The sequence below is a fragment of the Vanellus vanellus genome (assembly GCF_965231255.1).
Source record: "Vanellus vanellus genome assembly, chromosome: 7".
NCBI classification, from domain to species: Eukaryota; Metazoa; Chordata; class Aves; order Charadriiformes; family Charadriidae; genus Vanellus; species Vanellus vanellus.
The window spans coordinates 26821009-27109366 of record NC_138912.1 but is presented as its reverse complement, the minus strand read 5'-3'; the positions used below and the strand labels follow the sequence as shown (position 1 = coordinate 27109366).

Here is a 288358-nt window from a genome sequence, read left to right as displayed (position 1 = left end):
CTATATAGGGCATTTGGAGATTGCTCAGGCTACGAGGTCATTATTTTTACTTAAATGACCTACAAGACAAAGCCATGCACAAAGCAACCTAGTTCAGGAAACAACCTGCATGTTGCATTTTGTACAAAACAAAATAGATGTTGAAATTAATATGCTGCAGGAACCCGAAAAAGAAAGAAAGAGGTACAAGACAAAGTCATTTATATCACACTTTAGCAACTGGATGTAGCTCCTTGCTACCGGAGATCTGCTTTCCAACAGCAAATAATAAAATTACACTTTTTGTGCTGTTAATTATATGCAAATTAAAATTGGGTGCACATTAATGCAAAGAGTTGAATATCCATTTAATCAGATCCTCCCTGCAGGGTCCAATGATAAAAATGACAGAAGACTTGCATTGCTAATTCTGAACCTCTCACATCTTGTACGTACTTACCTTGTAAACCAACTGCTACTGTGACACCTGCCTGCTGGGCTGAAGGTTTATGTTGATTAGGTCTATAGAAGCTAGTGGTAATCCTCCTGAAGGGAAAGTTCAGTTCCTTGAGCTAGGAAACCTAAAGAGCAAATCCCTGTAGTAACTGGAATCATTTAGTTGCTGAAATCAACAACAGGCCCTTAACATCCAAGATTTTTCGATAAAGATTTAGGCTGTAGCCTGTTCTAACACGCTCCATGGTGAGGCCAGAGATCTATTGTTTAGATCTAGTTTCCGTCTTTTATATCAGCAGGGAAGAGAAGTGTTTCTAAACTATCCGATTACACATATAATCTCCCGTCAGTTTTCTTCCCTGAAAAAGATCTGCTGAATATCTACCCTTTTCTCAGTCTTTTTTTTTTTTTTTTTTTCCCTCAGCTTTCATCTTCACTTCTAATTCTAGCATTGAGAGAAACTTCCCATGGAACAGAAGGGCAAAAGCCTCCTTGATGTAGATTCTCTGTATTAATAACAGTGACAAGAGGGCCCTTAACCCTGTTTAATAGCTAAAAAGACAAGTGGCAGGGGAAGAAAACAGAAATTTATACGAATGAGACCATATTCTATTATGCTGCCTCACATGGTGACAGCATAGACTCATGAATTTTCATCTGACATGACAGTCAAGATCATTCCCAGGGTCTTACTGCAGAGAATGCAGATTTGCCTTTCTCCTCGCATGGCAGGGCTCTTCAAATCAGCACCAGCTGGACTGGCTTCTTATGAAGTTATCCTTATAGGGAAGAAGGATGGAAATACTTTTTTTTTCCCCAGTGCATTGCTACAGGAAAAAGGTACGCCTCCTGGTACGATGGTAAATCCCACCAACCTGAAAAGAGGTTCCTTATTGTCGAGCTGCACAGCTTTGCTCGAGATCTCCAGGCAGCCCAGTTTTGCGGTTAACACAGGGATACGACTGAGTTAGGGAGAGGTCATTTAAATTGCGTAGGAGTGGTACTTTACGGGGTCGATACGTGTCATGGACCTACTTCCTATAAGCCAGCAAAGAGTGCAGAGAAATATGCTGATCACAAGATGGAAGATGCAGATGTTATTGCTGATGGCGGTAAGCCCAGCTGCAAACCCTCTCCCCCTCCTGGGTATTGGGAGGGGGAAACTTCTCCCAGAGTGAGTCGCTGCGGAGGAGGCACACAACTCCTGGAAACATTGTGCCACCTCAGTGGAAGCCTCACTAGAACCTAGCACATCTTTGTCTCGAAGGCATTCAATTATTGTTCTGTTCTAAAACCAAACTCAATAAGAAGTTTCTTCTGATGCCATCTAGAAAGCTTACAAGGAAGCGTTTCACCACAGACGTCACAGCTCAGCCCATAACCTAAAGCAGCACCTCTGCCTATAACACGCATTCTCCCATTGCTTTTCTTCAAAGGTGTGAGCTACGGTAAAACACGGCCTTAAGAGCTAACTCCTTTCCTTGCTTTAGCGGTTGCTAATCTAACACTGACTATTAAACAAGCACAAGGAATTTTGTTTTAAGACTTTCTACAGTATGTTACGCATATTTTGAAATGTCTTTAATTACAACTGAGATAAATACATAATTACAGACTTCACAGAGTGTATTCTTTACTCATTAAATCAGGATCATAATATTTTCTGCAGCACATATATTTAGTTATTTTAACCAGACTGTCCATGATGACTTTTTAGATGCAACTATGTCAATTGCCAACAGGAGCCTTTTTTTCACAGGTCATTGATATAACATGGTGTAATGGCTCCTTAGAAGCTTTTTTTAGTATGTCCATTTAGCCACTGCCGTGAAAAACAGAGCTGTACTGAAGAGATCTTTTTTTGAAGGAACTGTTGTTTTCCTTTGCTTTGTCCTTCTGAAAAATTAAGTTTCCTTGGTGTCCCTGATTTTATGTTTCTCATAAGGAAGGTTAAATAATTTTAACCTCCCTTATTAGACATATTTCCACCCCATTTTTACACACACTGATATTAATTTCATTTTTAGTAGATTCAAATGTTAAGAATAAAGATTTTCTTCACTCCGATAAATTCATTATTGAGAACCCCAATTGTAAGGTGAAAACAGAGAAATGGTATTCTCTTATCTGTGAAAAAGAAAGATGCAGAAAATTACAAAATCTGCAAACTCTAAAACTCTGAAACACACGAGGAAAGACATTCAAAGTTGTTTGAACATCTAAAGATGGATCTGAGTGCCCAGGTCCATTTTTAAACGGGGTAGACAACGCTTAACTAAAATGAAATTTTGTGCTATTTAAGTATCTAAACACTTTTGAAAATTCAGTGTGTGCTGACCTTAGGTAATTCACTACAGCTAATACCTCTTTTGTTCAGTGACTCTATTGAAAATACAAGTCAAACTTTTTAAGAATGTACTTTTTAAAATTATGTATGCATATCATTACAGGGTTTTATCCTTAAGTAACTTACTGAATCATTTAGTTTTCATTTCAGGAAACAAAGCATGCTTCTTGAAAAAATCTTAGGTGACAAAGTATCCTCAAAGCAGGCAAACACATCATTCACCATTCTAATATCATAAAATACAGACATTAATAATATGAATAAATGTAAGTAATTATATCACTTAGCATAAATATATTTTTAATATACCTTCCTTGTTAGCAAAAAATACTACTAATTATTACAATAAGATTATATCTAGTTGCAAATCAGTATTTTTAATTGTTTATACCCAGCAATGGGACAAAATTTCTTTAGGAATATAATTAAGTACAGATTAAAATTAATTATTTAAATACAGGTTTCCTGCCTGCTGACTTAAATCATGATTAAAATTGGTGATTTAAATCAAGCCACCCTGCTGCGACCTACCAAAAAAGTTTTCTGAATTATAATCAAATAATATGCAGATTCAGTATTAATTGGAGTGTTTTATGGTTAGCCCTGGTTTCTGGAATGAGACATGCAAGTGCTTCCAGGAGGCCGAATTCTTAATTTCTTATTTCTCCTTTCATTACATACATCAGTTGCAGAGTTTTATTGCATATGTACATTTTATTTGTACAGAAGACTGTATGAGATTGCAGTACATTAAACTGCACTGTAAGAAAAAGCATTTCTACAGGAACTGATATATATCAAATGAGTAAAAGGCTGATAGTGATGCAGTCATGGTGTATCCGTATCATCAAAATAGCTGAAACAGTGCCCTATGAAAGCTCAGTCTAATTTGTTCACATCATTAGACAAACTGTAACCTATTATTATAGCTAAATAACTCTGATTCTGTTCATTTCTAGTTGTTAAGAAACTCATCTTCATACAACACCTATGCTTGTCTCTTGTCTGACATAAATAGTTCCTCTAAACGTTTCTGTATTTACCGTCAACATGAACACACAGTCTCCTATACACATGCAGTTTCTTGGAGTTCTAAATGTATGTTTTCCCATATTATCTTTATGTAAGACACAGTAATAAAAATATCTAAATTCCAACGCTGCCCACTGGCAACTCTGCTTTGGATCTCAAAAAAGCAAGCCTTTCTCACAGTCTGCACATATTTAACTTTCAATCTCATCATGTTTAAATGAGCTTACATTAGGGTATCTATCACTTGCATACAGAAATTAAAGACAGAAAAGGGGGTTATTAGGAAAGATAAGATGCAACCATATCATCCCAAACAACATACTGAGAGAGTCTCTACCAAGAAAATGACTCTTCCTTCCCTAAAAATCCTCAGCCATCTTCACCAAAATGCCAAGAAATTTTTTTTCACATCCCACAGATATCTTTTCACAATTAAATAGTTCTGGTAGTCTACCACCATGGCCAAATGATATTTTTAGATCTCTTATTACAAAAATAAGGTAGGGAAACTAGTACAGCAAGAAATATAATTGTGTCACATAATGGACATTAAGAGGATGCAGTTTATACAAATGATTATATATGACAGACAATTTACAGTTTTATCAACATTAAAAAAAAGAAATGTTGCATTGACCTTTGGATCTTTAGTACTGCACAGAAAACAGGGACACAAAGTTGTTTGTTAAATGTCAGACAATTTTTAGTTTTAAAAAAAAAAAAACTAAACCACCAAACAAGCCCAAAACCCACCAGACAGTATCATTGCACATCTTGCGCTATTTCAGGCTCCCAGAGTCCTGGGAGAGGTATTTAGGTTACAATTTTGACACATCTCTTCTGGATTCTTCTTGGGGCAGCAAAACAGTGAACAGCAGACAAAAAAAAAAAAATATTTTGGCATCCCATACTTGTCTCCATTTAAAGCTATATCAGATACTATAAGCTAGCAAATAAACAGACTTGAATGACATTGTTTAACCTTCATCTTTAATTATTTTGCCATTGCTCTGGGGGGAAAAAAAAAAAAAAAAAAAGATACCTACAGTAAAGCTACTCATTTCCATTCACAATCACAGTGTCTGCTGGAGGCCAGCTGACAAGCTAATGTGATAGTCAGTGGTGTGTCTCTTTGAAGTTAATCAAGCCAATACCTACACCCCAGAAATCATGGGCTGGACTTCAAAAGATTGCAGAAAAAGAACCAAGAGGTCCTGAGGGAAAAAATATGATGGATGACAAAGAGTTGCCCATTTAGATAATTATGTAAATGGTCACAACACTATGTCTGTGAAACTCCAAGACACTAAAGGGAGAGGCATTCATAGGAATGAGTTAACTTGATCTGAAATGCAAGAATTCATAAAAATTGCACAGAGATCATGTCTTTCATAATTTAATCAAAAGCTTCCTTTTCCAACATAATAGTTTTTAAAGCTTAGCAGGAACATCCAAGTTAGAATTACCTTTAGTTCTTATTATTTCACCTCTGCTTGCATACTGGATGAACACAGTTAGTTTTGACATGGCCAAAAGCTCAATGCTCAAGATATCACTAGCCGTCCACCATAAATCTCACTAGACAAAAGCCATAACACCCAAAACAAATGAGAGTGACAAAAGAGGAAGAAAGCTGTAACGCGTGTAATGTCCTTCCTTGGTTTTCCAGAGTAAGAAAATCACATAATATGCTTTCCCATCCCTGAAGAACCTGAACAGTTTAGGACACAGGCCCATATGCATTTGCTGTGGCTGTTGGCCAAGACAGCCTTGATGCCAAAAGATACATGATGTTCCCCTCCTCACCTCTACTTCCCATGAAACAGTAGCAGAAAGACACCACTGTTGCTTCAGATTTCATTTTTCAGCTTCCAGGGCAATAAGGCTCTATTTATGTTCTTACTACCCTTCAAGCAATGAGCATTCTCTAACCATTGCTATTACAGAGATGATAATGGCTACTGTAATATCTAGCATTTTTCTTCTAGCTCTTGCACTCACCTATGGCCCCAGCATATACTCAGATGCCAGAGTTATTCTTTTATTAAAAATGTACGGTACCTAGCACAACAGGGCTCCAGTACTTGAACATAAGTTTTAAGTTGTTACAATGCAAATAAAAAAATCGTAGTTAATATCATTAATCATCTCAGGACTGAATGCTTCCAATGCAGAGCTTGCTCTGCGGTGTGAAATGATGTGAACTGCTTGAGCTATAAGAATGTGATGCTACACCTTGCTAGCAGTCCTCCCAAAAAACCTCACGCACAAAACGAAAAGCCTTGAAACAAAGCTAAGTTGCCAGAGCAGGGTCAGTCAGAGGATAAATCACAACTCGGTGACTAATCTGTCCTCTTTCTCTGAGCTGTAAATCAGGAAGAACAATGAGAAGGTTCTCTGGTTGGTCATGGCACAAATGGTAAATTTTCAGTTTGTCACCAGCTAATAGGAAAGAAAATATTAACACACAAATATGTCATATTAATAAAAAATTATTTTAGATGCTTAAAGTTCTTCATAATGAATATTAACGAAAATATTTAAAAAATGGATGCTAGTCTTTTTGCGAATAAAGTAATTGACTGAAAATAGCAGCAGTTCAAGCTCCAGACACTTTGTCTTTATTCAGTGCTCGTAAGATTTTGAAAACTTCAGTGGTTGCCGAAGCAAAACACTAAGAAAATTAGATAGAGAAGATGTAGGGCAGTAGCCTGTCATCAGCCCAGCCCAACACTTCTCTTAACTGGATTCAGGATGAGACCAATGGGATCTCACCCATCTAATTCTTCCATCTCTTTGTCAGTAGGATGTACAGGTACAGATTTATCTTCCCTGTCATTTCAGAAGCGATGGTTTCAGCAATATCAGAACACGCTCTAAAAAAGTAACATGTCCATGTTCAGTACAGAGTAAAAGTAGTACATTACTACCTTCCCCATGTGTGCACCTGGGGCAGATTCATCAACCCCTCCTGGTCCTGGGAGGGTAGTAGATTGTGTCACCCCCTCGCCAGGTGCCTCTCACTGTCTCCAGTGTCCTGTCAGGTCTCTTCCCATTTTCCCCTCCTCTTCCCTTACTCTGTTTAACCAACGTGCTCGAAGAACAGGAGCCCAGACTGCCTTATACCTCAGTCTTGTGAGAGGATCTTGCTTCCCTCTCACATTGTTGCACTAAACAGTGATGCCTTTTCTTTTCTTTTAAATAACACACCAATAAACCTTCACAAATTCTCAACCAAAACATTAATGAGAATGCTTTATCAGTGAACTTCATAGCGAGCAGAATCAAACTCTAAGAAAAACTTACTCTGCCCTTTGATCCTACATATACTGAAAACTGAGTTGGCTTCCTGACAGCAGCTTAGCTGGTTATTTGCTTGGGTACATGCTGACAGGGTCAGAAATACAGAAATAATTTCCATCTTTATGCCATGCTATTTGATAGTTCACTAACTGGTAGCATACCAGACACCACCAAACTACTTTCTCTTATTTGAAGTGTCATTGGTCCAAAGACCAATGTCAAGAGCAATATTTCAGGGGATATACACCTTTGTGTGACCACCTAGTTTCATCACCACCTTGCAGCAGAATCACTTCCAAAAATCACAGTACTACTTTCACTCGTGCCTACACTGTTGTCTTTACATTTTTTTTACCTGAAGGCAACAAAGAGCTGCATGGTTTCATGAAGGGTAACAAGCTCCTTAGATTCTGCAAGACAGACAGACAGACATGATCAGCCTATGGAAAGAGGTGGTAAAGTCTGGGATGTTCTGCTTGGGGCTTTGCCTGTTAAGATCACCTTGTCTTTTATAACTACATCTTCTGTCACAAACTCCAAGTGCAAGCTTCAGCCACACTGAACAGCGTTGTAAAGTAACAGCCTCACCTAAGTCTGTCCCTGGGGATCCTGCACTTGTTATGAGATTTTCTCCAGGAAACCTTTGCAGCTTCTTATCAGCATTGCTTTTCGTTGCAATTCAAGACAATGAGAAGGCTTTCTGGGCTGCACTTTAGTTGCTATTGTTTGCTCTTTGGTTTTGGACTTCAACTGAGTTTAGAGGCATGACTAGTGCAATGCCTCACAAAAAAAAAAAAGCATGACAAACTGAAAGAAAGTATAGCCAGTAGAAAATAGGGGACAAATATTTTTTGGAAGCAGAATACAAGCAAGGCACCAGATATAAATTCATCACTTCCAGAGAATAAAATAGCAGAATAGAAAAGGTGACCAACAATGAAAGCCAGGAGCAAGATACACAGATCCTGGGAGGCTGAAACTCAAATTTATTTCAAAAACCAGAGAAGGCCACTCCAGCATGTTTAGTGCTTGAGAAAAAACAGCTGCTGAATGCACAAACCACAGACATCATAAGGGAAGCAGCTACTCATGACCATATGGTCTTCTACCATTTTTCTTTTCAACTCAGGCAAGACTAATATGTAGGTTCTGGTAGCTGGGTAATCTTTTGAATCTTATTCTGTGGTTTAGAAAGCAAACTGAGAGGGCAAACAGTTTTATTTCAGAAAGATACAAAGAACTTGATAAGAAGGATTTTTTCACCATTTTTTCTTGTCCTGCTGCTAAACACAGACCACTACCCTTGGTGGGATGGTGAATTTATAAGGCTTGGCAGATTTATTGTACTACTAAGGCTATCATATAGCACACATGCAACAAAAATCAAAGATTTAATCAGGCCATAAGCAATAGCACAAACTGCTTCCATTGCACATCTGGCAGACCCACAGAGAAGAACTGGGTGTTGGCCTGACATTACACTTCTACAGCACACGAAACGTGCTTGAAACTGTGCTGGTGCACGGAATGAAAACCGATCATCACCACTGCCAGTGAAGTCAGACCGCAACATAAGACTTCTCTAACCAGCTCCATAAGACATGAGACACCAAACGCCAGGCAGAAAATACCTCTTTGGAAAGCTATGTCAGGGAGAAAACTGACAGCATGCAAATTTACCTTAGTAAAATTTTGAGAGATGCATTGAAGAAAAACCTCAAGGTCAAAATACCACCAAACAGAAAAGACTTCCAAAGGACTACAAAGTCTTACTGAAACTCAGTGGGAACAGGGTATCAAAATTCCTTAGGCTTCTTTTAAAAATTTCAGCCAAATTATAATTTTACAAATCCATTGTGGATGTTAGGATCAGTGTGACACCATAATGTTTCAAAGTGAAACATCCATTCTGTAGACAACCTCAAAGTATCCCTATTTGCTCTCTAGCTTACTCAACCTACTGCCTCTGTGGGTATTTGGAGCTTTGAGTCATTTGGATCTTCCAGCTTTATTTTATGGTTTTGATAGGGTGACGAATTAAACGTCAGTGTAGCAATACAAATGGTAATGAACTGAAGTATCTCCTATTCACTTTCTTAGAAAGAATTCACATTTTTCAGTGTTTCTTTTGTCCCTAAAAACTTTCACTTCAGTGTCATGGACAACTTTCCACTCTTTTAAGGATCACTTTTTTAAGGAACAAGAACAACATGACCGAAATCAAACTCAAGAAAATTTTTCAGAGGAACACAGATTCAAGCTGTGGAGAGACACTCATAAGCTTTAACACATAGATGGATGGTTAAGGAGTTGTAAAAGCACCTGCAGATACGTAATTCAGAAAGTCCCCTGTGGCATCTATTCATACCTAGGTTGTCAAATATCTCTAAAGGTCTTTAAGTTAGATGAAAAATAGAGTATGTAAACATGTAACTCAAATTTTTACTTTTTTTTTTTTTTTTAACTAAGCGGCTTGCTGTTCTCAATTAACAGGGACTGTAGATTTAGTCAGACAATACAGTAGTGCCTTACCAGTCTAAAAGTAAGATTCCTACTGTTGAAGAACTTGACTAGCTTTTGGAGGGAGGAAAGGAGGACTAAATGGCTTCACAGTCCTGTACAGTGCTGGATGACCTAGCCATACGTGCCAAAACAACTCCCATTTTGGAGTATTTAGTCTAGCTAGGATCACATTTAAAATGCTAGGTAGGTTAAAGATACTGGGTGAACCAAGAAAGTAATGAGAGGGGCCCTCACTGGCCTCTGAAACATTACTAGAAATAAAATAGTCAGAGAAAGCCATCATGGCCTTGGGCTTAGTCCCCCAAACTACGACTTAAAACTGCGTACACCTACAAAGACATAAAACTTAAGTAAGGAAGGCAGAAAGGAAGGCTTCAGTTCAGTGAATATTTTATATCATCTCCCTGGTTGATTTTTTTCAGCACGCTTAATTCTTTTCTCGGATACTTTGCTTACACTTGGCATGCAAAGAGACACAGGGTTACTGCTAACAAAGCAGCAAGAGCTTCTCTGAGGATTTGAGTAAATGCTCTGACACACAGAACTGTGCTGATTTCCAGACAACGGTTTGACATCTGCTCCATCATGTAAAAACGAGACATTACAAAGCCCAACTTCAATTCATTTTAAAGCCTCGTTTGAAGATCCCATTTTAGACCCTCTTGCTGTAGATTTCGCTTTGCCAACTGCTTAACATGCACGTTGGAGCCTCCAACGCTGAGCCATATAGATTTGTCTTTGTCTTTTGTGTTAGTTATTAGCTGCTGCAGAGCTGTCTCTGTGGGTGAACGCACACAGAAACAAAGGCGGCAAGGTTGTAAAACCTTTTATCTCTATCAGGGCACATTATTTGATAAGGTGCTAAGCTAATAGCAACGCATGTCAAATTGTGTTTAGACAGATCAGTGTGCTGGGAATTGGAGGTTATATTTGTCTCTGGAAACTAGCACCTGGAGAAGCAAAGAGAAATTCATACCAATATTCGCAACACTATGTAAACTGTAAACCACCTCAAAGCAGCTACTTTACAAATGGCTCTAAGATAATGAACCTCTGTCCTTTCATTTACCTTGTGCATATCCTTTCGCACATTAATCATTCATATTCACATAAAAGCAGTGAAAATAGGAAACAGAACATGGAGCAGTGAGCAATGCAGTATTATGTCAACATTACATAGCCTATGCTTTTACGACAATCTCTGAACACCCAACTGGAGACACTAACTTTGCAGCAAGAACTAAACATCTGTCCCTGAGAAACAAGCAAGGGTTTACATCAAGACATCCAAAGCTAATAAAACACTTTGAAAAAAACATGCTCTGCATATTAGAATAATAGGTATGGGTTGGGGTTTTGGGGTTTTTTAATGTTTTTGTTGTTGTTGTTGTTTTGGTGGTTTTTTTTTTTTTTTTTTTTTTAAATGTAATTTCCAAGGTTTGGGTTTTGTGTTTTGAGGGTTTCCCCCCCCTTCCTTGCAGGTATTTCTCTTCTGGTTTTCAGCTAACTGCACAAAACGTAAGGCAGCATCTAGACAGGACTACTTAATGGAAAGGCAGCAAACACATCACCGCCCCATGAATGTGAACAGCTAATAATGGTACGTGGTCAGCCTGGAAAACACACTGTGGTCCTTCCTCCAAAGACCCTTGCCTTTTCACATAGCTTTGTCATCTTCCAGATTTGAAACCACAATCTTCCTAATCAGTGCTACATATGCTCATTGTCATAGTCTTTTTCAACACTTTATAGATGTTTTCTACAATGAAGACCTCGGGATAACACAAGGAATTATCCCACATGCTAGGTGTCAAATTTGCATGAAGTCTACAACCTTGATTATATCAAAGTCATTGGGACCAATGAATACATTCAGATAATCAGGATTTCAAGTACTCAAGGGTTGTTTCAGCACAGTTAACGGATGTTTTGTAAACAAAGTTTGAAATAATTAAGGTTCAAGTAATTGGAATTATTCTGTACACAAAAACAAAGTTTAGATTCTTTCTCCTTCTTCCTCTACAGACACTGTGGTAATCCTGGAATAAAAAAAAAAAAAAAAATATCTAATGCTTTCAACAGTTCTGTACTAAAAGTCGCACTTCCAGAAATATATAGATTGGTTTTATATGACTGTGTGAGCCTTTATACGTAATAGGACATGAATGCATTTTAGTTCTTGCACTGATTAATAGACAAACTAGGCTCCAAAATGTCACACAAACTAAAAAGACAATAAAACAGTTTATTTTTTTTCTTGAGTCCTTTTTAAGGATGAGAACTCTTTATGAAACATCTCCAGTGTAAGTACTAGTTTCCAACATTCCCAATAAACATTTATACTTCATTCTTATCCTTAGTTCCAAAGATAAGGCTTCCAGGAAAAAAAAAAAAAAAACAAACACCACAAAAACCTCCTGATGTTGTCTACTGTTATTATTAATTCCGTGTTTTATCTACTGGAGAACCTTATGCACATTGCTTCTCTAATACTGCAAGATGCCCACCTCAGCACTGAGACCAGCCTGCTCAGCTTGCGGTACAACCAATGAAGAACACAACAAGCACAAAACCAGGTGTCACGGTTCAGCCCCAGCCAGCAACAACCCAGCAACATCAGTGTGCTATCACCACTTTCATCCCAAATCCAAAACACAGCACTATACCAGCTGCTAGCGAGAAAGTTTAACTCTATCCCCAGCGAAACCATGACAGCAGGGCATGTGTTTATCTTAGCTGCTGACTCTAGTGTGATGATATAGGACGTGAACCACTGGTTTACAGAGGTGTGGCATACTTTACATTTTCTATGTTTCTTTATATTCTAGTTTGAGCTCTATCAAAGCTAAAAAGCAAATTAGCAACAGGCTTTTTCAAGCATGGTGTGAATTTTGGAGCTTATTTTAACTACAAAAGAAATCTTTGTGAACCCCTGCGTTCAACCATCAGGGAAAAAAACAACAGCCTGAGCAAATGCTGAGATTAAGATGACACCACACCATTTTTGTTTTTAAGAAGATACCCTAAGTATACATTGATTCTCTTTGCAGTAGACAAATAGACTACCACTCTTTCCATCCCCGCCCCACCCCCCACAAAAAGATTTAAAAGAGGACCTGTATATACAAATAAAATATGGGGGGGAACCCAGATCTTCCTTTCAGCATCATATCCTCTGCAACAACTGTATAGAAGACATCTGATGGTGACGTGACAGGACTGGAAACACTTAATAGTTTACTAATGTGCTCATTATATTAAGGTTACTGAGCTCAAACATCTTTAATTCGAGGACTCAGAGTGGAAGTAAAAGAAAAAACCCTAAAGAAGTCACAGTGACCATAAGCTTAGGTACAGAAAGGAAAGACTGGCACTGTCTCGCCTGAGCAAGGAATCCATTTTCTACCTGGTCAGAATAGCCATCGAGACGGCAGGCAGGCAAACCGATTGGTGTGCAGACCACTAACTTGGCAAGGGAAGCAGCTGTATTTGCAAGTAAGAAGCAAGCTCACCATTTCTGACCAAGAGACCATAGGAGCTGCAGATTCCCATATACATTAAAGAAGTTTTCCTCTCAACTGTCTCTCTACTATGTGACCTTCCCTGTACTCTCCAGTCTTCAGGCCACTAGCAAATAGGTAGTCCTCGCAGAAACTACTTTCTTCCACATAATATTAAGTTACCACCAATTAATCAGCATCCTCCAGGCTCTCAATTTTGAACACACTGAAGAGAAGATAAAAAAATTCAGGGTGTAGCACGGGTCCTTCTGTTTGAGTAAGCAGAGCAGCAAACAAGCAGATGGCAGAAGCAAAACATATGAGAATTAATACAGCATTACACAATGCTTTTCATCCAAACACGTATAAGTGTTTAAACAAAAAAGTTCATAATCACCATCCTTATTTTCAAGATTAAGGCAAGCAAGACATACAGAAATGAAAACACTTGCCCCAAGAGGCCAGTGGCAGAACTGAGAACAGAGGCAGCAAGAAAATACAAGTCTCAAGTTCCCCTTCCCTGTTCTGTTCAGAAATATACTGTTCATCCTTAGAAATAAACATAAAGCTCTTGCTTGTTTCCTGCTCCTGAAAAATACAAAGTTATTTTAAGACCATGTTAAATGCATCCTTCTCACTCTAACTCCGGTATTAGTCTAAGTTTGATAAACAGAAAGTACAAATACCGAGTCAAAACTTCAAGAATTATTTTTTCCCAGAATTGATTATAACAACATCACTAGCTTGTACATTATAGCATTTAAATATATTTTCCAGTCATGTAGAGATATGCTTGGATAGGGTTTCTAAGCCACAAAACACATCTGTAATTCAAAAGAGCGTGGCACTCAGCAAGAGGATGCAAATCAGACCAAACAGAGCAACCCTGATAGAGAAACCTCGTCCACCCACAAAGATGGGTTATGCATGTCGCATTTTCCAGCCTATTTCTCTTAAACATGTTTTGCACTTTCTACTGCTAAAAATAACTCTGTTACATTAGGAAAGGAGCAGTGGCAGAAACCAGTGCTTGCTGGCAAACTGCTTTCTCTCCCCCCCTCTCCTCCACATTTTCTGTTTGTTTCGTTTTTTTTTTTTTTTTTTATAAAGAGATGAACAATTTATCTGTAGCATTTCAGACATGTTTAGGTTAACTATAGCCGTTAAAGAGTCATACTAAATATGAAATAAGCTGAGACTGTTATTTATTTTTTTTATATAAGTCTAATCAGCTCAATTCTGCTTTTACTGACAGCCCTGTTAGTCAAGTGACTCAAAGAAACCTCCCTACTGCAAAACTAGTGCAAAGTAGACTGTGATTTTTAAAATGCGTATATATGTGCATGCACCTAGACACATTTATTCATCAGCGTGCTTAATGGAACATGCATTTATTGCGGAAGTTATTCCACTGGAAAAGCAGTACAACAACAAATTTCCCTTCCATCATCAACAGAGGTACCGTCTAAGCAACACCGGGTTTGTGCCTCTCATGACATGATGACAAAAGTAAAGAGGACATTAAAATAAAGCTGCATGTTAAAAAAAGAATCCTTTTTTGTAGAGACCTCTAAAGCCCTTTAAAAATATTTAACCCTCACTACGCAGAAGTTAAACACTATTACTCCTCTGGAATGTTTCACATGAGTCAATCATACCTAGTCCACGCTCCAAGAATTAGGAAGACAGGTCTTATTCGTTATTAATAATGCAACACAGAACAGTCTTTAGCAGACACATTTGATCTGCTTAGGAAAGTACACTGGAGTTGTGACTATTCATTAGCAGAAAGGACACATACGTATATGCTTCTTCAGATTATGTATCTTATTTAATGTTTCCATAAAAAGCCAATATAAAAATGATCACATATCAACATATTCATGTGTATTGAAATAACAAACAGCGTTTTAAGCAAAAGTCACCAAATAGTGCCACCTGCTGAAAACTGTCTAATACTGCCAGCCACACACCAGTCCCTGTTCCCCATTACCTGAAACACAACAGAATAGAATATTACACAGCCAACCCCCTTCATTCAAATGAGGGACTAAAGAGCTATACAGAGAAGAAAGGAACAAAGAAACAAACAAACATCATTTAACAGAGCTCTGCTGGAATCGGGGGAATATAAATAGTCTATTGTTCCAGTGTCTATCTGCTTTTGTAGTGCCTCCCGGACCGCTGAATAGGCAGCAATCTGCCTAAGAAAATCCTCACATGAACATTGATACGTATGCTCACATATAAATGCCTTTAGGAGTGTAATTTATGAACAGCTCATTAATAAGGGCGATATGTTACTACTGAGATTCTAACAAGAACCTCCTGCAGGTTCCAGAGTAAAGGTTTTGCAGTTGAAAAAATGGAAAAAATTGCAGAGCCACAGCCTGTGTATCACAGAAATCAACAGCAAAACTCCCAAGATGCTTCTACAGGACTTAAAAACAATTAAGATAAAAACACACCATAAACTCTGAAATAGTCAGGGTGGTAAGGAGCCTTCATTTGGGCATTTGCATTCCATGGTGATGAGAATAAGACAGATAAACTGAAGCATTTTCAAGTAATGGCTGCAGAACATACCTATAGTCTGCCCAAAAGACAACAGAATTCATTTTTGAAATAGCCACAGCTCAGATGAGAGGCAGGAGGATATTTTCAAAGCAACCGCTTTGAAAAAGTCTTCCCATTATTTTCATAGGATCCTGAGTAACAGGCATAACAACCCATTTGCCAAAACATGAGCCAGTGTTGCTTAAATCACACACCCAGAGTCCCAGAGAAAGGTAGGTTTCTTCACATGCTGATACAGCCCATTTCATCACGACATAACTGAAATGAGCTAAATATATTGAAACTACATGTTCATTCCACATCTGGGATTAGAATTAGCTTCCTAGTCTTTCATAAGTGACTTAAACTCTCTAAGTTGACCAAATGGATCAGGCCAAGATCCCATCTAATCACAACAGAGGAGCCCTCAGCACTTTCCTTCACAATTTGGATCCTTTATCTGGGGCCACGTGTTTCATCTCCACGAAGCTTCGCAAAGTGCTGCATGACATTCTGTCACCACCTGTACCTCAGAGACAACTGAGGTTCCTCAACACAAGCACATCAGCCTGGTAGCTCACAAGATGCTTTATCTGGGGCCACGTGTTTCATCTCCACGAAGCTTCGCAAAGTGCTGCATGACATTCTGTCACCACCTGTACCTCAGAGACAACTGAGGTTCCTCAACACAAGCACATCAGCCTGGTAGCTCACAAGATGCCTTGTGAATGAAATGAGTGAAAATGCTGTATAAATGTAAATTATTGTTATTAACAGAAGTGGGGATACGACATCTCTGTGCTACTTCCATTGCTATTTTTTCACTCACATTTCTACATGACTTTTAATTTTGTAAAAATAGATTAATTAAGTGCTGATTGATTTGTATTTTCTAGATCATGATGAAATTATAGTTTAAAATGTCATGTTGCAGGTAAAACTGTTAAAAGCCACAGCAGCAGTGACAGTAATGAAAAAGTATCCATATTAATTACTTGTACATTTATCATGTATGTCTTTTTTAAATAAAGACACTGCTTTTCTGTGTTGTGAAATTACTTCACTCAAAAAGATAGATCAGCTGAAAATACTGGAGGGCCAGATTTTCATATATCCCTAAGGAGCCTTTCATGCTGCCTAGCTGTGCAAAGGAACTTTAAATCAGGTAGATACTGAACTGAAGGCTGTTACAATATCCCCTGCACGGTTATTCATATTCTGAATAACTAAGCTCTAAGGTCTTGTGTCTTTTCACCAGGTGAGCTCTAAGCCTTCAGGCTTTCCATATCTTTGCACTCTTTTCAAGCCCTACTCCCATGACTGAGCATAAAACTTCATGCTGTCACGACAAAACTTTGTGTTTGCACAGAAATTAGCCTTTCCACTAACACTCAAAAACCCTAACATGCAGTAATTCCAGGTAAACTGTTTCCTTCGAAATTCATGTGATGAAAAGGCTGCATTGCTCAGAGTTCAGTACTAGCCCCTTCCAGAGCACTCGTGCTTGTTAACACTTGGCACTGATTAGCTCCTTGCATTTAAGATGATAAAAATATTTTGTAGATATTAGTGAATTTAAAACTGACAACATCCTTGTGAAATCAGAAAGTTTTAGTATCTTATTACAGATGGATAAACAGAAGCACTGAAACATTAATGGCAGCATTCTTAACCTTGCTTGAGTAATAGGAAGTGTACAAATCCAACTTTGTGTATTTGAGGAAACAGCTGCCTTTAAAAAGGGACTGAGCACACGGATTTACAGTTCAGGAACTGCAGAAATTTCCTAAATCCAGTGCTGTTGGGAATCCCCAGTTTGAACACTCTGTCTGAAGCTTCAATGAAATGAAAGAAATCATAAGAAATAGCCAAAGAAAACAGAGTTCCAAAATTCTAGCTTTCAGGTCATCTTGAAAAGGCAAACATCAAGTTTCGGTTTTATTTTTGACTGCACCAGTGAGCTATGAATCACACACTGCCATAGCCAGAGGCCTCTCTTGACAATTATCACAGCCTACGACATTCTAAGGAGTGCTAAATGGTAAAATAATGTAATTAATAAAAATTCCCATGATAGGCCACTAGTTGTACATGAGCACGTAATATACGATTATGTATACCTATATACGTGCGTGTATACAAACCAAGCAGAGAAACCAACTGTGTACTCGTCCCACTTAGCGTGTGTGCCAACAGGGCTGAAGTGGACATGCCCTACCCCTACTTTATAGGGCAAATACACAATCGTGTTGCTTACAACTTCTGCTCAGTCCCTCACCCCCGGGGGTAGACTTGCTTTGTACCTTCATTTTCACACTGAGGTCACTTCCACCCACCCACCCAGAAAACAGTAGTAGCAAAAAACTGAAGAGCATTTACAAACAAGGCTGCTTTCTACAGTATGTACAGAGGTGTGGAGTTGCACAGGTGTGTTGAAAACTGTGTTACTTAGATGAGAAATCTAAGCAGACAAAATCTGCAGGTTGTACTGAAGGTAAATGAATTCTTAGGCCAGGCAATTGGATTTCAGGGAAGCAGTTCCAAGTTACAATAAATTTTGCAACCTCCATTCAAACAAAAATACTATTGGGCTGCATCAAAAGAAGTGTGGCCAGCAGGTCAAAGGAGGTGATTCTGCCCCTCTACTCCACTCTCGTGAGACCCCACCTGGAGTACTGCCTCCAGCTCTGGAGTCCTCAGCACTAGAAGGACATGGACCTGCTGGAGTGTGTCCAGAGGAGAGCCACGAGGATGATGCGAGGGCTGGAGCATGTCTCCTATGAGGAGAGGCTGAAGGAGTTGGGGCTGTTCAGCCTGGAGAAGAGAAGGCTCCGGGGAGATCTTATTGTGGCCTTCTAGTACCTAAAGGGGGCCTACAGGAGAGCTGGGGAGGGACTTTTTACTCGGGCACGTAGTGATAGGATGAGGGGGAATGGCTTTAAACCGGAAGAGGGCAGGTTCAGATTGAACATTAGGAAGAAGTTTTTCACTTTGAGGGTGGAAAGGCACTGGAGCAGGTTGCCCAGAGAGGCTGTTGAGGCCCCATCCCCGGAGGTGTTCAAGGCCAGGCTGGACGTGGCCTTGAGCAACCTGGTCTAGTGGGAGGTGTCCCTGCCCAAGGCAAGGGGGTTGGAACTCTATGATCTTCAAGGTCCTTTCCAACCTAAAACATTGTACGATTCTATGAAAGTAAATCAGCAGGGATCTCTCCTGACTATTACATGCCCCCAAAGTTGAAAGAAAAATTGACAGACTGACCCCTTTTTATAAAAGTATGCTAGACATATCCAAGACTGAGAACAAGAAAAATCTCTGCTAAAATTTCTGAATATTTTCACTAAGCCACCATCCATCATAGCATAAACCACACTTCCAAGTCATTTATCAGCACAGCGAACAGAGGCCTAAAAGCTATACAGCTGCACGTAATACATATTGCCACCATGTCTGCACCACTTCCAAGAATACCCATTCATATTCAACAATTAAATACAACTGACTACTAGATGCTACTGAAGAAAGACTTTAGGATAGATCCCATGTTAAATATTTGTCTGCAACCTGGGAATAAAGTTGGCTCAGATATGCAGCTTGATAATCTGACTTTAGGATCTATCAAATGAGTGCTATTTTACATGTCTTTAGTGAAATGCCAGTTAAAATACTGTATGCAGTTGTTGTCATATGTATGCAAGAACAATGTATTTAAGCAGGAACAAATTCAAAGAGGACCCGTTACAGTAATTAGAAAAATGGAGTGTATGCAAAGAAATATTAAAAGAGGACAGCTTTAGTTTGCTAGCAAAATAAATGCTGAGAAAGAGTATCTGACTTCAGAAGTTGTTTAGAAATAAATATCAAGGAGGGATAAAAACAGATTAAGGATCAAATAACTATACTTTAGTCATGACTATTATTCCAGCTAGCCCTGCAAGAGGACACTTTTAGAGTAACTAGTGCAAGAAACCTAACACTGCTTTGCTCAATAAATTTATGAGAGAGACCAAATGATAATGCAGGAAAATTTCATAGAAAGAAACTTAATCTTGATATTAGAATTCACAGCCTTGGAGAGAGCCTAGAATGAAACTAGATCGTTGTTTCTTTTCATCAGAATTGCGCTTATGAATCCTGTACATCAGGACATTACTGGCTACCTAGAGAAGCCTGGAGCAGATACACTTTTCCCAGTCATCATGTAGTTTCAATTCTGCGTAAAAGAAACAAGAAGAAAACATCTTCCTCTGAACAAATGGGAATGGTATGCAACTCAAGAAAGAATATGGGTACTGATACCTTTAATGACAGTAACATGCTGCAGATGCATATTCCTTTTATGGCTACAACTTCACTTATTACCAGGTTTTTGGATGAAATGTTCTTTGTGCAGACTGGATTTGCACAGACTGCTGCAGAGCTGGTTTGCTATTTGGGGTTTTGGTGTTGGGGGTTTTTTTGCTTGTTCAGGAGGTTTGAAGGAGAGGTTGTGGGTTTTTTTTGGTTTGCTTTGTTGTTTTTTTTTTTCTTGTTCTTACATATTAAAGTGCTACAGTTCAGAGAATCATCTAGTAAGTTCATTAACACATCTGTGGTCACTACAGTGTCACTGATTTATCCTGGTGGCTTTCTATGTCATATACACATTTAACTTCTTTATAAAATATTTAGTAATGTCATATCATATAGAACCTGTATATTTTATATACATATATGTATATGTACAATATTCTATGGATTCCTCTCAACTAACTGTCCACTGTACAACTGCTTGAAATTAATAGACAGCTAGCTGGTGGGGCAATCAGAGAATCCTTCCCAACACAACACCACTATGTGCTTATTTGTTCACTGGTCTGCTAATGAGAAGAGGAAGAGAGTGCTTATGAAGCATGCTTTTTTTTTTTTTTTTTTGGAGTGGTCACTGTTACAAGATGTCCATGGTCTAGTAGGGAAATCACCTTGCAGGTAAGATCAAAGGCAACTAAGCAGGCTGAAATAATTGAAGCCTTCAATTAGCAAGCTGCCTCCACATTTCTCATGGCAGAAAATGCGCAGTCTTTGTCCCGAGATCTGCCCGCTTGATCTGTTTATGGCTGAGCTTCCTTCTCTCAGTGCTGAGGTGCTATGTGAAAATAAATTTGAAATCCTGTAAATTTACAGTTGGGTAATTGGCAGCAAAGGTACACCATCAACTGCAGTAAATTAACCATTTAAGCCATAAATCACATTTATGATTTGCACTGTAAATGTAATTGTTAAAAATGTTCATCTTAACAGTAAATAGCAGTTCAAAGAAATCAATTTAATAATGACAGATTGTTTCCAGCTAGAAATAAAGTGTTAGAATAGTTGATTTTCATTGCAAACTCGTATTCAATTGCTACAGATCAGTATCTCAGAGTACAGTTTTAAAACCACAAATGAGCTGTTTATTTTTTACTTTTCTGTTGCAACAGCGACACTTACTGAACACTGATGAATGCTTTTATGCATGTCAAAGGAACTCATTTTAAATAACAGAAGTAACTAGTTTGATTCCTCACTCTTTACAAAGCAGCTTGGGAAGACACACTCAAAGAGCTGCTTATCAGAAAGGCAAGAGAAAAATAGGAATGAAGCTGGAAGCCAGTTTTCAAAAACAAACAAAAAAATTCTTTTAGAAATACAAAGATTTGTGTATAGCTTGCATGGCTCTATGCTTCTCCAAACTACACTTGGGAAACAACTTACAAGAGTACGAACTGGAACAATAACGCTCCACTGAATGCAAATTCTAAAGCCTGTTCTTTATGCTTTATATATTTTAAGACTACTGGTGTGCACATGGGGCAATCAGTTCCTGTACCAGAGAAGTAGAAGGCTCAACTGTTTAAATAATGCAACCGAAATCACATCGCCAGCTGCTGCCCTGCTCTCCCATCCAGGGCTGTGAATAGTAGTGCTGGGCACAAACATTATATTTTGGTCTTTTAGAAGTTCAGTCTCTACTGTACCTTTTTTCTTCTATCCTTCTTGTCTCCTTATCCCAATTCTTCTCTTTTCTTCCTTTTCCCATTTAAATTTCTTTTCTCACCCTTCACCTTTCCCTATGCCAAGCTTTCTCACATAACAGCTTTATCTCAAATTTTACTCCAGTTCTCCTCTCATCCATGCCAGCTTCTTTTTCCTCATATTCTCTTCGTGTTTTCCACGCAACAAAGTTTGTGTATCCTCTGAAAATAGCGATCCACGTAAGGATCGCATTCCTCTGGCTCAGCAGAACGCCCCAGAAAATACACAGGAACGTCATAAGGCTCAAATCCAATACATCAGCAAGTGGGTAGAGACCCTCACTATCACATTACCTATGGACACATACAAGAAATACTCCTTGAAAATATGTTAGCACATCTTCAAGCTAAAAATGTATAGATACGCATATTAGAAGTTATGACTAATGCATCTACATTAGCTTTGAATTACTCACCACGTTTGGTATTATCTCTCTGCCCAACAGTTTGCCACAAGGAAAGTTATGCTAACCGTGTGTCCAATACAGAATAGAATGTGAAAATGAGGATTACATTTTATATGTTTAGATAGAAGTTTACTCGGACATACCATGAAATCTAGGGCCTCACTGTTTTAATAAAAAGCCAAAAACTACTCCAGCTACCACACGTGGAAATTCAGCTCTCAGCAGCTAGTACTAGAGACAGCCAGAGAGACGGTAAGGTGAAATTTGCCTGCTATAGTAAAACTAGTGGACACTTTACACTCTAAACATCCCTGCTCCAGAAAATACTGACAACTGGCAACCGTAGCTGTTATCAGGGAAACGCCCCATATGAATATGCCTAAATTAACAAAAAAAGCAGGAAGTTTTGGGGGTTTTGATTTCAGGGAAGGGGGGGCATGCTTTTGTTTTTGAAGTGCTATGAGATTTTAAGCAGTGTCCAAGGACCAAGAAGCACACACTTTTTCCAATAAACTCCAGAGAGATAATTAATTTTTTCTCCTTTGAAAAAGGCCTAATTTTTCAGAAAGCGCGCATATAGCTTTTGATGCCATGCAAGTTCAAGGTAGTCCTAAAAGTTGCAGGCAATAGACTCAGGGTATTTCAAATTAGGCTACTATGTCCTGGCTTTATTCTGTCTTCCTGCCTATTTTGTGACTGCACCAGCCAACTAGATAATGCTAACGGCAAATACAATATACAAAGAAATAAATGGTTCCAGACATTAGTTGCACTTTAGAAGGAAATTCAGTACCTGATAAAGTGAAAATTCTATATTGTATAAATTACAGTTTAAAACACAACTTGTGGGACTCGCACTGGAAATTGGACAACTTGACGACATGGACATACCCCTCCTTTCTCAGCCAGACAGAGAAGGTATTCTGAGGCCTCTTGTGAGAGCATCGCACCTGCCACATCTCCTCTAGTGCACTAAGGAGGATCTGGCACCAGTGGTGATGTGCCACCTTTGGAAGAAGAGTCATCCACCAGCCAGCCTGCTTCAGGCCCACTCACAGACTACGTTACTGCGCACGTGAAATGAGATCCCATTAGACTACAGTGCCCAAATTCACAGCCAAACTTACAATAAAGTTTAGTCCCCGGCATGAAAAACATCTGCAACCTTGAGTCGAACAATTCTTTTACGACAAAGCTACATCTTGATTGCTAAATCTTTACCTCCCATTTCATGAGTCAAGAGTAGTTTCAGGAGAACATTCTCACCAGAATCCTACAAAGTGTAATTTGGGGGTGGGTGGGAGACAAAAAGCAAAATCAGTTTTTGACAGAGTAGTACAGTTTTATCTCACAGAGCAGCAGTTCAGATTCCATATTTGCCCATAGTATTTTGCCTTACAGAAATCAAAACCAAAACATCCAAGTGTATTGTCTCCCCAGAGGGCATTTAAGCTGATGTTTTATATATTACAGAACTCTTCTCATTCAAAAAGGATATTCAAAGTGCTAGGTCTGATCTATAAAGCTTAGGCATATTTTAGCACAAGCTCCATTCTAATATTCTGCAGGGTCGCCTTTATTACAGTAATCCTAATTACCGTCAGTTTGAGGCACAGGACGTTGACTAAAGAAGCAGCACCTTTTGGCAAGAGTGTTGTACACCAAGTATAAAATTATATCTTCATTTGTCTCATGTTTTCTTTGGTTTATAACATCTCCTAAGAAGAAATGGAAAGTTTCACTCTCTAGCAAAAAAAAAAAAAAAAAAATTTACATTCCCCTTCAAAACACTAACTTTTTTTAATTTTGTTTCATAAAATGTTAATGCAGGTAAAAACAGGAATCTAGGGAAAAAAAAAAAACAACTTTCTTTTCAGAGCTGCGTGTTCATGTAAACCAGCACGTGAGCAAATTCTAAGATGACTACGCAGCATAAGCAGACTGTTCAAATGTATAGGACACTAGATGTTGACAATTGTGGAATAAGTTGCCCCTTTTTCCCCCCCCCATAGACTTTTGGCACATCATCCGTATTTTTATGATATTTATATGGCCCTCATGAGCACATCTGAAACACAGGATCCATTTAATTTACTTTACTTCACTCTAGAAGTAAGCCATTGTTTATATTGTAAGCAGAGGAGCAGAGACATTAACAGCCTGAAGAGACTCCATATAGCTTTACTATAGGAAAGACAGATAGCACAAGGATTCCATGTGCTAGATTAGTGTCCCAAAAAATGAATCATTCTTTGTCCTGCCCTGGTGCCTTCCCTGCATACCTGAATACCAGCACAAAAGACTTCCCATCTAAGGCCAAGCAACTGGAAGCAGACGCACTTGGTTGAACCAGGTCAGTAGACAGTGAAGGTACCATGGTAGTAGACTGCTGCCAGCAAACATAGCCTGCAATGACACCCTTTTAATTTTAGCGTTCTCTAGGAAGTTCTAACTTAGCTGACTTAGAAGTACATTCTTGAACATCTCCCCACATAGCATCCGACAGGTCACACTGCAGGAACCTCAGGTATTGGTGCCACACAGCAAGGAGAAAGGGCCCAACTGAACCTTATACTTAAAAAATGAGTTTGACAGATCTGATTGTGGATTTCTTCAGCTATGGCACCAACTGTCTTCTGATGTAGTCTTGGCAACAGCCTAGCAAAGTGAGGTTCCAGCTGCCCACCTACTACTACACAAATAATAAAGTAAATACTGATCCTGGAATAAACCCCATCTGGACATAAAAGGATATATAAGGCTTAAAACAAAAACCCCACCAACAAAAGAAAGTATTTTTAAGACCTACTAACCTTTATTAAGAATTAGTCCCTCTGATGCCCACATCACAACTAACATGGCTAATGAAGCAAGCTTTGTATATATTGCCACCTTATTTATTATTTATATCATTGTAGTCACTAGAAACTCTAGCCATGAATCCAGAAGCCTGTAATGCTAAATAGTTATAGATTTTCTTCTTTATGTTTTACTACCAAAAAATAAACGTTAACCAAGCACAAATTTTAACTGTGTAATCATGTTATAGAGGTGATAGAGTGGTCTGCTTCGTCTCTGCCATTTTTAGCCCAGGGTAGGGTTCTTGTAAACACACGCTCTTTAAAAAGCAGTACTGAGAAAAACAGGATTTTTAGAATAGATAGTATTACAATTGCTATTATAATATTTGACATTTTTAATTATGCAAAGAATGAAGTGCAGGTGAACAGAAATGGTCTTACAGATACACTCCAACTCACTATTGGACTGTTAGATAAGCACAAATTAGTAAGCACTGACAGAAAGGACTACTTACCACACAGCTCTGGTACACCAGTTTGCAACTTGCACATACTTAGCTACCCCAAAGCCACTCTGAAGTTCAAATTTAAAAGCCCAGACTTTTACATTTGATGAAAGCTTGTAACATCCTGTAGCAACTACAGGATGCCTCAACCAGAATGTCTGCACATTAAAATAGCGCTACAGGCCTAGACTAAAATCCTTTTAAGCTGGAGGAAAATACTCTGGTTGTAACTTTATGGGTTGGGTTCGTTGTTGGTTTTTTTGTTGTTTGTTTGGTTGGGTTTTTTTCCAAGAAAAAAAAAAATTCTGATTCTGTCTCAGTTCTGCATATAATGCTTATTGCTCAGTCATAGTTTCAAAATATTAGGCAGAGATGACTAATTCTGGCTGTAGACTGAATTTTTCCTTCCCTACGAAAGAACCAATCCATTCTTCTCTAGTTCTCCGGTTTGGAGAAGGAGAGTCAAAGTATTTATCCGAGTAATAGGAAAGGATTACACATGTAGACGGATTTGCGAAACGTCAATCCCTGCAGGCTTCCAAAATTAAAAGAGCCTAATGCATGGGGAGTGATATACTTTACAATAAGGGAAATGTCAAGCTGTGGAAAAACTATTCCAGAAGGTAGCTGTGAGTTAAGTACAGAGTTCACTTCTCTTGTCACTTGATCCTCTCCTTAGAATTAAGAGCTGAACTTACCATTTTGAAACATGTAGAGCAGCAGCTATAAAAATCCACCACCAGAACGTTCATATTAGGAGATTTTTCTGCCTTTACACAAGTTTAAGGGATTGTCAGAGGTCAGAGAGAATTGAACATCCCTGCTGAGTCACTTCTATGAAAGACATGCTGTGGAATGGTGTAGGTGTACTCACTCTTCGTGGCTATTGAGACAGGACCAAAAAAAAAAAAAAAAAAAAAAAACCAAGGCGTGGGCCAGCAAAAAAGAGACTTGCTCAATACTGATTCTTGTTAGGCCTCAATAACAGGGACCAATACCAATTTTTAACAGATAAACAAGGACTTTCTGCTTAAGAAACATCATATTTAAAGGTCTTTCCAATAATACCCAATTAATTTTCGCATTAAGGACAAAGCAGGTATGGTAAATTGCTCATCATTAGGTTAACTTTGTCTTACAGAAGAGAACAGGATTATTTTTTTCCCCCCCTTTTTGTGAAACCGAGAATAGAGGCACTTGCAGATCTCCAAATACCCTTTAATGACAAAGAGAACTACTTCTTGGCAGACACAGGATGACACATACACCCGCTCCCCCCTCTCCAGCTATCTATTACTGCTTCTCTGTCTCCACAGAACTGCCTTCCCCAGGGAGCAGCCAATACCCTGCTATTTCCTAGCAGGGGGCAGGCTAATTAGTCAGAGTGGGAGCGCAGCTCCCATTTAAATGCAAGGTTGGCCTGAATACCTTCCCAAGCCATTGGCAACGCAGTGGTTTTGTTTAGCAGACTAACAGAACTTATTCTGTACCAGCTTTTAAAATTCTATGACTGTTAATGCATGAAAAATTATCTTACATTTCAAATATGTTAACGAAAGACCTGTCAGTATAACATCAAGGCCCTAGTATAAAGCAAATCAATCTGTTTTGTTAAAAAAAAAGTAGCACAAAAAAGTACCCTCTTACCTCCCTGCAGTACATTTATAGCAGGGGTTGGTGCTAGAAGTAAAAGAACTACTGAATTACATTCAGATACATTTCCTTACTGCAGTCTTTGACGTTTAAAAAGACAGCTGCCTCCTGGTCCTTCCTTAACAGAAAGGTATATACGCCACCATTAAAACTACATTCATTGAGACATACCACTCCCTTTCGATGTTTAGAAAGTAAAAGTGTATGAATGAGTTAATCTCTGTCCAGGAAGCAGGTTAAGCACATAAGTACTAATTCTGAGCTATCTAATCCTGACAGCTTCTCACCACAGTAGGTATAGTTACCTACCACTCACCCATGAATTTTCTGCTATGATTTTTACTTTCAGTATTTATCAGTCAAAAACTTTGGACTATATAGCTCGCTCTTTCAAACAGAATTCACAATGAACTGTAATGACAGCTGTACATCAGATTTAGTGCAAAGACTCTGTGTAGGGATGCAAGAAAACTCATGCAACGTTTTTCTACAGAAATTCTAAGAATAAAGAAAAAAAAGCTGTTGTCAGTGCTAATTAGAAGCCTAATGAGAAATAAATCAGGTAAAAAATAAATACTTTCCCATGGCATTCTATTATTGCTTGCAATAAATTAACACAATGTTGCTTCACATCATCATCATAAAGAGAAAATCATGGAAGTTCAGCAGATAATTGCATCTCCCTGATTTCATAAAAGAGTCCAAGAGAAGGTGGCTCACTGAAGATAACGTCAAAGCGTGAGCAGACCCCAGAAGGAGCCATCCGAAACCACTAAGCCCTTAAACTGGACAGTCCCATCGCCTCTCTTGGGCAAACACCCAATTGAATTGCAGAGAAGAACTGATAGAAGCAGACTCATAGCCCCACCAACCATACTGCTGGCATGGGGAGGAAGCAAAAAACCTGGAAGGAGGGCAACCTGGCTCCATTTTGCCCAGGCTACGTGAGTTTTTCCTATATAGTATGAGGCCACTGCCTGTCATGCAACAAACATGATTTTTTTTCCTCACATCTGATCATATTAGAAAATCCAAAGTAGGATTGTTTTACTGCTACATCTTAACCCCATCACTCCTGATCAGGCTAGCTTAGGAAAACTCAAAAAAAATTAAAAACATTTAATCACGTATAGAGGAAAATGGATTTTATCACTAGTCAAAGTTAATGACCAATTGAGTCTGGTAGACAAAGGTGAAGCACAAGGGTCTTCCCCAAAACCAGAGCAAAGTGACTAGCACACATTTTGTTTCCAAGTCAAAACAGAGCAGAGCGACTTGCATAAGACAGGAATAAAGTAGAAGTGGGATAAAAGAGTGCTCTTAGTGGAAATGCAGCATTATTAGCAATATCTAAGGCGCTAGAAGGCTCTAAGAATTACTGTTTTCAGACAGCAGAGATCATAATTGATTTTGATTGCAAATTATACTTTTATGTTTTTAAATAATAACATAATAATGCCCTGTAAAGCCTAGAGGAACCCTTTAAGACAACTAATCTGTAGGAAACTGCATTTCCAATATAAACTAAGAACCAACATCCGTGCCTCCAGGAGGAAATCAGCCTATGAGAGTATATTCTGATGTTGTGTTGCTTTGAAGCGACTGCTGGAGCGTGCCACCTCTCTACCCTTAGTGCGGAGGTCTGGGGCTAGAGTTCACTCTGAGGTTACAGGGTTTTCCAGCCTGGCTAGGGATGGGTAATTACATGGGCTGCAAGCACATGCATGCTGTGACAAGGGGTCACGTTTCTACTACTGCCCTGCACACGCTTTGTATGGGCAGGATTTAGATGACACTACAGAGATGCAAGTACACAGGGCAGTACATTTAAAAAAAGTACTATTTTTTTTTTCTTTAAGCCAAGCTTATTACAAAGGAAAATGACAAACCACTAAAGGAATTCACATGCTTTCTGCTCTGAGTGATCCCACAATGGTAACACAATCTGTATCCAGGTTATTGGATATTTAAAGCCAAGTTGTAATTAAGTAACTGCTGCCTGGTGAGGCTGTAGGTTTAACAAAAAAAAAAGTTCCAGACCCAAGATCCACACTAAAGCTGAAGTGCTTCTAGTAATTCTACCTTTGAGCAAATTTAAAATTAAAATTAAATGAATTTACAACATGTCATTATTTCTAGACCTTATGGAGTGTATACTTTACTGCCTACAGAGACAGCTTCAATCATACTCAGCATTACGTTGAATTAGTGTCCCAAAGTGCCTGTTCCCCTCCTCCTTTTAGCAGGTCTCTGTTTAGGCACAAGGTCAAAAATGGAGATGAGCTGCATGCTGCTTGCAAGTCCCTCATCTGCCTATTAAGGGGGGATCTTGAGTTTTATGGCTGCAAGGCTTATGTCAGCCAACCATCATTAATTTAATTTATTAGGGGGAACAGTGAATGATACGATTGAAATAATGTATAGCCAAGTTACTCTGACAATGCCCTATCTGCTTATTATAAGCAAACCTGTTCTAGTCAGTACCTCTATACTGGAAGCCATTCTTTCCCTCTGGGTTCTCTTAAGATGCAGGTTTGTTTGTGTTTGTTTTGGGGTTTTTTGTTTTTGTTTTTTTAAATTTTTTATCTTTCTTGTGATCAAAACTTGCCATTCTTTTCTCTTGGCAAATCTCCCTCTGCATTCTTTTCCAAGGTGTCTCCCCTCAACCTTTCCTTTTCTTTTCCTCCCAGCATCCTTGGGGGAATTTTAAACTTCTAAAGGCTGGAAAAGTACAATTCATTTGCTCGCATGAGATCTTGGACAACATTAAGAACTTTAAAAAGAGAAACAATGTGACCCTAGTGCAAGTCTTCGCAGTAGATTTTGTGTTCTTCACCATACTATTATAACAGCTGCTTTTCTATCTGGATTATGCATCTGATTCTAAGATTTGTTACCAATAAAGTCAGCTTCGCAAAAACACTCTTTCTGGAGTTCTTCATGATTGTTCATCAAGCTGGACATTATGACTTTTGTAGTATCCTTAACTTAGTCTTTAAACACTAAAGTTGATGAAGATTATCAGGGAACCAACAGTTAAGTCTATGCATTACAAATAATTAGTAAGTCTTAAAAATAATTATTGTACTAATTATATATTTCCATTTTAAGGGAACCTGAAGAACAGAGCCTTCCAAATGATGCACAGTAACATCTTGTTATTTTAACATTCACTACCTTCCCAGCTACCCTTACCAATAGTGCCTGCCCTTTGACTGTTGCCTTGAGTGTCCTTTTTTCGGCTCTGAATTTATAGATGCAAGTTTTGATAGCAATACTTATTCAACATTTAGGAATAGGAATAAAAGTGCTAAACAAATTTAAGAATACATAAGAACCACTGTCACTTAAATATGACATATTTCATCACTTTGCTACAACACATCAACTTCATACTACCTTCCAGTCATGACACTCTGCTAATTCAAACAGTCCAGCATTTCAGACACCCTCTTCAGAGGGCTCCAGAATAAGAATATTTGGTAAAGGACTAATGAAACATTGAGAATTCTTCAGTTTGCACAGACTTTCAAAAATCCTTGAATAAAACTGTTTGAAAGTACATGAACAACAAAGATGTTTTACTCTTCTCTAGATGTTTTGCTCTAAGAAGCATCTGAGTTCCTTCTACATTAATTAGATTATTATTAACTGCATTAACTTAACAATAGCAAATTCCCCTGTGGGCAGAACTTACAACAAGCATCCCTTACTATAGCCCACATGAAGCCACATACGCTCAATTCTCTGACATTTTGTAGAAAAACTTCCTGGGGCTGTACTAGCTTTATTGCTACCACTGCAGAGTTCATAAAGCAATGTACATTCATTAAGACAATTCCAGTGCCACACTGAAACTTGGAGATAGATCTAAGAAACATTACAGTTTAAAAAAGTGCCAACAGCTTAAACGTTCACTTCTCATGCCGATACCAGCATCAGCAAAGTTATAATAGAGCTAGTGCAATGGTGACAGATTACCTTAAAATTTTCAGCATGATCCAGACTGAAAGGTATGAATGTTGCTAATATACATGGGGGCATAAAAGGAACCACATATCCAAAGTATAATCAATCAGACATTACCGAAGCAAGTTATATCCCTTCAACTGTCCGTATTTTGGTAGAACACTCAAAACCTCCATCTCTTGTGTCAATCAAATCAGAAAATATTCAACAGAATATACACAGTAGTCGGGTATTATTATCATTTGTTTATGGTTTCTCATTCGCTAGGTTCCTAACCCACAGCCCCTGGCTAAAAATCATTTGACACCTCCATTTCTAAGGCCTGGTTGTACATTTCTGAACTGCTGAAACACTACTGCTTAGGTAGCATTAACAGCTGAATTCCTAAAGAGCGCCTAGGAACACTGAAGATCTGTAGTTAAACCCTGAATAGATTTTTTTTTTTTAATTATGAGAAGACCTTGATGTCATTTAGATCCATTTGTCATTAAAGGTTATTCTCACCTCTATCCTAAGTTTTTATTCTCAAAAATAAACTGCAGGAGAAAAAACATTTTAATAATAGCTTAATTTTTACACTACAATCTTTTCAAATCTGGAGACTTTTATTGCAAAATAACCTGAGAGGAAAGAGGAAAGAGACATTTTTTTCTCCCATTATTAGTTTTCTAAGACTGTCATCGAAAGGTTTGATTTAATCACCCGCACAAAGCACGTGCTATGTTCACCCTCTTGTTAGTATTTCCCAAGGGCTGGGGAACTGGAATGTAACTCAGTGACTATGGATGTTGTTAGACCAGACAGACTTAACCCTGACTTAATCTCTCCTAGGTATCTTTTCCCAGCTGGGCTCCTGGGATTCATTTTGAAGCAGCAACAGTGCTATTGTCTGAATTTGAGTGAACGGAATATTCATTTTTGAATACAGACAACCTGTTAAGTAAGTTTTAACATCAAGACTGACACACTGGTAAATTTCATGATTGTTCAGTAGGAATTGGATTGAGAAGGTATAGGAAAACAGACAAAATTATAAATGATGAAAAAAATATATAGGTAAGAAAGAAATCAGAGCATATGGAATCAACAGGAAAACAGTAATCTTATTTTAGGAACTGTATTTCTATATTAGCAACACACTGAATCTTTTGACACTTAACTGTTCAAAATGAGCCTTCAATGAGCGAGACAGACCTACATATCAAGCATTGTGTGTCCGTGGGTTTTTAACACTGATTTACGATTGTGAAATAGCACATCATCGTAGTTCTACTGGTTAAAATAGCAGAGACTGCAATTTTCTTTCACACACCCTTGCTTTGAGTGTGCCTCACTCTTCATACCACTAAATCACATGAGAATCCCTGACAATGTTCAAGAGCACAGAGTGCTCTCATTCTCATAAAACACATACCGAAGAAGTGAACAGCTGGGACAAATAAGGTATGGAGTAGAAAAGCTTTTCCTAAGAGATTTTTTTCAATTAAGCATCCATTCAGAAGTCCTGTGTTAACATGAAGACTACTGCTCATGCGAGCAGGTTTCCAAAGAACTAGTACATCATAAGCAAAGCATCTTCACTCATGTCTGTTGCAGCCTAAAGTTAAGAAAGCTCATAATCAACCAAAAAAAAAAAAAAAATCACCACACTCAAATTGGTGAGAAAATATGATCACTCATTTTAATTCCACAAACGCGAGGCACAGGTGTGGGGACTGGCTTTGGTTGCAGGACAACAGAAGCACAATGTCAGGGCCTGGCTGCTACAGTTTTTGCAGAAACTACTCTGTGGATGAACAGAGAGTTTTATTTCTCCTCTTCATTTCTCAGCTTCCTACGACTCCTGACATGACCTATAAATTCAGCATCAAGAAAGGACACTAGTATTTTAATGTTAAGGTCCTGTCTGCACTGAAGACTTGCCCTGGTTTAAGTCTCCTCAGTACTTGGAGTGGACAGGCATTAGGGCAGAGCAGCAGCTTCAAGCAGGGGGTAAACTCCACTCATTCAAAACATGAGAGGGAGCAGCTTTGCCTGCGTGCACTTAAAAACATCATACTAGTGCGAATTCACAGGCAGACTAAAACCCCAGTGTAGACAATGCTTAAGGAATTTCTGTGGATTTTTCCTCCCCATTTGGACTTTTGTCCAAGTTACTCTTTCATGTCTAACAAATCCTTGAGTTCTTATCTGTGACTTCATAACACTTATCAGCAAATGATCACAAGGCATAAAAGGAATCTTTAAATGAGGCCATGTCAAATCTATTAGGCTACGGCACAAAAATTAAGCCAACTAAACAGAGGAGGGGAGAATCAGTTTTGTTGGCAAATTGTCTTGGACATTTATTTTGAGAATTTATAGAACTCATTCAAACTAAAGACTGCAACATTGTCACAGGCACAGCAAAGTATATGCATTATGCACCACTGTTTTACCTTCTAGTACTATTAGCTTAAAAAGCAAACATGGTTTTTAAAACCACTTTATAGTGTACCATGACAGCTGATTAATAACTGCAGTTGCAGGAGCTGAAAGCTTAGTAACCAAAGTGAGAAAATTCAATCTCATTCCTATACAGAAAAGGGGGAAAGCTGAGCAACAAAACTATTAATAAAACCCACTGAAATAGTTTCCTTCACATAACAAGATTCCTTGCATATTATAATTCTACCATAGTAATTTCTTTAAAAAATTATTTTCAAATATGAAGGCATTTTATAAGGGAGTTGTGATTCTCCAGGTGGTAGTGACAGAAGGTTTTAACTTACTCCTTGCAAGGGAACAATGAAAACAAATATAACTCAAAAGTAAACACAGCTATGGTGTTTTTCAAAAGATACAAAGTGTGTTGGAAATCAATAAACGTTTAAGTTGCCCTTATCTTATTACACTACTGAAAATCTGCTTAAAATATTGTAATGGAAGGAGAGCATATTTTGAGAGAACAATAATTCTCTATGAGCAAAGAAAAATTGGAAAGACAGCATTCAAAAGACCCAAAACCCATGCCCCTGATTTCATGAGAAAGTAATGGTTATTGCTAAGAACATAGGATAAAAGTGAGAAATAAGAGTTAAATTTCTATTTCCATTTCTCAGTTTTATCCATCCTTTTACCTTGTATTCACCTATATCCCTTACCACTTTCTTGTAGCTTTTGATAGAATATATTACTTGTTCCATTACTCTGATGGAGTTATTTTTTAATACGCAACATTTTCAAGTAAATAAGTCCTTGTTAAAACTTATGATTATCACTTGCAAGCGACCAGCAAATACAGCCATAGAAACAGTCTTCCAGTCAGAATTCTTGTGACCAGTCTACACTGCATGTATGCCTGAGAAATACCTAATCAGTTCGTATTTCTGATCGTCTAAAGAACACAGTTACACGACAAACAAAACCCATATTTACTGAAAGTCTTTGAGGCTGCATCTGCCAAAGACACACAGCAATTACAATCAATCAGTAAGGCAGCAGAATAAGCAAGGCCTTTAAAATATTTTCCTAGGTTAGGTTTTGGGGGTTTTCTTCCGCAAAAATTAGAACGTAATAGGCTCATTCTGTGGATTCTACACCTAAAGTGTTCTTTCTTAATCAATATGCAAGAATCCAAGTCAGGTGTTTATATATCTATATATAAAGTGGACAATACATACAGTTTGCAAGCATCAGGAGCACATGAAACAAACATATTAACTTTTGAATGTTAAGAATCCACAATATTTGCTCACGCTTCACTACAGGACCTCAAAGGCATTTCCAGTCAGGACTCCCTGCAGTTACCCAGCAATCCAGGCCTGGTACTCAGACCGATACTATACTGACCAGTCTGTCAGAACCTCTTCGCCTGGAAGAATGCATAAACCACCATAAATCTTGCTCAGAAGCTGTTTGAAACCTACAGTGGTCTTCCAGGTAGGAGTCTATGAACGTTGGGAAGCTCCTACCCAGTGCAGAAAAGGGAGCGGACTTCTCACAGAGGCATCTGACACTGAGGGCCTTCACACCACCTCACCTCTGGAGCAAAGCTCGCAACAGACCTCTGGAGAGTTGCAGCCACACATCAGCTGGCCACACCACCGAAGACAATACTGTGCACATCCTAAACATACACCGACCACATTTATTTTGCATGTTTGCACAACTTGAAAGGCCATTAACCTGTTCACGATAGCCTTGAATTTGTGAGGTCTTGACTCAATCAGGTAAATAAATTCTTCTCTCTAACTTGTATGCACTTTTCTCCAAGGCAGATCCCACAGCTCAATCCAGCTTCAATTTTGAAGAGGCTGTCCACATTCTGGGCACTTTCGTGCTGAGCATAAGCTTCCTGAGAAAATCCACGGGTAAGGAATAGAATAGTCTGTATCAGGTGTAAACTGCAGATTGTGTTAGCTGGCATCAAATCAAGTGAAAACTGCAAGTGAAGACAGTTTTGCCCAGGACAGTCTTGTAGGGAAATACACAAAAAAAGCTGAAAAAGGGAGGGAAAAGGTAAAGCTCACCACAAATAGTGATGCACATTAACAAAAGCTTCTAACAGTTTACTTTTACTTCACTTAAATCACCACAAGTCAGGAGTAGTTTGACTATAATCAGTATAAATATAACCCAATGAAATCTAGGCCTAAGTGCAATTATTTAAGTAAATGACTGTCACAAAGTGGCTTGTACACTCCAAAGTACATGCTGGAAAGCAAGAGGAAATTTCAGTTCAGCAATAATTTTACACATGCACTTCTCTGCCTGCCTTGCTTTAAATAGACACTTTCCCACTTCCTGCCATCTAGAAAAAGCTTTTTAAAGAAAGTCTCTGCCATACTGACTATCTATCTTCCAAATGTCAACTGGAAACAGATTGTCCTCTCTTTCCTCAAAAGTCTTAATTTCTCTCTTCTTGCTACCATTTAACTTTATATCTGTATTATCTAACCACATAAAGCCTCTGAGATATCATTTCCAAAAAAAGATGCCATAAAAATAAAGTGGCAATACACTATATCATACTAGATCACTGTCAGGGCTCTTATCTGGAGTTCACTCTATTCTACAGTGAACTATTTGTTCCCCAAGATAAACAACAAAGTAACAGGTATTCTTTGTTTCCAGTTCAGCTTGGTGTACAAATGTCCAAAAAAAGCCCAGCTTATTGCTCCACTGCTTTATCTGCACCATGCAAGATGGCTTTTTGTGGTCTTGTGGTAAAGGCACTGGAGCGACACTCAACAACAGCGGCATTTGCTCTCATCCTCTGTATTCTATTAAGGGTTATTTACTTCTGCTTCAAGGTATGTCTAGCACCTACTGTAAGGTGCCCAAGTCTCAGACAAAATTTCTATCCATCATTAGGACATAAAAGATAACCTTTCCTCTTCAAAATTAGAGCACTAAAAATCATCTCTGACTGTTAGAAGGAAAACCTGAACAAGATATTTGCTGGAAAGATTTGGCGGCAGTTTCTTTGAGTGTATCACAGTTTAGGCAATACTTCTTAATACAACCTTAAGCTATTCCTGTTTTAAGATATTACCCCATATGACTTCCTTAATGCTTTCCAAGATCCTCTCCCACTGTGTTGGCTATTCATTTTTATGCATTCACAATTCTGCATCTACCACACTCTTATCTCCCAGAGACGTTACTTCTACTTGCCGTGAAATGTTCCTGTCTGAGCTAATGATGTGCAGTTCATAAAAAAGAAACTCAGTATAGCAGAGTAGAATTGGACGGACACAGTTGATGACATCAATTTTTTAAATCTATAGCAAAATCGGAAAGCTTTGGGGTTTTTCTTTTTCTGTTGTGTACGCACTTTATGTTGCACCATCCAGAACCCATAAGCATTATCTAGAGATACCTTCTCATACCCCTTGAAAGCATGAGTCCAACTGCCATGTTACCTCACTGTCCAAAACTAACTCCACTGATCTAATGGTTTTCAAAGGACCACTACAATAATTTTTTCTTAATTGGCCAACTACAAGATGGAACTAGATCTAGATAACCTGTTCTAAGGTGACACAAAAGGTGTCGTTCATTGAGCATCTACTCACACCTGAAGAAACCCAAGTTATAATATAAATCACAGGGTTTAAAAGCCTGATTCACAAGCACCAGTAAGCCTTAAGAGGCCACGTAACAATACTGCAAATAGCAGTTCAGGCCTAGAGCCCAGTAAGGGAAGTGGATGCATAAAAGAGAATTTTTGTTTTGAGTAGTAATCCATATCATGAAATATCCTAGTGTAATATACTGGGATGTGGAAGCTAATACTTTAATCCATTATTTGGTTGTTCTTACTGATCACAAGTATTCATTAGTGGCCAATCTTACCCTCTGGGATTCCTACTAAATGCATATCTGCACAAGTTTATCTCCCAGTCCAAAGCCAGCTGCAGAAAGCTTTAATATTTCTATTGAATTCGATGAATTCGAGCACAGCAGTCAGACCCCAATGTTCTGAGACACAGCAAACCGCTGCTATTTTCTGAACAAAGCCATTTGTAAAAATTAATCATTTACAATTAGGGCAAGTATGAGAGACTATCCAGCTTTAGTCCTCACTCAGGACTGCAGACACTGACCAACAGAATAGGTTTCAGAACACAAAAAAAACCACCATACACCAGAAAAATCCAGCACCACTGAAACCCCAGTGCAAAATGAGAAACAGAAGAGAGGAAAAAAAGCAAAGTCACACTTATCTTCTGTTATGCCTATGAGCAAAAATTGTTGAGAAAACCTGCTCCTTCTTGTGACTTGGCTAAAGAACCCAGGGCTGGCTGCATTATAGTCCATTGTGCAACACAAAGCGGAATTAAAATGCACGATTCAAGGAAAGGCCAGCAGCTGCAGACAGAGTAGCCAAAACAACAATACACAAAAAAAGGGAAATAGCATTCAGAAGAGATTGTTCTGTGCTGGCTTTATCTATTTATGCTATACAAATAGCCATATTATTACTATTTACAGCAAAGAAAAGAAATTTCAAGAAAATACCGTTGTGCCAAAAAAAGAACACTCTGAGCTTTGTCAGTACTGCTGGAAATATTACAAGAAAATCAGGACTCAGAAGACCCAAAAATACCAAAACAGATTACATAGGTACTGCTTGACTCAACAATTACAGTTGTTTCAAAAACTTTACCTTGTGTTAATAGAAGAGTAAGCACTTGCCAAAAAAGTAATCTAAGCCACAGATAAGTATTTCAGTTGACCCAATAAATTTTTTTTCTGCCCAAAGAAAATTGAAACATTTTAAAATCTGGTACAGGCAAATTTAACAGGTTTATCTCTTTATAGAACAGAATGTGCACGCTGTCACACAAATTTGCTTAATCGAGGCCAGTAACTTCTAAAAGCCCAAAGCAAGCACGAATGCTATGCATGTATAGAAAGACAGAATGCTTTCCCAAAAATTAACTGACTACTGCAGAAATAAGGCCTGCACAATTCAAGGGAAAAATATATAAGATTACACTTAGGAGTAGTCTATCTATAGTACACTGTCTAAAAGCAAGTGATAAACACCAAATACTTAAACAGCCTTTTTTGCAGAAATTTGAACCTAGTTGTTGGTTTGTTGTGCTTTGTTTGGGGAAAAAAAAAAAAAAACAAAACACACACATCTCATCTCCAGCTCTTAGACAAAGAAACTGTACTGCCCCGAACCACTGAACAGTTGTTCTTCACTGCTATGTCATGAAGACTACGAAAGCACTGAAGAAATATCTACAGCTTTGTTAAAAGCTGCAACTGTAATTATAGAGTATGTGCAGTGTGACGGTGGGCAGAAATCAGTCAGAATCCCTACAAGGGGCCAGCCCCACGACTGCTTGCTTTACTGTGACTTTGCTTGCCCCGCACAGGGCATCCCAACTAACACACGGATTTTAGGAAGAGCACTGAGGAGGAGGCTTTTCTATCCTTTGCTTTCCCAATACAAATAGACCACATAATTTGTTTGGTTTTTGTTTTTAAACACTGCCTTATGAGTCCAGAGGGAGACATAGAGTCATCATAATTAACTATCAGGTAGAAACTGAAAAAGTAGAGAGCAAGAGCGATTAAGTTTAGAGTGTCTGAATGCCAAAGACTCCTTCTGAATAAGACATTCTGCTGAAACACCTTCCTCATCTTCAGAGGCTAGATGATTTTCTACAGATACAATAAGGTCCTATCCAACACACAGAAATTAACAACTTCTTCCATCTGAATGTGATTTTTCTCCTTCATATTCCTGATGGGTATGTATTTCTCTTTTCCCTGCTAGACTGTAAATTAGTATTTTACTATGAAAGTTTTGCTTTGTTTTCTCTTGCACTTTATTACTGTGCATGTGATGGCAGAAGTCCTGGAGTTTCCAACGCCTCATCTAAGGGGATGCTGAAATAAAGATATAAATAATTCAGAAAAGGATCAGAAAGCAGCTAACAAAGGAGAATTCACAGAATGGATGATACTGGAAGATCACTTCAATATAGTATACATTTATCCATGGAAAAGGTGCAATAGTTCTGCTTCTGTTCAAAAGAACACAACATCAGATTTTATCCAAACTATTCAAAATACCGTACAAATAATAATTGGAACAGCTCAAAAACACAGCCATCATGATCTTACAGAACTTGCATTCAAAGACAGATCTGAAAATTAATGCCCCCAAAATTAAGCGGAGTTTTGTTCAGGCTCATATCTATAGTCTATGCAATTCTGCAAAAACATGTTAGGGGGCTTGGACAAAAGCCTCTTCTCTAAAGCCTTCAGAAGCACTTACTTATGCTTCAGCTCTCAAACAAGTAAAAAAGCCAGGCGCATCAGAGAAAAAAAAAATAGTTAGATACACACCTTCACACTTTATCTTGCAGATCAAACTATGGTCATTTAGATACCATGGCAGGCTGCTCTGACCTTAGCAACAGTGTCAGAAACAACTTCACATCACTGCTTTCTCCTTTTCCGCTGTAATGCGGGCCAAACACTATCATGTTCATCAAGTAGGAACTTCTAAGCCTTCATAAAAATGACAGAATTGAAAATACTTGAGGGTAAACCAGAGTCAATAGAGAAGAAAACTCACTTGCAACAACAGCAAGAAATGTGTTGTTGGCCCAACAAGGAACACTAGTAGTGCGACTGCTATGTTAACTTCCCAGTTCCAGTCCAATCTTTTCACCTTGATATAATATATGGGCTATGACTGAATCTTGTTCATTACCACATTACTTGCAACACTTGTTTGTTGGACAACTGCCTACCACCCACCATTCAAAACAAATGATCCATGCCATAGATTGCATATCCTCCTTATTAGCAATTCTGTTTCTCCTTGTCATCTTCAGGCTAGCAGGCAAGACACTGCTTTTGGGCATGCTGGCCCAGACAGCACTCAAACACAAAGTTAAAAAAAATAATAAAAATCACAAGTTACAAACAGGTTGAAAACTTTGAAAACTTGTCAAACAGCCTTTTGTTGTACTCAAAGAGCAATACAAACTGCCTTAGATCGTATCATTATGAAAGATGCATTTGCAGAAGTGAGAGTGCAAAATAAAATGCAAAAAATTTATTTCCTTCTACCAGAAGACTGTTTCACATACTGATTATCTGATACAATTTCTTAGATCTGCTCATATTAAAAAAACCCCACAAGTGGGTTTTGCAATACGCGAGTAGCTCACAGTGTTTTCCAGTGGTTTGTAAACACAAGTTTTCTGGATTGTCCTCCCCTAGCTTAGCAAGATATTTCTTATTTAAATAGGTGATTGAGGGACTGATTTAGAACTTAGAAATATCCTTCGCTGGCTGGCTCCCCAGGGCCGATAGAATCAGTGCAGCACTCTGCTGCAGTGAGGATCTCTGTACTTCCGAGTTGAGTCATGTTACTGCACATATCTGAAGAGCTTCTTATTGACTTCATATTCAGAGCAGAATATTTTTTCCATCTCTTTTGCCTGTTGTTAGTTTATTTTTGTTATCGAGTTGTCTTCGTTTCCAAAAGGAATATCAAGGGAAAGACCTTATATCAGGCTTTTTATTCTATTAAACCCTCACAGAATTTTTTTTTTTAAAAGTTTTTGGTTTGGTAATCAGATTTGGTTTGGAAAAGCATTTTTTGAATATCACATTGTACAATCTGCAACTAGTATAGGTCAGGAATTGCTCCACTGAAGACAGTAACATCATGAACATTTGGGATCAACAAACAAAGTCAAGAGCCTGTGTTTGAACCATTATCACAGCATATGAAAAGTCATATGCATTGTCCAAAATTTTAAAGTGACATAGTAACAAGAAATAAAAAAGTTTTGAGAAGAAAAATGTGATATACCATGTTGGAATCCAACACTTGGACTCATTTAGTCTTGGAACCACACAGATTTGGCTCAAATTCCAAATAAATTCTCTGTCAGAAGAAAACATTTGCAATGTTAGAACTGCAGCTCTGTACCTTCCTGGTTCTACATAGCCTAAACATTTTTGTCAAAGCACCTTCTGGACAAACAGGTAGTATGTCAAGGAGTACGAAATCATAGTGATGACCAGAATTTCACAAGACAATGCAATTCTTACTGTGTCCTTAAAGAACTTTTCTGGCAGGGCTGAGCGGGCTTCTGTCCTCATCACAGATTACTATCACACAGCAGCGGCAGCGCCACACGTATTGATATGCGAGTCACATCCAACCCTCCATCCATCCAGAGACTGCAATCAGGTACCTGATAATAATGCAAGTCACATCAGCCGGACTGCTGCCGCAGTGAACTGATTCACGCTGGTACCTCGATGCAAATAACAAGGACACCAGGGCCAGAAGATGTAGGATCTTGTCTTTATAATACAGATGCTATGTTCAAGATGGAACATTCCAGTCACTTGCTCCTCTTGCAAGTCTGCAGCGTACCTACATTCCCTCTCTTAGCCTCCGGCTGAGCAATGGCATTGTGGAACACATTTAAAAAAGGGAGTGCTGCGAAGCAGGGGCTGGGGAAACAAACACAATTTAATCACGAAGCTGCTACTGTCTTTTCAGTGCTGTGGCACTATTTCTTACTGTAAGTGATGGGTTTTCCCATCATCTTTGCCACCGGGTGAAAACTTGTCTAATAGCCTTGAAGCATTGAATATAAAGAAAGGGTTTGTCAGACAGGCTTAAACCGATTACTGATCAAATAAATAACTTTATCATGTTAAGCAGGCATTTCTGGTTTGTTCCCCCCCCCGTTTAATTGTCTTGCTACATAATTTTATGGAGATTTTATGCATAAATACATGTGTAACTTGCAAATAGCACAATAAACAGGTAAGCCACAACAATACCCAATCCTAAGTTTACACGTGATTTTTATTTATTTATTTATTGTCCTGGCACCCCAACAATACGCTCGGCGGAACAAACAATAAATTGAAGCAGCAGCAACTTAAGCTATTATCAAGCTGCACTTAACTACAAATATTGAGCAGGAAAACGCAATAATTTCATTTCCCCCATCCCACCTTATTTTATTTTGCCCAGATTTCTCTCACACAATTTGGGATGAAATGTAGGCACTGGTAGTTTATAAATGAGAAGAGTAAGATTTTCATTCCCACCCTCCCCCGTGAGATGACTCTTTTCTGGTTTTTATCTTCAGTCCTTTACTTTCCTCCAGAAAAAAAATTTAAGGTTGAGATAAACATGAAAAAATTAGGTGGGAGAAATAAGAGGAAGATATTAAAATAATTTAAAATCGTTAACATTTTAACTGTCATCTTTACCAAGAGGTACTGTATTTTTTTCCTTCTCAGCTAGTGAGATGCAGCAGTTTCCTCACTTGCACATAAAAATGCACCCGTAACGTCAGTTTGAAGGTACAAAGAGAACACACATTTCCAAAACAGGCACAGCAACACCAACACTACTGCTGCTATTTGATTCGCATTTGATTCACAAGTCTTCTAGCAGGAGCCACCCAGCATGGCAGCTGTGTGGGACCGAGCTAGTTACGTCTTATAAGGTAAGGATGGACAACAGACCTCTGTAGAAATAAACAAGTTTTTTTTTCACTCAAAGCTCTTAGTAAGATGTTAATCACAAATATTTGAAATTACAAAACCTTCAACAAACAAGCATAGCTGAATCACAGCAGAGTACCCAGCACAGACGCTGGAGGACAGGCGCTAACATCAAGGAAGTTATCACACCAATCCTTCTGGCCAAACGATTAGCCTTAGGACCACCGTGCACCAAACAGGATTGGGGATTATAGGGGACTCCAAAGGCAAAGGCATTCTCAGTCTAGCACGTTAACCCAGACAATATTAGATAATCTCCCATGAACACCCTTCTATGGAAAATACATTTGAAATCTATTTACTATCATAACTCCGTAGAAGCCTGCTGGACAAAATGCTGCTCCTCAGAGGGTACAAGCTTTCTTTTCTGCGGGAGTAAATTTTTTTTTAAACTCCTGTCAGAGCCTAGTTTACAGTAGCTCTTCCACCACTCTGGTAAACTAGGAAAGATGCTTCACCAGTTTCCATTTCTAAGGTGAGAGGCCACACAGCCTGCAGAGCCCCGAGATCAACAGGCACACTGCAGGCTCCGACAGTGGCTTGCTGATCATTCAAGTCCAAAGTTTTATCCACACAAAACCAGCAAAACAAGAGAAGTCAAACTTGTATTTTCAGACTTAATCCTGCCTTTACACAGAGTAGGGCTAGATTTCTTTTCCAAGCCCACACGTTTGAGGACTTGCTTGACATAATGACAGACTTCATCCACTGAAAGTCACTATCCAACTTCCCAGTTTGGCATTTGGGTGTCCATTCTGTGGATGTGTTTGCAAAGGACCACACAGGGCTGGTTCTGCATACCTTATGCATTCAGTCAAGAAACAGCTGCAAAGCTGAAGCGTAATGGAAGATATATTTTATATCTGTTTCTGCAAGAAGGACCATTTATTTTAAAGTGTTATAGATGATAAATCTTCCACAGAGCCTAATCACAATGCCAAGGACAGCAGAAAGAAACTTGACACACAGGGAATGACTAAGCTCCCTGCATCGTGTGTGCAGTGGTGGACAAAACAGTTGGAAGATACCTTTCATTTACATCTTCCCAGTTACACCACATTACTGGCACTTAAGCAGCTGTTTACTTAATGAAGCCTCTGCTGTCAGAAGCCAGCTCACAGCCTGCATTCAAATATCCCAGTTTTACTTGATGCTTTCAAGGGTCTGCGGGAAATAAAAGCAATAGTCATAGTTGTATCAAAGAAGAAAGAAAACAAAAAGAAAGGAAAAATTGTATTGAAGTGTTGCAGTAACAAATCCCTTCTCAGTACAGTACTTCTTTCTCGTCCCCCAACCAAAGTGTACATTGAAAGATTCTTCTCCCAATGGCATGAAAAAAGCCTAGATGAGGGACACAGAAGAAGTCTATAACCGCTTACAATATTACCCGAGTCCTGATAGTGTCAAACAACATGCCTTTGCTCAATATATAACACAGAGTGATTAGAGCACAGGAGCACGAGTGAGAAGTCAGGGATTCCTTCCTGGATTCAGTGAGGCAAGGCCACTACAAACATGCCTTTGAAGAGAGTTTAGAGACTTCAAATTACTTTGGGAAACATGAACTGCTGCACTACTATAAAACAGTGAGAAAACAGGTAACATTTCCCACTCAAATCTCTTTAAAAACTGAAGATCATCCAGTTACAAGTCAACAGGAGACAAATACTTACATTATCATTTAAAAAATGAGATGTCAGCCTCTAGGTCACATCAGACTTTTGAAAGAGATATGCTCTCTGGCTCAGCTTGTCCAACTGTAAAATAAGTATGACTTTTGATTCCTATGCCACTTTAGGTTTTAAGGTATTTAATAAAGCAATCATAGACTATGCAGCAATATTTTAAGACATGGGGGGGAGGGGGAAGACAAGCAGGGCATGGGGGTGTTGGTTTCCTTGTTTTAATTGACTCACCCAGATGGACCTGCACATTATATGCAGACCACTGAGGAATGCTGCCAAGTCAGAAAAAAGAACAAAGCTCTTCTATGTACCCAGTTGCTCAGAAGTCACCCTGATTCAGATGTGCAGAAACATGCCTTTATCTCGGAACCCATGATGCAGAGAATGACCCTGCCTTCCTAGCTCCACCTCCTGGAATCAGCTCCCACCGCTCAACAGAAGCGCTTCTCCAATCAGAGGCCGATTAAAGACAGTGTTTCACACTCCCTTAATTCAAACCAGCTATCAAAATAGCTCCGTGATACCGTAACCTCTGCGTGAAGGCTCTTGGTCTACACTGCCCACTCTGTTCCACACCATCACCCATTATGCCAAAACGCTCAATTTTTATACTCCCAAGATTCCTAGAGCTTGTATTTACAACAGATGACCAGCTGGAGTTGTCTTAAAACGGGAAAACCATTGATCCAAGTTCTTTCCATCTGAACTGACATTGACTGCAACAGTAGCTTCAGCCTCTCAGCCCTCCATCTGGGTCTGCAGGAGCAAGTACAGCCCCCTCATTGCAGTGCTGTCTTTTGCAGCCAGCGAGAACATATGGAGGAGGTCCTGCTCCAGGGAACCCTGGGGATTCCTGTTGAGTACAGGAGCAACAACTCTAAGCAAGAAAACCTGCGCTCTGATTTACAAAGCTGTTTCATACACTGGGCTCAAACGTTACTCTCCGCCAGCCAACAGGACAGCCAGATAACCTCAAAGTTGGTGGCCTGACTGTGCTGTAGCCACGACTGCTGTTAACGATACAGGGGCCATAGGCAAGATGAAATTCTGCCTATTTAAAGACACAAGGTATTGCCTCTCTGACCAAAGAAAGCCTTGGAACAATTACTAGTTTACCACATAATGCTTTGATCCAAATGCAGAAGATTTACCCCCTCCCATATCTCCAGCAGCAGCTAGAAGTTATCGTGTATCACCAGGTATTTGGATTAAAAACATTTCTTTGGGGAAAGTTACATACACGCAAGCTACAGATTAGATACAGTAAGAACAATGTGACAGGAAGGTACTATTGAGGTCCTTCTGGAATTGGGGGGTGCAATGAATACGGTGCTCTCGACAGTAGTGAACACGGGGAGGATGGCAGACAGATCCATTTTTTCTTTGTGTTAACACCTTCAGATCCAGAGTGCCACTGCATTTGTTTTGAAGTTGCCACAGAAAGTACCAGGAGCTTTAGCTGCTGTGGATCCCCTCACAACCATTTTTTAGGTATGCCAGGCTAATTCCGTCATTAGATACAGACTCTGTTGCCGAAGTAGCAATAATAGTTGCACCTGACTTACAAAAAAAACCCAACACTTTTTTGATAAGGACTGAAGTTGTAGGATAGCCTTTTCCAGTATCAGTGTGTTTTAGGCAGATAGATGAGTTACAGGAACAGAAAGATCACAGTCTTAAGTTTTATGAAGATCATTATATTTAACTGCCAACAATTTAGATATACTGCAGTCAAAGTAGAGGAAAAATGATATGAGTCTTCATCAAAATTAGCTCCTGAAAGAGCTTGCCTTCTTGTAATTCTTTTGCTGGTCTGGTACATTTTTCCCTATGTATTAAAACAGAAGTTCCTACACTGTGTGTCAAATAAAACCACACAAAATCAGAAGTTTTTACAAACTAAAATGTTTGTAAACTAGAGGAGAAGAAATTACCAACAACGAGCTGCAACTTTAAATATTTTGTATCATGTAAAACATTCTTAAACTAAAGCAACACAATAGGCTACAACTACATACTGAAACAGTGATTGATACCTAGAAAATGAGTCGGCAGAATATTTTTAGACTGCATAGTACCTTTTAGTTCAAAGCATGACAAACAGACAATGCAGCTGTTATTTGATTCATCAGTTCAGGTAGCATCTTCAAATGGAAAAAATACCATATGCTCTTCTGCTTACACAGAATGCCAAACCTTTTTTTTCCAATCCTACACATCAGAAAGCTCCTAATGCTAAATTAAATATTAATTTAGCAATGTAAGCACCAAATTTTCTCCTGGAAGATCTGTCTGTGATCTTCTATTTTCTCACAAATCACCATCTGTACACACCTATGCAATTACTCTGTTTGGAGTTTTTCTGTATACAAATAGGACCTGCAAGCAGGTACACACACAGACCATAAATCAGAGAGTCTCATTGTTACATGCCTGGAGTAAGAGTACATTTTTCCCAAACCATTTTAGCGTCCCAGAAACAGTGTTTCCCCACGTCCCAATGGGGAAACCTCTATTATGTAGTTATCCACCCTATCACAGGCTACCTACAGTGTATTGATGTGGCTCTTATCAGTAAAGTAGCATCAGAGCCTGGCTGATGTGGCAAAGTTGGGGCTGATGCCTTGCTTCCTTCCAGCTGAACCTTGGTAAAATTATATACTTCCCTCCAGTAAAAACTAGTAGACCTGCAAAAAAATTTAATGTCATGCTCAACACGTATAGTTTAGACACACCACCTTCACACAGCCCTGAAATTCTTATTTAGTTGCACAAAAATCAAGATCCCAGGTGACCGAATGAGAGAACTGAGCTGCAGTGAAACCAGAGGCCAATGATAGTGTGTTACTGCATTCAACATGTATTACAAAGCCTCTGTCAGACTGTTTTTCATGACCCTTCAGTCAAATCTCTCGTATTAAGTCCTGCAATACAAGTGCTTAATATCCTGTGTGATTTCTGTGACAGGATAAAGATGACATGTTATCGTGGTTTTGCCCCAGAACTTCTGCAAATCTCAAACTCCATTTGAGTTGTTGCCGCTAATGCATTATCACAAGACAAACGTAGTGAAAAACTATGACACCAATGCAGTTATTAGCTACTTCACAAAGCGTGACATCAGTCAGCGGGTAGTACTGTTGATTGTCCAATAGGTACCCAGTTGGCACTTGTGACATTAAGTATCACACACAAATTCACATGGGCCACTGCAGGATGAAGCTTCACACAACAGCTGCCATGATACTTGTGGCATCGCACCAAACGTGGGTAGAAATGCCCTCGCAGAAGCACTATGCTGTCCACAATGCTCTAAGGCTCCTATTTGCCTTGATTTTCTGACTGCAAAGACTACCTTTATAGCTGCCACACTTGAAACCTCCTTCTTTGTGCTCACTTCATGAGCCATTCTTGGGCCAACAAGGTCAGGCAGTGACACGCGTTTTCATTACAGACGTAGGAAGGAGTTCAGCCTGCAGCCTTTACACTCATCATTCGCCCACTAGATTAGAAAACTGCAGTGGGACACTGGACATCCTAACAGAGGATTTGGGCCAGCTACTTCCCTATGTTGCGTCTGCTTCCTAAACCAATACGAAATTGAAGTTCTCATAATGACTTATTCCATAAAACTTTCAAGGCATTAACACACAGCATAAGAGAAGTACATTCAACCTGCACTGGCACGGTGTGAAGCAGCCCTGGCCTACCCACCATCCCCCCAGCTCGTGGGGAGACCGCAGGGTCCCCTCTCCTTTCCCCTCTTCCAGGGCAGCACCACCAACCTGTATCACCAGGGGGTGCTCGAGTTGTGGTGGAGGTTCTGTTCCTTTGCTTTGGGGTTTGTTTCTTTTTCTTTGCTTGTTGGGGAGGGTTGGGGCTAGGGGGTGGGGTGTTTTGGTTGGGTTTGTTTTTTGGTTTTTTTTTTTTTTTTTTTCTTCTTTTGTTTTCCAAATATCAGCCATTTACTGGACTTAAACATCAAATTGCTGAAATTGCACTCCTCTTGGTTTGGATCCTTTGCTTTCACCCACCACCATTTTGTGCAAGTTTCAGTGTTTCTACTTTAGATCAAGGGGGTTTTGTTTTGGGTTTTGTTGTTGGTGGTTGGGTTCTTTGGGTTTTAGGGTTCTTTTTGGTTGTTTGGGTTTTTTACACCTTTGAAGCCCAGGGCAGCATGCAGAAGCAAGTTACAGAATATCACTAAGGTGCAATATGGGTAAATGGAATTTATCGTTTGCCTAAATAGAACACTAAAGGTAAGTAATTGCACCTACTTCCATTTTATTTAGCATGAAGGAAACAGTTCCTTTGCTGTTACCTTCCAATAATACGGGTTACAGAAAGGCAGATGAACTGTGTTTGAATCAGAGTCATTCAGAAGTTCAGAGCCAAGTTTTAGAAGAAAACCTTTCTAATGGAATAGTTTAAAATTTTCAGCTAGAAATTTACTAACAAAATGAAATTCAAATTAGATCCAGTGTAAAGACTACATGTAACTAAGCCCAGAGTTGAAAAAGTATCTCCAGACTCATATTTCAAAGCTCACATGCACTGCAGTATATTAATGTTACTTCAATCAGGCAGGAGGTGCCATGAAAGTCAACTATTGGTATCAGATTGTTGATTTTGTTTATTTATTTTTGAGAAAGTTTTTTCACTTCTGATGAAGAAATGCCACTGTTGGTCTTTAAAATAGGGACTATTCTTGGAGCAGCAATGAAAGAAGCACTCCTGAAAGAAGCACTGGCAAAGAATGAATCATAGGCAAGCAGAATTAGTTTACCTATTGCATGCTTTCATAAAGTTGGAGTCAATAAAACCCTCTCAGGCCAGCACGGTGAAACAGTTTGTAAAACTCTGCACAAAACTGAGGACTTAAGGAATGAGAGTCTAATAATGAGCAAATGCTATCTGGGAGTTGCATGACGAAAGCATGCAAGAGGCTCCCAGCACTCCAGCGAGACAGCACGAACGGAGCTCCCCAGCACGGGAAGATTTTTGCCAGGGCCGATTCTCTTCATAAAAGGCTACTTGGGCTGCCAGGTTCCCAGCTGCCAGCTAATTGTCTGCATTGCTGTGGATTTCAGATTATTTTTATCTTACAAGTGGGATAGGAAAACACAGAGGAAATGTAACTTATTCACCAGAACGCAGAGAAAAGGCTGAGTGGCTGACAGGCTCCTGGCTTATTTTATAAACAACCCTGGAGAATATCCTGCTCACAGATGTGTTTCAAAAGAACAGCAGTAGGTGGTAAACAGACACCATACACCTTTCTCTCAGGAGCTTCAGTCCTCTATTCCTGATCTTGAGCTATCAGATATGCAAAAATCCACCGCTACAACATAGCTTTTTGAAATACGTTTTCAAAATAAAACAAACAGTACGTGTGCGCACACAAGACGCTTCCTCTTGGCATTACCTTTTCATGAAACAGGAAGGTCTTTGCATAAAGAAATTCAGGTTCTCTCTAACAGCAAAAAGCTAAATAAAAACTAACAAGAATGTTCTTAATTCTCCAGATCAAACTCTAATGAAATATAATTTTTCAGTGACAGAGAAAAATGTTCTGTTCTTTTTCCCCCAACTGATCAGACATATTAAAACCAAAGAATGCCATTACAGAGTAATATAATTTCCTGCTTGAGATAGCACTTAAAATTTTAACCAATTACCTATGTTTTAGCCAGCAACTTGTTTGATCAAATTATAGTTTCTAGTCTTAACCTGAGGGAATTAAGGGAAACAGACTCCACAATTCTCCTGACACTTTGATCCAACAGTTAATCAACTTCACCTAGCAAAAAATTTGTTTCATATGTAATTTGAATTTTCCTGAGTTCAGCTTTCAGACATCTGTGCTTACGATATTTTTCCTGTTAAGTGAAAAAGGTATTTATTATTCTAGAATTTCCTCTGAGCGAAGGTATCGCAACATAGCCACCAAAGTACTGCTTAATACTCCTGACCACCCAAACATATCATGCTCCTTAAATCCATCACTGAAGACCAGACTTCAAATACGTCATGGTTCTTTTCTACATCTTTCCCCACTGCAGTGTTTTATTGAAAACGTGGATCAAGCACAAAGCATTCCAGTACTGGCCTGGAATTTCATACCTAACTGTGCACAAAGACATAATGTCATCCCTAATTGCTGTTCTCCTCCTTTCACCTGTTGGAGGTTCACATTGGGCACGTTGCCGTTGCAGCACACTTGGAGCTCATACCAAGTCACTAACCCATTACAGAGACCACAGAATCACTGCTGTATGGGATACAGCTCCCAATTCAGTAACCATGAATTAGTTAACCCAAAACATCTGACCTTGCCGGCAACGTCAAAACCACAGTTACTTGAACAGATATGGGTCACCACATGATGTCAACTGCTCTAGAGTGCTGTCCTTTCTTCTTTGCTGTTTATCATGCTGCTTGGCCCTCATGTAGATAAGTACTTAAGCACCTGCCTGAGGATTAGCCTAAACTACCAACGTTTAAGAAGCTGTGTTCCAGTTTAGTACCAGAAACAAGGTTGCACTCAGCAGGTCAGATGACGCTCTGTGCCTCAATTGATTCTAATACCTGAGCGCTCTCATTCGAAGCTAGCAGGTTACCTCTGCTCTCCTCCGCAGCCAGCATCAATTGAATATAATGGATCTTAAAGCACATTCCTGCATAAGGGGCACTACTCTAATCTTGGCGCTAAGGAGTCCAGCTGAGGAGCATAACTCTCCTCCCCAGTCCCCAGTCATTCTCCATCTCCCTGTGGGGAAATCCTGTTCACTTTTCCCCATCCTTCTGTATCTCTTACGTTCATACAGCCATTTCATGTGCTGCCTCAACTCCTTTTTATTTCTTATCATACAATTCCCTCTGAGTTCTGTGACGATATAGAAAGACATAAGAATGCCTGCTGTAGAAAGCCCCCTGTTATGAGACAAAAAAAAAAAAAAAGTTTATCTGAAAGTTAAAAAAAACAACCACCAAAACACCACAACCTTGCATAATCAACGAGCAACTCAGTGAGCCAGGGATCCACTTGAACAGATGGCTGAATGCAGCCCCTGGGTAACTCAATTTAATCTCCTTGCTTGTTTATTGAACAAAGTCAGAGAGGGACATCCTCAAAGTTGGATGTACGGAGCCAGCTGAAAAGGCAGGAATAGGGAAAAAGCTGGAGGAGGTTTGGGCACCAATGTTGTTAATCCACCAAAATAATTGAAGAAACTTACATACCGATACATAAACTGCTGCCATTAGCAGAACACAAGGCTATCACTTGCATGTAACAGCCTATCACTATTGACAGAGAAAACAGTAGCCCTACTAACCCAGTTAGAATAGCATTGCAGTAGGAGCTCGCGTTGAGTTACCATTGTACTCACATTGTACTTTTGTAATAAAGTTAAGTGAACATGCTCCTCCCAAAAGCCCTCTGTGAGGTACAAGCTGGAACTAAAAGGGTCCAATGATTTGCTGCATATTAAGGAGTTAGTGGCAGAAGCAGAGGAAGAACTCAAGCCATAACCTTTAACACAAACTCTGCTTTCTTCCTTGGTACCAAAGGGTCTCAGCAAGCTGCCTTGAACAACAACAACAAAATCCAGTGTACTTCTAATAGATGGTCAGCATCTGGAAAAAGGATTTGATAGGTCTGAAGAGTTCCTGCATGAGAAAGCTTTCCATTGTGCGAGCTATTGTGTTTTTTTCCAAGAGTTGGAACCCAGAAAATTTAAACTGTCAAATATTCTTCAAAAGAATTAGTAGAAATTTGGGTGTTTTTTTGTATTCAGATGCCTGGGTTCTCGTGTTAATTGGCCCAAACTTACTGCAAAATCTGAAGATTAAAGGAAGAGTTGGCTGGGTGGAATTTTGAGCTCATGGCAATACATAATGCCAAGTAAAACTCCCAGGGATAGAGGATTATCCACAGTCTTATAAAAAAAAAAAAAAACCACAAACAAAACAACACAAAACAACCTTCTCCTTACAAGAATGTATGTGCTGAGTAACATGCACTAAGAAGTACTGCTGTGTGAGGTGTTGATTTGAATAAGAATTCTTGCTTTTCCCCCTTCTCAGCTATAACCTAGAATAGCTCCTAGGATCTCTCATAGAATCTACAGTAGATGGAGCACAGGGTAGCTTTTGTCTCCTATAAATCTCTTTCCTGCTCCCAAGCACACCTTATTGCATTCCTATGGCCAGCTGTGAGGAGGACAGCAGTAGAATTACTGTGCCAACTAATAAATCCCTTTCCAAAGAATTGAAGTGTACAAGGGACTGAATTATTCAGTAATGCACTTGGCACTGGAGATGTGGAACTGCTGCTTTTCATTAGTGTCATCAACCTTGTCTGTCAACATGGTTTTTGTATTCATGCATTTCTTGCCATACAACACAGAGGTGCAAGTCTCATGAACCAGCTGGGTTACATGTGTCATCTTTATTCCCCTCATGTTGGTAATTCCCATCTTTTTGAGTCATCTCGTGAATCTGAACCACCTGAGAAACTCTAGCCCAGAAGCAGCTACCCATATTAAACCAAATCCTAGCCTAGATAACTCTGCCCACCCCAACTCTATCACTGGACCAGAATAAAAAAAAATAAAAAAATAAATTAAAAAAACAACCAACCACACACACACACACAAACACCAAGACTTCGGAATAAACTGAGGACCTTACGGATCTCAGCAATAACCAGGAAGCTCTGTAAGGCTTCTTATCCCTAGACCTGAGCCTGAGGAACAATTTGAAAGACAACTTTCCTCTATATGTTATTTTTCCTAGAAGACTTCTTAAATGTCTATCTGAATCAAAAAAAAAAAAAATCCAAGTCATTTGACACATTCCAAACTGGAAAAGAGGTTGAGTACTACAGACTTGCTACTTGACCACTGCTACTCAAGATTTGCTCAGTTTGCACAAGGCTTTGAACAGAGCAGAACCACCAGGCAAGTTTCTAGCCATAGAGGGAATATATGTACACACACACGCACACACACTAGCTGTTCACACTGCTAGTGTTTGCAGACAAAGCTGTGGCAAACCCTGCTCTTGGGTTTACCTACTACCATTTTCCTTCAACTTTTAGCAAGGACAATTCAACCTCTCCTATTTTCTAAACCCCCAAAATTCAATTAAGTTCCATTCATTTGTAACCAAATACAGCCATTTGGATACAGTAGTTTTGACACTGGTTAGAAGAGGTAGAAAGCTATAACTGATTCAGTCCCAATACAGCAGACAGGCTAATTAGAAGACCAGTATGTATGGCTGAGTTAGCAGAGAAACTGTGCATCTTTATTACCCTTGTCTATTTAAAAACATATACTTCCCCTTACACATCAGAAGATTCAGAGGATTTGCCAGACAGTATTTCTTGTAATCTAAACAAACACAACTATACCAGATTTATACTAGAAACTAGGCAGACAGTGGATCTTTCTCAATGTCAGATATTTCTGTTTGTATTTCAGCTTGATAGGGTCATAAGATGTGCTGCTCTATCATGACAAATTTTCTTACTGCCTGCAAGTAAAGCTCCTGCATCTGCACAATGTTTCGCAAGAACTTCTCTGCTTTTACATAGGTGTGGTTAAGAGTGAAAACAATTTCATTTGATTTGAGAAAAAAAACAAAGCTACCCACACTCTGAAAAGTAAGAGGTTTTAAAGCTTTCTTTTCTTGAGGGAGAGGATGGGCAGATCCTGAAGAGTGAGGGATTTGGCAGAGCTGTTCTGTTTAGTACCTTCCACCAACTTTGGTACCATCACAATCGACTCAGCTGCACTGACCGAATTAATCTGGTTAACTCACCCTGACAGCCCAGCTGGAGCAGAGGAACTTTGGAAGGGAAACTTGCACCATCTGTGGTCCACCCCATTAAGGTGAGTCGTTGGCAGTTTAGGGAACAATCTCTCTCAGGACACTCTCAGCTACTGAGTAAGCGCAGGCAACACAATTACACAAAACTGCAATGAAACAGTAAGAACTGCAGCCCAGAGATGACAAAACAACTAATCCACAGACATCAGTGTTCACAAGCAAGGAGAAAGAACTCCACAGTATTCATCACCAATGAATACAAACAGAATATATACTAACAAAAGGAGTTTCTAGTAGTCAGAGAACAAAAAAGAAGAGGCAGCTGCAGCATAGATTGGGCCATCTTATTCAGCCAGAAACCACACCATCAGTCTCTTCCAGAGCCCAATCTCTCCTGCTCCTCCCCTGCTGTTTCATATCCCCAATTGCCAATGAACCTCATTAGCCTTCCTGCATGAAGCACCTGCTAATCCACCCATCCTTGTTAGCACATTGAAAAGCATCTGGTGGTCTAGAGAGAAGTTAAAGCCCTTAACTCTATCCCTGCCAGATCCATTCACTGCCATGCATTCAGGTTATAAACGTTATAAATTGAAGTGAACTTCTCAGAATATACTGTCTCAAGTACCATCACAAAACCATATATATGAACGGTGTTCAGTGGTATCTGAACCTGGACCAGTCTATAACCAACACCTGAACACCTCCCAGATGATCCTCAAGAGACAGAAACAATTGCACTATAGAGCTAGGAAATGCAAATGAAGGGAGACTAAAGGCTTTTTCTACACCCAAACATTTGGTTTTCCACAATTTGAGTTCTGTCAACTTGTCAACTTGTTCACACTCAACAGGTCAACTTGTTCACACTCTCTACAACCTATTCACATACTCCTACGGTCTGCTAGCTGCAGCACTTTGAGAAAGCATAGCAGGCAGGTTGGAACCAGGTGATCTTTAAGGTCCCTTCCAACACCAACCATTCTATGATTCTACAATAATTACACATTTCTTCAGTTTAGTTAAAGAGCTCAACTAAACACAACCAACACCTTGCAACATGACACCGTTGTGAAATACATCTGTATCTCATTTTTTTCTTTAAACTGTGATATGCAAAAAGCTGGGGGGTGTGCAGAAGAGAAAACCAACATATTTTTAAAGAGTCTTTATAAAAACAGATGGGTGAACAATGTGATTTCACGACGTGGGGTTTTTTTAAATTATTTTACACGATTTTATACAAGCTGCAGGTGGAATGAGAAATCCATTGAATTATGGAAATAGCGACTACTCAAGAAGCTGCAATCTTCACCAGACAAAATAGGGAACAGATGGAAAAGTATAGTCATATTTTCACCTACTATAGAACTGAGAGGTTTACGCTGAACAACTCTCCCAAGGACATGCAGGAACTTTATGGTGCAGTCCAGAAGTAAACAAGATGACAAGCCCCGGTCTGGAGCTTTTATTACAAGGTTCAGCTGTGAACATAAAATAATTTGATAAAACCATTTTATCAAGACATTTTGACAAGAACTTGATGCTTTGTTGCTTCAGTCTTGATTTGCTGCACAGGACTTGTGGAAGTCATCTCTAACGTTTAGCAGGGATTTTAGAATTTACCTGTTGTCATAGATTTTCTAGCAGCTTCTGCATAGCCTCGTGACAGCACACTAGGCAACATGCATCTAGTTCAAAGCAGTTTTGACCGCTCATCACAAAAAAGAGGTACTTTATTCCTGTGGTAAACAGGTTTACCACTATAGTGTTCGATAGCTGATTGCAGTTACTGTTTGTTTTCCTTGTCTCTTATTCCCGTTTGACCAGCCTTTCCCACTAGCAAGACCTTGTGTCCTAGTGACTTCAGTGTCCACCCACTCATTTGTGACTCCAGCTTTCACCACTTGAGGATCTGATGCCATCTGGGCATGGGGGAGAAGCAGCAGGGTTTGTTTTCCTGCGAGCTGGTATTGCTTTGTCAGTAACAAGCCTGGCAAACTGACCCCGGTACAGTGTAGTCTCATTCACCCAACTCACAGCAGCAATTTGAACACTCTTGAAAGACTAAGTAGACATATAGTCAGCTATAGGCAGACCTGAGCACAAGTAAATCTGTTTTCCATAGGTCATTGTCAGGTTGTCCCCACCTCTTCCCAGCACATACCTGTCTTGGTTCATACTCCGTGTATAAGTCTCTTCTCATGTTTAAATTATACTAAGGACCTCAGGTCTGTTGTAGGTAAATGTACATAGCTGCTAGCTCAATTATTTGTATTATGATCTTATTTACATGTGTTTATTGTGTAACCTTCAGTGAACAGTCTAGATACAAAAGCTTACAGACCCTTTCTAAGGGGAAAAATCCCTGCTGCTTCTCACTGCAGTCACCTGAGACTTTACAGCATAGCTGTAACACACCAAGATGAAACTATCTTAAGAAAACTGTATCTACAGATAATTTTTGTCCAGGCATGATTTCAGAGCCTTCAACATATCTGAAAAGGTCCCCAGTTTGAACTGGCCACGGTTTTTGTCAAGCCCCGACTAGCTTAGAGACAAGCTTTACTGACATATAGACAACAGCTTTCCTTCACAGCATGACCACAGGAGTTCATTCTACTGCCCGGGAAGTTACTCCCCATCTGCCTTTTGGAGGGCTTCTCATTCCTTTGAGGCATCTGCCATTAACTAAAAATTTCCAGGTTACTCATTCCAGCTGGATCAAACACATACAGCAGTTATGGAGATGATACAAACAGATGAGACGCCACCCAGGGAAAGTCAGACCAGACTTGAAGTGCCGATAATCTACCTTGTACAGAACATACTAAGTAGCAAGAAAACATACTGAATAATCAGCAAGACTCAAATTCCTGCCCGCTTACTACTTACTGGTTATGGCCAGCTCATTACACTTACTAAAATTGGTTCAGAGTCACAGCTAAGATTGTAAATTCATTTGGGAAGAGATACTGTAATCCCAGTGATGCCCTCCAGGGCATTCTGGGATAAGGCTTGGGCTCCCAGTTACCATGTGAATACAGGTGTTGCAGGTTACATGGGAAGCCTGTCTCAACACTCATAAATCACACTCTTTAAACTGGCCTGGCAATTAAGAAAAGCTCTTTTTTCTTAAAACAGCCAAGTTTTAGTCAAACATGGGTCCCTACAGAGAATACAACGCAACTAAAAATAGTACTGCCACACCATTGCTGGAAAGACAAACACTGGCCATGGCCTTCAGTATCTGGAGGCTCCGTGGGGGCACACGTCACTGATGTCAATGTTATCTGCATACTTGATAACTGTATTCACAAGTGGGGTTTTTTCCATTTTGGGGGGGTTTGTTTGTTTTGGTTTTGTAGTTTGGTTGGGTTATTCTTTTGCAGGAGTCGTTTGGTTTGGGTGGGTTTGTTGTGTTTTGTTTTGGGGTTTTTTTGTTTGTTTGTTTGGGGGGATTTGGGGAGGTTGTTTTTTGGTTTTTCTGTTTTGTTAAGAGAATGATTTCTACACAGGGTAAGAAAAAAAAAAAGCATAGACTCTTGGAGCATATCACAAAGAATTATCCTCTTGACCACACTATAAATGGCCAACTTACACCAAACTACACTTAATATCCTCTCATCTCAGGGTCACAAAACACTCTGCAAGCATCCAAACATTAAGACAGCCAATGCTACTTTGATAAGGAAGACAAAACACATGAAAGAAGAATCATCTACATGCAGATAGTTTTAGCATCTATTCCAACTAGAGTGGAAAGAAAAAAAGAAATAAAAAAAAAAAAAAATCAGTATTGTAGGGGAAAACACAACCTCTAACACACAGGCATTTCCTTGGAAAATTTCCACATGAGGGAACAAAATTTGTCTTATTTGAGCAGAGGCATGAAATCTGGGTGTCTGAATTCTAAACAATACCCATGTGTTTGTCTGCTGTAGAGCAAAGGGAGCTCGAGGTGTTAAAAAGAAAAAAAAAAAAAAAAAAGGCTTGAGAACTCTGCTTTCCTATGGTTTTTTTTTTTTGTTATTTGTTTGTAGTTGGTTTGGTTTCTTTTTTCATGTCTTCATATTTGGAGCACTGACACTAAGGTTTACTTGAATTTTCCTGAGATTCAGGATATCAGCAATTTTTATTTCCCCCCCCTAAGAGTTTGGAAAGTTTGTCAGTAGTCATATAAAAACAAAACCAGTATTTTCTCCAGGAAATTTCTGCTGAAATATCAAGCTTTTAAATAGCTCTTTCAAAAACACTTTCCTTTTAGTGTTTTTAGTCAAGCACCGCAGATTCTAGTGGTTTAGAATCTAAACTGTTTTGGATATATACTTGACTTGCAACAACAACATTTGCATACAATAAAGGATAACAGAGTTGGAATCTCTGCTCAAAGATATACAACAGTCAATAGTCCCTCAGTGATGCTACAAAGCATCAGTCTATTTATAATAGTTTTTGAAATTGGTCATAGCTACGTGTGAGCCAACGGCAGAGTTTCGAGAAGCATTACTGAGAAAATCCAAAGTATGTCAGCATTGTTAGGCTGAGCTAATTTCATCACTGAGCAAACAAGCCTCCAACTCTGTCATTTTGTGTTGTCAACTTATTTATCGGTTTTTAGAGTTCAAAAAAAACTTAACATAGCAAAATGCATTTTACCAGTAGACAATGCTTCTACATATCTAAGATTAAAACACAAAGGTGTTTGCCAACAGATTATCTTGGCTTTCATCGCAATGACCACCATAGAGAGCCAGCCTCTTTCTCCTTCTAACATTAAAAGGTCTGCTGATCTCAAAATTACAGTAATCATTTTCATTTACCAAACATCTATACATGGAGGAGTACACACCTCAGAGCTTTATAATACAATGACTTAATTACACAGTTCATCTAGCAAAATTCACTTGAGAATCAGCCAGCCATGCTAAAGAATCTAACCCAATTTACATGCATTTTCAGTCATGCTTGACTAGCCGCTGCATTAGCATGAAATTCACTCCGAAATTCACGCAAGCTGACCACCACCCAGTAATCAGTGCACATCTTATCTCCTTCTCTTCTGCCATGTAGGAAGCAAGTGGTGACCAGTTGAGGCCACACAAGAAGAGAAGAAAACCACAGCACACTAAAAGCTTCCAATAAGATGCAGGTGTAGTATTTTAGACTGTTACTCATACAGCTTTCTCATAATGGTTCCCAGGCCGAAGTGCTTGTTTCTAAAAGCAGACCAGTGATAGGAGTCAGGATCCACAGGCTCCTGACAGGCTGCAGAGCCTCATTACTCTTCTTCGATAACAACAAATCAAAGGTTTTAGCATAGGGTTTTATTACCAACTTTTTTTTTTTTACAACCGAGAAGAATCGCTGCCTTGGCACACGCAATCTCAGTATGAGGTGTGCGCCATACAAGACTACCACATCCACCGATGTGTGGATACCAAACATGCATTCCCAGCACAGTGTGCACAAGTTCACCAAATACACCTATACAATTCTTTTGTCTCAAACAGAACCCCTCCGGTGCCCAACAACATACTGGGCCTATATCTGTGCTTTAATCCTCATCATCGCTCGTACAATAGGGTACACTTTGTAGTTTCTGAATATAAACACAGTCCACATTAACTGCATGCTACATACACACTCTAAAATAATTTTTTTAAATAAAATCTATTTTAAAAGACTGTTTCCACAGGCAGAGTAACACACTGTGGACAGATCTTGGGGAACATTTTGCAAACCAGCAGTTTTCACTAAAGTCAAGGTGAACAAACCAATCTTCATGAGGAACTTCCTTTAGACCTAACAGAAAAACTAAATCAAAAAGTCTCCTCTCACGTTGTAACACAAGTGTTTAATGACATCTTCAGAAAACAAGCAGACTAACATTGTGACAGAGATTAAAAAAATTTTAAAGCTGTAGTTACAATTTGGTATTAAAGGAAGACAAGCACCCTATGGATGCCTCATTTCCATAGCCAAAGGAAAATAAGTTAAAACTGAGACCAGCAACAAAAATAAAGTGTCATGTGAATGTGTTGCACACCCTCCATAGTTGCCAGTGAAAACTGAGGAGCCCAGCCTTCAATTATTTTTATTTTCTGCTTTCATAACCCATTGCATCCACACACATAGTTCTCCAGCAGTATCTGCCCAATTCTCTAATTTTCTTCTAATGAATCCAGGAAACACCTGCTCAGTGTCTGGAAGACCCTGTTTTATTATCCTTCTCTTGCCTTAAAATTATGAAGCATCCTTAGCTACAATTCACCTACCGGAGGATTAGTTGTATGCAAATCTCAGAACCACAGCCTGCCTGTCCCAGGGAAATAATGCATGCTTCATGTATTTCAGCAATCCTATCGCACGGCACATCATGAAGAAGGGAAAAATATCTCCATGAAGATATTCTAACCTGAGGAAAAGAGTTCAGTGAGCTAGGAATCACAAAGTTAGAAAACTTGATGTTCATATTTGAGACACTCCCAGTCTCACATCTTTTAGTTTTCTTTCAGGAAAAAAAAAAAAAAATAGAAAATATCCTTGACATGATAAGTTTATGTACCATACCATCAACAGCATAACAAAAAATTAAGCCCAAGCATTGCAATTTTCACATGCCATATTTTCTTACAGGTTTCATGGTTTCTTTGTCTACTGGAGTCATATACAGGCAGACCTAAGGAAAGCGTGAAGCAAAATCCATGGTGTCACTGAGTACCATTGCTAAAAATTATGAACTTCATCAGTAGTGTGGAACAATCCACAAGTACCCCCTTTCCCACTGGACATGAATCATTTCTTTGGCTATAAAAACAGCAAAGTGAAGTCTGTAATACTACAACAGGAGAAGAACAAAAGCAGAGGGCACTGCAAAACGCTTTGTATCCCTGACAGAGAAGCAAACAGTTTCAGCTTAAAGAATCAAACACACCCAGCAACAATAAATAAATCCTCAATGGTGGTTTGTCCTCTGAAATAAGTCCTGCCTGACCCAACCTGGACTAACAGTTCATCTGAATACATAAACCAGGCAGAGCAGCAAGGTAACTCAGATAATTAAATACTAATAGAATTACCAGCTTACATCAAGCCCCTGTAGTTGTAGCCAGTTATAGGCTTCAGGAACAGGAGCAAAACCACTGGAAGCCAGATTGCACATTACAGAAGAAACAATACTTTTCTGAACCACAAAGGCAACATTCATAGAATGCAAATATAATATAAGCAAAGATCTACCCATACCTTCTTCAAATCTACTTACAAAACAAGAGCCCAAAGGGCGAAGGTGCACAATGGCTTCACAGAGCTCTTGTCCATCTCCTGGGATGGACCTACAGAAAGGATTTCATTGCCAGCATGGGGAAGATCTGGCCGTGTGCTCTAACAGGCGCCCACAGACCATCCTGGTAAGTGGAAGTTTCCTTTATGCAAGAAATACAAGTTGGTAAAGTGGTAAAGTGGTAAGTCTCCTATGACATGAAAAGAAGTTGAAAATACCCAAGAGCAAACTGTTAATACAGCAAGAAAAGAAGGGGGGGGGGGGGAGGACACAGGACGGGGACATGGACGACAGACAGACAACAGGCTAGGAAATATTAATAGCTTTGCTTCTTTGCAATGCCAGTTCTTCAGAGATACATTCAATGATAGCTGACCACGACTTGCAGTTATACGTCTGAATACTAAATCTGACATTATTAACATAAAACCATAATATTAAAAACATGAAGACAAAAAAAAAAAGGCTAAAGGTGACATTTCTTGGCCACACACAGTATTTGAGAGGTACCCGATTTTTAGGAGTTTGATGCTGTGTTTTAAGTAGCAGAACTTCTCTGTAAAGATAAAGCCAATTAGTTTCAAGAACAATAATGGTTGTAAGTTTATCTTTTAAAATATAAAAATTAAAAAAAAAAAATCAAAGACCTAATTATTTTATTCTGCTCTATTTATCTTCAACTGAAACAGACATTTATTTCGCCTACACAGTATTTAGTTTGCTGAAGACAAAAAACGTGATCAGTATTTTCCCCAAAATGAACGATGTTTATTTGGGTTGGCAGCAGGGAGAGGTTTTTTTTCTGAGTCACATCCATGCCCTGCCACCTGTGGCAAGAAGCTTGTTTTGCAACAGAACAGCGCTAAATTGTGGATGAGTGCTGGAAAATTTAATTAAAACTCACTTCAAAACCAACACATCCTGTAAGCATCTCCGGAAATCTATAGGTTCATCATTAAATTCATTAGCAAGTTTATAAAATCCAAAAACAAAAAAATCTGTTCAAATATGCATGAACACACATACAAAAAGCAACCACCCCCAGTAATGCAAATTCTCTTGGACCTCGCGCATTGTGGCGAGGCCCCCGGAGTAAGGCAAACACGAACGACCATCTGTTATTTTTGTCTGCAAAGCAGCGACTTCCCCCCTGATGAATCTCTGATAGCAGCCAAGCAATGGCAGCGACTGCTGTGGCAGGAACTGACAGCCAGCAGCCCCAGCCTCCATTTCTCCCTTCGCTCACCCTGCATGTTAAATGGCTGCTTGCGAACCCAGGAGTAGCTCTTTACATATTAAAACCAAATATGCCTTTTCTGCTCTTTCATTTAAATTGCAGCAAACGAAGGGAAGTGTCAGGGAGCAAGCGAAGGGAAAAAAGAAAGAGAAAAAGTCGGAGAATGAAGAACCCCTCAGGGAGCATTCATGGTGCCAAAGAGATACTCATTTTCGAGCACCATCTGTCAAGAGCTACTTGGAGCTTTTTCTTTCTTTCTCTATCTTAATACCCTCCCCCCAGGTTTTACCATCTCACTTGCTATACCAAGTGGCAAAAACCTCTCAAGCCCACAGAAAAAACACTTGGCCTTCCATCGGGTAAGTGGCAAAAAAACATCACTTGGGGACAGATTGAAACTATGGTGAAAGTCAACATTAGGCTCCAATTAGGTGCGGCTTGGATGCAGGAGACATTTCGTCTGCAATGGACTTGTACTCTGGCAGCACTAAGAGAAGCTACAAGTTTCAAGACTGGAAACAAATCTGAGACTTGCCCCAAAAGCACAGCTGAGGCTGGCAGCGCTGTCCCATCCAGCTGCTGGCCAGTCCCACGCAACCAATCTCCGCAGCAGTACAGTTGCAAAATGGGGGAAATCAAGTTCACTTGTTCTGCACCATTGTAGTATTTTGACATCTTTTCCCATTTTATTTAAATCTATACATCATCTGACTTTTCACTCACAGCAATTTAGCGGCAGAGACAGGGGGATGTTTTATAGCTTATAGGCAAGCAATAATACCTTCACAGCAGAAGTTTGTGTAGAAAATTTACAGTGGAATGCAAATATTTAAATTAATGACTTACTAGTATTTATATACCATATCTAAATCATCCCTGAAAGCTCTATGGAGGACGTAATAATCATGAGATCACAAGTTGTTGGCCCTAAGGAGCAACGTATTTATCAGCAGCAATGGGGACAGCAAGTCCAGCACGGTTCTAAACCAGGAAATCCAGTATTGCCAGAAGGGCTAGCTGTGAAAACAGTGTTTTGCCAAAAATTCTTGGCCTTTTAAATTTGATTTCTCCATTCTTTGGTCAACTCCAGCACCTTTCAAAACGTTTATGCAACAGGGACAGACAGAACCATCTGTGGCTAATGATTAGACAAGTAACTAAAGAGTTTTCCATCAAGATGTAATACAGACGCCAATTCTGGAGTCAAATTCATGTTCTTCCTATATGCCAGGCAAGATCTTAGCCACAAGGCTACAGTCTGACAGCTTTTTTTGACAAAGACTATTGAATTATTTAGCACAACTGGGGTTGGCAAATGACATCCTTCCTCAGGCTGCCAATAATTTGAGTCAAAGACAGAGCAAAGTTTGAACCCCTAACCCAGAAAAGCGCCTTAAGCAGGTATGTGTATGGAGAGGGGGACAAGAGGGGCCATTCGCAGTTTCTTTCCCCTTAAGGTACTACTGAGAAACGTTGCCAACAATGCATCGGAACTACCACATTTCACTGAAAAAAGTTCTTATTTGGTAAAAGGGCCACAGGTGCATAAAAAGTTCTGTCAGGTTTAATTGGAAGATCACACAGTTCAAAACCATAAATCCAGATCAAAATAAAAAATTCCCAAGACTGAGTTTAAAAACAACATTGTGGTTCAATTTGTCAGCTTACATTTCAGCTTTTAAGATGCACTTTTTTTCCACCCGTATCATGAAATATTAGAATCAGAAAGCTCAAGTTTACCTGGAAAATTCAGGCTTTCAGCTTTTTTTAATCCGGTCTGAAGAAAAATGCCCTAGCATAAATTTGATAGTAAAATAAAGCCATAAAACAGTTGGTAGTAGTAAGCATCAAACCTGACCTTTCAGAGACAGGAGCGAACTTCTACTACCAACCCTTTTGTCATTTCTTATTTAACCAATTCATTTTCTCTGGTATTACAGACTTCTGGCCCTTTAGCAATGTTACTATCCTTTTCATAAAGGATTTATTCCTCCCATAGCATTGTTATATACAGCGACTCCAAGATACGAGACATCTACTTTGCCCTACTATTCAACTTATCATTTTATTTGTTCGGTGAACCAGAACGACCTGTGGGAATAGATCAGGATGCCAGGTCAGCAAGATGCTGAACAAGAGACTGAAACACCCAAAGAGTTTGAAGCATCAGAATAGTCTTGCCAACTTCAGTGATATCATTCAAGTCCATGGAGACATACACGCGCTATGCTGGGGTCCACACACTATTCCCAAAGCACTGCTACATTCATAAACAACCTTTCCTCTACAGCCGATCGTGAGAAGTGGAGAACGTTATTATTTCCAAAGCAAATGTTTCTACGGAATTCTGAAGGTAAAAAACATAGTAAACTCTTATACCTAGAGGGAAACAGAAGAAATCTTCAAATATTTTATCAGCAGTCTACTTGCCTAGTCAGGAGCTTGATGTATTGTGGCAAACAGACAAAATATGTAATAACAATGTCAAAGTTAAGCAAACAGCATGATGTGAAAAGCTATTTTGGAAATCAAAGACAGAACTCACCATTTCTATTCTTCCCGCCCCAATCAATCCAATCATTAAGCTTTTTTTATTCATATCCCCTCTTTCCTTATTTATAACTCACTTTCCTCAATTTTCTGCCCCACCAGTTTTCTTCACTTTTTATTGGTACAATTCTCTTGCACTTCCTATATTCTCTTTGTTGGGTTGTCTTTTTGTTGTCAATTCCTCTCCCCCCCCATCCCATTTCCTTATTTTAACATGCTAGCTTTACCTCCCTCTGTATAAAACCTGACCCAACCTTCATCTCAGCTTGCTTTAGCTTGACAGCAGATTCTTTCCCTACAAGGCTTGTGACTGAAGCTAAAGCATTGCCAGCTCTGTTGCAGTCCCCAGACTGCTTCCAGAAACAAACAAAAAACCCACTTTGTGCTACCTGGCAGAGAAAAAAGAAGCAACCCAGATGAGTGGGATTATTGTTCAAGTAGAAACGGCTGAGCAACAAACACTAGGGATCTAGTTCTTCTTCCACCCAACCACTGTTTTCACTAAAGGGTATTTCATTTGAAAGCCTTCAGAATTACTCCCGATTCACTCTAGCTTAAAATGATACACTCTAACACACTCCTTCCCCCAAAAGCACAGCCAAGGAATTTAAATTCCAGTTCACATTCGGGAAGAGAGAAACAGTCTGGAAAAACTATACAATGTGTGAATCCAAAGAAAGATTTAAATCATTTTGAATGTTTCACCACCAGTATTTCTCAATCCTGACCCCATCCTGGGCAAAACCTAGTAACTATACAGCCTGGTTTTAATTTAATTAAAAAGGTATTTACCATCACTAACAGCTCAAATTCATTCATATAAACATATATTCAGACACCATGTGTGCCTGTGTATATCTGAATATATAATACATTATATACAGAGACATCTTTCATAGAGAACAGCAAGCTAGACAATAAAAATACCATTCAATCACATGCTCTTACAGTGACTCAAAGTGCTTCAGATATAGCATCTCATAGTATGTTAGCGATTACTTCCTTCTATTGCATCTTTCCCAGGTACACAGCTCAGTTTCTCTTTCCTCCTTTAAGAAGGGCACGGATAGGGCAAAAATTTCGTCATTGCCACCATCAGACAGTGGACCCACAGCTTTTGCTGTTTAATAAAGCCTGTACACAATCTGTGTCTGCTTTTGGATCTGTAGAAGAAAAGCAAGCTCAAAAGAAGACTTGGACACTGTTAGCTTAAGAACCAAGTTGCACATCAGAACCAGACCAATACCATCTCTAATCACTACAACAGATTCTTCTCCCAACTTATTTATTTTGCCCCTGAACACAGAGAGCCCTAATTTTTAGGGAATATTAATTTTGTTTTCATTGTGTCGTACTAAAATACATCTTAAATAAGTACTATTTACAATAAGTGTTGAAGTTAAGGTTTAGCTCCCTGAAGATTTCACCTCAGGGCTGGGATCTGGAATTTGAGGCAAGACATTCTGTGTGTGTGCACCCACCTTCTTAACTGTTTTATCTGCTTCCACTTGTCTTGCCTTATCTTAGCAAGTTCACTATTATATTCATAGAGCCAGTAGCCCAAAGTGTCCTACAGTCGGTTGGGAATCCAAGTACAACCCATTAGTGAAAAAACAGTAACTGCCAAAAGTTCAGCTGGTAGCAAGTTTCTCAAGTACTTAAAATAATAATCAAGAACATAATAAAGTAACCATAAATAATCATAATACAATTACCTAACCTGGCAACTGGCCAAACCCTTGCAAGGAGTTAGAGAGTCATCTGTAAAATCCCCATACTGGTAGGATTGCTTCATTCAACAAGCGATAAGACAAGAGGAAAGAGCCTCAAGTTGCACCAGGGGAGGTTTAGATTGCATATGAAGGACAATTTCTGCACCGAAAGCATTGTCAAGCATTGGAACAGGATGCCCAGGGGAGAGGTTAATCACCATCCCCGGAGATATTTCAAATATGTGTGTAGATGTGGCTCTTAGTGGTATGGTTTCATGGTGGACTTGGCAGTGTTCAGTTTACAGTCGGACTCAATGATCTTAAAGGTCTTTCCCAGCCTAAACGATTCTATTTTACAAGACATTATTTACAACAGCCAATAATTCTGAGGAAACATGGACACATTTTTATGCAAGTATTGTATCAGGTTTTGCAAGCATTCTTAGATCAAAAAGATCTCAAGCAGTATATATTGCTTATCTTCACAATACATCTCATGAACCAGGAAACTTGCAGCCTGTGTGGTTTTGCAGATGTAAATGTTTGTACTTCAAATCCCATAAATGACAGCATTTGTTAAAAATGGGAGTACAGTTTGGTGTGCTTTACCTCTTCACTCCTTCTAGTCAATCATTTTTTTCTCAAAGGTACGCGTGTTGTGGCATAAGGAGCAAACTGTTGACAGATGGCATTAAAACACCACGGTCCCATAATTGAGGCTTATATTCATACATCCCTGCCAGTTTGGAATCTAATTGCCAACAAAACAATACCACGACATTGCCACATCCAATAGTATCATATTTTGCTGAAGTAACACTTGAATCCACTAGTAAATTCTGTTCTCCCAGAGCAAAACATTTTCTCTGATCCATTCTAAGACAGCACTATAAATCCATGTAGAGCAGTTCAGTTTTGAATGAGAACTTAGCTCTCATCCCCAAAGCACTCTCACAGAATTACTGTCAGCGCCAGTATGTAAACCACAGAATGACAGGGAAGAGAACTCTGGAGATCATCTAGTCTAATGACCCTGCCAGAGCAGGGTCACCTACAGCAGGTGGCACTGGATGGCATCCAGGAGTTTTGAATGTCTCCAGAGTGGGAGACTCTACCACCTCTCGGGGCGGCCTGTGCCAGTGCTTTGCCACCCTCAAAGGAAAGAAGTTCCTCCTCGCGTTTAGATGAAATTTCCTATGTTCAAGTTTGTGCCCATTACCTCTTGTTCTATCACTGGGCACCACTGAAAAAAGACTGTTCCCATCCCCCCAGCACCCTCCCTTTAAGTATTTATAAGCATTAGTGAGATCCCCCCTCAGCCTTCTCCAGTCTAAAAAGACCCAAGCCCCTCAGCCTTTCCTCATAGAAGAGATGTTCCAGTCCCCTAATCATCTTTGTAGACCTTTGCTGGACCCTCTCCAGCAGCTCTCTGTCCTTCTTGAACCGGGGAGCCCAGAAGTGGACACAGTACTCCAGATGTGGACTCACCAGGGCAGAGTAGAGATTTGTGTCTTTGATTGCAGCACTTGTGTGTTTCAGCCATCTCTTATTAAAATGCAAAGTCGTACAACTGATACAGTAAGCATTGTTTTTATAAAAGATCTAAGTGAACCAGGAGTAAAATACACCAGCTTTGCTATACTAATTCTGCCTGCAGTCCACAAATTCAGATGACTTCAGCAGTCACAGCATCTATTTCTGATTTATCAGACAACAATCACCATAAACTAAAGTGGAGGAAGTGGGACAGTAATTCTTATTCTATCCATGGCTGTTTTCAGCTGGAAATATAGACATATGAAAGGTAAAACCAACCTTGTTTCAATGATAATGGAGACAATGGCCAATTATCGCACTTATTGTGCAACGGACTGCATTGACTTCCCCTTGTTCAGTCAGTCATCCCTAAGAAATCATTGAGCATTTCCTGGAAACTCATGGACCGATGCTGGAAGCCTTCATACAAAAACTTGGGGTCTACTACACCATGAGGTTTTACTCATTAACTTCATTGATGAACTAAAGCATTAGTAAGCACTTATAGGATGAGGTTCTATGGGAGTGCGTCCAAGTGTGCGTGTATTTGGGTTTATTACCTAAATGTGTGTATGTAGACTGACATTCAGACATACAAGTTCACAGCACATATTCAGTATGCATGCACAAATATGTATACATGAACTCTTTTTTTTTTTTTTTTTTTTTACCCACTGCCGAGATGTAGTCACCTCACAGCTGGGCCAGAGTAGTTATTTTAGGGCAGACAGAGAATACCATGGCTTTAGCCATTTGGGTCAGGGAACAGAGGAAACACCAATGAACAATTGCTGCATAAACATTACAGGCGATTGTAGAAGTGGTTGTGTAGTTGTGGATAGTTTTTCAAAAAGTTTACATACATTTTGGTTTGCCATTCTGTTAAAAAAATCTGCTAATAATAAGGTTTTACTGAATAGTTTAGGTCTGCATCAATAAGCTTGATCTCCACAGCTTTCCTGGAATGGATCAATTATGATTGCCTGAATATGTCTTTTATTTTGGGGACTCAAGTAAACTGTGTGAAAAGAACGATGCTTTCTATGGCTATGTCATGGTGAAAGCAATAGGTTTCAGCTGGCCACTGAAAAATTGGTATAAAATAGGTCTGATAAAGGTGTAAAGCAGGAAGCCAGTTCCAATTATTTTATAAGATTAAAACAAGAACAAACACATATGGACAAATAAGTAGAACTAGATAAGCAACAAGCAAGTCTGCGTCACTAGATGAGTCACGGCACCACCTCACAGCCTGTAAGCTTGACTTTTCAAAAGGCAGAGTCACTCATCCCTCATGCCCTGACCTCAGCCATAACAGAAGCTTGCCCTCAAAAGCCCATGGGACCAGACCTCACTCGATGTGTTGGTGAGGTCTCAGATCCAAAGATGAGCATGTCTGTGAGGAGCTGCACAGGCTGGTAACTGATGGGCAGCGCACACCAGGCTAACAGCCCTTCTGAGGTAAGGCAACCCAGGACCCCCAAAACCTGGTTACTAGTTATTCAGCTGAGTCCAGTCCTGATAACAGTAATTAGAAAAGTCAGAGGAGAGAAATAAAAATCTAGGATGGCCAAAGGCCTTGTACGTGAACGACACTGAAGGTAGTGACAGATATGCCTTGAAAAACTGACATATTCTCTCCGAAGACATATTGCTGGATTCAGTTATTTCCCAAAGGGAAGGTCAGAGAGAAATTACAGGAAAGACTAATGACAGTTTGAAGGAGGGAGGAAGCTTCAGGATGTCAAACAGAAGGTAACAGAGCAGGAAGGCCAATTGACAGTGGCATCAAAGACTGGGAGACAAAAGGACTTAGTCAAGTCCAGAAAAACTCAAGAACAGAAAGTCTCAATACTTGTGAGTATCTGAATTTCTTCGGTTCCCTTTTCAATGCAAGGCAAAATTCATATGTAAGAAGCACACATAAAAGCAAATTAAGGCGGCGGCATTCCTAACAAAAAAAAAAAAAAAAAAATAAATCAGGAAAGAGTTTCTTTTCAAAAAAAAAAAAAAAAAACACAGAAGATGACACTGTTCTGTCCCATACAGTATTTCCACATCCCTCCCATACCAAAACCAAACATTTCAGGTATGCTTAACATGCACCACAACAGGATGTCATGTTCTTAGGTTTCATGTAGTAGTGAACCATGACCTTGCAAAGTACATTCTACTGATTCACTCTTGTGCCAGAGCTGCCAAGTCTTATTAACTTCATGAAGTTAATAAGGCAATAAAAAGTGTTTCTGACAAGTAAAGTAATGTCAGAGAAGTCCAAATACCTAATCTAAGACTTCTGTGTTCTAACAATTCTAGACAATACAAAGGTTAATCACAGGTCAAGATACGTCTATGCAACAAAAGTAAGAAACCTCAACTATTTTCTCTGTCAAGACAATTTTTAAAAAAAGTATACATTAGACAGCACAGTTAATTTAGATGACTTAGCATAGTTAATTTCCTAAGCAAGAGAACTGCTCAGATTTTAACAGCACACCACAAAAGCTGAGTGGTGGCAAGGTAGGAGAACCTCATTTCACATTATTTCTTTAGGCAGTACTTTAAATAAAAAATATATTCCAAGTCATACAAATGACTTGAAAAACTTCGTACTTAGCATCTGCATAGATACTGACCTATAATTAAACCCTAATCGCCATGGAAAGGGCTTTGACCAATTGTTTCAGTAAAGCACTTGAATAAAGGGAGTTGTTAGAATTGTCCTTCCTGTTTAGGCTTTGACAGTGCAGTTCATGCATTGATTGAAGGAAAGTTCCATACAATTTCTTACTGTGAGTATACCTGCAACAAGTCAAAGACATTTATTGCTCTTAGCTTTTGCCAGGAAATTTAGTTAACTCCTTGCAGGTGAACCACCCATAGCTTGGAATCAAACCAATCAAGCCCTAATTTGCTGCTTGATTTAAGAACAGATCTACATAAAATAAAAGCTTTGTAATCCAAACCAGGATTTTTGTTCTTTTTAATTTGTGTTTTCCCAGCTTAGGTGACATATAGCATTCTTTATTCTAAATGTATTTTCACTCCCTTCTGCATACTAAGAGAATCCAAAATAACCCCTTAAAAACTAGTGAATTATTCATTAATAGACTAGTCCTGAATTCTTGCAGTCCCTCCCCACCCCCACTTACCAACACGGTTTTATTAGCAACACCTTTAGTGGACTACACTAAATACTGTCTCTGTTAATACAAATCTGACTCAATTAAGCAAAGACATCAATTTAACTAGATACAACTATAGCAGACCTAAATCATATCTCCTCCTGATACCAGCTGGTTGGCCTCTGTCATCTTCCTTCAGAGAGAGGGGCTGAGGCATTTTGTCTCAGTAATAAATGAAGTCATGAGGCAGAAGATAACTCTTATGTCCAGCCTGAAGTATTACTTTTAATTCATAAAATGCCATAAATTTCTTTAGTGTTCTTATTATAACAGGAAAATAGGTACTCTGCTCGAGTATGTGATTTTAATTTTAATTTTCCACGGCTTAGCTAAGGCGATGCAAAGGTTAAACCACTGAACATGGAAAAATGAAAAAATACAACTGGATAAAAGATCTGAAAGAAAAGAGTTTGTGAAGCAGATGTTTCAATCAATGTTCATCCAGACTGGTACATATTGAAATGTAGTACCAACAGGTGCCCCATTCAACATACACAATCCTGCTTCAGCACAGCTACACATAACAGAAAGAGATATTTGTCTTTCCGTTCTAAGTTCCTTCACAACCCTACCATCAAGAAAAATATTCTTCCAAAAGGTTATAATCACTCTTCTTCTAAATAGAAGATAGTCTGTACATTTGGTGGTGATCTTAATGACAAGAAAAATGTTTCAAGGCTCCAGAAAATTATTAGAACACATCTCGCTAATATCAAGAATAAAGTAGTTGCCCTTTATTTCAGAAATCATTATAAATCCATCATTTACGGCTGCAAAAGTCATTTCTATTGTGACTTGCCTAAAGATTAGACAGTCTTTGGGCAAAGCTATAAACTCATTGCATAATAGCTGAACACCCCTCCTCACCCCCCCATCTGGGTTCTTTTTTAAAAAAAGCATCTGGCTACATTTCTGCCACCTTGACATAAAGCAGCCTGAAGGAATCATTTTTTAATGAAACTTATGGCTTCTCTGTGAAACGATGCTGCTTTCCCTGGCAGCATTCTTGCTTGAATATTCAAAACTAGTGAATGAAGTATCTTGAACAAGTACATCATTGCACAGTTTTAACATCACATAATTTCATCTAAATACAGTCACAAAGCCGAAAATCCCTGTTAGCAGCACATGTGTAAAACTGAAAATGTATACTAAGGAGAAGTCCTAGATACTTACACGTGTGTGACCAACAACCTCAAAGAACAAAGACCAATGAGGTCTGCACCGTTTTCACATTTACTACAAGGAAGTTTTGAAGGTCCTATCAAGTCCTCTCGCATATTTTTTTGCCTTATAAAAGACTTTCTCAGTAAATATCTAGTAACTAATAGCCTGGAAAAAAAAAAAAAAAAAAATGGATTTCAGGTTGATGAAATTCCAATCCTGTTTCTCCTTGTGAGGTCAGTGGCAAAATTTCTACCAGCTTCAGTGAAGCAGAAGCAGGTCCCACCTCTTGTGAACTTACTTGCAGTGGAGTTCACCATGGTCCAGCCTTTTACTGCAAGAAGCATCAATAAATCTGTACATTATTTACTGTGTAGTTAATGCTGCACCTGATTTTGTGGTTTGGCTTCCGTTGTCACAATGCAGTTTGGATATCACAACCAGAAGTGTCTAGACATTGGTATAACCATTTCCGAGTATGTGGAAAGAATTAGAATGATCGCATTGTCAAGCGGGTTCATTCTTTGTTAACAAGTGCTTTCTTGTTAAGAAAATGGCTGCAACAACAAACAGCCAGGTCACTATCAGTGGGTGTCACTGAAGACTCTGTGGCAGCAAGAAATGAATGCAAATGAAGAGAGATGAGCAAAAATTAAGAGAATCAGGTAGTCCTGCAGCCACCACATGAGCTCCTACAGCTCTATCTTAGTATTAATTGTCATTCAATTCCCCATAGCATTCTAAAACCTAGATGATCAGATAATAAGAGGTTGAGTGGTATGCATAACATCAAGCTGATTAAATTTGTTTATGGATAATTCTTTCAGGTTCCCATGAATATCATGTAATTTTCAAGGTTTATTTCAAACAGACTTTATGTAATGTATTATTGACAACATCCTCATGGACCATTTCTACAATGTCATTCAGGATAATTATTTCACAACAGATTTTCAGAGTCCCTGATTCCTGTTGGGATTTGCTTTTGCATAAATTACAGAGCAGAATATTTAATCAGTGTCCCCATTAGAACCCTATGGCTTATTTTTAGGAATAAGGAATGAGAGAATGGAGACATTTCAGGAGGGACAAGGGAAAGGGGAAAGGAATATTTGTACGATTGCAGCATGAATATTTTCCTCGGTAATACTTTCTAGAGTACAGCAAAGCTAAATGCTGTCCTGGAGCTTCTTTGCCTTTTTTAGAAATAAATACTGGCATTAATCTTTCTGCTCCATTAAATTAAATATTAATGTTAATGAATCACATAATGCAGAGTTAAAAACGATTAACATTTAAACCGCACACTCCTTAAGGTTGTTCCAAAAAATGAGTTAGCCCCTCTTTAATAATGCCAAAACAATAATAAATCCAAGTATTATAACTATGGGAATTTTATATATATTTTTAGTGCATATACACACAAAGAAATAAAGAATGGACAATCACTTGTCTCCTAAAGTTGACAAATCCTTATACTTCAAAGCATTCATACTTATTTCTTTAAGTCACACAGTCTATAGCCCAACCATCAGAACAGTGTACTGCGCTCACTGTTTACAAAAGCAAATTAAGCAGGCTGACAAATGTGGTCCTATGATTTGGCAATATATCAAGAACAAAAAACCCTACGAATTCTTTTTTCTAATAGATTGCAAATTGCCCGCCGATGTCTGCTAACAACAGATGGTTTTAAAAAGTTAAAACAAAAACTAAGCCTTTCTGACTGATGGGAGCCTGGGTTTCCCCATATAAGGGCCAAACAAACCATGTATCATAATCTATGTAAGCACAGAGTTATTTTGTCAGAGCGAGGTAGCGTTTCAGGCCACCAGAACATGCTGAGTAGCCAGCAAAGGAGTGATGTCGCCATTGCCTGGTCTGAACCAGTATCACTGTTCTTATATTTTAAGCCTCTGTCAGAGAGGCAAAGTGTGTTGCTGCTGCAGGGGAAAGGGCCTCAAGTACAGCATGAACCTGAAAATAAAGAAACTGCTTGAAGAGCAGACAGGGTTGTGATTCTATCCACCGAAGATCCAGCAAAGCAATCACGACTAGCACTGGGAGACACACCAGGCAGCACAGGGAAGGCCATACCTCACTTCTCAAGCTCACACTGCACCCATTGACTTCACTAATAACGACAATGCACAGGGAACAGCAATTTTGATGTGTAGGGCTTAAGCTTTCAGCGTTTAAGGAATCAATGAGAGCTGAATGCCAGATTACCTTTGTGACCTTTTCTCAACCGAGAGTTCAGATGCAAGGACCCAGAGTGGTCCGGTACTCCCGAGTAGCACGCGGGACTCCTTGCAGGTCACGTGTGGTAACCAGTGAACGAGATAAAATTTTGTAGCTCACCCAAATGCATTGCTATTTGTGGAAAATACATCAAGAGCACAAGGTTCACAGCTGTGTGAAAATCTGCATCCTTCATACCTTTGCCCACCAGTATAGCTCATGCATATTCATAATACCAGTACTGGGCAGTGAAGAAAAAGACCTGATCAAGAGCAATGATGTTAGTTTGTATACATAAGTAGTCATGCAAATATAGAAGTTACTGACCAATAATGCTTAATGCTGCTGAAAGCCACCAGCTTTAACTGTCCCAGAGACTTTCCTGTCTATGTCTGTGGTCTCTCCAAAGCACAGTCTTCTTACCTGATAGATGATTTCTCCTGAGCCAACCAGATCATGGAGCTGGCATCGCTAAGGCTTGCCATAGCATGCAACCTCCAGCACAAAAAAAATGTTGTGTCAGCAGCCCACTGGCAATTTAGAGTTGCTAGCTGGTGGCCATCAGGGTTTGGCCTTCACAAGGAGCCTGGAAAAAGATCTACATGTGTGCCTGGTTTTCCATGGAAAAATGCTTTCACCACTTTGCCATTGTGCCCCTCCAGCATCTTCTCATTAAAAAGTCAAAAGTAAATAAGTTTTCTTTCTCCCTCAGACAGACACGTACCAAATCAAGTGCACTTATAAACTGTTACAATTACAAGACATTTGAGCCTGAGGCTATTACGTGCTATTACGCGAATTCTGCTTGTACCCAGGTGCTAGACCCTTACCGTACCATTTTCCTTAAGCGACAGATATAAGCTGACAGTGGCTATATACCCCAGACCCTGCAGAAGACAAAGTATCTTACCATTCTAAGGTAGCTATAACTTTTGTACTTTTGCTTTATGCGCAGTACAGGAATTTTTTAAAAAGTCAGTGCATCCTGCCAGCATTAACACAAGTTAACAATTTTTTATTTTTTTTCCCAAAGGCTTTATATAGGGCCTTGTGGTAGAAGTTAGTACACAAGTTGGGGGTGGGAGTGGGTTTTTTTTTGTGGTTTGTTTGTTTATTTAAAAGCAGAACTTCTGAGGTAATGCCATAGCAATAGATTCATTTCTCCACTGTATGCAGACTCAAAGCAGCAAATCCAAGACATTTATTCACATTAAATATACAATTCAATTGTCATTTATCACGTAGAAAAGCTTCAGGAGTTCATTCTTTCTGATGCTTCTTTCTTTTTCCTAAACGAGCTTTAGGGTTTGGGGTTTTCTTGTTTGTTTGGGTTTTCTCATAATGGAAGTCAATTAGGAAAAGCATCAAGGCGGCTAGATCTTTCTATGATACAAGAAACTAGGAGCTGGGGAATGTCGCCAATAGCAGTAGCTATGGGTCTATCTAGCACAGGAGTTCACGACCCAGCCTGTAAAGTAACCCACATTTAGACCCTCCAGTGGGGATAACCAGAAGCAGCTCTAGCTTCAGAAAGTGCTAAAAAGGAAGCTGGCCTCCCCTCCCCTTCACTACTAGTTTGGTACCAAAGCGTATTGTTTTGTGCAGTCCATCTGGAAAAGATTAAGACCACTGTGCTTAACTACTTTGAAATTATTAGAAAATTTTGTTAAAGTGCCTTTAAAAACATTTTTATCAAGATAATGATAGGGATGCTGCCTAGAGAACTCCATTTTCCTATGTGCTCACACTTAAACCCCTTTGGTAGGTGTGAAACACTGGAAGCCATTTGTTATCACAGTGCAAAGGGCTATATGATCCTCTTCATTTGCGTCTTCCACAGGATGGCAGAAGAGCCAAATTGCAGGAATGCAGAAGCACCCAGGGCCCAACAGCGCTGCCGAGGGTTTGTCTCCCCCACCGGCTGAGCGAGGCCAAGCCAGGGGACAGCAGAGGAGCTCAAACAGCTGTTAATGCAGCATCTTCTTCCCAGGGCAACAGAGGACATGGCAGCAAAAGCATCACGATCATCACTTACTGCCACAATGTCGAGCCTTGGTACATTCCGCCTCCGCTACTGCAAGCCAGCCTGCAGCTGGGATGCGGCAGGCAGGAACCAGCTGGGATGGGGCCTGGGGCGAGGTGAAAGGCCCCCACATTATCTACAGCATCTCTCTTGTCAGAAAGAAACTACATATATGAAATTTGTAAATCATGCCCCTTCTTCCACAGCCCAGCCAGGGCCTTTCAGCCCCCAAAACAGCTTCCCCAGACCAACAGCTATAGGCAAGGCCCTCCATCTCCAGGTTTTCCCAGAGCTCATGCTATGGGCACTGGCTGTGTCACTTCCCTCAACACACCGTCACACAAACACCCAGAGACTGACACCTGTGCCAAATGCCTCCTCACGCACATTTAAGCACAGGCCAGGCCTAGTGCCAGCGCACAAACAGGAATTACAACGTTAAAAACAAAAAATGCACACAACAAAAAGAAAAATACTGCCTGACAAGCCAGTTCTTTGACATGCAAGAGACCACAGGAGGGTCTGCTAACATGTGATGAAGCTCATGAGGAACAAAGGTCAAGAACAAAACAAACGGGAAGTAAACATCAGTGGACAAAAAGCAGTGATCAGTCTTCATCACTTCTTTCCAGAGAGGTGAGGCTTGGCAAAGTCAGGGTCTTCTGACAACCCAGGCCGGCTGGCCTGCACATTTCATATGTATTATTAACAAGGGTTAAAGCTCATTATTCCCCGTGTTCCCTACCCTGGTGACGAGGGCCATGTTTGCCAAGAGCAGTGCCAGCCAGCTCCTCCTGCATTTTAATCAGCAGAGAATAGCTTTTTCAGCTATAATTTGTAACAGGCAGAGAGAAAGCTCAAACGGGAAAACTAAGGGAGACAAAGAGACCCTGCAGAAGTCCAGTGAGGTGCAGCTGTAAATCAATGAACTTGAGGATTTCTCCATGAAATAGCAGGGCACACTGTGGGATGCGAGATGGTACAGTAGCAGAGAGATAGTCAAACATCGGTGGCATTGGGGTGGTGGGGGGGGGAAGAGTTCTGCTTCACAGTGGTTTCATAAAGCTAATTTATAAGACTGAGTAGTTCAAATATATTACAGGAAGTTAAACCAGTTTTACATGAATGTATACAAGCCCTTTGAGGACCAAAAAAAGACCAAATAATTCAACATGTAATTTTGCCATTATATCTCAAAAAGAACCATAGCATGAGGCTAAGAAGAAAAAAAAAAAACCACAGTAATCCTGCATTTCTAAGTGATTTGCTTAAAACACCCTATCTGTGTACAATCTTATCACTACTCTTGATCCAGATTTGAAATACATCAGAAACTGCTTTAGCCTCCCAGTGGTTTGAACAGGTTTCAAATCTGCCCTCCCGGCTGAGTACATGCACCGTTCTACATATTCCCTGTACCCGACTGGAGCCCAGCCTGCGTGGCACGCGTTCCACAGCCAAGGCTATCAGGTCCCTATGCTACAGCACTTTGCACCACTAAGTATTTAGGCAAATAGGGTCAAGGCTTCACTTTGTGTGTCAGGAGGAAAAAAAAAAAAAAAAAAAAGATCAACTCTCTGACATGCTGATCCAAAGCCTAATTAAGCCAGGGGAGTTCTTTCCATTCAATTAAAAGCTGCTTATTGTTTTACTCACCCTTTTTACCCCTCCAAAACTGAAGTGTCACTGGGTCCAGGCGCTGCCGGGGCTCAGCCAGGGACCGGGGCAGCCCCAGTCTCGAGCATCTCCCTGGGGACTGGGACAGACTGGTGCCAGCCAGATACAGGGTAGACAGAGCTACAGCTGCAACTGCACCGTTCAGCCCCTTAAAGGGCTTTAAAGCCAGCCAAGGCTTTCAAAACAGCACTCCCTTACCCAAGGGCCAGCCTTGCTACACCCAAGTGAAAGCCTCTCCAGTCTAAGCCCAACAAAAACCAAATTACTTCCCCACTGGAGAATCCAACCAATTGTTCAGGCCCAACGTTAGAAGTGCAACAATCTTCTTTTCATGGCAGTTGATTTTGTAGTTCTGTTTATAGAGAGTAAAATCATGGGAAATCCTTGGCAAGGAAATATTTCAATTCAGATCATGGAAGGAAAAAAAATGCTTCATTCAAATACAAATTGCAAGAGTAAATTATGTTATCAAGTCCACAATATTCATAGTTACACTCAAATACTTGCATTTTCATGCCATATTTATTTCCAACAGATGAGGATTCCTTTTTGGATACTCAGTAGAAAAAAAAAAACTATAAAAGTGACTGAGTTTTAACAACAAAATAATAAGGACAAAGAAATTATTGAGAATTGTAAGAACAGATGACAAGCATTAGTGTTTATGATGGGAACCTTTAAGGAAGACAACTCTTGCCAGACTCCTCCCCAGAAAATAATGCCATGGAACAACACTATACTAATCAAATCTGTCTCCTGAATGACACTATTTCAATAGAGGCAGACATCTAAAAAGCTAGAACAAAATCACTGTTTTCCCCCCACATTCACATATCCATTAGAGTGGTTTTAAATGCATTTTATGAATCTCTACCAACTTCTGTTATTCTCTGTAGGGATATAGTAGTAATACCTCATAGAAGATAATTAGAAAACAGTGCACACAAAAATGGGATGTACGCAAGCTTCAATAATTGGAGAGAGAGAACGTGGAAGAAAGAATTAGTGTTAGCAATTTAGAAATAATGTGATTTGAAACAAAGTAGCATTCCCTCATGAATTAGTTTAAGATGTACCACATAGGTTTTTTCGTTGTGTTTTCTTCAGAGTACATACCTGTGTATGAAATAAAGTACCATTCAAAACTAGATAATACACATCTGAATTTGACTGAGACAGAAACTGCTTTTTCTGCCAGATATATGAAGCCTGAAAGCTAATTTCTACTCCTATCAGCAGATGCTTTGGTATACCTTTTCAAACTGTTTTTTTCTCCCTGCTCCTCCCCCAACACCTGTGTTATATATGACCCTATTTCCATAATTTTTAAAAGTTTTTAGAGTTGGACAGACTTACTAATGGTCTTTTGGCTTAATTGCCTACATGAGTGCACACTGGCATGATTTCCAGTTAAAAAAAAAAAAAAACAAAAACACCACACTTTAAATCCGATGTTTTTATTCTGGACTCTGTTCTAGTGTTGGTCCTATAGAGGTCAGAAACCAGCCAGTTCTTCCACACTTTCCTGCAATCTGTAGCTAAGAGGTCTTCTTCACGCACAGCTGGCCATCAGGGACTAGTAAGCCCAGTAGCCATACCACAATTTCTGCCCACTTTTCACTGCCACATAGCAGCCTGCGAGGTCACAACCTGCTTTGGGATTAAAGCTGTCCAAGGGACAGACAGTTCCCTGATGACCTGACATTTGGGGGTGGGAAAGAAGGGTTTGGAAGGACATGCAGCCCAGGAGACAGGGCAGGAGTCGTCAAGGAGACAGACTTGTGTTCTGCTCCCCACTGACACAGAATTACCTGCAGAAAGCCATTTTAACTTTTTTTTTTTTTTTTACACCCATATTTCTGCTCCGCATCGATTGACAAACACAAGAATTAGAACTAGGAGGTTGGACAGGGATAATTCACATGTCATCCAGATAAAGGCAATTCAGCAGGTTTTGGCCTTTCTGTATCATACCCGTCAGAGGGAATATGATTGATAAATCCAATAATGCGAGATAACAACAGGGATGCTGGCTTTCCAACCCACGGCCAGCCACAGCAGGGAAAAAACAGGGCTGTGTACCAGGCTTACCCTCTTTTAGGGGAGGGATTCTTACTGCAGCTCTTCATCCTGAAATCTCAGTGTTCCCAAGATGCAGATCTCTACAGCATATTTATTTATTCATTTGCTTGTCCTGACTGGGTTTTTCCAGAGAAAACCTTGAAAATAATTTATCTTTCCAGGCTCCCTTGACACTGCTTTTTTTCTTTCCCCCAGCTTTATTTACTTTTTTTTTTTTTTTGTAAAAACATATGTGAATTCTAGTGGGTTTACCATAGCAAGCTCACAGTTAATAACTTAAGAGGAAGGCAGAAGTTAATGAAAGGAAGAACATCTTGAAGCAGAGAGGAAAGGACCCAAATTAAAACACAGGATCAGGCACCAGCTTTTCCTGTGGTCCTTCACGAGCCACGATTGCTTTCTGTCCCTGCTCTGTATCAGCAAGATCATTAGCTGAATAAATGATAGTTAAAAACCCATTAAGAAAAGTCAGATTTACTAGGCTTGATCAATTAGGTTTTCCAAGTGTAAAAAGATCCTAACTCACAAGCCTTAAGGAGGAAGCTCCTTCTGCCGAACGCGTTAAGTAATTTATGATCACTGCCTCCCTTTTCCAACCCCTTCTCAATCGCTTCTTTAAACAGAGAGGTTTAGGGGAGGTAGAGGGAATAGGTAATACTTTCTGATAGTCACAGCAAGGGGTGTCTTTTTGTTTTCAATTGTAATTACTTTTATTTATTTCACCTTTTTCTTTCCTGATCTCAAATTCCGAGCAGGAAATGAAAAGCAAGATGGATCCTGCAAGATAAACACAACTGGGTTTCATATTGCTGATTCGGTTCTTTATCCCAGGGTTCACACCAAGGCTGTGGTGGTACTGCTGGCTGTAACCATTCAAGCTCAACAGCCCAGTGGGACCAATTACTGCATTTACAGTAAAACATGCAAGGAAATGTATCTCCCTATCTCCATATAGCCAAGTTTACTGAAGGATAACCTACTACATTACACAGATTAATACTCCAGTGAGTAAATTAATCCTTAGAATTTCACTCGCTACTTGTGGCTTATAAATTTTAATTGGCTCTAAACTGCCATATGAATTTATGTGAATGTATATTGATGAAGTAGAAGGGATCAGAAGTTACTCTATTAACACTCAGCTCAGAGATAAGATAGCAGGATACGTAGGGACCAATTTATAAACATATATAAATGTTTGCAAAGCGGCATTCAAACTTGTTTTAGAAGTGCATCATCATAGCTTACATATAACTCCACTCAAAAGGAAAACAGCAGATGAGAATGAGAGGCAGTTTCAGAAAGTGAGATATTCCCGTTTTGCAAAAAGCCAGATCCAAAGCTGAAGGGTAAGCAGTGCTGGTGCTATTTTTGATTGTACTGTTATTGATTACAGTGAATCAATAGTACCAGTACAGCAATCAGAACAGCTTTCTGATATGCTGACACCCTGGTACACCATCCAAGTGGATATTTCTACAACAATGAAACACGGCACCAGACTTTTAAAGGTATTAGAAGTGCTTAATGATATAGACTGGCATCTTTAGGAAATCATACGCATTGAGAAAATCTTGTCATCAGGACAAAACCTTCTCTCTGATATGTGTTGTTTACAAAGATTTGGTTCACTTGTTGAACCTTCCAACAGCACATCAGGATAGAAATGGTTCCCTGAAGTGCTGCAAGGACAGTCTAAAATGTCCTTTTTTTCTTTTTTAAACAGTTTACCATAACAATCCTGAAGCATAGCGATGATTGTTTGAATGTCAGTAACAGCAAGTGCTCTACTACTGCCCGTGACAGCAGGGACATGCACTACACACGAGCCATCTTTGTGAAACACAACAGCAGTTAGCAAGAATCAGAGAACTGACTTACTCTAAAATAATTAATGTCAAGACTTCTTGAATCCAGTAATATGAAAGGCCAAGTCTATCTCCTTTCTCCTGCCCAAATGTAAATAACCTCCTGAAAGCCAGGAAGCAAAACGGCTACCCAAGGACCACCTCCCATCCTGGCACTGCAGTTATGCATTTTTTCAGTTAACACATATGACGCACAGAAGTAATTCTGACACCACACGAATCAATTTCATATACTATGAATATAAATAAAACATGAAATAGTGAGAGGCCACTTTTTTCATATTTATTTCCACATCTACCCAAGGCTTCCAACAAACATTTGTAAGATGCTTCACAAATTGCTTTAGCTTTCAGTAGTTAGTTATTTGGGATGTCCCATTCAGCATCATCAGCAGTGATGCTGCTATACAGAAAGAAAGGCCCTAAGGCTAAAAGAGCCCATTGTGTCCTTTACATCTTAAGGGTGGATCACTTAATTGCCCCAGCAAGTATTTCAAGATGAAAACGTCTGGTGCGTCCAGTGCTCAGATTGCCTTTGCGATCACACTTCCCAGCTCTCTGAACAGACTCCTGTAGTTATTATAGCTCCTACCCCTAACTTTATCCCCTATGACTACAATCTTACATTAAAGAAAAGATCCAGCGTCTATCTTCAGAAGCCTTTGATATCTGCTATAGTCATAGAGTTATACAGTTATAGTATAGAGTAAGTTGGGACTAGAAGGCAGCTCAAGTTTTCTTTGAGGGAAACTCCTTACAAACAGCAGTACAGATACCTTGTAGTAAACCTTGGGCATGCCTTGGAATTCACAACACTCCTCATAACACTGAGGAACACAACTGAAAAGGGGATGCAACCAGTAACTTTACAGTCACATATGCATTGAGCTATATAGTCCTATACATCTTCATTTCATGCCCTACAACTGCACATGGTGTTAGGGTCACCCAGTTAATGCACAGCTTAAAAAGAAACAAAACTACATAGACTCCAAATCAGGGGATACGCCATACAGAATAAACAGACACTGAGTAAATAAGGAAGAGATTTTGCTTGCATCCTCCAATTTTGGCTTCCAGGCTAACTAGAAATACTGATTGAACTAGAGAACACCTTTTTATAAAGCCACCTTTTGGGTTAAAGCCTAAGGTGCAAAGAACAACTTCAAGTTCAGAGACACATCAAACTGCCTTGTTTTTATTTTAAAAGACAGCTTTACTTTAAAAGACACTGTTTCACTCACACATTTAACTTCTTGCTCTTTTTTTTTAAGCATTTCCAATTACCGAATAAAAGTAGCAAAGCCCCAGCAGCCTTAAACAAAGATCCCAGAGTTTTCCTACCTTTACCCGAGTTCAAGACTTCTTAAGGCTGCTCTCCTTGAATTTCCACTTCAGCTGATGATCCCCAGAGCGTTCAGGCACACAACCTCAGTTAAGCAGTCTCTCTTCCACCTCCTTATCCAGAAGAAATGAGCTTGTGAACGTTCAGCCATCCGGCTCCCGATCCTCCTTTCTCTGGGCTTTCGGGTTCTGAGCGGCCCCCGTGGTGGGAAGAGCAGGCCCCAGGGCCGGCAGCAGAAAAAGCCCCCTGCCTCACCTGCCTCTGATGAAAAGCAGCTGTGTTACACCACTGCCCCCCCCCCTTAGCCCCGCTGCACACAAAATGAGCCTCAGCTGGGCCTCTGAGAGGATCAGCACCTGCAGCTGGGTTCAGGTACAACCCTTCAGCTCAGGGCTAACTAACGCTGACCAACCCGTAAGGCCGTTCAGCCCCCTAGCAGCGGTCTCTTCGCACACTGCCCATCTCTTTTTTTCCACAGGGACAAAAAAGGTATGATTGAATTTGTTGTTCTACTTTTTAAGAAACAGTCTGAGCTACTTTAGTTATGTATAGCACCGTTTGTTCTAATTGTTTCGATTCATAGGGTATCTGCGTGTTTTGATACGAGCTCTTCTTGGTAAGATCTCGGCGCTTTCAAGTAGCTTAGTAAGTAATACAACTAACACCTGTTACGCATTTGTTCTTTTATTCCCTTTGGAGAGAGAAGAGCATATGATGGACCATTTTATGATCCTTTATATGTATTCCACTCTGTTGTCCCCCATTTCTGTTGTTGCATGCTACCCGTCACCTGGAAATCAAAAGATGGCCCTTTAGTTTAGTTTCTCTCTCAGGTGGTATCCAATCCATCCAGATTGCCCCAGATAGAAGGGATTCAGAGGCCCTGGTTGGGAGTTTAGCACAGCAAGTGTATCACCTTTTCTAGGGCATTATATTGCTTTGACAATCTTTAGGAAAACATATACGGAAATTAGCCAATTCTTTCTCTTCCAAAAAGCACTAGGCCAAAATATCACAGAAATTGACCACAAAGTTCTTCAGAACAGTCTTGGCTACACACATTGCACAGTTAGACCTAGCACATTACATCTAGGCCAATAAACTAATTAGATAGTAAATATTAGAAGACCTACTCATTCATTAGACTAATTGAGCTAATGCTGTCCAGACATTAAAATACGAGGAATGAAAGCTATATGCAAACAAAACAGCTGTAATGACTTTCTGATAAATACTTTCAGGCTGAATAAGGCTAGAGGATATTACTCAAGGGTAGCCGAAAGATTTTCTTTGCGCTGCAGCAATAATCTATATATCCACAGAGAATTTAAATACATGATTGAGATCTGCAGCATATTGTGTTCGTCACAGATGTAGAGGTAATGTTGCAGCTAAGTTTCTGTTAGAAACCAACATCCCTGAATTCATGTCTGGTCCTCAGGAAAACATTTTGTACTAAATTTTTGGAGAAACAGACAAAAGGTGCTTGAACTAAAGGGTTGGCAAGAACGAGAGAAAGAAACAGTCACTAGAATTCAGTCTTACTTATTTGCTACTTTCTCAACAAAATATGACCTGAAGAGAGAAATTTGAGCTTCTAGGTCTTAGAAGAAGGTTCTTAAAAGACCAAAGTAATCCTTTTTCTATGAGTTGCAATTTTAATAGGTATCAATTCAGCTCATTAGCTCAGAGTTAAAATTGTTCAAGACCAAATTTTGCTAATCTAGAATTCTTTTTTTCACTGAAAAATAAAGCATTAAAGCTTCATTCACCCTGTCACAAAGTCCCATTGCTGACAGTAGGTCTCTACTGTAGCTGTAAATGCACAGTTTCTGAGTAATCTTTTTCTCTAAACTGATTCTGTTCTCCAATTTGTAGTAGTTCAGCAGAGCATAGAAGAGAACAGAAGGGGAATGCCCACGTTATATCCCCTTTTTGTGATACATTGATGGGATTTGGGAATTGTCTGACCTGTTTGCCATTCAAACAGCAGGAACACGGGCACGCGCATGTATGTGCATAATACCATATCACAAATCATAGCAAGGTGTCAGAAAAAGCAAGGCCCACAAACGTTTATTCTCACATCGCATCCTTGTTTGATAAAGCAAGGCGGAAGATGACTACAGCTACCTTGACTGGGTGCATGTGCTCCTCGCTTGCAGGCACGTGAGAAGTAAAAACCTGCCCACTTACTTGCTTCCAGAGATTCCTGCCAGTGACATTCCTTTTCTTCACTATTTCCTACATGGCGTGAACTGGACAGATAGCCAGACACAAGCCTTAGGGACAAATGAAAGAAGCTAGGAGAAGGGAATTAATATTAAGAATGCACCTTCTGCCTGGAATAACTCAAATGTAATCCATATATCGCAGTGCTTCTTCCTTTGGATAGTTAGAGAAAACAATATTTATATCAATGTCTTAAAACGTCTCAATGACTACTAACAACTTTGGGCTGAAAGGAAACAATTCTGAGAATAATTTTCAAGGGGACTGTCCTAAAGCCGGGGCTTTCTTATGGTGCTGCTTGCTTGTACTCCTCCACTCTTGTGAGTTATGAGACATGCACCCAAGTGATAGAAATCCCATCACTTACCCTTATCTACAAGATATCCTCTAATTTGATATGAAAGTGTAAAAATGTTTTGAGAAATAGATCTCGGCAGAATTTACTGCAGATGCCCTTCAAGCCTCTTCCAGTGGAATCATTTATCAAATATGTGAGAACATGTCAGAGTGAGGATTTCTAAGCCTTGTCCTAAATTGCATTTTATATATGGATTAATGAATGAAGTAATAAATCAAGAAAGACTGCTGTGCTCCGATTACTCTCAGTTCCTCGTATACAACTTCTTTTAATGTCCTACCTGCAAGGCAATGGGGGGAAGCAAGGGGGAGGGAGAGCACAGAAAAAGACAAGGCTGGAGAGAATCAGCTTTCCTCTTTGTAGTGATTCTACCTAGTGCTGCCGACCCTTTTTTGATTGGATTTGCACCATGTTGCCTAAAAGCTGGGTGGAAAACAGAATTCCTCCCTCCCTAAAAACACCCATGTGAGCTCTGGGAATGGCTTTCTTCATACATAGCATAATTACTGGCTCTCTTCTAGAAAAAAAAAGTCTAGGTTTTACAGCATATTGGTTCTTTGTCTACAATAAAGTGTGGAAATACATCCCACAAATCTAGGCATTATCATCTCTCTTATTCCCCCAAAGTCGTCAAATGCAGCCTTACTACTAACATCAGTAGTTAGATACAGTCCTAAAGGTCTCAGTTATAACAGAAAACAGCATTGGTTTAGCTGTCTGATCAAGCTAAGATAACTTGTCAGAGAAGATGAACTGAAACCAGGTGAAAACATCCACTTGAAGGGGTTATGCCTCTTAACCAATTTATCTTTTTTTTTTTTTTTAATTATGTGGATTTGCCATATATACAAAGCCAAAACATCACAGAAATGCATTAACTTTCATTGACTGCACTCACGTAGCTCCTGGCAGGTAATACACAAGCAGACTCTAAGAGTCTTTTCAAAGATTTTAATAAAGCAAATCTTCCTTCTGTAGCTTTTGGAGTCTGTCTAGATGTATTTTCTTTCAGGCATTATAATGTCTTTGGGAAGGAGTGTAAATGATGTAGAGACATTTCTGGCTCCCAACAGTGGAGGGCTATATGACTTGCAATCACAAGTGCTCTGACAATGTTTGCTATTCTGTTGCTGAAAAATCCCCCTTGCCCATCCTGAAGCTTTCATTTTCTCCTTATCCCTCATTTGCATTCTCTCTTTCATCCAAACAACACCACAAGTTCAGCATTTCGACAGGTTGTCATCAGTATCATTCCTATCCTGAGGGCTAGATCCATGATGCACAATTGTTCTCCACGGCCTCTTTCATCTTTCCTATATAGCATTAAGGAGGATGCAAAAATATTTTGATGTTTTAACGTGCACACTACTGTAGAAAGGGGGGATGACACATTTTAGCATTCAAAAGCGTGGATGCCAGATTAATACGACAAAGCTGGAAGAAGCCAGATAGATAGCCAAGAAGAGATGACATAAGGTACAGGGGAACAGGTTTTAAATGGGTGCTACAACAAGCCATGTTAGTACTGATGTCATGAATTCATAGTGTGTTTGCATACCACAGCAAGTGTTTGTTTTCTCCTTAGGGACAGTTTGTTTGCTATAGCTGACAAGAGGAAGGTGAGGAAGAAAGAGCTAGTGTGTTTTAAAGCATAATAGCAGGAAAAAAAAAAAAAGAAAAGAAAGGCTTTTCTATTTTCCTGGTGTTTGGAGAATAGTTTGCTCTCTGCAGTCTAAACAGACTGTAAACGGTGAAGGGTGGAGTAATTCAAAAGAAGGGACATAGGGGAACAAAATAGGAATTGTGGGCTAAATTCTGAACGTTGAACTGGCTGGGATGCCATCTCATAGAGGGCTCTAGAAAAAGTCAAGCGTACACTGGTGACTTGGGAAGACATTGGCCAGTGATCATCCTGTCAACATAACATAAAATTGCTCAGACTGTATTTATCTGATAGCTAAAACGAGCAGATTATCTGCAAATTCAGCACTGCAAGTGAGTATATGAGTGTGTGCATTTGACTGCAAAATTGTCCCAATGTTTTCGTGTTGTTTTTTTTTTTTTTCCTGTTACCCCTGTGCATACGGAGCTTTTAGAAAACAGTAGCTGATGGCAACCACTGAACAGTCCCACTGATGACAAACAACAAGGGACAGTATGTTTCCCTTTGTCACCTCGGTTGGCACCGTAGAAATAATAAAAGCTAAAATCAGAAAGAATTGTTTCACTGCACCGAGTGGATAAACTCACTGAATATACATAGAGAATTGCACAGGAAATAAATTTAACATAGAGCTACATTTTAAAAATAAAATTATTATCCCACTAATTCTTTCTCAATCGTACCAAGTTTTGAAAAGAAACAATAATTTTCCTATGTATTACAAGTTTTAGGAGATCAGAACTGAGAAGCAAAATAAAGTCAGTATTTCAGGGTAGAACTGTCTCTCAGTGGTTATTGTACAGTAGCCACAACAGTGTCATTTCTGACTGAAGTACAAGAAGAAACTGAAGTGTGGTTCATCCCAGAAGTTCACATTGCAGACAAGCAATGGTATTGTTACCTTCATTAAATTCTTTATCTATGTAGAGATTTCTTTTTCTAATTGGAGAGCCCTAACAAATGTTCTAAAAAGGGACAGATAAATGGTGAATTTTTATGCCTACAGACATGCCCGGAACAGGTTAACTATCTTCAAGGTGACACCTCGTTGGGCAGGCGATTTCTTGTTCTGTTCTTGCACTAATAGGTGCTTAACAGCCTGGCTCAGTAGAGACAGGGGAATTGGTTAGGCCAGGGAAGCTCCAGCAAATAACAGAACTCTAAAGAATTTGAGGGTTTGTATATTTGTTTTTCTCATGTAATAGTCTCGGCCTGCATTTAGATTTACAGCATTAGGGGATGTTTTTAAGTATTTTATCCATGTATCAATTATTCTCTCAAGAGTGCTTCACTGTATATCTACAGTACTGCACTTGTGCAGTAAAAACAACCATCTGAAGAACCCTCATGAAAATACGTAAAAGCCAATTATTGTGATTTGTGTTTACATTCCAGCTGTCTTCTAATGAGATTTTTTTCCATGCCATTAAAAAAAAAAAAAGGGGGGGGGGATAGTGCTGTCAATTTCTGGACTGAGAGATAAAGTTCATGAAAACATTAAGTACACGTTTCAGGTTTTGTCTTATTGTTGAGAGATTTTCCTGAGAAGATATGATTTAAACATACACAGGAGTACCTTCTTGAATTGAAAACTTGATTTAGTGATAAATGCACAATAAGACTGAATTCAACCATCTATTTGTAGCCATGTGTTCCTTCCCAACCCAAAGCAGCCTCTCACAGTGCAGTTACTGACCTTTGATGACGAATGCCCAATGTATTTCAGGTCTGAAGGGTCTAGACCATTCGAGAGGGCAGTCAATAGGCCAGATGTGGCTTCCAGAGGACTTCTTTCAGCCTGCTAACGTTGCTACTTGACTTTGAGCTGGGGACAGATGATAGAAGGTAAAACCTTGGTACCGGCAGTATGTGAAACCCAGCTTTTATGGAGTGCCTCTAGTCAATCTGTCTACACCCAGGCACAAACATCTGGAAGCTGCCTATAGCCCCGCAGAGATGCAGTCATCTCGGGAAAGCAGTCTGCTGAGGCACCCCAACACAGGCATCTGCCCCCCACATCCTGAAAAAGCTGAATAAACTCCTCTAGGAAGCGGCAAGTGGAGTGAATATGCCACTGTAACGTACCCAAACGGCAGCTGCTGCAATAGCGCAGTGAACGTTCCCGTTTCTTAAAGGGTGTCACGCATGTCGATCCTTTCTCAGTCTTAATTACAAAACAAAAAATAATATGATCTTCTTACTGTATGTCTTTTTTTACCCTCTCATCTGCTCTGGCATTTTAATATCCAAGTTTCAGTTAGAAACAGATGCCTCAGCTTTAGCACCCTCTTGTAATGGCTTAATATTCTAGGTAAGACCAAAGACACAGGAAAAAGATGCTACACTGAGCACAACTTTTGAGCAAATGGGCTTGAATATTCATTAAACAACATTTAATTTAAACACCCAAACCCTAAAAGCAGCAACATATGGGCCTGTTTTATTTTACATAAACTGAATAGGAGGTTGGGCCATTAGTTTCTGCAGACATAATGTTCATTACAAATGAAGTATGTTTTCCTTTAGGGAATGCACCACCACTTCTATAGCGTTGTCATTCCCCCAAAAGGTTCGGTATACTTGCCATATGAAGTACTCTCCTTGGCAATGTGCTTCAAAATGTAAACAAAATTCCCATAGATCTTCATCAACAAAGGGAACCTGGGGCAAATTAAATTCTTTAATGAGAAACAAACAAAGAAAAGAGCCCTCCCTTTTCAGTATTTTACCATGTTTAAGAGACCGTCTCAATCACATAGTTTGCTACATGGATTTTCCCCTTACTCTTTGTGATTGAACATTTTTGCATCAACAGCTGCGTGATATGTGGTTCTACAGTCCTCTGCTGGCTAAAGGATTACTCTGCACAATCTCTTTGAGAATCTAAGCTGCTTTCTTGTACGCATCTTCAGTGAAAAGCAAGCTATTTGCTTTTGAAATCTGTGTAGATTTAAAATGGCTAGATAAAAACTTTTTGATTACTCAGCAAGTATCAATACATGAAAAGTGGTTTACACATGGCCCTGCATTTCACATCCCAAGACAACTATTTAAGTGGTAAAACAAATAAATAAATTAAAAAAAAGGTTGAGGATGATAAGTACTTGAAGAACTAAGCTGAAAAGCAAACAAGCAGCACCACCACATCTGACCTCACAAGTACCTCATGCATAGTGTTTACTTGATCAGTATCTGCTGTAGTATTCTTCTATTTCCATTTACTAATTCTAGTCTAAGTGAGGCACTGAAGGGTTTGTTTTGTTGTTTTTGGTTCTTAATTTTGGTTTGATTTTTTTTTTGAGAAACCTTCCAGAAATTATTTTGTATCTTTACTTAAAAAGAAGGTTAATGTAGGAATAAAGAAGTGTGGCACTTTGATGTACCTTGGAAGTGTATCTCCTTTCATCCACAGAACAGCAGCAATACAAAGTGTCCTACAATTTTCTCCCAACTCTGGAGACAGCACCTTCAGGTTCCTCGAGTGTTTTTTGGCTCTTGTACCCACAAAGGTGGCAGTGGAGCATTGATCAACCACTAGGAAAGAGACTGATAAACTGCTTTATACAAGCCGTGTGGTTATTGTCCATGCCTACAGTCTATGGGAAAGTAAAGCTAGAAAAAGCATCTGTGAGCAGAACACATCTAAGAAACAAAGAGACACCACTGGGATGGAAAGGGAAGGGAGGCAAAAATCAAAACACAAGCAAAGGAAAGATAGATGACTAAGGATCCACGCCTTGAGGCATGTATCAGTGGAACAGCCATACAGAGGCAGCATTTCCTAGAAGTGCATGGAAAGGAGGGACGCAGGTTTCAGAAAGAAGCATGGTCCCTATGCAACAGGCAGCTGGAACAAAAGCAAGGGATTCTCTTGGCTAAGCAGAGACTTGTGGGTTAAACAAACCTCAGGCTTCTTTAAGGGCACAGCAAAAGATCGAAGAACTACCTTCCCCTACCTCTTAAAACATCAAGATCAGTAGCGATACTTCAAAGTAAATACTTCGTGTGATAAGTTGTTTATGTTACAGAGTAATGAATTTGCTAATGAACAGAGAGAGGTACATTCTGAACAAATTGTAAACTACAGAGAAGAGTGCCCCTAGTTAAGCAGCCAGTTGAGGGTACAGCCGAGTTCAGAGACTGAAAAGGTAGAAAGTTATGTTGGTCTATCATCACTGACAAAAGTAAACGTTAATCCCCACACGAGCCATTGGAAATGTACTCCCGAGACACGGAAATTTATTTTCAAGAGATCTGATACCCAGGAGTTTTTCTGTAGCAGAAATGGTTAAAATACCACCAACTAGGCTCAGCACCTCTGCAGAGAGCTTTTAGGAAGAAAAGAAAGTTATCTCTCACAACCGACCTGAACCCGGCAGAAAGAACTGCCTGTTCCTAGGTAGGAGCACTGCGTCAGGCTGACCGTGCTGGCCGACGCATCAAACATGGAGTAGCTGCTGGGCTGAAGCGCGAGGGGGTACAGCTACTGACCCCAACACTGTGGCGTAGAACGCCAGCGAGGCAGAGCGCAGCTGGTTGAGCCCCGGCTGCGTTCGGCGCTTCACACGCATCGAGCCCCTCACTCACTGAGAGTATTTCCATGGAAGCAAGTCCCCTCGCCGGTTTGCCGAGAAGAAAGCCAGACCAGCAGTTAGCAGGAGCGCTGCCTTCTCACCCAGGTTCAATTCCCCCGTGCAACATTCGCTGGTTTTCTGACCTGGGGATGAGTCACCACAGCAGGCATTTTTATAATAATAGGAGGTTCATTTATTTGTACACAAGTACATTTGTACTTATGCTTTTAAAACACCCAGGTACTTTAAAAAGAAATCTTTGTACTTTATCCTCGTGTGTCATGGGAATACTGGAATGTTCCGGCCTCGCAGGGATTTGTAAGGCTGTCTGATAACATCCTGCCAGCACCATAGGAGTGCCTGCGCTGGTCTTCAGTGCTGGCATAGGTTTTTCCAAGGAGACACTCAAAGGTTTGGCGTGCAGCACCCGGCAAGAGCTTTTGTAAAAGTATTCTACACCAAGACTTGCCACCAGACATGTCATACTAAGGAAGCATTGCCAGGAGCCAAAAGAACACCATTAAAACTAAAGGAATTATTTTAAAGCAATCATTTTCCACACAAAGATTATTTTTTTTTCAAAATCACAAGTTAGTCACAAAAGGCAACTAGCAGACATTTATGCCTGCGAAAATTTTCCCATTTAATAAAAACAAGAAAGTATTTTGATGCTTATTTTAATTATTCTGTGTTTAATGCCAGATGTTTACTTTTCAGCATTTATTTATTTGACTCTGGACAATTCAATTTCACCATGTTTTCCCTGGTTTAGGCATTAGTACAGTGCTTCAGTGTTTATTTAGACACTATGGAGTTCAATGCCATGCAAAATATACTCTCATTTTCATGAACTCCTCAAACCATAAAAGTTTAATATTTGTATGTGAATATGAAGCAATTTCTCCCAATCCCAGGTTCTTATTTCTGTAAAGCCCTGAAGCAGGGCCTAGATCAACTTTTCTTCAGTAACTAGAACTGATCAATTAAAATAAATACTTAAAACATTAATTCTTGACAGCTCTTAAGCGTTATGATGCCCCCCTATGTCCCTTAAAAAAAAAAAAAGCTTCATTCCACTCCTGCCTGTGGCAGGAGTCAAACTATAAAGGAAACAGTGGAGAAAAAAAAAAAAAAAAAAAAAAAAAAAATCAACTTTCCCCCCTTTTTTAACTTAAAACTAATAAGCCACTTCCATTGTGAATTTTACATTAGATATTAAACCAGACAGAAAACACTGAAAAAAGAAAGTGTCAGTCTCAATTTTCTACTTACATCCAACACTGTGCAGGAGATACGGATCTGAGGTCATTTGTTGCAGAAGTTTTATTATCAGTGATTGAAACCTGTTATCAAATCAACACAAACGATGCCTGCCTTAACAAACAGGCTAGCAAAAATTGACAGAAAATGATAGCGGGGTAGTAGCTCCAGTACAATCAAATCAGATCATCATGAAAGGCAGTGAAGCATGCTTCTCCTAATGCGGGTCAGTCTGCAGCCTGGCCAGCTTCATTAGATAACAAGCTGTATTTTAACCCAAGGAACACAAGTACAAACCGTGATCATCCCCTCCCAGTGAAGCACTGCACTCGCACGTCTTTTGCTGGTTGTAAAACAACTGTGTTAAGAGAAGCCACAGATGCTCCGAACGTCCTTCTGCTTCAGCACACTACTTGACCTTACTTAGGGTGTCTGTGTATGAACAACAGTGACTGGGAAGGGAGACGGAGCTTTTTTATTAGTAGTACTGGCTGCCCACGGCCAGCTCTTGGAAAAAACAGAATTATCTTCTAGCACAGAGGATGCCTTTTAGCCACTTTTGCAGCTGTTTCATTAGTCACAGCCCTTACAAAGAGCAAAGACTAAAATTAAGAGGAAGCTTACTGAATTCCAGATGAGGATAAAATTCCACAGGGGAATTTTTTTTTTTTGTGAAAGGCATAACCAGAGTTCACAAATGTTAGCAACAAACATAAGACTAAGTTTCCATTTAATCCCTTTAAAGCAAAGGAGTCCGAGAGCATTAATGTACTAGGGTGTGCCTGCTCCTGACACTAACTTGTCAAAGCTTACCTAAACCTTTTCATTTTACCTCTTAAGAGGCATAATAACAAATATGTTCATAGAAATAACTCAGTCTTATTACAATTGTGTTAGGAATATACTGAATAAAAACATTTTCTACCCATATTGGAAAGTTCTTCAGCTCAGATGAAACTTTTCCAGCATTCAGAGCAAAAAAATTAACTGTTCTTGTCTGGTATCTTAGCACCACCAGAAGAGCCCCCCCCCCCAAAAAAAAAAAAAAAAAAAAAAGGCTCGATGGATCTAGCTTCCCTCAAAGAGAAGCACATGAGCAAGAAGCATTCACAACTAGAATTTCAAACTTACTGTACGAATCTAGTATTAATAGCCGCTACAGGACAATGTTGTATTTCCTCTGTGTAGGAAACTAATTACATTAATTTTATACAGGAACTGACTGGACTAATACGGACAAGTTAACTTCTGACTCTTGCAAATAGATCTGATAGTGACCTGCATACCTTATTCCTTAAATAACACGTTTTCTATGAACAGCAAGAACCCACACCACCCTTTGATCCCTCTGCCTATTGGTACTGTGATCTTCTCATAGCATATTATGCCACCTTTATCTCAAGCCACTGATGATATAATTTCATTTCCTTCTCAAGCCTATCACAAGCGGCTCCCCAGACAAAACCACCTCATTGTCCAGGTGACGCCAACTTTTACCATCTTTCATCTGCATCATAGTTGTTATCTTTTCCTGTGATGCCAAGACACTAACCTGCTCCTCCAAAGAGACTCTGCTTCCCTGGCAATTCTTTCTTTCATCTGCTGTAGCTTGTCTTTTGCCTTCTAGACTACAGTCTCCTTCAGACAGAAGCCACCATTATCTGGCTGTGCCTTATGTATCTCACTGAACAGAGAGGTGGAACTTCAGCGGGAAGTTAGACTACTTGATCCAGTTGCAGTTAAGTCAAGCCCTGAGGCTTCTGCACAGCTTTGCAAGTATTTCACAGGAAGACCTCACATATTCTTACTAGTCCAGCTATACAATTTTGAGTCCTTCCTACAAACCCAAACATTTCCCATGGTAATTATATCCCTTGTAAAAAATACACAACTCAAACTTAAGTCCTAGCCATTAAAAATGGTTAACGCATTAGTGAAAGTCTTTCCATGTATATCAATTTAAGATTACTCATCAACAGTATAATTTAGAAGCCTGTTCTCCAAAAATTCTTCAGTCTAATTTAGGCTCCAGCCTGGTCAAATGGATGCAATACTTGAGATATCAAAACAAGGGTGTCGTGATTCAGCCTCAGCCAGCAACAAAGAACCACGCGGCTGCCTGCTCAACTCCCACAGCCGTGGGAAAAAATCAGAAGAAAAAGGCAAAACTCGTGAGTTGAGATAGGACAGTTTAACAGAACGGCAAAAGGGAAGAGAAAGAAAAAAAAAACAACACCGATGAAGGGACGTAAAGACAGGAGTACAGTACGACTGCAGCCTGCCCCTGCCCCCGAGCGGCGACTGCCCCCCCCTCCCCGGCTAGCTCCTCTTATATCCCGGGCATGGGTCATGTGGATGCAATACCCGCCTCCCCTGCCGGCTCCTTGGGGAAATTAACCCCATCCCTGCCAGAACCAGGATAAAGGGACAGACCAAAGCCTAAAAGCCATCAACAGTGACAAATACTACCTATAGATGATGGGGTGTGCCAAGATTAGCAGGAAATAAAGGGTACCTTCAGTGCACAGTATGGAAAGAAGTGAAGATTCCTGTTTATCAATGCTTTCCACTTAATTGTTTTACCTTCCCCAGGAAAGGGGATTAACCTAGAGTCTTCACAGCATGACACGTGCGTTAAACTTCTGAATTACAGAACATCTGCTACACATCGCTTAGGCTGTAGAGTACAAAGGAAAAATGTTGGCAGAACAGAAACTCACATGAGGAGCTGCTTACATCTCCAGACTGTTGAAGAAGCAAGATTTCAGATGACAGCTATTCAGTTGCCTGCCATTTTCCAGGTGGAACAATAGAAAAGGATAGCCACATCAACACAGAATGTTGCAGAATAGTGGAAAAACCTCAAAGAGGGTGACCTGTTTTGATCAGTTAATTCTAGATGACTTAACGCCATTTTGTCCCCTTCACCATTTTTTGTGCTTAATGCCTCATATCGCAAAACACGAGTACAGCTTCTGGATAGGTGGTTATAACCTGACCATGCAACAGGGAAAGAGTCAATTGTTCTATGGAGTCACTAGGTATTTTTTTTTTTCCCCCCGTCAATCTTAAATCATCAAAACAGGGCATCAAGCACCAAATTAGGGCACCAAGCAATAAGACAGCCTACTTCAATCCATCTGCTTTGAAAAGTTACTGTACCTCCTAAATGAACTTTTAATGAAAAGCATGCAAGACACTACAAAACTGAAGAAGGGAACCTTTAATACTCCAACTCCAGAACTAAGCTCTGCTTCCAGAGGTACATGCCCCCTGGAAGAGTAGTTTGCTATGTAAAGTCAAAACATCAAGACTATGCAAGACGTATATACCTTTATGCCAGCACTTACTTACAGATCCTTTGTTGATTACTTAAGCCTAAGGTAAGTAAGCTTCTGAAAAGAGCAACTAGAATTTGTGCCAGCACTCTAGAGCTTTAAAGTAGTAAACATTTGGAAAACGCTAACTGTATGGTCTTCACTGAAACAGATGGTTTCCATTCAATTCAAAAAAGAACCAGTGAAACAAAAATATCATTTAGAGCCTCAGATTCTAAACACAACTATTTTTAATGCATATTTTCAAAGGAGCTGACCTCCTTGGCAGGGGACAATTCAGCTTTCTTTCAGCCTATTTTATGAAAAACGGCAATAGGAATCTTCCTTATTTTTATATTGCTGTGTTCACAACACCCCCTAGTGATTAGTGCTATGAAATATAATTGAACACTCTTCTCTCCTTTGATGTTGAATATTATATACAGAAAGGGTTTACTGCAGGTATTACCTTTCAAACAGGTTTAGGTTCTAACTCTAAGCCTCACGTGCATAATGTTTGCTCCATATCCCTTACAATCTTTTCAGTTGTCAGAAATTTACTGTCACCTACTCAAACCCTATCCACAGACTCAAGAGTTCAGTGTACATACTGCATCTAAGTACACAAATACCACTTTTAATACCCCTCTAGCAATTCTTCAGAATTCAATAGACTTACGTTTGGGAAGAATGTCTGATAGGTACCTATCTTTGAAGGTCTCTGCCAAATAAAAAAAGCTTTTAACTTCCACAGGATTTCAGAATCAAAACTATTATTTTAGAAGCAATTACTCCTTTTCACCATCCCCTTAGTCTAACCATCACTAGTTCACCTATGATTAGAAGAAACTGGAATACCTATTCTTTTACCAGGGCAATTGCGTACTAATCCCAGTTACTAACCTCAATAAAGGCAGGAACACTATAGCATAACGTACAGAAAATTTACTGTATCACGAAGAGTATGATGCTGCTGAATGCAGACATTAGCAACCCCACTAGTTCAAGACCTAGACTGAAAGTACTAGAAGAGACATCAAGTGCTTTGTCTATACTTACCAGATGTTGAATGGAAGTTACTAGGACCAACAGTATCCCCTTCCAATCACTTTAATGACTCTTAACTATAGGGTTGTTGGGTTTCCCCCCAAACACTAAACATGCCTTATCTGTGTTACAATATGCTGCCTCGTTACAAAGGCAGTACTATTTAAAAATACTGTACTTGGATAAGAATCAAGTCAGAGCCTTCCTCAGCACAGCTGCTAGAGCTGCCCAGTCTGTTTTGGTTCTACTTAACGTATAGAACTTCGACTTCGCTTGCTACTTGAAACACCTGCACCAGAATGCCCACACTTCTAACATAGAGCATGCCTCATCAAACCACTAATCCAGTCTTAAATGACTCCTTTAATACTACCATATGAAAAATTAGGGGTGTATTGCAGTTTGCAGACCACAGAGACCCCAGACCCTGTCCTAACAGCTCAGGAACAATAGACAAGTCATGCCTGACTCCATTAGCAAAAATCTTAACTGTGGAAGCATGCAGCTCTGAGTATCTGTCTACAGTTTTGGTTTTTTCCTCCCTTCAGCTATATTCTACAGGTCTATATAGCATAGCAATGAAACAAGCACATCTTAAAAGGGCTTTCCAAACCACAGTCTGAATACCAGATGAAAAAAGCATGTCTACTTCCATGATCTAATGCCACCTGCTTGGAGTTCGGTTATACTACTATCTATATGAAAGCTCTGATTCACTTCAAATTGATACTCAAAACAAGAGTTGCTTAATTACGAAAAGATTTTAATGCAGTGCAAACAATGCACCAATCTTGATTTTCTCAGACTTTACAAAACGGTAGCTTTTGAATCAAAACTAAAGGGCAAACCAGCATTTTATTGACATAGTTTATTTGATGTTAAAGCCAGATGAGCAGCTTCTTTCCAGAATAATTCTTTCTATACCTCTTCATAGAGCAATGTAGTCTGTAAAGGAAAAGACAGATCAGTGCCACATGATTAAAACAATGTTTATACTCATACCTTTATAGTGCCCGAAAAACTGGTTCCCAAACAAGTCAGGTGAACAACACTGCCTTTCTTAGAGGAACATAAGGTTCAAAATTTCACAGTACTGTCATGAGAATAAGTGAGAGCCTAGATTACAGCATTTCTGCAGAAGAGCTCAACAAGCTATAATTGCTTTACCAGCTTTCTGTTGAAGACATTATACTCACTCCATCAGCTCCCAGACAGTTTAAGTTGCTTTAAAACGAGTCATTCAGACCATTTGTAATAAACCCAGAGTTTTGTCTGTTATAGTTACTGCCCACAGCACATCCAGCTCACTTATGTTTCTGCAACAAAGATACATAGTCTAGGACTTGTCTAAAAGAGCAGGAGGTTTGTTTACAAGGAATTTACTTGAAATAAGCATCTACAAGAAAACAACAGAAACTTGTCCTCAAAATAAAAATCCTACTACTCCAATCTATTTAAGACAATAAAAACCAAGGTGTACTATCCTTTCCTTAGCGTACCTACAAAAGGAAAAATGCAAGCCTAAAATAAGACTAAATAATCAACAGTTTTTGCAACTGCAAATCTGAACTACCTGATTTATTTTGCTAATCAGGCATTTCACGTAAGTGGAAGTCACATAAATTAGCAACGCACAACAGTCTTTCTTCATCTTAAACTCTTGCACTGGGTTCTATATCAGCGCAGTACCATGGTGTTTGCATAAATCAACATTAAACCTATGTCATCGTAATGACTACAGGCAAGTCAATGTCTACCCTTACAAAGCATTCAAGTGTCATACCTGTTATCCATTTTCCATCTGAAGTATGTTCATTTACTGAAACAGAAAAAGCATTCATTAATAAGAGAATAGTTTTATCACAGCTGTACTACTGTAGAAGATGGCGCGTTGAGGCTTTTTACTGACACAATACGAATATGCTTTTTTTCAATTACAACAGTGAAATGCGACAGGAAAACCTCAAAGTTTTGACTACTGTAGAGGCTTAAGACTTAGATTTCATGCATTCCCTCCAATAGGACCCAACAATAGCTGTTTAGAGCTTAGGAATGCAACTGCATGTTCAACTATACCTACAGGCTACCATGGTTTAAAGTGCCTATCCACTCACACTTCTGTTTGATCAGGATTTTTTTTTTTTTTTCTTTAAAAAAATTCTGTTCGGAAGGCTTACATGTCAAAGGCTGTCACAACTACATAGCTGTGACTTTAAGGGGTAGAGCGGGGCTTTTTTGCATTTGCTCTGAATACAAACGATCAGTGAGAGGCATCCACATCTACTTGCTGAAAACTTTGTGAGCTCAGCTAACTACAGAGCTACAGAATATATTAAATACAAACAACTTCAAAATACTTCTCTTGAAACAGCAGAGAAAACAGAACTGGAATTCTGAAAGAGTGAGAAGGGAAAAGAAGCAACAAAGAAAACTTTTAATAGTCAGACATCAGCACAGTTGATGTCTGACTTAAAAGTTCAAGAAAAACTATTCAACTATGATTCACCATTTCAATAGTTTTCATGATGACATGGTACATATCTCTTAGAACAATACAGACTTGCCTGAAGATGTCTCAATTAAATACCTACGCATTTTTGAGATAAACAGTTTTCACCAATTGCATAGGTGGACTCCAAAACATATTCCAGGACTCCTATTAAAAATTCCTCCACATGGCTGTAATAAACGATGTTGAACCATGCCACACCATTACATTTAAACATGCATTTTTCAAGACAAATCTTTAAGACACAAGTGTATTCCACAAGCTTTTCCTGTGATGCAGCACAGAACTCTTCTCAACCAAGTTCTCCAGAAAGCACGTAAAATAATTTGTCTTTAGTTTATATCTAATGCCAGGACACAAAGATTAACAAAACTGGTGAACAAATAAGATCTAACCCATGCATACTTATCAACTAAAATACCGTTTTAAAGACATTTAAAAACTTGTAACCCAAAACAGTTCACCTACTACTGAGATTGCATGCTAGTTTGAGAAGCACTTGATATCAAAGTCACATCTGCTATATAATTATCACAGCACACAACCCTGGTCTTGATTTCTAAAGTGATTATATGCTTTAAGAGCATTCCTATGAACTGGACAGTTTTAATAATTCAAGCGACAGTCATTTAACCATTGTGTATCAACACTCAGTAACAACTACCTTCAAGCACCAAATTCTTGAAGGGAAGAAGCTGACCCATACTACTGATGTCAGCACAACACTAAATGACTCCCTTGACATTGACAAGAGAGTATGTCAGTGTTACTGTTATACCAAATGCTAATTTGTGCTGTTATACCATAAAGAATTGTAAGACTTCATTAACAAAACAGCATTAAAGCAGAAAAGAGGTTACCAAATCTTATCTAGTAGTTCACAGCAACACTGGTGTATTTCCATCCAATGATAACAAGAACTTCACCCATACAGCAAGTGAAGAATATAATTTCACAGAGCAATCACTGTGGTTTGTGTCTTAACTTGGAATACTGCAAGCCAATAGTTAAATACAGTTTAATGCTGACAACTGCGTTGTTTCCAACCATGGTCTCAAACGCACAAAACTGTGATATGACTTAGTTTTCATAAAGACGCACAACTGCTTTCACACAAAGGTCAAGTTACACATGCAATTGCACTGTACTACTTTGAATCAGAACCTGGGGTGTTCTGAACCAATGCCTCAAATCAGTAGCATTTTCTTTGATTTATTCTAATTTGGAATTCCTTGTTTTAATGTTGTTTCACTAGTTTCAAAGATCTTGTTCACTATTAGCCAAGTTTTACTAAGTCGCACAAAATAAATTGCATTATGTAGTTATCTGAACCCTTACATGACAGAGGTAATTTTAAACCAAACATGTATGCAAGGCAGTACAGTGCTTCAATTAAACAGATGGACACGTGTTTCAGCAACGCATAATTCAGTCACCACATCCATGCTCATTTTCAGTACCTGCTAGATACTTCATTTCTGATGGAGAATTCCAAGAAAGTAGAAAAAAAAAAATAGCAAAAGTGAAGATTACTGAAGTTCAAGATGTCAAAGCATTTTAGCAGCTATAGACCTAAGTGTCAAAACTCATTGCCCTATCTTCCTTTGTTATAACACTTGAAAAAAAACCCACTTAGCAGTTTTTTGTCCTCTGAAAAATACTGAGTAAGCTGTGCAGCTAAGGTAGATGACTGTCTTCACACCCAGAACACTCCTCAGTTTTGGTGGGATTTTTTATTTAATGATAAAGGAACTGTCTCCCTGTCTCCAAGCTGCACACCTGACAAGCTTGCATTAAGTTCCAGCGACAGCATAGGAAGCTCCCACCAGGGGAAAGAAACCCACTATCTTGGGAATCAGTCACTTAAAACAGGCTAAAGCAGGCATTCTACCTTATTTCTATTTACATACTGTCCTCACTGTCTACATCACCACACATTCTGAACAAAAACTCCTCTACAAATAACACCATAAAAAATAGTAACTTGGTGGAGTAAGCATTAGATATTTAGGTAGTCTGAGTAACAAGTGTTAAGAATAGCTAATTTGTATATTGCAAGGCTGAGTTATGAGATTAGAGCAATACTGTTAGATTTATGAAAGTTTAACTTTAGTTCAAGTGACATGTAGGAAACAATCACTTAAGAAGCATTATTCCACATTGTGTCAGATAAGCTTGCAGCAGTGAGGAGCAAAACTAAGCTAGTGAGCTGATAAGAAGCTATAAGACACCACACAGATTACCTTCTGTTATCCAGTAGAACAGGTGAAAGAAATGGAAGAAAAACAATGTTATTCTGTTGAAGAACCTCTCATAAACATTTCAAAGGCAACATGTTCACTCTAGCTTACAGATATTCTCATCCTACCTTCTTGCCAGCACCAACATTTGCCTTGGCTGTGCCCCTGACTTTCTTCATTCTGTTCTTACGCTCCTTTCGCTGCTTCCTAGAAGTCTTCTTCTTTTCATACAAGCCATGCTATTAAAAAAAACAGTTAAAGTTGCATTTAACATTGTTTCACCAACAGTATGAATTCTGAATTTAAGTTTTACTATTTCTGAACTCTTCAAATAACGTTTGAATTTTAAATTTAGCTAAGTAGTGAGATCAGGTCACTAGCTAATGAGTGATTCAACACAGAATATAAGCATTAAAGTAGTGTACGTATCAGTCTCGTCTCTTACGCTTCTTCGAGACCTTCAATAGTGGTTAGTTATCTACTACTGCTAAACATCACTGGTAACATCAATTTTGCCTTCACAATTCCCTTATAATAAACAGTAAAAAAACCCTTAATCCTATTTTGCAAATACAGAAGCTAGCCTATACTATTTTAAGGCCTCTTATATAACTCTTTAGTACACGAACAGTACTTTCACAAAACTTTAGCTTTTATACATGCAAATCATGAACAACTAAACAATTCAAATTCATTCTAATTGTTTTCAAGTTACCAAAAAACATACCCTGGCAAGCCTGTGCTTTGGTTCGTTTTTCTTTGCATAGTCCAGAGAATCATAGATCATGCCAAAACCTGTTGTCTTGCCACCACCAAAGTGAGTTCTGAAGCCAAAGACGAAAATTACATCAGGGGTCGTCTTGTACATTTTTGCCAGCTTTTCCCTGATTTCTGTTTTGGGGACTGTGGCCTTCCCGGGATGAAGAACATCAATCACCTAAGAAGGAATTTTTACAGGTTGTATTAAAGCAAGAGGAAGGCAATATCCACTACAACAGCCAGGTACAACAGTCCCGCTATCAGCTTAACACTCAATCTAACCCACACCATCATCATCAGATATTACTAATTTGATACAAAAGTGTTCTTAAGTTTCCAGCTTCAAAAGACAAAACAGCTCACTACCTCACCATCAAGTTTTACCTTCAGCACGCTTGAACACATTTAAACCTATAAGCTCTTACAATAAGAACTCTGGAGTTTTTAAGGGCTCCTTACTTATAGTGGCTAAAGAACACTTGCAGCCCAGAACCAATAAATGAATAATTAAAGCCAGTTTTCTGTATTCCTTTACCATCTGCTTGCGCTGAAGCAGTCTGTTTGTCATGAACTTCCTGGTTCTGATAGTCACTGTGTCATTCTGTAAGAGAAGATACAAAAGATAAAACAAACAGTGACACATACAATTCAAGCTTAATAAATACATAAGTGCACGGTACAGCAACACCCAGTAGTCTCTCAGATGCTGAGAGTGAACTCCTAACTTGAATGGACTCATCTAGGGCTACAGATAATACCCTATAAAGTACTCTTTGATTTATACTATTGAGTACACATCTACTGATGACAGACTCATCCACGGTTTTCAAACAACACAGCAACATACATACCTCCACCATGCTGAAAAGCTGAAGCAGCTTGCAATGAAACACACAGGTTACAAGTCAAAGCACCACAACAGCACAACGGAAGCTGCCTTAACAAATCTATGCGTTACTGATCCCTCAATGCTTTCAGACTAGAAGGGCCACAAGACTAATACAAAAGCATGATCTATGCACCCCTTTAACACCTGAAACGAAGAAGGACGATACCGCACTATTATGAAAGACCGGGTCCGCTCTCACCGCCCAGCAGCAAGGCGACAGAGCAGGCCAAGCACAGGCCCGGCAGCTCACCACTACCAACCGGCACCGACGCGCCGCGGCCAGGCCGCAGGAGCCCCGGCCCGAAGCGGGAGGACAATATCCCCCTCGCTTTTTACCATAGCCCTACAGCCAGCTACAGGCAAGCCAGCCCATGAGAAGCAGGCCGCCCGGGAGCCCCGCGAGGGCAGGATGGCGGCAGGACGGAGCAGATTACTACCGACCAGCACACAGAACTCACCATCTTGGCGGCGGCCTCTCTGCCAGCGAGCGAGAAAAGGAAGTCAGATTTCCGCGCAGCCAATCATAAGGCGGCGCAGGGGTCCTTCGCGCTGGGGGCGGGGTCGCGCGGGGGGCTGTCCGTCCCAGAGCCGGACCCGGAAGGAAGTGGCAGGGGGTGGTTCACGCGCGCAGGCGCAGGCTGAGGCCGCTTAGTGCTGCCGCGTGCAGCCCGGAGGGACGCTGAGGGGTCGCTGCCGCCGTCACCGCCGGGCCTAAATTCCCCACAAACACACACACAGACACACACGCCGCCACCGCCGCCGCCATGGTGAAGGAGCAGTTTAGGGAGACGGATGTGGCGAAAAAAATGTGAGTGCGGTGTTCTGGGTAGCGGGGAGCTGCTAGGCTGCCGCTCCGCTGGTCCCGGCGCCGGGGGACGCGGCGTTGCCGCGGGGGTGGGCCCGGTGGCTGTGGCGGTCGAGCAGCAGAAACGCCGGGGGGTGGCACAGCCGCTCTGGGAGGACGCGGGAGAGAGTTCGGTGCGCTGGGGGGGGGTGGTGGTGCTGCGGCTGGTGCTCGGTGAAAGCGCTGCCCTGGGCCTTGGCTGAGGCGGCCGGCGGGGCTGGCGCCGTGTGTGAGCACCTCCGGGGTTGCCCACGAACATCGATAAATCCCCCAGGTATCAGCCGCCAACTCGCTGCAAAACAGCTCCGTTTTTTATAGTTGCCCAAAACCAACCTGCTCCGGCTCTATTGTGAATCAACTTGGCTTTCTCTGCATTGCTTTTAAATATGTGCGTGTGCATGCCTGTATTTATAAGTATTTCTGCACGCATACATACACGTGCAATTTCCTATTCTAGAAGCCACATCTGTTTTGGCATGAAATCTCCAGAAGAGATGCGTCAGCAAGCTCACATTCAAGTGGTTAGCAAAAACTTGTACAGTCAGGACAATCATCACTCTCCGCTGCAGTATGGAGTACTTGACCATAGAATGGTGAGAACCGGTTTGGAGTTTTTTTCAAACCATTTTTGTAGAATTACTTGTGGTGGTTAAAAGTAAGTTGGGATAACTGAAATTTACTGTTCATACAAAACATGCAAATGTGTTTCTACTTGAATTGCATAGACTGTCAGTTGCAGTGATAGCTACTTTCTTCGTGCTTTTGGGTGGTTCAGGAAAGCATTCTTTTGAGAGAGGAGGTAAGTTCATTCTGCCTAGTTGGTGAGAGACCCAGAGACATCCAACTACAAAATACCACAATGTAGTTTAGGGGGCTGTAGATCAGCTGCAAAACCTGTATGAGTTAATGTCACTGGTATCAGCAGGGCCTGCATGTGAAAGACATTTTTCTTAAGGTTTGGAGTGAATGTAAAGCTACTGACATACACCTGATGCTGGGAGAAAGGAGTAAGCGCTGTGGGTCTGCTGTCACGATAGCTGACTAGCTTAAAAACTGTTGTATTTTCTATGTATTTAGTTGATTATAGCTAAAATGCTTTTCTGTGTGTGTGTTCCTTTCCTCCCAAAGGGAACCAGTGAAAAAGACCGTCCCTGTGAAACATGCGGAAAAAATCTAGCTGATTGTTTAGGACATTATGGGTACATTGACTTAGAACTGCCCTGTTTTCATGTTGGATACTTCAAAGCTGTGATAGGCATCTTACAGGTAAACACGATTATGATGTGTTGTCAGGTTCTGGCCTAGAAAAGGGAAATTATCAGAAAAGGTGATGCTTGAAAGAGTAATTGAGAAGACTAAAATAAGGCTGTATTAGAAATTTGATCTTTGTGCATCTTGTGTTTTGTAAAATAAATGTATTTAAATACGTAAATACATGTTTTATTTTATATAATCTCTGATTGATTGATTTAGTCCATTATTTTTCTGTAGTAGTTTGAATTAAATGTATGCAGTATAACTTGCCTTTTAGGACATCCCAGTAAATCAAAGCTCTGTTTGCTTTACATTTGGATTTTTAAGATGCTACAGAGCTTAGATAAGGATTTGCCTCATTGACTGTATTTTTTTTCCATGCACTTTGTGTATTACAGCATATGAATTGGTCTTTGAACCAAGACCATTGTATTTCATTCAAAAAACTGCCCTCTGTTGAAGAATTTAAGTTATAGTAGAAGATGTTAGAACTCTGCATGTATCTGTTAAACAGCTAGGTTTATGTGCATTTACATTTAAGATGATCTGCAAAACCTGTTGCCGTATCATGCTGTCGGTGGAAGAAAAAAAACAATTTTTGGACTACCTGAAGCGACCTGGCCTTACATATCTTCAGAAGAGAGGGCTAAAAAAGAAAGTGTCTGAAAAGTGCCGAAAGAAAAACACTTGTCCTTACTGTGGTGCCTTTAATGGTGAGTGTTGGCATTAGCAGTTAGTGATAGTTATCTGCTGTGATGGTTTTTCAACTTAGTGGCTGTGATAGGCATTAAAATCTTGAATATCCTTGTTTGTTCCACAGCTAATGGGTATTTTCTCTGGCCTTGATTAAGAATCAGGTAATTGCATTCTTAATGCCAAGCACATACTTGCTCATATCTTATGTGCATAGTGACATTGTCCTACTTGCTTGTTTTGTTTCATGTCTCTCTTCATGGCAGTAACCAATATTTGATACTTGAATAATGGCAAAAAAAAAAAACCAACCCTGTTTAACATGTTTTTAAAAATATTGGGAGCTATTTTCAGTGATCAATACCTTAACTTGGAAGTATTTGTAGACTTTAATTTTGATTGAATTTCATTTGTCATCATATTAAATTAGTATTAATTTAATTAGTAATTAGTATTAATACTAGATGTATTTGTTGTCTTCTAGGAGGGTATGTTCTGCAGTTTGGCAGTATTTGAGCTGTGAGAATCTTGGTTTACACTGGAGTTTGTTCTTCAGGGCAGAGTATCTTAAAGATATCGTGTTTGTTTTTCAAAATACTTTTTTTTTCTTCATGTGCTCTGATCAAGTGATACTGCTGTTAAAGGACTTGCAGTGTTACAGATTCATAGTGGATGGTTAATTCATAAATTAAAATTTTATGTCTGCTGTGATTGAGAGGAAGCTGAATTAAGATGTGGACTAAATCACCTGCTTTCAGCTTCAGAAGCTGCATCATGATCTAGGCCCACTGAGGCAGCCATATAAGTAGACATGACCAGATTGTTTTCTTTGTGTTTTGTGAATGTAGGAAACTGGAAAGTAAAGCTGATAAAGTTTTATTTTATTCTTGCGTTCACTGAAAGTTTAGTTTTGGAACTGTATCTTACTCTTTTGAAGTTCTGGAGGGTTTTTTTGGTGGTTGTCTGATGGTTTTGTTGCTGGTAAAAGAAAAACCAACTCATTTATTTGCTTGCAGGAACTGTGAAGAAGTGTGGTTTGTTGAAAATAATACATGAAAAGTACAAGACCAATAAGAAAGTGGTAGATCCGATAGTATCTACTTTTCTTCAGTCCTTTGAAACTGCCATAGAACACAACAAAGAAGTAGAACCCTTACTGGGAAGAGCTCAGGTGAATTTTAATCTGACTTAAATTTTCTGCTTGAAATAAAACTTCTCAAAGGTTTTCAGTGTAGCAGCTTAAGCCTTGTGGTGATCCAAAATTTTCATATACCAAAACACACTTGAAGAATGTTTGTATTTTTTGCAATAATGTTAACTTTGCAAAAATAGGAAATTTAGTTTATTGATATGTTCTGATATATAGCTTTCTGTCTGTGTAGACAGGCTCATAGAAGCTCTGCATGTACATGTAAATTTACTGTAGCTCTGAGATTTTTACAATACACAAAAAAAAATTCTTCATAAGAACTTGAGAAGGAAAGAGGAGATGTAATTATCTAACCTTTTTGTTGCATTCAGCTTTACATTCTGGGCAGTTTTGTTTCCTTCTGTTCTTTGAAAGCTGTGAAGATCCTGGCGTACATATTTAGATTGAAAAAGTAACAAATATCTGGAACTTCTTATACTGTAGCAGTAGCTGTACTAAGAAGAGAGAAATGAGGATTTTTTTAAAAAAAACTAATAATACATTAATACAATGTACTGTAAGTTTGTTGTAAGAGGTTTATTGAGCTGCTTTGACAAGTAACTATGAAATATTCTTAGTTAACTGTTTAAAAAGGGAAAGCAACATGGTAAGAAATAAACACGCATGTATAAGGACAAAAAGAAAGGAAAGAATATAGCGAGTTAGTACCAAAAGCATTGGTTCAGAATAAAACATAGTTTTGTTTGCATTAATAGTTCTTATCTATTTGTCTTTTAAAAATACTTCATTTTTGAACAACCAGTAAATGAGGGAAGAGCGGAAGCATTGAAACCGTTACATGATGGCTTGTTCTCCCCTTTCTCCAATGGATTTTGTAGGAAAATTTAAATCCTTTAGTAGTATTGAACATCTTCAAAAGAATCCCAGCAGAAGACATCCCTCTGCTTCTAATGAACCCAGAAGCAGGTAAACCTTCAGATTTGATCCTCAGGCGACTCTTAGTGCCTCCACTGTGTATCAGACCCTCTGTGGTGAGTGACTTGAAGTCTGGCACCAACGAAGATGACTTAACAATGAAACTGACAGAGATAATTTTCCTCAACGATGTAATAAAAAAGGTGAGTTGTCCTTCAAGCACTTGGAGACTGTTGCGTTCAAAAAGATTTGATTAGAATTGAATATAGCCAGTGGCTTTATTTGTCTTACTGCTTACAATCTAGCAAGCGGTCTGTACTGTGCTGTTATGTTGTTGGGGATTTTATTGAAAGAAATAGAGAAAATTGCTTCAAATGGAGCTGGTTGACTCACTGCTTGCAGTATAGGGGCTGCTAAAGATCTGGTGGATCATGGGAAATGATTTTTCATTTGAGCTCTGGTCTGTAAACTCTTTTCTTCTCTCTGTTTTTTTTCTTCCCCCCCCCCCGTGACTATGACACTTTTTGAGGGGCCACTTACAATGAAAACATTATACCTACTGATTTGGTCTTTTTTTTCATGTAGACCTCCCTCTTTTTTTACTACGTCTTTGTCCTTTCTTTATTCTACTATATGTTCTTATGAAAAAAGCTTTCAGTTAGCGTGGTTATCAAATTGAGACAAGCAGCAAATTTGGCAATTTATCATTTGCTTAGAAGAACAGTTCTACCAGACTAATACTTTTCAGACTTTGCAAAACTGTTTTTTTGTCAGGAAAACAAAATCAAGTGAGAGCTTACTCTCCCGTGATTGAAAAGTTAATAACTGCCGATGACTTTCCTGGAAAAAAAAAGAATTTTGTGCTAGTCAAAAGAAATTTTTTTGCTGGGTTCTCCTGTGAATGGCCTTGTGCTGTAGCAATATGCATCCTTTTATAAAGTTATTTTATTTTCGAAAGAAGAGTTGTACTCATCAGAAAAATTCTTTGTTAGTTTAATATGTGGTGTTATATTTGTTTTCTGAACTGGATGACTATTTTGTTTAGCATAGGATATCAGGAGCCAAAACACAAATGATTATGGAAGACTGGGACTTCCTTCAGTTGCAGTGTGCCCTGTACATAAACAGTGAGCTCTCAGGAATTCCTCTCAACATGGCACCTAAAAAATGGACCAGAGGTTTTGTTCAGAGACTTAAGGGAAAGCAAGGTTTGTCTAGAAAGTGTTCTTTTGTTTTCTTTTGTTTTTTAATTAAGACACAAATATTTGCTATTCCAAAACCTCTCTCTGCTACTGTTGTGTTGGGCTTCAATGACGTACCTTGAAAGATTTTTCGAATGTGCTGTCTTAACAGATAACATTTTGAAAATAACTTTTATATAAAAGAGTTCTCACTTCCTTATTTTGTTAGGCCGATTTAGAGGCAATCTGTCTGGAAAGCGAGTGGATTTCTCTGGGAGAACAGTCATTTCACCTGATCCTAACTTAAGAATAGATGAAGTAGCAGTGCCTATTCATGTTGCTAAAATACTGACTTTTCCTGAAAAGGTACGTTGTGTAGAACCAAAACCTTTTCTATGCCTTTCTTTTTTTTACCAGACATCAGTGTTGTCCTTCACTATAAAAGAGAGTGAATGTATTGCTTTTATATTTGAAAAGTTATTCAGTGATGCTTTGCCAGTTCTGTTGCTGCTGGTAAATGAAAGTTGTACTATCAGTTATATGCAAGTACTGGGAAGGTATATGGTGTAAGGAGTGACATACCAAGAGAGAAGAGTTTTGCTTGATTATTTATTTTTTTTTAACTCATGCATAGCTTCCTATGTTTGTTGGCGTATCTGTCTACGGAGTGATTGGGTCTTTTTATTTCTGAATTGACTTCCCAGATTTTTAATTTAACTTCCCTCTGATGTTCTGCTCTAAGATTTGCTTACATTTTCCTTCTCTGCGCTCCTGCCTGTTCCCTTTAGCAGCTGGACGCTGTGAGGGGGATTTTCAGTTGAGCCTAAAACTTGAAAACAAAAGCCAACAGCAAAAACAAGAGGTCTTGAAACATGTTTCATTTATTTCTGATTGATGTCTTTATGCAACAGGTGAACAAAGCAAATATTGATTTTATGAGGAAACTTGTCCGTAATGGTCCTGATGTTCATCCTGGAGCCAACTTCATACAGCAAAGGCACACACAGATGAAAAGGTATCATGCTAATCATTCATTTTTTATCTCTCCCCATCAACTTGTTCTTACCTCTGTGTTAAAACACTTATGCCTAAAGAGATTAAAATTTGTTTTTAGAATCATTCGTAAAGGGCAGTAACAAAAGCAGTCATTAATGACTCAGGTTTAGCGTACAATTTCTTTTTAGATTATCTGTTGGATTTAAACTTAAGTGTACATACTAATGATAGTGAACTGCAATTAGATGTGAGCTTTTTTATGACTGAGTTTCTCTTATTTGGAACAGAGGATGTAGTACAGAAGAAATTAAAACAGGCAGTTTTGGGCATATTGTGCAGTCTGCTTTCATTGGAGAGCTAATCTGCTGTCAGTTTTTGGGTAGTAATAAGTGATGCCATATGACTGAAACTGCCTATGCTCCCTGATACAATTGAAGCAGATTCTTTGTTTTTCTAAATAGACCTATTTCTTACTTGTTTTACTAATAACTGTAGCTTTGTTAACTAATGTCACAAATACATTCATTATTTAAAATAGCAGCAAGGCTAATGTTTAATGATGCAATCCACACCAGTTTTGTCTTCTAGTTGTTGTAAAACAAATACTCCAATGTTTAATGGAAGAACTTGCATTATAAACACAGAATTTATTTTCAGTTGTCTTTACATCTTTCTGACTTTATTTCTTCTGATACCGCTGTTATGGGTTACTGTAAGGTTTTTGAAATATGGAAACCGAGAAAAGATGGCCCAGGAGCTGAAGTTTGGTGATATCGTGGAGCGACATCTTATAGATGGTGACATAGTGCTGTTCAATCGACAACCCTCTCTTCATAAGCTAAGCATCATGGCTCACATTGTAAGTGCACACGCAGCCTAACATACAGGTAGCGCATCCCTCAATACTAGGTGGTTTACCTTTTCTGGTGTTTATCTCTTGTGCACACAAAACCAAACAGCTTCTGAAACACGTTATGGGGTTGAGCTTGAATACAGTGGAGTTGTGCTTTTGCATGGGAATTGATGTGTAACAGGACAGTATGCTGTTTGGACAGTTCTGTTAATAGCTGTAATTGACCTCAGTATCTGTTCTTGCATAAGCACTGCATTTTTGTAGTGTTGATGTGATCTCTACAAAGCGTGCTGTTTCCTATGCTTTGTATATATTCTGAATAATGGTATTTACTAGCAACATTTGTATAATAGAACCTGAGTACAATTTCTGTCAGTTCCTGGTTGAGTTAAATCCTATAATCAGAAATTTTGACTCATGTCTTTATTAAAAAGAAAGGATAAAGCCTGCAAGGAAGCACTCGGGCATGACATTTCATGTTTTAACATGCTTGAGTGCATGTGCATATTATTATTTTTTTTTCAGGCTAGAGTAAAACCTCATAGGACATTCAGATTTAATGAATGTGTCTGTACACCGTACAATGCAGACTTTGATGGAGATGAGATGAACCTTCACCTTCCTCAGACAGAAGAAGCAAAAGCAGAAGCGCTTGTTTTAATGGGGGTATGTAGATAACGTAGGGTTTGGGATTTTGCTAGTGACAGATGGGCTGAGCCCCGTACTTCCTAACTTCCATGTGAAATCTGAAGTATTATCAAGATTGCTAGCTATGGATAATGTGCCACTGGGAAGCTGCCTGAAAACTCTGCAAAAGGGAATTTAGAATAAATTAGGATGGTTACACAATGGTAGTCTAATAGACTTATATTTTGCATCTGTGAAAAATTATGTAGTTTTAAGTAAGTAGGTGTAATTAGTATGTTTCTGACTGACTGTCCTTAGTAATTGCTACCAAAATAGGGTGGCTCTGTTATCAAACAGATACATGCTTTGCTTTCTGGTCTGACAGCCCAGCAACTGCAGGCGGTCATACCAACTGGAATGTGGCAGCAATAGTGTGCTTATACCTGGAGAAGGCAACCTAGCAGAGAAGGCAGGAGACAGTAGGCTCTTAGGGCAGAGGAAAAAAAAAGAGAGAAGGGAGAGCAGATAAAGAGAGATCTTACGGTTGCAGGCATCAATCTGTGGTGTGAAAGTAGAGTCAGTAGCAACAATCTGAGGATTTTCCAGTACATTGCTCCTTTAGGGTGACTGAATGCCACTGCTACTTCAGATGTACCAACACAACTATTGGCTGCAGCACATATTGGCTTGCTGAAATAATTTGGGAGCTTAAAAAGAAGACTCCTCCCCCCAAGTGTGTGGTCAGGTTTGTGTGGGCCTGTGAACAGTTCAGACAAAACTGTGTTGCATAGGTGGGGGTGATTTACTAGAGCAGTAGTCTGAGTAAGGCATAAGAAAATGGGGCTAGTGGAAGCGGCTAGCTTGATTATTACATATCAGTAGGGACCACTAGCTCCGTGTAGTGAGCATAACCTCTTGTGTCCCTTCTCAGATTCTCAAAGGTAGCTTGTCTTGCCTTCCCTGTCCTGTTTGAACAGTAACCTACCAAACACATCAGGTTGATTGCAACTTCTGCTTTGGAAACAGAATGTCTAATGTCCAGTAACTACTCTCAAATTATTCCTTAACTGTCAATAGATTTGCACAGACTGTGGTAAACTGAAACTTACAGTTTCTTTTTTTGATCTTTTTGAGGACAGCTGTACTTTGATTTAGAATAAGCTTTTACCATTTTTGTTGAAATAATAGTCTTAAATGGTAAGTTTCCTTCTGAATAACAAATGAAATATCATTGTCTTCAAACATGTAATTTTTTGTTTTGTGATTATACAGACTAAAGCAAACTTGGTAACACCAAGAAATGGAGAACCTCTCATCGCTGCTATTCAAGATTTCCTCACAGGTGTGTATACAGGCTTATTTTAGAGCTGTGTGATTTAACTGTTGTTCCTTCAGAATCACTTCCTTCTTTTTGAGACTTTTTCTATATTAATTAAAAAATTTCTCCTTTCACAAGTCAAAGCAACATTAGGAAAGTAACGCCATTGTTAGTCTGAAATATAACGATGTCCTTAGAATATCTTGTGATGGTGTCTACCTTTGTAGGTGCAATCATTATTACCTTTGTGTATGTTTTGCGGTGTTTCTCTGGCAGAGAAAATGAATGTTTAGTATCTTTGTATGCGTTAGGCACACAATGTAAACTGTTTATGATCATTGTAGAGGAGTTGAATTCATTAGTCAAAAATTAGTTTTAACCTACAGTAACTACCTTCAAGTTTCCTTAATTCTTTGGGAAATGTCCAATGGATATAAGGAAGAAAGCGTGCAAAAATTAATGCCAGGGCCTTACTTTTACCTGTGGAATAGAGTCTGAAAGGGAGAATAGATTATAGGAATGCACTGGTTTTAATTTTTAGAAATTTGAGTCTGGAACAATTAAAAATTCTGGAAAGGATTTACAACTGAAGCTGTCTAAACTATTGTCATTTTGCGTAATAAGTAGGTAACTAGTATTACAATGAAATAATTGATACTTAATACGCAATAGCTTTTAAAGTTAATCTCAGTCTGTCACATTAATAATTTTTTACACTCCAGGTGCCTATCTGCTTACATTAAAAGATACCTTTTTTGATCGAGCCAAAGCCTGCCAAATTATTGCTTCTATCCTGGTCGGCAAGGATGAAAAGATTAAAGTTCGTCTTCCACCTCCAGCAATTCTGAAGGTGTGTCAAAATTTTTTTTTTTTTAATGTTACTAAGAGTTCCTGTGTTGTGTGTTCTTGACCCACGCTGATGTTCTGCAGAGACAGCTCTTGGTTTCTTTGACGTTAGATTTGTATGAGATTTTGTATTTGTAAAGTGCAAGGATCAGATTTCAGGGTCAAAGCTATGCAGAAGTTGTTAGATTGTTCCTGATGCTGAACAGAGCCAACCTTGCATGGTGCAGTCCAGATGCAGCGTTCCTTCAGGGTTCAAACATAGATTTACTACTATCATGCTACTGTGAGACAGACCACTTGGCTATTGATGGTCAGTAGAACGTACATCATTCTTAGTAACCTCACTGTTACTGGCTGTGCAGACTAATATGGGGCTTAGTGTAGAAACTGTGTTATTCCTTGGGTGCCCTCAAGTAATGCCTTGAAATGCTCAGCAGCTCTAGGTTTTCGTATTCAAAATGTAGGAGATGTTAAACCTGGGAAATAGTATGCTTTAGTTGTTAACCTGGCAGTGTGTTAAGCATTAGAGAGGATGAATGCTATGTGATTTTTTTGTTTGTTTGTTTGGGTTTGTTTGTTGGGTTTTTTTTTTTTTTGTCGTTACATCATGTACGCAGAATATATTTTATGAAGAGCAGAGTATTTGTGTATTTGTCACAAACTTTGAAGAGAGCTATAGAGTCTATTAGATCAGCGTCTGTTAAGCCTTCATTTGCATACATTTAAGGGTGTCAGTATTTGATTAATTTTGTATTTGAGGCAAACAGTATTGTTTGAAGAGAGTTTGGTACATTTTCAAATTTGTTAAATACTAAGTATTAGTGTTTACTTTTTTTATATACCCTTTCTTTCATTTCAAAAGTGTAATAATTGAGAAATTCTGAAAGTGAAATTGAAATACCAATGAATAACACTAATTTAAAGCAAGGTCAGAGCATTTATGGGCAATATCTAATGTGAATTTACTTATAAATTGATATAAACTTTCCTAATAGCTAAGAGCAGTGATTCTTTGACTGCTTCTGTCACTCCGACTACTTTTAGTGCTGTGATAATTACTTACATTTAACTGCAGCTGAGGGGAGTACATAATTACATAAATCCTTACCCTCCTAAAAATTTAAACCAAAGGCACTATATAAAGAAGGAATTATAAATGTTGCAACCTCTTTGGGAAATGAAATGACATCTTTTTTTTTTTCCTTTTGTAATCGTAAAGGGAAACATGACAGCAAGAGGGAGCAAGAGAGCATGTTTCTCCAAATGCGTGCATGTACCCTTATGAAAAGGATAACCATTCAGCAGTCGGTGGTTTTATATCTATAAAAGTGCATAGTACTTCTGTATTCAAAGGAATGCTACTGTGCACTTCTACAAGTATACTTCAGTATAGAAAGGTTTTCTATAGAAAACAATTTTACGATTAAATTCTTGCTTGCTGTTTTACTGTACTTGTATCATAAACTCTGTAATCCTAATTCTTGTCTTTTTGTTTCTCTAAGCCTGTAACGCTATGGACTGGAAAACAGGTTTTCAGCCTGATTCTCAAGCCCAGTGATGATTGTCCTGTAAAAGCCAATCTACGAACCAAGGGCAAACAGTATTGTGGCAAAGGAGAAGACCTGTGTTACAATGATTCTTGTGAGTGACACTCTTAAAGCTCTGTTTTGGAAGCCTTCAAAGAAATCGTAGCTATTGTTATGTTGAGTTTGTTGCTGTTGAGCTCACAGCAGGAGTTAAAGCAGTACTTCTCATAAGTATTATTGAAATGAAAAATAAAATTACGCGTTTTTTCTCAAAAGCTGAAGTCATGCTGCAAATGAAAGAAAGGACTTGGGTGTTTTCTTGTAATAAAATTTCTTTTATATGTTGCTAGACTTGGCGTGTAGTATTTGAAGGTGAGAGAGAGAGAGAAAAGCAAAGCTTAGGAAGTGGTTGTGCAGAAGGCAAATGGAAAAATTTAGTGTCTTAAGTGGGGTTAGTGATAACAGGGATGAGAAGTCAAACAGTGAAAGGAGTTAGGATGTGTAGGGAAGATAGGAATCCCTAGGATATCAAACCACCTGTATCCTTCCAGTTAGGGAAGTTGGAGTGGCAGATAGAATACAAAGCATCAGGGTTGAAGAGGCTGTAGGAGATGAGCAAGGCTTTGCTTATTATTAATTTAACATTCATGTGGTAACAGCTGGAAAAGAACTTGAGCAGGCAGGATTAGCATGGCTTCTTGCTGCTTAGAAGTGTAAGTTAAGGAACCAAGGGAAGAACCACTGATTTACCGTAATTCTGTCATGTAATGTTGATGGAAGAAAGAATTTACCAGTTAGGACTCAAATCCACTCTACATCAGACTGTGAGTGATTTCTTGAGAAGATGGGACCACTCTGTTGATGTGGAGTTGATTATAAACATGGTGATGCAATTTTTTTCAGCCTCTTAAGGAATGTGGGGTGAACATTGCAACAAAGCAATCCTGTTCACACTTAGGTGAGCATAGGCCGTCGTCTTTGCTCCACAGTCTTTTCATTTCAGGAAGTATGGGAAGAATTTCCATTTTCTGAGTTCGATAGTAGCAGATGATGTGGAAAACATGAATTTCATTGGTGGCTCTGTTCAGTTCTCTGAAAAAACTTAATTTCTGAAGCAACACTAATTCTCTTCAGAAAGTTCTCTGCAAATTCTCCAAAATCTCAAGGAATCCTGGTATTGTATTTTGATTGTACGTAATAAGTGATAGAGCAATGACTTCTGGTTCAAGAAGGTGATTACCTAAATTCACATGGAGAATATTGAGCACAGAGTACAGTGTGCAAACACCTACAGCTTTCTGCATAAAATGATTTAAATTGGATCCATCTAATATGCCAGTTCTTCTTTGAAAGATGCATAATGAAGACAAGGATGAACATATATCGTACTGCTCTTGTGGAATATATGTCTGAAGTTAATGGACAGAAGATACTTTTTAATTGCTTAAAGTCTAAAGCTTATAAGGAAGATTCAGTGCCTGAAATGGAATGTTCCTAATGGAGCAAAAGGAAGTTGTCTAAAAGAGGAAGTGTGTACAGGCCTACAGGCAAGGCAGATGCCTTTATGATATGCTTGTAATTAAAGAGACATCTGAGTCCAGTGTGTCTTTTAAATTTAAGCTGTGCCTCCAGAGGTGATTGAGTTGACTGAGTATCAGAATATTTGAACAAGAGAACTGTAACTCCACTTCTGAAACTTTGTTGCTCTACTTTATAAATAAATAAATAACTTTAGTTTCTTATGCATGATTGAGGACTTTATTTCTGGCCAGATAAGATTGATTGAAGACTTTATTCTGATTAATGAAGTTTATTTTTAGTTTTTCAACAAAAATGGTTATTCATGTTTCTCACAAGCCTTTAATTGCATACAGTTGCCTTTCTAAGCAGGAAGGGAAATAAATTTTATTTTAAGTTTGTAAGGTCAGGTTGTAGGCTATTCCCCTTACGTACTTAGTCATGCACTTCTACAGATACATCAAATGTATGTCTTTGGGTTTTGTTCTTTTCATGAATAGAGCTTTTACTTTAAAACATGCTCCATAATTGACTACTAGAGTTTAGGTAATTTTTTAGAAAAACAATTAATACTTTTTGGTTTTTTATTTCTAGATGTCACAATTCAAAACAGTGAATTAATGAGTGGCAGTATGGACAAAGGAACCTTAGGTTCAGGATCCAAGAACAACATCTTCTACATCTTGCTGAGAGACTGGGGACAGGTAGAAGCTGCAGATGCGATGTCACGACTAGCCAGACTTGCTCCTGTCTATCTTTGTAAGTAGTGGGGGAAGTACGTTTACTTGTAAAATAATATCTTAAAACAGAAATACAGAGCAATCAAGAAAGATTTTTGCTTCAAATATGATGTACTGTGTTTAAAACAAAAAAAAAAAAAACAACCAACCAAATAAATAAAAAAAAGAAACCTCACAACTAGTTGTGAAGCTGACAGAAACACTGAAACAGCTGCTTGTGCTTTTGATGGTCACAGATGGGAGGAAAAAGTAAAGTTCCTGATGATAATATTTCCTGGTTTTAATTTGGTTTCTCTAGATGAGATTGAGCTATCAATATAATTCTTGTTCCCCCCCCCCCCTTTTTTTTTTTTTTTAATAATAGCTAATCGTGGCTTTTCAATTGGAATTGGTGATGTAACCCCTGGCCAGGGCCTGCTAAAAGCTAAGTATGAACTCCTGAATGCTGGCTATAAGAAGTGTGATGAGTATATTGAAGCTCTGAACACAGGCAAGCTACAGCAGCAGCCTGGTTGCAGTGCAGAAGAGACACTAGAGGTAAAATTTTTAGTTGAAATTACTATATATTTAGAGTAGAGATTTCATATATTCATGTAAATTTTGAAGTTCAAAGTTGTCTTCTGAAACCTAAAAGTACAAGCAAATAGGGTCCTCAGGTACATAACTTTAGCTGAGTCTGTCTAGGCTTAACATTTAGATGGTTCTGTGCATCTAAAAATGTTAGCTAAATATTAAACAACTGAGATCCTCCCTCCCTCCCTCCTGGCTGGATGTATTGGGGTGACAAACGAGAATAAAATTACATAGGTAATTGAAAATTGATAAATTGGATTTATCCATATTTGATAAGTTAATAAAGAACTGTAACAGTAAAAAGCCTAATCTGAGACGTAAAACATTCCTTTAGTTATAGATTTGTTTGTATACAGGTGTTTTCTTGCTCCTTGTTGGGGCAAAAGTTAAATGGACTTTATGGTTATGCTGGGTTTTTTTCTTTTTTTCTGTTGAAATTTTGATGTAGAGTAATGAATGTTCCCCAAAAGCTTATGGACAGGGACTTAATGAAGTCAGCTGAAGAAAACTTTTTTCATTGTCCTTAATGGTTTTATACATTTGTCTTCTTGGCTAGTCAATGTCTAGTTTTTACCTTTAAAAAAAAGTAGAAAGGAAAACAGAAACAAAAACCCCTACAATAACAACAAAAAAACAATCAGAAAACCCCACCCTATGATGAAGTACTGTCACAGTTGGCTGGTTTGAAGTGGCACTGGCCTAAAGAAGTGTCCTGCAGTCGTTTTGACTCTTCTTCTTTTCAGACATCTGTGTGTGTCCTAGAATGTGGTGGGTTTTTTGATGCAGTTGTTACGTTCTTAACAATTGGAGGTAGCAGCATTGTACTCCCTGAAATCAGTAAAGCAGTCCAAAAAAAAATTTTTTGGGGGGGTAACGTTTCATATAGCAAGCGAGATTTAGAACTTAGTTCAGTGCTCAGTTTAGCTTAAGTTGGTGCTGCTGACAAAAGAGGTTGTCTTGTCCCTTGCTACGTCTGTCTTATCCCAACAAAGACTTTTTGTGCAGCAAACAGGAAGGTTATGCAAGGTAAAAGTTAAACCTGTTTTAGTCAAAGCAAGGTCTACTTTTCTTTGTATTGTATTTTGAATTTCCTTCAACTGCTGAATGTATTGCTGGCAAGTGGTAGAGTACTGTTTGTGTATGGTATTTTTAACAAATGCTGCATCTTTGAAATCTTGGATTTCAGGCCTTAATCCTTAAAGAACTCTCTGTTATCAGAGATCACGCTGGCAGTGCCTGTCTCAGAGAACTGGACAAGAGCAATAGTCCCCTTATCATGGCTCTCTGTGGTTCTAAAGGTAGGGATATAGCTAAGCTTTGGAAGTAGATTATTTGCTCCATCACTGTTCTCAAAATTACTGGTTCTGTCTTTATAGCTTGTTTTAGACAGTCAGTTGTGCAAGTATTAAATTCATGTCACATAGATTTGAAGTGACTCGGTAAGTACAGGTTGGGTATAGTTAATTAAAAGCAAGCTTATGTGCTAGATTTTTAATTTTTAAATTTTCAGTACAAGTTGAAAAAACACCCTATTAGAACTTCAGATGTTCTTAACACTTCAATTAATTCATCAGCAAAAAGTTTTCAGTTGGATTTCTGACCTGAAGTATCTGTATCACGTACAAAAATCAACTGGAAACGATATATTAAGAATTGGAACTAATGTTTCAGACATCTTCGCTGCTTTATTTGTGAAGGACCACCTGTGTAGTAAATATTTGTTTTATACTCAAATTCTTATCTGAGCTTTCCTTTGTTTCCTGTAAGAATTTGAAGAAATCACTTAACTCTCTGCCTTTATTTATCTTTCTCTAATAAATTGTAGAAAGCCTTATGGTGAAGCTTCTAAAGAAATACTGAAATCTAAGAAGGAGGATATATTACGTGTATAATTTGGGGTGGTGGGAGGCATTGTTTGCAAACATGTTCAGGAAATACAACTTCTGAGTTAGTGACTTAATTCTCTGGAACTTAATTTGGTCAAGGAATCTTGGTAGACGCTGAACCCTTCATAAGAAATATTGTTAAAATGTTTATTGAAGAAATTGTGAAGCAAAATATGTAGGTTAGGATCATGGGTTGTATAAAACACGATCCATAATGTGGAACAGGATAATATAAGGACTGTAGTCAAATAGTGGTGGCATGAATGTCTGTGACCCAAAGAAAAGAATTTTAAATGGAGTTGTTAGTCCATGACATAGCTAACTTAGTTGTCAGTCCACATAAATGCTGAAATTTACAGGACAAGTTAACAGAAAAGCTTCTTTAACTATTGCAATTCTAAATGCATTTTTGATGAATTAGCAAGCTAAATAATAGATCTTCATAGAAGTGAAGACAGATCATCAGAGGAGCACTGATATTCCTCATTTATGAGTGAGATTATTATTTTTTTCTTTCTTTTCAGGCTCCTTTATTAATATATCCCAGATGATTGCTTGTGTAGGTCAGCAGGCTATCAGTGGGTCCCGAGTTCCTGACGGATTTGAGAACAGATCTTTGCCTCACTTTGAGAAGCATTCTAAGGTAATTCTGTATGATTACAATATACTGTAAAATAAAGTGAAACGAGTTGCCTTGAACCAGTTTAAGGACTCACGATAGGATGTGTTGTCATGACATGGTGAAGGAAAAAAATCACATATGGCAAAAGTAAAAAGTTTTGAATCTGATTTGGGAGTTAACAGGTGTATTGTGAATGGCCTAGTTAGCTTGAATTTTTACGGCTAAACCTTGCTTAGAGCTTTCTAATTTAGTAAAATTAAAGTAAGTCTGATGATACAGTTTTGGTTCTCTTCAGAGTCCTAAAAATAATGTGTTAAAGTTTCTCTTGCATTCCGTTTCGCTGCACTAAGACTTTTCAGGACAACTGCTGGGTGTGTGTTGGTACCTTTAGACAGGTGAAACATACCAGATAAATCATTCTGGAGTCTGTTTTTATTTTTCTTTCTCCACTACGATAGATAGATATCATGTGCTACTCTTTGCATTCCTTGTTTGAGTTGTGTTCTACATGGAGCAATAAGGAGTCTCATGCACTTGTTAATACAAGTCAGTGAGATTCATTTTTTTTAAACTGCTATCTGAAATGTAATGATCAGTAGAGAAGGTTCTAGGTACCAGCTATCAATCTTATTAGTGTGTTGGATAACTCAAGTGTCAGATGGTAGCCATGACACTTGCATTTATCACTAAATGTCCAAATTTCAGCTTCTGAGTTCTGTAACATAAAATAGTTTCTTTCCTAAATAGATTAAAGAAGAAAAAATGCTTTATGGATTAGATGAGTGGGAAAAAGTTGAATGTTAACTATAGCTTTTTTACTGATTTAGAAAGTACTACCTGTTAAATAACAGCAAAAAGCGATCTTCTAAGATGAAGCTCTCTGTAGCCGATACACTGTTCTGTGTGATCATGGCAATTTGATATTATTTGACTGGAAGGGATGCCTGCATAAAGGTCATTGGCAAGAACTCCTTTCAGAGGTTAGAGCAGACCATTGGAAAGAATTAGTTATGTACATAGCTCCAGTTATATTTTCTCTGGGTTCCTTAGACTTCAGCATGGCGAACACCTTTGCTATACTATTGCAAAGTGAACATTCTTATTTTCCTTTCAATTTTTGCAACAAGGGAGGCTGAAGTGTTAGAAGTTGGTGTAGTGTTTGCAAGGAATGGCTAGAAGCATAACAAGGCTTGTAGGAAGTAGTCTTTTGGATTAATTTGGGAGAACTGGGCAAGGGTTTTGAAGCCTTTATTCAGATCTGAAATACAAACTTTGAATTTCAAAGCTAAATGCAGTGGAGATGATTGCTCTGTGTTTGTGTATGTATTGGTTAACTGTCTAAAAGACTTTAGATGACATATAATGTGTTTTTCTGTAACGTGCATACAGAACGTACATGTGCATTTTAAGCTTTTTTTTCCCCACTCTTTTCTGTAGCTCCCAGCTGCAAAAGGCTTTGTTGCTAATAGCTTCTATTCTGGGTTGACTCCCACTGAATTTTTTTTTCATACCATGGCTGGTCGAGAGGGTCTGGTTGACACAGCTGTCAAGACAGCCGAAACTGGATATATGCAGGTAACTGTCAGTGAAGTGGGGACTTTATCAGCCTTGCAAAAGGTGGATGTTTCTTATGTGCATGTTAAGGTGAGGGGTGGGGGAGAAGTGTGTGTGTTGTGTGTGTGTTTGTTTTCATTGTAACAGAGTAATTTATACTGTGAAATACATGACTCCGCTCCAGTAGACATGGGGTTTATAAACCAGACCTCAGGCAATGGTACGGTAACGTGTTTGTATTAAGCTGTTTCCTCTTGAATATGGGTGATAAAAGCCCTTGTTCTGTGGAATTATTTAGGACTACTTTCTCTGTAGTGTATGTTCCGAAAACCCATCTGAATGATGGAAACTTTGTCCGTACTTTATGACATAGATTTGAGTTGTGAGTGCTTTTTCAGATACGGTATTTCAACAATGAGAAACAGAAAACACGAATCCTTGGTTTGGGTTATTAAAAAAAAAAAAGATTTTTCTGGATGACAGAAATATGGCTAAAGCTCCCTTTCAGTATCTGTCCTCTTTAGGTAACAAGCCCCTCGGCCATATAAACTTGCACTTCAGGTTCTGTAAGGTGTTAGTGTCTTTGGCTTTATCTCCTGTGAAAACACATGTTCCTCCAACAAAGCTTCTTGCTATTATGAGCAGTCTTAAGACTTCAGTGAAAATATTTAAGTAGTATTTTTAACTATATATACAGGCAGTAGAGAAGATCATTGGGGACTGGGGACACGTTCAGAGATATGCAAGTAACCCTACAAAGAGTGAAATAAATTTCTGTTGGAATGGGTGACTAATTAGACCATTTGTCTCCCAAACTCACAGAATCATGTTTGTGTGCATGTTAGTATATACAAATATATGTCAATAAAGTAAGCAACCTGCAAAATATTTTTCTTTATCAACTTTCAGTCTACATGAATAAATTGTAGCACTTGGACTTGGAATTTAAAAAAAAATAAAATCTTAACGTTCATTTCATCTTACCATTTACCTCCTCATTGAAAAAAAATTACCAATTTATATTCTTTAGTGAGCTGATTTACTTTCATAGAACATCATCTTCCAAATAAAAATGTTTGTAACCACTAGTGCTTCATACCATGCCTTTTTTATTTAGGGAGGCAGAGGAAGGAAGATGTCAGTAAGGGGATTTCCCAATAATACAATGTATCAATGTAAGAAGTAGCTAACCCTGGTGGAAAAATAGCACCTCCTGGCTTTGATGGATGAGCTCTTTGGTTTTTGTCAGTGAAAGTAATCGTTGACTGGTTTTGCTTCCATACGTGAAAAGTGTTATTATCCTTCCTTGAGAAATAAACGTGATTGGAAGAATATGAATATTCTGTCAAAAAAAAAAAAACAAACCACAAACAAAAAAAAAACCCAACCAAACCCAAACAAATCCACAACAAATTCCTTAGACTATAATAGATTCTTGCAGCTTAGCGTTAAGTTTCCTATATGATGCAATTTCTAAATGCGGAGAATTGTGTTGTTGCTTTAAATTTTATTGTTGTTGCCTTTCATGTTCTAGAGAATGTATAGTAAAGCCCTAGGGATAATGTATGACTTAAAATAGGTTTTCATGCCTGCTAATCACGCTGTCAGATTTATTTTCTGAGACCAATTTCTATACTTCTTGTAATTCAAATCAATAGCTATTTTTAAAAAGATCCCATTTACTTTCCTTGCACTTTTTTCTTTTTTTGTCCCCTTCAGAGGCGGCTGGTAAAATCACTTGAAGATCTTTGCTCGCAGTATGATTTGACAGTCAGAAGTTCTACTGGTGATATTATACAGTTTATTTATGGAGGAGATGGCTTGGATCCTGCGGCCATGGAAGGGAAGGATGAACCACTGGAATTCAAGCGAGTTCTAGACAATATCAGAGTAAGGAGTACTGAAATCTTTGTTGGAAGTGTGAAAAGACTATTAAGCCTGTAGGAGGAAATAATAAAATCTGGGGAGAATTGTTTCAGTTGAAGAATTTATTTTTGAATTACCTTTTTGAGTGGTCCTGATCAGTCTTTCAGCATGTGTATGCTAAGAGTTACAGATATTTTTTTACATTAGAACAGAGCAACTAGGACCAAACTGTGTATAAGATGTGAAAAATGTAATTTTCTTCTGTGCTTAGACGTAGTTCTAGGGCCTAATACCCAGCTCACTAGATAAATTACTACTGGCTTAGTTGGGTACTGGATTGAACTTATTACACAAAGTAATTCTTTAATAAATTAAGACACGCATGTTCGTTGTGTTGAACTGCTGCTTAGGTCAGAGACCTGATGTCTTGTTGAATAGCTCTGGACATACTGTGATGTTTGAAGAATGGTATGGTTAGGTTTTGGTTTTGTAGTTGGTTTGTTTGTTGGTTCTTGCCCCCCCACCCCAGAGATAAAAAGCGTTTGCTGAAATGACTGTTCAGATGTCTGTAATGCGAGTGTAACAAATTGACAAAATTAGAAATATGTGTGTGTATACCTTCAGATTAACATAAGTAAATAGAAGCGTATGTGGACCTTCTTTTCACAATAGTCTGGTATTATGTAGTAAAAAAAACAACCCAAAACCTAAATAATGTTGTTACTCAATTGTATGTATCTATATTCTGTGTCTTTACAGTGGAGTTTTTGTGCATATGTTTCATGTGAAGAAGTGATTTTTTTTTTTTTTTCTTCTTAAGGCCGTATATCCATGCCGAAGCGAACCAGCCCTTAGTAAAAATGAACTGGTGTTAACATCTGAGTCCATCATGAAGAAGAATGAATTTCTTTGCTGCAGAGACAGTTTTCTGCAGGTAATTATCTCACTTTCTTATCACACTTTAATTAACTTTTCCTTATAAATCAAGGAAATTAAATAAATGCTCTGATGCTCTGTAGGAGCAATGGCTGAATTTTATGCATTAGTAGCAGGAGTAGTAGTTCGTTCAGTAATATCTTTCTGTACATGTAGGGGACAGGGAGGTAGGACTAGCAAGTTTAATTCTTATTGTGGTAGTCGTTCATGTTCACCACAGGAACTTTAGAAAAGAGAGAAATATCTAGTGATTTTCAAGTAGAAGATGCCACTGATCTGAGATATCTAGCTGAAATTTCTTTCTATAGGAAGATGGTATAGTAGTTATGTGCTTCCCCTGGGATGTCATAAATTAAATAATACTTACTGACTCTATGTAAGAAACCACTAGGACTGAGTGTCATACTCCATTACGCATAAGTTTTGATGTTATCAACTTTCTGAATAACTGGTTTTACTCATTTATTTGTTTTCCTGTGATAGAAACATCAACTATACACTTACATGAATATTTACCTTGCTTTCCTATGATACTAACCCAGCAAAAAACTACTGCCGTATGAAGTGCTTTGCTGGACAGGGCTTATCTTCTGGGGAGTGCTTACATGTCTTTTAAGGATGAGTGAATGTTCACATGACTGCTTGCACTTTCAATGGTAGAAGTCAATTTGTTTGAAAGAGCATTAAGCAATTTTAATAGTTATAAGAGCAGCCATACTTAAGACTACTTTGGGCAGCAGTGATAGAAACTGTAGAATTAAGCTGCCTGTGGACACATAAAGCTGTTAGCTTGATGAACCTTCTGATTAAGGCAGTGATGAGAACAACATGAATTTAATGACCTGCTTTTGCAGGATTTCGTTTTAATAGATCAGAGTACTTCAGACCAGAAGGTGGCAAAACTAGTAAGCAGTTGTTTATAGACCTGGTTTGCAACTCCATTGCTAGAGCAGAGTTGAAAAAATAATTATATCCATACTTGAAATATGCTGCAAATCTTAACTGCATCTCTGAAGGAAAAAAATATGCAATATACTAATATCAAAGTTGGGAGATGAAGCTGTTCTTTGAGGTGTATCTCTCTTTAATCATATCAGGAAAATCTAAATAATTGCTATTAATTTCAGAAGCACAGATATGGCTACATCACCTTAATGGTAATTAGTTTAACTTAAGAATTTTAAGTTTTAGATATTGTTACATTTTCTTCTTTCCTTTTCTTTTTTTTTTTCTGTTCATCCTTGAAGACATTAACTGAGACAGGTTATGAAAAGTATAATGAGGTAATTGTAGCATGTGTGTGCACTGTGTGAACATTAATGTTAGTGCTTTTTAGCTAAAGGTGTGTGTATAGTGCTAAAGTAACTGATTAGCATATATACATTACTGCTTGTTAAATTATAATGTAGATGTTTGTCACAATAATTTGCTCAATTCCTTTTTAATGGTGAAAATCATGACACATGATTTAATACCCAGGGTTAAATTTGAGGATTTGAGGAAGCTTTGTTTTAGTTACATGCCTTTCCTTTCTAAAGCTCGTTGTTTCAACCTTTAGAGATATTAGCATAGTTTTTCTGAGGTTTTTCCATCCCTTCCTTCGCTTTTCCCTTCCAGAACAGAGACATTTCTTATCACTGTTATTTTACCAGGAGATTCCTGTAATGGGCTTATCCGCTCTTGTCCATACTGTTTGTATGTCTAAATAGCCTTTTCCAAACAGACTAGCATTCATTCTACCCACACTGGGCCCTCACTAGAGGGAATTCAACTGATGGAAAAGCAGATTGTTGGCTGGCACAGTTTCAGTTGTGTTAACATTTTTAACGTATTTGAGTATATTAAGATATGGGTGAAGGGAAAGTTTAGTTTTCTTCTTATTGAAATTGATAAAATCTTTAGAAACCCTCACAATTAAAAAAAAAAAATCACTCACTTTTCTGTGGCTTTTTGGAGATGGCAGAATATGAGTACTGGGGAGTGTGGTGCAAACATGGAAAAGGCTCAGCACACAGCCGGTCGGTGCTGGCATATGTAGAGCTAACCTAATGGGTCTGCCCGGACGTGAATGGAATATTACTGAACAATGCAGAATTGTCTGTACTGCTGTGTTTCAGTGGGCTTCTTAACTGTGAGGATACTTATGCTAGCAGTGCGTTACGTATTTAAATTATCCGTTCTAGGTTAAGTGAGAAACATGACGCAAACACCTGGGTGAGTAGGCTTTCGATCCTGGACTGCTAGTTTGACTAAACATCAGCTCTATAGGAGCTGACAAGGCCCACATTGAGCCAGAGCTTACTGATATAGTTTGGTGCCTTTTTGTTAAACAAGTCCAGGCTTAAAAGACTTAACAGGTTTAGACTATGTGAAAGAACCAGTGGTTCTTGAGCTCCCTCTGGAAGTTACATAGCTGTGCTCATAGAGGACAGTGTTGCACTGAAGATAACTCCATAGAGACAGACGGGGTTAGCAAAGAGCAGTCTGCATTTTATTTCTATTTGTAGCATAAATTAATCCATAGTTTGGATAAACTGCCAACAGATAATTGAAACTTGAGAGGAATAGGTAATTCCCTTTTTTAGTTCTTGTGCTTGAATAAAACTTCTGACAAAGAAAAATAAATCTCTTCAGAGATTTATTTTTTTCTCACCTTTCGTTTTTTGGCTCTAGTGCATGGAAATAATGTATCATTTGAGTACCTTGCTTTTACAATTCAGAATGATACATAACGATTTAGTATGTTGGAGCTTGTTTTGTTTTGGTTTTGTTGGGTTTTGTTTGTTTGTTTTGGGGTGGGGTTGTTTGTTTTTTTGTTTTTTTCTTTTTTTAAGTATTTTGGTACTCAGGGACTATCAAAGAGGAAAAGTTGTCAATAAATAGTTTGCCATCATGCTATTTGCAGTCCTATGCTGTTTTGGTCTTAGGTCTGCCCTATTGTGGATTTTCTCCACATGACCACATGACTAAATCTTCAGCCAGTATGCCAGCTTCTTTTCCGGAGTTGTTGGTGGTGGTGTGGTTGTTATTACTGTCCCTGGGTTTCATGTGAGTAGGTGAAAATTTAAAAGAATTTAGTCTTCAGTGTTCTGGAGGGAGAAGTTAGTATTACACCTTCTGCCTTCTTCCCCTTCCACTGCTCCCTTCCTGCCACTCCACAAAAGAAGCATCTTTCAAGATAGAATTATTTTTAAAGTCTCTCCTTAATGTTTTCTTTTTCTCTAGATCAAATGTTCTGGGTCGTCATCTGCAAGTCCTGCAATATTCCTGTTTTTCTATGCGCTCATAGTAAAAAGATTAATTTTTCTAATACCACATTATTACTAAACACTTATTTTAGGAAATAAAATATAATTTTTATGCAAAGATTTCAGCATCAAAAACCTTTAAAATGGCAAAATATTTTATTCGTGAATTAATATGACTTACTGCAGGGCAAAAGGGGCAGAAATGTGTGAACGTGTCCTGTTGTCATCCAAGTGAGGAAAGAACTTGAAGCATCCATTCTAGCAGCCCACTTCTGTTGTCAGTTCTTTCATTTGAACTTTGTTCTAGTATTCACAGAAAATAAAGTGCTGTCTGAAAATACCTTGAATACCAGCAAAAACGATGTTATTTTGAGAATTTGAGGATTTTGTTAGGATGTAATAGAAGTGTTTTGATAATGGTTTATGAATTCAGTTCTAAAAAAAAAAAAAAATAAAAAGGCAGTCACTCATATATTTACTCAATTTTGTAAGTAATTTCCAGTGCCCAGCTGGTGCAGTGTTTGGAAGGAATCTGGTACTGATAGAAGAAGAGGTGATGTAATATAATAGTCATCCTGGTTGTCAGGCACGGCTAACAGGGAGGAAAGGGTTTAAAAGAACTCTAAAAATCAAACTATTTGCTCCTCCACTGAGGCTTTCTTAAATCATTGTTGAAGTAGATGGGAAGGATTTCCTCTTGCTTTTTGTTTATATTTTGGTTTTGATAGCTCTGTGTTATGGTAATGACTTGCATTGAGTCCACTTTTATGGAAGAGTTTAATTGTGGACCTCTTATTTCATGACTTATAGTGCACATATCTATATCCAAGGCATAATGCCTGAATATTGTTTCATAGAAAAGTTGGATGTTTTTCTAACGTTGTTTCAATTTATATTCCAGTAAAGACTGCTGGAACTACTTCTGGGTAAACCTGCTAAGAGACCGAAAGGCTTAGCTACTACTACATGTTAAATGAAGTTATCTGCAAGGCCTCTCTACAGCGTAGAGAAGTTATTTGAACTATGTTAGGTAGAGACGGATGTGTATGTATCGATTTTGAGGGTTTTTCCCCCCAGATAAAGTACACCTTGAATCTCTGAGATCTATGCAGCATGTGTCCTTTGTATACTTCCTCTGTTGACACAGTCTTTCCACGTTGACTTATTTTGAATAATGAGAAATGAGTGAAAATATGTTTGTGTCAGCATACACAGAAAATAAGAACTTTGAGATTATTATTATTATTATTATTATTATTATTATTATTTATTTTGATGGTAGAAACAGTTCCAGTAAGTGATGGGTAGGAAGGAAGGGTCAACCAAGGTTAAATCTCTTAAATTTTTAGTGTGTGCTCAGGAAGGATGCTTTTATTCAGCGTGGACCTTATTCCTCATGTACTGCTACTAGTTTGTGGTTACAGAAAAGTGAATCTGGTTTGCCAAATTCTAGTGTACATGTGTGTCTAAGTTTTGATGTTCCTCTCTTCATATTTTGCATTGTTAATTTATTATTGTAAACATTCCATTTGGAGATCTAAGCAAATAACTTATTGCTGAAGACTTCAATATGAGACACCATCTCTTTGCTCACTGTTGTTTTAATGTAATTTCAGGAAATTAAAAAATTCATCAAAGGTGTTTCTGAGAAGATAAAAAAAACTCGGGACAAGTATGGCATTAATGACAATGGCACAACAGAGGTAAATAGTTTCAACTGGGCAATTATGCAATTATTTTAAATCTTCATAAGCTATTGCTTTTCCAACTGCTCTATTCTCTTTTCAGCCACGAGTTTTATATCAGTTGGATAGGATTACTCCAACACAACTAGAGAAGTTTCTAGAAACTTGTAGGGACAAATACATGAGGTAAGTGTTTAGCCTGGTACTTTCTCTCAATTTATCACCGCCCAGCCCCCAATTCAGTATTTATTGCTTTGTTTGCAATCTAGGAGTGTATTTTGCTATTTTTACTGTATGAATGTTGGTTCTGTTGTGAATGCAATACAAATACAGAATAAGAAATAGTTGGCCCCAATGGCATAAACATTGCAAGACAAAGATAGAATGCCAAAAAAGAAAGCATTGCCACCTACAGGTGGGCTTGTTAAAGCAGACATGTTCCCTTCCTTCCCCTCTTGCAGGAGATTGTTCTAAACCTCCAAAGAGTCCATGCAAAATAATGTCTGAATAGATCAGTTACAAATCCATGTGAATCTTGGTGGTTGTTCTTGATCTACAGTCTGTGAAGAGTTATGTCACACTTTGTGCGATCATGTCTTGAGTATTGTTGACCTTTTAATCTCTCTCCTATTAGTTAATTAAAAAAAAAAAAAACAACAACCTTCTCATATATCTACCAGAATAGTTTCTGTCTTAACTTGCTTAGAGCTCAAAAAGGCATAAAATCCTGTCTTCTATATTTTTTATGAGAGAATTTCTTTATCAGGGCACAGATGGAGCCTGGTTCTGCAGTAGGAGCTCTTTGTGCACAGAGCATTGGTGAGCCTGGCACACAGATGACTCTGAAGACTTTCCATTTTGCTGGCGTTGCTTCAATGAACATTACTTTGGGTGTACCAAGGATCAAAGAAATCATTAATGCTTCAAAGGCTATTAGGTACTAACGTTGTTTTGGTTTGGTTTTTCCCCTTGCGTAAGTAAAATCTGATGGATAAATTTGCAATGTGTGATAGCATTTCCCTGTTTCCAGTAATATACTAGACAGCATTGAATCTATGGAATGCCCAAACAAGAAAAATGTAATGTCTTTCCAACTAAGTGATACTTAGGACCAGAGAAGAGACAAGTTTTATTGTTCTGAAAATCAAATGAGGTAAAGTGGTTACATATTAAGTTTAATATTCCATTAGGTGTCTCTCCTATGTTGTGAAACTTTCTGGTGCTTAGCAGTAGTTGAAGCGTAGCTATACCTAGGTATCCATGAAGCTATACTTAAATAATACTAGAATACTGTATGCCATGAAAATAGTCACTAGTTGTTATGTTATAACCTCTGGTGTGTGGGCTTGCTTTTACCAGCCTGAAGTACGCGAACAATAAGTTTCTTAAATGTCCCTGAGGAAGCTGAAGGCCTCTTTATGTTATTAAATGCTTCTCTAGATGATAAGATAGGTTCCGTAAGGCAAGCTGTAGTTTTGCCGTCTGTAATCTAGCTGAGCAGTTTCCTAGCTGTTTTTTCTTGTGTGTTTATTCTTTGTAGCACCCCTATTATAACAGCACAGTTGGACAAAGATGATGATCCTGATTTTGCCCGTCTGGTTAAAGGAAGAATTGAGAAAACTTTATTAGGAGAGGTAGGAAAAATTGTATTATTGCTCATGCTTTAAATGTAAACTCTAGCCAATTGCTATAGGGCATTTTAACCATTTTCACATGCTAATTGTTTCATCCTTATGTCTTAAAGATTTCAGAATATATTGAGGAAGTGTTTCTTCCAGATGATTGTTTCATCCTAGTGAAGCTGTCTTTAGAGCGCATTAGACTACTAAGATTAGAGGTGAGTTGTTCAGCTCTTATGCAGAGTATGCCTTCGGTAAGTTCCAAAGGGTCTCTTAACCCTGTCTCAGAAACAAATCAGACTGGCGGAAGTTAAAAAAAGAAAGTGAACAAAGGTGGCTACATTACATCTGGATTTTGTTTTTCCCTTTTTCTTCCCTTACAAAGTAGATAATTTTTCCTTTTCCTGGAAATGAGAGAACATACGTTCATTTCTTGGTGTCTTGCTTAATACAGAGATGCCATTTCTGTCCGTTAGTTAACATATTGGCCAGTACCCTCAGCACAGAGTAGTATTTCGTGCAATTTATGAGAGTAACAATTTTTGTTTATTTTTCTACTTTCTGCTTTTTTATATTCTGTTGAAAGACTGCTGCATGTATTTGAGCACATTTATATATGTTAAGAGAGATACCCTGATGTTTGCTGGCTGACTTTTGCCACAGGTGAATGCAGAGACTGTGCGCTACTCTATTTGCATATCTAAACTCAGAGTAAAGCCTGGGGATGTTGCTGTCCATGGAGAAGCAGTTGTATGTGTGACCCCTCGTGAGAATAGCAAGAGTTCAATGTATTATGTATTGCAGTCCCTGAAGGAAGAACTACCAAAGGTAAAAACAAAGGCTGTCCCTCTTTTGTGGGAGGTAATCAGTAATAATAATTTGAGGTCCTATGGTGGGAAGACAAAATAATTCTATTCATTATTGACAACGAAGGCAGTCTGAGTACACAGCTCTTAGATTGCGATGCTACTGCTTTACAGGTGAAATTAAACCTATGTAACTAACCCTTATAAATACAATTGAAGCCTCCATACTTTCCTTAGAATATTTACTGAAGCATTCCAAGTGCAGCATTTGTATGAAATAGTTCTATCTTCTTCCAGCTGCATCTAGAATTGAACTGCATGACAGTATCTGGCATTTTTGCAGCTTTCTGTGAGGAGGGTGTCTACTTTGGATTTTAAAAGTATTGATGAGTACATCTTTTTACTGGCAGGACACCCTTTCAGTTGTGTGGATCTGTCACCATTCAGAGACTTAGATCTGAGTGTGAGAATATCTGGCATACAATGTAGAGTAAGGTTTACAGTACAGTGTGAATTTGCACTAGTGTATTTAAAAGCAGGAAATCTTATTTCATATGTATTTTAATTAAGCATTTACTCCAAAGACTGGAGCTTCTAAATAGGTTTGAATGCTGATAAGGGTTACCCTTTTGTACTGCATTACTGTACACATCAAAGTTACTAGTTTTTTTCTTTTGTGAAGGTTGTAGTGCAAGGTATACCAGAGGTTTCCCGAGCTGTCATTCATATTGATGAACAAAGTGGAAAGGAAAAATATAAACTTCTAGTTGAAGGTGATAATCTGCGAGCTGTTATGGCTACTCATGGAGTGAAAGGAACAAAAACATCCTCTAACAACACTTACGAGGTAATGTTCAAATGGGTACTGTGGGGTTTTCCCCGTAGCATCTTTATTACAAGCGCTTGTTTGTGCTCAGATGCAGCAGTTGATATCTAATCAAGCCTGAGTGCACAAATAGTTGTCAGAATGCATTAACACAAGAGAATAGTTTGACTGGCAGCAGTGTTCTCTTCAAAGAAGCTTTTTCTATAAATATTGTTTAAATGGGGAAGCGCAAAAGGGTAGTAATGGAAATGGAGTATTATCTGACATCAGATGTTATTTGTTTCAGGAATGTACTTGCTCCAAGCATTTGGTCCTTCATTAATCTAACAATCTTGTGTAGGTAGAGAAGACGCTAGGAATTGAAGCTGCTCGGACAACCATTATCAATGAGATTCAGTATACAATGGTGAACCATGGTATGAGCATTGACAGGAGACATGTGATGTTGCTGTCTGATCTAATGACTTACAAGGTTTGTACTATTGCTTTTTCTAAATGTTACATTGGCCTGTTTATACAAATTACTTTAACCATGTTTGAGAAGGATGGATGAGCTAGGGAGATGGAAATCAGTTGTAGGTTTAAGGAATTGTAGGTTATACTGACCTGTTTGTATATCAAACAAAATGCTTAATTAATCTGCTTCTTGGGGAGGAAGGGGCAGGGAGAAGGTCTAGTTTGACTGAAAACAAGTTGATTTAATGAGTAGGGAATCATAATTTCATATTGGAAATAGGAATCCTAAAAATTGTGGTATGAAAATCAACTGTTTGGGTAACGATGCGTGCAATTTAAGGCTTGCTGTGCAGAAAACCACATGGGGTGTGGTTCATAGCAGCTGCACTGTATATAAGAGTAAAAGGATACAGACATTACAAATAGAATCAGATTACATGTAGAGTATGAACAGTCTTCCAGAACTTGTTAGTAGAAAATCCTCTATCTGTTCTTTATTGATTGCCTTTCTCTCCTTCGCATCGATGTGGTTTTTAGATTTGAGTACACTTAGTGAAGTGAGACTTTCCACTTTGCCTGCCAGAGTGCAAGGGTTTAATTTGGGTGAAATGGATGAAGGAGTTCTGACTTCTCCCAACACTGTGTAGGGCTTTGTTGTACTGAGCTGCAGCAGTCCCCAGGGCTGGCTGCGTGGAGCTGCAACACAATAGTGGAAAAGGGCATCAGAGCGCAGTGTTTTACACTTGTTGGGCTCCTAGCATGCAGTCTTTTGTCTGTAGTTTTGACTTGTGCTTCTGTGCACAGTGTGTTATAATCGGGACGTTTGTTTGAAACAGAGGCAGAAAGAAACCAAGTTAGTCTTAAAAGCTAATTACTTTTTTTTCTGGAGAGTGAAAAAATGAAGATTTAACATCTGTAATCTGGCAGCTGAAATCAGATTTATCAGTAGACAATAGGCAGTAGCTTCAAACAGCTGAAGTTTGTGGCTCAGCAACTAGTTTATAATAAACATGGCCATGTTTCTTTCAATCTTTACAATATTATTGCTTAAAAAAATAATAACCTACTAACCATTTGTAACAGCTTCTGTTGTGTATGAATAATCACTTCTGGTTTATTTAAATATTGATTACTAGCAAACTATTAACCTTCAGGATGTTTAACTGTGAGGCAGCATGGTATGATGATGCTATATTGTAGATAGTAACCTTTTCACCTACTATTTGTTTCACATGTTTGTTAGAATAAAAACTGTTTCTCATGTTCACCTGATTTTGCTTCTTTAGCAAAAATAATTGACCTCCAACCACTATTGTGATAGTCTTTCTTTGGGTTTTTCCATCAATCAAGGGTGAAGTGCTGGGCATTACTAGGTTTGGACTGGCAAAAATGAAGGAAAGTGTGTTGATGCTGGCTTCTTTTGAAAAGACTGCAGACCATCTCTTTGATGCTGCCTACTTTGGACAGAAGGATTCTGTTTGTGGTAGGTACTGCAAATTCTCTTGCAGTTTGTGGTCCTTACCCAGCATCTGTAAACCTCTTCAAAGTATTGGATTTTTGCCCCTGTTATGCTTTCTGTTCAGCTTACGTGTCAAAAACTTCATGTCCGAGGCTGATCCGTACTTCTTGATCCTAGAAGTTTGGTGGCTGTTTCTCTACTTCTCATGTCAGTCAGACATCTTGAAGTCAGTTGGACATTTGTAATGTTTCTTAAGGTAGACTTTTAGTAATTTGGTTTTACTTCTCACTGCATAGCTTGGTGAAATACCAGGAAATTTGTCCCACTATCAGTAGTTCTATTTTTTCAGTTGTGAAAGTTTGTGTATCTTCAGCACATAGAACGGGTTAAGGGATCTAGTGCCACATTCGGTATTTAGGTTTCATTTTCATTCCTACTGAAAAGTAGGAAGACATATATGTCTCGGGTAGCATAGGTGAATATCATAATGATTGCTTATGTGATTTGTCAGTTATATCTAGAAATAAACAGAAAGGCAAAATTCTTGACTTCTTCAGTTATTCCTGATCTAAATAGATACAAATTATGTTTTGGTTTTTTTTTAAATTAGAAGTCTCTTTATTCAGTACTCCATTCATTAACAAAATAAAGATCCTTGTCCTCAGAAATTTCTTTTTAAATGTATCTGTTCTTCAGTTTTAAAATTAAGCTCATTAACATCCACTGAATCATCTTCTCACTGAATTTGTGAAAGAATCGGATAAGAATTTTAAAATACAAGTGAACATGCACACAAGTACATGCATGCATGCACATGTACACACAGCCAAACAGAAAATTCACATATATGAGTGTTGTCATTCTGTTTATCTCTTAATTTTACATTACATTTCTGCCGTGTACTCTAATATTTGGAGTTAAAACGATTTTTCTTTTGCCCCCATTCCTCCCAGATTTTTTCTCTTTTAGTCTAATACATACATTTTGGAATGTTTTGTTAACAAGTCTCTATCTAGTAGGTTAAACAGAGAACAGGAGAAGTCAAGCAGGTTTCACACTCTTCATTGTCTGTTTATGTAAGGTCTACCATCCTGGAGCTGTACTCGCTCATCTGTAATTTCTGGGTGCTAATGAAGTATAAAAATATGAATGCATTATGTTAAGGTTTACTACCTTGTATGTATTTCTAGGTGGTCTTAGAAAGTGTAGTCAATTTCAAACAGTGCTTTTTGGACAGTATATTTTCTGAATCGCTGGAATCTTAGAAACTGTTGTATTATTAGTTTGTATTTTAAGAACTCTGCCGCTTTCTGGCTGTCCAGCACTCCCTGTGAGTGGGCTATTGTCTTTTTTTTTTTTTTTTAATTATTATTTGCCCATGATTCTATCAAAGAATCTATGGGAGACTGATTCCGTCCTGGACAGTAAGGAAAAGAAAATGTTTTCCCAAAGTCCTCCCTGTGCTGGTAAAATCTTGTTTTGAATAATGTGGAAACCAAAGATCTTCATGTTGCCTTCTATATAAATGTTTTAGTTCAAATAAGGAAATGGAATGAACAAAACAGAAAATTGTTGTCTGTCTTCCAAAACTGAAAAGATGATACTAGCTTGTTTGTATGAAAAAGTGCTGTGCAGCTGCCTGACCTGGCCATCACTAGTTATCTCTTTGAATTGCTATGAAAACACTCTTACACGCTCATGGTTTTGCATCTCCAGAGCAGGAAAGAATTATAAACATTGCCAAGAAAAATGAGTATGTACCCAAAATCAACTATAGGTGCTGAACTGAACGGCATGTCAAATCAGTGCTGCTCCTGAATGTGTGGGTGTAGTTTTAGACCATGTGGCCTTTGAATCCCTTTAGTTTTGTAAGATGCTTTTTGTCCTCCTTGACAAAATGGGGAAGAGCTGATTCATGCTTTACATAAAGACAAGCATTTTCTTCTGAGAGTTGCTGATGCCACCTTTCAGTGGGCAGAGTGGGTTGAAACGAGAGCAGAGGCAGTACATCCAGTTCCAGCAGCATCCACTGTAGAAGCAGAATCAGCAGGCAGTGCTACTATCTGCAAGCCACTGCTTGGAGATATAGTCAGTTTACCCTTCCGTCCCTTTCCCAAGGAGTAGCCAACAGCACTCATTTCTAAATTAAGAGTGGGAACCGACAGCTACAGATCACTGCTGTGATACTCATTTACGAGGAGGTGGTCTGGAGGGGAAGTGTCAAGAATATACTCTGCAATAAGAGCAGTATGACTGGCTTCATCTCTGTCTGGCTTCTTCCAGCTGAAAGTGAGAGCAGCAGTTCATAGCTGTCAGCCAGATGATTACATCTGCAACAGATTCTATTGGTTGTGTTACAAGACATTGCACAAGAGAAGGCTTGGATGGTCATTAGAGCGGAGTGTGCTGTCCTGGCAGTTGTTCTGCCACCATCAACATCATTATCTTCACCCATCCGCAACGGTTGTCATTGGTGCCTACCATAGGTTAATCTAAGCAGATATAGGACATACACTTGGTTGTTACAGTGGCGTGTTCTGTCTGAACATTTTCTGCTATATGTGGCTGCTGTCAGATGCTGCAAACTATTACTTTGTCCATGAGGTAGGGAGGAAGGGCTCCTGGTTGTACATATGGAAGTATTGCAAGGGAAAAAGCATTCCCAAAATCCAAATGCAATTTCCGTGGTTCAGAAGTTGTCTCAGCTTGAAAAGTTATTGTGCAAAACCAGGTTAGGTTTATTTTGTTTGGTGTTAGAAAGGTATTTCCTTTATTAATTGTAACCTGTGTGCTGTAGGGGCTGTACAGAGTAGTGGTATGCCTCTTTCACTGGGATGCTGCAGGGGTTTCGGGGAAACTTGGCTGCATTTGACTGAAGTCTTAGCACCGAGTCAGAGAATGAATGTGAAGTAACTTTGCCTTGTACCTTCTGCTATTGGCACTGAGTGGAATGTGTCGTCTCTGAAAACAAACCTTCTGAAACTCTTCCATTGCTAGAGAAGGTGTTTAGCTTGGGTTGAATTTTTCCTAACTACCTAGAATTTAAGTAGCACCAATTTAAATAACATACTGATCTGATGACCGTAACATTTAATTTATCTAGTGAAGAGGCCTTGGTCTTTACATGTGTGGCTCAAGGAGATTTGATAGGCAATGCATACAGAATGGGCAAATGAAAACAAAAAAATCCATACTCTTTAGATGTTGAACATGTTTTGATTTCTTCCCCCCCCCCAGGTGTTTCTGAGTGCATCATCATGGGAATTCCGATGAATATTGGAACAGGACTCTTTAAACTGTTGCACAAAGCAGACAAAGAATCAACCCCTCCTAGAAGACCTCTGATATTTGATAATAATGAATTTCATATCCCATTGTTACATAGCACTTGGACATAATGCACTACAGCGAAACAAGGAATAGCAAGAAAACATCATTTAATTAAGAAACATGCATTATCAGTTCTGTGTGTCTTAACAACAGGGAATTGGTAAGTGAAATACCATCAGCAGGATTGCCCAATTGTTTACCAGCTGTTAGTACAGACCCTGAAAGGAGTGGTTTCTCTGTACCACAGAGTGGAAATAAATTTAAAGTGAATTTTGGCTGATAAAATTTTATTTTCCGTGTGCTAGAATTAGACCTTTGTGTTAATGTTAATGTGTGGAAGTTGTTATTAACTCAGTGTTAGACACGTGTAATCAGATTTGATTTAAACAAAACAACACAAACCTGCACGAGTTCTGTGAGCTTGCACAGAGTCCGTTTGGAAATGACCTTTCAACAGGAGCTGCAGAGGTCAGTCTAGCTCTTAAGAACAGAGACTTCAGACTGCCTGAACTGAGTCCCTGATTGATTCATGCTGAGTTAAACTTCAGGAGTGCTGTTAAAAAAAGTTTGAAGTGTTTGCTCTTTGCTTGAACTTTTTATTGTATTTTCATTTATCCCAAGGGATTATGCAGTAAATGGTTTTTCTCCCCAGGTACCTACAAGAAGCTGCAGAATGTAAAGCTTTTAGTAAATTCTGAGAAGACTGTTACAAGAACATTACAAATTACAATTAGTTTTTCATATTATAGCAGCTATTACATATAACTGCTCAAATCTGTAATTTGGTTTTGGGAAAGTTTTGCAATTGAGCAAGGTCATCTGAACAACCTAGTTTTATTTTAACATATAAAGTAAAAATAGAAAGGAAACTGTTTTCCTGCATGGACATGATATATAATTTCAAAGTATTTTAATCTTTAGCCCACTAAAACAATTTCAGAATGAATATAAATTTTTAAATTATTTCAGTGTTCTGTGTTTAAATTCACTCTGGTGCTATGGAGGGAAAGTATCTGTGTTTGGATACTCTGTGTGCTGAGAACATGGGTCTGGAGAGAGGTTGGAGAGAAAAAAGCTGAAGTAGTGCACTAATGAAGTAAAAGCAGGCTGCTGAATGATCTAGATTTGAAAACGAACGAGTTAGTGCTGCAGTTTGTCTTCATGTAGCAACCAAAAGAAAAGTGTAAGGCTACGTTCAGAGAATGTAAATCTGTTGTTTTAAGTCTTAAGATGCCACTGTGTTTATTTTTTAAATCATCCTCTGTGCAGAGAAGAACTGATGGGAAATTCAATATAGCTATTCTCCAATTATTTTGTATTTTCAATGTGATACTAAGGTATACGTCTGCCTAGATTTTGGCAGGGTAAAGATTGAGAATGTAATGCATTTAGTATCTGCTTTAAAAGCCATATATATTTTGCTATCTCCCTTTTAACAATAGAAATTTAAGAATAAATTCAAATTTTCTTTGTGATCTCAGTGAGACTGCCACTTACTAATTTGTCTGTATAGAAGTCTAGCTTTATTTCTTTTTAAAGATGTAAGTATTAGACAGGTACGGGCCAAATGGAGAGAAAGCCCATAAAACTTTCCTGTGCATAAGCACTTCATTTTATCATGGGAAGTTCTACTGAAAGTGCTTGGTATTTTTATGAATAAACAAACGGTGTAAATGGGTGGAGTTCGTATTAGAATGAGTAACCACCTCTTTGTTTTTCCTTTTTTTTTTTTTTTTTTGTAAATATAGTGAAATGCAGCTATTTAAACGGTGGGTTCACTCTGTTATATATGTTAAAAGTATTAAGTAAATTACATCTGTTATCATTGTCTTTAATAATAAAGAGAGGCAGAGATAAAGAAAATGTAAACCTTGTGTTTGTTTATTGATGCATTATATTTGTGTGTAATTAATTTATGGATGGCCTAGCCTCCATATCCTTCATTTGCTTTTAGTTATTGAGACAATTGAGAATTGTTGAGCTTAAATCTCAGGTATTTACAACCTAAATTAATATGTAATACAAAACCTGTCTTGCTTAAAGTAATTATAAACACATCTTGCCTCTGAGCAGGCTGTGTGCTTCGTAAGTATTTCAGCCCCAAATAGGTTGTTTACACAAGAGCACTCTGAATTAAAAATTATTGTTGGATCTTTCTGTACTGTCAGTAAACAAATTAGCTGTTGGATTTCAGGAAGGACAGGCAGGGGAAACGAGGATGGGGTGTCACCCTCTGTGTCAATGACCAGCTGGAGTGCATGGAGCTCTGCCTGGAGATGGATGAGGAGCCGAGCAAGACTTTATGGGTCAGGATTAAAGGGAGGGCATGGACAGATGATGTTACAGTGGGGGTCTGTTACAGGCCACCTGACCAGGAAGACTCGAGCAGGTGAGGCCATCTATAGATAGATAGGAGCAGTCTCATGTTCACAAGCTCTGGTCCTTGTGGGGGACCTCAACCACCCTGATATCTGTTGGAGTGACAACACAGCAGGGCATAAGCAATCCAGGAGGTTCCTCAAATGTGTTGATGAGAACTTCCTTTCCAAGTGACAGAGGAGCCAATGAGGAGAGGTGCCGTTGCTGGACCTTGTTCTTGCCAACAAGGAGGGGCTGGTGGGGAATGTGAAGTTCAAGGACAGCCTTGGCTGCAGTGACCATGAAATGGTGGCGTTCAAGATCCTTAGGGCAGCGAGGAGGGTGCATGGCAGTCTCGCTACCCTGGAATTCAGGAGAGCAGACTGAGAGGGAACAGGTGCCATCCAGAGGGACCTGCCCAGGCCTGAGAGGTGGGCCTGTGCAAACCTCATGAAGTTCAACAAGGCCAAGTGCAAGGTCCTGCACATAGGTCAGGGCAATCCCAAGCACAAATACAGGCTGGGCAGAGAATGGATTGAGAGCAACCCTGAGGAGAAAGACTTGGGGATGTTGGTTGATGAGAAGCTCAACATGAGCCAGTAATGTGTACTCGTAGCCCAGAAGACCAACTGTATCCTGGGCTGCATCAAAAGCAGCGTGGCCAGCAGGTCAAGGGAGGTGATTCTGCCCCTCTACTCTGCTCTGGTAAGACCCCACATGGAGTACTGCATCCCGCTCTGGAGTCCTCAGCACTAGAAGGACATGGACCTGTTGGAGCAAGTCCAGAGGAGGGCCACGAAGATGATCAGAGGGCTGGAGAACCTCTACTATGAAGATAGGCAGAGGGAGTTGTTCAGCTTGGAAAAGAGAAAGCTCTGGGGAGACCTTATAGCGGCCTTCCAGTGCCTAAAGGGGGGCCTACAGGAGAGCTGGGGAAGGACTTTTTACAAGGTCATGTAGTGATGGGACGAGGGGGAATGGCTTTACACTGGAAGAAGGCAGGTTCAGATTGAACATTAGGAAGAAGTTTTTCACTCTGGGGGTGGTGAGACACTGGCACAGGTTTCCCAGAGAAGTTGTGGCTGCCCCATCCCTGGAGGTGTTCCGGGCCAGGCTGGATGGGGCTTGAGTAGCCTGGTCTAGTGGAAGGTGTCCCTGCCCATGGCAGGGGGGTTGAAACTTTAAGGTCTCTTTAAGGTCTCTTCCAACCTAAACCATTCTATGATTTTACTCATAAGCAGCCTTTTTTAAGGGTCAGTTTTAATGGTCAAAGAAATGCAACTTTGGGATGGTTCTTAAAATTTAGGTTTTTATTCATTTTTTTTATCCTTAGCACAGGTTTCACTTTTAAAAATAAATACTATTTTGCATATTTTCTTCTATTTTCCAATTAATGTGCTAATTGAAATTAAATACTATGTTAAATGTAAATTTTCAAGAAATAATTTCATTTCTGAAAAATTACTAGATAACAAAAGAAGCCCTAGAACAGAACATCCCAAACAGCCAACATGTCTTTGCATGGAAAAGCATCGCTGATTCATTTATGAAGTCTCAGAATTGTTTGTGTACTTATTACAGTAAAAACACCTGTGAAGTTAATGCTAAAATCTCTAGCCGTTAGCTTGCGTAGACAATTGGGTTCTGTCATCCAAATTGGATCACCAGATGCCCTTAAAATTCTAAACATCCTCCAGCTCCCGTCGAACATCGGCATTGAACTTAGAACAGTGGGGCTGCTGAGGAATGTGGAGTATGAAGCGCGTAGCCAGTGGTGCAGCGGTCGGGCAGCAAAGGCAGCTGCGAGTGGGAGGGCTGAGATGGAAACCCCGATTCATATGGGTACTGCTGATGGCATATTTTTAAGAAAGCAAGAACTGGCTACCAAAATTCATTATGTTAATTATGAATATCCTGATTTCTAATTTTCTGCATGTTTCTCATCCGTTCTAAAACAAGTGTAAACTTTTCCTTGGTTGTCAGGCTTAGAAACTCCTCAGTAAGCCATTATTTATAAACTGACCCTTGATTATTTTTTTTTCCTCAGTGAGGTCTACCGAAAATACTACTATATTTTGTGATTTGGACTAAAACTTGAAAACAGTTTTGTGTCTAAATCTCAAGTCAACGGCAAAGCAAATATATTGTTCATTTGTATTCTTTCAAGATTTGGATTTGATGTGTTGTGGGTCAAAAGACCCTCTCCATCTCCACTTTTTCTTTCCATCTAACAATAGGAGTAGCTGAATAATTACTTCATAAAATACTGCAGTAGATACTTGGAGATGGGGGGACCTTCTACATGTCTCTCTTTTTGCCCTAAAAACAAACAAATGGAAAGCCACCATTGATCCCTCTGATGGGAACGCAGAAAATGACCTGCTCCTCTGGTGACAACGGCAGTGGACAAGCCCGGAGGGCTGGCAGTGGTGGAGGACTGGCAGTGGTGGATGGCTGCAGCATCTGCTGGAGCGCACTGTGCGTAGCAAGGCACGGGCTGAGCTGAGCGGCGAGGGCAGCATCTTTTCAGCAGTGGGAGCAGAGCAGAACGTCAGCAGAAGCGTGAGTGAAGGGGAAGAGGACAATGAAAAAATCAAATGGAGCGGCTAAGTAAAGCTCTTGCTTCCCGAGGCTGTTGCGGGAGGGTTAGGTGTTGGCTGTGAAACACATTTCTGTGGCAGCTGTGCGGATGGCAGGATGCAGCTGAGAACGTTGAGGAGAGCCAAGCACATGTCCAGGGCTGCAGCCGTGGGCTGTGGTGCTGGGCAGGGCTCTCCGGTGGGGTGTGCGGCCTCAGCTGCTGGTGGCTGGAGCTAAGCTGGAATGCTTTTGCAAGCCAGCGTCATATTATTCTACAACGTATATAGCCCACCTAGTTTTGACGGAAGACTAGATATAGACCTGGCAGGACTGTCATTTTTACAGGTGAGATTTACACTGAATAGCAATCTGTGGCTGCTTAACCTATATCCTTTGACAAATTACTGTTCCCTTCCCTTAGTATTTGCATTTGATGGGAAGAGTACTTAAGGTGGAAGAAGTACGCGGGCAAAAATTGGAGTTAAAATTAATTAGTAAGCCAATATGCAGAGAGCAATTTCTTTTTAAAGGCACTTCATAGGGGGGAAAAAAAAAGTAATAAAGTACTTTTGTAGTATGTTTATCAGGAAACTACTTTACACATGTCTCTTATCTGCAGAGATAAGAAAACAGAAGCACGTGCCATCTAGGTTTCCTGTTGCGAGTATGGGAAGCTGGGAATAAATCTAGAAACGTGCTGCTTTGGTCCATAACTTGAAGAAATTTAGTATGGAGGGCTCTTCCTCTTTTTGTTTTATCTATGCTTTTTAAAAAATAAATAAAAGGAAAGCAAACGCATGCTGTGTTTTATAAATTAAATACAAGTAGGATAAAATTTGGATCCTTCAGGACAAATACTCCGTGATGTCTGACCACTTGGCAGTGTTTCAGTATAAGCTGAAGGAAGCGCCGCAACAGGTAATTCCTCAGTTGTGTATCACGGTGCTTGCAGACAGGAATGTCTTTTTAGAAACCCACAGCAAACAGGATAACGATTTTCATAGCATCTGCATATTTGCCTAAGTTCTTCTGTGAATGTAACTGATGATTGTTGTATCTTCAAAATGGTTAGCTAGAGCTGTCAGTAATTAAATATGCGGAAAAATAAGGAAACAGGAAAAAAATTCCTCTGTTTTTTATATTGTCTAAGAACAGAAAAACGAAAAGGGATGAAATTAGAAAATGTATTAATATTTTAATTCACAAATACTTGACAGGTTATTTGGATGTGATTATAGTATTGAGATAAATGCATAGCAAATTTATCTTGAGGAATAAATACCAAAATCTTACGGGGCAATCTGAGCGGCTGAAATAAAACAAACCGGCCTTACTACTCTCGGGTGTCAGCGCTTGTGAAAATGAATTGAAGTTTCCTGTAACTGATAAAATGAAAAATTTAAAACATTTCTTCTTATGCAATTAGATCATATCATTATCTTCCACTAGAGAGCAGCGTTTTGTTTTGGGAAAAGAGGTGTTTGGGTAGCAATTCTCTATTTTTCTATTAAAAATGTTTTTTGCAATATGAGGGCTGAAATACAACCATGAGAAGGAAGGTTACCTGTTAAAATCATACATGTGAGGAAGAAGATCAAGGGAATGAATTTTCCTAAGGAGAAAAGGGACTCCAGACACCCTTTTTCACGAATTAGTAAGGACTTGCTTATCCTCTGCCCCACCTGGCTTAAAAAACAACCAACCAAGCAAAAAAGGTAGCGCTGAAGTAGAAGGCTGTAGTCATTCCCAAAGGAACCCAGCGAGTTGCTCCCGGCAAGCAGGAGAACGGCGTATCTGTACTGTGAAAGGAGATGTGTCTTTTGCCGCAGCATTTTCCGTGCAGCAGTGATTGCTGCAATCTGCGTTCGTTCTCTATAGCGAGCGCTTAAATATAGCTGCCAGAGCTTCCCTGAAGCGTGACGGTCTGGCAGCTGGCGGGGTAGCAGCTCCGCGTTCTTCGGCTGCCGCAGAACCCCAAAGCAAAGCTGCGTTAAAAACACGTGAAGGTGATGCTGAGAGGCGCAAGAGACCACTGCTTCGGACCGAAAAGAATGTGAATCAGGCGGTCTTCTCTGTGTACGGACAGCTGAAAACAGCGAGATTTATGAAAGGTGACTTCCACTTTAACGCCTGTAGCTTTGTTCGTTCCTATCATACGTGTAACTCGATTCACAGCGGTCTTTGAGCCAGAACTCGGTATTGACTGGTTGCGCTTGGGGATTCTGTTGGCCATGAGCCGCTTTGAATACAGCGTTGTCTTCACCACCAGTTTCTTCTAGTTGTGTGTAAAGCCACCGTGTGCGTTACGTGGCAAAAGGTGTTTCTTCATCCAAACAGTCTGTTGTGTGAGTCCAAACCTGCGAGAGCGTGTTCCTTGTGGAAGCAGTGATGGTAGGTGTGCCTGACGTTGCGCAGGAATGCGGTGGTCTCTGCAGGTGTTGGGGATAGAGGGAAGAAGGCTGAAAAGGTGGGGAATGCAAAGGTAAGCAAGGGGGGATGGAAGCAGAGTAGAGTGGAAGTTCATATCTGTTTGGGGGGAAACAGAAAGATGGCAGCTAGGTAAAGTGACACACAGGTGTTCGGAATCTCTACGGGGAGCCCCAGTGAAGTGATGGAAATAGCTGGAAACAGGATGTGTATTCCTGAGAACTCGGATTTCACCGTTTGCACTGCAAATTACTGTGGCTGGCTGTGACAACTGATAGTTAAATCATCATTCATTAGATGACTATTAATAATGAGTAATGACTCTGCATTATTTCCTTCAGTTATTTTATCTGTTTGGTTATAATACTGTTTCAACCAACTGCACGCAATTACGGCTCCTTAAGCACAGCCATGTGCTACAGTTAAGTGTAAAAACTGCTGCGCGTGTTGGGATCTGGTACAGTCCGCGTGGAAGATTGTGTCTATAATTGGGGGGGGCAAATAGGAATCTGTCTTCTAGTGTTGATACCTGCAGTTAGATCAGAAGCATTCCTGGAAAATCCTTATTTGAGGAGTTTTTAATAATATGTAAGTCCTGCTACTGGGCCAAGATACAGCAATGACAGCCATTAAATTCCTAGTGTTGTGTCTCCCACTAGAAGAGAGGCTACAACAGCTGTGAAGATCAGGTGGGTAATTCGGTAAAGTTTGAAAAGGAAAGCTGTTCTATGTAGATTGGTGGTGGTGTTTAAAAAAAAAAAAAAAAAAAAAAAAAAAAAAGACGACTGTCTGCAATGGATGTCTGCCATCACTGTGCGGCCACCTCGTTGATTTCAAAGCTGGATGGTGCTGAGGAGTTTTAGTCCGTGGAGAAACGAGGACACGCAGGTGCCTCTGTGACTGTGGCGTTCATGGTCCACAGAAAGCTGGGGTACCACGCAGGGTTTCATACCGAGTTCCTCTCTCCTCCGTGGTGGCTATGCTTTGTCAGTTGGAGATGTTGTTGACCAGAAATGAAGCCGTTACGAAAGCAGCAGGTATCTGGATTATTAACCACCAGCATTTTATTCTCCTTTCTGTGAAAGCGGGTGTTGGTTGGCTAATCTTCCAATACGTATGGCAATTGTGTCTGCATGCACCCCTTTTAAATGTTAAATTGTGCAGATTTTTAAAAGCAAAATAAAGAAAACTTGTTGGCAAGAAATGCAAAAGCAATAGTGAGACTGTGCTGGTAAACTTCAGGGCTCCTGGAAAATGCCAGAATTAGGTGTGAGACTTAAAAATTATTTGACTTGATTTATTATTCAGGGTTTTGTTGTTTTCTGAGAATTCGTTAGCAGTGTGCTGTGATTCATCCCTGTTTGTAACCCTGTGATATTATGTTCTCTTCTGTTACTCCATATAGGAATTGCTTCTTGAAGTCACCTTTTCTACAGACTGTCGTCCTTCAGCCTGAGCAATGCGTAGTCATGGACAGGGGATTCTTGGACCTAGGCTGATGGACAGCATCTCTGTCTTAAACTGCTGACGGTCTTGGGAGTGACGAGGATGGCCTTGGCCATATCACGGTGCGGGGTTGAGGCACCACCAGTGATACTGTGTGACTGGTTGGTGCAGGGCACAGTGGGTAGGGGATCTCTTTCGTGCACACATCGGATGGAAGGGCGGACACTCCTCGCTCCTTACTCTACCCCGACCCCTGCACTTTTCCAACGCAATGATGCTAAAATGTTTGTCGTATGCGTAGGTACCTTGACAAGCCCACACAACAAGTCGTTCCCTTTCCCATAGGCCATTCTTCCAGAGTTTTGGCTCGTGCAGATATTTTCCAGTTACATCAGAGGCTTCCTTTAAACTCCCATTTTTAAGAAGACGTTTAGTTCTTCTGACTTATGCCACTGCTGTGCATTTTCTAGTTCCCCTTTGCATTTATTTCTTTCTCCTTGTCCTTGTTTCTCACACAGATTCCTCCCTTCTGGGCCCGTGGTGACTGTCACTGCTGGTGACACCGCTTCCCCGCAGCAGCACTGTGTCAACCATACTGTGCCACTGGCTGGCCGCAACTCAGCCATGCAAGGTTACTGGGAGCCTTTGCCCGAAGGGTAATTAAACCACTCAAGGAAAAAACATCTCCTCAGCACATCTGGATGTGGAAATTTACTGCCATCGAAATTACAATTACGGTCAAATAACTTCTGGGGGAAAAAAAAAAAAAATGACCTTATTATATAAGGGACCGCATTCGTACTTTAAAGTGAAATGAAAGGCATCCCTGCTTCATGTGGCCCTTTGTCAGCACTGTTTAACTCTCCGCTTATTTTTCTCTTTAGCCTGCTTCTCGTCCTTCCCGCTTGCCTGTCGCCAGTGTTGTTTCCCTTGCTTGTGTTTGTGTGTACCCTGTTGAGAATAAAAATACAGAGGAGCGGTGATCAGCACAGCAGCCTGGTAGGTCGTTGGCGCGTGTAGAATCCGTTAACTCTTGCTGCCGCACACTTGTACCACCTGGGGAAGTCTTCAGGCTCTGTGTACTCTAGATTCAGTCTATTAAAGACTATTAAACGATAATAGTCTCTCCTTAGGGAGACGGTTGTGAGAGGAGATGATAGAATCATCGAAGTGGCATGTACTACTCTTCCTGGGTTTTTATTGCCGGGATGTGTGGATTGAACAATGTGATCAGCATCTGCCGTGTATAGCTCTTTTTATTCTTTCATCTTCCAAAGAAAGCGGAAAAAGGCTAGAAGTTGCTGCTCTCGAAGTCAGCTGCAAGACAGACCCTGACTTCAGCAGGAAAAGGAAGAGGGCAAAGCAGCGAAGCTCTTTGCTGCCATTAATATTGTCGGAGGGGGAGGGCAGCAGCTCTGAGGATGAGTTAAGGGAAAAAAATTCTAACAGTACAAATAGACTGCGGTAAAAAGGATAACATTTGGCTTGCCTTGCTGATGAAGTGTATTTATCCTTCATGGAATATCGCTAGCTGACTTGGAGACTTTTTATTTCAGTTATTCTTCTGCACGGCATTTTTATTACCAAATTGGGGCTTTATCCAAGTCCCCTGGAAACCAATTAGAGAACTCTAACTCGGCAGAACTGGATGAGCTTTGATACATGCATTGTATTAAATATTTCTATCCATCAAACTCCCACCACTTAATGCATCTTTGTAAGTTTCAAAGAGTTGCACAACATTTCTCTAAACAACTTTGCTGCAGACTTGATCCAGAAAGAATCATTTTTAACCTAAATCCTTTTTCAGGCTCGGGAGTTTGTCTCGGACATTTCTGCTTATTATGGGCCATACTGTATATGTTCTTTTCCATTTAGTATTGAGGTGGGGATTTGCTGTTTGCTTTGGGAGTTGTTTTTTTGTTTGCTACTCAATTCTGGCAAATCTTGGCATGTATAATAATTTAAGTTCTAAATTACCTTTATGGCATTTTTCCTTAAAAAATGCTAGTCAACTTGAACTGTTTAATTTTTACATTTCTGTTATGCGGGGGGAAAAAATACAGATGCGTTGAAGATTCGTAGCTGAGTTTAAACCGGATGACCAGACCTTGCGGAAGCTGGTAAAGCAGCTGCCGCTGTGCCAAGCCGAGACATTATTTCATTCTGGAAGTCTCTGATGGCTTTCCCATCCCTGCCAAGGCATGTAGGCTGGCGCAGAGACTCTATTCCTTTTGCCTTCTACATTGGAGTGTAACTTAGGAGTTACTTCATTTCATGTTAGCTACTGGTTTCGGATCTGACTTTAGTTAAGTCCAGTATTTTTGTCATGTTAAACACGCCTCAGTCTTTAGTTGCGTCTTGGCCCACAGTCTGCTTTGCCGAAGCAAATTGACTATAGCAAGCTGCACAAGGCTTTCTCTTCGACTTTATTCTCACTGTAATCCCAGGCTTGTGTTTACCTCCTACGAGAATTATTTCCCCCTCCTGCCCAAGGAACATCCTGCCATGTTAAAAGTAAGAATTTCTTCTCAAATCAGAAGCATATGGATTTTATGCAGTGTTTATGTAAACAGAAATCAACGTATCGCTGTCAAACAGCAGTTAAAGTCTCAGCTACGGGCGTGACACACAGGATCTGCTTAAAGACCAGCATGTTTTTCAGCCTCCTGACCATCCACGTTCGTCTGGTTTTCCCAAAAACTTGTAGAACTGTACACAACTCGTGAAAGGAAAATAGAAATGCTTCTCCTATTATCATAAAGCAGTTGAATTCAGAATGCTAGAGCGTTTCATTATGAAGCAATAATGATCCCCTCCAGCTGGATGCTCCCCGCCATCCTGCTCATCCGCTTCCATGCATGATAAGCTTTTGAAGTCCAACCAAATCTGAGTATTGGTCTATTCTCATCTGCAGATCTGCTTAGTACCGTTTTGTTTTTTCTCAGGAGCTGGGCTGCCACTTCTGTTCCTGCCTTAGCTTAAGCCTTGCAAAACGGACGGGCTGTGGGACTAGCTCGTCAGGCGCGTGTGGAAAAAACCCAGGGGTTGCACAGGTATCGAGAGGAACACGGAGAACCGTGGCTGCATGCATACCCCTCTCTGTTTCCTCAGGGAGCTCATTGGGCTTGGACTAGAGATATCTGGGCTGCCCTGGAGCCTTCGAGGATTATTGGCTTCTATTTAGCATCAGGAGCCCTTTTCTTCAAGTCTGGCTGTCCCACAATGAAAGCACTGCCCCATGCTCACCACCTGTAAAAGTGTGCATTTCTGAGTGTCTCGGGCAGGGTTTCCCGTGGCTCTGCACGCATTCTGCCCCCAAGTCTTTCTAAAGCTCTGCTTTGTCATTTCTGCCTGCTAGGCATGATGAGATGCTTTTTTTGCTCCTTCTGTACCCATCAGGCAAGCGTCTGACGGGAATGATATTCTATCAGAACGACTTCCCTTTCTTTGCTTGCATTTTTTTTAGCATACTACATATTCTAATCGTAGAATAAATTGTGTCTATTTTGGTAGATAACGAGTAAGACATCTGAACCAAAGCCCTTTAAAATCAACGGGATGATCACCGTTACCTGCAAAGCATCTTGGATTAATCCTTAGGTCCTTTCATTGACTTGGAGACCCTCAAAAACTCAGCTTGTAACTGAGATGTATTCAACTCTTAAACCCTTGCGTGTCAGCGAGCAAGGGAACTACTTGCTGTTAGAAGTACGTATGTAATTCCCAGCAGCTCTGAGGCTTCAAATAAGAAGCGGAACATAAGAAAGTACCTTCCCTTCTTCAAGAGCCTTTAGATTCAAATCCAGTTTGAAAACACTCATTGCTGACAGAAAAAAAATGAAGACGGTGAAACTGTGCCGAGGCTTAGAGTTCTTACTGTTGCATTTATCTGTCACCTTCAACTGCAGTTTGGGTTTTCTTTTACGAATTCCCAGCTTGTGCGTGGCTTGTTGATAGAAGTTATCCAGGGATGCTCTGGGCACCCATTTGCTTTTATCTCCCCATTAGCGCTAAAAGAAGTAGAGCGAATGATGGGTATACGTACCCTCTCTTGGCTCGGCTTGAAAACTGACCTAGAAACTAAACCAATAACAAACTGCGAGCAACAGCTTTTAAAGGGGCTGTTTAACATCTGCTGGCGTATAGAATTTAACCACATCACAAGTCAGCCCAGTCTCCCAAAGAAAATTAAATTACCCCCCAGTTCTGTTGTAAACAGACGGGCACTGGGGATGTGCTTGCAGGGTGCCTTCCCTTCGAAAGCCGAAACTCTCACAGCCCTATAGGGTCACCACTGACGTGCCTCTGTAGTATTGCTGGTTTTCTTCTCCTGCCTGCCTTTGGAAGCAGTTGTCTGAGAAACAGAAGTGATTGTGTATATGCACAGCTCCAGGAGGAGCCAATTTACTTGCCCTTTTCTCCACCCCCTCCCCCCCCCCCCCAATAACCACCCACCCACCCTTCCTGCCAGGTATTCTGCCCCAGAGGAAAGCCTTTTCTTCCTCTTTTAATAGGCAAATCTTTAGTTGCTTAAGTAAAACAATTTTATTTTTTTTAATTTGCTTTTTCAACAGCCCTGGGAAATTTAAAGCCCTCAGTAGTCGGTGTTTTCTTTCTGTTGAAGTTGACTGAAATAACTGTCTGATCTTCTTCATTTTAACTAGAATTACCAGTTCAGCCCCTGCCCAGAGTAGGAATGGGCCAAAATAATGACTATCTAAAAACTGTCTAGTGCAGTGCAAGATGAAATGACTAATAGGTGTTAAGGCTACGGAAAAATAAAAGCAATGTAACCCTCTGGTCTTCTTTCCTGCATACTGTATGTCGTAGGAGCTCACTTAAGAAAGAGCTACACCCTTTCCTGGAGTTCACGGTTGCATATTTTTAGGAAGACAAATGATCTTTGTGCTTCTGTGAGAGTCCAACAGCAGCTCCCTCGGTCCGCAGCTTCAGCAGGATCACTGAGGACCTCCGGACTTATGGGCATAGCCCGTTCCTCGAAGTGATACTGCCAGGTGAAATATTTTGCCTGGGCAGTGCCGAGACTGCTCACGTTATGTTTGGGGTTCCCCCCCCCCCCCCCTTTTTATGGGTAAGTGAGGTTTTTTGATCTGCTGGCCCATTAGACCAGCACCTTCCTATCCTGAAAATGTTAATTAAGTGCCTATCAGTTACACCAATCTGAAAAAAAAAAAAAAAAAAAGGTTCTGTTGAGAACTGCTTAGGTGCTAGTGTTTCATGTAACGCCTACTACAAAATCTCTATGGTGTTTACTTTGTATCTCGACAGCTGCAATCTTAATTTGGTGATGGTATTTTTCATATACCTATCCTGGAGATTGTATGCTCTTCCTTCCCAGGATCCACACAGTGTTGTCAGCTTCCAGTAACTTACTGTTAAATCTCTCAATATTTTTCTCTAAACCCTTAGGTGCTTGGATCATATGATTACGTGAGCAGCTTAGCTTTCATTACAAAACCGTTTCTAGCATACATGGCTGCCAATGAAGCTTGAAGACCTGTATCCTAAGGGCTCCAAAACCAAAAAGCAAATAAAATGTCTCCCGTGTATTTAAAAATAATAGAAAAAAAAAAAAACAAAAAACAAACTCCTAATCTTAAAGAAAATCCTCTACTTTTGGCCATTAGAATTTTTGACTAGTTCAGTTTGATGATATCGAGGAGGGGATTTACCAGTAACCCGACAGCAGCAGAGTGCCTTGGGCTCCAGTAAGCAGGCAGGTGTGGAGAAGGAGGAGGTATTTGAGAAGGACTGACAGGTATTTTTTTTTTTTGCACGGAAGACTACTGTACTATTAAAGTGAGTATTTGAGTATAAGAAATCTCTTTTAAAGCCCAGATGTTTCTAAAAGGTGCCTTATCCGAAAATCCCAACTTAATACATTAGTGTCACTCAGTATGTGGATGACCGATTGTCCTGGTTTGAGAGACACAGGACTAATTTCTCTTCTAATGCTTGGGAAAACTGCACTTTCAGAAGACTCCAGTGTCTGAATTTGTGAAAATATTTACTTTACAGCCAGCTATGGTGTGTGGGTCTCAAGGTCTCAGTGTTTTTGAGCTAGCCAGGTGCAGGGATGAGGAGGAGCGAGACCCAGGCACTTGACCCAAGCTGGCCAACAGGATTATTTCATACCATCAACGTCACACTCATTATAAATTAGAAAGTTTGCTGCGAAGTCGCTCTCTCCCTTGATGGCTGCCATCCTGAGAACTTCGTGCCCTGGTGCCGGAGCCCTGAGGCCTTCCCTTCCTCCTGAAGCTGTAGCGCTCGCAGTGTCCGACATTTGCTGTCCACTGCTGGGAGTGCACAGCTTCCGACTGATATAACTGGCTGAGTATAATCTTTGCATATTCCGTATTGGTGTCGGGATCAATATCAGTTCTTTAGTGCTGTTAATGTTAATTATCTAATCTTATTTTATTAAATCTGTTTATACTTCAGCTCTCGGGTTTTCTTGTTTTTCCCGATTTCCCTTTCCCAGGTGGGGAGGGGTCATCGGGTGATAGAATGATTGTCTAAATGACAACAAATTGTTATGGGTCTCTCAAACCATAACACCGATAGAGAATACCAATCTCATCACCTAACGGCTTTTGGAAGCAAAGATTTTGCAAGACAGAAGAACAGTCATGGGGTGCAGTCGCTGCCATTGCAGGTGCAATATTTTATACTGTCTTACTGAAATCCATCTTGAAAGAGGGTAGACTTTCCTTTCCTTTTCTCTTTCTCTACTTTCTTTTTTTCTTTCTCTCTTTTTCTCTCTCTCTCCTCTGCTTTCCTCTTTCCCTTTCCTGCTTGATTGTCATGATGTTCAGAGTTGTCTTGGTTTCAGTCTAAAGTTCTCTGATCTGTATGGAAGATAGACTTTTACAGTGAGAACTGTGTGCTGGATTACGTGAAATTGAATCTCTTTTTAGTTTCTAATGCAAATGTATGACACAACATTTTATTTCAGGAAATGTGCTGAGTTTGCATACACAAACACGATGATTATTGCATAATAAAAAAGGTGTATTTGCAATTATGGAAGTATATTAAAGGTTGAATCCTGCTCTTGCTGCTCTTGATTCTGATCGTAATATTTTCAAATGCTTGTGTGTTTGCTATTTTGTTATACCATAGTTACCATTGTGGCATTTGCTGGGATTTCATATACTGCACAGAGTTATATGGACTTAGAACAAAAGCTGCCTTCAGCTGCAGGACTGTGGGTTGCTGAAACCTAATGCTTGTGCTGAGGATGATCCTGTCCTCCCAGCAGAAAATTCTGCAAGATAAGGACTTAAAAGTACTTCACTGTCCCCATCTTAAATCTACAGCGGGAGGTTTTTCAGAGGTAGATATGCCAAGCAGATACCCAACTTTCAAATTTCAATTTCTGCTCTTGAAAATCATCCCTGAGGTCTGATACCTTCTTAAGCCTCGCATGTTTTATTTGTAAGACTCTACTTCTGCCACTAGTGTTTCTCCTTTTCTTACTGAAAAGATACAAAATTGAATAAAAAACCTCCTCAGTTTCTGTCTCCGTGTCCCCATCTTGTGCCCCAAATGTTGCTCAGACTTCACAGGCATAGTTATTGCTAGCCTAATATGCTCACTCAGAAAGTCAATGTTTTTTTTCTAATGCCAAAAGCATACAGTAGCCTAGTTTCTACACCTTATAAAAAAAAAAAAAAATAAGACTTGGAAAGTTTTTCCAAAGCTTAGAAAAATCTACTGATCTGTTTCTGTTAATTTGTCAAGTTGTGGTTTGAATCCAATTTTATACAAGCACCCATGGCAGCCTGTGTCAGAGCTCCATTTTTAATTACATGGTTTTAAATCCTTCCTTTTATTTGGTCTAAACAAGCAAACAAAAAACCTGCCTTCTTTTTGGTACTCTGATAAACACCAGGTTGATTCTTGCATAGTCTGTGCAAGTTGTAGACTTTAATTCATTTCAGGGATCTGTCTTTGATTAACGTAGATTTTAGTCCTGAAAACTTATTCCGCAGATATATTCTTTTTTTCTGAAAACTTGGCAGGGGAACCAAAGGGTTTTGCCTATTTACTAGTTTTTCTCTTAGAGGAGGGGGGAGAAAAGGAATTAATTGAAAATTGGTTTTGCTTCCTATTTTGGCAATAGGATCATAGATTCTGGGGTACTGCTACGGTCTGAATTTTGGTCACTTCATAAACTTTTGGCATAATAAATTTGCATATGTTTCATAGTTTGAGCCTTCAAAGATGTCATATATGCCTAAGTCTCACGAAGACTCCCCCTGCACTTGCTGGGGAAGGTCTATGCTGAGTCAAGCAGTTGAGGTGACAGCGAGGTCCCTCTCCTACACAGGCAGTTGCCTGCTGGCTGCACCCAGGAGACGGAGAAACTGATCCGTACGATGAGAAATTTAACTGAGAGCAAAGAAGACTTGCCATTTGCAAGAAAAATGGAGTGTAAGGACTCGGATATGACAAAAAGATAGAAACTGCATTGCCAGAAAGAAAGAAACCTGATACGACAGGGATTTACCTGCTACCTGCCACCACCTGAGCAATGGCAATGGGAGGTGTGGGTCTGCAAACAAGAGGCGAGCTGGGCATTGCGGGACGAGAAGACTGACATTTTATTTGGAAATGAAGGCAAAGGACTAAGGCACACATTTGGGAAAGGCAGGAGTAAATCAAGTCCAGAGCAACCACTTGCCGAGGCACACCTCCCTCTAGGTTTTGGAAAGGGACTCAGGATAGCAGAGTTATGCCCTGCCCACACGATGCCATTCCTGTGTTACTGCAACCTCTGGCGAAGAGCACGTATCAGAGTGCCGAGTCAGGCAGAGGTTGAAAATAAAGATCAGCGTTTATTATTTCAAGTAGTGGAGGACGGCTGCATAGATCTAAAGTGCGGCTCTTATTGTAATTCCCCATAATGAAATCTGGTCGTTTGTTTCCTTTTCTTTACAGGAAACTATATAAGCACACACACAATAAAACAATATTGCTAAAGGACTGCCAAGATTAGAAAGTATTAAAAGCTGGGAAGTAATTGAATAATTTGTGCAGTCTTTGTTCAGTTTTCTTGTGCATTTGCCTTCCGAAAGCTTTCGATTGCGCGATACCTTGCCCCACGTTCTGTCGCAGGCAGAGAAGGGGACTGGCGCTGGCTGAGCGCGGTGGTGTCTGCTTCGGCTGTGCACTAGGTGACACGAGGCAGGTTTCACTTCTTACCGGTAGTTTGTCACTGTTCTGTTTCAACCCCATTTTGCTGAGTTGAAGACAACAATTGATGCATACCGGTGTAAACTAGTATTTCTGGAATGTACGATCACTTTACTGGCTAAACTTTGCCCAACTTATTGGGGATAAATAGGCAGACTTTCTGATAAATTTAAATAGTCTAGAAAGAACACAGTTCGCAGGAATTTACAATGTTAGTCATTAGCCAACAAAGCTAATCTCCGTGTATTTTGTCTAGTGAAGAAAGTTGCTAAGAAAACCATGGATGCAAAATTAGAAGTGAATCTACAAGAGCAATCTACAAGTAAATGGCCCAAATCTGAAAAAACTTGTTTCAAAATCATGCCATAATTTCAAGTATGGTTTTAAATAATAACTTTTAAGGTTGAGAAAAATCCTTAAGTCCCTTTATTCTCTATCTTTCTCCACTAATAGCAGTAGAATGCAGACCATGATTATGCACGTACCCCAGGACTGTTTTGACATAGGAGAGACATCTGTTCAACCACGTAATGTGACTTGAAACTCAGTTCAGCACCTGCATTCTCCAAATGGGTGTGTTAACAGAAGATTTTAGGGGACAATTGCTTCCCCTTGGACCTCACTGACCGGAGCTCTTGGAACTAAAGCATAGGAGTTGTTTGGACAGGAGGCCTTCAGATAATTTCAATTGCGACTAGATGCAACGGGGTTAACACAAATACCGGTAATGCTCTTTCCATGTCATTACAGCCACCGTTATTTTTGCAGGATTTCGGAAACATACCTACAACTTTTTTCATATAAAATGCGAATTTAAGCTGATAATTGCTCGTGGTCGTTCTGCAGCCTGCGCCCCTAGCTCTTTGCAAATTAAGATCCCCTCGGGTGCGAGTGATGTTGGCAGGCTGCTCAGCTCCGGGCAGAAAGGCTGTTATTCTTCCTTTTCTTTGCTGAACATCAGGCTGCTGCTGAGCGCAGACGCGGCTGTAGGTAATTACCTGCTCTCTGCTTACGCACGAGATGCTGATGAAACTGCATTTGGAGGGGGGACGAGCCAACGGATAACGCTAATGTTTACATCTTTTGTTTGAAAACTTTCATTTTTGCAAATTCTAATGGCCAAAGCCCCAGGGCGGCCTGTTACTAGTCGCACGTTTTGCTTTCTTCCGGCTCAGGGCGAAACCAATCTCGCCGCCCGCGGTAGACCCCGACCGCAGCCCCGCTGCCGCCGCGGCCCCCCCCCCTCGCCCCGGCCCCTCCGGGCCCCCCGGGCGGGGGAAGGCCGGCAGTCCCCGGCCCCGCCGCCGGGGAGGAGCGCCGCCCCGCCGCAGCGGAGCCTTTGTCTCGCCGCCGAGACACCGGAGGCCGCTCACCCCCTCCCGCCCCGGGTTGAAGCCCTGAGGTCCCGAAGGGAAGCGCGGGGGGGGGGGGGAATCCTTCCGCAGCCCCCCACCCGCACCGCAGGCCCTTCCCCACTGTCCCGTCCCGCCCCGCCCGGCTGCCGGCGCCCCGCCTCCGCGCCCCACAGGGGCCGGCGGGGAGCCCCTGACTGACGGCCGGGAGGCGGGCGGCGACCGGGCCGGGTCGGGCCGGGCCGGGGGAGAGAGAGGCTGCCGCTACGGCGCGTCGGCGGGAGGCGCGGAGCGGAGCGGGCGGGCAATGCGCTGCCGCAGCTCCGTCTGGGCGCAGGCGGCAGCCTTGTGCAACCAATATGGCTGCGTGCGCCCGCGAATGAAAGGAGGCGCCCGGAGCTAAAGCCGTCTCCCTCCCTCCCCTCCGCCCACCCCCCTCCTCGCCCCGCGGCCGTGTGGCCTGTAGCGAGCGGAGGAGAGAAGTTGTCCGGGCTGCCCCGCGGGAGAGTGGGGGGTGCCCGGCAGGCGGCGGCGGCCCTTCCCGCAGCTCCTGCTGCCGGCTGTCCCCCTCCCGGCGGCAGAGAGGAGGAGGAGGAGCAGAAGAAGTTGTTTCGCCGCCCGGGGGGGCGGAAAGGAGGCGAGAGGGGCGCCAGCTGGAGGAGGAAGAGGAGCAGCAGCAGCGCCTGACGGCGGCTCGCCCCCCGCCTGCCTGAGGGGGAGCGCGGCGGCTCCCGGCCCGGAGGAGGAGGAGGAAGAGGCAAAGCCGCCCTCGGCCCAGGTCCTGCCCAAGCTCCGCGCCTCTTCCCCGGCACGAAGTTTCGCCGGGGGCCGCTGCGGGGGCGCCGGCTGCCGGAGCAGGGCGGCCGGCGGCGCCCCGCCTCGGCCCGCGCCTCCCCGGGGTCGGCGGTGGCGGAGCGGCGGGGCCGGGGGGCGGCGGCGGTGCGCGGCCCCGGCGGGCGAAGTTTGGCCGGCGGCGGCCTGCCGCGGCCATGGAGCCGAAGCACAAGGAGCTGCTCGCCCAGTGCCGGCAGAGCCTGGCGCAGGCCATGACCGAGGTGGACAAGGTGGTGGAGCTGCTGGAGGCCGCCGGCGCCCTCGGCCCCCGCGACCTGCGCGACCTGGAGGCGGCGGGCGGCGGGAAGGCCGAGCTGCTCATCGCCCTGCTGCTGGCCAAGGAGCGGGACCACTTCCAGGACCTGCGGGTGGCCCTGGAGAAGACACAGCCGCACCTGCTCTCCATCCTCTACCTGAACGGCGTGGCGGGGGCGCCGGCGGCGGCCGAGACGGCCGGTGAGTGGGGCCGGGGGCGGCGGGGGGCGCGGGGGCCGGTGGGGCCCGGGGAAGGTGCGGGGAGGAGGAGGAGGAGGAGGGCAGCAGCGGCGGCGACGGCTTCCCCCGCCCACCCCCGCTGGGGCCGGGGGCCGGCTGTGCAGCGCGGGCCCCTCGGGGCCCCCCCGCCTGCCGGTGGGAAGGGAGCGGGGCGGCTGCGGGAGGGGGGTCCTCCTTCTCCCGGGGCGGGGAAGATAAAAACCCCACAACTCTCCCGTGTTTGCGCTTGGGCTCTCGAGTCTTGTTTTGTGCTCCCCACCCTTTTTCCTTTCTCTTCTCTGGCGGGCGCGCTGGTCCCGGTCCGCGAGAGGTGCCGCGGATGCTGTGCGGTGCCCTTTGGAGAAGCCGCCCCAGCCTGGTTCTTGCTGCTGCTCCCGGCCTCCTTTCGCCGGGCGTGTGTATGGGGGGAACTAAGGAAAACCGGACCCGAAGGGGTTTTCCTTCCCCGAGCTCCTCTGGGGCCGCCGGTGCTGTTAAACAGTCGCTTCTTGACCGGGCAAAACTGTGACTCTCCCCCCTGCGGCCCGTCTGCTGGAACAGGCTGGCTGGCGGCGCGCCAGCAGATGTGCGTTTCAATAAATACTGTAACTGTTTTTCTCCGGACAGACGTATGTTTGTTTGAGGGTCCATTATTGTAACTCTGCTTGGTGGTTAGGACAGGAAAACAATCACTTTAACTTCAAATCCAGACAGGAAGAATTTCGGTGTAGACCTCCTTCTTAACTAAGTTGAGCTTTGACCCGCCGATCTTCCCCTATTCTCCCCCCTCCAAAACAAGCCACGGTCTACTTTTATGGGGACGACACCAGGCTTTAAAATAGTAAAAACCAACCAACCAAACAAAAATTCGGTGATAATACACAAGGCCTTGCAAGTGCAGCTGTTTTTCTAGATGAGAAATACTTCAATTGAAGTAAATGATAATTCTGTATTATAGATAACAGCTAAAGAATATGCAGTTGCCCAAGTGACATGCAGGTATTCCCTTCCAGTGTGTGTCCGAGTTGACTGATTCAGAAATGTGGGGTCTCTTTTTGGTTTTGTTACCAGATTTGGGAATTGCAGGACGACTACCTGTTTACGTAAGGAACTGCATTGGGAGGGCTTCTTGGCTCTTATAAACTATACCATTTCTTTCAGAAAATAAAAACCGTTAAGAGCTGCTTCCATCTGGAAAATAGTGCTTGCGTGCATGTGCAGTTGCACTGTGTACTCTGCCCTTGTTCGAATTATGCTGTTGATGCTAGGAGTTTTGTAAACACACAAAAAAAATGTGTGAGGGTCTTATGTTTTGTTTTATATCGGTATATTACAGTGTATGGCTGTTTGTAATGAATATATGGTAGGACCTCACAGGATGGGGAAAGATGGACTGAACAATAGACCTCAACACTTCTAACATTATGTGGTCTGACATCAATGGGAGATGAGGGCACTCGCTGTCTTTCAGAATGGGACCCACGACGTTTTTGTATGATTAGATTAATGCTCGGTCTTGTCTTGTTGAGAAGATGCATTAACAGTACTGGGGTACTAACATTCCCCAGCCTTAAAAACAAAGGTGGAAAACATGAATGGCAGGAAAAAATGAAGTAGGCGTTGGATATAGTAATACGCTTTATTTTTAAAATACGAGTTGGAATTGCAAAATGTCTCGCGACACTGAACTCTCAAGGGAAAAGTAGTTTGACTGGCAAAATGAACTATATCCTCCTTGACTGAATGCATTCATGAGGCTAATCTGAGTTAAATTAACATCTGTGTGGGGAAGGATGTTCCCCTGACACAATGGGTTTAAAAATTTTATTGCTTTCATTTATCAGTAGTAATAAAGAGCTAACTTTGAGAGTTACGGTTTTGTTTCCCTTGTGATAAACAAGTTTACAAATTAGTACACAGGAGATTGCTAACAGTGAGCTTAAGAATAAACCATCATGCACATAAGAAGGTAAAGGACCTGAGCCTTCAAACACTTGTATGTATTCCAACGTTACTCCCCTGAGGAGGTCTAATTAGTCTTGGGGCTGCTTGCGTGCCCACTGAATGCCTCCAAAAAATTGTGGTCTATGTGCGAGTTTGTCCTGGATGTGTTATGCAAAGAGTTAATGTTTGAGAATAACTGCAGTAGAAAAGTTCTTGTTTGAACCTGTATGCAGATATAATTGGTTTTTACTCTTATATCTCCCTGTAGGAAGTCTGACCACCCATCTACTCTTCTCATGTCATTTGGGAGTTTTGCTCCTTTTCACTTGGGAAGTTGAAGGTGGCTGAATCAAGTCGCTTTTTGTTCTTTGGGTGTAGTAGCAAACTGTAAACACGGTAGCAAGGAGGACTGTTGGATTCTGTATTTAAAATACATAAGGGAAGCAGTCCTCAGTGTATATTATGTAAAATGTCTCTATTCTTATAGGCAAAAAGTGTATATCTTGATCATCCCTTGAACATCCCTTTAACTGAACCTATCCAGCTGAATTATTTTTTAAAATTACAATTAGCATATGAAAAAATGACAGTTTACCGTGGAACACTTATTTTTGGAATTGTTTGGAATAAGAGGCTAATATTAAAGTACATCCTCAGAATGCTTGTTGGAGATGAAAATTACTTATAACCAATAACTTCTTGTAGTACTGTTTGCTAATTTGTTTTTCCAGTGTGCCTGTTATTGTGAGGGAAACGGGAAGGTAATCAGCAACATAATTTTGTTCAAAGTTGCAGAATTCAGCATACAGGCTGCTCGCAACACTAGCACGAGTGATTCTTCTGTTTTAATATAAGTGGCATGTACCATTATTTTGTCTTTTCTTCGTTCTCATTTTAAATGTCACCTCTTACCGAACTTCAAAGGTGATATATAAACACGGATGGAAACTCAGGCTGGTATTTATACCAACAGTTCTTGTGGCAGGCTGGACAATGTAGAGCTGACAGTTTTATAAGTATTTATCTGCACAACATGGAGGGAAGTAATAGCTGGTCTGACTGCTAAAGGGAAAGAACTGGCATCCCAGTAACTGCCGAAAGACTTCCAGTATAGATAACTGTCTTTATGTTACAAGGAGCTTTCTTTTCTTTGTAGAATTTTCCCCAGTTCAGTTCCCGTTTAAATACATTTGTCTTCGATGGTAGCTTCTACTTGCTTGTTTTAAACCTAAACCTGCATAGTGGTTTGTGGATCGGTTTCTCCAAGAAAATGTATATTTTTAAGCTTGTTTTGTTTCTAATTTGAGAATAGCGTGCCTAACAGTGTTAGTAAACAGAATGCAAAATCTATCAGGAAATTACCTTCTGTCAAAGCCGAAGCTAAACAAAGTGTGATTTGCTCTGTTTTACTTACTCCTGTTTAGAGACACTAGTCCTTCCTTGAGTAAGACCTTTGATTACTACATTATGCTTTTGTGTAAATGTTTCTGTGAGAAATTGGCTCTGCACATGTGAAAGTGACTGGCTGATTTAAAATCTCCTGGTACTTTGCACAGGGACTAATTCTTTAAGTAGTGTGCCAAGTGCTTTTATTTATTAATTTTGGGGTGAACTGATGGTTTATTATTAAATACTTGATTTAGCAAATTACTTCCATTGTGCATGTGAGAAATCCTGTATCCTGAGAGAATAACATATCCCTTATAATGTGGGAATAAATGACTTCTCAGCATTCAGTTATCTCTGATACCTTGCTAAGCAGATATTTCATTCTTATAGTTGTTATAATGTGAATTTTGTGACATAAAATGTGCCCAAGACAAGAATACAGTAGAAGATACTTTATTGTGACAAGTACTATTAGAGATGTATTTTCTTTTAAATGTAATTAAACAGCTAAACCAGAAATCTCATGAGACTATGTAAGCTTTAGACTGCTTCAGATAACGTAGAGCTTTGTACTTACATTTTCTGATATTAAAAAAAGCTTGAAAAAGGTAGGTTTAGTTGTCAAGCTTGGAATTTTTTTTTGAGATGAACTTGTGGGGCTTAAAAAGGCACTCCTAGTACTTCATCCTCAAGCTGAAGAGATTGTTAAACTTAAAAAGCTTCGCTGCTGGTTTCCAACTATTAAACTTTTAAGTTCACAGTTTCCTTTTATATTAGCAGTTGGTCTCCTGCTTTTCTGTACACATACAGCTGCAGTCAGTGAGTGTGTACCTGTACGCTTAACCATAGCATAAGGGCTTTTTACTTGTAAGGATTTAGCACCATTTTGGATTGTAAAAGCAGAGCGTGTTAGGCTTCAGAGCTGTTTTATTTAACAGTTTCAAGATCAGAATTTTAAGTTTTAAAACTTCAAAATTTGAAATTCCAAATTGATCGCATTTTTAAAAAGATTGTTAAGGGGGCAAGAAGAAAAGAAGGAAGATGGTTGTAGATTGACTTTGAAAGTTTTCCTTCTATTATTTAATAAGACTTATTTTTCTAACTGTGTTTGGTCAGAGATCAAGTGTTAATTTCCAGTCCAAAAAGTAAATGCAGGCATTTTTAGGAGTAGGAAAAAGTTAGAATTCAAACTTTTATAGCTTTCTAGAGGGATTATATCAACTTCCTCCCTCTGCTTTATAAAAAAAGGAGCAAGTTGTTTCAGGCAATATCTGATTTGAAGTCATAAAGTTTACTTTTAAATATTTTGAAGTCTTTCAGCTTATTTAAAAACAAACACAAAAGGCAAGCTCTGGCTGTATGAATTCAGGAGATGGAGAGCCTGGGACCCGCTTCTCTTGCTGGCAGCACCGAGGGGACCCACAAGAAATGCAGTGTGACTCCTCGGGGCTGGTGCTGGGGCCCCCTCTTTGTTGGTCCCCCACAAAGAGTTGACTGGTCCCCACAAAGCAGTGACTGGTGAGATGAGCTCATGAACAGGAGTGAGAACTTGAGCTAGCGAGGAGCCGAGAGACTGTATGGAGGAGGGGTGTGAGATGTGGAGGTGGGATGTGGCGTCCTGTAGGAGCAAGTGAGAAGAAAGGGGGGGCTCGGGAGGCTGTGGGCTGAGGTAGGGGAAGAAGACAGTAGAAGCGCTCGGAGACTAGAAATAATGCTGGAAGTGTGCATTCCCTGGGAAAGGAGAGAGGGGAGAATGAGGAGAAATTGTAAAAGCATAGTTTACTGACTCAAGGACTGAACTGACAATTTTGCAATTAAGTACAATTTACACTCCCTTCTGTCGCTGAAAATTGAAGAGTGGGAGAAGTAGAGCAGTATGTCTGGGTTTTTCCAGACCTGTTATTAGTTCCCAGAGTAGCTTTGCATGCCTTGTTACAGGATTTCTTCAATTGTGCAGATGAAAAAGCAGGCAGCATCCAGAAGTCGCACTAGGAGAAGTACAGGTCTTCAGCAGCACTGAGCAGTAATTAAACTTGATAAAATACTCGGCACTAGTTTTATAGTACCTGCGTGTTCCGATGATCTCACATTTGTGGTATCTCTTGGAATTGCCAGGCTGCAAAAATGCCGGAAGTTTCCAGCAAGTGTCCGGAGGGGTATTCCCAATGAAATGTGGAATAGCAAGTGAATGGAAGCAGGCTCTCAATCCCAAAGAAGGAAATACATGTTTTAGTAGTTCACAAATCCCAAGGGTGGTAGTTCTCAAATTAAATTTTTCCTGTGCTCAGGGAGGGGATGGAAAGAAAGCTGGCCGCAGTAAACTCATGGGGACATGGTTTTCATCAGTGTAAAATGAATAATAATAACTTTTGTGATATCAGTGCATACAGATATTGAGCTGCTTTGGACACACGGGCAGGACTTGGAAAAGAGGAGACTTTTTTTGAATGGTTCTTTAAGCTTGTTACTTCTATGAGTATGTTGAAGTAGAAGCAGAAATTTCACTTTCAGACATGATTAGTAAGAAAAGCCAACAGCTTTCTGTAATGAGCTCCTTATTTATTTGTTAAAACTAAAGCTTGCCTCTCTCAGAGGTCTCAGATCTTTAACTTGATTTAACTGCTCTCAGTCTTGTCTTGTAGCTTTAACCAATGTTGGTTGCTGTGAGTTTTTTGGACCTTTGGTCTAGATAGTGGAGACCACAGCCACCACATGGGGACTGACTTTGGGTTTTCCAGTTCTGTTAGCAGCTTGCAATTTGACCTAAGTATTCTTCTTTTTCTTTTTTTTCTTTTGCAGCTTGCTTTTACCACTTTCTGGTTGTTTTTTTTTTTTTTTTTTCTTTGTTTCTTTCAATTTGCTTTGTAGCTTCTCTTGTTCCTGTTAACTCTTTACCTTTCTCCCTTTAGTCCTAATTGTCATTCCAATTATTATTCTATAGAGTTACAATTCATTATTCAAAACCCTGGTCATTAGAAAGATACCAGTAAGTCTTGATGAATACCTTCTACTTTTCACTTCTTTTCTAACAATTCTTATGCTGTACCATTTCAAGGACAGAGGTTTCATCTTTCAGAGCTGCTTGGTCCCCAGCATGTTTTGGCTGTTACAGTGTGAGGCAATTAGTTCCTTTTTTTTGTTTGTTTTACTTTTGTTTTTTCTCATATAAACAATCTTAAAATGCTGTACCTATAATAAAGCAAAAACATTTCCTTATGTAAAGTCTTCATAGTATTGAACGAGATGGCAAAACTTGTTAGTGCTTATAACGTTGTATGAAAAGAGCTGTAGTAATGAAGTTGAGACATTTAGGCTTCCGTGACTTTCCAAATTATATTGAGTAGTCAATGCTGAAACATTATGTGTGACCTTCAAGGTGTAAGTCACTGGCTGCTTTATTGTGAACAGTGATAATTTAGAAATGAATCATTCTGATGAAGGAGATGGAAACATTGCACCCAGTTTTGGGTTGAGGCTTACCAATACTTTTCTAATGAAAGCATAAAAGGAGGGTGCTGTCCCCTGTAAAGACGAGTGGTGTTAGTGCATCTTGAATTTGGAGCCTGGCTCTTCCAAGAGCCATAGTTTGGAGTTCTCAGTGTTTCTCTGGTACATTAATTCTTGTCAATGCAAGATAGAATTACTGAAATGTTGAAGGAGGCCCGTAGTACTGTAGCCTAGAAACCAGTTCAAAATACCTAGTGTACAGTGTTTGTGGTCTAATTGGGATATTTGTAGGCTTGCCATAGGTTGTGGTGCACCTGCAGGTGTGCTGATGGTGATAGAAGGTAATACCAGCATCCCTTGCTATTGTAGCTAACAAATAAGGTTAATTTTGGGAACTCCTGTTGTAAGCTGTTGTGCAAGAGGAGTCTGATCTCCGCAGGGTGCCTTTTGCAGGCTTGAGAAGCTGGTGATAGGAGACAAGGTACCTAGAATTGATGGATCCCGTAGAAGCTAATGGAAGCACTTGGCCACTTAAGGTGAACACTTAAGGATATTTTTCTTGACAATCTATGATTACAGGGAAATACTGAATAACTTAATGGAACTGGAAGGCCCTTCTTGCCCAAACTGGTGTCAGATGAAGTTAAGAGCAGTTTTATATATGTAACCCCCACCACCTTCTTCCTCACAACTTCTGAAGCCTCCAATGTCGCAATTCCTGGGTTGAGTTACGCAGTAGTTTGCTTGTTCATAACGTTGATTAGTTTGTTCTGGAGACCTGCTCTTTGTATTTTAGAAAAGTTGTGGGTTTGTTTTTCTTTTTTGAGTTGGTTGCTAAATGAATTGAATTATAAATAGGCCATATTGCCCCGATTCAGAAGCTTTCCAGGCATACAACTGGCCTGTAGCTGGAGAAAGCAAGCGAGAATGTAAAGCTTAGTGTTTCAGCTGGAGAGCTGGCAGTATTGGGTAAAGACGGGCAGTCTAAGGGTTGGTTTTTTTGGCAGACTTTTTACATAATTGACAACTTGTTGTGTATTCAGATGATAAACCAAGACATTCTCCTCCTCCCCACCCCCAAACCCTCAAAGTCAATGTTCTTTAAACTTATTTTGAAGTTAGCTTTCCTGAAAATCCAGTAGGGAGCATTCACTGTTACAAGTATTAATATGCATCGTGACAACTTTCTTGCCTCTTGTGCCCCCTCTCCTTTCACCTTGGCTTTTTATTCTACCTGAACATAACTGCTGATTCATGAACGTGCTTATTATTCATGTACTTACTTTCCAGCATGTGAGTAATCCCCGGTTATATGCATCAGGTTAGGCATGTGCAAGTGTTGGCAGGATCCAGACCTTCCATACTAAGCTCTTTGGATTAGACATCGTCTTCAGTAAAGTACTGCTTGTAGGCTTGGGCCTCAGAAAGCGAGGTTGATGGCTGTTTGCTTCTCAGTAGTGCTCAAAATGGAGTTTGTGTAGGAAAATATCGCTGTAATATAGGTTGTTGTATTGTCCTTGAGGATTGATGTAAAACATAGTTGGAATTCTGGACTTGCTCGGTGCAGGTGAGCTGTGTCCTGTTGATGTTGGTGCACCAGAATCCTTGCTTTTCAATACATTCTTTCTTTCCGAGACAGACAGGGTGGCAGGTGTGTGTATGTATGGTTTTCCTTAAAAGCATCAGAACTTTTGGATTGGGGAAATAAAGCTGGTGTGGTAAATACCCATATCAAAATTACCAAGTACAGCTGCTGAATTGCTCTGTGTATGTTCATGTTTTGTTTTAATAAGCATGAAATTATATTTCTCTCCTTTGTTTTTTCTGTTTCTTGTTTGTATTTGTTTTTCTTGTGGCTAGCTTTCTCCTGTTGCATGCTTTCGTGGAAAAATCACTCTAGGAAGAGATATTTTCAAGACTGGGGTAATCACATGATCTTGCTCTTTTGGAGCACTTAAGTAATTTCAGGTCGTCTTCGTCGCTTGAGATCTTTTTGCAGAAAGAGGGGTTGATTGCGTTGCTGGGAGCTCTTCAACTAGAAGTCGACAGGAGATTGACAGATGTGGTTTTAGTGACTTTATTTCAGGAAGGCTTCTTGTTATGCAGTTTTAAAGTTCTCTTAAACACTTCATACATCATCTTGTGAACATTTTCAGTGATTTTTAAGGTCTACTTTGCATTTAGATCATGATGATCTGGTTTTTAGGGGTGTGCAAATGAGTGTATGTTTAATGGTGGTGAAATCAGATTATCTAAAGATTTTCTTTGAGGCTATATGCGTCACCACAATGAAAATATTTAGGTACTAACTTCACTGCTTAATCTTTAAAATAATCATGAATGTCCAGTCTGTTTTTTCCCTTCTGAATGCTTTTATGAGAGAGCGATGTTATTTGAGAGCTCGCTTAACCTTTAATTGAAGATGGGGCGTGTTGTATTTTTAACAGATTTGCTCTTTCAGTTTGTTAAAGGCCATTTGTCTTAAGTAGGTGTGGTTAAAAATAATATAAAGAGCTTATGTCTTAAACAAAAACAAAACCAACCAAAAAAAACCCAAACCAGTCTTAAACAACAGTAGGCTTTCCCTTGTAATTGATCAGGTGCTCCATCATGTAGTTCTTGAGTTGGGCTAGACTCAGAATGAGCTATGTAGGTACAGCCTGAATTTTAGAAGTAATAAAATCACAAAAAGCAGTAGTAAACCCCCTCAAAATACCTCAAAAGGAGGTATTCTCAAGAGGGAATTCACTTTGAGTTATATCGTTTTCACCTTAAAGTGTCGGTATTTTTTCCCCCCTTTTAACAGAAAGGAGTATTAAAAATATTACTTTCTTGTTCAGCCTCTTTCCTGCTTTCTGTGGTAATGGTCCTTGGGATGCTCAGGCTGCCTGTTTGTTTCCTCTTTGTTTAGATATGCTGCAACAGCTTTCCTTTGATGCTCTGCCAGCGCGCAGGCAGCCTTTGCCTTTTTTTCTGGAGAAACATAAGTTTCCAAGGATTCTAGTTGCTCTTAGGGCATATTGGGAAAGGACACTTTCTGTGAGATGCACTGACTGCTTCTTCAGCTTGAGTCTGATTAGTCTGCCTTAATCAGTTAAAAAAAAAACAACAAACTCCAACCCTGTTGAGTAACATGAGGCTGACTTAGGTATAGACTGCAGACATGAACTTTGAGATATTTAGTGAGTTATTTTTCTAAATCAGTGGCCTTGAAAGCATGGAGACCAGCACTTTAAGGTACACTACGCTAGCTCGTAATTCGGCTATATTCATCTGTTACCCTGGTACATGAACCTTTCTTGTTTTTCTGGTATCTTTGTGGTGGTCAGGAGTATTTAATGAGCTGCATTGCTGCAAGTGGCGGAGCGGTGTTTTGACTGAGCAGGGGAATGTTCCTTGACAACACTGAGGAGAAGTTTCAGATACTGAGGTCAGAGATACTTTCTGCCTCAGGTTTTTTGGACTTGGTAGGATATCAAGAGTATTGGTGTTAATATGAAAATCAGTAAATACATGAAGGAAGTCTTCATCTGGCAAGGCCGGTCACAATCCTGTTCTGTACAACTTTGTTTGGCTGCAACCTGTGTGTAATGTGTGCTGGACTGGAAGAAAGCACGATGTGTAAATATTAAGCTGTTTTTCTATCTCTGGCTGAGTTCTTCAGTGATATGCTGTGCATACATGACTTGCATAAAATTTCATTTGCCAGGGAGTATCCCATTATATTGTCTAGAATGTCAAATCACAATTTAATTTTAAAACCAACTATAGCAAATTTATTAAGCGCAGCAAAAAGCCAGGTTGTTAGTATGGTTTTGGTACTGAACTTTTACTCTTTTGGGGCCCCTGATTTCCTCATTTCCAGTGATAACTGGAAAGTGAAGGCAGACTGGTGAAACGGTAAGGACTGCGGTGTGGCTGTTACCTGGCTACGGTGACGAGCAGTTTCCTGCACATACTGTGCTATACAGTGTGCTCCCGTGTCATGAATTCAGGGTGCTACGCTGCGTGTTGCTCAGTGTCTCTGGAAAGTTAAGTTCTTTTTAAATTCTTCTGCGTCTCTGCATTGCAACAATACAGTGTCCAGTTTATTGGTTTTGCTGTGAATCTGTTTAGCTTTCTCACGGACACATGAGCCAGATCGTATCTGAGGGTTGTAGCAGCTGATGTAGGGAATCCACATAAAATGTTCTGTGAATTCATCTTGTCAAATGCATTTATATGTGTATGTTTATGCATGGAAATTTTTAATACATGCTGCTTTAGTAATGAAAGACACTTTGGGGAGAGAAATTTTTATACTCAAAGTAGATGAGGCTTTTAAAGACCTGTTCTCTCTTATCAAAATGATTTAGCTTATTCCTACAATCTATTCAAGAGAACAATAAAGGGAAAAAAAAAACCCTAAACCAAAATTAAAGTTTTGCTGAGGCATGGTTGCATACATTATCATTATTATGTAAGACATGAACCCACACTAATCACTAAAACCATTTTATAGCACATTGTGGTGAAATAATAGCCTGCGGAAGATAATAAATTTGCCGTGGCTGGAGCTTCCCTGGTTTTTATGACAGTGAGAGGAGGTGACTTGGGATCAGTGGGGCTTCAGGATTTCTGACCTTGTAGGTTAGATCATGAGACCTTGGCCTTTGATTTAATTCCAACTAATATCAGACATTGGATAGTATCCGCATTTTATGTGGAATTCGTAGTATTAAAAACGCTTTCTTTTCTAGATCTGCTTCAGAAAATCACTAAGAGTGTGCTTGATTTCCTTAATGATTTCAACAGAGCTTTGTTAGCTTATGGAGGGGAGTCTCATTTGGCTGGTTAATCTCTGTTCTCTATTTTCTGCTGTCCTCGTGTTTTTCATTTCACATGGGGTGTATTGTGAAGATAGGCTTCTCAGCTTTCCTGACTGAGCGCTTGGGATCCTTTCATGATGGTGGTGTTAGGGGACCTGTTATGTATATGCACTAATGCACGCACACAAACTTGCACATCTTAAAAGGAGATGAAATGGAATACGCTGTTTTAAATGATTTCTTTAATCTTATTAATACTACAGAATTTTAATCTAAATGGTTTTTTTTTTTTTTTGGTGTTGTTCTCCCCGCCCCTCTCAGCAGTGTGATCTAAATTGAGCTTACATAATTATGGTAAGATACTGTATAACATTGTAGACTAAAGAGCCCAGGAGCTGCTTCTGTGATCTGCACTTTTGCTTTGTAGACGATAAACATGTAAGAAAGCGCTAGTAGGACAAATAACTCTGCATTCCCTTAAGAGGTAACCTTATGTCCTTATGTTAACGTCTTTTTCAGTGAGACTCAAAAAGAATAAAGATCGGTTATACTTTTTTTCAAAATTAAATGCGTTCTGATTTGAAGGAATTGCGTAAAACGCAGCTGTCTGATGTTTATGTTCTGAAGTTATTCTGGATAGCAAAGTTGTTCTGAGCATTTGTAAATAAAGGTAATAAATAGGTGTGGCACGTTGGGAAGATGTAACAAAGAATCTGTGTCTTTGGCTGTTGGATTGCAATATTTTTTTGTAAATAAGTGTTTTATAGATAAGTATACCTACAGCCTTCTGAACATAAAATCCAGGATTGTCAAAATGCTTATTCATATCACAGGTCTTACTGAAATTGCGTGTTGTTTTTTTTTTTTTAACTTTTTAAACTTTCTTCAAAGCAAGTACTTTGTGTGTTTTTTATGGATTTATTAGCATAATGAAATACTTATATCTGTAGTATTCGCTATAACCTTCCTCGGATAAAGAGTAGAGTTAAAATAAAGTGGCTTTGAGTCCTTGGAAGTTTCATTCTGTTGTCTCTATCAGCTATAGTGTATATCTGCATTGTGGGCTGGAAGTGGCGTCTAAGGGAAAAGCTGTTATTCTGAGTCTTCTAGACAGCTCTGTGTTCACTAAGAGCTTCATTAAGGGTGAACCTGCTAATGCTTAAGCTAAGAACGCTCATTTCATGCTAGCATAAAAAACAAGTTTAACTTCAAATAATCCTCCAAAAAAAATGGCCTTTTAGAGAGAAGCTTTCTTTGCCAACTGCCTTCTGTATAATTTAATTTCAGCCATTTTGTGGATGTCTAAGCTGAACATCCAGCATTACTGATGCGAATTGCTCTGCCTTAGTTTCCTAGTGCAAAAATTGGGAATAAATATCGCAGAGATAAGTGTGAGAATGCAGTTACTGGAACGAGCACCTTTGGAGAACCGGGGGACTTGTACCATGGAGAAGAGGGAAAACGATGTGTATTCAGAGCAGAATGTGAAAAATATATTGTTAAGAAAGTATGAGTCAACTCACGGCAAAGACTCCTTTTGTGATGAATATCAGGTGGAATTCTGTAAGCGGGGGGGAAAAATAGATCACAGGCAATTATACGTGCTTGCTTAAGCCCCAAGCTTGTTTGCAGAGCTAGGTGATCTTTCATAGGCTCAGGTTGGGGGTAGGATTTAACACTTTTCAACCTGCCTCGCAACTCAGGTGTTCCCAGAGCTCTGGGTCAGAGGAGAGCGCACCAGCCAGCCTGGGCTTGGGGTCTCCGCTTTGTACTGTGGGTGGAGTGATGATGAGCTTTGCAGATTTAGGGCCAAGAGGTGGACTGGGTGGCTGAGAGAAGCGAGAGCAAACTTCTTGAACTTCCTCTGCAGTGGTGATTGTGAGCATTCCCTGTTTGCTTTGATACAAAGTCAATTAAGTTAGCTGAGATTGTCCTCACTACTAGTTAGAGGTTGCGTGAAGAATTCCCTGCCACGTATAACAAATGTGTTAAAAAAGCCTTTTTTAGCAGTACTGTTGTAGTTGTTGCCACTCCAGTAAAATACATCTGGTTTTGGCATCTCTGAACACAAAAAGGAGAAGTCAGGTTGTTTGTTGAGCTGAAGTCCAGGGCTTGGGCATGGCCGGATATGCAGTGATCCATAATCGAAAATGTGTGTGAATATCCTTAACTTGTTTCATCTTAAATTTGTTAGTTCGGGGTCCTAAAATTAAGAATTTGCCTCTGAATGTTTTACCAGATACAACTTCCATTACGTAAGTCTATTTCGTGATTACTTTTTCAACTACTGTGTAAAACTCATACAAAAATCCCTTTGCATGGGGGAAGTAGTTGATTTCCCCAGCTTGGGTGGGATAACCATAGTAAAATGGTTAGTGCAAATTTACCCATAATCTTTGCTGCTACTTTCAGATATGCGTATGATTCGCATGATGATGGAATATGAATTAATTGCATTACATGAAGGCATAATACTCTTTCTTTCTTTTTTCTGTGCTCAAATGCTACTTGCGGATCTGGAATGGAAATGCATTTAAAATGTGCCATCTTAATACTGTTTTCAGATACTAAGCAGAAAGCGTGTTCATGGGTTTAGTTAGTGGAAAAGCTCACAGTAGGTGTCGTATGCCTTGCTATTGGATATTCCTTTTCAATGCTGAAGCTGTAAGAAAATAGAAAATTATAGAAGTATAGTCGAGTTACAGTTGCTGTACTGTGTTTAGACATGGGATTGCAAAATTTGTCCTCTGAGCCTGAGTGTAAAGATTTTTGTTCACTTTCATGTGAAAAGTTGACTCTTAGGTGGAACAGGGTATTTTTGTCTCGTTTCTCAAAATTGGCGATAATTGCTAATTTCCATGAATGCATGGGTTATAGTGACAGTAACAAATGGAAGACTTTGGAGAGCGTTTCTGTCGTTCAGAGGAGACTAATATGTGAACATGAACACTAAGGCAGAGCACATCATGCATTATGAAAACATCTTATTTTGCTTAGAATTCATGTTCAAAATTATGTTTTCTCAACAATTAATCTCATGTTACTGGTTCAGAACGGTGGTAGAATGCAGTTTTACAGTTGGAGAGTTTTGAAGCAGAGAAGGGAGGAGTTCATCCCAAAGGACAGAAACAAAGCTGGCAATGCAATACCTACTCCAGTGCTGTTAGACAGTGCAGCCCACATAAATAGGAGTGCAATTGTCATTAGTTTCAAAATTAGTGCCTTAAAACACATGATGCAAGCTAAAGCTAATATTAAAGTGCTGTGACTGCATCACAGTTACTGTGTCTTCCTGGTATATTTTGACAAAAATAGCCTGCCACCCAGTACAAAGAAGAAATACAGGAAAGCCTGCAGCCTCTCCCAGTGGCTTACTGCTGATGGACTTTGTAATTACATCTGTCTAACTCCATATGTACCCTGCTCGGCTAGAGGTTGGATTTAAGATTAATTGTATGGCAGGGGATCCTGGCTTACAGCTATATCTTAATTAGAATTCACAATCCACTTTACATAAAAATATCTGAAAACTCTTTTCTAAAAAAGCACTGATTATAGGGCAAATGAAAACATTTTGATCTTTCTTTTTTTCATAATTTGGGAATAACTTAAGTATATATAAATATATTCCGATGCCATCTGGTTTATTTCTCTCTTCATCTCACTCTTGGCTTCTGTCATCTTGCTTATTGCTCTTTGCCTTTTTAATTAGTAGGAAAGAGCAAGTAGAAATGACTTCCTGTGATCACAGTAACATTTCAAAGATTATTGAATGCCATGAAACACAGTGCTTTTCTGGGTTTTCAGGTTTACTGCTGTTGAACATAGCTCTGATATTGATATGAATATACTAAATCCCTTCGAGTTGGCTGTATAATATTTTACTTTGTGTAAGAAATCACTTTTTTTTCTGGAAAATATCACATTTTTTCAGAAATAACTAGTTCAGCGCTTGAACTACAAGACTAAGGTTGAGCTATGATGGTAAGGTGGTTGCATTTAACTCTTATGTTCTGGTGGTGTCCTGGCTGAAATGGGTCTGTTTCTAAAAGCTGTGATTTGGAAGTATTTCATTAAATGTGCAGGAGTTAACATTTACTGTATTCTGGGAACTCTTAGGATGGAGTCTGGTGAGGACTGATAGAGGAACTCTGTCTGTTCTAATAGTTTGGGTAGGTGGAGAGAAAGAAGGAAAACATAGCTTTTATTTGGGTTAATTTAATCTCAAGTGCTACAATGTAACATTAGAGCTGGGTGGGTTTTTTTGTTGTTGTTTGTTTGTTTTGGGGCTTTGTTTTGCTGTTTTTTTTAACTCTGTGAAAACAGTGTTTTAGGCCCCAGAGATTTTCTTCAGGTGAAGTGAATTTCAATAAGAGAACCTCTTATGTCTCAAAAAAAAAAGGGGGGGGGGGGGGGGAGGCAGGGGGAAGGGGAGAAGGAGGGGAAAAAAAAAAAAAGGAAGTCCTAAAGACCTTCCTTAAACAGCATCACTTAGAAGGTTCAGATCAGTTGAACAAGGTGCATAAGCATATACTCCTTTTAAGGAAGAGAACCCTTCTTCTCTTGGGTTTTGCAAAGATATTGCTGCTTGCATGAGTTAAGATGATTAAGTATGACCCTAATGTCGTTAAACCAGTGCCTGAGTTCCTGATATGATAATTTGCAAATGAAATTTGCTTTCTCGTAGTGTGAGTTGCATTCCAGTTTGGCAGCATTTGGAAGTTAAATGCCCTAGCTTGGTGCTTCCTTGCTCCTGTTGAAGACCCTACGTGGAAATGATTTTACATGTATAAGAAGATGCTGGACTGAAGAAAAAGCACGAAACTATTTTTCAAACCTCAGGGTTTCTGTATTTTTATTTGAAACTTTTTATTAAAGTTCCCTTCAAAATTAGGAAAATGAAGTTGCTTTTTACCCAAGGCATAATGTAGATTTCGAAAATATGAAAATATGCAGGTTTGTATACTGATTGTAAGTGTTAACAACTTTGTTTTCCTGTTTGTTTTTTTTTTTTTATTTTTTATTGAAAATGCTGTTCATAACACCAAGTTCTCATCCATTTTGCCATTTGATAGCAATCTGCACAAAGGCTGTGTTTTGCCACAGAGGGAAAATAAAGCCGAGTAACTCTGATGTTCCGGATGTTTTACAGCTGGCCGGAGGTGGTCGCTGTGAACCCCCAGCACAGGGTTGCGTGAAGGCTCGCCATAAGACTCTGTGACTTGATTGTGTGACTGTTCAGAGTAGCTGACTCCAGCTAATCTCTGATTAGTGAGTGATCTTTAGCCTTACTGGAGTCATGCTAAGAGTTAGTGAAGAAATAAGAAATCTGATTTTTTCACTATTGGATCATCTAAGAACTTTTTCTCTTTATTTGATGAAAAGACTGGTGTGGTATAGCGGTGTCTTGACATCTTGGCCCGATTTTTGCTTGCTTCAAGTCTGTCTTTAATAGTTTTGCACACACATTTGGAACTGGTGGTTAGAAGGGGAAGTTGTACTTGGGGAGCAGCATTACCGAGAGAGGAGAGATTCCTTCTGGGACAGCACTGTGGGATTTGGGCTGATGAGAAGGGCAGGGCCATGTGGTGCGATAGATGGTGGTGACACTGGCAGTGTCTTTAGCAGAGAAGAGAGCGCAACTGGATTTCTTTGTAAGGAGGTAGGTCTTGAATTATTGTTTGTAGCGTATGTACAAAACTAAGAAGCTTTACTTTGTGCTGATTATACTTTCTGAAGAGAATGTTGCTGCAGGTTGAGTGTCTTTGGCAATAGGGTGTGATTTTTGTCTTTGCTAATTATCTTCGCAGCTGCTCACCACCTTCCTCATCAGTGTCTCTGTTAACACGGGTTACCTGATATCTATCCTTTACAAACTAAAATTATGTTATGTGTATGTTCAAGCTACTTAGCTCATCTCAGGAACTGCAGTTGAGTTTTGCAGTAAGCTTTATACAGAAGAAAACCCAACAGCGTGGTAGTTATTTCCCTAGATTTGGGGGGAATCTGAAAGCTAGTTTTGCCAAGAAGCCAATAATCGTGCTTTATGAAGGGATTGTACTACAGTACTAAAATTCATCTGTGAGCGACGCAGAACTTTGTAACTCTACACCAGCACATCCTAATTGTCTGCTCAGGTCGCAGCCCGCCTTTGTTGTCCCACAGACCAAGGTAGGCTACTGGGCCAACTGGTTCAGCTGCCGCCCTGGTGCTAGTTTAGAACAACAGCCCTTTGTGGTGGGGCGGGCTGGCTGTGCTGCGCAAGGACCGGGCACCTGCCCGCCAGCCTGCGCTCCGCTTGCGCCACAGGAGAGCCTGCCGCCGGGGTTACGTTTCCACTCGTAGCACAAAGTCCAGGGGATATCTAGCGTGTGCTTTGTTTGGTTTTGGCTGTGAAGGTGTCTGCTTGGTGCTGTATGTTCACAGCATGGAGTGCCTGAAGTATGACAGTGTTTCCTGGGTGGGTTGGCAGACAGAGTTTTCAGTCTGTGTTCTCGCAGATATTTTGCTTATGTTTTAGCTTATACCAGTGATGTTTCTTGTTACTAGGAGGTCTGTGTGTGGTTTGTTGTTAGTTTGTTGGTTGTTTATTTTAACTGCTTTTCTTCAGCAACTCATGGACAAAGACTTCTACTCATTGATAGTTAAAAATAATTTTAGGATACCTTCTCCAGACCTGTGTGGATAAATGTTCTGATATCGAGAATAAAATTTTAAACAGAAAAATGCTGATACATGCACACTGTCTTACGATTCCAAGGATTTTGAAAACCAGTAATTTGAGTAGTTACGGGATTGTTGCTTTATAAGAATATTGCCATGCCAGGAAGCATGTGAAGTATTTTGAAACTGTATCTAAACTGATTTGCGTGCAAGACATGAATTCGTGTTGCATTTATTCAGACATTGCTCCTAGGATTGTTAGTGCTGATTTTATACCTTCCTGCCACTTTAATACAAATACATTCTGCAGCTTGACTAATAGAGTACTGGTAATACTTGGTTGTTCAGTGTACATAACTATAATTTCTTTTGCTCCCTCCCCCCTCCTCCCCGCAGCATTAGCGTCTATTTTTAAATCACAGGGACTAATCTAAATAGTTTCTTAGATACATATGCACAGAATATATGTTGGTCCATGTACAGTGGTTGGAAAAGGAGTATGGGTGCTTCTAATAACACTGCCCTTGTGCTTTTTTGGGTAGTTTCTTATTCTGATTTGTTTTCAAGATCGCATTAAGGCTTATTTCATTTTACCAGCACTTGCTTGCTGGTCTCGCTTATCCCAAAAGCAATGTTGAAGAGTGCAACATTGCTATAACATAGTAAAAATGATTAAAATCAAGTGTTATGCAGACAGCACCTGAAACCAGGTGATAATGACTGTGGTTATTAAGCAAATTTGTCTGGCTTTAATCAGAGACCTCTTTGTGGAACACAGACTTGATGAGGAAGACAATAGCAATGTGATAATGACAAAGCTTTGCAGGGGTTGGGAGGGCTTGGGAGCAGCATATATGAGATACCGTCTGTACAATCAATCTGTAATCTTTGGAGCTGAGGCTGAAGATGAGTTGGAAGAGGGCACGAGCAGAAATGCATTACTGTAAAGCTCCACTGAAAGGTATTGGAAAGTTGAGTTATTGCATCGGTGCCGAGTAGCTTTGTGGGCTCTTTGTCAGTTATTGGCTTTCTACTTGGTCTTTTGGCTTTCTGCTTGGTTTTGGAAAGGAAATGGAAAAAGGATGCGAAAAATTTGGAGTAATGTTTCTTTTTTACTTTTATATTTTCTTTATGGTACTGTTCTATCTTTCTGAGGGATTTGATTGTAACACTGATCTGCATCTTGAACAGAGGATTGATGTATTTCAGCCATTTATTTGCAGTAGTTTGGCTGTAAAATACAGAAAGTTTCTGTTTAAAAAGCAAAACCTAATTGAAATAAATTGCAAAAATTCCTTTATAGAAGGAAAAACATTTTTGCTGGCAAATCAAACAGTCTGATGTCCAATCCAGCCATTGCCTTATACGGTTCCTGGTAAGAACCAGGCAATGTGAAGAAGTGAAACATTCTGAGACCACAATCAGGCTTTTCTGGTGGTTTGATTGTGGCAGTGTCATAACCCACTTCCCTCTTCCAGTGTTGAGTAGCATGGGAAGCTCTTCAGCTGAAGTCCCAACTACCGGGGCTTCCTGTGGTTGTTTGGAGACTGATTAAAAGCCAAATGTGGGGGGCAAAGAATTCTTTTTTCCTTCATAGAAAAGTATTTGTTTTTTTGTTTCACCTCACATAGGTCCATATGTGTTACAGCCATATATGTGCTGTGGAGTAATTTCTTCTTGAGCCAGAATATCTTCTTAGCTTCGTACTGAACCTGTAGCAGGCAATCCTGTTCTGTATCTTTTCAGATATTAGTTCTTACACAGTCAGCATTTCTAGAGACAAACTGTTAAATTATTTCTGGTAGCAGATTGGCAATACCTAAAATGGCTTCTTGACAAATTTTCAGAGAGGTCATTGGTCTGCGTGTGTCTCATACTGAAATCATTGTTTAATAGAAAGGAAAGATCCTTCTAAGTGTGATGTTGAAGTTCTGGATGTGCAAGTGGGATGTATCAATTCATACCTTCCTCCATTTATAATCATGTATAGAGGATATAGTCTTACTAGTGGCTGAGACTGAAAACCCAAGGGATTATAAACCTGGCTTTTGACAGCTAGGGCTTTCTACGGGTGACTTCTATGTAAAGAGAGGTCTTGCCAGTCACTGTACTCAGATATGGTGTTTTCATTTCTGTATCCTGCTCAATTTTTTCATTCTTTGTTTTAAAGGTCTTGTGGAAGTCCCATGGGAGGGTTTGCATTAGCGATGTTGTTTGTAACAAAGTCTTGAGTATCCAGGTACGGAATCAAATGGAAATCGATGTGTGTTGGACACACCACAACCTATATTTTCCGTGGAGCGAGGGGCATTAATGCAGAGCTTTTCCTGTAGAAGTTAATTGATTGTCACAATATTGGTTCTACACAGTGTGTGTCAAATGGGGCATGGCTGAAAGTGTCAATTCTGAAGCTTGCCGGGCTGTTCTAGAAGATCTGGTTGATTGAAGGCATAAGTGGAGCTGCAGTTTGGAGCTGTTAGTTTTTATGAAACTCTCGTTCATAATTGAGCTTATTTTTAAAAAGATACTTTTAATGAGAAAAGTGAGATGTGTAGTTGAGGTTGAAACATTTTCCTGAGTCTTTTTGTACCTATACACACATGGGTCGTTAGGCATATCTGTAATGTATACCAGTGTAAGACATTCAGATGAAGGAGATTATTTTTAAGTCTTATTTACTGAAAGTATGAAATCTAAATAATACCCATTCTCAGCTCTTCTACTCATGCTATTGTGTTAGGGTAATATTTCAGTAGTGAGGACAAATTTCAAAATGAGCAAACTGCAGTAAATTTACATGGTTCTAAGTTTCGAAAACAATCAAACCTCCTTTTTCCGTACAAAAAAAGAAGTCACTAAGGATGAAAATAAGAGTTAGGTGATGCACAGCAGATGTCTTTTGCTGGGACTGTGCTGAGATGGTGGTATGCCTCCTGCAGGTCATAAAGAGATCTTCTAGCTGTTTTGAGGAAAAATAAGCAGAATGGGGACCACAGTCACCTTTGTGTGAAGACAAAGACTTGCACAGTCAGCAGCTTTTTGTTCAGTCCACAGGCAAATGGAGTCCTGGGACAGTACGAAGAACACTTGGCTTTGCTGTTTGCTTTACTGATACGGCACTTAAATTATGTGACGTGCATTTTATGGGGGGAAATAAACTTTGTTTTTCCTATATTTTAGATTACCATGTTTGTGGGTTTGGTAAAAGATGAAGTGTTAAGAATATACATCTGTCTTTTAGTCTAGTAAATGGCAATTGGCACCCCCTCCAGTGGCACCCTTTGCTGTCTGAGCAGACATAGGAATATCAAGACAAATGAACATTGGCTCCAACTGTAGCTCAGGTTTCTACAGGTTCTCAATTTCATTCCTTTGTCCAGCAGTCAAAAAGCACTCTCCAGGAAAGCTCTTTCTTACAAGATTTTTGCTACATCCATTCCTCTGTAGTATTTTTATTCAGACAACAAGCACAATTTCCTAGGCCTGCCTTTTTGACATCCACAATAGTGCTGCATTGGAGCTTCTGTCTTGGTAGCAGAGCAGGTTTTGTCATTCCGGTTTTCTTTTCTATGTCAGCATGGCTTGTATGCATACAGCTTTCCTGCATTCACAGCTAAACACAGAGGCAACAGGACTTTTTAAAGCTAAAGTTGTGGTTTGTTCTTCAGGGCTTCTGGTTCGTGTATCTTATTCCTCTTAAAACTTTTAATGTTGCTTGACTACACCTTTGGAAAGCATATGCATGCTAAATGACAATTGTAGGCTGTACTATCCAGGATTTTTTTTTGCTTTGAGGTTGCTGAAAGTTTTTTAGTGGGGGGGGGGGAAAGCCCGTGTGCTACTACTAATTTTTGGTTTTCAAATTGGTGGTTTACTGTCTAGGTTTTAACTTAGGATGTGTTACCATAATACCAAAATGCATAGAAAAGATGCCACCCATTCAGAGATTTATTGTGCCTTACATGGCTGTGATTTATTTTCTGGATTTTTCTTTTACTGTACCCAGATCTTGTTGTGGATACATGAAGTTAAGAGAGCTGTGTTTCAGGCCGAGCTGTCACGATGAGATCAGTGGTCACAGTGGCAGGAGAGCTCTTCTGCCATAACGTGGTTCAGAGCACACAGTCAAGAGAACTTCTCCACTTATCCCTCCTACCTTTGTTCTTTGCACTAGTTTCGTGACACTTAAGGCTATCTGTGCTTGTACCTTCTAGTCACAAGGACACAAGAGGTTCCTTCAAGTGCCTTGGAAGTTTGGCACAGGGAGTACAACACTGAAGAATGAGTTAGCATTGACATAGCTCTTCGATAGGTGAGCGTTTCCAATCACACCACAGGATTTTCTCCAGACGTGTTCCTCCTGTTACTTAGCATACTGCATTGCAAATATTCTATTCCCTATTCTTTTTTTTTTTTTATCCTCCTCTTCCATGCCTGCATTGCTTACAACAACGGAATGTTTTATGGATAGTTTCTGGTCTTTCAAAGCTTTACCGTTGGAGAACAGACTCTCAGCCACTGTGAGGGATATTACTGTGCTGGCGGTTTCTCAGAAAGCTTTCTGCTTCCCAATAATTTTTGGGAAAATGCTGAGTAATTTAACAGTTATTAAGGTTGATTTCCATTTTTTTTTTTTTTTTTCTATGTGCAATATTGCTGGCTAAAACTTCTAGCTGTCTAAAACCATCAGTTTTCCATCTTCTTTATTTCCATTGTTTGTGAGAAGAACAATAGATGTATAGTGTACAATGAATAGACATACTGTGTTCTAACTGAAATTTTCATCTGAAATTTTAAAACCAGTAATAATGCTTTCAGTCATCACTAGACGCATATTAACGTTCTAAATGTGGGCTACTGCGCTTGGCTTAATATACTGTTGATCTTGCAACTGTAGAGGTTTGAAATAGGGAAATTACAGGTTTTTGACACTTTGTAGTTTCAGGAAGGTAAGCCTAAACCTAATCTTGCTGCTCTGTGTCAGAAGTGATTTTTTTTTTTTTAATTATTGTTTTTTTTATTTTGTAAGAAATTAATCCAGCCCCTCTTATTGTCCTGTGGCAAGACTTGCAACAGCAAAATCATGTCATTTGTTCCAAATGACATCTGTTTAACACATAATGCAAAAAAACACCTTGGTAAATTGAATCAAATAAGCAATCTGCTTGTCTTACTAATTATGTGTTGCCATTTGTTATCATTTAAGACTTCAGTTTTTCCACTTTATGAACATACATTCTCCAGATATAGTATTATATTTATAAAGAAAATAGTGTGTAAGTGTTTTCCTTCCCTCATTTCTTGGAAAGTAGAAGATATAGGCATGGTCTCTAGTTCTGAAAACAGAATACTAGATTGCTGAGTAGCAAACAGTTAGGAATATTGATGAGATGATGGATGTTTTGAAAGATTATTGTGTGTGTGTTTGGAGCCAAGGGCCACGGCAGGGACTTTCTGGTCCTATAAAAATTGGTCTGTTTACTTTCAGAACACAGCTTTTCTTTCTCTTCTCCAAAAGCACTGATCATAAAAGCTCCCCCTCCCTGCAGTGATGAGGATTCTTACCTTTTTCTTGCTAAGATAGCCCAAAATTAAAAACTAGCAAAATAAAAGAACTTGCCTTCAGTAAGAAGATAAGCGATGTGTCAGAAAGCAGATGAGAGAAGATGATTAAGAGCTAGGACTAGATCTGTTTCTACAGTGAGATATAAGGAGGAGATAGGGGCCACCTCCACTTAGGAGGGATAAGATTAGTACAGGGCCAGTAGGTTCCTTGAGGCTCTGATTTCTGCTAGTGGGGGGACCATGAAGGAGCACGGTTGCCTCTTTCCATAGTATTCTGGTGTCCTAAGGGACCAAGAACAACTTTGTAGATGCCAGCGTGGATTTCCTTATCCTGTTTCTACTAGTTCTTCTAGTTGTTTTTCTTCCCTATCTGATGGAAGGGGAGTGATTTGTAAGATCCACTGTACTTTCGAAAACACAAAGTAAATTCCGGTGCCTCTCTACACGTGCCAGTAAAACATGATGGCCTGGTTGTTTTATCTATAGTTTTTCTGTTTGTATGTTTATGTTCAGCATTTCTTTGAAATACTGAATCTTCTGTTCTGTTTAGCTGCTCATTATCACTGCTACTTATTTGTTGGATGTTGTTTTTATTTGTATCTGCTGTTAATTTGTGTAGGTTATAGACATGTAATTATGCCTATATGGGAGAAATCATCCCAAGTCCAAATCTGCCAGCATGTTGTTTTTGATGAATTCTGGACCTCACTGGCCAGAGGGCACGTACTTGCCATGCAGGCACAAATCAGTGGGTGATCATTTAACCCGTGCAAATATTCTCCCTTCTTATGGTGAGCTGAGGAAACAGGGAGGTTACATTTTAAAAGCACGTAAGTCGTGACGAGAGTACCCTTGTCTTGAAAACAAGGTGATGCTGATCTACTGTGTCTGAACATGAAGTGCTTAATAGTAGTGGTTAGTATTTGCAATTTTAGGGATACTTACAGGGGTTCAGCCTAAGAGCGGCAGGAGGGAGGGGAGTGCTGTAACCAGGCAGGATGCTTTCTTTGTCTTGTTTAATGAAACATACTTGCCTAATACAGATTTTCAATACAGGGATGTTGCTCGCCTGTGCGAAGGGCCGTGGTAGCTCAGATATTCAAGGCTTAATTTTTCAAAACTTTCCTGCTGGCTCCCCTTTCCATGTGGTAATTGCTTCCGGATGGCATCACCAAAAGCACTTGAGGCTGTGCTTTTTGATGGGGAAACTTCTGATGTTTTTAAAATGGAACAGGTTCCAGGTCTTCTTGGATGCAATTTGAGCTGAGCTTTGAATTGTAAAGCCTCTCCTGTACACCTGGGAGGATGCTTCTGCTCAATTTCTCTTGGATAGTTGCAAAGACTGAACAATCAGCTCCTGTGGTTTTTACGCGTGGAGCTGATGGCCAGTCACCAACTTCATGTCCTAGTGAAGTGGTTGGGTAGCGTAGGGAGTTTCCATAGGCAGGGCAGAGACGTTAGCAACTCTCCCTTGATTTACAGTCTTCTCTCTCCTAGGAGTCTACCTGAAGATAGTAACTTTATTGTATTATTTATTATATTATAGGACTCTGCTTGTTTATTGTGGAGGGGAGTGTGATAGGCAACTGTAGTTAGGTGAGTGGAGAGGGCTTGTGTGGGGGTTGGTTTGTTTGTTTTTTTTCCCCAAGTGTTAACTTACATTTGTGTGTTTCAGTCCCTTCCCTCTGATAATTTGTCTAGGGAATGGAGAAAAGCATACATTACAAAACTGAAACATAAATAAATGTGACCAACCTCCAGGCTCATATCTGTCAGGATACATTACTGGATAGATATAGAGAAAAAAATGTGTGCTCTCTGCATTAAATCTCAATGTTTTATCCCATTGTCCTCATACAGAGGATAGTAGTATGTAGGTTTTTGTGGGTGTGTTTGTTTTTTTTTGCTTTCATGGATCTCTAGAGTAGCTTGGATTTTTTTCCACTCATCTTTTTCAATTATCTCCATTCTGTGCATTTAATTTTTTTAAGTAATGATTTATTAAATATTTCTGGAAGGTTCTCTACATTTTAAAGTAAAACAGAATCAGCATAAGCATTACTAATTATACAGCAAATTTAGCCCTTCAAGTGAAAAGTTGCAGGATTTGTTTTCCCCACAGGATGAAGTATAGCACAGGAAGGGAAAGCAATGATTTAAAGAGCTACATGTTATCAAATTTCTTTTTAGTCAAGAAATTTAGGTTGTTGCAAAATTTTCTATGAAGGTTTCCACTGATGTTAGTTATGGAAAAAAAAAAGAAAAGGTGGTTATATGCTTTCATGCAAATTAAAACCCTTTTGAGATTTGTTGCATTGTGGATTTTGAAATGTGAACGACTTCTAATGGATCAAAACTAATTTTCACACTTGTTTCTGACAAAACTTCTAATGTACTCAAGTTGTCTATTTTCAGAAGGCATTACCCAAGCAGACAGAAGATATAGTATTTCTGTTGAGGAACTTGTGGCTTACAGCACAATTAGAAAAGTCAGAACTGTTGACTTGCATTCCGATCGTCTATTTGCTCTTATGTACTTCAGTTTACACACTTAAACTACCTATTTTTTTTTTTTTAACTGTGTATTCTTATGGTTAAAATCCAGCAGCAACATAAGAACAGATGGGTGTGGAAAAACTGTAATTGAATATAATCTAGTTGCTTGTAATTTAAATATCTTAAATGTTCTTGATTTATCTAATGGAAATACAGAATAAAAATACTTCTATAACAACAGGAGATGATGTACTATGTGAGGATAAATAAAAACCCTGTGAAAATGTCTCGTAGAAAAGAGTTGCAGTATCAAAGAGTGCTGTAAATCATGACAGGGTAGATTTTAATCCTGTGCTTCTAAACAGTGATCCGTCTCGACCTGTGTTTATATAGTCATTTCCTACGCATGTTTTCATATTACAGACCAGCTGAATTTGGTCTTCATTGTGATGTATTTAAAACATTTGGTTATTATGGGTACAGTAGCATGCCAATTCATCTTAATTTGGGAACTGCATGTTTTTGATGATTATTAAATAAAGTGCTTAACTGTGTGTCAGTTATACATGTGCTATGCAATCTATCTGCTACTCCAGACCACCTGGCATACTTATTTAAGGCACATCTGTGCTGGCACCAGTAGATGAACCTGAATGTTAAAGCTGTCCTCACTCGACCTTCATGCCTGACAAGTGGTACTGATGGGGAGGCAGCATCCTCATTGTTGCTCTATTCCAAGAGATGTAGGTGAGAGAAGGTTGAGGGGAAACCACAGCTCCGTGACAGGCTTTCCAAGCAGGACAGGTCTTGGCTTGTTTATTGGCTCAGTCACCCTTCTTGGGTGGGAAGCCACTCTTTTTCCTCCTCAACAGCTCTGACTTGTGCTGTCCAATATGCCATGTTCTACTTCTTCAGTGTCGTAGTCTTGTTTTCTGTTGTCTTCTCTCCTGTCACTGTCTTAGTGGACTAGGGTATTGTATTTGCATATGGAGTGGCATGCTGGGTATTGAGGGCATTTGCTGAATCTTCAGCCTGCGTCTCTTCAGACTCCAGGGAGGTCTGCTGCACTCCATTTAGCTCAGTGTGCGCTGTTGTGTCACGCTAATGCCACCGCTTCCTGGTAAGAGTGTGATTTCACTCTTCTGTAGATACGTTATCAGTGCAGTAAGCTTGAAAACTTTTTCCAGAATTGATGGAGCCATTGGCATTTGGCTGCCTGTATTGCAGCCGTTTTTTTCTTCCTTATAATTGATCTTATGGTGAATATTTGGCTTATAAAAATCCTCTCGTTACTAAGATCTGCCTGGCTGTTGCTAGTACCTCAAGTTCCCCATTATTCTTTGTATGCTCACTGCAGTTGCTTACTTGGTAACCCAGACCTGTTGGCTTAAAAGGTCATAGCTAAGCCATTTTAAAGTCATTAGCCACTCTGCAACTTGCTAGAGTTGCAGCGCTTGCAGTTATTTTCTCCCAAAATAATAATCTCAAAAAGGCTAAAAGGCCTGTCTAGCAAGTTGATACCCTTGCTATGTAGGAAAAATCCTCTCTAGACTCTAAAAGTGATTTAGTCTCCAAACAGGGTCCGTCATCAAGCATTTATGTAAAAGATGAAGCCGGAGGAAGGAGCCCCTAGGAATATCTATGCCTAAGCGAGCAAACCCTTCCAGCACTGCGAAGCACCACGTGGCCCTGCAGGGCTGTCTCGCTGCTCTGCCAAGCCACAGCAAAGGCTGAGGACGCCGTCTTCTCCTTGCCCTGCCATGACCATGAGAGAAGGAAAAGTAGGAGCACTCATGTCCTGCAGAGAAGAGGCAAAAAGGGGGAGAGAGGAATGCATGCCATAATTGCTTCCAGACGAGTTCCTTTTTTTTCCCAGTGTTCTCTGCTCTTAGCTCCCAGGTAGAGTGAGCATTGTATGCCTGAGCACCCTGCTACATGGGGGAAGAAGGCTTTTTCTCATATTTAGTTGCACGTGTTGCTTTTGCCATTAGGAAGCTTAAGCAACGTTTTCCTGTGTGATTTACTGCCTGTGCGTGTCAGGGAGAGGCGTGCTCACACACAGGTTGGCGGTGCCTGGGCCAGTGGAGAAGGTTCTCAGCCTGTTGCTGCCATCATCGGAGCCGAAGGTTACCTCTGGTGAGGGATGAAAAGTTCCTGTGGGTAGTGCAGCTGTAACCAGAAGAGGCATGAAGTTTACCCCTGGGGATTTCTGCAACAAATTATTTTTGTAAATAGTTCATAGGTAATAGGCTTCTGTAATAATCACTCAGCACAGCAGAGCACTTGAGGACATACTTAATTGCATTGTTTAAATGAGGGCGTAGGTGCGGTTTCTTTTCTATATCTGTGTGTTTGTCTTCTGAAAAAGTACTATCTATGGTTCAGATATAGTCTTAATTGATATTGTTGCCTTCTCCACTCCCTCTTCTGAGATCATATCAGTACTTGGCACTTTCAAAAGTTGTCTGGTTAAGCTGTTACCTTTGTGAAAACTTGTACGTTTCTGGAAAGGCCCTGCAGCGGTTCACACAGAACGTTTGCTCCAATTTGTCCAGTTTTAGAGAGGGGTCTTGGTCACTTCACTGTGGATTCAACATTTGTTTTGTCTGCAGCACTTGCTGTGTGCTAGTAACGTTCACGCCATTCTGATGACCTTCCTGTAATTGCAAATGTCATAGAATGGTTTAGGTTGGAAGGGACCTTGAAGATCATTGAGTTCCAACCCCCCTGCCATAGGCAGGGACACCCCCCACTCGACCAGGTTGCCCAAGGCCACGTCCAGCCTGGCCTTGAACACCTCCAGGGATGGGGCCTCAACAACCTCTCTGAGCAACCTGTTCCAGTGCCTCACCACCCTCAAAGTGAAAAACTTCTTCCTAATGTTCAATCTGAACCTGCCCTCTTCCAGTTTAAAGCTATTCCCCCTCATCCTATCGCTACGTGCCCGAGTAAAAAGTCCTTCCCCAGCTCTCCTGTAGGCCCCCTTTAGGTACTGGAAGGCCGCAATAAGATCTCCCTGGAGCCTTCTCTTCTCCAGGCTGATAGAGGACTTAGGCCTGAAGTCTGAAGGTAACATAGATTTATCTCTCTCTTACTGAGCAGAGCCTTGGACTCTGTGCTTACAGAATAAATACATATGTATTTAATGTGGAATTATTGCTGGCACCAGGATTCCCTGCTCTACAGCACTAGGAAGGGGAAAAAAAAAGCTGTGTTTTCTTCTTCCTTAATTTTCTTTTCTTAAATGGAGTGTTGAGGGGAAAAATAAACTTGCCAAGGAGACAAGAAAACTTAGATTAAATGATTTATCTTAGATATATCTTATTTATTGCCATTTCCAGTAATGATTGCTGTAGACAGAAGCAGCTTGGATACAAGCCCTCTTCTGTATGAAAGTGCGTGTGTTTGTGTTTTTTTCCATTGTAGCAATGTGACAAACTTGAATTTAAAGCCCTTCTCTGACATACCTTAATGAAACCATCTTGGGACATTTTTTTTTCCTGTTGTTTTTCCTGAGGGGGGGACACTTAGGCTGAATATCGAAGCACGCTACAAAGAGCAGTATGAGGAGAATTCATTTTTTTAGTATGCATCTCCTTTCAAGGTTGAAAGGGGGTTACTTGAGCATTATGTCAGGCTTCGTACCAAGGAACATGAATCACTTTTTCTAGAGGTGCATGGTTTGAAAAAATCAAATCTCATAACACCACTTGAATTTCAAAGGAGGTGAGTTGAGTATTGACTCTCACTTAGTCTGAGTTTGGATGATTGTATTGATAGAACTCTTGCAATCCTTATGAGCAGTAGATGTGAGCTGGTTAGTAAGTTGTAGGAAACCAGGAAATTCAGGGTAGAAACAGGCTCGTAAGTTTTCCTAATTAATTATTATTCATTGCATTTAATACAGAGAACAGCATATGAGGAGATACTGTGTAACCGTAACTTCTTCAATCAGTTGCTGGTTTAGTTCTTGAACAGTAACAGGGGCTGCTTTTTGAGAGGCATGTTCCAACTACTTTTTGGTTTTTGTTAGAAAGAGGAGTTTGGTCCTTGTCAATATGCTAGGGCTATAGAAATCAGGAGGATATTCAGAGAAGATAGCTTTATGAGATTGAATTGTACATGGGTAAGTTTAGATAAGGTAGATAGGAAAGGGGAGAGGGAGAAAGAAGCCTTTGGACTTTGATATGTTACTCCTGTGCTTGGAATCACAAAGGCCTGGCCTGAAAGTAGCCTTTTTTTTTTCCTGAGCTTTAACTAGTGCAACCCCTTGGTGTGACTGTGGTTGTGTTTGTGTTGAGGTCTTCTTCCTGGTAAGACTAATTCTTCTGCTGTACAGGAGTAAACTAGAACTATGTTAAACCCCTTTGTCTGTGTTTAAAGTCTCTGCAGAGTAGGAAAGCTATGTGGCTTTAACTGTACCATTATCATTGAAGCAAATCAATTCTTACATTTAGATTATGTTTATGGATGGGTGTAGGTACACGTGTGTTCTTGATGACTTGTCCTCGAAAAACAGTTTGAACCATAATGCTTGCTTGTTATGGGCGAAGTTTGCATTGCTAGAAAAAAAGCTCAGGTTAGGCACGTGACGGACGCTCTCGCTGCCCGTGGTTCCAGGCGTGCCCCCGGCTGCTTTGGCAGAGGAAATACCCGGGTGCGAGATACAGTAAGTTAATGAAAGGACTGGATGTGTTAGGAGGCTAATCTTGAGGAATTAATGCTTGCTCTCCTTGTTACCTGGTAGATTTCTAGTCTTTTGAATGTCAGTGTCTGCAGTTTTAAATAGCTGTGGTTGCTTTTTCCTTTGTTTTTTCCTTGTTCTTCCAGGTAGGTTTTTTTGGGGGGGGGGGTGTTGTTTGTTTGTTTGTTTGTTTTTTATGGCATGGCCTCTTTACAAACATAATTGGGTGGTTACTTTGATTTAATTCCAAAATTTAAATTAATTTTTAAATATAGCATTTAGTTGTGGAGGTAATAATGCTATTTTTTAAAATTTTATTTTGCTATTCATATTACCTGACTGTACAATTATTTGACGGAATAACATGCTACAAAGCTCTGTGTATATCTCTGCAAACTATAAATGAAGTTTGAATTTTGCAATTGTCACTATTGCAAATTTAGTAAGGCAACTGTTGCTGACTGAGAATGCATTTGTAGGGATCTAATATTTACCAACTTAATCCCACAACAGTTTCTTGCTTTTGACTGCACAGCGTGTGCATGTTTTCTGAACATAATTTCCTTTCTCTTAAATCTTCTAGGGTCATCTGCAAATGGCAGATGCTGTCATCCTCCAGAAATCTCAGTCAGATTACTTGCAAAGCCTCTGGAATATGGCTTGATGTAAAGAATTGTCTCCAGATATGGAAATAACTATGCAAAGTGAGCTTTCCCCAGAAGGAGTACTGCATAACAAAATGGACAGCCAACAAGTCTCTCTTCAAACTTTAAGAACTGGTTAGCATGCTAGGAAAAACAGATGTGAATATGTTCTTATCTGAAGTTAAAAGAAGCTAGCAGGGAGATTTGAAGGCATTCAGGTATACTATTTCTGTCAAAGCTTGATGAAAGGGAAGGATATTCTAAGAGGTATCTACTGCCAGCCCAAATAATGACATATGACTTAGTGTATCATCTGTCTGTCCCTTTTTCCTCCAGAATAAAAGTGAATGTATAATATTGCCTAAGTTTAAAGAATTGTCACTCAACTCATAACTTGGTGACGTTCTTAAAAGTTTTGTACCCCAGCATGAAAGGGGGTTGGGGTGGACTTTTCTGGATGACTTGTCGTATTTCCCAATTAACCTTTTTTTCTCCAGTTGTAGTGAGCAATAGCACCCTTCAATCATGACTTAGGAGGAGTCCAGATTGTGTCTCTGCTTCTTGAGTGTCAGTGTCTGGAGCTGCCCAGCTAGCTCTTCACATACCACGTATTCACAGCCCAGAAGAGGTCTAGTAGCCAGTATCAGGTTCAGCAGGTTTGAAGTGTGAGTTCCTGTGGATAGAGACCATTCATAGCAAGAGCAATGTACTTGGACAATTCCTCAATGTCTTATTTGCCAAGATACCTTAACTTCTTATCTATAATTGGCAATAAAACTCAGAAAAGACTGAGTTGTGGCCTTGAAAACAGTGTTTTCCTACATGTCTTGACAGATTAAACCCAATCATTATCTAGATAAATGGCAGGTGAGAAACTTTTTTAGAAATAGATGGGTCTGAGTTACCACAATCTGGTTGGACAGTGTTGAGGAATAGGCAGCTGGGACCAAATGGGACCAGGCTAGGTGTAAGGGTAGGCAGAATTGGGATGTGCTTTGAGCACTGATACAGAGAACAAAAAAGTAAAGTTTGCAGATGCTCCCTGGATTGGTAGGTGAGTGGTATGCCGATGCCCTCTTGCTGCCATGTGTCTAGAGGAAGAAGAATCTGTAGCTCGCTGTTGGAGGTGACATCTCATAGATGGCACAAAGATCACTGTGCTTAAGATTATGTGGGTCCATGAGAGCCTGCTGCTTTCCGGTGACTGCCATCACTGCACTGCCCAGCTGGAGAAGCCTTGGGCCCCTCAGCAATACCTGGAATATCCAACAAATGGTCAGAATGCCATTTTGCCGGAAACTGTGCAGATGGAGTACTGAAAGAGCACATGCTTGCCAAGTGGATGTGCTCCCTAGGTTATCCGATTTCCTTTCCTAGAGAGAAAGGCATTGGTGAACATCCTCTGCTGCATTTTAGTCATCTCGGAGGTTTAATGAAAATTTACATCTCTCTACCTTAATAAACAAAATTAATTATATCCTCTTATGTATAATTTAGTGAGTAATACAGATTAAGCAGATAACTTTAAGAGAAACAGAGTTTGAGATTGCCGGAAGTTTGTTAAAAAAGTAAAATGCTATTAGATTTTCTCTTTTTTTTTTTTTTTTTTTTTTAACTTTGGTTTACATTTGTTTGCTGAATTATGTAGAATGTTCCTGATGGGTAGAAGTGAGGAAAAAAAAATAATGGATACAATGGGCTTTTTACCAGTGAAATGGAGATGGGTTTTCCCAGAATAGGTTAACTGGCATTGTTAAAGCAGCCATATTAATAAATAATTCATAAAAATGATTCCTGTATTTGTTTGATAAGGTAGTCAGCTGTAATACCATGTCATGTTTCTGGAAGAGAAGAGAGCACTGCTGCATTGATAATAATGCAAGGACCACCTGAATAAGCCACATGAGCTGAAATATGTGACAATTTGTTTCACCTGCCTGCACTGCAGTTTTACTAAGACTTGACTTTAAATGCAGCTTTTTCTGATCTGTACTAAATGCTGAGATTAAAGAATCTGGAGCCCGTTATTCTTTTCTCTGCCTTTTGAGTGCCAGCCTACAAAAATATGCATTTCCCTTGCAAGAAAGTTAGCAGTGAAGGCAGTGCGTGCAGCTCTACAAACTGAAAGTTGTTCTTTTGCCAGAATCTGAGTAATGTGAGTTTGCATGCTGATATTTTCACAGTAGCTAGGTATGTTGCCGTTAGCCTTAAAATAACTGTTGAAAAATCATCACCCATCTCGCTGCACTACCTAATGGAAATTCAGGGCTGGAAGAGGAAGGCATGGTCATTTGCTGTTGCAGTTCTGTCGGCTGGAGTGGAGTGTTGGAGACAAATGACTTGCCAAGACAAAATGTACTCGCTAAAGTAGAGTTAAAAGCCATCCCAGTCAAAAAGCAAGAAGACAAAGGTTAAAGCAGTTGTTTCTAGTTCAGAACCTGGATTGCTGCAGGACTTCTTTGAATAAGTAATAGCAGTAGCAATTATGATTTCATCTTTGGTCCTACTGCTCCAGCAGATCTATTTAATCACTTCTGATGTGGTTTCACAGAGTGCAAGGGACTAAATTAGTCATTTCATAAATTGCAAAGAAATAAGTGAAAGACTGGAAGGTAGTGAGGGGCATTATTTCTAGCTGACCTGATATGCTTGGGTGTGGTTTTGTTCATTTTTTTTTTAAGCAGTCATAAGTTTTTGTACCTCTTTGCTTCCAATTACCCGTTGGTAATAGCTGCTATCCTGCTAATAAAACTTCATGGTAATTTGGCTCCTAAAAATTGCTTCTGTCCCACTTCTGTAAGGCATTATTAGAGCATTGTGTCCATGGCAAAGTAGCTTGAATGCTGTTAACCAAAGCACTGGCATCATGTGCATTTTGTGAATCAATTCAGATCTGTAAAGATTTTTTGTCTTTTCTGTGCTTCTTTGTGTGCAAAGAGGATGATTTCACCCAATGCTTAGAATGCAGTAAACAAGAAAAAATAATGCTAATAGAGTATGTGAGCAGCTGCAAGTGTATCCTAATGATAAAGTGATAATGTAGAAAAACGAACTACCTCATTTTCTTGTCTCTTGTCCTTACCTCTTATCTTTCTCACTGCTGCTCTTCCGCTTTTTTTTATTGAAGGCACCAACTTTGGCTTCCTTTCATAATTCACATTTTAGTAAGATGCACAACAGTAGTCCAGTGACTTCGATTTCTCTTAAAGATAGGTTGTAAAATCTTTTCAGTATAACTCAATCTGTTGCTTCCTGGCTAGAGAAAAAAAAAATCTATAGCAAAGAATGTAGATGTTGTTAGAGAGGGTACACTTAGAAACGCATGTTTAGAAATATCAATCTGTGGGTTTATTCTACTATGAAGTTTTGTAAACAGATGTTTCTAAGAAAATAGAAATTTTAGATATTTGTCTAATGTTGTTTTTATCGGCTGAAGAACAGATGCTGTACTTGACTGTATGACTGACAACTAGGGAACTTAAGCATCTGAACTCAGGGCTTCTTTACTCATGTCTCTGGCCTCCGGCAGGTTACTTAAGTTTTCAGAATCTAAACCTACACAGAAATTGTCGTATTAAATCAGAATCAGCCTGACCTGTTATTGTGTCACCAGTGCTGGTCTTTACTAAATGTTTCAGAGAAAGGTGCCAAAGTCCTTGTTCATGTGTGAAGTGTTCTGTCCTTAACAAGAGTTTATTCTGAATCGCTTAGAACTGAAAGACCCCCTAAGCACTAAAGGATCTATCTTTTCCAGAACCACACTTTTAATATTAGTGTCTTAATATTTCATAACCGTGTTGCTGTAAAATGTTTTCTCATTCTGAAAGGAAAATAAACTTTTTGACCCTCGTGGTCTCTATGGAACTGTTATAGACTGAGGCGTTTGCGAGATAAAAATTGTAAAATTTTAAGCTGCTTGATTACTTAAAAAGCCATTTAATGTTCATTTGGTTTTCATGGTGTCCTAAAAATATGAGAATTTTATGCTGCAGGGCACAGTATTAAGTATATAAGGAACATATTTTGCTGATATGACCTCTACTACCGTTTTACCTTTACTGCCGAGTTTGTACCTTTGTTCTTGGAGTTACTCATATTCTTAAAAGTAAATGACTGCGAAACATCTGAAATGAAGATGGCATGGATGGAAGCAAATACCCAATTGAAGGTTTTGCATGAGGTCAGGATTTAACTTCTAAATGTCACACAACTTGCAAGAAATGACTGTGTCTTATGGATTCTGACAAACCTGGCTGCACAGGCTGCCAAGAAAAGAATAGCCTCGGAGATAGAGCGTGGCAGATCCATGTGATCTGAAGCTCCTTGGGCAGTTTAGTTTCTTGTAAAGGCAATGGGAACATTGCAATCTGGGTCATTTCCAGTTTGAATCAAACTTTTTCGCTCCCCCACAGCAAGTAGGAGTCCTGCCAAAGTCCATTTGGTTTGGTGCATGGAGATGTGGATAAACAAATGTTTGTCACGCTGCCCTCTCATCCGGTGCGTTTGACCTCCATCAGAAAAATCATTTGCTAACAAGAAGATGAATCAGCTGGCAGTCACGGTGCTGGGAAGGGAGGGGGGAGGGAGGAAGAGCAGAGTTTAATTAATGATGGAAATTTGCAGCAGGGGAGCGTGGAGAGTTGTTTAATGTCATCCTTAAAAGCAGAGGTGTAGCGAAAGAAATTTGTGCAGGCAAAGCGCTCAGGCTCAGTCCGACAATGGCTTAAGTGTTCCTAGTCAGGAAACGTGCTTAATTTAAGAGTCAGCCATACTGCAGATTGTAATGCAGTCCTTAAAGATGGGTGATGTGCAGCTAAGACCAGAGCACTCCCCATCTTGTGGGATGAAACACCTAACGCTCCTTGAATTAAATCCTGGTTCTTCACACGCTGAAACGAGGTTGCTATACCTGCCTCTTTGGCCCTGCCCTGTGCTGAAGGTGTGTATCTGAGGGAATAAGTACTCTTATTCCTACACAGTCATTAAATTAATATAGCAAATTTTGCAAGATGAAATAGCCTTCTTTGGGTTGAATTATAAACATAATTTTGTAAATATTTAAGAGTAAAATACACATTTTGGAAAAAATAAATAAATTAATGAATTGAGAACGTATGTGCAATGAATTTTGAAAAGCTGAGCCCTTGTATCTCATTTTGCCACTACAGTCCACTTTCATACACTGTGCTTTAGAGCCATGAGCAGAGCCTGTGCATGTATGTGTATGGAGGAGGATGAGAAGGTTCTACACAGCCATGGCAATCCTGACATTCAGCTTATCTCCACATAATGACATTTGAACACAGTGTGTTTTTCTTACAAGTCATTCAATAATTCAGCACTTAGTCCTAAAAGAAATTTTGCTTGTTCCTTTGTTCTGCTTTCTTACAGAAGGGACCAACTGCAAGCTTGTTTCAGAGGCTTTACTTTGAGATTAGCTGGCTTGTCTTTTTTAGTCTCTCCTTGATAACACAGGGGATGCCCGGTGTTATCTGGTGTCTCACAATTCAGAGGCTAGAAAGACAGAAGAGGGAAATACTCTGTTTTAATTTTGTGCTGTTAATTTAACTCCATCAGTCTAGATTTGGCATTGCTGATGAGGAAATTGCTTGGTTAGACAGTTGGTGTTGTCTTAGGACATATAACTCTTTTTGTTGTTGTTGTTTTGGTTTGGTTTTGTTTTTCCCCTTCCACTGTTGCTGTCTTTTGTAACAAGGAAAATACATATCACTGTTTCTTTGTGGACGTGGTGTGAAAGATGGAAGCAAACTAAAATCCAGTTCCTCTGCTGTCCTCAGAGGTGGCTTCTGCAGTTAAGGAACTAGTTCCTTTCCTGAATTTGCGGTTTTTAAGTGGCCTTCCTGTCATCTGACTAATAAAGACAGTAATAACTTGAGGAAATTTGACTTGCTCTAATTGTTGAAAATAGAAGGAAATGGGATTCTTAAGAATCTCAAGTATATACTGTAGCAGTTTCTAAATCCTCCTGCTCTGCCAAAGCTGTTTAATACAGCCAGGAGCTGATCCAAAGCTTAAATCTGGATGAGCAAAACTGAAATGCCCCAAAAGCAAGTCTGCCCTGCAAAGACAAGATGCTTATGCTCTTTTTCTTCTCTGTACAAATGTGTATCTGTAAAAGACATGTCACCTTTTTTTTTGTATATGAAGTATGAGTAGTATCTACCGTGTTTCTCAGAATCCTGTCATTTCAAGTTGTAGTTTTGAACTTAAAGAATATGTCAGTGCTTGTCATGAGTCGTTGATTTGAAATCAAATGGAGCAAGTTTTCATACTGTAGGACTTGGGCATGCAAGGTGAATACTAGTGGAAAAATACAAAAGACAAATATTTGGAAATGTAGGGTGAAAGGCATGTGAACCCCTAGGTGTGAAGCACTTTCAACATTAACCTGAAAAAGTAGTCGTGGCTGCTTAATGGGTTTTGTGTTCTGATGTTATTTTTTGTGCAATTTGACAAGATGGACAGAAAGTTTTAAGGATTTAAAATAAAGTGGAAAATTGTTTAGCAAGGGGTGTGCGGGGAGGTGGTTTTGCAAAAAATTTCTTCAAATACTGTTTGTGTAGCTCATGCATAAGCAGGCTGTTCTAGTGCCTTTGGTCATAGAAACTAGCTTGTGCCTTTTTCCTTGCCTTTTTGCCTGTATCAGGATTCCTGATGGGGTGATTTTGAGCATTTTCATTTATGTGAGGAGGTGTCCTATAGAGTGGGGAAATGCTGTCTTGGAGCATTTTCAAGTACTGCTGAGGTATTGCCAGTTTGATCAAGCAGAATATGTCAAGTGTGATGCTACTTTAGCCTGAATCGAATTCATTACATTGGATACAGATGAATTTTAATATTGGGAAAGTTATGTAGACTCTGTTGATTGTTGTTTCTGGTGCTTACTAATACTGCTTCTGATGACAAGGGTGGCACGTGCTACAGATAATGGACTCGTATCCTGTGTAGTTTAAAAACAAACCAAACCCAAACATACCCACAAACAGCCCTGGAAGCCAAACAAATGCTACTAGTTCTGGTTAGGGGTGGGGGTTTTGCCTTCCCCCCCCAGAAGTGAGGAATTATGAATAGGTCAGACTATTCCTCCTCTCTTCACATTTGTACATTTTCTTGTGATAACATGCCATGCATACCAGGTCTTGCATTTACAAATCTGAGCTAATGTTTTAAGAACATCACTAGGGAGAGTCATACGTCTCCATTGATGAAGTCAGCTTCACAAAATTTATCTATTCCAGAAAGCAGAATTTAACTCGTTTTAAGTCCTGGCTCTGGCTTTTAAACACAGGAAAAGAAGACAGAGAGGATCAGTGCTTCTTTTGAAGATAAATAAAAGCAAGATCAGTGAAGACGATGAGATGAGCCTTTTTTTCCTCCACTCTTAAAAAGAAGCAAAAGCAGCTAAGAAACAATAAAAGTTTGTTTAGGTATGGGACTCCGATGTAATCTTTTAGAAGAACTGGGCAATTTTGCCTTAATTCGCTGAGTATAATGAAGTGTCACTTCTTGGCATGAGATTGTATTGTGCTTGAGTCCCACGCAGTTTTGATACAATCTCGGTACATGTTGTCTGTCAAAGATGTCCTACTTTGTTTAATATATTGAGCTGCTTTTTTCAGCTTCCCTTACGATTCTAATCCTTCTAGTCCGGACTACAAGAAATACTGCAAGTCATACCAATTTAGAATATGCAAAGAAGTTGATTTTAATTAATGCAGAAATTACTTTGCTTTTAATAAGCTTTAATGAAACAAGAACACAGCTTAAATTGTTATGTGAACATGTTTGAAATGGAAGCAAAAATACCCAGCCCTTTTTTCTTTTTTTCTGAAGCCAGTGTGTCAGTGTCATGCTTGTCATGTGTTTTGTTTAAAAATCAGAACAAAACAAAAAACTTACATCCCATACAATCAACTAGAACTATTTGTAACCAGTATATTTTGAATCATTTTTCAGAGGGATTTGTCAGGTTAAACAGTCTGCTTCAAGATTCAGGTTTTTTTTCTGGTACTTATTTTCTGCAATGTCGGCTAAGAAAACCAGTGGATTTGCTTGGAGGTAGTTTTCCGTACATTCAAATACTTGTTTAAGTTTGCTTTTGTCTAAACATCACTCCTTTTATCAGATGTAGGAGCCTCATTCTTTGGCAAGATAAATCAACAAATCCTATTAAAGTTGAGGTCCATGTCACTTTTGCTAGCTGAAGATCAGGCCCTAAGTGTGTTTGCTTTTTTAAATTCACTTTGCTTCTGTTGTTAGTAAACTTAGTTTATCACATCTTGTCTTTCCTTCATCTAACACCATGGTAGTTACAGATGTCACGTCTTTTTCTAGTAAGAAGCAGACATGAGCAAGAGCTTGGGATTTCTATTTTTCAGCTCCCAGTTTGTTCTTTCTTTAATCTCTTTCAAACGTAGATCCATGTGTTTAATCTCATGCTGCTTCTTAGCTTTTATTTCTTAATTTCAAAGAGACTGGAAGAAACAAATATTGAAACATAAGAAGGAGGACTATAGGAAAGGCAGGTCCTGAAAGTGTTGAAACTGTCTTTGAGCTTGGCTGTTGTGAAGACAGGTCTCGCATCCTGGCTATTGCTGAAAATGGACCAGATTGCAAATCGCTTTTACACATAATCACTCCCTGTCTTTACTGCGGCATGTTTATCCTGTTTGTGAGGGATGGTGGAGCTGTTTAGTTTGTAAGGTTTTGAAGTAGGACCTGTTTTTCTAGTTCTTCTGGTAAGTAAAATCTAGCATACTTTTAAAATAACTGAAATAAAAGGCGCCTCTGTCTATTGATCTATTAACAAGTGAAAAAACTTGCTGTTGCTATCGTTAGTAACAGCAGATAGCTTTGTAGGTCCTTGCTTTTAAGGTCAGATACTGAAAGTTGCAAATGGATGCAAGCAAAATTTATTTACCAATAAAATGAAATTTCTTAGTCTGAAATAAAGTTTGAGGATAAGAATACAAATCAGTTACACAATGAAACAGGAGCTGGTACATGTAAAAAGATGAGAATCCAAAATAGATTCTGACTAGTGTCACAGGTATCACTCATAGTCTTCATAATGTAGAGGTGAAACTGTATTTTCAGTGTATCTAAAATAACCAGTGTATTAGTTCAATATTTTGCTGAACTCATTTTTTACCATTTCATTCTAAAAGATTTCCTACTCAGCGCACAGTGCAATGCTCATTTACAAATTATACCTTTCCTATTTGACGTTTATGCATTAGTGACGTGCGTTGTCTCTAAATTAGTGTCTTTGGCATCTACAGGATCAAGAGAATGAATGGTTAGCTCGGTTTGGGGAGGGGAAAATGAAAAAAAAAAAGTAACACTGTCTTTATTTCTCTAATTTTAGGGTCTACTTACAGTGTGCTGTCCATAATGCCTTCTGATTCTGAAAGCAGCAGTTCTCTAAGTAGCGTTGGTGAGTAAAGTATTAATCTAACAACTTGATAAGTGTCTCTTGGGAGCTGGGAGAACAAGTTTTTAAGGTTGCCTTTGGGAAGGGTAGAGGGATTCCGGTCATAAAATCAAAGAAGTTGAGCTATAAGATGTAACCATACATCTTCACCGGGAAAAAGTGTACCCATTTTGTGTAGCGCAAGTTAAGCCTTTTCATGGCTGTATGTTGTTGCTGCCAATAAAATATGTTACACTTGGATACATTAAATTATGTATCTATGCTTTGAGTTACTTAGTAAAACGATGTAAAAATGGCAACATTAGGCTTATACAAGTCTGTGCATATAAAAATGTATATAGGCATGCATTAAGTGTATGTATATATGTGGATGTGAAAATTGTAGTCAGAGTTATAAAGATCATAGGAATTAAAAATACTATTAGCCAAGATCATAGCTTTTTAAACTTTTGGAATTGGCTGCAAGCTTTAGCCCTTTTTTCCTGCATGCAACGAATCACTTTGTTTTCTCTGTCTCTAATGTCATTGGGAAAGACAAAATATTAAAAAAACCCAACCAAACTAGAGGAAAAAGAAATGCGGAGAAAAGACCTCTAACAACAAGGTTATCTTGGAATAGCTGTATTAGCTGTCAGTTTTCCTCCTCTTTACTTACACAAATACTTTGATTGTGAAATCTATGTAAAAGTTGTGTGCCTTGGATGGGGAGTGTAGGCTTTTGCATATTTAAAGTTCCAATGTTGTGTCAGGCATCTGTAGGCTCCCTGACACCACCAGGCAAGTCAGTTGTCTGCTTCAGGATGTGGGTAGACATCTGTTGCAGTCACTGAGTTGAACTTTTAACTCCAGCATGCAGGAACAAGATTTTAGGGTTGAGTGAGCTATTTGCTGAAAATATGGGAAGCTGTGACATGTTAGTTCGATTTTTATCAAGATCACACTTGTGTGCCATTACCTGAAGGAAGGGTATGATTTAGTTTGCTATGAATAAATTAGGGCTGGAAATAGGAAGAAGAAAGTTCCTAAATTTTTAGGACAACCAGCCTCAGAAAAGAAGCCTTCCATAGAAGGAAGTTCTTCTAAGGTGAAATCCAGTAAGTTTGTGGGATAATTGGATGAAGTGATGCCTGAGAGAGAAGATGCAGGTCCTTTCTAGTCCCATGTTCCTGATTTTAAAAAGAAAAGATACACGTAAAGCTTTTTTTTTCTTTTTTTTTTTTTTTCCCCCAATTTTTGTAACTTTGTGAGTGCACAATTCTTTGTAGCTGACCTTTTATAGTTTTGGAAGCGAAGATAGATATATGAACAGCTAGCACTTGCCATCACGAAGAGAACTTTTGCTTTAACAGTGAGCACTTGCAAGCTACGATATCTGGCCTCTATTTTCTGTTTTACTAATTTTCTGTGCCATAGTACCTTACGGGATTTCTGTTTCTGAACACTCATTTAGAATTTGGCGTTACTTCTGAGACATCCGTTATTCCCATATATGAGTCAGAACTGAATTCTTTCTGAGCTATATTTTGTTCATATTTTAAAATACTGACGTTCATACTGGAACCTGATCTGTGTGTTTTACCTAAAGGGCTGTCTTTGGAAGTGTTTTATGCCTTTGGTGTATGCAGTGATCAAAGTTATTAATAACCTAAAAATTAAGTGACCTGCTATTAAACAAAATTTGTGAGGTAGTGTTTCCCATAGTTTTGTTTTATTCAAATGATTAAAGTGAGTTAGGTGTTTAATATTTAGCATGTTAACAGCCAGGGGAATTATTTGTTTGACGTTGGCATGTTTGTTTTATAGTCTGGTCATAGACTTATTATTCATGAGTATTGTTCCCCATCCCCCCCCCATCATTTTCTCTCCCTTACATCTTGTTCTGCAAGCGATGATATTTTTAATGTGACCTAATATCAATAGCAAAATTTCTTTGCTTAATAACCAATGTGTTCTAATAGGCATGTTTGCAAGTCACTTCAAAGCTGCAGTGAGATTATTTTAATACCGCCTGATTTGTTGAATGACAAACCATCATAACTGAAACTGTTTTCATGCCAGCTCCCCAAAGGCTTCATATGACTTCTTTGAATGGAATCCCAACAAATACTGAGTTGCTATAGCGTTTCAGGAATTTTACATACATCTTCCCCCCCTTCCCCCATCTCACTGGAATGCATTTTCACAAGGGTAGTTCTGTGCAGTGGAAATTACAAGTTTTGCCTGGGAAATGAATGCATCAGTGAAAAAAGGTAAACAGCTCATGGTATGGGGACAACGTAAGCTTTGGAATATGTTCAGTTTGATAGTTATATGTACGCACACGTGCATGTAAAGCAATATTTTCATTTCTCCACTCACATGTGCCATCCTCATGGGGCAGAAAGGGCATCTATTTTATTATTCCTGAGTTCAAAACACTGGTTTTCATTAATATTTAACAAATTTTTATTTCTGCTCTGCCTTGCTTCTGTTTGTCAAGCAGCTCAGAAACACATTTACATATCTGACCTTTCGGAAGAAATGAGAAAGGTATTTGGTCCACTAATTAAGCCCAGATAAAGAAGAAGAGAGTGAATCTTAGCATCACCTAATAAGGAGAGTTAACACAATATTTCAATTGTAATCTCTGGACTCCATAGTTCATAAAAGTAACTAGAGGAGGGTATGTCCATGTGCTTCATCTTTTCTTTCCAACCTTAGTCACCCTAGCTACTATCGGGGGTGGTTTCTGCTGACGACATTCATAATTAAATAATCTTTTTCTGAAATACTTCCAAGTAAGTCAGAATGTTGTGAAATTGAGATAATTCTATATCTTATATAATCTTACACATATATTATTATATTATATATAAATCTGTTTTACAGCGATCCTGGATTTCAGAGTTAATTTATGAAGCTGATGTGTATAACAGGCTTATTTTTCAGAAGGAGACCCTGATCTAAGAACTAAGCTTAAATGGTACTTAAGATGATGGTTCTTAAAAAGTAGTTCTAAGAAAACATTGACTCAGTCTCGGTCAAATAAACAAAACATGCTGTTAGGATTTGGAAAGGAAGAGGGGAAGATTAGAGAACATCATTTTATCACTGTATAAACCCACGGTGTGCCCAAGTCTTGGGGTAAATTTTCAGTTTTGATTTTCCCATTGAAAGAGGAAAAAGGCGGCGAGCATGAAGAAGCAGTGGCACAGATGAACAGTTATGGAGCAGCTTCTCTATGGGGAGCAACTGGATATGCTGGGGTTCTCTTGGTGTCCTGGTTTGAGGTAAAACAGGACCAGTTTTGTTCAGTAACTTTACTTTTTAGCCCAAACCATGACACTTGGTCTTCAGTAATGTCATAGCCCTAATATAAGAGAAGAGCAAGGAGTGATGTAACTTTTATAATGTAACTCAGTGAAGAGTTTAAGGCTAGTCTATCCTGAGTACTGTGTTGTCATCAAAGCTTTATTTTCTCTTTCCCCGCCCAGATGGGCTTGAGGGATGTTTGAGGAGTGCAGCAAGAATGAATTTCCAGCCTCATGTGCATGTGGTAGAATAAGCCATTGACTGGAAGCAAGTTCTCCCTCCTGTGTAGCAGCAGGGTAGCAGCTTTGTAGAAGAAACTCCTCTTCATAGGTTTATCTGCCTTGATCGTAGGTGTATCTGCCTTTTTTTTTTTATATGTATGTAAATAAAAATAGTGCCAGATCATTGTTCTTTACAGGTTTTTCTTATGTATTTTCCTCACCATTCAAAATTTGTTTAGTTGACGATATTGTCTTTTTTCTCTTATGCTTCCTTTCTTTACTTTCCTATGTACTAATAAAGTTCATGCTGTGCATGCAAAATAGGCAGTTTTGATGGAACTGAGGGCAAATATTCACCATTGTTTTCCCAAAGAGGTACGGTATAACCTGTTGTAATCCCTGCAACCCTCCATTGTGCTTCAGTCCCACCTTCTTCACCCGAAGAAACAAATCCTCATTAAATTGTCATGCTTTCTCTGTATTTCCTTTCTCTTTGCTTTTGGCTAATCACAAAGATTTTTGTGTGTAAATAGAAGCATCCTTCATCTGCCCACTCCCCGTGCCCGGCAGACTCTCTGAATGAAGCTACAATCCTGCATTTCTGACATCAGAATAATTATTTATGGAGGTTCAGTGCCTGGCATGCCAAGCACGGAACAACAGTGTCGCTTAGGAATTGGATAGAAACCAGTAACAGAGCTATACGTGACAGTCACTGGCTAGTCTCCCACTTGACTGGTCATGATAACAGAGAGGAAAAGAACACAGAATAAGACGTCCTTTTAAACAAAATAAAAAAGCACCACTTTGTATAGTGCACTCAGTTTTTTGACATTTATAATTTTGTATATAAATGCTCACCAAGCACTGAATTGAACTTAAATGATGTAGTCGTGGACAACCAGCTCTAAGTGGCCCTGCTTGAACGGGGGGGGGCTGGACCAGATGTTCTTTGTGTATCCCAGCAGATAATTTTCTGGACCTGTAAGGAAAGATGGAGGGCCTGTGTTCTGAAAAATTATCTGTACATGATATACTACGAGCCAAATATCACCCTAGTTATACTATACTTCAGCCTGAAATCATCAGATTTGTTTGCTATGGGAAGTAGTTACACAGTGTCCTTTTTAGTTTCTGTGCATCTCTTGATTATTTACTTCCAGTTTCCATCTTGTTTATTTTTTACTTTCCTTACTCTTTTCTTCTAAAATCAGGCTTCTTTCTTCCTTTTTACAATAGCCAGGTAAGTTCTTGTTCTGGCCCATGTCACCTAAAAAAGCCTCTGTGAATTGGCTCAAAGGTTACGTTTCAAGACTTTTGATACCCAACACTGCTTTTACAGCCTCCAGTGACACATTACTGACCTGAGCAATATGATGCCATGACGGGATTATAGTTTCTGGAGTCGAGCCATTTCTTTACCTAACCTAGTACCGTAGTGAAACTTCAGAGTTTTCCTTTCGTGCTTTAAAAATGTGATTCTTCTTCCCCTCCTCAATGCACAGTATTTTTCTTTTCTTTTCTTTTTTTTTTTTTTTTTTTTTTTTAAGAAATGTTGTTTAAAAGAAACCAGCAGCTCGCATGCAGCAGTCAGGCTATTGCTCTGAGGATAGCCCTGCATTATGCTTTTTCATGATGAGTTTTAAACAAAAAGGCATTACGTACTCTTCCGTTCTTTGAAAATATACTGAGACCCTAATGAGAGGATTTTTGGAGTAGAAAAAGCCTTCTGCCTTTCCACATGTCTAATTTCCTTTTTTCCACAGCCAGATCTCTTTGCATTGCTGTGATTACAGCTGTCAATCTTGTATCCTCTTCATTCCACATCGCATATTATCACCTGTTAACTTTCAACAGACTATTATTGTTCCAGCTGTTCAGGTCAATGCAAATGGTATCACTGTTTTAGTCATAAGTGTTTTTTCTTGCTCTTTGCTGTTCATATCACGGTACTACTTTTTCCTGTGGGAATTTACGTACCAGTCTGTGAAAAACACCACCATTGGCACTACAGTACTGTGACTTTTTCTTGCAGCCATTAGGTGGTAATATACCTGACACCACCAGCCTTGTCCAACTTTGACTTCAACTGACAGTATTGCCTTGCTTAACGCTTTGTTAGCTTATCAGCCTGACAGGCTATTTACAGATAGTTTTTCACTAATTGCATTTCAAGTTACTTAATCTGAGGGCCTTAATTGTTGCTCCAAAGCAAACATTACCCTCCTCCCATCAGATGATAATTCCTTCCCAACAATGTGTTGTCTTTCATTCCCCATTTTCACATTGGCCATTTTGACAACTGTCCTTCTGTGTTGTTGTGATTTCTGTTTATTGCTTCACACTTTCTACAGCTGTATATAACAAAGTAATTGTTTTCACTATTCATAGGAACTGTTCAGTTGCAGGTGTGGTTTATGACACCCTTTCAGTCAAAGATAAACACTCCAGACAACGGTTCCCTGTCTGAAAAAGTGATTTATGTACTTCCCCCACCAACAGCGTATAGGAACCTTGTTGTTTTTCTTACTTTTACTAACACAAACACCAAATTTACATTTGGTAAAGATACCTTAACAGTTAACACACACTGACGAAGGAACAATATTACACCTGCTGAACAACCACAAATGAATGAGAAAGGGTGTTAGGACCACTACCAGTATACCACATCAGAGTCCGTCTCTGTACTGCAGTGATTGCTTTTGATGTTCCACCTCCTTGCCAACCAGTCTCTCTATTCAGAAGTCATTTTCCCATAAAATTTGGCCTCAATGATTGAATTCAGCCTCTTTTTATGGATCTATTTCCTATGTAAATGTCTTGTCCTTTGATCTGAAGAGTACTTGTTTAGTTTACTGGAAACAAGACTTTTAGGAAATAAACACCCTCTTCCACAAACTGAAAGTGACTTCACTCTCCTTCTATTTTACTCTGTTCATGAACCATGTACATGTCTCTAGGATTGATCCTTAATTTCTTTACCTAATTTTCAGTGTGTTTGTTAATAACCATCTTCTCTCGAGTAATAAGCACTTTGAATAGCTATATAGTATTATCACCAATTTCTGTGGTGTCCATTTCCAGGCAGCTAGGGGTTGACATGTAGCCATGCACAGTGGTCTCTCAACTTTCCTCACTTCAGAGGTACCCAAGAATTATTCAGTGGATGAAATGTCCTGTTTAAAAAAAGAAAAAAAACAAACAACCAAAAAACAACAGTAACAACAGAACAAGTTAACTTTGATGTATACTGATGCAGTCTTGGAGGAGGAGGGTTGGGGTTTCTTGGCTTTTGTTTGGGTTTGTTTGTTTGTTTGGGTTTTTTGTTAGTGGTTTTTTGTTTTGTTTTTAACATTTCCTGTAACTAATCAGTTTGAGTTAATTCTTGGTCTCTTAAGGGTTCTGCATAGATAAGGCTTGAGAACCACTAATGAATAGCTGACCACTTCATGGTATTTTGTTTGCTTATAATATCTTAACATTTGGCAGCTCCCTGGAGGAATTTCTCAGGATTTGGTTGGTCTGTAATGATTTGAATGGAAATACAGCATATGTGAATACCCATCTCCTGCACTCCAGACAGCATGTAGGGAACACAATGTCTTTCGCTACTCCCTGAGGCCGTGTATCAGTATGTGCATTCAGGAGATCCTTTTGGTGTCAGCAGTTTTCTTTAGGGGTTATAAAACAGTACCGTGAGACGATGCTCACAGCTCTTCTGCAGGAAGAGATGTGAAGGAACGAGCACTGGTGGAGTCTCATTCCCATGGCCAGTGTGCAGCAGTTGACCCTAGTTGTTGTCCCCCTTGGGTTCGGATTGGACGTTTTTGTCTAGGTTATGCTTTCAGTGTGTGGTTGTAAGCCTGATATATGTAGGGGTTTGAGCTTTCCCACCAGGGAAACTTCAGCTGTATTTTCCTTAGTCATGGTAACAGATTTTACTCTCTATTGTGCTTTAGCTCAGCAAAGTTCCGCAAGGACTTCTTGAATTGACGTATTTGCCCTTTTTCCCCTCTCCTTGCTATTTTTGAGTATTAGGTTGTGTAGATTTTCTTTCGTATTGGTCTCTCTAGAACCATTGTTCAGTTCTTCCTAAAGTCTTAAACTTACTGAAGTTGAAAGTTTGTTTTTACATGTTGGTGGTTTTGTTGAGCTTGTTATATTCTGCATTAAAACAAATACTGAAGAGCTACCCATTCTTTTGTCCTTGCGTGTTACATGATCCTCACTGCTTTCATAACCTATTAGGTTTTCTGTCTGTCAGATGAAACTGTTTCCACAGTTCATTATTTTACCTTTCAGTTTCCTTTCCTCAGTGTACTGCTGCTTGTTTTTACTAATGTTTTATTTCACCTACATGCAATTCTGTTCTGTGCTCTCTGTTATTTCAAGACCACTTCAAAAGATATATCTGAAGAAATGTATCTAAATGATAACTTCTGATATGTAATCCTGTTCTCATCCTCATGAATTATTGAAAGAAAGTAAATATTTTAGCATGCATTTTCCTACAGCCGACTTAAGTCTACTCCCCACCCCTTGCTGAGCTTGGGGAGGAACCCTGTTGCTCATGCTTTGCAATATATCCTGCAAGTCTCTCTTAATGTTTTCTGTCGTGATTTACAAGGCCATAAAGAAATCATATTCTGAACATCCCTGTTGGTTTTATTTTTTTATGAAAGAAAGCAATGAAAAAGGCTTAATTGGACAATGAAGAGTCTCCTGTTTGTTTGCAAGCAAGGATTGGCACAAATGTATGAGATGAGTTTAAAAAAATCATTGTAAAATTCAGGCACTGTGTTAGCTTGTGACAGTTTGCCTTTTGAATTAGTTGAACCTGTCATGCAAGTGTACTTCTCAGACTAATAAGTTTATTATAATTCAAAATATGTTAATGGTATGTCTTAAAAGTAGCTGTTCATGCTTTTGTACCATTTTCCCACCTCAACATTACATTGATTCGGCATTATGGTACATCGTGGTCAGTTTAACAAATTTCCCAGCCCTGTTTCTCTCAAAATGTTCTTTTTTTTCTTCAAAAAGTGTGCTACCCCGTCCCCAAATATGAAGCTAACTGAGCTGTGGTTTCTGTGTGGCTGTATTATCTCTTCACTCAGTGTTGATTAATCATCAAGAATTGTATTTGGTATGTACTACAATAATGGATCTTTGTGGTTTCTGTGAAGTCCAGCGTTTGGACTATAGGTATGGAAGGTACAATTGCTCCAGCTTCTGGTTTTAAGGCTTTTCTTTTATACAACGTATCATCTTCTTTTCTCCAGGCTGAACAGCCCCAACTCCTTCAGCCTTTCCTCCCAGGAGAGGTGCTCCAGCCCTCGGATCATTCTCGTGGCTCTCCTCTGGACATGCTCCAGCAGGTCCGTGTCCTTCTTATGTTGGGGACTCCAGAGCTGGAGGCAGTACTCCAGGTGGGGTCTCACGAGAATAGAATAGAGGGGCAGAATCGCCTCCTTTGACCTGCTGGCCACACTTCTTTTGATGCAGCCCAGGATATGGTTGGCCTTCTGGGAGAGAGCTGGGACTCTTTAGCCTGGAGAAAACGTGGCTGAGTGGAGACCTTATTATGGCGTACAAGTATCTAAAGGGTGGGTTGAAGGAGGATGGAGCCAGGCTCTTTTCAATGGTTCCCAGTGACAGGACGAGGGGTAATGGGCACAAATTAGAACACAGGAAGTTCCGTTCAAATACACAGAAGCACTTCTTTACGGTGAGGGTGACAGAGCACTGGCACAGGCTGCCCGGGGAGGTTGTGGAGTCCCCTTCTCTGGAGATTTTCAAGACCCGCCTGGATGCAGTCCTGAGTAATGTGCTCTGGGCAATCCTGCTTTAGCAGGGGAGTTGGACTAGATGATCTCTAGAGGTCCCTTCCAACTCTGAAAATTCCGTGATTCCATGATTCTGGGCTGCGATTGCACATTGCTGGTTCATGTTGAGCTTCTCGTCAGTCAGCACACCCAGGCCCTTCTCCTCAGGGCTCCTCTGCAGCCATTCCCCGCTGAGCCTGTATTTGTGCTTGGGATTGCCCCAACCCAGATGTAGGACCTTGCACTTGGCCTTGTTGAACTGCATGAGGTTGGCTTTGGCCCACCTCTGCAGCCTGTCCAGGTCCCTCTGGATGGCACCCCTCCCCTCGAGCGTGTCTACCTCACCAAACAGCTTGGTGTCATGGGCAGACTTGCTGAGGGTGCACTCAACCTCACTGTCCATGTCGCCGACAAAGATGTTGAACAGTACAGGTCCCAGTACCGACCCCTGAAGAACACCACTCGTCAGTTGTCTCCAAATGCATTTTGCCCACATGAGGGGTCCCTGCTGTCAGGTGTTGGTGGAGTGCTGCTTACCTGGAGGCTAGCCAGGGAGGTGACTTCCATATGGCCGGTTTTCAGAACCCAAGTGCAGCTCACGTGAAAAATGAGTCATGAGGCTTACTGAAGCAGATGAATGAGTTGCACTTGGCAGGTCTTGCAGTAAATACATCTTCATAAGTCCAGGTTGTCTGAGAAAGGAGGTGAATTACTGAAAGGTGGCATAATTTGGATAATGGACTTTTAGCCTTTAGGCTTGTGCATTTTAAGACCGGGTTGACTGGTTAAAGTGCAGAAAGGAAGTGCTGTTGTGTAAAATACGCAATTGGATGGAAAAAGAATACAAAGCTGGAAGCACAGGTTGCTTTCCTTCTACGCATCAGGATGTCAAATGCAATAAAAGGCTTTTAGCATTCAGCTCTAAAAGCCACTTTAAAGGAAATGAAGAGTATTGAATTTTTCCGATGAAAGCAGAGTTTACCGAAGTTCTTACGGTTTGGGTTTTGGTTTGGTGTTTTTTGTTTTGAGCATCCACAAATCTGATTTAGCATTTATGAGACCTTTTGGACAACTATTGAAAATGTAAGGTTGTTAGTAAATCGAGCAAAGATAAACTTTTTGGACTTCTTTTAAGGATAACAGGGGGAATATCTGGATCATATTGATCTGTGTTTTTACAGCGCTTAAAAGGCATACATCTCCTGGCTGGTATTATGAATTGACAACGATATCATTGCATTTGAGATGAAAGTACTTGCTGATGTACTTGTAAAAAGTGACAAGTTATTGAAAAATAACCTTCTCTGGTACTAAGACGAATGGCTTCTCATTAGTCAAGAAAGCTTCTTTCCGAAGGCTAATCTGCCTGTGTTCGTTTAAAGCAGTCATGTCTTGCTTGGCACAGTTTTGGGACTGTGTGCACAAATGTTCTCCTCGCCTGAAGAAGATTGTCGCTGGGATGTTGTCAAAGCAAGGGGGGGAAAAGGTGGAGGAACAGAGGTATAGCTCTTAACTCCTTTTACCATGTTTTAGATTCCCAGAGCAGCCTTTGCATGCTTGTGTAGGACCTGTGTAGCAGACATTGTCCATGGGACTGCTGCTGGGGTTAACACTAATATTGGTGATGGACTGTTGTTAATCCAATGCCCTTTCCTCCATGTAAAGCACACTAGCCTTCCTGATTTATCTCCTCCTTCCTCTTGTGCCACTCGCATCATGCTCATTTGTTTTGCTCGCAAACAGCCCCAGCATGACAGATAAGCTTTTGAACTTCTCTGTAAGGATGAGAAGGGGACTTTTTCAGCACTACACCTAGACTGATGTGTCGGCTCAAATGAGACGATATGCAGGTTGCCACTGAATTTGCCCAAGACCATGCAGCCTGTCAGTACCTGAATTAGGTTTGTCTGCCTCTACCTTTTAATTTGTTTGAAATTCCCTGCTCATTGATGTGTTCAACCTATTCCAAATGAATAAATATTCTTTTTCATCTTGCTGTTTTTTTCCCCTGTTTATTCCCTGTATCATGAGCCTAGGATAGCGCATTTGTATTATTACTGGATTCTGTATAATCTTGCCTTAAAAATTATGTAGATTGGTTCTTATTTTAGGAAAAAAAGGATAACTGTTTTAAAAGTGTGAGATCCTTAGTCCTTACGGATGAGGGGGCTCCATCTGGATGGAGGAGTGAAACAGTAGTAGGAGAAAGCCTAAATGCAGCCTTCATTGAGAATTCTTTTGAGCAATGTGAGTTTGTGTCTTTCCACAGAATGCAGACTGTTCCTGCAATTTTTTATTTCTTCAGTTTGCTATTAGAGCATTTACATACATTATTATGCAATACTTAGATTAAAAGAACAGTCTGTGCTCATAAATTCTCATTATAGAATTACAGTAACAGCTGAAAGGAATAAGAACAAGGATCCTATTATTCTAGATGCTGTATGTATGATAGCCCTGACCCTGCGGTTATTTTAGTGTGGGAACTTTAAAGCACAGGTAGTTCTACTTAAAAATTGGAGGGAGTTTTTACATTCTGCAAAACCTTCCTGAACTGGGTTTAGATATAAGCCAATACTTGCAGCTCATTAACATTTGATCAGATGAAAATACTTTGTTTGAAATTCTTTCTCTGAAAAGACAGTGATCTGAGAGCATTATTTTACTATTGTATGTTTTGTTTCTTCATTTAAATTAAAAGCGTAGTAAAGGTACATCCTAACAAGTTAATGCATATGTCAGCAACTTGTTTCAAGTGTATAATTATGCAAACTATTTCTAGAATTTATCTTTTGGGTAGAAAATAGTAATCTCCTGCATACATTTAGGCCTTTAACATTCACATCTGTGACCTGTATCTTCGAGTATGCTCTCATGTGCCTGGGATTAAAATGCACAGAACTGTAATTACAGTTCAATTAATTGTCAGCACATTGTGAAACATACCACAATCCCATATTTCATGTGGAAGAAGACCTCTTTGTATTGGTATAACTGTTTGAGAAGACAGTAGGCATCATTGTTCATCTCTGATATGAAGAAAGCTAAGAATTAATAGATCCCACAGAACTCTTTAATGTATGACTGCCCCTTAGAGGAAATTTGATGTGTAGTCCAGTTCCAGTGATGGTAATGTGCACGTTTAGCCAATGCTGTTAAAGAAGCTTGTTTCTCATGATTTGTTGGCAAGCAAAATCTTTAACTTCACATACTGGACTGATAAACTGCAACATGTGAAAGCCTAGAATGGCGTTAAAAATAAATATTGGCAGTAGCACAGAGCAGAATAGTATGTCTCTGCTGCTAGATGAAAGGAACAGGAAAAGAGCCCCTGTGCTGTAACAGTTTCTCTGCTCTCGCTGGGGTAAGTTGATGTGGGTGGAATTTACTTTTTTGTGGAAGCAAGAGCCTGGTTCTTTGTTGGAAATAAATGATGACATATGGCCTCTGTCACTATGGTAGTTTCTGTGGTCTTTGTGATTGTGACTTCAAACCTGCCTTGCCTTTTTGGCAACTTGTAAGTGCATAAGAAAAAGAAGGAACCTGCTCATGCAAACGTAACTTGCAACATCTATAGGGCCTTTCTGCTGGCATGGGGTCTGACTGAATTGGAGTTATTCTTGTGTCAACTCACTGGTGAAGACTTCCATGACTTGTTTAATTTTTTAAGTTAGTGGTAACTTCTTTAGGGAAGCTGTATTGTTCTTTTGAGGACTTCTCTGACTGCCAGTTATTTATCTCCTTGGTCAGGTACGACTGGTAAAGCATCATCTCCACCACCTGTAATAGACACGAGACAGATGAGTGAGAAGCTGGAGACGATATTATATCAGCTCCGTCAAGTAACTCGTGAGAGGGATGAGCTGCGCAAGCGACTTGCACTTTCATCTCCTGGATCAACTTTTGATGACTGCAGGTAAAAATCAAGGAAGTGTAACATTTTAATTTAGTCCTCAGTAGTGTTTTCAAGTGTCTTGATGCTTGCTTGCCTGTAAAGCAGCAAGGATATTGCAATGTATATATGTTGCTTGTAACCTACCTGCACCCTGGTGATGTGTGTGTGTGTATGTAGGTGACCACATCCAGGTTTCAGAGCTGCCTGTTGAATGTCTATTCCCACTTTCTCCAGCAATTTTGCTGTGGGAGCGAGGGAAGTAGGGCTCATCTCTACGTTGAGAGAAGAAAGCGAACGAGTTGTTTAGGCTTTCTGGGTTATGTTGTGGGAAGAGAAAGAAGACAGTGGGTGAAGCATTTGCTGTTTTGAAAGCAAGAGAGAAGAAAGGAAAATAGCTCTGAATACTTGGCTGGAAGACAGAAATTAGGGAGGGGGGTGGGGAAATCTCAGCTATTCCTGTGCTTCTGCAAGGAAAGAGAGGTTTGGACTTCTGTTGAGGGGAGCGAGTGTTTTTTAGGAGATATGCTTTCTTACTTACTACATATAGTAAGGGACTATGTAGCATAAACATGTTGAGAGTAAGGAACTCCTCTACTGAGAAGTTATGGGTGCTGCCAAATTAAAACGTGTTCAAAGTCAGTTAATGGCCAGCAGCCTTATGCAGCCCATTCTATTCTGAGGGTTGATAAGTTATGAGGAAGATAGTACTCGGGGAGTGTATGAGTTAATTAGAGATAAGGGGTTTATTGGGTAAGAAACAGAACTAGTTTATTTTAGAGGGTTAAAGATCTGCTGATGTCTGTAAATGTGACTTTGGGCACACTGAGTGGTACTTTTTGCCTGCAGTAAGCACATGTAAGAGAGAGCTTTTGAAACTTGTAAAGTTGTCTGTCACTGAATCTGAAATAAGAGCAAAGAACAGATTTTCTGGGAGGTGGTGTCATGATGCATAGCTTTTCTGAACTTTAATGGTTTTTGTTGTTGTTGTTTGTATATGTTATTTCATCAGCTATATCTGTATGTGATTAGGTGGTTTATTAAACTTTTTGTCCTTATGAGATAAGGTCAATGTTTGAACTGAGAGAATCTGGGCATTTTATTCACTCCTTAGACATCTTAATGCCCCCATGAGTTCTGAGGATGACTTTAAGAGAACTGTGTTCTATCTAAGGGCCTCCAAGTGTTGTGGGGATAGGAGAGGAAAAGGTTGTCGAATATCAACATCTTTTGCATAGCTTCCAGTTACTTATTTATACAGAGGGATTTCTTATTCGAAGTCATTAGAGCTTAAGCATTGAGGATTTTATAGCTTACAATGCTGCTCTCCATAATCCAGGATGCTATTAATAAAGTTCCGATGAGCTGTCCTCTAGACTGCCCTAGTTTTTTCTCTTTAATTGTCAAATCCATCTTCTGCTGCCAGTGTAGGATTTTTATGTTGTGGAAAATATAAATGTTTACAGCTTAAAGAACAAGTCATCAAAATAAATATTGCATTTAAGCAGTGCTTAAACAGTGTATGTTAGATGGAGGATGCTGCCTTCCAAATAATTAAATATTTGAAGAGTGGGAAAGGAATAAAGATTATTAGTTGACATTTCTTTCCTTCACTATAAAAATAGCTACTCCTCCCATCCACATCCACATCTATGGTTTCTGGAAGCTTGCTGGTGGGGTATTTTTTTTTTTTTTTCACTTTGTTTTGCATTCTTTCCTCATATAAAACTAATCTTCAGCTTTCCAGGAGTCAAAGCCCAGACATTGCGAACTGTTATGCTGAAGTGTGAAAGCTGAAAGATCATTATTTAGATGGTGACTTTTACAATCAAAAAAAAAAGGCTTTTGCTTTCCTGGCTGCGTACGCCGCTTTAGCCGTGGCTGTACCTAACAGAGGTGGTGCAGAGGCAGATCTTGACACGTCACGATGGCGTGCTGCAAAACAGTTGCAGCTCGCAATACAGTTGTAGGCTGTGCTGCGCTGGCTGTGAGGGCTGGCAGTTGCAAAACCGAGAGCTGTTTTCCAAAGCAAGCATTGACGAAGTCTACAGCAGTGGAAGAGGAGGCACAGAAGTGGATTGTGATGTGCTGAATCAGATGAACATGTGTCATCCTGCTGGACAGGAGTAGGATTGCTCATGCTGTGCTTTGTGTCACTTGACGGTGACTGTGTGCATGCATGTGTTGTGGTGATTAACATTTGACCAAATAATTTAGTGTGCTCAAGGTGCGCTTGGTAGACTTAAACTTGCTATTCTTACTACTTTAGTAGTAGTAGGAGAGAACTGCAATATAATAAAACCCCTGAAAACTGCCTTTGAGAAGAGACTGTTTTGTGTGTAATCTGTAATTGTTGTTGGTAGTGCTGGAACTGAAGCAAAATCATTTTGAAGTTGTTGGGTAGGTTTTGCCCACGAAATTGGATCTACTGTTGGCATTAAGTTTTATGTCAGCATCAGATGCGTGTAAATGCCAGTCTCGCTGTGGCCTTGATTTATGCTCAGAGTATTTCCACGGGAATACAAAGGATTTTTAGAGTTGTTATGCGGGTATCAGAAAAACAGTTGGACCTTTGACACTAGCATTTTAAATTTTGTTAGCGTTTGAACCAATGCTTCCAAAATAGTAACTGACACCTCTCTTTTACTGAAGTAATTTTTTTTTTTTTTTCTATTTCGTGAGGCATTTCAGCATAAAACTGTGGTGGTCTTACTTAAGCAAGAGTCAACTACTACATGCATTTGAATGGACTGTGTTTTGATTTTTGACTTCTGACCAATATTCCTCCTGTGCATATTCCTGTTTTTCTTGCTGAGACATAAACCCTTGGAACAGCACTGCGAACATATGGCCTTGGCTATCCTGGTGTTTTTTATTTCATGTAGATGAGTGAGAATGCAGGATGATATTGGTGGCATTGTTGTTCCTTCCTCATTGTGTAGGTAGGCTAACTTCTGTAGCTACCTACACGATAGCCATTTGCTAATAGCATTTTATATTTTTTTTTTTTTTTAGAATAATGCTAGTGTTACTTCATCAATATATGAAATAACCGCGATCGATGTTACACTTGTTGAACAAGTTCTCACCATAGCTTTGAGACTGACCTAATAGTTATCCCTTAGTAAAAAATCACACGCTGAAATATTTTGCAGAAATGTGAATTTATGATTACAAGCTTAGTATGAACATCTGTTAACGAGTCTCAGTAAGAGTAATGCTTCAACTGAGAGTTAAACTGCACTTCAGTTAATGTTGTCATTTTAATGACTGTGGTGGACAGATGGTGTCTACTTTCAATAATTTCACCCTGAAGTCTAATTTAAATCAATACTCGGGTTTTTAGTGATTCTGTCAAGGGTGTGAACATTTCAAATAGAGTTTTACTTATGCTAACTAGAGTTGTACTTTAGAAGAATAACGCTGCAGTAGTTGCAGTAATATGTCTCTAGCTCTGTATGAATAACGTACTACTTCTTTTGGTACCCCTGAACAGTGAATTAAAACAACCCTAAAAGATGTCCCTGTAGATGTGACTTGAATGTTTGTTTACTTTTATGAATTTGGCTTTTAATTGTTACTGAAGTCTGCCAGTCAAGGAAGGGGGTTTTTGGTTTTGTTTCCCCCGGGAGCACTTCTCTGGAGAAAGGAGAAAAAGAGGAATTACAATTGAAGGCCTTACTACTCAGCAGCCCAAACCCAGCTGGCTTACTGAAAAGCACCTTCATGTCATACACACACTCCCTAAAAGTCTGAGGGTCAGACGTAGCTGGCTTTTTTTTTGCCCTTTTTTTTTTTTTTTTTTTTTTTTTAACAACTCTCACCACTGCCGCAGTGTGAAACCATTTTCATTTCGATTCAATTGCCAGCTGCATTTCAGTTCCAGAATCCGCGGCGTTGTTTTTGTATGAAGCAAGGAGGATTCTGATTGCTTTTCAGTCTGTGCTTACAGCGAAGCCGTTTGGGAGAGAGTGAGGTGGGAGGGAGAAAAGGTGTTCTGTGCAGCAGCGGAGCAAATCTGATATGAGAATAAATAGAGTCAAATTAGAAAGCAGTTGTTTTCTTTTTGGTTTGTTGTTAGCTTTTTTGGTTTTTGTTTTTGTTTTTTTTTCTTTGCCTGTGGAGTTATAAGAGACCCAGGAGATGACACAGGGACAGCTGTTGGAAGCTTCATTTTGAAACTAGAAAATTCAATGATGCAAAGACTTTGTGACTGTGTAGAGGAGGAACAGTCCAATGTAGAGTCTCTTTCAGCAGCCTAGCGCTTCAAAGCAAGAAGGCATAATCCTGCTAATGTAGTTTCTAGTGTGATATGTGTTTTTCCTAATAAATAAATAAAGGTATCATGTGCAATGACCACACATTCTAGACATTATCTACGTTGGTCAATTGCTTGACAAGGAAGATTATTTTAGAAAATTTCTCCTCTCCCAGTGATCCTGATATACCAAAAAAAAAAAATTCAGTCAAAAATTGTCATTTGATTGACTTTGGCTTTCACTTTGTTCAGCTTACTGAAAATAGTTTTTTGGAGATTATGTTGCCTTGGAGATTCCTAATAATTATTTGAACAAGATTTGGGTTATCTTACGGAAACACGAGGTAGATTCTGACATGTTTTCTCATTCATTCATAGTAGTTTAAAAGAACATGGTAACACTCCATCGGATATGTAATTCAGCAGAATGACTTGGTCACATTAGTAAAATTCAACGCTCAGTTAGTCAAACTGGTCAGATTCTGCTGACACAGATGCATGTGTTTGGTGCCCCGTTGAAATTCTTTCTCTCCTCCCTAATGCCGATTTTCCTCGGGAGCTGTAGAAAGGGCCTCCAGCCGCTGCCTAGGTGAGAAGTTGTTCCTAGCCCAGGTCTCCATGTAGCCACCGCTTGACTTCGGCAGCCTCTCTTCAGCCAAACTCTCCCTGCAGCTCTCTGCTTTTTCTTTGAGAGTTTTGACACGGTAGTGCCGGAAAGCCGAGCGTACTGCCATTGACCTGTTCTTGTATCAAGTGACAGTTCTGCTCTGTGATAATGTGGCTGCTCAGAAGAGAGGTACCTGCTCACTCAGGACTATTTTTGGCTGTGTTAGTGTTAGACAGAGTTATCTCGTTATCAGATGTTATGTCTCAGTGTAAAACTAATACAGGTTAAAGTCAGTGAATTTTATCTATGGTTGTATCTTAATATGAAATGGCCAGTATTTAAATTAAAGCATAATATACCCTAAGTATCAAGAGTTGTGTGATACTATTTATTTATTGGATAGTAATTTCCTAGACTTTAATTCTCTGTTGGAGCGGATGTTCGACTTGCTATTCTTTTTCCATGCTAGGCCTAGTCCAAAACCAAATCATGACTACGAAAGGCTGAAGATTCAGTGCATGAAGGCCATGTCAGACCTACAGTCTCTGCAGAATCAACACACCAAGACACTAAAAAGGTGTGAAGAAGCAGCAAAAGAGGCAGACTTTTATCAGTAAGTATTAGTAAACCTATATAAGGTAAGAGTTTACCAGTCTGTGCTAGATCATAAAGTATTGGAACATGGTAATAAAATATTTATTTATTTATTTTGTTTTTCCACTTTAATCACAAGTTTAACGTTTGCATGCATCAGAGAAAACATTTCTGGCCTATTTGAAATGGTAAAGTTTGGATTGCTTGTTTTATTTTGAAGAATTTGAGCTAGAAATCCCTGATGTCTTGACGGCACACTGACAAGGAAAGTCAAGTTACTGACTTGCAATTACAATGCAGTAGTCTTACTGTCAGGCTGGAGAGCAGAATATAATTTGAGACAATGTCATTTCTTACTGTTTTTAAAATAGGTTGTGATAGCTCTCACACTGGCTTGTGTAAGCTTTAACACAGGCTTAGACCAATTGTAAGCGCTTATGAAAATGCAATAAAATAGGGAGAAACTGAAGAATATTTTTAGCATGTATTTTTGTTCAGAAAACAGTCATAGATGCAAGTAGGAATATGTTTTCTTCACTTGGAAGGAGGACAGCTCAGAAATAGGAATGCAGATAAACTCTTGGCTTGAAGTTTATTTCACTTAAATCTGCACTATAAAATATGACTAGTATTTAATGACAGCATTTTCTTTTCGTTGGGAGCTGCTAGTTCTTACATAGCACTCTCACCCACAACTCGTCAAGCCTGTAACGACAGGCATTGTTTCCTTGCATTCTTCTTCAAAAACCTGAAAACGGTGTTAAAGATTGTCAGCAGGTATAGGGGTAACAAGTTGTGTGGTTTCTTCAGGAAGAGCTTTATTCCTAATTTCATTTGAGGATTTTCAAGTATTTTAATTTGCTAGTGAATTCTTGCAAAGCATTAGCGTTCTGTAAATTGTAGATGGATTTTTTTTCCAAGCTGAATTACTTATGTCTATCCAATGCTGACGTGAAACGCTTGTATTCTGTATCCTAAAAAAATTAGTGTTTTGCTTACCTTATTTAGGAGTTCTGTAGTCCCTGAAACCATACTGCATTACACTTGTTTATTTCAGTATTTTCACAATAGTAGAAAAGGATTTACCCTCTCATATGAGAAGAAAAACTCTGAGTTTTAAAAGATAGAGTGATTGATTGAAATACTCAAGTATACCAAGAATACAGACATGTTCCTCAGAGATCAACAATTTACGCTTCTGCAAAAGTATGCATATATACAAGTACAAGCTTTCGCGTTTATACTTGCTATGGGCTAAGATTATCTGGTCAGAAGAAAGTACAACATGTTTTAATTGATTCAGCGGTAATTCTTTCTACTATGATAACTTGATTTACTTGGATTTGAATAATTCAGTATCCTACTTAAAACTTTAGGGAGGCTGAAACTTGCTTGTGGAGTTTTGGTGTCCAAAACATGACAACAACATTGAAATCCATGTACGTAATTCCTGCTCAGATCCTATCAGTAATTCTCAGGGTAAAGAAAGGAATCAATTAGTATACACTATTCAAATGTTATTTTCTTCTGCAGTAATACTTAGAACCCCATGCTTTAAAAAAAAAAAAAAAAAAAAAAAGACAAAAGTTACATTCCAAAGAATTTATAATTTCCAACAAAATGTGAATAGCAGGTAACAGATTAATAACCCACAGGTAAAGATTATGTGTATTTAATTGTGTGAATATAATTTGTCAAAGGCTTTTTTTTTTTTTGTCAGGTGGTCCTAATTTTAAGGAGACTTTTTTTAAAATGCTTTAGGTCATTCTGTGCAGGAAATATTTCACTTCATAAAGAAGGAATACAAAGTATCTTAAAATGTAAATTGATTCTATTCATTGCTGTGTGTTATATGTGTTTTTTTAATAAAGACAAACTTTAAACACTTTATCAGCAGGTGTGAGAGTTCAGTTTGAATCATTCTGTTTCAACAACAAAAATGCTTGTCAGTATCCAAATCTCACTCTTTATTTGATCTGTGGTAGTAAAATATATTCAATTAATTTTTTGCTCTTTTTCAGCAGTGGTCTGGTCTAATTTTGGACTGCTACCTTGAATTATAATCTGAATGATAGCTGCATCATTTGGCTCTCAGTTGTTTAACTTTTAAGTGAGAGTGTGGTTTTTTTCAATAATTATGGCTCGCATAATGAAGTGTGGAGTAACTTTACCTGCTTGAATGTAGTAGAAACATACATAATGTGTTTTTGTTGGCTTTTTGTTTTTGTTTTGGTTGGTTGGTTTTCTTGTTTTTAAACAGTAGCATACAAGGAGATTTTTTTGTAGTTTTCACCTGTATTTTGGTTAGCTGCTGCTCAGCTGAGGGGCCCAAAAGGGAGGTGGTTAGTGGGATAACACCTATTGTCTCCGGGATCGTATTGTACTCGCATTATACCATTTCTGTTTTGTCTATCTGCTTGCTTTTAAAATGGCTATGAAATGGCATTGATGGGTGGCATAAATACATCATCTCTTCTGATACTGTTTAAGAGTACTGCGTACTTTCATGTATTTTCATATTTATGTCCCTGTTTTTTTCCATTTTTTTTTTTTCCTGATGCTTGGAATACTCAAATATGCAGAATTGAGTTAGTTTGACCTGCTTTCTTGGTAAGAAACTCATGCTTGAAATTAATTAGTCCAGGACTTTGTCCTGACAAGTTGGCCTCTAAGAGCATTTTTTGTCTGCCATGACAGCACATTGCACAGTCGGCTGCTGAGTGACCAGTCACAGCTGAAGGAGGACATGGATACCTTGAAGAGGAAGAACACGCAGTTGGTGCGAGAACATAATCATCTCCAGCAGTCGTGTGAGGAAATGAAGAGACTTCACGATGAGGATCAGAAAGAGATAACGGACCTGCGCAGCCAGCAGCAGCAGGTAAGCTACAGCTTGTAGGGTAAGTGCTAGAAGAGCTCATTAATTGCTCCTTTGATAAATAAGTCAATAAAACTGAATGTGCAGCATGGCTGCCTTTTATGCCTTGCTCCTTCTAAAACATCCATCTTATATTTTACAGCACTAGGGGAGAAAATAAGGTCTTGGATACTAATCGATTTTCCGTGTTTAGCTGGGAAAAGGAATGAGGGATATGGAATTTTAGATGGTATGAAGAAAATGTGATGCAGAGATGAAAAAAAAAGTACATGAGGAAGATTGTGTATGCGTGATTTCTACGTGGGTGGAGATGCATCAAAATCCTAGCTTGAAGTTGCGAAGTGATTAAAAAGATGACTATTTTCCTAGAGTGTTTTATGGGACAGGGCTAGCTTTAAATTTGCATGCTACGTTTGTTTTTTGGAAAGTATTACAATAAAAAAAAATGAGTGACAGGTAGGTTGGGATCTTGTATTGTTTTGTTCTAATTATTCCAGTGACACCATAATGGTTTGAGGGATTGATTGAGCTGAGTTTGGTTATTTAGGTTTGCAGATGCTATTCAGTTAGAACAAAGCTATAGGTTGTTTAATGCTTTTGAACTTAAAAAAAGACACGCTTTTCAGGAAGAGGTGGACATTTCAGAGCTGTATGTAACAGGCTGTCTCTAGAGCAATGTTCTTCACACATTCTGAAGAAAGAAAAGGAAGAGTAATAGTAAGGAGCAACTGGTCATAGCAGGTCCACAGTTCAGCTATGGAAAAGTCTGATCATTTAGTTAGAAGAGTTACAGTAGCACGTGGAATGGTTAAACAGAATATCTCGGTTAACTGTGTGTAGGCTGATTCACAGGGCAAACGTGCAAGTCAAACATTAGGCTTCAGAAGCAAAACCTCTGCAAACAAAAATAATTATTTGCTAGGGTAGGAGGGGCAAAGGTCAAAGCAAGCTGGATGTGCTGAATGGCGCTTTAGGAGGTGCTTGAGGGCTAGTGCCAAGAGGAGAGAAGGTTTGTATTTCCTTTTGTTCCCGTCCTCTAACTTTCTCTTGCAAGTTCTGCTGTGGAATGGCTTAGTGGCTTGGTTCAGAAAGTGGCTGCTCTTCTGTGGAGCAGAAATGGTTTGCTGTGTAAACCTGGGAAAATCGCTTCATTGCTCCGTGCCTCAGTTTCCCAGGCTGTAAAGCAGGGATGTAAAACCTCCAAGGGAAGGCTATTGTATTTTGAGGTTCTGTCCTGAAGTTTGAAATTATCTGGCAGCTCAGGAGGAGGCTGAAGTGTCATTTAAATAAATACTTATTTAAAGAAATTCAGTCTCATGTCAACATCGCGATTAAACCTTGAAAGAAAACTGTGTATGTGACTCTCAGTGAGAAAGTTGCGTAACTCTCTTTCTCAGCGTGTCAGAGTGAATCATGGTGCCTTGAAGGGGCACCCAGAGTCTTATCTTGTCTGTGTCATTTCTCATCCGAGTTAGACTAACACTACTTATGTTGGTCCTTCTGACATGTTGTTTCGTCGTCAGGCCGTAGCAAAACAGATCTCGGTGGCCTCAGAGAGCGAAACCTTTTGATCAGTGACTCTTCATGTGGGATAGTCACGGATTTGCTGTGTAGCAGCTGACCAGCTTAAGTTTCTGCTGCTTGCATATGGAGTTTCTTGTTGCCATGGCTGTCTTCCTCGGTCCAGCTGAGAGTATTTACTTTTTCTCAGACTGGGATTTGAAGGGGAGACCTTCCTTATTACACTGCTTCCTGTTTATGGCGTTTCTGCCTTCCTCTGTTAGCAAGTTTATGCTGAATTCCATCCAATTTCAAGTGTATTCCTCCTTCTTTTCTTCAGTTGTTTAGTGTGTTTTCAGCAAAAAGGTATTCCATATATGTTTTAGACAGTGAGAAGTCAGTTTTTTCTGTTTGGATTCTCAAACCTGTTCTCAGAATGCTTTGGGAAGTAATCTTCAGGAGAATGGCTCTCTTGAGCAGGTTTAGATCAACATGTGTTTACACTTTACGTATGCCTACAGTTTACCACGCTTAGCATGTCTGAAATGAAGCATGCTAGCTAATCGTGGGTCCAACTCTGTACGCGTTATGCTACTGAGTCCGCCGAGGATAGGGATGTATGTGGGAATAGCCGTGCCAATGAGACTCTCGCAGCAGCCCTGTTCCACAGCAGCCTTGTTCCAGGGCCTGGTCTGTGAACAGTAACTCGCTGCTTTTACATACCTCGGTTAATTAAAGGAGACCAGTGTCAGGCTGAAGAATGTCTTGCCCGTGTAGAGAAGTGGTTTCCTGACAATGACGGTTGTTATCCACTACTGGTGGGCAGTGAGTATCGTGCAAAGAGCGGGCAGTTTCTTCTGATCTTTCCTTCGGTCTGCAGGCATCCAGGTTCTTCCATGTTCACAAACTGACCCTTACTCTCAATATAAGGCACAAAAGAAGGTGAGGAGCCAATTTGTGCATATAGGGTAGTTGCTGTGTGTTTAGTTTCAATTTTTTATAGAGGTCATGTTTTCTGTCTCGTCTTCCTTCTAATTTTTTTAGTGCTTTTAATTTTCAGATCGTTAGGGGCGTACCTTTGTAGGCTAAGGTTAAGACTATATAAATTCGTGGCACCTCTCTATATAGAGCATTTCTGTTTCTTCCCATCACTCCATCAAGGCCAAGTTTCAGTTTAAAAAACAAAACCAGAAAAAATTAGCATAACCTTAAAAAAAAAAAAAGGGGGGGGGGTAGGTAAGGCCTCTTCAGGCACATTTTTTTTCCGTTTGAGAAGGAAGAAGGACTAGATTTGCTGAAGCTCATTAGGGGATTTCTGTTGTTGTTGCTGGTCATTTATCATCAACATTGCTATTTACAACAAGATTCTTATGTCAATGGAAATTAATTTGAAACTAAGATCCAGGTCAGACTTTATTCATGTTTAAATGGATTTTTCTCTTCCTGTTCATATTTTATGGATAGCTTCTGAAACACAAACCTCTGTGGGTAGCTCTCAGATGAAATATTCCATGAATATTAAAATATATGCCTATGTGTATAACACATTTTAGGGTAGATTTTATTCTCTTGAGGTTTTAAATTATTTAATTTGTTCATGGAGGATATAAGCAACCTGTCATTAATGCCACCTCGTGGTCGTTTCCTAAATTACAGCTATTGTCAGTCATCAAGTAACAGCAATGCTTAGAAGAGGCTCAGTGTTTTCTTAGTCGTTAAAAAGAATGATTATTGAAGTTGATTAATATATTTTTGTTCTAATATTGTTTCTTATCTACATTGTAAATAAAATTTATTGGACTGATTACAAACTGAGTTTGTTAATACAGTTTCTGGCGTTTTTTTAGGTTATGAAGCAAAATGGGTCATCAGAGATATTAAACAAACTTTATGATACAGCAATGGACAAGCTAGAGGGTGTGAAGAAGGATTACGATGCCCTAAGGAAACGGTACAATGAGAAGATCGCAAGTCACAATACGGATCTGAGCCGCCTAGAACAGGCTGAGGAGGAGAACAGGCGTCTTCAGAAGCAGGTTGACATGTTAATGAAGCAAAGGGACACAGCAATACATTTTCAGCAGCAATATTCAACCTCTCTTAGAAGGTACAATCAGGTTTTGGTACCTTCAGATACGCTGTGAAAGCAGTTACAATTCTAATGTAGCATCTTATTTTGTCTGTGGTAGAATCACAAATACTTTTCTAACTTTTTTTTTCTAAAATTTTTCTCTAATGTATGTTATCTTGGTGTGATGAGTAAGCCTGTATTTCTATATAAGAATTTCTGGAAGGTCCTAGAAGGTGCGAGGGGGATGTTTATTTGGAGGAATGGTGCTTTTTCTTGAGAAAAGTGTTTCCCAGTTAAAGTTTTAGAATTGTATGGGGAATTTTAACTATTGTTTACCTCACATGAGAAAGCAATAGCCTGCCTTTCAAGCTATGTTTATTCTGTTGTAGAGGCAGGTGTCAAATACAACCAAGGTTTTCTTAAACCTCAGAATTAGTGTTCCAGACAAATTCCTCAGTGGGTGGTGAGTCTGTCAACGTATATATCTGTATTTAAACATAAAACCCAAGTTAATAGGAGGATATAGCTTCTAAAAGGTGTTTAGCAAATGAAGATGTTCTCAAGCATAAGTTAACTTTTCATGACATCAGAGTTGCAGACAGAGCTTCAGGCTGGCAACAGAGTTCACTGGATGCAGATGTCTGGGAGTCTCGCTTCTCTGGGAAGGTGCTGCTGCTATGAGCAGTGCAAGTGCCAAAACAGAAGGGCACAGACACTATATCACACCACACTTAACCTCTCTCTGCTCCTCCTTGGTACTAAGCCTACGCAGATACCCATATGGGGTAGGAAGAATGCTAATATACAAAAGGACTCCAAAGAGCAACCGTGGGCGTCTTGAGAATGTTTTCACTGATGTAAGTTAGGGATAATACACAACTCCCCTTGACTAATGCCAAAAAATGTTGTTTTCCACTTTCATAGACTTCTAGTATTTCAAAAAGGTGAGATTGAGCATAGATAATAATGTACACATGAACAGTATATACATAGTTGTGATACATCTAATTAAGTTACAGGAGAACATGAGTAATGAGAGAGTAAGTTATATAACTTAGGCTGCCATGGATTCCTGAAAGTGAGGGAAACCCTAATATATACTACAAGAAACACCGCAACCATGCTGACACATGCAGAAGTTCAACATTTTTGTATTATGGCCTTGGGGTTTAGGTCTCCTTCGTGAGAGGAAGGTGTGGTTTGATACTGAGAAAAGGTTTAATTTAAGAATTTCATGAAAGATATTCATGTTCCCATGAACAGGTGATCCAGCTAAGTTAATATAACTGAACTTAAGGAAGTTTTGCCTGTTATTTGGTTGCCTTTAGGTCTGAACTTATTTTTTACTTGTTTCTAGTTATAGAAACCTTTATTTGTCTTATGTTTATACCTTTTCTTCATAACCAATACCATATTTCTCTGGACGACAGACCAAAATTTTTAAAATGCATTTCAGGTGAGTGTAGTTTTCAGAACATGAGACTTAACAAACTTGTATTTTGCAGATGAATGGGTCATAAATTGCAGCACTGTTTGGTTTTTTTTTTTTTTTTTTTAATTTACTAATACCAAGTGTAAACACAGTCAAAATGGGTTTTAAAGAGAGCAGAAAGAGTAGGACTCCAGGGGTGGCCCAGGTCTCATTTGGCCTTAAAAAATATCTGATAAGTGTTCAGCCTATTTTGTTTTATCTAAAATGTTGTCACAATAATACACAGTATATGAATGCTACTAAGATGATTTAGTTGATGAATAGTTTGCAGATTACAAATTAGCTATACCAGCTGTCTCATTCCTATGGACTAAACCTCACCCTACATGTGTTTGGCATTTTGAATGTGGGCTATGGCACTTGGACAGATCTGCCCATAGTGTGCAATTGTGTTGAAGACACAGCAGGTAGTCCTGGTGAGGGTTCTTTTCTTTATTGGTTGCTCCTTATAAACCCATGTGTACTGCTGCTGACCCATCTAACCCTGCTACTTGCAATCCATTCACACCAGTTGTTAGCAATGGGCTTTCTTGACAGGAGGCATCTGTGAAAATGTGATCCGGCTGCCTGTATTTCCTCCTTAGGAGGCAATGCAAGGTCAAGCAGGACCAAGGTGTTTCAGCTGGAACTTTGCTTGCAGGTTTGTATCACTATTTAATATGAGTGTCCCTCTATGGCGAAGACTTTCTGATCAATTCCCCGTTTGACTTTTTTTTTTTTTTTGGCAAACATTGCCTTGCATCTTTTCTCCTCCTCTCTCAGTGCTGTCCTTGATTTGACACCCTAATAGTTTTGAAATGTACTGTGGGTTCGCACATGGCAGTGAGGTGGTTTGCCGTAGTAGTCTCTGTCTTAGCTTTTTCATATATCCTTCTACTTCTCCTGTAGTATATTCTTCTGGCCTTTGTGTTCACAGTTCTGGAAAGGCAAAAGAAATCCAGACTGTAATATGTTAGGTCTTCTGTACTGCCAGCCCAATGGTCTCTTAAACTGAAGAATTTCCCAAAAGGAGCAGGGTGATGGTTTTGAAATTACTGGCAGATGCTTCGGCAGCGCTATGGCAATGCTTTGAATACACTGAGGCTTTCAAGGAAATATTTGAAACTGGGTTTACAGCTCTCTCTTGGGGAAGGTCAGGCAATATGCTGGATTAGACAAGAAATTGCACTTTTAAACAGCATGACGCGTGTGTGTGCGGGAGAGAAAACAAAGTCTGCTGGAGGTTTGTGGGCACCTGACATTTGGATAACCCTAAAAGTCTCGGGGTTAGGTACACAGGTCCCATGTTCCCATCAATGGCATTGCTGTGGGAGTCTTGGAAAAAACATGCAAGGAAATCTTAGTGTCCGGTTGTGGTAAAACACTGCTCACAGAAAAAGTTCCTTTTTAAACCTAATTGTGAACTTCTCTGTGGAATTACAGTCCCACTTTTAAGAACGTTTTGTCAATATAAACACAAAAGTTACTACTTTTAAATTAAACTTTTTGCATCCTTTTTTTGATTGTGCCATACTTCAGTAGGTTGTAATGGTAAAGTGCATATGTTTTCATCTGCGTTAAAATTTAAAAAACTACTTTTGACAGATATTTTACATTTCAGGTTTACTGGATGAGCTACTGATGAAAACAAGCAGTAATGTTTGAATTACCTGTTTTTAGTTCCATTGTCTGCGTTTTTACTGTAAATCCACTTTTTTCCTCCTCTAAATTGTCCGTTACCAACTTTGAGGCATTTGCGGGCATCTGGAAGTTGTTCTGTTTTTTCCAATTTCTGCATTTATTTCCCTCCTTCCCACATGTCTGGGAGTGTGTGTTGGAAGAAGGAATGAACTTCTAAGATTAATAGAGCTGAATGCAATAAATAAGGTTAAACGTGTGCTATTAAATAATGACAATATTTTGCATTCCTTTTAGAATAATTTGATGGAAATTTAATTTTAATAAATAAACTAATTTTAAATTATTTCTAACAATTCTTACGTTTCAGTTCCTTAAAGATGTTCTGTAGTATCCTAAAGCAATAATTAGTCTAACTTGTATTTCGCAGCACTGAGTACGTTGCCTAAGATGTCCGCTGCGGTTGTGTTTTACCAATGTGTGCATTTGGTTATCCAGCCAAATCTTTAATATACAAAAAAGGAAAATGAGGAACAAGTATCTTATTGGCATTTCTGCTTGTTTTTAGATTTGAATCAGTACAGCAGGAACTAAGCACCGCCACAGCACAAAACAAAGAGTTGCAGAGAGAAATGGAACGATTACAGTCGGAGGTGACAAGGTTCAAAACAATGCAGCTGAAAGCAGCAAAGGATGCAGAAAAATACAAGGAAGAAAGGGATTCAGTTTTCAATGAATACCGCCTCATAATGAGTGAAAGAGATCAAGTAATTAAAGAGGTAGATAAGCTTCAAACAGAGCTGGAGCTTGCAGAGTCCAAACTGAAGAACACTTCTTCTGAGAAGCGAGTGGCTAGTGAAGAGATGGAAGCTTTAAGACAGGTACTGACCTATTGTTTCGATGGAGAAGGGAAACGAGTATACATTGTTGATGCTAGAATCAGAAATGTATGACTGATTAATGGAAAATAGGAGTGCACCACAAAGAGGAAATTCCATGCTGGTGTTTTCTTATAGCACTCCTTTTTACTGTCAGTCAATTAAAATTGCATGTTTGAATAGAGTACCTGTCAGTTGAAATTTGCTATTCACTTGGCTTAATTCTGTTCATTCTGCTGATTATAAAACCTTCCTTTACTGCATTAGTCTTCTATGCCTTTTCAAGTAATGCTCTCTCTAACAATATAGCTCTAAATATTCATTATTTTTAACTTCTAACCTCTACAGGAACCACTGGATACTACCTACTATGACTTGAACCGGTACATGATAAAGTAGTCTCAAATATTTACGCAAAGCCTGTGCTGACATGCATGTTCTTACTCATTTGCCCTCCTTCTGCCTTTAAGTTAAAGAAGACATTTTGAAGATTTTTCAGTAGAACTCAGGCATGCCTTAATGTGTGTGAAACCAGAAATATGTATTTTTCAGCAATACCTTCTTGAAATGCTTATATCACAACCATGTTATAATGATGCTGTTAAGATTTCCAAAATACAATTTACTGTTCAGTTTCATTGCAACTGACATGCATTGACTTGACCATTTGGTTTACAAACACTTAATTTAGCATGAAATAGATACAAGCAAATGTATTCCATTGCCTATAAATCTCATTTTACTTTTTTCACAGCATTACATCTGAACAAAATGCCTTTATAAAAAATTAAAGCATGGAGCTTTTTTTAAATCACACCGTTGTTGAGGAACATAATGTGGATTGTGACATACGGCATCAGAGCTTTAAGAAAATAACTAACTTCTGGTTTTAAGAATAGTTTTCAACCCCACATATTTGCCAGCTAAGTAATTTAGCTTCTGCAGTGAGCTAATTAGCTCACCGTAATTTAGCTTCTACATATTTCATACCTGTTCTACTTTCGTCAAAGCCATTAAGCCAATAGAAATGTCTGTTGTTGATTGCAGTGGAATCAGGGTAGCTAGTAAGGAATACTGATGGCAGTAGCCACAATTAGTCATTCTGCTCCAGTTTGTCTGTCATTGTGGCAGCATGAGTAATTTGTCAAAGCCCTTTAAGGGGCAGGAACTTAAAATTTTAAATACATGGATGTTCCCTCCTAACTAGATGACTTGAAGGGGTGTTTGAATAAGGCGAGGAAAGAGCCTGGGACTGATGAGTGAGGTGCTGGCAGGGCACAGACGTGTCTTTCTTCACCCCCAAAAGGGGCCCATCAGAAAGCAAAAATAACTTATTCCGTGATGTACTAAAAGGTGTAAAATAGCAGTATTGCGAGTTTTCTTTTTGTTCCCATTTTCCTCTCCTGTAGCTATGACTCTTCTGCTTGTGAGCAGGTGTGTTCCTGTGTCACATAGTACTGGCTCTCGCTGCAGCTGCGTTCAGTCCATAAGGGATTTTCTAGTTCTTGCAAGGCAAGTGTTTGAAAGCTTGAAAACATCTATTGATCAAGCAACACATTCACTTGAAATAGTATCCTGAAAAATGCCCCTGCCTAAGTGGGATGATCCTGTCCATGAATAGTTGGTCTGGTTCTTGCCAAAATGTAACTTAATGTTCTTCCCTCTCCTTGTGATGTATGGCAGCTTTACATGCCCTCTTACATAGCGCCCATGGAAACAGCACTGACTACATTCAGGTCGTTTTAAGTGTAGTTTCTTCCACGTTTTTGCTAGTGTACCTTTTGTGTCCCAAAGAAATGTAAAAGCAACTGAAATGGAGAAAAGGTTGATTGAGGTTGAAGAGGTGTTGTATCATGAGACGTGATGAGGTCAGTCAGTCAATTTCCTAGTTAGATACTTAAGCTCTTTTGGTCACACGTGCTCAAACATAATGGGTTAATTTACATCCACAATGTAATAATTGTATGGCATTTATAGATGGTAGAAGAAATCTCAGGATTTTGCACTATGAGCAGTTTTGGATTAAGTTCTCATGAGTTTGGCTGCTCAAAGCTAGGGATTAGATATTATAGATTTCCCCCTCTACTTGCCCAGTGGTGTTTTTGTTTGGCATAATCTTTTGCTCCAGCAAATATTTAGAATGTTGTGTTTCATCTCAGTGGTAGTCAGCTTTCCCCTCTGTTTAATAGACCTGTTGTATTTTATCCTGTATGAGGTTACTGCACTATATCAGATGCAGGAACTTCCTTCAAACATAAGAATTCTTCACAAATTTGGAATTGCTCTTCAAACCAAACCACTTTAATGTTTCCAAACAGAAGCTATTCTAATCAGCGCCAGATGGCACATTGCCCTCTGCTGTTATGTTTAATTTTGTGCAACTGTCACAGGAAAAAGACAGAGGTGAAATTTTACTACTGACCACTGGAGGCAATGGCTGCTCTTATTCAGATAGTTTATATCAAGCATGCTGGAATAAAATGCGGCAATATGTATTTTTTCCAATCACCTTAAAGTACTGTAAATTCTTGTTGAATTAAGTGCTTTCTGGGAACTTGATACTTGATGACTTTTATTTCTGCTGCATGCTGGAAAAGAATACTTTTGTGTAAGTTTTATACTTACACATTTTCAATGCACATTTTATAAAGACTATAGTGAAGCTGTGCAAAATGTTGCTTCCAGTACTAAAACTTGTCTGTACCACCAGATGGGTCAGGGATTTTTCTCTTCAGAGGTCAAGCTCTGCCCTTTGGTAGTATTTCAACTACCATAGATCCGTCTTACCCAGTTTGAGGTACTGAGCAGTGGAAGCTCTTACTGATGTTGGAAGAAACTTGAGTGCTCTGGTAATTGCGATTCACTGATATGTTTTAAGTTCACAGAGTGAGTCGTTAATTCTAGTGCTTGTCTGTTACTCTACATGGAAAAAAAATATCTGTTTTAATACTGTCGTAGAACTGTTTTTAACAGCCTGACTAGCCTTAATTGGATGCCGTATCTCAAAAACAGTCGTGTTAGTACAACAAACTGTGATTGTCATCCATGCTTTGAATAATCAATCTTAATCCTTGCGAACTGTAGAGGAAAATAGAATGGAAGTCAGTTTATGACATGGTGTCTTTCTATCCTGAAGTATTTGGACCTTTTCATCCTTTTGCTTTTCAGATGTCAGCTGCCTCTGGTAATCTTTTTGAGATGAAAAAATACTAGTTTCCAGCCAGGAGCGCCTATACGTAGAAGGACTTCTTTGTAGCCGCTGGCGGAATGCTTCTAGAGAGCTGGACCATCTAAAAATTCAGTGGCGTGAAATTCAACTGCTTCAATGCCTCATTCTTCCAATAGGAAGTCTAGTTTAAACTATTTTAAAAGGACAGATTGTATTTTAGAGCTACATTTTACTCATCTTTTTTTATGATGATGCAGTTGAATTCCACATTTAATAAGACGTAGCATGATTCTGCATTATGGCACACTGTAGTTTTATCTTGGAACATTCTGTAGTTTGCACATTGGTATCTTGCTGGCATGTGACTTCAACGTCCCTTTAAAACTTCTGAGGAAGCTATAAGATACTTATGTAACTGGGTTGTCTAAATCGTTTCATTCCTATAAGATAGAGGCAGTTCAGTTGCTTAAAAATATTTGCTATGTAGTCTTACCCTTTGCCGTATTTAAAGCCTTTTTTTAAAACACCAAGTCTGACTGGTTCCTCAAAACTGTGAGTGCTCCCAGATTCTTGCTTACTTTTGACATAGCACTGTGCTAATGTGATGGTGTGATATCTTTAATTACCACATTTAATATTCTTTGCTAGTACTTTCTTCTATGTAATGTGAGCACAGTCTGTTCGGCTCCCATTTTTCAGAATGTTAGAGGTAAACTCTCTACGCTTTTAAGGTGTCCGTGTGTATCCAGTTGGAAAGGTGAACTGTTTCCTTCTGTACTTAACCTACTGCCAACAATGGATCTTGTTTTAGGAGCTAAACTCAGCTCTAGTGGAAAGAGATAGAGCAATTTGTGAGAGGAATGAGTTGCTGGAAAAATACTGTCATGAAGTGAAGGACAAAGCTGAGGCCCAGAAGGAACTTGACCAAGCTTGCAAGGATATAGAGACAGTGAAGGAAGAAAGAGATGTTGCCAGAAAAGAAAGAACGGAAGCTATCATCCAGAGAGACCACCTACTAAGGGAATATTATCAAGCCCGTCAGGTATTGCACGTCTTCACAGATGACTTTTTCTTTCTTAACTCCAAAGGGTCAGTAATTTTCAAGAGATTAGTTGAAGGTCTGGGCACATTGGGTGTCTTCCCCCTTCTCCTCGAGTCACTCTAAAATACCTGTATATAAACACATGTATGTTCTTCAAGACATAGTGATGGAACTTGTTTGAAAGAAATACAGTCATGCTTCATATTAAGTTTCCCTTGTAAAAATAGATGGCAAATAAAATATTGTGATTCAGCAGGTGCCTAGGCAGTTCATTACCTGCTGGTAGGCCTGTTGGCATCTATAATGTGTGTTGTTCGTGTCTGTGACCTCAGGATGTTAGCTGTTTCTTATACCTCGTGAAGGAACTTAACTGAAGCGTGATTGTAAATTTTCTAATCTGTACATGTTCTTAGCATAAATATGCTATTCTGACAATTTATGTCTTGGTGGGGGTAGTAACATCCTTGCAATTCTGCACACTTGCTGATGCTTTTGTCTGGTGTGTGGTACTAAACATCAATCCACATACAACTGTAAATTCTTACATATAATGTAGTATGAAAATGCACAGTATCACAACTGTTATGCTCATGAAATAAATAATGAATACAAAATTATTTAACATTAAACTAGATCTTTGGGGTTGTTTTCATTAAACTTGTATTCTGTTTTTACTGAATACCAATCCTTTACCAGTACAAATAAAGTTTTTAGTCTTCCCTGTCACACTGATTTGCCAATCCCAAATGAGTGTGTGGAGAAGCAATTAAACTATGTTTTCGGTTGTACTGGAAATAAATCTTTCATTGTGTTGGTTCTTCATGGCAAAAGCAGTGGGATTTCAGAAAGTTGTGCTTTTCTCAAGGAAGCTGACTAAGCTTGGGTGAACTTTCTTGTGACTTAGCAGTGGACCTGCTCAGATCTCACCTTTGGCAGATTCCAAATCAGAATTGACATTTCAAATATAAATGTTTGTTTGTTGATCTGAGTGGGTTTTTTGATTGTCTTTTTCGTGCCAGTGGAAGAGAATAAAGTGATCCTTGGAAATGAAAGAGACAATCAAATGGCCGGACATGAGTCTTCATAGCCCCTTCTTGATCTTATGTGTTGCTTTTTTTTTTTTAATGTTGGGGTGAGAAAGTAAACCTGGGGTTTAAGGTTCAGCGCTCTCTTAATCTTTAATATAACTAATTTTGAGGAAAAAAGGAGCTTTGAAGTGCATTAATCGTGACTTAGTCTCTCTTTGATATACATGCGTTCAGGTCTTAAAAACATTCTTCTACAGTTTAATCTTTAATCAAATGACAGGTCTAGTCAGATTCATTAGATTTATTTATGTTCTTGAAATTATCCACGCAGTTGTTTGCAAGCCCGTGGCCTTCGGTGTTTGTGGTGGGCTGTACCCTTGTAGTGGGCTTGTGTTTATTGTGCTGCAAGCACGCAAGTATTCTCTGTGTTTCTGTCCTACTGTTGTCACCATTTCTATTGTTCAAAATAGAGAATGTTAGAGGAACGAGTTAATTTAAAAAGAAAGTAATTCTTGTCTGAAACAAGAAACATTCAAACAAAACGTTTTAGGAATTCTGTTGCTCTGCTTTGGAGTTAAGGATCCTGTGTGAATCACAAGTCTGTGTTGTGAAAATGTACATCTAGTTGTCCCAGGGTAAATAACAGACATTAATGCAGGAAATCTGTGTTGTAACTGCTTATAATAGTGTATCTGATTCCTAAATAGCCTTGAAGTGTGTTTCTGCCTGCTGAGCAGAACAAACTAGAAGTATGGAATGCCGTCTCTGAAATACAAAATGTTCACTGGTGTTATTTTGAAGTGAGGATTCTTATTCAGGTAGATTGTGTTTGCACAAATTTGTGTGCCACTGAATGAAATATATTGCAATAGTTTTTATCTTTTTTTTTCCCCAAAAGTTGCCATTAAGATAAAAGAACATTTTATGAAAACATGAGAATTGAATATTGCAGGTAACACACATATAGTAAAAGCTGTTTGTGCATACTTACCTAAACATTGTGCCTAAAATACTTACCTATATTTCTTAATTCCCAGATACAAGATTCTGCTACCCTAGACATAGAAAGAGCAAACAAAGAAATTGAAATGCTTCGGAAACAATATGAGGCAATGTCACAAGAACTAAAGGAAGCTGTCCAGGAAGCAGAAGTAGCCAAGTGTAGGAGAGATTGGGCCTTTCAAGAGCGGGATAAGATTGTTGCAGAAAGGGAAAGTATACGGTAAACAAATGCTAGATGGTACATGAGTGATCTTTGTAACACCTTGTGTGCAGTTGATGCTAGGACTTGCTGGGTTTTGCTAGCACTTTCTTCAACTTGTTGGAACTTCTGCATTAGCTGTCACAGAGTGATAATTTTTTTTTTTTTTTTTACTTTTTTTAAAGTTGAGGGCACCTTAAAGATACTTTGCTTTGTTTATGCTTTCATACCTATAATGTGTCTCTGGTAAATATCATACAGCCTAACAGCACTACTACATACGGACAACAAAGTACGCGTTCTTTTAGGCGTGATATACCCAATCCTGCTATAGCTATAGTCCTGCAAATAATTTTTTACCTGTGGGGGCATGTCACGAAAAGTAACCGAACATATTTGCTACTAAATTTACGTAAGAGAAAATACTTCAATCAGGATTTTTTTTTCTGCTAGTTTATAGAAGATAAGTAGATATAAAGTTTTGAAAGGGATGAAGAAAGTTTCTGTTATCTTGACAAGCTTTTCCTTAAGACCTAGCATATGTCATTCTTTTCTTCCTTGTACTTTTTTTTTTTTGGAGAGAGATCTTTTGCATTAACTATACAATGTGGTAAAACTAGTATGTTACTTAGGGTTTTAGGTAACTAAATGGAAACTTCTTTGTTTTTGAAGGACTTTGTGTGACAACTTAAGGAGGGAGAGAGACCGGGCTGTGAGTGACTTGGCTGAAGCTCTTCGCAATCTGGATGACATGAGAAAACAGAAGAACGATGCTGTGCGTGAACTGAAGGAACTGAAGTATGTTAGAGAAATGATCAAACCGCACGGAAGTTTGTGATTAAAAACTTTGGTTTGTTAGCTGTGTTAGCAAGTGAATCATATGCTGTTATAGCTGTGGGGCAGCAGGTATTCATCATATTGTATGTGGAAACACTGCCTATGTTTTTAGTTATTGTGGAAGTTGTCATGATGGACCGTATCTTACTATCTTAACCTTTTTAATCTTATTAATGAGACACATATTCTAGGCTTTGTACTGTAGAGATACACTTAAGCAATATCGGATTCTTTCACTGAAGTCACTGCAATTTAGTTCCTCCCAAATGTATTCTCACTGTTCAGGAATGGAAGGAAGATGTGCATCGTACGTCATCTCAACGAGTTGTGGAAGAGGTTTTGCTGTTGGTATTTATCATGCCTCACATGTCGTGAGCGTACTGATGCAGCTCATCTGAGAGTATATTAAATGCATTTGGGGACATGTTAGAAACCTAGTTGTGCACTTCAATCGTGTAAAAATAATGCAAAAAATGTAAGACTATGTTAGGAAAATATATAGAAAAGGAAAGTCAATTCAATAGCAGCCCAGGAATATTGGAAAGATGGAAGCATGGGGCACATTTGTGGTACAGCTTCGATTTTTGATTTTTGGAAACAAAACATATGTCATGATGATAACATTATGTATCAGTTTATTTAAAAGGGTTTTCTGTGTCTAGAAATACATTTTTTTTTTCTTTGCCTAGGGAGAAGATGGAGAATCAGTTGGAAAAGGAGGCCAGATTCCGTCAATTGATGGCCCATAGTTCCCACGACTCAGCCATAGACACAGATTCTCTGGAATGGGAAACAGAAGTGGTAGAATTTGAAAAAGACAGAGTAAGTAAAAAACATGAACTGCATTGTCTTATATACTGGACAATTTTGAAGTCAATTATAACATCTTGATACTAGGTATGATTAAAGATAACTCTAATCTGTATATTTTTTTAGTTCTTTATTGTTGTTGTGCTAAGAACCACGCACACATATGCAGCGGTAAGGTCTAGATGAAAGTAGTTTACAAAACCAAGCTGTTATACACAAGCTTTGTATTTTTCTTCATATGAAATATAAATAAAAATAGTTCCTGCGTCTGATCATGCAGGGTACCCAGCTCCATGTACTATAAAAAAATGTTTTAAGTAAAACATTTAGTGTTCTTAAAGTCAGTGATTCATTGCAGTAATGGCAGTGCTGAGGCAGCCAAAACTTAAGATGCGATGTAAACACTTACATTAGAGAGCCTAGTCCTCTGCTCTTACAGGAAACAGCACGTATAATCTATGCGTAAAACAGTTAAGCTTTTACATGAAGCTATTTCTCCTACTTTTGCTTAGATTTGATGATTAGAAATTTTAAAATATTAAAAATATTTATTCATGACGAACATATATTTTAGGGCAACATTGCCCTTCACCCTAAAAATCTGGGATGAAAGGACATGCTTATCTCCCTTGCTTGTCTGTAGAGGGAGTTCAATCCCTTTTCCAGCTTGGCATATTAAATGAAGTTCTTAGGTTTAGTTTTCTAGATAACCTCTACATCCTTTCATTATCCTGGTTGTACTTTTCTTCTTTAACTTTACTTTTCTTCATTGTAGTCTAGAATTTTTATTTCACTGCTTTGTATGCAAGTCTTGAGTGCTGTACTATTTGAAGGTTTTGGCTGGCACATCACGTTGTTTGCTAATAGTGATTTTTTTGACCACATAGAATACACAGGTGGTCTTCCAGATTGAGTTTCATTTATAGCAGCTTCTGCGTATACCAGAATTTCTTTGTCATTCTTGAATGACAAAGTTTGTGATTTAATGTTGTCAAATTAAATCCCTTTTATTTTACTGCAATATTTGGGGGTCATCTTTTTTTATGCTCTTCCAATCTGTCTGTGTTCTGACAGTGCATTCCAACAGAACTGCGAAGACATTCCTTTTTTGGTACTAAACCCAATATTTAGTATTACTATATGTTGAAATATATAGAATGAAAACACTAGATGAACTGAGTACCAATGCTGATCTATCGGGACCACCGTCTGTAAATTCTATCTGGAATAACAATTCCCATTTCACAGTGTTTTTTCATCTCTTTTTACCGGCTCCTTTATCATCAGATTTTGTGCATTGCAGTCTTCTCCATTTTAACTTGGATTACACTTGCTGCTATCAAAATATAGTAATAATATTGTGCCAGCCTTGATTAGATATATGAGAAAATCTTTGCTGACCTACCAGTATTTGAATTCCAGAATGGAGATTATAGATTTGAATAAATTTAAATCCTTTTATTTTTGCTTCAGCTTCACCTATCTGCTTAAGCTCGTGTTCTACATAAACACTCAGCTCAAAACTGAGAGCAGCAATATTCACTTTTCAGCTCTGAGGCTGCGCATGTCTACTCAATCTATATTTTATGGCAGCCCCATGCTCTTCCGTGTGAACTTTTTACTTACATAGAACATTTGGAAGAATCATAAGGATTTTAGTATATTTTTGGCAGGTTTAGCTCAATTTAATTTCTGGTAAATATTAATATTTTTGCATGTTTTATCTTCATCTTACCTGAAGACTTTCTGCTCTTCTGATTTTAAGGGGATTAGTTATCGAACCATGTCTAGAACCATGCCTTACACATCTGATTTAAGCTCTATTTATTTTTTTGCATGTTAGATTTTAAATTTCAAGTATCATCTCCCTTAAGAATGCTGAGATGGTTGGTCCACTTGATTTCAAGTAGAGTTCTCTAATTTTTTTATAAGTGTTCCATTTGACACTGAAAATAGCAATAATAAATCAGTTTGTGAGCAGTTGGTCCCAGTTTATATTCTTTAATTATTATTTTTGCAGTGACCTTGCTACTTACCAAAGCAAGCACTAAATTAAAATTTCCCTGTTTGGTTCGATGACTGGTTTGTTAAAGATGTTTATCACTTTTCACATGGAGGATGATCTGTTTTGGGGCCGGGGTTGGTAGAATATCGCCTCTAATCTGTATTTAGAAGTGGTCCCCCATAATGTTAGAGCTTTAATTCGTGTTTACTTCTGGTCTTTAGCCATATCAAAGCAGACGTCTCTCTGAGTTCATCACTAAGACACAGTACAGTTGTTTTTTCCCCAAGTAATGCCCATTCTTGGGGAACGTGTCCTTGTTCTCTCATTGCACATCCGGCATCATACTGTAAAACAGGTTATATGTGTCTGAACGTGCTTTCTTGCACGATCTTCTGCTTTCCTATTCCTCTTTGGTGAAATTCCCCTTCTGCATTATTTCAGCCTTGATCTCAGAGAGAGAAGTCTCGTTCTAATGCCAGAGGATGCCTAATAACTAATGGAATTGGGAGCTTATCTATCGAAGTACAAAATAGAAAAACTTGCCTAGAACAGTTACCCTGTAAATATAAGTGCATAGTACAAACATGCAGTAATGCTTCTTGCTAACAGACAGCGGCACGCTGGTTGCCAGGGCAGTTGAGTCACTTGTTAATAATATTTATTAGGACGATATGGACTTGAAAGCACTTGGTTTTGATGTGGCAGAAGGCGTAAATGAACCGTACCTCCCTGGAGACTGTGGAATCTTCGTTACCAAAGTAGACAAAGGAAGTATCGCTGATGGTCGATTAAGGTGGGGTTTGACTGTGGAAGATACTTGTCTTTTGTTGATCATAATGAAGTAAAGATGAACATATTGTAAATTGTCTGCAGTTTTTCCCGTTTTTTTTATCATTAGTCATTTGTATATTAAAAATGTTGGTTGCGTAAAACGCACTAAGACGACCAATCCCTAAAAGCATTTCAGAAATGAAATGCTATTTGACTTATCCCTTAAAACTCACCAGGATTTGAAATGTTCTTTTGTTTCTTTGTGTCTCGCCTACTCCGTTTATTATCTCCTCAAACTTTGATGTATTTATTTAAATTTTGGGAAAGACATGAGGGTGAGCTATTGGAGGAGGGCAGGGGGAAAAGAGTAGAGCAAGGGATAATTTGAAACCTGCTCCTATTCTTAGTGTCTATAGGAGGTTTTTAACCACTCTCATCTGTCCAAAGAGTCGCTTTAAAATAAGGAGTAGTCATTACTGGGTTTCGGATACACTTTTGCTAGGGAAGTGCCGAGTAGAAGTCCTGGTTTTCATTTATCCGCTATTTAATGGGTTTTTTTCAGGGATGGAGAACTCCAGATAATTGAGGATTAGCATGTTGAGATCAGCCCTGTTGTATTCCTTTTCATGAATGTTACTTGTGTGCCGTGTCCAGCGAAGTATGCTTGTAACACCGATCTGCTTATTTCTGTTTATCTGCCAGAGTGAATGATTGGTTGCTGAAGATAAATGATGTAGATCTTACTAATAAGGATAAAAAGCAAGTCATAAAAGCTGTTCTAAATGGAGGAGGTGTTATTAACATGGTAGTTCGAAGAAGGAAGTCCTTAGGTGGGCGAGTGATAACACCTCTTCACATCAATGTTTCCGGACATAAAGGTAACGGCTATAAAGGCTGTATATAAATGGTACGTTCAGCCAAAAATGGCTTGACATAAAGGTATATCTTCTGAGCCTCTGCTTAAAGACCACTAAAACTGTTACTACCTCCTAGATAAAGATTTTCATTAATTGGTTTAAGCAAACTAAGAATGCTCACATTGATGATAACTTTATTCTGTAAGTACAGATTTTCTTTTTTGGTCTTGGGTGGGGTTTATTTTTTTTTTTTTTAATTACTTAGTTCTACTTAGCTGCCTGTCTGTAGTGGTACTGGGAGTCTAAAGAAGACTGTTAAACCCATCAGTCTCCCCAGCTTTATATGATTATATTAAATTTTGGGATATATCTGTATTTCTACCCACTGTGTTCTTATTTCTTTAAAAGGGTTTTCATAAATTGAAATTCGGTCAGTTTGGTAGTTATATTTCTTTCTTGTGCAAGCAGTTCAGACATACTGTTTGAGCAAGGTATTTGAATTGCAGGAATAAATTCGTGCTTATTTTTGTGTATTTCAGATAGTGGGGTCAGTCTAGAAAACGGTGTATTTGTTGCTGCTGTTGTGCCCGGAAGCCCAGCTGCCAAAGAGGGTTCCCTTACTGTGGGAGATAGAATAATTGCTGTAAGTCTCAAGAATGCTTTTTAATTTTTTTTTATTTATTTTAAAGTGTTATCATTGATGCTACTCTTAAAGAGCCCAAACTTTCTAATTAATTTTTTTTTACTTGCACTATATTATGCCCTTGTTGTATATTTACTAAAGATTTATTATAAATTAATGTTTTTTCTAGGCTGAGTGATTAATATAAAGTGCAGGTTAATTGCTACGCTTTGTTCATAGGAGCATTTTTGACAGAGGTACTGACTTATTCAGCTTATATATAATGATACTTGTGATTTTTATACTGAATAGGAAAGCTCAGTTCCAAAAAGACATTCTTTGGCTGGATGAAATGTTTCTTGTCTCTTGAATTACGATATCACAGATGTCATCCTTTTGGAGGGGAAGTTTTTTTTCCTGTGTGCGTTTTCAGCCATAAACAATTTATGAACTCCTGTGAAACAGAAGGTGATTACCATGGATGTACAAAGGCATAGAGGCTAGTGTAGTGAAACAAGTGTTGTTACACTCTATCTCTAGTAGGAATTACAAACTGTAGTTAAGATGCTTGTTATCTTAGTGCAGAATAGAAAAAGAGAGGACAAGGCGAACCAAATTTCGGTCACGTATATGTATAGAACTAGTGTTTTCCCTGTCTCAAAGATGCTACCTTAAGATGCTCGCCACCTGCTACATTTGATTTACAGATACCTGTTTTGGGTTTTTTGTGTTTAGATCAATGGCATTGCACTAGATAACAAGTCGCTTACTGAATGTGAAGCTTTGCTACGAAACTGTAGGGATTCCCTTACCCTGTCACTGATGAAGGTGAGTAGCAGCAGCTAAATTTGGAGAATTTTCTTGAACTTATACAGAATTATTGTAGTTGTTCAGGGAAGACTATATGAAAAAGTGAGTACATTATTATGGGAAAGTCTCTGCTAAAAGTAAGACCATCTGGATGCATTTCACTGGTGGTACGCTCAACAGTTATTTCCAAAGTAAAGCTATTGTGGCATCTGATAGGAAATGAAACTTATTTGTTGTTCTTACTTCTTTCCTATTTGTTTGCTGGTCACGTGAAATGACTTCCAGCACAATTGCTTCTTTCTTCTTGGTTTCTGCTTCAGAGCTGTGGCAGTTCTGTACATGAAAGATAAACTCCCTCCTGACTACAGAAAGGTTTGCTTTTAGTCAGGGCGGAGTTGCGCGGAAAACTGAACTCTGGCTATCATGAGGATTAAGTACAAGGCTTGCTTTTGCAGGCTTATTGCTATAAAAATACTTTTCTGTTTTACTTATTGAAGTTAGAATCCCATTATGCTGGGCCTGTCACGTGGGCTTTGTGATCGATAATTCCAGCTCCAGAGAGCTTGAGGTTTTAAGAAAGTAAAAAGATGAAATGTTTGAGGGGAAAATGGGCAATGGAAGATGACTTATTAGCATTACATAACAGAGGTAAAAGTAGAACGCAGGTCTCTTCACTGTCAGTACAGTGCTTCTGCCACAGTGTGGACTTGCCCTTCCGGAATTGTTCGGAAAACATTTCAAAAAATTTTCTAGCTTTGTTTTATCTGATATTCTGTGCTTTGCATCTGTAAGATTTTTATTAAACCTTTCCCAACCATATCTATACATGTGTTGGTGTGTATTCAGGTATAGGTAAAACAAGGAGGCTAGAATATGCCTCGCACTAAACAGAAGTCAGCCAGAATAATAAGGTGATCACTTGTTTGGGGTTTTGTTTTGTTTTAGGTTTTTCCTCAGAGTTCATCTTGGAGTGGTCAAAATATATTTGAAAATCTGAAGGATTCAGAAAAAATATCGAACTGTAGGGTTCACGCATCAGAGATACAAGCCCAAAATAAAAGAAATCTGAAACTCAACAGCTCAACGCAGACTGACATTTTCAATCCAGACATCATGGATGGCAAGAAGGACCAGAGTGATCCGGGCAGCGGTTCATTTTGCGATCATAAACCTTTCCCTAATAACACATTACGAGTAGACTCTCACAGGAGCACAGTACACAGTTGCCACAGTAATTCAGAACACAGTCTCAGCTCATTCAGCCCAGAGACATATGGGGAGCGAGGCTTTGGAGCTGTTGACGTGGACAACAGGAGGCTGCCTTATGAACCTACAGGAGCTGACTGTATGATGGTTGAGACTGCATTTGACAAAGGACACGGAACTAAGCATAGCGGTGGTACCTGGCCAAAAGTCATGGTTAATATCTCAGCAACAGAAACAGAAAAGTTCTCAGTGTACAAAAAGCCAAAACAAAGGAAATCTATCTTTGACCCCGATGCTTTCAAAAGACCACCAACTCCTCCCAAGCTGGAGTACCTTTCCCCTAATCAGGTGACAGGCCATTCACCTCAGCCATCAAAAGCTGAAGTGGCTTCAACTCCTCCAACTCCTCCTAAGAGAAGTGACTCTATCAAGTTTAAACATAAACAGCAGACAAGCTCTGCATCGGAGTCTACGGTAACAACTGGATCACCACCCACCAGCCCAGCCACTGCCCAAGCTCCAGTTTCCTTGGCACTTAAACAGGACTCTGCTACTCTCAAGGGGCGCAGCAGGAATGCTGGGCATTATTATCGGGAGGAGGGTATTGACTGCACTCATCTCTCTTCAAGGAAATCCTGTGAAGATGACATTGGCTTTCAGAGGGTTGAAGAGCCAGAGATTAAAAGACCAAGGCCAAAATCAGCTCCTGCGCTGAGGCATAAAATGACCCCAATGTCTATTCCTAATCCTGCGCTTCAGGTAGGAACTTCATATATTGAAGCACAAAACTAGAAACCTTAATGTGTATTTTCACTGTGGCTTTGGGTGCCCAGTGACATATTATAACAGTAGAAGCATAGCCTGTTCTCAAAATCCAGGTCCCCTGATAAGCTACCTCAGATTCAGTTGTCGCTTTACAGTATCACGAAATTCAAAACCAGTTAATGGAGTTGCAGTCTTTATCGGGCAGTTGTGGCCACAAAGCAGAATGATAGAGTTCAGCTTAGTAGCCATATTTTGGATTTTAATGCTGGTTGATGGAAGATCAGCACTCTTTCCTGTATGTTTTTGACAACCTGAAAAAAAAAATTAAAAAGCACTAAATAAAAATGTGGAGAGGCAGCTTTAGAAAAGTTGAAAATAGGGTCTCCTAAGTTTTACAAAAAACAGATGGAAAATGGTATACCATTGACAGTGCTGAGTTTTGTAAGTTTTTCTATGTGTCTAAATAATTTTGTAAATCTAATCTGAAATTCATGTGGCGTTAGGCACATTACACTGTAAAGGTGGACTGTTTTTGAGACTATGGTTAATAATACAGTTCAAACTGAGACTATGATTTGTTAGAATAAACAACCCTTCTGTGGGGACTGTAGGTGGTGTCTTTCCAGAGCAGATGGAAAAAACATTTTATGTGGTCTAGGAAGATGGTCTAGGAATACGGTCTAGGAATACATACCTGTTTAGATGAGTGCATTATATAAAGTGGCATAATCAATACTGTAGTTTCAGGTCCACTGTCTCAGAGATGCACAGGTGGCAGATATGGATTTGTTGGGTTTTTTTCCCCCAACTAAAATCTGAAGTTTTAAAAGTGTTATTTTTGCTTGTATATAATTACATCACAAGCACTTGGAATATCATATTCTTTGCCTGTACTTGTTTATACCTGGATAATCCCACACTCTTCACGAAGTTTTAGAAGCAATAGAGACAGAGCTGAATTAGTAGTAGTGGAAGGTTTGGAGCCATATTCTGCAAAAATACTGGTATAAGAGAGCGACTGGCAATTTTACTTGTCATGTTTTGTCTTCTTCCATTGTATTCCTTCTGCATTCCCTATATTTTTGGGGGAAAATAGTTATGGAGAGCTTTAAGCCTTTTTTTATAAAAGCGTCCAGCAAGTTCTGCATTATCAATGACAGAAAAGGGTTTAATTTTGTATCTGAAATCAGCCAGTTTATTCTGAACAGGTCTGAAGAGCAGTATGGCTAAGAGAGAGGTTACGTTTTTTCCATCAAGAGTTGCACCACAAGAAGCGAAGGCAGGCATATTCTAATGTCAGCTTTTGGCACAACAACAGAACAAGATCAAGCTATTGAACATGTGTGAATATGGGGTATTTGCTTTACATAGAATATCGAGTTGATCCATTAGCACTGATACTCCAGTGCTACATTATAGTGCGTTGTCATGGACACGTATGTTGTTCTGGTTATAACTGTAGTAATACTATAGTAAGTGAAAAGTTTCCAGTGGTGACAAGGACACATGTAGGTGGGGACTTAGGTGTCTAAGAAATTTGTTAGCTGGAACAGAGTGGGTTGGTTTGGCACTCACTATTTAAAAGACCGGAAGGGATTGACAGGGACATATTATGGTTGGTTTGACATATTGCCCAGGTGATATTGGAGGTATCATATAAGTGTTGGTTTGAGATGAAGAAGAAAACTGTGTAATAGAATCGTAAAGTCATAATTTCTGGGTTTTAAGGTTATTTGATGTATTAGTTAATTTATGTTTCTAGGGTTAAATTAGGACAAGGTTCTGTGATTACTATTTTTATTCTTCCTTAATTTCTCCCCCGTCCACCCAGAAAATAGGCAGAAATGTATAACTCTAAATTTGTTGACTAGAGAGCAAAAGTTATCATGCCTCAAAAACTGGGCACCATTCACTCTGAAAATTTCTCTCTCGTGGAATCGTATTTCTGCACTACAACTACATCAGGCTGTGTAACAGTAGTGTCCAGTCTGCGTGGATTCATTGCTGAAGTAGTGTTTATAATATCAAAAACATGTATATAGAATATGCAGTGTAGTTGAATTTGTAGCCATATTGGGTGGTATCAATTTCCTTAGTTGTGTATATACGCAGTTAAGTTTGTTGATAAATTGAAGAGAACTTTCATCCCTGAGTAGTAGGTGCTGCAATTACTAATGCATCCGTGGTAGTGATCAAGTATTAGTTCTAAGAAGGTGCCTCTGCATTTCATAGTCTTTGTGCTCTCAGTAACTGGTCATTTAATTAAAATACTGCTATCATAAAAACTGTAAGTACCGTTTCAGTAATTATTTTTCACTTATTACATGCTTCAATGTCATATTTTGTGTTGTACATTTCAAGTATGTAAACTCTGCATGTTGAGCCCTGAACTTGTAGCGCTCTAGCATCACTGTCAGTAACTGAGCTATTCTCGTGTTTCCTAACTCACCAGTCTCTACTCCAATTGTACAGAACAGCAGATGTGATGGTTCCAAAATCTGAATTGCTCTGTTGAAGAGAGGTTGCTCCACATGTATCTGAAAATATAGGCTGAGGAAAACGCTGTCTGGCTTGTTAGGCAGGTGGTCTTTAGGAAACAGTTGCAATAGTGGCTGACATAATAGTTGAAATGTCCTGTGAAAGCAGTATTTTAAAGGAGAAGCATAACTAAATGCTGGGTGCTTTATTGTAAAGGAAAGTATACCAGTTAAGTTGCAAACATTGGCCTAAAAAGATTACAATATAATAAGAAGAAATAATAGAGCAAGATGGAGGAAGGAAGGGGTAAAAAGAAGTGAATAGTATCATTGAAAGATAAAGGTGTAACAAGCACTGTGATGGCGAGCACATTCTGGGATAGATACGGGCAAGATTGAAGTGGCTTACTGCCTACAAAATTTGGCTCTTTTATTTTTTTCTTCTGAACCTCCAACTTCCTGTAATCAAATTTCTATGTTTTCGTAGGTGCAAAAGTATGCTCCAGCTAGTGAGGAGCATCTATCTCCAGAGCTACAGGAATGGGCGCCATATTCACCAAAACGGTCTGCTAGGCACAGCGATGGCTTTGTGCCTGCCGCCTTGTATGCTGGCAGCATGTCAGCAGGTAAGTGACAGAACTTGTACTTTCTAGGGATGCCCCAAGGAATTTGTCAGTATCGGACAATATATTGGGGATTGGTTGTGTTAAGTGCAGAACGAATAACTCGCAAAACATATTTTCATGGTCTGTTGGAGTCTGAACGTGGTCGGCTCAGCTCTTGGATTGTAAAGAAATTAAACCTGTTTAAGAACCATTAAGGAAACTGAGCAACTCCTGGCTGAAGGATTTGTTTCATCAGTTTCTGTGCAGAGGAGTTTTGAATACATTAGTGGTGAACAAAGTGTAGCCTGTACATTAGGGAGGCAAGTAAGATTTCCAATATTTTTGAAAGTGAGCAGTAAAATGGAGGCATCCCAAGCTTTAGATGCTTAACTTCTAAAATACTTCCAAGGAAAAAGATCTGATGTTCAGAAAGTACAGCATATTAAGTTCTGCCTATTGGAGGTCAAATGCTAGGAGTGTCTCTAGTTGAATGCCTAAACTGTTTGTGATCTTAATCTAAATTAAAGATTAAATGCCGGTGTGTTTGAGATGCTAAGCCGCTGAAGAGGGGACTCGGAAGCAGCTCACACAAAAATCGGTGTAATCAGATAGAACAGAAGATGGTTAGCGTGTTGTCCCTGTTGATCAAACAGTTGTTGGTATTGAGGTTCATGTTAGCAGGTTTTAAATTAGCACAGACTAAATGAAGTGGTTCGGGAGCTAATTCTTTCCTGTAGGCCTCCTTTAAGTACTGAAAGGCTGCTAGAAGGTCTCCCCAGAGCCTTCTTTTCTCCAGGCTGAACAACCCCAACTCTCTTGGCCTGTCCTCACAGGAGAGATGCTCCAGCCCTCTGGTCATTTTTGTGGCCCTCCTCTGGACTCGCTCTGACAGATCCATGTCCTTCCTGTGCTGAGGGCTCCAGAGCTGGAGGCGGTGCTCCAGGTGGGGTCTCACCAGAGCGGAGTAGAGGGGCAGAATCCCCTCCCTTGCCCTGCTGGCCACGCTGCTTTTGATGCAGCCCAGGACACGATTGGCCTTCTGGGCTGTGAGTGCATGTTGTTGGCTCATGTCCAGCTTTTCGTCCAGCAGTACCCCCAAGTTCTCTGCAGGGCTGCTCTCAATTGGTTGAGTACTGAAGGATGAGTGTACTGAAAAGAACAGCTTTAGTAATAAGTTTCATAAATAAATATTGAAATACTGTAATTTAAATGGATAGGACACATCAGAAGTGGGAGTCTTTGAGGCAATGGAAGAACAAGAATCATTGCAGCTGCTGTCAGTTGAAGTACCAAATAAAAACTTGTGTTCTTGTCAGATGACTATTCAGAGGGAAATGCAGAATTTTTGCTGCTGTATAAAAAAGGTTGCTACTTGAAAACAGAAAATCTTTTAGTTACCAGCGTGTATTAAAATGATATACTGTGAATGACTTCATTTTTTGGTAATCGAATCCACTTTATTACTGACTCATTACAAAATTAGAATCCAGATTTTAAATATGCATGTACTCCTTAAAAGGTGTCACGCAGTGCTTAATAATGTATTTATCTGTATGCTTATAACTTTTATTTACAGATACATGTTCATACATGCAAATGTTATAATATGTAATTATATAAATATTTAAATATATTTAAAACCTGTAGTTTATATGCTAATGATGTTGGTAAGAATGTGTTTTTATCATCTTAATCAGGTACTGTACCAAGAAGCTTAGCACCGTGCCCTGCAGTAACTGCTGTGATGAGAAATCCCATTTATACTGCCTGGAGCCATAGAGTTCACACCAGCAATTGCCCGTCAGTCGCCAGCCAAATATGCCATCAGCATCTGCATCCCAGGTGTTTTGAAATTTATATCTCCTTAAATTTTTTGCTTTCATGAGGATGAAATTGCTTCTGGTAGTTGTTTTATACAGTGCAGAGTGAAACGCACTGCTGTTGTGTGTTATTTTGACCCAGGGTTCTCAAAACCATGATTGCGTAGAAGTGATGTGCCAATTGCTTTCATGTCTTTCAGTAACTGATGGATTAGGTTTCCCTCTGCTCTGCTGGCTGATATTGACAAAGAAATTTATTTTTGTAATGAACTAGTTTCTAATGTTTTGTCTTGCCCTTGCCAAAACAAATAAAGCCTTCTTCCTTTTTTTTATAGCGCTTTAGGCTGTTTTTCCTCTGATTTGTATTAATTAATAAAATGGTTGGGAAGTGGGAAGGAGAGGAGCATTCATTTTACTCGGTAACTCAGGGATAACAGAAATTTTTTGTTGGCCAATTTGCTATGTTCTGAGGTTCTCTACTCAGTTGTAACTGTTGCCCTATTCTCCTTTTCTTTTGATGTAGTTCCCAGCATCAAGGTCGCCTGAGTTTGGACCTGAGTCATAAACACTCCAATGACTACTCTGAAAATTCACGTACAAGAGCATCTCATGGCTCAAATTCATTACCATCCAGTGCAAGGCTTGGTAACTAGCTTTTCTGATTTATTTCCTGTGGGACTCCTGTATGTTGGAGAAAAAGAATAAATTGAAAATTCCTTAAGTACATGCATTATGCAATTGTCATAGCTTGCAAAGCCTAAAGGCTTCCTTGTGTTCCTTTGCTTCGTTTTTTGTGGGTTTGTGACTAAAGGTGTTCCCTGGAAGTAGCTGTGTTGAATTCATACTTTACAGTCTCTCTTAAAACGCTGTGTGTCTGTGTGAGTGATTCTCCTTTCCATGGCTGTTACTGTTTGAAAGTACCCTTATAAAGATGGGAGGCCCAGCCAAAGTATTTTTGAGGTTCAGTGAGGTCGGGGGAAGAGAAAAGGACAGAGCCCCCAGAACAAAAAATCAAGGATGACTAATGGCCTAATGTAAATTGTGTTGTCGGAAGATAAGTTACACTTATGTTTACTTGATTGACATGTAAGATTGCTTATGCTTATCCTAATAATACCAATGCAAATCCGTGCTTTGTAGCAATGACGTTTTAACATTTTAGAATTTTTGAATTTTAAATTGTGTAATAACTTTTTTGTGCGTGTTTGTGGTCCATCAGTGATTGGTAGTTGCATCTGAATATAGCATGGCAGCTTTGTAACTGCAACAAAAAATGGCATAATAGTTTGCAGGCAGTGTCAAAAAATTACGTATTCATCCAAGCAGAATGTAATCAGAATATTTTAAATGCCTTTTGGAAAGTCCCATGGATTCTTTGTAAACGGAGATGTTAGATTCTCGCTTGGACTTCAAGTTAAGTTTCATTTGATTGAAAAATATTCAAAATATTTTTCATACAAGAATGAACAGTGCATGTATAGCTGCATTGTGCTCTCTTTATACTGACTGTGCAATCAAGACAATTTACTAGAAATATGATATATACAATATATGAGGGTAATCATCAAAGCTTGTGCATAAGTTCAGAGGCCATTTTAATGCTCGTTGAAGAAGTAGAATCTATTTGTACTTTTTTATTCAATGTAGTTGCTTTTACTTTTGTCATTGTAATGTTTTCTTGTTGTAAAAATAGGTTCTTCAAGTAACTTGCAATACAGAACAGAACGAATTAAGATCCCTTTAACACCAAGATATCCAAGGTCCATGATGGGCTCTGACAGAGGTGAATTATTTCATCAGTAATTTCAGTCATATTATTTTCAGTATTGCCAATCTAAAGCCTTTGCAGTTGTTATATCAGGTTGCGCCAAAATCTAAATATGACAGTTTTATTAAGGTTTCAAAATTTGTATTTTGCCACAGAAAGGTTAAAAAAAAAAAAAGAAAATTTCCAGTGAAAATTGATTTTTCTGTTAGTTGACTCTAGGATATGGCACATTAAGAAAAAGTACACAAAAAAGTAAGAATAAGCATTGCTGTATGTTTTACAGTTCTAGTTTTCTTCTAGAATGATGTCTTAATCCTCTCATTGTTAAAACTTTTTAAGTATGTTATTTTACATATTACTGCATTACTGATTGTACATTATATTTTTAAATGCAGTGAAAATATTTTGGTACTACGCTCAAAATTGCTTGGTGGGGGATACTTAAAGACATGATACAAATACCAGTTGGCGTGCCGGAGAGCTGTAGAAGTCAGAGTTTGATGACAGCAAACGGCAACTCTTCAGTGCTATCGTTGCTCAGATGTTCTGTAGCTGTAATGGATTGTATGCAGTGGTTTTCCTATCTGGGCAAATACAGTTCTTACAGATGGCTTTCATTTGTGATTAGTAATTTGAGATAAGTTTTTTGTTTCTGAACAGAATGTTTCTGTCAGGGCACTGGTTCAGTAAGTTACTCAGGGAGGGTACAACCAGGGAAGAGATGCAAAGTCATGTCAAGCTTATTTGAAATGGCAGAGCTTTCCTGTCTCTGTGTATGGTTAGTGCTGGAGTTTTGTTGGTGGTTTCAGGTGTTTCATAATGTATCTCCTGCCCAAAGGAAAGGGCTGTACATAAATATTTTATTTGAAAATAAACCCACATGTTAAATGTTTATTTTACTTCTCCTTCCCTGATTTTTATTATTTTTCTTTAACTTTGCATTGCTAAGTGTTTTCAGACATGCATGTGGTGTAACCTCCATGTAGGTCTGTAACCTCCTCTCCTCGTTGAGAATGGCAGGAGTTGGATGCAGACTTACAGAGGGCAGATTTGACATATAGTCACTAAGGACAGTAAGTTTGCACTGTCTGAAATTAGTTCCCTGGTCTCTCTAACCTCCTTACGTGGTTAATAGAGCACTAGTGAACAGTCTCTTTCTTGTCTCAGATGTGTATGGTGTCTTTCACTATGTCTGTGTAGGTCTCCAAACTATGACAGATGCAGGATACTAAAACTCAGCTGTTGATTTTTCGTAGGCTCCTTGTCACACTCTGAATGTAGCAGTCCCAGCTTGATTACTCCGCCACAGTCGCCTCTTAACTTGGAAACGTCTTCCTTCACCAGCAGCCAGTCTCAGAACTCCCTTTCTACGTTACCTAGGATTTCTATTAGCCCAGTATCTATTGGAGAACGTAGAAAAGATAGGTAAGGTCCCCATGTTATTGCTTTTAATACAAATGTGTCTGAGGAAATCTTGTACATTTGTTTATTGGGCTGAAGGAACGTGAACATTTTAATTTAGATGACAAATATGTAGGCGCAGAGGCGCATCTCAGGTCCTGTTACTCACTGCTCTTATTTTCTTCTCAAAGTATGTAAGAGATCTTTGGGTGGATTTTTTCTTCAAAACTGGACAGTAGATTCTTGAGTTTAGAAAATTAAGGAATTTCATAAGGGTTTTATTTCTTGCATGTTAAATTAATGGCCACACCAAATAACAGTGGTCTAAATTGGCATACACCCCTTCAGCTGAACTAGCTCGGATGCTTGTTTACAATAGGCTTGTTCTGCACTCTGGAAAACTAAAGAAAAGGAAGACCAAGTAACAGCTGATAGCTAAATATCAGGTGCCTTAGTGTTGTAGATTATGTGCTCTAGCCACTGTGCCTTGATTCAGTTTAGCCAGATAACATGAAAAATTGAGGGCATAACTCTGCAAGAACATATCCATATGTACAGATGCAATTTTACTACTGTGACTGATCCCTTTGGCTATACATGGACCGCTGCTAGCAATAGCATTAAGTATATGTGTAGCTGCTTGCAGAATTTGAACCTGGTATGATAGCTTTCTTGAAAAACATGAGCTTTGTGTTTTAATGACTTTCTATATCATGATGAACACTTTCAAGATATGTTGCTTATGGTATCAGCCTTGGACATCTGATTTCATTTTATCACGATCTGGCTAGACTGAATGTATGAAAAAGTTTGCGTGAATTCAAAACATTGAACAGTAAGACACAAATCTGAATCAGGCTTTTATTTACAGTAAGGCAGCCGAATGCCATTCTGGCAGTGTAAAGGAGCTATGATGCGTTGGAATAGATTACATTTATGTGGACTTCAAGACCCCTTTGTATTGCTTGATTTATGTAAAAGAACTGACCGTAAAAAATGTGAATGATAAAGTAATAAGGATATTCTGTATTCTAAGTTTTCTGGTAGTAATAAAAAGCTATTCATAAAATGTTATATGAAACTTTTGTCTTGTTTAAAGACTTGATAACTAAGTTGTCATGGTAACTCGAGAATGTATATTGTGTACAAAGGACAGTATTACTTTGAAAGAGAATGTAAAGAGGTTTTTGTGAACTTTCATTCTTTCTTACTTCAGTGTGACTTTTGCACTATGTGTACTCGATTTGTGTTCTCATATAAATGTTCCTCTAATTGTCACTTGCAAATTCAAAGTCAGAATTGCTTTTCTCTTTCACATGACTAATGATGTATAATGTTCAGCTGAAAAAGCTAGGGTTTTGACATCCCTATAACTTTGTGTCACTGAGAACAAGATATGTGTTCTGATCTCTGGGAAGTAACAATTTCTGTTAATGCTGATCAGACCGTTGAAGTACAGTCAGGTTCCAGCCCCTTCACGCTTGCTGTCCATATGTATAAACCATAATCTGAATTGACATTCTAAAAAGAATATAATTGTAAGCTTTGTTTTGTTTTTTAAAAGCAAACCAAAAATACTAGTAAATGCAAACAGTTCTTACTTTAGGAAAGCAGCCAGTTTAAGTCTATCCTTAGATGTTTAAAGATGTCTAGATAGCATTTTAAATAGTTATTTGGTTGTATAATTCTTTCTGTTCCCCACAAAATACAAGTAACTTGCTTTGCCTTTCTCCAGATAAAAAAAATAATAACACAGATAAAAAGAAAAATCAATGTTTCTGTTTGTTCTGTTGATTTTAATTCAAATTAAAATTAAAAGATCTGATCAATTAAGATGCTTTTTCCAATCAGGGTTTAGTGATTCTGGCAGGTAGCCTGAATGTTATTAAGACACCTTTTTAATGTTATCATTCTGTTTTACTTTATTATTGATTCTCTACTACATGCATTACTAGTTATCTTTCATTTTGTATTTACTAGAATTCTAAGATAATGATCCTGTGCGATATTTGTATGGGTTTGATTCTTTCTTCAAAAGACAAACTTTCTTCAACAAACAAACAAAACAAATTTAAAAATGCATGTGGTAGATGGAAAAGCAGAAAGGTACAATAAATAGAGTTCAGAAAGATTTAATTTTTGTTTTTAATGAGGTAGTATGCCTTGATAAATTTTATGATCTTACGCTTCATATAACATCCTGGTTTACAATTTCATAATGAGTTATAAAAAAAAAGGTTCATAAATTGCAATTTTCTGGGAGTGAGCACAGTTTGGTTAAGATGCTACATACAAAAAATGTGGGCTTCAGTTTGAGTTTGATGGTAGTAAACCTACCTTTTCATTTCATTGATAGCCAAGCTCTGCAGACATTCCTCTAACAGTGATGTTGATGATGTAAGATTACTGGCTTCCAGAGTTGCAGTCGCATCAGCAGCCAGTTTTTATCTTTTATGCATTAATAAGCTGGCAAACTATTATGCCCCTGCTGCAGAAGGCTACCAAATAGTTACCTTCAAAGACTGTGGTAATAAGTGTAATTTATGAAATGATGTCCTCTTCCCTCTGCTCCCAGCCCCAAGTCCCGCTCTTTCCAAAAATGCCTTTCCTCAGCCCGGTGCACATTAGTAGTAGTGAGTGAAGTCTAGTTAACTCAACTGCTCGCTGAACAGCACAATTAAAATAGTTTAAGCAGTTGGCACAATTTAGGGAATGTCTATATGATATAAGCAAGTCTTAGGAAAGAAAGCATTCAAATTAATGGATGTCAAAGGTAGTAAAATGCTATTAAAAAAACCCAACTACACCACACCTGGTACCCAAGCTGATTCATTCAGAAGAAGCTCAACCGTCAATATCTAATGACGCCTTTTGCTGTGTAGACAGTATTAAGTTCACAGCAATACGAACCAGGGCTTTTGTGGAGGCCACTGTTTGTTGATACACGCCATGAAGGGACCAGCCCTGTTTGTACAGGTGGAGACCTCCTAACTACGGTGGGAGGAAAGGGGAATGTATCAGGGTCTTCCTTTGTATAAGCCATTCTCTTGTTATACTTACTAGTGTCTTACTACTGTGTGTCTTTTTTTTTGTGTGTTCTTTTCTTCTCAAATCTTCTACGTCTTTCAGATATCTGTTCCGTAATAGGTCTTTTCTGAGAATCCCTGTGGCTCCTAGGCCTAGGTTCTCATCACTAAGGAGTTTGAGGTTGGCCTGATATAAGGTTGTCCTTCTCGAGCAGTATTGCGCACTTTGTGCTATTTTACATGTTTGGTTAATTGCCCTGAGGAGAATTTGCATGGTAATTGTAATGCTACCACGCAAACTGCTGTCTTAATGGCTTGAGTTTGCAACTGCTTAATTTTCATTACTAATTTATGTTTTCCTGCATACAAATATGAAATCTGATATTTGTGCATTGCTGTCCTTTGGCTTACCGCCTTATTATTTATGGTGTTTATTTTCACTGGCAATAAAGACTCCCAGCATTTGTATTTGTAACATACATTTCTGGAATATGGTTTGTAAATGACATATTATATACAGGGTTTCAATTACTTTTATATAATATGCACCTGGAAGCTTCTTTCCTACCAACTTCACCACCATGCTATTTATAATTTCATATTTACCATAATGTTTTAGAGCAGTCATGTACCTGGTACACATTTACTTCTGCCACTGTACGTTGCATGGTGTTAAAGGAATGCATTTAAGACAGTTGACAGTAATTTTTTTTAAAGTAACTGTTTAAACCTATTTTATTATTACAGTTCAAACAGACGTAAAGTATTGCATGTTACTTTGACATTGTGATGGTTCAAGTGCAATTTTGTCCAAATCAGTTTTAACTATCTCCTCTAAAAGGCCCTACATGGAAGAGCCACGTCATGTTAAAGTGCAGAAGGGTTCTGAGCCACTAGGGATTTCCATTGTGAGCGGAGAAAATGGTGGAATATTTGTCTCTAAAGTAACAGGTGGGAGCATTGCCCATCAAGCTGGCCTTGAGTATGGTGATCAGTTACTAGAGGTAATTGTTTGCTTACTATTCCGATGGCTTAATGAATCAGTTTATATGAATCCAGCCATAACTACTTTCCCCCAAAATAGTACCTTGTGAAAGCTTGTGCGCTGTGAGATATAGCAAAGGCTACTCTGTATTGCAATATTCCAGTAATTGTGATTGTTGTGACTTTTTGCCAGGCTTTATCATAAAATAATGTCTTTTGATGGTAGATCTGCATTGCATCTTATATTGATGCAATTAAATTTTAAGCTAGCTAGTTTCGGTACTTAAAACAATATAGTCCCAACACCATACTCTGCCTGATAAGGGTGAGTAAATATTCAAGCAGCTGGCTTGTACTGAGTTTCATGCTGCTCTTGCTGTGCCATATCGTTACCTGAGATACCTGGTTTAAAAAAAACACTCAGGAAGGCATTAGATTAGCTACAGTCATGGTTTTGCCCACAGTACTAGATAAATGTGTGGAGGAGCATTCTGTAAAGTACAGAGCTGCTTTGTAAATATTCGGTCCGTTCATGCTTGTGTGTGTTAAAGCATCTTCTGTTGCACAGCGTGTGGATGATACGATACTGCAGTGGTCCTGAATAGATCACGGATCTGAATTTATCTTTAAATCTTGAATTTATTCAGATAGGTGATCTGAACCAACTTGTATTTAATCAGTGATATCAAATCATAACACAGCTCAGAATACATGTGTCTTTCAGTAGTAAAAAGATTTTTAAACTCACGGTCAGGTTACCAAATATTTTAAAATTACAGTGATTCTTTCCAAGGAGTAAACCCTAGGAATCATTGTGTAGCAGCATTTCCATCCTTCTTTTACCCCGGTGGAAATAAGTCAGCATTTAGACATTAACCTAAGTAGAAGACTGGAAGAATGATTTTGCTAGTTTCCATCCAAAAATTTGACATCCCGGTTTGTGCTTTTTTTTCCATAGTTTAATGGCATAAATTTGAGAAATGCTACAGAGCAACAGGCTCGACTAATCATTGGGCAGCAGTGTGACACCATTACTATTCTGGCTCAGTATAACCCACATATGTATCAGCTTGGCAATCATTCGCGATCAAGGTAAGGCTTGCTAGACTTTGAAAAAAATACTTTCTGGTCCATGCAGTTATTTAGCTAGTAGATTACTTCTGTACAGGTAATGTGTTTGCAAACATCAGTACATTTGTGCTGATAAGAAATGGGATTGCTTAGAAAAGTAAAGCATGAATACATGCTTGTCAAAAAGAAAAGAAAAATGCTTGATGCACCCACTATATTTTCTTTCTTAGTTGGGCATAATCCTTAGATACATTAAACTAAAACCAAAGATGACTTCTTCCTAGCATTATGAGATTCCAGTACTTCAAAACGGTTTTAAATTTTTTTGTAGTTGGAGTTCTCAAAAACTAATTAGAGAAGGCATATGACCTAGTGAAATTATCCAGCCCATTTTTATGAATAATCACACTTGAAAACTGAGCTTTATCTTTCTCTTAGACTTACAGTTAACATATGTTATTTGGCATTCTGTTTGGTTTTTTTTTTCCTTACTTTATACTTGATTTATGGCCAAATTAAAAACTACTTCTGCATGGAAAATATTTGGCATTGGTGAAACACTAACTCACCAGTCTTTCGTTCTTTTTTTTTTTTCCCCCCCCCCTCTTAGTTCTCGCCTAGAACCTGTGAGTAATCATTCCACCCCTCAAGGCAGTGGAGCTGCAACGCCTGACAATCATTCCGTAATCGATACTGTGAGTGAACAGGATGAAGGAACAATGACACCCCCATCCAAACAAACCACGCCAACTACAAGTCCCCGGAATTCCTTAAGGTAGAGAGTAAAATTTTTGCCTTAAGGAAAAAAAAAAAATGGTCAGGGTGCATGTGAAGGGTATTAAAAAGCAAGTGTACTTCTGGGAATGCTGTCTGGTGGAAGTAAGTGAGCAGCCAAGTTAAATGGGCCCCAGGATAAAAGTACGTGTTTTCAGACTGTTTTTGAAAGACAGGGTCGGCAAGGAGTGAAGAAAGTTTACTACAAGATTGGTTTAGTTAAGAAGGTCTGCAAAGAACGTATGTTTGTATTAGAAGACTGTATCTGTAGGTGACCTATTTTGAAGAGTAATTATGTAAATATATATTGTTCAGATGGCTAGTTGATTGGATGTAATGCAACTTTTAAAATTGAAGTACATGTGTTATTTCTCCCTGTCAAAAGGGGCCCGGTGGACACAAACAAAAGGACCCCTGAACCTAGAACTGTTGTTGTTAAAAAGTCCCAAGTGGATCTTGGGATCCAGATATGTGGTGGAAACCTGTATGGAATATTCGTCTCAGATGTAGATGATGATAGCCCAGCAAAAGGACCTGATGGACTAGTCTTGGGTGACATGATACTTGAGGTAAGCTATTAAGAAAAGTCTGCAGCATGCTGACAAAATGTCTGGGACGGTATAAAGAGGGAGTTGTACAAAGAATCGTGCTGTCTTGCAATGGGAGATGTTCTGTGAATCTGGACTTCCTGGCACAAACCCCAAGTAACGATGGTGAGAATGCATAACCTTCATTCTGACTGCGACGCATGAAGAGCTGGATGCTGTAGCCCTGGAGAACAACCACGGTTGAGAGCACAAGTTGCCCACCAGTTTGAGGGACTAATGTATGTCCGCTTGGAATTACAAACGCCTGCTCTCTTCATCTAAATAGGAAGTCTTGAATCCAATTGCTGTCCATAGGAGAAAGGCAAGGATATGAAAAATACTGCAAAACAGTGAACAATATTGATCTTATCGCTATGAAATTTTAATCAGAGTTTAGGGAAAGCTGTGCAATATGTCTTTGACTCTGCTTTCTATATCTGAAATGAGAATATTTATCTATTTGGCAGGACTGTTAAGGTGATAAACACATAGGTGTTTATGAACTTTTCAGACACGACTGAGACTGTCTGAGCACAGAGACTCTCCTGTTGTGCCTTTAGTATCCAGATGGAGATTTTGCTTTGTAATTGTGTCTCTGACTTCCATAAGACCACTTGCTTTCCCTAAAAACATTGAATTCTTTCCAGTGTGAATTTCATGATTCTCAGCTTACCTTTTGAAAAATTTAAAGTTGTGCAGACTTTCTCTCACGGTGCATGTCTGCTGTCTTCACTTGGGTATTTTGTTTTCCACCCCCATGTCTCAATCCCCTGCTAGACATCTTAAGGTGCAAACTGTACTAGAGTTAAGTGGCAAGATTTACTTGTATATAGAGCCTGGCAGTGGGAAGAACAAACACATTTTGCGTGTTTTTCAAGCTCGCTTAATTCTATCGCCTGTTAAGATACAATTTCACACCTAAGGGTTTCTGTGTTTTGCAGTATGGGTCCATTGATATGCGAAATAAAACAGCTGAGGAAGCTTATCTTGAAATGTTGAAGCCTGGAGAAAACATCAAAATAAAGACTCAATACAGAATAGAAGAGTTTAATAAGATAAAAGAGCTTCCTGGAGATGGATTCTATATCAGGTATTTGAGCATGACTGGTAATGACAGCATAAGGCTGTTTGTTAGGATAATATGCTGACCATCATGAGAGAAATAGTACATCAGTCTTACCGCAATTTTAAATTCAAAGTTTACTAATTTATCCCAACTAGTCTTTGACAGCAAGTACACGATCTGTAGCATTGTACAGCCTGCACGTTTCGCTGTAAACTCGTGTGCTCTTGAAATGCAGAGTATGCCACTAGTCTGTTAACTTTTTTCAAAATAAGTATGCACGTTCTTTCCTTGAGTTGATGGAGATCAGTTGCAGAGCCTATTTTTTATGTCTTCCTTTCCAGAGCACTTTATGACCGTCTGGCAGAGGTGGAACAGGATTTAAGCTTTAAGAAAGATGACATTTTGTATGTTGATGACACTCTACCACAGGGAAACTTCGGTTGCTGGATGGCTTGGCAGCTAGACGAGAATGCTCAGAAGCTGGAAAGAGGACAGATTCCAAGTAAATATATGTGAGTGATCTTACAGTATTTATCTTATAGTCTTTAGAAGTCTGTCTAGTGAGATGTGGTATAAAAGACTTGTTTGCTTCTAGTCTTTTTGGGAGATACTAATTCTTAGACGTGTCACTTTAGGGATGGTATATGTTAATAACATTGAATTAAATATGTTGGTCTATCAAATTGTTTTTAATGCTACTAAATAGTAAACTAGAAATGGAAGTGATATGTAGACCAGTGTTGGTGTTGTGATAGATATTTCAGTAACAAAAGTGAGAATACCAACAGAAAAAATATCCTTGAATCCAAGGTTATCACAGTCATTCTTAGGGAGCATCAGTAGTTTCAGTTATCTGTGGACAGATATAAGGCTGTGTTGATATAAGGCTGTGTATCCACAATCTCATAAGGTTGATAGAGCAGTTAAGAGTGCAGGAACGAAAATTTTTACATTGTTCCTGAAATCACATTAGTTATCACTCGGTGATTAAAATATTTTTTATTTTAAGATTACTGTTTTTCTGGTTTCCTTTTCTTCTAATAGTCTTCTCTCCATGTCATAACTCAAAATTCATCCTGACAGTGGGACAACGACACTACATGGAATGTGTGGAAGTACTATATATATACACAGACCCACACACATCATTGATAGTCTTGTTACTGGAAGATGGATAGTAAAACCAACTACGTTTTACATGTGTTATGTGGCCAAAATATTTGTGCTCATATAAAATAAAACTGTTATTTTGGATTGCTAAGAAGTTATTTGTAAGGATGACTATAACATGCAACTTCATAGAAACAATGGGATCTTCACTTCTGTGTGAGGCTGACTTTACTGGCAAATAGGTGCGTACTACTGCTTCTGCCTTGGAGAATTTTGCCCTGCCTGTCAGAGCGGTCACCTTCTGTGCTTTGCTGCTATTTATATTTGTCGTGGTTTAACCCTAAACAAGACCTGAAAACATATTCAGAAGCAATGAAGCACCTAGCAATAGAAGCATGCTGGTTTGAGCATCCCAAGGGTGTTCACAGTTCTTCAACGCCATTGTAGTTAGGCTGGAGGAGAAGAGGAAGGTGAAGGAGAGCGTCTCCCCAACAGATTGGTCCTCTGAGGAGAAAAGGTAAAGAAGTGTAATTACTAAAAGTTTCCGCTAGACGGCTCCCGAAGTACGGAGATGAACCCGCTGCTGCCATTTCACCTTGTTTGTCACTCTTAATCATTAGCAAGTACAGCAACAGCACACACGATTTCATCGCATGATTAGTCCACACTGCAAAGCACAGCAAAATGATAATCTTGACTGTTTCCCAGGGATGATAAACAGCACAACAGGGAGCACGTGCAGCAGATAAGGTGTTACAGAACACAACCCTGAGAGCACCAACTTTGAGAGCAAATAAATCAACGTTGTGACTATCAACCCAATACAATGAATGCGTATGACAATTTTGTTCTAACGTGCTCTGATCAGGTTTGTCGTTATCTCAACCCATCGTGCACCACATTGGGTGCCAAAAAGAACTGTCGTGGTTTAACCCCAGCTGGCAACTAAGCAACACGCAGGCAGTCGCTCGTTCTCACCCTGGTGGGATGGGGGAGAGAATCAGAAGAGTAAAAGTGAGAAAAGTCATGGGTTGAGATAAAGACAGTTTAATAAGTAAAGCAAAAGCTGCACACGCAAGCAGAGCACAAGAAGGAATTCATTCAGTGCTTCCCATTGGCAGGCAGGCGTTCAGCTGTTTCCAGGAAAGCAGGGCTCCGTCATGTGTAATGGTTACTTGGGAAGACCAAATGCCATAACTCTGAATGTTTCTTACTTTCTCCTCCTTCCCCAGCTTTATATATACTGAGCATGACGTCCTATGGTACGCAGCATCCCTTTGGTCAGTTGGGGTCAGCCGTCCTGGCTGTGTCTCTTCCCAACTTTTTGTGCTCTTCCAGCCTATTCTATGGCAGAGCAGTGTGAGGAGCAGTAAAGGCCTTGATTGCTTAGCAGCAACCCAAAACTACCAGTGTGCTATCAACACCATTCTCATCCCAAATCCAAAACATAGCGTGATACCAGCTGCTAGCAAGAAAGTCAACTCACAGCCAAAACCATGATGATATATAAGAACCTTGAGGAAATGAGGGTAGTGTGAGGTTTTCAGATGCTTATTATTTGATTTATGTTAACATTTGTTTCTGATTAATTTTCTGTGATGAGGATACTCGGGCTAAGGCTTGAGATGAGCGTTTCCAGTGTGTGCCAGAAGCCGTGGTGATATTGTTTGTTGGAAAAATTTAAAAAGATAAGCTTAAATACCAAGTAGTCTGTTTCATTGTAGGATGGATCAGGAGTTCTACAGGAGACACAGCATGTCTGAGACTAAAGATGAAAACAGCTCATCTAAGACATTATCAGCAGCAGCACGGAGGTCATTCTTCAGAAGAAAGCATAAACACAAGCGAAGTGGTTCCAAAGATGGAAAGGATTTACTGGCTCTTGATACAATCAGTACAGACTCAATTCCCTTCTTGGATGGCAAGTACCTTTGTTACACATGGCGGGGGGTTGCCTTTCCTTCTATTTAGTTTTTAAGCAGCTGCTGCGTGACACAATAAATAATGTTGCTTTCTGGTTGGTCTGAATACAAATGGTGATCATGTGTCCCACCACGTACATTACTTCTAATAACAATTTTTTTTTTGTATTAAACAAGCCAGAGTGTTTCAAATTAATTTGTTTTGGTAGTTGATTCCTAGATCTATTAGCATGAATGTTTCATTTGCAGAGGAAGATTGCTTTTTGATGCATGGTTTTGATCTTCCTTTCAACGATTTAATTTCTGTCCAGGTCACTTAGTCTTGACAGACATCCTGGGCACCGTTCAAAAAATCTTCACTTTCTATTTCATCATTCCTCTACAAAACTCTTGTTGGTTACAATGCTTACTTCCTCGGAAGAGCTTAACAAAACAAACCAGAGAAACCAAATACGGTGTCTTGTTTACAGTTTTAGGAAAAAATAAGAATGATTGGTTTTAAAATTTGGGTGAGGGTAGGGGGAAGAAGCACTAGATTCAATCAGAGAAAAATCCAGTGGAGAAAATTGCGATAATGGCTAGTGAGCATTTTTTATTCTTGTCAAGGCCCTTATCCCTTGCAAGGGAGTTGTTTTCATACTGTTAGGGTGCTTCTGTCTACCTGAGGAATGCCAGGAAAATAGTTTATACTTTTATAAGTAAATCTTCTCTGTGTGTAGATTCTGCAAGTCTGGCATATCAGCGTGTACAGAAAGTGGACTGTACCTCTCCTAGGCCTGTCCTTATTCTAGGACCTTTACTTGATGCTGTGAAAGACATGTTGGTCAAAGAATCCCCGGGAAAATTTTGCAGATGTCCTCTTGGTAAGTGTGCAAATATAACTAATTTATTCTTGCTTAGAATGCATGGTAGTAACATCTATATAAGTGAACTAAATGGTAGCACAAAGATGGAAAAAAAGCCGAGAATCTGAATTTGCATACATTGTTTTGTTAGCCATAAGGAATGCCTAAGGAATAGTAATGAAAGCGGTTCTCTTCTGGTTCTATGAAACAGAGGTTATGAAAGCTTCCCAACAAGCCATTGAACGGGGTGTGAAGGATTGTCTGTTTATCGACTATAAACGGAGGAGTGGACATTTTGATGTGACAACTGTAGCTTCAATAAAAGAGATAACAGAAAAGGTGAGTCACTTTTAATGCTGTAGTTGTTTGTACCGTTTGCAATATACAGTCAAACTATGTTGGGGGGTGGAAATTATGTTAGCGTTGTCATCCTTTAAGGCCTTCAGAGAATTGTTCCCCAGGCCACTGAGTCAAATAAGTTATCTCACTTTGGCATGTAACTGTTTAAAGATTATTTTATGCAAGCTCATCTTTGTAGAAATTAGGAATGTCCATATTCTTTTCAGTGTTATTAAATAAAGTTAGAAATTATTTTCTTCGACTCCATAGATTCCACCCCCTACTTCCCCAAACAAGGATTTAGAATTTTTGAGTATTCCATTTAATGCAGTCATATAGAACATAAACATCATAATAATCCTAGAGACAGATGTTAATTAAATTCTGTACATTGCTTATAGTTTTCTGTCAGACCCCACAGAAAGTCTCATTACTTTAATGCTTGTGTTTGCTTATGACTTCTGAAAGAGAAAATGAATAGGAGTATTTGAATTTGAAAAAAATGTACTGCAAATATTTCAATCGGAGTTTTCATTTCATTAGTTCTTCAAATACTTTTATTTCTATCAATGCATGCTTTTGGTACTACGAATGGGATTTCTTGCGGTTTTTCATCTTCTGTCTTTGGTTATAAATCCTTTGGGTACAAATTGCTCAGTAGCCCCAAAATGCTAAATGTCTAGCAAATTCTGTTGGGTTGCTATGATTTAAGTAGGGGAAGAAATGGGGGATTTGCATGTGTGCTTGTGCTCTTTAACTGAATGAGTGTTTTGCATTTACATTTGATCTTAGGATTGTCATTGTCTGCTTGACATCGCTCCTCATGCCATCGAACGGCTCCACAGTGTTCATATCTACCCTATTGTAATTTTTATTCGCTACAAAAATGCTAAACAAATCAAGTAAGTCTGTGAGGGGTATAGTTCAGGCATGTTTGTTTTAGCTTAAAATAAGCTTGTTTCCTTTATTGTTTCTTTCATCCTAGTCATCTAAAATCTCCTTAAAATGTGGAAATTAATCCTCATAAAAACCACTGTGAGGTAGATGGTCTTAACTTCATTTTGGTTGCATGACAATTAAGTGAATCTCTCAAAGAAAATCAGACCATGTAGACTAAACTGTATGTGCTCCAGGAGGCGCTCAGATCTTTCCTGCTCACCTTTGTATTAAACTGTAAGGCAGACGTGGGTGAAGCCCATTGAGGATTAAGTGGTGACTGTGACAAAGAGCTATTCATCTTCTCTGCGGGGCCAAGTGTGTGGATGCAGTCCCAATTGATTCGTAACCTCAGATTTCCCACCTTCGTTCTCCAGTGAAAACAGCAACAGAAGTCCCTTTTTGCCATGGAGTGTATATACTGTGGTCTTCTCGGGCCATGCTCCTTCAGTCATTGAGAATTTCCTGCTCAAATATAGCCCGGAACAAAACATGGGAGTTACAAACACCAGTCCCTCCCCTAATGGCTGAGTAAGCCTTCACACGTTTGGATGGATTGATTTGTCGAGGAGTGACATAATCTCCCGACATAAGTATTAAGAAACAGTTTTGTTGAGAGATCTTACGCTTCTGCTGTCTTCATTTTGAAAGTTGAAGACTTCTTATATTTGTGATCTGTAGGTAAATTTGATGACTATCTATTAAATAAAGAGGTTAAATATCACCACTTTCAAGTAGAAGCAAGACATAAAGCAGTGTGGTATATTTCATTACCACTGTAGGATTATGCCCTTGAATGATAAATGGAACTGTCGTGTCTTAAGCCCCTTTGGAAATTGAATAGTGACTGTTACAGCTATTTCCTCTTTTTGGAAAGTGACAGCGATTGAACTAGACAAGCAAGGATTTCTAGCAGTCATCAGAATAAGATGCAGTGGCGCATTCTCTCTGCCTGTTATGAGCACCAAAGATTTTTCCAAATAGCCTTTTTGATATATCAGAGGTTCTATTGGCATTCTCTGAAATGCCAGAGAGCAGTGATAGCTTAGTTTAGTAGTGATTTTATTTACTTATAAAATAAAATGGTGCTGCTTTTCTCCATTCTATAAGAAACTATGCTTATATTGTTTCAGTACCTATCTCTATGACCTTACTAGTTGATTATCAATTCTGCTTCCTTTTAAACAGGATCCCCTACTTGGGACCCCAAGTCAGATTTGGAGGAGAGTGTTACAAGGCTTGATTGGAATTGAAATATTTTTTTTTTTTTTTTACCACTTGCATTTCTCTATATTTTTTTCTTACTTTATTTGCATCGGCTTGTATAATAGAAAAAGAGTAATCTCAAAAAATGTGTCATATGTAAGATGACAGAGAAATGCTCTCTTTGCTCAATGCTTGATACTTCAAGTCCTTAAAATAGCGGTACTTGAGCCCAGCTTTGTGTAGGGACTACTGGAGTGTATATGAGATGATGATCTGAATCACATGAACTGGAAAATATAGATTCTTTCTCCCTCAACCCCCTCTCAGTCTCTGAGACTTTAAAGGAATACTGTTTTGGTGTGATAGCAAATAAATTTGCTAGCACTGAAATAATCCTGATGACTGTGCTGATACTGCTGAAACACGGTAGATGGCACTCTATGCACAGAATTATGCTTGCAAATTAATTAGCCTTTCACATTCACCCAACTGGAGGTAATCATTTCAAGTCCATTAAAAAAAATAAATTTCTCTTATACAAGTTTTTTTCTTTCTTTCTTTCTTTTTTTGCAGAGAGCAAAAAGACCCAATCTTCCTGAGGGACAAAGTTACACAAAAACATTCCAAAGAACAGTTTGAGACAGCTCAAAAAATAGAACAAGAGTATAGCAAGTACTTTACAGGTTAGTATTTAATCAACATTTAACTTAGGAACACAGTGGCAATTTAATCCATTTACACTGCAATTCAAAAGATCCTATGTTCCTTCAAAAAGCACTTTTTTTTTTTTTCATTCTCTCTTTCCTTTTGGCAAACTCATGCTTTGGTGTTTTACTGGGAGAGGAAATCTCAAGATAATAAGTACTATCCCTTGCTTTTTGTTTTAGCATGTTATGAATCTTATGACCTAAAGAGATTCTAAAAATGTTGTATTACAAGCCAGTAGTATTGGAAGTATGGTCAAGATAACTTGACACAGTGTTGTCATTTTTATACCATCTAAGGAGTATAAGTTGTTTTGTAATTGTAAAAACGGAAAAAAAAACCCCAACAACAAAAACAACAACAAAAAAACAAAAGCAAACAACAACAAAAAAACCCTGTAGTGTAAATTAATGAGTGATTTGTGAGACATACTTTAAATCAAGACAGGAAAAAATTTTCAAGGCTTTCTTGAGCATGCATTGTAATTTTGAATAATTAAATTCAACTTTAGAGGCCTTTTTAACATCATAAAGTATTCTATATGAACCTTGGATTGCAGTTAATATAGTATTTTTACCAAGAAAACTGTGTCTGCTTATTTCAGAGTATATTTCCATGTGGTTCCACATACATTCAAAAGAGCAGGGATAAAATTTTAGCCATCTTGATGTGAACCGCAACAAAGGTTAAAGAGAAAAAAAAAAAACAAACAAAGTAAAAAAAAAAAAAAAAAAAAAAACCAAAAAAAAACCAAAACAAACACCAAAACACAAAACCCCTCAGCCAACCCTCAGGTTTTCATCCCCAGAGCAATGGGATTCTTAGAGAAATATTGAGGCATTCCTGCCAAGTGCAGGGGAGGGAAGGGGGATGTATTTAATATAGAGCTGGCTCAGCACATCCTGAGAGAAGCTACACATTCTCAACAGAATCACTTACCTGGTATGTAATAGCCATACAAACGTTAATTCAAATGGTACATACTAAACCTTCACAGAACTTGACATGCGCATGGCCAGATTGCATCACGACGTGTTATCTTCAGCTCCTTGTTAAGTCCTTTGTTGCATTTTAATTTCACCCTGATAGTGAAAGTAGCACTTGGTCCAAGATAGTACTATGTGTATCTTCTCACATGCCCCGTGAGAAGAGCCTCCCTCTGTTTGTGCCAAGTACAGCGGACTCCAGCTGTCATCAACATTTCCAAATGCTGGTAGTCAGTGAGGACTGGTGTTCAAACCTTCATCGACACTTAAACTTGTTGAAATGATAATGTTGTGCCTGTAGATAGGCATGTTGGACATGGTCGCTTCCTCATGAAGCTGTAGGATGCAATCTTTCAGACCTGAGCTCTGACTATTGCACGAAGTGCATCTTTTGACTAAGTCAACTCTTTCAAGTTGACTTTGTTTCCTGTACCAAGTTGTGAGCACGGTGTGTAATCTGAATCGCTTCCTCACTGCCATTTGTCACATTTCATAGAACTTGTTGGTTACTGCGTTCTGTATCCAAACTCACCTGAGATCGTTAACTGTAGTATATGCTGCAGAGTCAAGTAATATTTTGCATGAGATCAAATTCTCTCTTTTCAAGAATGGAAATGATACCTTTAGCCCAATAAGACTTTCCATGGTTTTCCAGTGTTAGCGGTAGCTGAGGCCAGAGGCTTTGCTGACATATTTCTCAAGTCATGAAGTTCCTCACTTTTTAATGCTTAAAGCTAATACATTCTCCTCTCCTGTGTCAGTGTTGGCATTTTACTTTTTATGACTGTTACGTTTAGCAAGGGTAGAATGCAAGGTGTTCATGTATCTTTTGAATTGATTTTCAGGGAGTTGCTTGCTGTTGGCCTTTTGTTCCTTGAATGTAGTTGACAATAAGAATTGGAGTGGCAAGGGCTGCTGTTTTATTTAGCTCAACGATCTGTGAACTGCCTCATAATTTACTTCTAATATTTGTAAATAGTATCTAGTTGCTACAGCTATAGTCTCTATGTATATTACCACGTAAATATAAAACTCTTAACACCACACGCTGAACAGAGAAGGTTTATTATAGCAGGTTCTGACCATCTTTAGACGTAAACTTTGCCACCTGATGCCTCTGAAAATAGTATGAGGAAGCCTCTAACAAAACAGTTGTCTTAGTTGATTATAGCCATCAGTTCTGTGCCTTCCCCGGGCTGTTTTAAGAGCTAGCAGAAGAAAACTGTGTGGTGAATGCTTGACCTCTTTGCTCTCTTTATTCTTTTTCTTGTTTTAATAGAGTCATGCATCTGGCAAATATTGAATCGGGTAGATTAATTGTGATCTGTTGATAAACACTTTGCAGAAAAATGCAGAAGACTGCTCTTGGTGATTAGACATAACTGTTTGTTCTGGTCTCATCTGGGGGGGTGTGTGTTTCTTTTTCTCCAGGCACTGTCCAGGGAGGAGCCCTTTCGAGCATTTGCACTCAGATTATGACAACCGTCGATCAAGAACAAAACAAAGTCCTGTGGATCCCAGCTGGCCCGCTGTAGATTTATTTCGCTGTGAAACTACTTTGTGGACAGAAATAACCAACTAACTTTCTATCCAACGGACTCTGTCCATTTCTGTCTTTATAAAGATATCTGTAAGTGATTTCTGTTTAATGAAGGGGAATGATAACACTGAACACACAAGGACCTGACGAGGCACGTGGGAAGGGGTAGATCACTTCACCGAGCTTGTCTCTTACGTCGTATGTGTACACAGGACAGGTTGTCACGAGGGGTTGCGACCTGTGTGTACTTGTCCGTGAGTAACGAATTTAACAATGCTGCAAAACCCTGTAGAATGACAAGTTTACAAAAACTTTTTCAAAGTATTTGGTTGTTGCTGTTTACTTGAATGTCGTCTTGTTTTGTTTTGTTTTGTTTTTTTTTTTAACTCTGTGTCCTTTCACTTAATGAGGTGACTCTCCAAAACGGAGTGAAATTTCTGAATATGAGCACATGGTTTATGCGTAATGTGACTCTTAGTTGCAATTTTGACCGTTTCTAAGCACAGTGTTGACTTGACAACCAGGTAATAACGTGGGATTGAATCGGTACGTCTTGGGAGTAAGCTCAGAAGGAAGTACACTCCTCTACAGGGCAGACCACTGTTTGTATCCTGTCAACACTTGTCTGTCAAAGATATCGTTTCTTGTTTAATGCATGAACCTAATATTTAAACGTCATAATATATCTGAACAATCCAAGTTTAACGTGTGTTGAGAAATAATGATTTTTGGTTGTTGGGCCTGGATTAAGTACTGGCGGGGAAGAGTCATAAGCTAGGCCTAGCATGCTGTGTTCTGTCACTTTTAGATACTGTAAATACGGAAAGCTTATGTCGGTGCAATTTTGCAGGGTAATTCTTAAGCTTTGTACTTCAGTGTGTAGCATTCACATAGATTGTTTTTATTTAAAAGCAGCCACAGTTTTAGGGCTTTGATTAAAAGCCTTTAGAAAGGTACTAAATTGTTAGTGTTTTCACTGTCAAAAAATAAGTGGTCGTTTAGTTTTGGTTGCAGTACTTATTTACCTATTGTACCAAACTCCATTGTATCAATTCCCTTTTTGTTTTTTTTGCACTTCTAACTCTGTGTTCCTAACACAGGTTTTGTACCTGTCTCTTCTGTCTCTTGTGCCATGTTTCTTCGGTACTGTATTTTAGTTGTTTTTAAACTACCATTTGAGTAGAACTGCTTCTCGGTCACTGTTCCTAACATTTCATTATGTAGGGTGTCTAGTTTTACGCTACAGGCTGTAGTTTTGCTTCTGTTTGTAGCTTTTTTAATTAAAAAAAGGGATTCTTCTTGCACAGTTCTTCAAAGAAAGATCTGGTCCTAAATTTAAATTCTGTTTTACAGTTGCTATTTTATAGTTCAAAATACTTTATATGGTATTTATATAGTTATATACTATATAAAGAGAGTATTTTGAACTATAGTACAAATAAAATATATATAGTATTTTATATAGTATTATACCATACTATTATAATACTGTATATATATAAATTAAAAAATAGGAAATGGTATGGATGAATTACTAATCGAAGTACTTCTCGTGGTGAGGGACAGCAGTTGTTTTTTGTTTATCTCTTTTTTTGTTTGTTTGTTTTTTTAAAGTTTGAGGTCAGAGTAGACTCCAGTGGTACAACTGAAACAGACAGGTACTGTTCTGACATGGATTTTCTGTACTAAAATGAAAATGTCACTTTGTATCAAAAAAAAAAAAAAGTTAAAGAAACTGATTACTAAATAAAGGTCAATTTCTATAACTTGACTTGTGTGTAAAAGGTGCCTATAGCTAATGTTTTCCTTGACTCTATTTAGCTGAGACCTCGTGTAAGGTTTTATTTTCTGACCAAAATTGGTGCCTATAGGTTCGAGTGCCCAGCCTGAGAGGAGCAAGTTTCAGTTCTATGGTTTTGTCCAGCCTTACATGTGTTAAATACCAAAGACCTTCAAAAACTGAAGGACACAAGAAGTGAGATGTTGATTTGTATTAACATATTTTTAACATTCTGACCCAGAGTGTTAAGGATTTGAAGCAGAAATGCAATTGATTGGATGGAGGCTTTAATGGGAGAACGAGTCTATCGCTGTTGTTTTCAAGAGGGTGTTAGTGGAAACCAGGGAAAACCTAATAGGCAAAAATGTGAATCATTATCTTAAAGGCACACTGTAGCATTCTGTGCCTCAGTTTTGGCGCTTCAGACAGGCTGGTGTCATTTGTTCATTAAGTAATCTGAAAGCTTAGGGAAGGTAATTATTGTGTATTGACTTTTCTGCTTCATCAGTTGCTTTATTCTCAGATGCCAGCTACTCAACTTCAGCATGAACTGGACTGATGGATGCTCAGTCTTGTAATCCGCATACCTAGTGATAGCCTTCGGTCATAAGGCAGGACTTGCACCTTATCTGCTTTTCTTGGGGGGGGGGGAAACAAACCACAAACAACAAACCATGGTGCCATTTTCTAACAGAGGACAAAGAAAATGCAAATAGGCAGGTTCTGGCAGGTCAGTAACAGCTGTACCTAGCATACCTTCTGATCACAAGTAAGTAAAATTGAAGTCTGAATTAAACACTAGAAATATTCCTCTAGCTCAGATCAAGAGTTTCCTGATACACCATTTTATTTTATAATACTACATACTGGAGCTAGATTTGGTCATTGTTCCGAAAAGAGTAACTTTGTCCAGGTGTTAAAGAATGTAGTTCTGTGGGTATGTTAAATAGTTTAATATATCTAGACAACAAAAGCCTGAAAACTTCACCCTGATGTTCATAAGCCACTACGTAGCATGTATTGCTGCAGGTAAGGAGTTTAGCTAGAAATCAGCATTTTTTAACTTTATTTCTGCATAGTTAAACTGACATAAAATGGCTGACGGTACTGCAGCCCATACGTGTGATCTGTTGTTAATACGTTGACAAGCATCTGCTCGCTTTCAAACCTTTGCATTCTGTTCGCATTGACCTGAATTGCAGGGCAAGCATTCGCCAGATCCAGAATTACACTGCAACAGCTGCCAACCTCTTCACCTCAGACAAGGGTCCTTTTGCAGTGTCTGATAAATTTGGAGGCCATATGATAATCCCTTTCAGTGAATGCAAATGTTGCCTTCAGCAGTCTTGAACGGCTCTCCCAGAAGCATCTCAGATGGATGTGTATTCCTGGTTGAAGTACAGTGTTTTTAATCTTTTCTAGACTTATGTTTAAGGCTCCATGTAATGTCTAAGACCATACACCTCCATTTCACACTGGACAGTTTCTTTTAAAACACACTGACGTTGGAACAATGTGCACTGGCTTGGAAACAAGAGAGACTGCTGTGAATAATACAGATACCCAACGAGGCTGACTTTGGTCTCGTGCAACAACTAGTAAAGGTCCCAGGCCTGCAGTACAAACTGAACAGTATAAAAAAGGTGCTTGGCCTCTTCCTGGGAATGTTGTAATTAATGGCTGCTGTGTCCGTGGGTGTAAGGGTTTCTTATCAATTTGGTTGCTTTTAAAGAGAGGCTTTTTTTTTTTTTTTTTTTTTTTTCCCCCCCCAGCCTTGATTCTCTATCATTTTGCTTAGAAAATGTCTTGGTGTGCTTCACTGAACAAGTAGGTTTTGATGGACATTTGGTAGCAAACTTTTTTAACTATTCAATTTGACTTCTTTCTCTCTTAGTATTCAAAGAGATGCTTGTGCTAGCACAGCCCAAATGTTGCTAGTGTGAATCCAAAAACCAGGTGACTAGGGGATTCTGTTACTTAAGTGTAAACATACTAGCCTAACTTGGGATTATTCAGCTCTATTTTAACAAATAATTCCTTACAAGCTTTCATAAGAGTAGTTGCTAATTACATTATAAATAATTTTATAAGAATGTTGTTTATAAGTTCTCTAGATGGATCCTTTTCCTGAGGTAAACGGCGCATGCAAATCGTACTGTGATTAAAGAGTTCAAAACTTTTTCAGTACTGGAGGTTATCTTGTAGACTTCCAGTATGGAAAATGTTTCAGGTTTTTTTGTATTTTATATTTATTTCATCTTGTAACTTAGTTTAAAAACAGTGAGAAGAGGTGTATTAAAGGTATTCTGATGTTGGCAGCTCTCATTCAAGTAAGTGTAGTTAATTTTCCTCTGCAAAATGCACCTGGAAGAGGTGCAGTGAGGGTTTCCCCCCCCATGTGTAAAGTGCGACATTCCAGCTGATTTTTTTTTTTAAACACATTTAAGATATGAGTCCTTTTTCTAAAAATGCAGAAGTTAAACTGGCAGAAATCTAATCATTAAGAGTCAAGTCATCAGAATCTTTGAAATATGTAACATAGTCACTTCATATTAGGGTGAATTATCTGTCATTGCTATGTTTTATTGACAGTATGCTAAATGTGTGTCTTCACTGTCTTATTTTCCGTGTCTGTCGTATTGAAGGAAATAACACCTAGTGGCTGAGGAAGCTTTCAGAGATACGGTGTCTTGATTTATGACCCTTTCCTTTGCTTGTTAGCAGTATAAAGAGAATGTCCAACAGCTAGAATACTATTTCTGCTGGCTATAAAAACCCAAACAACCCAAAATCGAACACACACACACCCCCCTCAACCTTACACACAAAGCAAAACAACCCCCTCCCCCCCAAACCCGACTTCCGAAGTGTACAATTTGGCCTTTCTTAGGATTTTGGGTCCTTCCCATCTTCCTAAAGTTCTACTAAAAGTTCAGAAAACGAAGACAGCAGTTTACTCTTAACTTAATCCACATCCATACTACATATTTAACAATACACTGTTGTTTCCAAAATTGGAAACGAGTCTGTCAGAGCATTAAACACTTTAAACAGCTTGGGAAAAAAAAAGCTTCTTGATAAAATTTCACTTTTTTTTTGCAGTGGCTTTTTTCTTTTAAAGGTGTTTTTGGTGCAAATGTGAATGATGTTTCTTATGTAATCTTCCCTATGCCCTTCCTCCAAAGGCAGGGGATGGTCGGCTTTTTGAAGGTGGTGACTTTGATCTTCAGAGGAAGTGACCCTTTTCCCACAACTTTTGCGTCTGGTTTTGCTGCAGATTCATCTTATCTCGGTAGCAATAATGCCAGTCAATTAAAGTTATCGTAAGTCCTTCATTTGCCAAATCTGCCTCCTCCACAAAAGCATTCGAGGTTAGCATTTAGATGCTCAAATAATCTAATTGTTTAACCTAATTAAGACAATATTAGTGGCCCACCTGTGACAAACCAAAGGTTTTAGGTTTCGAGCTTGTGTGATGTTTGGCTAGCGTAAGCAATAAAAGGCTGAAAATGCATTGCTTCATCTAAATACATGCAAGGGGTCTAAATGTGCTTGAAGTCTTAGAGTTCCGTGGTGAAAATAACTGTTAGTTATAGCATTTTGAGAGGATAATGCTAGTGGAGTCAGCCAAAAGAGCCGAAGGTAAGAGATAGAAACTGATTCTCTGCTGTGAAGATATGATTTGAGAGCACTAGCAATTGCTCGCATCGTTATAGTAACAGGTAGGTTTGTGATGCAAAGATGAGTAAGTGCAATTGCTGAAGAAGCCAAACACATGGAGCAGAATTGCGGGACGGTGATAGAAGCTGCATGTGCTCAACAACCCTTAAGGTGGGGTCCCAATGATGGCAAACGTGTATCACTTACACCCGGGGTTGGCTGAACTGTGCGTCCGTGCGGGGCTTCTGCCTGCAAATGTCTTTCTGGCATTCAAATGAGTACTCCTATACCCTGACTTGTACTGTAGTAAAAAAATGTGTGTTTAGTAGCTGTAGTTACTGTGTGATCTGTTGAGACCTGCTCTGATTTGCAGTTCAATTATTTAGAATTCATTTTTCAGGGTGGTACCGCATATTTCGTGCCAGAGTGACTATTTTACAGCTGCAGAATAATTCAAACGAAGTTGTAAAAATCAATTGCATACCCTCCCCCTCCTCCTCCTGTCCTTAACATGGCAGAGTTTCCCTCAGAGCTGCAAGATTTGAACTCCAAGAGACACCTGAATTCCTAGCTGATGCCGACACTGCTCTGTTGTCCCGCGCAGGACGCATTCAGAGCTGTCTCCGGCCAGCGTGGGGTAAGGAAGTGTTGGGGCTGCACTGGCTTCATTCACAGCTGTGCTCTTCCATGGGATATTTCATAATGCTTCAGCCTTTGCATCATGCTTCCAGTCCTGGCTCCACAGCGGCAGTTCTGTGCCTTCCAGAGCTGAAATAGGGTTTCTGATCACGTTTTTCCTGTCAGTTGTCCCTTTTCAGCTATGTAACCATACACAGACATATAATTTTGGCAAGTGTGCTGTGACATTTTTCTCACAACAGGAGTGAGCTTCTAGTTTATGTGAGAACTATGTTAAAGACGCATCACAAGCCTTCCCCTTCTTGTACTGGTATGTTCAGCTTTAGTTGCCCTTTGCTTTACTGGTCTTGCTACCATTAGTAGATAAATCTCAAGGTGTGTCTCCCACCAAGTACAGCCTTCTCATCTGCCCCGTTTCCTTGCTTCATGCTTCACTTGTGTCACTGCTCCTCAACTCCTTGCACATCTAAACTCCCAAAGATATTTTTTGTCCATTGCTGATGCAACCTAATCTCTCTCTTCCTCGCCCTGTTATCTAATACTAAAGGATTTGGGGGTGTTATGTCAAGTCTGTGTGTTTGATAAAGCATAGTATGCGGTTGCGTATTAATTACTGATTTGCTTCTAGACACTTGTTATACTCACTGTTGTTGATCTCGTGAAAGCAGCGGCTGATCCACTCCAGCATTCAGCAGCGTGCAATTTCAGATAACGTTTTAGCAAGGACTCCACGTCTGCAGTTTCTGAACGCGATGCCTTACTATGTTTCCAGCAGTGTCAGCAGTACATTCGTAAAAGAGCCTACTTGGTAAGCAACAGATGACAACTTGAGAAAGTCCACACACCTGCCTTAGGATTTTATGACCTCTGCTGGCTTACAGAGGCTGCAATCTTTGAATTAAATCGGATTTCCCTCTGCACTGCTCTGATTCTGTGATAGCACAGCGCTGATAAGGTATGCAGAAGTATAGCTGAAATGACTTACTACAAATTACTGAGACCCACAAAGGGTGCTTGACCTTCACTAGAAATAAACTATCATTATTCTAATTTTAACCTTTTTTGCTGTAACTTAGGATGTTACTGAAGTTACGAGAGGGCAATTTGTAAAAAGAGTTCTGAAATGCTGGAACTCACCAGAAGTAGCCATATTTCTCTTGTTTCTCTCCTGCCCCATTCTTGCACTAAAGCCCACTTTTTATTTTACACCCTTTCTGCTGTCAGTGATTTGAAGATGTAGGCTGTCTGTAATACACAATGTGATGGCAAGAACAAGAACAGCAACAAAGCAGTGTTGGATGTTGGAAGTCATGGGCCCTTAAAATCCTTTTCAGTTCTCTTAGCTGCAGCAAGAGCTACTCAAACTCCCGTGAAACAATTAAGCGAGAGTTTGAAAGTAATTTTCTTTCTTGCTCTCAGTGCTCTGACAATGAGACTTTCAATATCTAACTCCCTTATTTTTAGAAATCATCTGATGTCCAGACCTAGTGCATCTGTGGCACCTTAATACTTGTTCTTCTGAACATACTGTTTTAAGTCCTCTGCCTCAGTGTACATACTTCATGATGCAGAGCACTTCCAGCTTTCATTTTGCAAAGATGAGCAAATTTACCTCTTAGATTCCTAAATGGTAGGTTCTTCACTCCTGCTACCTCTTCTCCACACCTTTTCTAGATTGAATGAAGCTACTTCGAATAGCCAAAGTTTACTGCCACATGAACAAATGGAAATGCTGCTTTCCAGGCATTAAATATAGCACTGGTAGAAGAACGGAGCTTTTTTTTTCTCCTAGCACAGAACGATGAAATTTATTGAAGCAAGGAAGAGTCTATTTAGAGAAGGTTCCTCGCTCTGCCACAATCTTATCTTGCCCTTCAAAACGGAGATGGTTTGTCATTTCTCCATTGAATTCTTAAAGGAGGTTTTTAATCCAGAGACAACTCTCAAGTACGGCAGATGTAAACCTAATCTATTTCAATGATTTGGTTTTTATGGCTTTTTGTTATCCCCTCCTACTTAGTGGATGTGTTTTTTGATGAAATAAGGCTTTGTTCCATTATAACCCATTGAGTCGTCCTGCTTGATGGGGTGAATTCATGGTTCTATAGGCGCTCCAAGGCCAAGTGTCGTATTCCTCAATGGGGGGAAAAATAAAAAGTTAGGTCAGCTAACATATGCGATGTGGGGTTCCCCTTTGAGTTTATATTCCCGGGCCTTCTGAGCGTGGTTTTGTGGGGTTGGTTTGTTTGGGTTTTGTTGTTGGTTGGTTTGTTTTTTTTAATCTAATTCTGCAGATTCCACACATACCAAGAACACTTCCTGAGAATCAGTGGTACTGCAGATAACTAACTGATCAATATATGGTTTGTTATTCTATGTGAAACAGAAAAATGGCTAAATTGTTTTGAATGAAGCTGGTGGGTTACATAAAAAACCCCGACCCTGATGTTCTGGTTTTCAATTATTTAGCCTATTTAGCCTTGTGTTTTATTTTTAATATACCTGCCTTAAAAAGGTGGTTTGAGCCTGAAAGTTATATTTGGAGAATGTAAATGAATCGGAATGGAATATTTCATTTGATAAACATTGAAATGAGGCATTAAGTTTCAGCAAAAGGAAGGCTATTGTTATATTTAATCCAAATTCTTGGTATTCGTTATTTTCAGGAAATTGTTGTGTAATTTCTGATAAAGGAATGACCCTTTAAAAGGTGCCTCGAGCCAGCTACTCAAAGCAGGAGTTAGACTATAGAATTGGTCATCATTAAAAGTTTTGTTTGGGGATCTTTAGTGTGTGTAGTACAGAATGTAATGATTGCAGAAAAAACAATATTTCTGGTATGTGAGAGAGATTAAATCTTTCTTTTCCCAGTATGTTACTATGGTCAGTACAAAATCTACAACATGAAAAAAAGGACATTGAAAATTATTTCTTCAGCAGAAACAATATTACATGGAAGATTAATTGCATTTATCAAATTGTTTTTTTTAAATTTGAGTAACTATCCCTTGATGCAAACTGACACATCGAACATTATCTCTGACACTCTATTTATTTTTATAGTTACAACATCTTGTTTACAGTAACTTTATGCTGTATATAACACTGATTTTTTTTATTTTTTTATTTTTTTTCCTTGCAAAATTAAGAGCAGAGTTTCAAGCTGTCATCTTCAAGGTCACAAGCCTGGTAGGAAATTCTTCTCTTATTTTTATGATAAAGTACTTCAATAACCAAAACCCCAAACCAGGCAGTCATGCTTAGGTTTAAGAAAATAAAAGAATATGTATTCTATGACAATGTCTTCAATAAGACGGAAAGTATTAGCAAAATCAATAGTGAGAACTTGCAGCCTTAGTGATGACTGTGAATCAACAGCTGCCACGCATGGCATGAAAAACCAAAGTGATTGAATCTTAGAATAATATATGCTGCCGTCTATAGTGCACAATCAATGGGCATTCAAATAATGGTGGTTCTGCAGAGATTGAAAAGTATTACATATTTCTTATCTGTAAATGCAACACTTCTAGCGTGTTAAATCCAAACACCTATTATGGGCTATTTTGTAGCAATCACTGTAAACTGCTGAAGGCGTACGAAGCCTTGTATGGCCACAGACCTTTAGTTGAGACGAGACAATAATAATCTAGTCTCTAAAGTATGCAAAAAGCATGAGAGAGCATCGGAGTGACTGGCTCAGTGTCAAGTCATACTTATAAAAGGTATGACTTAAAATGGAAAGCCTTTGTGACAGTTTATGCTGAGTAACTCAATGTGTATAGCCTGTGCAGAGAGTTATTTTCCACCTATTTGTGAATGCACAAGCAAGGAAATTGGCTTTAAACACAGAGGGGTGCAGACAGTTCTTTTGTTTCGTCAAATATTTTCCGATGGACATTTAACTAGTTCTAATTTATAGGCAACAGATGTTTTTTTTCTTCATTAGTAATTGTTTTTCCAGAAGATAACTGTATCAAAATTCGTGAGGATTCATGGGCTCTTTGATCCTAGGTAAAGCTCTTTCTTGAAACCATTTGATTATTTTATTTTTTTTTAAATGTAAAACCAAAGCGACTTCCTCAAGCCTTCAAAACCTGTTACTTTATTATATTCCGTTTTCTTTTAGAGGCAAAGGCTGTTAAACATGTTGACGCGCTTTTCCCTGGAAGGAAAATCCTTAGGCGTTTATAGGATGCAGGCATAATAGAAGTTCACTGAAACCGCCTCTGCTTTTAACTTGGGTAAGATGCAATAGCGTCAGATCAAGATGTCAGATGTTAAGTCCTGAAAACTCTTTTGAATCCACCTTTCTCAAAATTAAATGTTCAGAATTTACTACTAATGGAGAAGTTTCTTGTTTGGGGGACTAGCGAACGAAAGGTTTAATTTTTAAGTCTCCATCCTTGTCCCACTAAAATCAACGCTTTAGCCCTTGCTGTAGGAACAAGAGGAACTGAGGCCTCTCACACTGTAAATGCTTCTGCCAGAAGCATATTGTTAAGTTCTATTTAAAGCATATTAAGTATTTTGAGTAGTCGGAGCGATACCGGGAAGTTTTAACTGTACTAACCGAAACGCTGGTTTGACAAGGCTGTCACAGCACAAGTCACTGTTGTATAAGCCTTCACCCATACAACGCCTTTCTCATTACGGAAACGTATGTACAGCTTGAGTAGCGTTTTCCTTTTATGACTTATTCAGAGCTCTCTACAATCCTTTAAGGTATATTCATCCAACTTTGTGGAGGAAGCCCTCTAAGACACATGTATTTGAAATACCAGTGTCTAATTATGGTGACTCTGAGCTTAAAATTTTAAAGGTCCAGAATTCAGTGATAACAGCATTTTTTCCCCACTGACAGATGCACATTTTTAGGTTCCAGCTTCCAAAGTTCGACGTACGGAACTTTCTCTTACTCGAAAGAAACCACAGATTTGCATCTTTCTTTTGTTTAGGCACCAATGTAAGCAATACAGTCATTAACTTGTCAACAGCCTCCTCTGCCATGTGTTGCTGTCTTGTACGCAGCACATGCGAATTGTCCCAGCCCTCCACGAGAAGTTTGCTTCAAATCTTCCCTTTTGCCATCCATGCAGCGGGCCGTGACCTCTCCCTTCTAAATTTCTTTATTCAAGTTACAGACACCTCTGTGTGCAGGTTTCGGTGTGATGTGTGCCCTGCTGCCAGCACTGACCTCTACCATCAAAGGGCACAAGACACGGTCTTGCCCCGGCGTGCGCGGGAGCGTGGCTGCGGGCCAGCTCTGCCTGCTGGCCGCTTGCTCTCGGCGGTTCGGGTTGCTGTTTTTTAAGGGACCGAGATGCTGGCTGCCTTTCTTCCTTCGCTCCCTCGCCCTGCTGGAGGCTCCAGAGCCCCTCTTTGCTAATCTTTATTATTATTAGTAGTAGTATTTTTTTTTAATGTTGCTTTGAGACCTGTAAAACTTTTAATTACTGGGGTTTTAGCGGTGCCTTACCTGTTTGTATTTGTACACATCTATATATATAGAGAGAGGGGATGGGGCACGAAGGTCAGTGACTGGTTAGCTGTTACTTCAAACAGCAATATAATTAAAACAAACCCTTCAACAGCGAAGTGACCTGTGAGAGGCAGAGCACCTCGTTAACAGATGTGATTGCAGGCGGCAATTTTCTCCTGAGTGACTTTGGCTCTTGGAAGAGCCTATGTTTTATCCGAGAAGATTATAGAGTCGTTTTTTGCGGCTTAACATCTTTTTACAGATGTCTTACAGATAGGAAACTGTATTCTGTTTTACAGATAGGAAGCTGAGAGACAAATAGAGACCCCCAATTTTTTAGGAAAGCATGAGGGAATTAAAAAAAAAAAAATAAAAGGCTAATATAATACTTTAAAAGATGCCATAAAAAGGAGAGGCATGTTACTCTGTGTATGTAGCTTAACAGGAGGACTGTGCTACAGGATGCTGTGTAATGTGTCAGACTGCCTTAGCGTTGCTGATTTCAGCGCACTCACTGAGGCAAATAATTACTCCAGGAAATAACATTTCAGTGTCTCACAACATTTCTCTGAGTTTAGTCCTCACATCATTCTGTCCCCATTTCTTCTGATCTTCCAGAATGGGCTTTGAGCTCTTGCTCTAGTGCCTCTGAAGGCAATAGAGTTTCTCCTGCAGCTCAAAGGCAAAAAAACTTGTCGCTGCCTTTTGTCATTGTTTAGCAGTTGGACAATCCTCCACTTTGAGGAATGGGGGAGTACGGGCACAAACATAATTTTTTTTTTTTTTTTTTTTTTTAATTCAGAGAGTGATGAAAGATAAATTTGGTGTTCTTGGGTTTGTTTGTTGTTTTTTTTTTTTCTTTGTTTTTGAGGTAAAGCTGAGTTTATACAAGTACAAAGCTGGGCAGTCCACATCATGGATATTGCTATGGACTCCAGCCAGAGCTGGAGGAGTCACCAGTCAGTTTTAACCTGATGAAGGACAGAGATGGGCAGAAATCCCCCTATCCAACAAGATGTAAACATTTTTCTTTTAGACTGCTTGCTTTTTCCTTTTGAGAAACCCATAGAACAAAGGAAGCAATTTGACTTCAGTAAAGCATTTGACACGGTCTCCCACAGCATCCTCATGGCTAAACTGAGGAAGTGTGGACTGGATGACCGGATAATTAGGTGGACTGCGAACTGGCTGAAGGAGAGAAGCCAGAGAGTCGTAGTCAATGGGGCAGAGTCCAGTTGGAGGCCGGTAACCAGCGGAGTGCCTCAAGGGTCGGTACTGGGGCCCATATTATTCAATATATTCATTAATGATTTAGATGAGGGAATTGAGTGTACTATCAGCAAGTTTGCTGATGACACTAAGCTAGGAGGAGTGGCTGACACGCCAGAGGGCTGTGCTGCCATCCAGAGAGACTTGGACAGGCTGGAGATTTGGGCAGGGAATAACTTAATGAAATACAACAAGGGAAAGTGTAGGGTCCTACATCTGGGCAGAAACAACCCCAGGTTCCAGTATAGGATGGGGAGCTACCTGTTAGAGAGCAGTGTAGAGGAAAGGGACCTGGGGGTCCTGGTGGACAGCAGGATGACCATGAGCCAGCACTGTGCCCTTGTGGCCAAGAAGGCCAATGGCATCCTGGGCTGTATTAGAAGGGGGGCGGTTAGCAGATCGAGAGAGGTCCTCCTTCCCCTCTACTCTGCCCTGGTGAGACCGCATCTGGAATATTGTGTCCAGTTCTGGGCCCCTCAGTTCAAGAAGGACAGAGAGCTGCTGGAGAGAGTCCAGCGTAGGGCAACTAAGATGATTAAGGGAGTGGAGCATCTCCCTTATGAGGAAAGACTGAGGGAGCTGGGTCTCTTTAGTTTGGAGAAGAGGAGACTGAGGGGTGATCTTATTAGCGTTTATAAATATATAAAGGGGGAATGTCATGAGGATGGAGCCAGGCTCTTCTCAGTGGTGACCAGTGATAGGACAAGGGGTAATGGATTCAAGCTGGAACACAAGAGGTTCCACTTAAATTTGAGAAGAAACTTCTTCTCAGTGAGGGTGACAGAGCACTGGAACAGGCTGCCCAGGGAGGTTGTGGAGTCTCCTTCTCTGGAGACATTCAAAACTCGCCTGGACACCTTCCTGTGCAACCTCGTCTAGGTGTTCCTGCTCCGACAGGGGGATTGGACTAGATGATCTTTTGAGGTCCCTTCCAATCCCTAGCATACTGTGATACTGTGAAAAGGTGTGGAGCACATGAGTGCTAACCTTGTTAATGGAGTCGGTTCTGGTTCTAGAAGACCAGCCTTTGTTATGCAGCCTCTTAGTAGCTCCAGTTTTACATACAGGAGAGCTGAAATGCAGTGAAATTACAGCCTTGATTTCCAATAAGTACTACGTAGCATTATCCCACCCCTTTCATTAATGATGGAAGGATGTCCAAGACTGGGAGCTGCACGACACTATGCAGGTCACTATAGGGTCAACTGTCCAGTGCTCTCCTCTCTGTGCTTGAAAATGGGGTGTGCACCCCCTTGAACGTCTGTGGCCGGTCCTGCAAGTCTCAAAAGTAAGTGCCAGCTGCTGGTGCGCAGCAGCCTGAAACACGCACTCGACCTGTGGCACATGTGACAATACGAAGGATGTTAGAGCGCCTGTATTTACTGACATTCCCGACAAAGTCATTGCCCCCCTACTACAAGGATATTAATTACAGCTAGAGAGGAACCTGGTGACTCCAAGGTCAAGAGATGAGAGCGTGTAATCTGGAGTTTCCATCACAACTGATTATGCTTATGCTTCAACTATTAAAAGTTACAAGGTTGCATTTCTTCTGTGGATGCTTGCTTCTAATTAAAGAAAACACGTGTGCTTTAAGAACTCAAGAATAAGTAGATTCCAATTTTTATCTGTAACTTAATTTCTTAATACCTTTTCCATGTGAACGCTAACTTATTCATTTTCTGTGCAAATGTGGTTTGTGCATTTGCCGGCTGAATTTAAGACTGCATTTGCACTTACCCGATACCTTTAGAGACGCCTTGCCTGCAGCACAAGACAAAAAGAGCCTTATAGTCTTGTCTTTCTTTTTTCTTCACCATTGGTGCATCTCTTTTCCCCTTCTCATTTACTGTCTGTCTGTATGGAGGTGCTTCAGACTGTTAATCTAGTCAGGTAAATTTCATGTTGATTACTCAAACCACAGAGGACAGTGTGGATACACTCATTCAAGAGCAGAGGCATTCTGAAGTGAGTTACGCTGCAGAAACAAAAGCTCTGTGAATTCTGATGAGAGCATTCGCATTGCAATGCGAGATGTGCAAGTACTTCAATTAGAAATAAATTCAAATGATTTTTCCCGAGTGACTCTTTGCAAACACAAAGGATTCGGGTCTCTTAAGTCCAGCATGTCGATAAAAGAATGAATCCGTGCACTTTACTCTTCACCCCAGTAGTCATCTCACTTCTAGCAGAGAGATACACACAATTTCCCTTATAGAAAATACCCTCTGTTTTCACCAGTAACCTTGCTGCTTTATTTGTGTTTCAGTTACATCATTTGTACTGCCTGCCTGCCTTCCTTATTGCTCTCCTATTTATGTTTTCATTATTTACTATGGTTTGCGTATACTGGTAGATGGAGTACTATTTCTTGACGCAAGTCCTTTATGATGTTTATTGATGAGACATTTGTGAGAACAGTCTCATTGTATCCTGTTCAGTTACCATTTGTGTTTTGCGCTAATGTGCTGCTTTTCAGAAGCCTTTCTGTAAGCTGCATAAAATCAGACTCCCAGCTGAGAGCGGTTCAGAACATCTCCTTTTGGCATAGTAGCTGCCTTTCTATTTTAACTAAGTGAGATTCTGTGAATGTACTGAGACTTACATGAACAAGTACATCGGAAGCAACACTAGCTTAGGATGAAGATCGTGAGGGGTGTCAGGTATATGCTGCCAGAGAAATGCTCACCTGTAGCTGTAGATACACGTATACAATGGGAGATTCTCCTATCCGCCATGTGGTTTTGAAATAGTTACTTTTCTTTCATCCTTTTTGAAGTTCTTGATGTGTATCATGACTAGAAGGAGGAAGGATAGTAGCTTACAGACTGCTGTTCCCTCTCTATAGCTGATACATTTCTGTTCACAGCCAAGGCTGCATTCAATGTACCGTGGTGTTAGAAGATGCAGAAAAAAGGAAGGCACTGACGATGAAAGCTACTGGGTGGGGACTCAAAAAATTGTCTCCCATTTCTGGGAAATGATGACTTTCTTTTATAATCCGAGGTGAGTCAGTCAGGTTTGACATTAGATATCCCATGAAAACCTCAACAGACTTGAAGGGAAAAGAGGAAAATATTACAGTCATAACATCCTTGAACTGGCATAAATCTAGCACAACTTGAGAAACTTTACCCCAGGTTGCATATATCTTTATCTTCTTTAGTGCATTTTCTGCGTGGGCCATCTAGACTAGGTAGACTTACCGCAGAGGAATCATCCTCCTCTGCCTCACTTGGGTGAAGAATAATACCACTTAAATTTCCTTGCCAGGCTTGTTGACTTGAGGCTGTAGCTTTTGATCTATAATTTTGTATAACAGCTTGTAGAAAGAGGCTGTGATCTCACTTGTGGCCCCTGTGCAGCCCGAATAGGAAAATGTATACAACTGCTGTACCCGGAAGAAAGTGTTAATGCAACAACTTTTAGATAGCATGTCCAGCTGCTGAAAGGAGGTGGTCTGGAGCTGCCGAAACAGAGACACAAAATATAGTGTTACTTGTTGGTCACAGAATGTTTGGTGCTTCCCAGCACCCAGCTGAGTCTCAAGGGCAAAGTGACATGAGAGAAGCAGCC

The 288358-nt window shown here is 39.3% G+C and overlaps 3 protein-coding genes across 3 annotated transcripts; 2 read left to right on the top strand and 1 right to left on the bottom strand.

The window, feature by feature from the left end:
• Positions 1-99856: 99856 nt before the first annotated feature.
• Positions 99857-105962, bottom strand: RPS24 (ribosomal protein S24). Its single transcript, XM_082486537.1, has 6 exons — positions 105876-105962; positions 105064-105129; positions 104497-104706; positions 103898-104008; positions 100804-100839; positions 99857-99965 (listed from the first exon to the last, which is right to left on the bottom strand). Exons 1-5 carry the CDS (start codon positions 105876-105878, stop codon positions 100837-100839), a joined length of 393 nt encoding a protein of 130 aa, XP_082342663.1. The 5' UTR covers positions 105879-105962; the 3' UTR covers positions 99857-99965; positions 100804-100836.
• Positions 105963-106181: 219 nt separating this feature from the next.
• Positions 106182-142596, top strand: POLR3A (RNA polymerase III subunit A; the record flags this gene model as incomplete). The annotated part of the gene is made up of 32 exons (XM_082486317.1): positions 106182-106225; positions 106719-106854; positions 107390-107527; positions 108057-108228; positions 109225-109379; positions 110237-110476; positions 111319-111481; positions 111684-111820; positions 112366-112469; positions 113168-113309; positions 113829-113969; positions 115203-115272; positions 115971-116098; positions 117597-117735; positions 119733-119897; positions 120243-120415; positions 121638-121749; positions 122862-122980; positions 124397-124534; positions 126233-126403; positions 127200-127313; positions 128563-128598; positions 132180-132266; positions 132352-132434; positions 133015-133185; positions 133789-133882; positions 133993-134085; positions 134531-134695; positions 135356-135520; positions 135840-135971; positions 137306-137438; positions 140652-142596. 32 exons carry the CDS (start codon positions 106182-106184, stop codon positions 140810-140812), a joined length of 4221 nt encoding a protein of 1406 aa, XP_082342443.1. The 3' UTR covers positions 140813-142596.
• Positions 142597-161121: 18525 nt separating this feature from the next.
• Positions 161122-273704, top strand: DLG5 (discs large MAGUK scaffold protein 5; the record flags this gene model as incomplete). Its single annotated transcript, XM_082486627.1, has 34 exons — positions 161122-161422; positions 202469-202537; positions 215625-215790; positions 221101-221244; positions 223923-224106; positions 227451-227710; positions 231352-231664; positions 235642-235872; positions 237938-238122; positions 238774-238899; positions 239628-239760; positions 242419-242546; positions 243227-243402; positions 243921-244024; positions 244739-244831; positions 245759-246778; positions 249749-249887; positions 251564-251708; positions 252210-252331; positions 253380-253469; positions 254711-254879; positions 257985-258062; positions 258723-258885; positions 259824-259957; positions 260547-260711; positions 261096-261279; positions 262239-262387; positions 262705-262875; positions 265198-265394; positions 266115-266258; positions 266452-266579; positions 267372-267481; positions 269295-269404; positions 271844-273704. 34 exons carry the CDS (start codon positions 161122-161124, stop codon positions 271945-271947), a joined length of 6135 nt encoding a protein of 2044 aa, XP_082342753.1. The 3' UTR covers positions 271948-273704.
• Between the last annotated feature and the right edge of the window lie 14654 nt (positions 273705-288358).

Coding starts and splice junctions, on each gene's coding strand:
- RPS24 (XM_082486537.1), bottom strand. Junction 104,707..105,063: donor TGCTTCAGCGCAAGCAGATG/GTAAAGGAATAC, acceptor ATTCCTTCTTAG/GTGATTGATGTTCTTCATCC. Junction 104,009..104,496: donor CAAAGCACAGGCTTGCCAGG/GTATGTTTTTTG, acceptor TTTTTTTAATAG/CATGGCTTGTATGAAAAGAA.